Source organism: Lonchura striata, chromosome 15, assembly GCF_050655825.1.
Source record: "Lonchura striata isolate lonStrDom1 chromosome 15, ASM5065582v1, whole genome shotgun sequence".
Taxonomy (NCBI): Eukaryota; Metazoa; Chordata; class Aves; order Passeriformes; family Estrildidae; genus Lonchura; species Lonchura striata.
In genome coordinates this window covers 12,686,873-12,962,973 of record NC_140717.1, presented here as the reverse complement: position 1 = coordinate 12,962,973, position 276,101 = coordinate 12,686,873, and the positions used below count along the sequence as shown (strand labels likewise).

At 51.5% G+C, this 276,101-nt stretch overlaps 16 protein-coding genes across 46 annotated transcripts; 7 read left to right on the top strand and 9 right to left on the bottom strand.

Annotated features, from left to right (window-relative positions):
* The first annotated feature begins 1,423 nt into the window (after positions 1–1,423).
* Positions 1,424–23,503, top strand: WSCD2 (WSC domain sialate O sulfotransferase 2). 2 transcript variants are annotated; one of them, XM_077787223.2, is made up of 10 exons: positions 1,424–1,813; positions 2,295–2,631; positions 10,289–11,215; positions 13,910–14,024; positions 14,717–14,901; positions 15,673–15,794; positions 17,050–17,224; positions 17,990–18,154; positions 19,815–20,015; positions 21,991–23,503. In XM_077787223.2, exons 3-10 carry the CDS (start codon positions 10,840–10,842, stop codon positions 22,341–22,343), a joined length of 1,692 nt encoding a protein of 563 aa, XP_077643349.1. In that variant the 5' UTR covers positions 1,424–1,813; positions 2,295–2,631; positions 10,289–10,839; the 3' UTR covers positions 22,344–23,503. The 2 variants fall into 2 exon arrangements, with proteins under 2 accessions (XP_077643349.1, XP_021400344.1); XM_021544669.3 differs by lacking the exon at positions 2,295–2,631.
* A 3,759-nt stretch (positions 23,504–27,262) lies between these two features.
* Positions 27,263–38,070, bottom strand: CMKLR1 (chemerin chemokine-like receptor 1). 21 transcript variants are annotated; one of them, XM_085593232.1, is made up of 6 exons: positions 35,038–37,803; positions 33,312–33,511; positions 33,088–33,140; positions 31,453–31,564; positions 31,219–31,309; positions 27,263–30,774 (listed from the first exon to the last, which is right to left on the bottom strand). In XM_085593232.1, exon 6 carries the CDS (start codon positions 30,696–30,698, stop codon positions 29,610–29,612), a length of 1,089 nt encoding a protein of 362 aa, XP_085449358.1. In that variant the 5' UTR covers positions 30,699–30,774; positions 31,219–31,309; positions 31,453–31,564; positions 33,088–33,140; positions 33,312–33,511; positions 35,038–37,803; the 3' UTR covers positions 27,263–29,609. The 21 variants fall into 21 exon arrangements, with proteins under 21 accessions (XP_085449358.1, XP_085449361.1, XP_085449352.1 ...); XM_085593235.1 differs by lacking the exon at positions 31,453–31,564 and having other exon boundaries at positions 33,285–33,511; XM_085593226.1 differs by having other exon boundaries at positions 27,263–30,777; positions 31,453–33,140.
* A 12,620-nt stretch (positions 38,071–50,690) lies between these two features.
* FICD (FIC domain protein adenylyltransferase) lies at positions 50,691–56,861 on the top strand. Its single transcript, XM_077787219.2, has 3 exons — positions 50,691–50,764; positions 52,822–53,157; positions 54,372–56,861. Exons 2-3 carry the CDS (start codon positions 52,872–52,874, stop codon positions 55,442–55,444), a joined length of 1,359 nt encoding a protein of 452 aa, XP_077643345.1. The 5' UTR covers positions 50,691–50,764; positions 52,822–52,871; the 3' UTR covers positions 55,445–56,861.
* Positions 56,862–57,010: 149 nt separating this feature from the next.
* Positions 57,011–73,144, bottom strand: SART3 (spliceosome associated factor 3, U4/U6 recycling protein). The gene is made up of 19 exons (XM_021544671.4): positions 72,713–73,144; positions 71,492–71,618; positions 70,747–70,851; positions 69,588–69,772; positions 68,010–68,115; positions 67,179–67,303; positions 66,599–66,754; positions 65,682–65,820; positions 65,217–65,324; positions 64,774–64,851; positions 64,520–64,578; positions 63,954–64,063; positions 63,629–63,741; positions 63,061–63,137; positions 62,519–62,684; positions 61,349–61,791; positions 60,519–60,671; positions 59,257–59,444; positions 57,011–58,406 (listed from the first exon to the last, which is right to left on the bottom strand). The coding sequence occupies exons 1-19, from the start codon at positions 73,127–73,129 to the stop codon at positions 58,226–58,228; spliced, it is 3,036 nt and encodes a 1,011-aa protein (XP_021400346.4). The 5' UTR covers positions 73,130–73,144; the 3' UTR covers positions 57,011–58,225.
* A 305-nt stretch (positions 73,145–73,449) lies between these two features.
* Positions 73,450–75,477, top strand: ISCU (iron-sulfur cluster assembly enzyme). Its single transcript, XM_021544673.3, has 5 exons — positions 73,450–73,540; positions 73,615–73,728; positions 73,932–74,042; positions 74,635–74,713; positions 75,080–75,477. Exons 1-5 carry the CDS (start codon positions 73,457–73,459, stop codon positions 75,172–75,174), a joined length of 483 nt encoding a protein of 160 aa, XP_021400348.1. The 5' UTR covers positions 73,450–73,456; the 3' UTR covers positions 75,175–75,477.
* Positions 75,478–76,699: 1,222 nt separating this feature from the next.
* On the bottom strand, positions 76,700–79,737 carry TMEM119 (transmembrane protein 119). Its single transcript, XM_085593223.1, has 2 exons — positions 79,668–79,737; positions 76,700–78,054 (listed from the first exon to the last, which is right to left on the bottom strand). Exon 2 carries the CDS (start codon positions 78,030–78,032, stop codon positions 77,277–77,279), a length of 756 nt encoding a protein of 251 aa, XP_085449349.1. The 5' UTR covers positions 78,033–78,054; positions 79,668–79,737; the 3' UTR covers positions 76,700–77,276.
* A 3,531-nt stretch (positions 79,738–83,268) lies between these two features.
* On the bottom strand, positions 83,269–85,511 carry SELPLG (selectin P ligand). The gene is made up of 2 exons (XM_021544585.4): positions 85,372–85,511; positions 83,269–84,652 (listed from the first exon to the last, which is right to left on the bottom strand). The coding sequence occupies exon 2, from the start codon at positions 84,645–84,647 to the stop codon at positions 83,442–83,444; it is 1,206 nt and encodes a 401-aa protein (XP_021400260.3). The 5' UTR covers positions 84,648–84,652; positions 85,372–85,511; the 3' UTR covers positions 83,269–83,441.
* A 1,280-nt stretch (positions 85,512–86,791) lies between these two features.
* Positions 86,792–134,580, bottom strand: CORO1C (coronin 1C). 3 transcript variants are annotated; one of them, XM_021544674.4, is made up of 11 exons: positions 133,188–134,580; positions 109,419–109,618; positions 99,861–99,983; positions 94,595–94,724; positions 93,686–93,867; positions 93,038–93,157; positions 92,068–92,172; positions 91,060–91,205; positions 90,507–90,564; positions 90,113–90,358; positions 86,792–89,333 (listed from the first exon to the last, which is right to left on the bottom strand). In XM_021544674.4, the coding sequence occupies exons 1-11, from the start codon at positions 134,563–134,565 to the stop codon at positions 89,214–89,216; spliced, it is 2,808 nt and encodes a 935-aa protein (XP_021400349.2). In that variant the 5' UTR covers positions 134,566–134,580; the 3' UTR covers positions 86,792–89,213. The 3 variants fall into 3 exon arrangements, with proteins under 3 accessions (XP_021400349.2, XP_021400351.1, XP_021400350.1); XM_021544676.4 differs by lacking the exon at positions 133,188–134,580 and adding an exon at positions 126,075–126,203; XM_021544675.4 differs by lacking the exon at positions 133,188–134,580 and adding an exon at positions 126,091–126,203.
* A 6,647-nt stretch (positions 134,581–141,227) lies between these two features.
* SSH1 (slingshot protein phosphatase 1) lies at positions 141,228–172,247 on the bottom strand. Of its 3 annotated transcripts, XM_021544677.4 has the most exons (15): positions 172,099–172,247; positions 167,810–167,850; positions 154,982–155,085; positions 153,209–153,273; positions 152,356–152,477; positions 150,976–151,044; positions 150,521–150,586; positions 149,127–149,321; positions 148,714–148,807; positions 147,531–147,659; positions 146,858–146,904; positions 145,439–145,585; positions 144,637–144,837; positions 143,329–143,932; positions 141,228–142,897 (listed from the first exon to the last, which is right to left on the bottom strand). In XM_021544677.4, exons 1-15 carry the CDS (start codon positions 172,162–172,164, stop codon positions 141,626–141,628), a joined length of 3,222 nt encoding a protein of 1,073 aa, XP_021400352.2. In that variant the 5' UTR covers positions 172,165–172,247; the 3' UTR covers positions 141,228–141,625. The 3 variants fall into 3 exon arrangements, with proteins under 3 accessions (XP_021400352.2, XP_085449348.1, XP_077643344.2); XM_085593222.1 differs by lacking the exons at positions 167,810–167,850; positions 172,099–172,247 and adding an exon at positions 157,670–158,009; XM_077787218.2 differs by lacking the exons at positions 167,810–167,850; positions 172,099–172,247 and adding an exon at positions 157,565–157,793.
* A 250-nt stretch (positions 172,248–172,497) lies between these two features.
* On the top strand, positions 172,498–199,606 carry DAO (D-amino acid oxidase). Of its 2 annotated transcripts, none has more exons than XM_021544682.4 (11): positions 172,498–173,377; positions 174,947–175,199; positions 175,323–175,437; positions 175,782–175,858; positions 176,248–176,313; positions 176,657–176,711; positions 177,145–177,249; positions 177,719–177,801; positions 179,268–179,385; positions 179,923–180,021; positions 180,353–182,072. In XM_021544682.4, exons 1-11 carry the CDS (start codon positions 173,140–173,142, stop codon positions 180,485–180,487), a joined length of 1,344 nt encoding a protein of 447 aa, XP_021400357.4. In that variant the 5' UTR covers positions 172,498–173,139; the 3' UTR covers positions 180,488–182,072. The 2 variants fall into 2 exon arrangements, with proteins under 2 accessions (XP_021400357.4, XP_021400356.4); XM_021544681.4 differs by lacking the exon at positions 180,353–182,072 and adding an exon at positions 194,403–199,606 and having other exon boundaries at positions 172,508–173,377.
* Positions 183,735–203,229, bottom strand: SVOP (SV2 related protein). 2 transcript variants are annotated; one of them, XM_021544679.4, is made up of 16 exons: positions 202,107–203,229; positions 199,822–199,982; positions 198,546–198,631; positions 197,495–197,593; positions 196,134–196,205; positions 195,658–195,782; positions 193,837–193,900; positions 193,171–193,296; positions 192,082–192,210; positions 191,674–191,747; positions 191,324–191,400; positions 190,053–190,160; positions 188,657–188,768; positions 188,330–188,411; positions 188,013–188,102; positions 183,735–187,575 (listed from the first exon to the last, which is right to left on the bottom strand). In XM_021544679.4, the coding sequence occupies exons 1-16, from the start codon at positions 202,139–202,141 to the stop codon at positions 187,387–187,389; spliced, it is 1,629 nt and encodes a 542-aa protein (XP_021400354.2). In that variant the 5' UTR covers positions 202,142–203,229; the 3' UTR covers positions 183,735–187,386. The 2 variants fall into 2 exon arrangements, with proteins under 2 accessions (XP_021400354.2, XP_021400353.3); XM_021544678.4 differs by lacking the exon at positions 202,107–203,229 and having other exon boundaries at positions 199,822–201,882.
* Positions 203,230–203,243: 14 nt separating this feature from the next.
* On the top strand, positions 203,244–217,494 carry USP30 (ubiquitin specific peptidase 30). The gene is made up of 13 exons (XM_021544683.3): positions 203,244–203,389; positions 203,652–203,761; positions 204,774–204,956; positions 206,038–206,141; positions 207,080–207,178; positions 207,877–207,919; positions 208,173–208,267; positions 209,353–209,412; positions 210,405–210,491; positions 210,969–211,049; positions 211,798–212,017; positions 212,613–212,736; positions 214,038–217,494. Exons 1-13 carry the CDS (start codon positions 203,337–203,339, stop codon positions 214,273–214,275), a joined length of 1,497 nt encoding a protein of 498 aa, XP_021400358.2. The 5' UTR covers positions 203,244–203,336; the 3' UTR covers positions 214,276–217,494.
* Positions 217,495–217,572: 78 nt separating this feature from the next.
* Positions 217,573–221,112, bottom strand: ALKBH2 (alkB homolog 2, alpha-ketoglutarate dependent dioxygenase). Its single transcript, XM_021544684.3, has 3 exons — positions 220,783–221,112; positions 219,552–219,750; positions 217,573–219,057 (listed from the first exon to the last, which is right to left on the bottom strand). The coding sequence occupies exons 1-3, from the start codon at positions 220,997–220,999 to the stop codon at positions 218,694–218,696; spliced, it is 780 nt and encodes a 259-aa protein (XP_021400359.3). The 5' UTR covers positions 221,000–221,112; the 3' UTR covers positions 217,573–218,693.
* Positions 221,113–221,131: 19 nt separating this feature from the next.
* On the top strand, positions 221,132–225,862 carry UNG (uracil DNA glycosylase). 2 transcript variants are annotated; one of them, XM_085593221.1, is made up of 7 exons: positions 221,132–221,335; positions 221,950–222,147; positions 222,222–222,317; positions 223,066–223,163; positions 223,515–223,603; positions 223,919–224,097; positions 224,589–225,862. In XM_085593221.1, exons 1-7 carry the CDS (start codon positions 221,246–221,248, stop codon positions 224,727–224,729), a joined length of 891 nt encoding a protein of 296 aa, XP_085449347.1. In that variant the 5' UTR covers positions 221,132–221,245; the 3' UTR covers positions 224,730–225,862. The 2 variants fall into 2 exon arrangements, with proteins under 2 accessions (XP_085449347.1, XP_021400229.3); XM_021544554.3 differs by lacking the exon at positions 221,132–221,335 and having other exon boundaries at positions 221,774–222,147.
* Positions 225,863–226,052: 190 nt separating this feature from the next.
* ACACB (acetyl-CoA carboxylase beta) lies at positions 226,053–248,427 on the top strand. Of its 3 annotated transcripts, XR_014958676.1 has the most exons (54): positions 226,053–226,286; positions 227,196–227,608; positions 228,284–228,410; positions 228,808–228,946; positions 229,183–229,292; positions 229,455–229,536; positions 229,995–230,093; positions 230,367–230,476; positions 230,720–230,830; positions 230,982–231,191; positions 231,503–231,673; positions 231,907–232,068; positions 232,247–232,410; positions 232,894–233,044; positions 233,121–233,224; positions 233,786–233,867; positions 234,396–234,541; positions 234,619–234,769; positions 234,901–235,035; positions 235,450–235,596; positions 235,673–235,861; positions 236,181–236,281; positions 236,361–236,449; positions 236,528–236,652; positions 236,933–237,046; positions 237,129–237,242; positions 237,602–237,691; positions 237,785–237,903; positions 238,128–238,265; positions 238,680–238,779; positions 238,871–238,978; positions 239,158–239,214; positions 239,777–239,818; positions 239,887–240,102; positions 240,185–240,340; positions 240,643–240,846; positions 241,307–241,462; positions 241,725–241,847; positions 242,143–242,412; positions 242,731–242,828; positions 242,958–243,078; positions 243,259–243,369; positions 243,588–243,731; positions 243,812–243,932; positions 244,078–244,174; positions 244,341–244,437; positions 244,646–244,781; positions 245,066–245,243; positions 245,346–245,458; positions 245,946–246,100; positions 246,254–246,424; positions 246,919–247,055; positions 247,178–248,100; positions 248,181–248,427. XR_014958676.1 is itself a non-coding variant. In XM_077787217.2 (53 exons), the coding sequence occupies exons 2-53, from the start codon at positions 227,205–227,207 to the stop codon at positions 247,302–247,304; spliced, it is 7,119 nt and encodes a 2,372-aa protein (XP_077643343.2). In that variant the 5' UTR covers positions 226,053–226,286; positions 227,196–227,204; the 3' UTR covers positions 247,305–248,427. The 3 variants fall into 3 exon arrangements, 2 of the variants coding, with proteins under 2 accessions (XP_077643343.2, XP_077643342.2); XM_077787217.2 differs by having other exon boundaries at positions 238,874–238,978; positions 247,178–248,427; XM_077787216.2 differs by having other exon boundaries at positions 247,178–248,427.
* A 129-nt stretch (positions 248,428–248,556) lies between these two features.
* Positions 248,557–265,676, bottom strand: FOXN4 (forkhead box N4). Its single transcript, XM_021544587.3, has 10 exons — positions 265,600–265,676; positions 264,708–264,793; positions 255,184–255,347; positions 254,325–254,434; positions 254,096–254,236; positions 253,821–253,948; positions 253,007–253,103; positions 252,699–252,906; positions 251,144–251,503; positions 248,557–250,557 (listed from the first exon to the last, which is right to left on the bottom strand). Exons 2-10 carry the CDS (start codon positions 264,788–264,790, stop codon positions 250,307–250,309), a joined length of 1,542 nt encoding a protein of 513 aa, XP_021400262.3. The 5' UTR covers positions 264,791–264,793; positions 265,600–265,676; the 3' UTR covers positions 248,557–250,306.
* Positions 265,677–276,101: the final 10,425 nt, after the last annotated feature.

Here is a 276,101-nt window from a genome sequence, read left to right as displayed (position 1 = left end):
CCAGGCATCCCATTTCAATTGGAGACTCTGACCTTTCTGCTGGGGATCTTTCCAGCCACCCTGATTCCAACTTTTTATTTGTGTGGGTGTGCTGGCGCTTCCTAATCCTCCAAATGAGATTGGATGCAGCTTTTTCAATATTATGATGCACTGCATCCTCTTTTTCCCGGTAATTAGAAGGTTTTTCAGCGCCCATAACGAGGGCTGCAGTGCTGGGGAGGAGGGGACTGTCCCTCCAGTGTCCCCACCAAGGTGGGCACCCAATATTTGCCTTTTTCCAGTCAAAGCCACCCCGGTGCTGGGCACTGGGAGCCACTGGCTCCATTTCCCTGGATAAGGCTGATGCCAGGAACCTCCACAATCACTTTTGGCTCAAAATCCAGCGTCCCTGACGTAGGGATTTATCTGGGGACACTTCAGGCCAATGTCAAAAGTCGCTCGGTAATAACCTCGGTGTTTTTGGGATATAAACAACCCTCAAAACCCTGCGGAATTGGGTCCTTCTGGTGCAGCATGGCCTTCCCAGCAGGGCCTCCAGCAGGAACGGGGATCCCCAGCAAGATGAAGGAACCCCCGGGGATGTGTTGGACACCCCCGTTCTCCTGGCGCCCGGGAAATTCCGCGCTCCCCGCTCGCGTCCCTGGATGTGGCTTTGGGAGCCGAGCTTCCCAAAGATTTGGGGGAAGGCGATTCCTCTGGAGCTGTTTGGAATTCTCTTCTCACCTGGAGGGACTCGTTGTGCGCCACAGCCGGGGATGCTGAAGGATTGGGATCGTAACCGGGAATGCTGCGGGATTGGGATCACACCAGAGCCGGCACCGGGAAGGGGATGCGGGTCCCAGCTGCCACCAGAACCCCCAAAAATCCTCCCCCCCAGCGCTTGAAGTTGGCAATAAACAGGGTGGGGGAAAAAAAATTCCCGCTCAAGTTAATCCCTTTTGAGTTGCGATTTTTTCTTCTTCCCAGGTTCGGGAAGTTTTGCAATTAATTTTTAACGGATCTGACAGCACCAAAAAAAAAAAAAAAAAAAATCCACATATGCAAACAAATATACCCACAGATATATCCCATGATATATTTATGCATCTATTTATTTTGATATATTTAGCTATGATATATTCATTTAGAATGCTTATTTAGATCATGTATATGCATTTACATTTATACATGTAGCTATGTATACATGTATGCATGTATACATATGTAGCATATGTTGTATGCATGTATACATATGTATATATGCGTTTATATATTTGAATTTATTTATTTATCTTTTAAATGTAGGTTTAATCCTTGCTGCCTCCATTCAATAATCCGAGTGCCGGGAGGGTGGAACGGGATTCCCGGGGGGATCCAGATCCTCAGCATCCCTCCTCCCCTTGGGCGCAGCAGCGGGGCCGGGACCACCCGAGAGCTGCTTCCCGGCACTGAAAAACAGGGAAAACAAGAACTAAAAATTTAAAATAAGACCCGATGGGGGCTGCGGGGCGGCGGGAGGGAAGGAGTTAAGGCGGCAGCCGGCGGAGGGAGCGGAGCCGCTGGATGGAGACGCTCGGGAGCGGCGCCGGCAGCGGCTGCGGGCAGCGCCGAGCGGCGGAGCCGGGCCGGGCTCTCCTCCGCCGGCACCGGCATCACCGGAACGCCCTCCCCGAGCGGTACCGGCACCCTCGAGCCCACCCCGGCAGCGGGGCCGGGCCGCGGGCAGCGCCCGGCGCCCCCCCGGCCCCGCCGCTCCCGGGGGCGGCCGCGGATGGAGGCAGCGGGGGATGGATGGAGCGAGGGATGGAGCGGCCGGGAGCAGGGCCCGGGGACGGTGAGCGGGAGGCAGCGAGGGAGGAAAAAGAGGAAAAAGAGGGAAAAGAGGAAAAAGGGCTCGGGGGAGGGGGCTGAGGAGCTGCCGGCGGGGGGAGAGCATTGAAACCGGGGCTAAAGGGGGAAAAAAAACCAATCCCAAATGAACAACCGAAAAAATAAGAGTAGAAAACAACACCACCCCTCAGCCCCCAGGCGGAAAATCAAATTTAAAGAAATAGGAGGAAAAAGGACCAGGGAGCTCGGCGAGCGGGGGTCGGCAGGAGCCCGGCCCGCCGGGAATTGTGGAATTGTGCCTGGGGAAGCTGCGGGGGCACCGCGTCCCCCGCGGCTGGGCGGGAGTTGGTGATTCCTCCCTCATCCCGGCAGGGATTTTTCATTTTTCGCTGGTTTCTGCTGGTTTAGGAAGGGTTTTGCTTGGCTGAGAGAGGCAGGCAGGAGAGAGCTCTCCTCATCCTCATCCTCATCATCCTCCTTCCCAGACTTTGTGCGGGAACATCTCCGCCGGGGAAATAAGGAGCATAAGGGAATGTAATCCTGCCAGAAGCCTCTCCCCTGTTTATTTTCCTCTTCCCACATCCATGCTGGCAACTTCGGGGAATAATTTAACATAAAGATGAGCAGGGAGAGCAGAGGCAGTTGCAGCACGGCGTGAAGGTAACCTTGAGCTGAGCCCTATAAACCCCGGCCTCCGTCAAGGCAGGATTAAAGAAACTTTCCTGGCAATGCAGAGCTGGGAATCCCAGCCTGGCACTGGGAATTGCAGCCTCGGGGTGCCCGCACCCAGCCTGGCCCTGGCCCACTGCACCTTCTCATCTGGTGAGTGCTGAATCCTTCCTTCCTCTGGGAATTTACCCGGGAGTTATCCTCCATAAGGGGCTGTCCCTTCCCTGGCCTTGGGAAAGAGCTTTCCCTTGGAATATCCGAAGCTGTTGAGCTCCAGAGAATCCTCCAAGACAGGATTTGTTAGATTTTTTAAATATATGTTATTATATTATAGCTATTCTTAGCAATTATTGTGGTTTTATATAGATTGTATTACATCTATTTTATATATTATTAGCAGATGTTACGGTTTTATATTTATTATTTTCTTATCTATATTATTAGCCACTACCGTGGTTTTTATGTACATTACATTAAAATATTCCACATATTGTTCGCAGTTATTAGGCCCAGAGAGAATTCCCCAGGGGGTTTTGCTCTGTTTTTTGGGATGCCTTTCCCAAATCCTGGTGCTCAAGGACCCGAGTCCAGCTGCAGCATCAGGGCTGCAGGTGCCTGGCTCCAGTGGGGCTCATCCCTGTGTTTTAGGGTCCTTGATGTTTGGGGTCCTGGCAGATGGGAACCCCACACCCACCTCTGGTTCCTCTTAGGGACTTGGGGATGGATTTTCTCTCCCAGGGAAAAACTCCATTCTTCTGGGGGATTTTTCCCCATGGAAAGCTGGGACGAGCCTCAGCAGCTCCAGAGTCACAATTCCCATGGCTGAGGCAGGGTCCAGGAGTGCTCAGCCCCAGTCCTGGGAAAATCTCTGCTTCTCCCGACCCCCTTGGACCAGCAGGGACTCCCTGAGCAGAGCAGGCAGCTCTGGGGTGGGAATTTGTCCTTCCAAAGTGTTGGCTCTCTCCGGAGCCAGGAGCTCCTCCTGGGACTGGGGAAGGAGCGTGGGACAGGAGGATCTGCTCCTGCTGAGGGATAAGCCATGGGAATGGCAGATCCTTCCCAAAGCCGGCCTCCCTCTCCCTCGTGCTGCAGGATGAGGGGAAAGAAAGGAACCAGCTCTCCTGGGAAAGGAGGTTTTGAAGGAAGTGTTGCACGAAATCCTCCTTTTCACTCCATTAATGTCCGTGTGGGCTGCGCGAGGCATTGTCTGCTGCTGGAAAAGCTCGTTAGTTAATTGCCCCAGTGCTGCTGTAATCCCAGATTAACGAGGGCTGAGGCAAATCTCCGTGGAGCAGACCTGAGTGTGGGATTTATGGGGAGATTGGATTCTGCTCTTCCCTACCTGGGGAGTCCATGGGGGCTTCATCCTGGCCTGGACGTGCCGGGTGCTCCCATGGGGGGTCACCCTTCCCAAATCCCCCCTGGATCCCATCGGGATGGGATTTAGGCAGGTCCTGCTGGGTGCACTTGGGACAATCTCCTGTTGGTGTTTCTCATCAGCTCCCATCGATCCCAGAGCCAGGACTGGGCTCTGATGCTCACAACCTCGGGATCAAACCCTTTGGCTGCTGCGGGGTTTGTTCCTCCTCGTTGAGCACATGGAGGAAAACAGCAGCATCCTGGTTTTCTCTGGAATAAGGAGCTGCCAGCACGGGATGTGCCGGCAGCTGCGGCTCAGGAATGCTTTTCCACAGTGACAGGGACGTGCAGGTGGCCATGGATGGAGTGGCCAGAGGATTTGGGGAGGATGAGCAGCGCAGGGAGGGCCGGGCATCCCCCAGGGGTGGCTGCCAGCCCCGGCACTGCCTCTGGAAAAGTCCATCCCGTGTATCCTAAACCCTCTTCTCCGGGATTCAGGCAGCTCCGGCTGGGGGGAGCTTTGCTGAGCCAGCAGCTGGCTGGGATCCAGCTGTGCTTCCCTGGGGAACAGCCCCGGCCTTCCTCCTGCCCTCCTCCTCCTCCTCCTCCTCCTCCTCCCGGCTCCCTGGGATGCACATCCCGGCTGCCCAAGCCTGGTTGAAAACCGTAACTGGATTTTGCAGGCTGGGCATGAAACCCCCGGAACGTGAGACATTTAAACTCCTTCGGTTAAACCCTGTCACAGACACTCGGCGTCCTCTGAAGGAATTACATCACCTTTCCAAGGGCTGGAGCGCCGGGAGGGTGGGAAGAAACGGGAGAGGGAGTCTGGGAGCATCCCTCGGTGTCACCGAGACCCCGCCATCCGGAGTGGCCTCTCCCAAATACCGCCGTGTGTCACCCAAAAATAGGGAATTATCGGGGAAATGGAGATTTCTCAGCCCTGGGCGCAGGGATGGGGGTGATGCCCGCAGCAGGAATGCTCAGGGAGGGATGCTGGAAGCCGGCAGGGATGTGGTGGGAGAAGGTTGGGATCCTGCTCCCCAGCACCCAAATTCAATCACCCTGATCCTACAGGAGGGAGCTTCCCGCTCCTTTCACAGCCCCACCCAAAATCCCCCGGGCAGATGGGATAATGCTGCTGCAGAGAACTGGATCGCCCGGACCCCTGGGGTGGCTGCAGATTAATTAATTAATGAAAATGCTAACGATGCTGGGAGGGCAACACCGAGTCCCACAGCTGGATCCCCGCTGTGCCACCTCATTTCCATCATTCCACAATTCCCTGGACCCTCTCCCTGGAATCTCAGCAATCCAGGGCTATTTCCTCCCCTATTTCCTTCCCTGCCTTCGGCAGTGCCGGGTGCTTTTTAAATGATTCATGACTTAAACCATTTTTCTTTATGAGCTGCTTTTCACACTTGTGAGGGGAATTCAGCCTCCAAGAACCTGGAACGAGCTTTGATGGAATTGTGGGTGGAGGAGCAGAACGTGAAGTAAAAACTCCCGCATTTTCAGCTCCACTTGGGCCATTGTGGAGGAGAATATCCAAGCAAAGGAGCAGAGCCATGGAGATGGGATTACCTGGGAATTAGTGGCCTGGAGGCAACAACTTTTCTTTGCTTCTCGGGGCTGGAGCAGCCTGATCACCCCAGCTGGGATTGGTTTTGGGATTCTCTGTACCACAGCAAAATCCCACCACCACCATGGTGATCCCACCCCGTGCCAGCCCGTGGCTGTGGGGTTTGGGTGGGGATGAGCATCCTTAGGGCAGGAATCAGCATCCCTTGGGCAGGAATCAGCATCCCTTAGATCGAGATCTGGGACCTCCATGGGAATTTGCAATGCCAGGCAGCTCAATGTCATAATTAAAAATGGGGTTAAGCTTCCTTAAATAACTTGATTAAACAAAATTGCCTTTCTTGGCCAGGCTGCAGGCCCTGGGCTGGTGTAGCTCTGTCCAGTTATTGGAATAAGCCAGGGCAGGATCCATCCTGATGTTCCTGGCTTTATTTATAGCTCAGCCCTGGCAGAAACGGGGCTGCTGCCCTGTGGGCTCTGTCCTCTGGAGAGCACAGGGAGCACTGAGAAGAGGTTGTGCAATTAGCACGACCTCATTTCAGAGGAGCCTTTTAGGGACCTTAATCAATTAGTCTGGGGCAGCCCTGAATGAATCCTGGATCCATCTGGATCCCTCTGGATCTCGGTGCCTCATGCCCTGGGAAAGTGCTGAGGACATCAATAAACCCCCAGAATATTTCAAAATCAGTTTTTACCCATAAGCAAAATCAGCTCCCTACTTGCAGTCCAAACTCCTCCATGGACTCCCAGCAAGGAGGAGGAGGAGGATTTGCAAACCTTAGAAATCCCCCACAAAAATCCACCAGCAGATGGGCAAATCCTGCCCTGGATCTTCCAATTGAGCCAATAAATCCCTAATGAGAGGTTTTTCCTTTGCATCCCTTGCTGCTTTGGCCTGTGGAAGGGATTTAGTGGAAGCCCAGGCCTGGGAATTGTCTCACCCTTGAGGATGAGGAGCTGATCCTGGTGCAGCTTCCTGGAATGAGTCTGGAAGCTGCTGAGTCAGCTGCTTTTGAGGCTTCCCCAGAGGAGAGGAGGCACAAATCCATTTCTCAGCAAAATGAAGGCAGAGAGAAGCTGAATAAACAAACCTGGCTTTGATTTGTGGGCGACTGACGGCTCCCCGTGCTCAGCTGGCCCCTGGGAGAGGCACTGGAAGGTTCTGGATGCTCCAAGGTGTTATTCCATCCTGCTGGGATGGAATAATCCTGGTTTATCTCAGCTTCATCCCCACCCATAACGGGGTTTAAATTCAGCCCCGTGCATCTCATTTGCTGCTTCTTTAAAGAGTGGAAAAGGGTGAAAATCCATTTCCACGGGGCTGGAAAAGAGGATGGGCAAATCCACCCGGGATCTTGGGGCACCCAACCTCTGCCAGGGCAGCAATTCCAGGCTTGCACTGCAGGACAGGGCTTGAGGGATGGCAGTGCCCAGGGTGCCCAGTGTCCCTGGGGGTTGCACTGGTGTCCCTGGTTGGTGCTGGGGAGGATGTGGAGCTGCAGGAACCGCTCTGGGATGGAGGGACATGAGGCTTTCTGCTGTTCCCTGCACCCAGGTGGGTGGCTTTTGGTGACAGCAGGTCCAGGGAACCTCCATGCCCTCGGTCCTGTGTGCCATAAATCCTGCACCTCATGGATTGGGATTTTTACCCCATCCCCCGGGTCTTTCACTGCATTTCCAGGCTCAGAAGAACATTCCAGCATTCCCAAGGGTGCCCAGAGGGGTGCAGAACCTGCTGTCCCCACGTCCCGTGGCGTGGGACCGAGGTCAGTCCCTGCGTCATGGGGTCACCCCACTGATGTCACCGCCCCTCTGTTTTCAAGCCCTATTCTTTCCCGGTCCCTGTGATAATGTTAATGAGGGGATGAAATTGGATATTCCCCGTCGCCTTCTCCTCCTAATGGAATTCTGGTGGTGGTTAATTTGCTGGTTTTAATGGGCCCATTGTTCTCCCGGGCTGGGGGAGCCTCGTGAGGGTGTTTGGCCCTGCTCGGATGGGAGGTGGTGCCTGAGGACAAGTGGACCTCGGGGCACAATAATTGCAGAGCAATTTGAAGACAAGCCCCAAATCCATAATTGATGGGCCCTTCATTCATGCTGCTCCCGGACCTGTTCCCACCTCTCCACGCGCAGAGGGATGGATAAACCTGGATAAAGCAGGGAAATTATGGAGGATTTCACTGCTCAGGGAGGTGGGTTGGGTGTGGGGCGATGCTCAGCCGGGTCTCTCGGGGCTGGGATGAGGATTTTGGCTCCCGGTGGGGTTATACTGATGCAGAGCCGGGTTTTCCATTGGTGGGATGAGGATTTCGGCTCCTGGCGGGGACGGTGGTGATGGATGCAGGCAGGGAAGCATTCCCCAATCCCGGCTGGACCCGCATCCTGGGAAACGCCCCCAGCTGTGCTTCGGCTCTGGGGGGGACAGGGAGGGGCTCCCCAACCCTGGCACTGCCAGCCAGGGGGAATTTCCCAACACTGCAGCTCCCAGGGCTGGATCCCTCCCCTGGGCTGCGGGCAGGGGGATGGATCACAGCGGGTCGTAGCCCAGCGAGGCTGGCGGATCATTCCCGGCGGATCATTCCCGGCGGATCGTTCCCTGGCGGATCATTCCTGGCGGATCATTCCCTCCGTTCCCTGCTGCCCCAGCACTTTCCCGAGCAGCCGCCGGAAGGCCAGGCTGGGGACTGTCCCCGTTTGCTTCATTAGTTTGGGTGACAAAAGTGTGTCACCACTGTCCCCCAGCCACGCCGCGGGCTGGGCTGGCAGCGGGGTTCGGGCAGTGGGGCTGGGGGCAGGGTGGGACTCCTGGGGACACCGTGGTGGGTGACGGTGGCAGTGGGGACAGGGGGTGGCCACTCCTTCGCCCCAGCGCTGATGCACGGGGTTGGATCCGGGGGATGCAGGGAATGGCGTTCTCGGATGGTTCCTGCATCCATCAGCTCCCGATCCCCCAGCCCCTGCTGGAACTGGGAGCACTGGTGTCCGCACTGGGAGCACTGGTGTCCGTACTGGAAGCACCGGTGTCCGTACTGGGAGAACTGGTGTCCGCACTGGGAGCACCAGTGTCCATACTGGGAGCACCTGTGTCCGCACTGGGAGCACCGGTGTCCGTACTGGGAGCACCAGTGTCCTCACTGGGACCACCGGTGTCCGCACTGGGAGCACTGGTGTCCATACTGGGACCACCGGTGTCTGCACTGGGAGCACTGGTGGCTGTACTGGGAGCACCAGTGTCCACACTGGGAGCAGTGGTGTCCACACTGGGAGCAGTGGTGTCCATACTGGGAGCACTGGTGTCCGCCCTCCCCGCCGCCCTGAGCCCCCAGCAGCCGGGAGCCCCAGCCGAGCCCATTATGTGCTCCAGACAATTAGCAGAAGCATTAATGGAATATATGCAAATGAGCAGTAATTGACCTGTGACTCCGCAGTTCATGATGGAGAAGGATGAGCTCCAGATGGCTTAATGAGAGTAATTTAAGCCCCTTCTTTATATGCTGTGCCAGAGCCTGGCAGCGCCCAGCCGGGGAGGGGAGGAGGGGGGTGGCACTGGGGACACTGGGGAGCAGGGACAGCCCTGGGGATGCTCCCTTTGCTCCCCAAACCACCCCGCATCCAGCTCCCACCCCAACCCCGGCAAGGTGGATTTCTCCTGGCTAAGGGAAAGGCAGAAAATCCTGGCCAGGGAGTGCAGGAGAGCAGCCAAAACCCCCCGGGACCACCGGGCTGGGGGCTGCTCTCCCAGCACAGCCCCCCCTCCCTGGCCATGCCACATCCTGCACATGAGAAACCCAAACCGCTGCTACTCCGAGGTTACTCAGCCTTTACTCCAGCTGTGTTGGCTCCAAGCGGGGCTGGGGAGGGCTGGTTTGGGGTTGTGCCTTTCCCCTGCTCTGCCCCAACCTGTCCAGCCCTGACCTCCACAAAATTCCCGCGGCAGAGCCGGAGGTATCTGAATAACCACTCTGGGAAACCAAATTAAAATATTGATGTATAATTCATGCCATATGTTCCACCAATATTTTTTATTTAATCAACTGAAGACAGATGGCAGGAACATAGAGGCCATTAAACTAATGGCACTTTGTCTTTCCATTTATTTCCGTCTCCTTTCTGAAAATAAGATGAGACCGTGACAGGCAGCACAGCCCGGGCACTGGGATGTGTCAGCAGGGGCATTTCCCACGTGGAATTTTCCCAGGAAGGGCTGGAGCAAATCTTCCATAGCTGGGAGGTTGGAAAGAGAGAAATCCAGCTGGAATTGGAGAGAAATCCAGCTTAGTGGGGCTGGAGGGGACTTCCCATCTCTGCCCTTCCCGTGCCAAGAGCCACCAGGGATGGTCCTGGTGTTCCTGGGACAGCACCCTCCTGGTGACAGGGTGGGAATGGGAATGCTCTTGGCTGAAGGTGGAGGATTTCATGGCAATCTCCTGTCCCTGGGGACTGGAGGGACACCCAGGGATGCTCCTGACCCCATGGGATGCTGGAATGGTCACTGGCAGCACCCCACTGTTCATTTGGGATCTGCTGCTGCAGAGATGTTTGGATCTAGGGGTGCAAGACTGTGTGTGTGCACAGCTCAACCTCCTGGGGGTGAAACTGGGGTGAAACTGGGAATTTTCCACATCCCAGAGCCATCCTGGAGCACCTCTCCTGCACAGCGAGGCAGAGGCTCTGGGATTTGGGCTCACCCCACCAGCATCGCTGCCGCTGCACTCAGTTACCCACCTGGGAGAGGTGGAGCAGCCCCTCTCCAGGGCTGGAAGGTGATGGAGAGCGCGGGTGGCCTTCCTCACCCCCTGGAGGGACAGGGCCACCACCCTCCCGTGTGCTGGGACGCTTTCCTGAGTGTGCCTCTCTCTTTGACTTGCAGGTGGAGATTTCCTGCCCTGGGAGTGAGCTGAAAGGGGTTTCCTTACACAAAAAGGTGCCAGGCAGCATTCCAGGCTCCAGGCGATTCCAGGCACTTTCCATTCTTTGTCTGAAAGGGCAGCGGGGCCGTTCCCATCCCAGCGATGCCTGACCGAGCCGGTGCCGCCGGGAGCGAGGAGCTGCGGCAGCTGCTCGGCTTTCAAATCACCTTCAAGCCCCGATTTCCTTAACATGATCCCTCCATCAGCGCAGTCCCCGGGGCACAGCCGGGGGACTTTGCCGGCAGGAGAATAAACCGGGGCTGGAGGTGGCAGCCAGCGCTGGAGCACCCCGGCCACCGCGCGGGGACTCAAAATCCACCTTCCCCAGCACTCCAAGACTTTTTAGGGTCGGGCAAACAGCTTTGCACGACCTCGCCCTGTAGCCCTCACCCCTTTTTCTCGCCGGGATTCACCTCCAACCCGGGCGGGATAATCCCCTCCTCGGAGCATCCCTGGAGCCGCAGAGCAGCTTCCCCGCGGCGCCGGCTGCCGGGGAAGGGATGAAGACGCTATGGCCAAGCTTTTGCTAAAACTCCAGCGGTATTTTCGGCGCAAACCCGTGCGTTTCTTCACTCTGCTGGCTCTGTACCTGGCGGCCGGCAGCTTGGTTTTCCTGCATTCCGGCTTTTCCGGGGAGCCCACGGTGCCGGGGAGCCCGCGCAGCCCCGCGGCCGCCGAGGGGCCGGGGCTGCCCTACCTGGGGGTGATGCAGCTCAGCCGCGGCTTCAAGGCGGCAGCCACGATGCCGGCAGGAGGCCGAAGACACGGTCCCTGGTTCAAAAGCACCTCCAAGGAGCCGGCGGACAGGGGAAAATCCCGGGATAACGGCGGCGCTCGGAGCCGGGCGCTCAGGGCCAGGAGCGGCCGCGAGAAGGAGGAGGACAGAGGTGAGTGCTGTCCCAAGGAGGAAGATTTCTCCTTTTGCCTCTCCCAGAGGGACATCGTGAGTTGGGGCAGTGGTGTCCGAGGTATTTGGGGTTGTGCATCCCTGCCACATCCCCCAGGGAAATGTGTATTTGATTATTTATTTATAAATCACGTGCACACGCCGCTGGTGCAGCGAGATTTTCTTCCCATATCCCACGGGAATGCTCTGGGGAGCAGCACCCTACTGTGGGGAACATCAGCCCAGAGAGTATTTCCAGAAGGATCTTCTCCCTCCTTCTTCCCTTTTTCAACTCCTCCCTCCCCAAGTGCCAACAATGTGCTTTTATTTTTCCATCTTCACTCTTTTCCCTCCGAGCTCCGAGTCCCCCCTTGCTGTTACAGGTGATTTTGGGGGTGGCAGCTGGGGGGATGCTGTGCCCCATCTTCCTCCCACCCTTTGGCTCTGCCAGGGGCCAAATTCAGTTTTCATTCTGTTGGCTTGAATCAACACAAGGTCCAGGTTTGTGTGGGTGTTGTGTTGAGGCAGGGCCTGGCTGTGATTGCCATGGAAGTGCAGACAGGGCTGGGCTGTGGCCTCTGGAGCCAGGAGATCCCTGCCTGGCTGGGGGCTTGTCAAGTGGCTCCATTATTAATGATCAAGGATAAGGAAATAGAATCATTCCTATTGATTTTTTAAATGGCATTTATTTATCCTGGAGGCAGCCAGAGCTGTGCATTCTGTGGGATTCGGGTGGCTGGACTCCAGCAGGAACCCCCAAAACCCACAGCACACTGGGGCTTTCCCAGGGGTCCAGGCTTGAGCCCCCCAACCTGGGCTGCTCCCAGGGCATGGAGGGCTCCTCCTCCTCCAGCAGGATGTGGTTGTGTTCATTCCAGGAATGATGCAGGGTCCAGGCATGGAAGCCAAAGGAAAAGTGGTGCTTACGGGATTTTGTCCTGCTTAGAAGGAGCTAAAGGGGTTCCTCCATTGTGACCCCACTCCGAGGGGTCTCTGAGGTGTTTTGGTGGCCACGTGTCTCCAACAATGCAAACTGACTTCAGAGCAGCCTCAGCAGATGGTCCCTGAGCCTGGGCTGTCTGTCCCTATAAAGACCCCAAGCAGTGCCCGTGTCCCGGGCCATATGTCCCGTGTGCTCCAAGATTAACCTCACCCACACTGCCAGCAGGGATGGGATGCTGGGCTTGGCCTTCGTGGCTTTATCTGCTCCCAGCTGCTCTGGGAATATCATTTTCCCCTTGGAGCATCTTGGCAGCTCCGGAGTGGGATGGTGTGGAGAAATTCAGCAGCCTGAGAAATCCCACGTGCCCGGTGTTCCTGGTGTGGCTGTGGAGCTCCCCCTCACTTCCCTGCTCCTCTGGAGCACTGGGGTATCTGGCAGGAACAGGTGGATTTTATGGTGTTGGTAATTAAGTGGGGACAGCTTTAACGAGGTGGCTGCGGAGGCTCTGCCACGTGAAACCATTCCAGAGGGAATACTGCTCCAAAAATCAGCTCTGCTTTAGAGCGTGATGTGCAGCTCCCTCTTCCTCCTCCTCCTCCTCCTCCTCCTCCTCCCCCCTCTCCCGGCAGTGTCAGGTGAAGGTGTGGGTGGAGAACAGCCCTGTCTGCCAGGGAGAGGCCTCATCCCCATGGGAATGCAAATCCTGGTGGGAAGGGGCATCTCTGCCTCCTGCCAAGGAGGGATTTTAGGCAGGGAAGCCAAGGGAAGCAGGAACAGACCCCAGCCCTCAGCCATGTCCATCTCTGGTGCCTTCCTGGACAAGTCCAGCCATTCCCACCACGCAGTTCCATGAGGATGGAGGGACCAGCCACCCCAGGCAGACAGCTGGAGCCATCCCTATATCCCCAGCTCTGGAAAAAATGGGATGCTTGGGGAATTTAATGACAATCACTGGGTGCATGTGTGTGTCTGCTCACAGCTGTGTTTGCAGCAGGCTCCAAAATTCCTCCTGGAGAGGTCCACCTCTCCCTGCAAACTGCCAGTCCCACCCTCCCCCTTCTCTTGTGTCCTCGTCTGTCCCTAATTATTCCGGCTTACTTCCCAAAAAGTGGCAGCACGCGTGTGTCAGGAGCATTGGATTGAAGGTAATGCACATCAGCCACCAGCTCCGTGCAAGTGGCTGGAGCCATCCCACACCCACTGGAATCCTCTGAGCTGCCAGGACCTGCTCATCCCTGTGGGAATGCCGTGTGGAGTCACTGGGAGTTATGGCTCTGGTGGTTGGAGTGATCTGGCACATTTCTCTCCATCCTCCTCCTCTTCAGCCCCCAGGCTGGCTTGGGAAGGTGGCCCCAGCGCTGGTGGGTCTGTGCTGTGCTGGGATAACTGGGAATGAGGGGGTCGGTGCTTGGGGCACACCATGGATGGGCTGAGCTGGGTCAGGGAGCCCAAGGAGGTGTGAAAAGCAGGGAGGAGGTGAGAAATGTTATCCCAGAGTGTGGCTTGGAATTGGAATGGCACCCTGAAAGAAATTCCTTCCTGTGAGGGTGGGGAAACCCCAGCTGGAAGTGTCCCAGGCCAGCTTGGACAGGGCTTGGAGCAACCTGGGATAGTGGAAGGTGTCCCTGCCTGCCTTGGACTCAGAGTTTGCAAAGCAAACAAACAGGAAATGCTGCTGCACATCCCCCTTTAGGGAAAAATCAAGAGGGGTGGGATCAGTGGGTTGTGACCCTGTCCCCTCTCTGTCCCCAGCCCGGTACATCGGCTGCTACGAGGACAACACCCGGCAGAGGACCCTGCGCGGGATGTCCTTCTTCGACTACAAGAAGATGACGGTGTTCCGCTGCCAGGACAACTGCGCCGAGCGGTAGGGATGGTGCCGGGGGCTCCATGGATCCCGGCACGCTCCATCAATCCCTGCACACGGGCTCCAGCAGTCCTTCCCCACCATCTCCAGGAGTCCCTGTCCATCTCCATGAACCCCTGTGCTCCATCAATCCTTCCCCACCATCTCCAGGAGTCCCTGTCCATCTCCATGAACCCCTGTGCTCCATCAATCCTTCCCCACCATCTCCAGGAGTCCCTGTCCATCTCCATGAACCCCTGTGCTCCATCAATCCTTCCCCACCATCTCCAGGAGTCCCTGTCCATCTCCATGAACCCCTGTGCTCCATCAATCCTTCCCCACCATCTCCAGGAGTCCCTGTGCTCCATCAATCCTTTCCCACACGATAGGATAGGATGAACTGGGATTAAATTAAATGATTTTATATGATAGATTAGGATATGATAGGAAAATAGGGTAGGATAGGAGATAGGATGGAATGGAGAAATATGATAGAACAGACTAGAAAAGAGTAAGGATAGGAAAGAATTGCAGAATGGGAAAGGAAAGGATGGGAAAGAAAGGAAAAAGGGAAGGGAAGGGAAGGGAAGGGAAGGGAAGGGAAGGGAAGGGAAGGGAAGGGAAGGGAAGGGAAGGGAAGGGAAGGGAAGGGAAGGGAAAATGGAAAGGAAAAGGGAAGGATGGGTGCTGAGATCCCACCTCCCTCTCGGCAGGGGGTACCTGTACGCGGGGCTGGAATTTGGGGCCGAGTGCTACTGCGGGCACAAGATCCAAGCGTCCAACGCCAGCGAATCCGAGTGCAACATGGAATGCAAGGGCGAGCGGAGCAACACCTGCGGCGGGATCAACCGGCTCTCCATCTACCGCCTGGAGCTGGCCCAGGAATCCGCCCGCAGGTGTAAGCTGGAGGCTGCTCCCAGCTCAGCCCTGGAACGGGGCACTTCCCTTGGTGATGGAATTCCCGAGCCGGGTCGTGGCTCCATGGAGGTTCTCGGAGAGCGGTTCTTGAGTCTGGGGTAGTTTTGCTCCTGCAAACATGAGGAATCCCCTTGGGAGTGCTGCTGGCTGGGGTTGGGTGGAATGAGGAGCCCCAAGGATTGTTGCTGGAATTCAGGGAATTTTGGGAGACTTTGTGTGGGGATATCTCTCCCCGCGGCCAAACAGGACCCTCAGTGTCTCCTGTGTGTGTTGCAGGATGAAGGATGTGTGGGAATTCCAGACAGAGCTGAGGCTGCTCCCTCATTTGGCCCCCAATTAAGCAGCTCTATAATTACCCACATTCCCTGCTCACCTTTCCTCATATCCAAGGAATGGGAAAGGGGATGGCAACAACCAGGAAGGCACAGGGGCTGAGGGCACCAAGGACCAGGGATGAGATTCCAGACCTGACCAAACCTGGCCCTGCTCTCCTCCCTGGCTCTGCCCCTGCTCCATCCCTGGGATCATGGAGCTGATAAAAACAGCCAAGAAAAAAAAAAATATCCCTGACTTTGCTGCTGGCGTTTTGCTCCGATTTTGCTCCGTCAGCAGCCAGACGAGCGTTATCCAATGTGGCTGCACCGCCGGAGGGGCCAGGAGCCACTGGAGAAGTTGGGAATGCCACACGGAGTGGCAGCAGGGTCATTTCTGGAGTGTCACTGGGGACCCTCTCTCTCTCTCTCCCCCCCAGATGGAAGCGCGATTTTCCGGGGGTGCTTCCGCCGGCCGGAGAACGTCTCCATCGCCCTGCCCGCCAGCCAGCTCATGCTCAACATGTCCGTGGATAAATGTGTGGATTTCTGCACGGAGAAGGTACTGGGATAAACTCTTCTTCATCTTTGTTTCCATCATCATCGTCAGACTCACGCCGGGAGATCTGAACCCAGTTGAGGGATATCATTTTGTGTATCCAAAAAAAGGGATAAATGGATTTGTGTCCCTGCCACGGGAGGGAGTAGAGCCAGCAGCAGCTCTGAGAAAATTTGGGAAGGAACATCCCAGAATTAGAGTTTAGGTTGGAAGGGACATTTAAAGGAGCCCCATGGGGTCCTGCTCTGGTCCAGGGGTCTCATCCGGGGGCGTGGTGCCTCTGAGCAGGGGAGGGAAAAGTTGGCAGTGGGAAGTGATGGAGGGAGGATGCTGGAAATGGTCTGGAATGATGCTTGAAATAGGTTGGAAGGAGGCTGGAAAGGGCTGGAAGGATGCTGGAAATAAGGTGTAAAGATGCTGGAGTTGGAATGATGCTGGGATTGGAAGGATGCTGGAAATGGTCTGGAATGGTGCTGGAATGTTCTGGAATGATGCTGGGATTGGAAGGATGCTGGGAATGGTCTGGAATGGTGCTGGGATGTTCTGGAATGATGCTGGAATGTTCAGGAATGATGCTGGAATTGGAAGGATGCTGGAAATGGTCTGGAAGGATGCTGGAATTGGAAGGATGCTGGGAATGGTCTGGAATGGTGCTGGAATGTTCTGGAATGATGCTGGGATTAGAAGGATGCTGGAAATGGTCTGGAATGGTGCTGGAATTGGAAGGATGATGGAATGTTATAGAATGATGCTGGGATTGGAAGGATGCTGGAAATGGTCTGGAACAGAGTTGGAATGTTCAGGAATCATTCTGGAATGATCTGGAAGGATGCTGGGACTTGAATGATGTTGGAATGTTTTGGAAGGATGCTGGAATTGGAATGATGCTGGAATTGGAATGATGCTGATGCTGGAATTGGAAGGATGCTGGAATGGGAAGGATGCTGGAATTGGAAGGATGCTGGAATTGGAATGATGCTGGAATGGGAATGATGCTGGAATTGGAAGGATCCTGATGCTGGAATTGGAATGATGCTGATGCTGGAATGGGAATGATGCTGATGCTGGAATGGGAATGATGCTGGAATTGGAATGATGCTGATGCTGGAATGGGAATGATGCTGGAATTGGAAGGATTCTGGAATTGGAAGGATGTTACAAACCACCCCGCGCTGTCATCAGGGCGGGTACGGGGGGCGAAGGCTCTGCCCCGGTGGGGGGTGGGTGCCAGCGCCATTCCCTGTGGCCATCCCTGCAGGAATTCCCGCTGGCAGCACTGGCGGGCACCACGTGCCGCTGCGGCTTTCCCAGCACGCTGTTCCCGCTGCACGAGCGCGAGGACGAGCAGCTCTGCGCCCACAAATGCGCCGCCGAGGAGTTCGAGAGCTGCGGCTCCGCCGACTTCCTGCTGGTCTACCAGACACAAGTGCAGGGTGAGCTTTTCCTCCACCTCTCCCCCCAAAAAAATGCCGGCAGGGAGCGTGAGCATCCCGCTAAAAACCAGCGGGTTTGAATTCCCTGGGAAATCGGCGCTCCCCGGGTGAGCTGTGGCTGCTGCCTGACTCGGCAGTGGGGCACGGTAGATTCCATCTGGTCGGGCAGGATTCCTCCTTTCCAGAGCTTCTCCTGTGATCCCATGGGAGTCTGCTATCCAGAGGGGACAAGCTCCAGGGAAAACTGTGCCCTGGAAAAGGCTGTGATCAGGCAGAACATTCCCGAGAGAGCAGCGGGAGCAGGGAGCCAGGGAAGCACTGGGAGAAAGGAAAACTGTTCCTGGGAGAGGAAAGGGCTGAAGGGTGCAAGGGAGGACCTAAATTTGGGTGGTTTGGGGTCAGTCTTGTCACGACGCTTTGGCGTTTGGGGCTGTGCTGGAAATGCTGTTCATGGATTCATCAAAAAAGCAGGAGCGTTGCTTGGCACAGGAATCCCTGTTAGTCACTCTTCCCTAAGCACACAGATGGGAATGACACAGAACTCTTTGGAAAAATCCTCTTAGGGCTTTTCGGGTGTTTAGGCCCCTTTTGAAGTGTCCAGAACCCTTTGGGATGTCCCTCTAAGCTTTAGGCAGGGCACCTTTCCCTGCCCAGCCACCTCCTCACCCCTTCCCCAGCGTTTTCCCGGCAGAGGCGGCATTCCCCCAGACATGCCAGTGGGAAAAGCAGATTTCCATGCCACGTTCCTGATGTGCCTCCCTGCAGACAACCGCTGCATGGACAGGAGGTTCCTGCCCAGCCGTGCCAAGCAGTTGGTGGCCCTGGCCAGTTTTCCTGGAGCTGGGAACACCTGGGCCCGGCACCTGATCGAGTTGGCCACCGGCTTCTACACCGGCAGCTACTACTTCGATGGCTCCCTCTACAACAAAGGTGAGGTGGCACGTCCTGGGGTGCCACCCCAGCTGGGGACAGCCCTGGTGACATCCCAGGGGCTTGCAGGAAGGGTGGAGCAGGGCTGGGTGTGACCACTGCTGCTCCATGGGGTGGTTTGGGCTGGAGTGTCCTGGAATTCCTCCCTGGGAGGGTGGGGAGGTTCTGGAAAGGGTTGCCCAGAGAAGCTGTGGCTGCTCCATCCCTGGCAGTGCCCAAGGACAGGGCTTGGAGCAGCCTGGGAGAGTGGAAGGTGGCCCTTTCCAGGAGGGTTGGAGTGAGATGAGCTGTAAGATCCCCTCCAACCCAAAGCATTTTGGGATTCTGGTTCTAATAACCCACCCCATTGCCAGCTCCCCCAGTTTGGAATCACTCACAGCAGTTTTATCTGGAGACCTTGAAGGTTTCTCCGGTTATTCCTGCACTTTTTTTTGGCCTTGAGAGGAATTTCTCTGTTCCTCCTCAGCTGTGGTGGAGTTGGGATCTGTATCTGTGGTTGCTGGGGTCTGTAGCCAGGCTATTCCCTAAATCCTGATTTTCCCAACACCCCAGGCAGCACATTCCTTCCCAATTCCTGCCAAATCCAGCCCTGCAGAGAGGGAGATGCTCAGTGAGGGAGCACTGCCCCAGCCCCCAGGGTGCAGCAGCATCCCAGGGAAGGGAGCAGCAGTGGGAAAAGCCTTGGCTGGGTTCTGCTGAGCCACGCGAGCGTGGGATCCGTGTTCATTCCCTGTCGGAGGGGCCAGGAGGTATCCAGGCAACCGGCAGATTTATCCACAGCTGAGAGCCAATTACACCTCTCTAATTGATGGAATACAGCTCCTCACAGCTCATCCCCCACTCCAGGTGCATGCCAGGGGCTGGGATTGATGCTGGCTCAGCCCTGTGCTCAGTGCAGGGTCTCCTCTCTGGACCCCCGTGGCATCACCCCCACCTTGGGCTGATCCACTGCCCCACAGGCACAAGGATTTCCCATTTCTTTATTACTGGGAGAGTTTCAGCTGTGCTCAGGGAGGTTACAGCCATAAAATCTGCCCTTGACCCCTCAAAACAGGCACAAGAGCTGAGTGTGGCCAGGGAGGTGTCACCCTGAGGGGCCCCTGTGCCTGTGAGCCACCCACTCATCAATTTTATGAGACTCATAACATGGGAAAATAAATTATTTCCATCTGGGAGAGAGATGCAAGTCCTCCTTCACGCCCCAGCTGCTTTCATCATGCAACTGGATTTTGCAACCTGATATCCCTGTGACGCTCCCTTTCATGGAACTGTGGGATCCTTTGGGTTGGAAAAGTCCTCTGAGAATCCAACTGCTCCCCCAGCACTGCCAAGGCCACCACATCCCCAGGTGCCACATCCACACGGCTTTTAAATCCCTTCAGGGGTGGGAGCTCTACCACTGCCCTGGGCAGCTGTGCCAGGGATTGATCACTTTTTGGGGGAGATATTTTCCCTTTTATCCCAGCTAAAGCTCCCTGGCACAGCTTGAGGCCACATCCTTTAATCCTATCTGGGAGCAGAGCCCGACACCCCCCGGCTGTCCCCTCCTGTCAGGGATTTGTGCAGAGCCACAAGGTGCCACCTGAGCCTCCTTTCCCCCAGGCTCAGCCCCATTCCCAGCTCCCTGTTGGTCCCATTAATCCCAGCTCTTTCCGGGCAGGATTCAAGGGCGAGCGGGACCACTGGAGGAGTGGGAGGACCATTTGCATCAAGACCCACGAGAGTGGGCAGAAGGAGATCGAGTCCTTCGACTCGGCCATCCTGCTCATCCGCAACCCCTACAAGGCCCTGATGGCCGAGTTCAACCGCAAGTACGGCGGGCACATCGGCTTCGCCGCCCACGCCCACTGGAAGGGCAAAGGTAGGGAGGGAATCCCCTGGGACAGCTCCAGCCCTGCTTGCTGGAGCTGGAAATTGGTTGGGAAAGCCCAGCAGAGCCGGAGTTGGGTGTCCATGGGGGGATCTTGGGCTGTGCCACCACTTTGGGGCCATCCCTTGGTGTGACCGCGGATGGTCGTGGCTTCCCGTGTTGGGTGGGACAAGATGGAGCAGGACAGCAGGACCCGGCTGGGCCAGGCAAGGATGGGCATCTCCTGTGCCCAGGGAGTGGTGGCAGTGCCCAGCCCACCCCTGTGGGATCCAGGTGTTATTTCCGTGTGTCCAGCTGCTCCCCAACCCACCACCTTTCCCACGCACAGGCGCGTGCCAGAGGCTGCTTAATTACAGCAATTTCCAAATTGCTGTTGTGGGATTGACTTCATTGGAAAGAGTTAAAATGTTTTGCTTGATTGAACATCTGCTACCCTTAATTCCGAGTTTATTTAAGGGGAGCTTTGCCTGCTGTGGCTGGGATGTGCCTGGATTTCGTTATCTCCATGTGCTCACGGTGCTGGGCACAGCCCAGCCCTGCTCTCCCCATCCCAAAAAAACAGCGGGGTGTGGTGTCCCCCACTTCCTCAGCTTTGTGTCCCTGGGCTGGCACTGTCCCCACTGTGGTGGCACAGGAGCCTTTTGGTTGACTTTTTTCCCCATCCATTTGTGGATAGAGCCAGGATTGGAATCCCAGCACCACAGGGAGCCTCCCGAGCCTTCCCAATCCCTGTCCAGGGACCCCCTGAGCCTTCCCAATCCCTGTCCAGGGACCCCCTGAGCCTTCCCAATCCCTGTCCAGAGACCCCCTGAGCCTTCCCAATCCCTGTCCAGAGACCCCCTGAGCCTTCCCAATCCCTGTCCAGAGACCCCCTGAGCCTTCCCAACCCCAGCCCCCTCCCCAGCTTGTCCCAGGCCTCGTCTCTCCGAGGGGAGGGAGATCCAGAGGGGACCACGCCAGCACAGTCTTGTTTGGATGCACTTCAGATACATCACCAAATTCTTTCCAGAGGATGTGTGGAGTAATTAGCCGATGGGTTAATTGTCAGGTTAAAATGGAGATTTTCCATTGCATGGTTGGTGACTCCATTCCCAGCTGGAAAAGCTGCTGAACATGGAGCATGAGGGTCCCATTCCTGGCCCTCCCTGCAGCCCTACTCTCCAAATTATTTTCTTCTCCCAAGAACTAATTTTGGGGCAAATTTGGGGAAAAAATCCCAACCTCACCCCCAGTGCTGAGGGGATGTTTTCCCATTTCCCCCAGCCCATTCCCAGCCCTGCAGAGGCCAAACCCTTGTTTGGTTCCATGGCATTGATTTTTACGACGTCCCTGGAGCGGCTCCAAAGCAAAGTTTTATGTGCTGTGATTACACAAGGTGAATTGTCCTGGATCTGTTTAATGGAACACATCCTGTGGTTAACGATTCCCAGGGGAGCCAAACCCAATCCAGCTGTTAATCAGGCCTTGGTTTTGTGGGGAGGACACGAAGAAGAGGGAGATGCCTGGAGCTTTAATGCGGCTGAGTATCGGTGTTTCATCATCCCTCTCACCACCTGATTTGAATAGTAGGATCAATTAGCCGGAAGGTTAATTGAGATGTTCCAGCAGGGATGGGAGAGGACACAGGGAACATCCACCCACATCTGTTGGAGCCCTGGATGCTGAGAATTTTAAATTCTCTGTGCTGAAAGGCACAGACCCTCAAGAGAACACTGAGGCTGTGGAGAGAGCTTCCAAAATTGATCATTAACACTGGGATTACAGGTGTGGAGTTGGTTAGAAGCGTGTGGTGAAAAAACTTAAATTTGGGCTTTTAGTGTATGGCGATATATGGGAGCCAAGATAGAGAAAACCACCCAGACTCGCGAGGAAGGAGGTGCAAAAAAACCCATCTAACCCACACCCAAAATTCTCCAATCGGGTGAAACTCCAGCACACATCTTCTCCTGCCTTTTTTCCCCTTCAGAGTGGCCGGAGTTTGTGGCCAACTACGCCCCGTGGTGGGCGACGCACACGCTGGACTGGCTGCGCTACGGGAAGAAGGTGCTGGTGGTGCACTTCGAGGACCTCAAGCGGGACCTGTTCGCGCAGCTGCAGAGGATGGTGGCCCTGCTGGGCGTCACGGCCTGCGAGGACAGGCTGCTGTGCGTGGAGGGACAGAAGGATGGCAACTTCAAGCGCTCGGGCCTGAGGAAACTGGAGTACGACCCCTACACGCCCGAGATGAGGAAGGCGATCAGCGGCTACATCCGAACCGTGGACGCGGCGCTGAAGCTCCGCAACCTCTCGGGGGTCCCCGAGGATTATTTCCCCAGATGATGGTGACCACGGAGGGGGCACCGTGGTCAGGAGTGGCTCGGTCCTCCCAGATTCTGCCTAATTCCACCCAGTGGGTGGCTCCTCTTTTAACCCTCCGTGCGCCGCTGTAGCTGTTGGTCACTCCCCGCATGAGCCGCCACAGGTCCTCGGCCGCCGCTGAGCTTTTTTTGTTTGGCCAGCCTGGGGACACGGGTGCCTTCCCTGCCCCGGGGATCCCTGCTCCTGTTCTGGCTGCCCCAGCCCTCCTGGGAAGTGCAATGGGATCTCTGTGTCCCCTCAGGCTCTCCTGGGGACGTCGAGCTGCTCAGGCCGGGTGGGTGTCCCCAAAATCCCAGCCCTGGAAGGATTCCACTTGTCCTTGGATGGAATCTTCAGCCTTCCCAAGGGAGGATGGACCAAGGGATCCTGCCTGAGGTTGTGGGATTGCAAGGCCGTGCTGTGCAATGTCCCCGCACGTGGCTGTGGCTCCCTGAGAACTCCCTGCAATTCCCCAGCCACAGCACCAGGCCAAGCTGCTGCTCCAGCCCATGGTGGGGGCCCATGTCCCCCGGCAGTGTGGCTACAGGTGGAAGTTCTCCTTCCCTGTGGAAGCAGCTCCAGAGGGGGACGTTTTCCCTGCACGGAGGAGCTGCTGGGACCCACGAGCTCACCCAGGCCTCGTCTCAGAGCCCACGAGCCAGCACAGCCCCTCAGGAGCATTTTTGAGGAGCCAGGAGCAGTTTGGGAGAGCAGGAGCAGGCTCCACACCGCTCCTGTGGGGAGCAAACCCCGGGGCTGAGCTTTGGGGCGTCCCAAAGCCGAACCAAAGGATCCCACAGAGCGGGAACGTGCTGATTTCCAGGCTGGCTTTGTGCACAGCTGCATGTGGTCCCTGGCTGTCCCCTCATCCCACGCCACCCTCCCCATCCTGCCTTTGTCCCAAACGAGCTCCCCAAAGCTCCCAACCCGCAAGACCCCGTTGGATGTAGGTGCAAAAGCCATATATTGTACGCAGCCTTTTCTAGAGTTAGAGATCCACCAGTTGGCTTTTAACTCTCGATCCTGACAGAAATGCAGGCACAGGTCGAATCCAGAGACGCTGCTTGGTCTCTATTCCAAGAGAGAAGAAAACTCCCTGGAGCGAAAAGGAGAATTTCAATAAAAAAATTCTATTTTTCTAATGTGTGTGTGGAGCAGAGCTGGGCTGGGGGGCTCCTGCTCCTTGTTTTTTGGAAGGAGGTGAGGGGTTGCATTCAGAGGGAGCAGCTGCCCCGTTTTTAACTCTTCCCTTGACAAACAGCTGGAGGTTTTTTTGGGATTCATGGCAGTTGGATAGGAGCTGAGCCCTCACTCCTTTGCCCATGGCAGCCCTGGGGTTGTCTGTCAGCCAGAACAAACCCTCAGGGTAACCCAGCAATTCAAGGAGAGGTTTTGCTGTTTGTGGGACCACCTGAGCACCCCCCACCCATCCCAGACCAGGGCTGTGGGACCAAAGGGAGAACAGCTCCTGTCCCCTTCAATCCCATTAATCCATTTCTGTATTTAAACCCATTAACAGGTGTTGAAATCCCATTAATGTCATTTCTGTGTTGACAATGCAACCAAAGCAGCTCTTTTTTGGGAGCTTTGCTACCTGGAGAGTGTCCTTAGAGACAGGTTTAATGGGATGTGTGGTAGGAAGGGGGAGATTCACTGCAGGATTTATTCCTGACCTTCCTCGGCACCAGAGCAAGAGCTGGGTGCAATTTATCCCTTTTTTCTAATCTGGAGTTGGTGACATTCCATTTTATTTATTTAATTTTTTTTTAAAGCAGGGATGAAGCCTCACCTCGGCCTTGATTTGTTCTGACAGGCCCCGGAGGGGCAGCGCTCCCTCCCGCCCCTTGGAAGTAATTAACCCCTCAAAGCCAATTAATCGCCGAGATAAAACAATTAAGGGATGATGACATCGCGTGCGGCGCTCGGAGCCTGGGCTGCAGCTTGGGAGGAGGGAGGGGAGGGTGGGGAGGGGACCCCACATCTGCATCTCTGCCTCCACCAACCCCTTCCCACAAAAAAGAAAAGCCTGGGAATCTCCCCAGCCTCCAGCAGTATCCATTCACATCTTCTCTTTTCTTTTATTGCACCACAATTGCCTTTTCTTTTTTTTTTAGTTTTTTTAACATATTTAAATTGCACCGAAACGGAGCAGTTGGAAGATATTATGACCATGCCAGGGCGTGCTGCACATCTGGCTGCACCTCTGGATTCTGGGATCCTCCTTCCCCTCATCCCACTGACACAGGAGCAGCTTCCCCTTCCTGGAGCTTCATGCTCGGATTTTTTATTTATTTATTAATCACTGGGCTATATTTTAGCCACGTAAGGATAAAATTCCCTTCATACTCAGATTTTTTATTTACTTATTAATCACTGGGCTATATTTTAGCCACGTAAGGATAAAATTCCTATTCCCTCTGGAAAAAGGAGCCAGCCATCCTTCCCACATCATTTTCCTGGGGAATGCTCTTGACATTTACTCACCCGCCCGGCTGCCTGGGGGAGGCAGCACTCAGCATTTCCATGAGGATTGGAAAAAATGGGAATATTTCCGCTTGACTCAGCCTGAGCATCCCTGGGTGGGCACAGCCTCACCTCCTCCCTGGATTCCTGCTGGAAAAAAAATGATGGAATTTTGGAGTTTTCCTGGTCCTGCTGCAGCGTTCCTCCCTCCAGGGCTGCATGGGTTGCTCAGATGTTGCCGTGGCAACGGCGTCTGCACCAAAAATTCCCGCATTTCCCCCAATTCCTGCCGGGTTTCGTGCTCCCTGGATGCTGTGATGCTGGAGGGGATTCCAAGTGTGGCTCGGGTCTGGGATCCCTTCCTGGCAAAGGAATTAATGCTCTTTTGGGGTGAATTCAGGGGATTCTGGGCAATGCCCCCAGCGATGGAAACGATGCTTGGGGGCTCAGAGAGAAGGAGTTCCCCTTCCTCCCAAATTAAATCCTGTGAAGCTCCAGCTGGGTTTAAAAAAAAAGGGAAATTCCCCCCCACCTCAGCAACACAAAAACCCCAGAATGGGGAGATGGGCCATAAATCTGAGAGCAGCCATCTCCATCCCTGACAAAACCAACAGGTTTATGTCTCAGCTTGGCTATTTCCCCTAAAATTTACAGCTGAAAACATGCCAGAAACAGCAGGGATAATTTAAATCAAAGGGAGAGGGGAACACGTTTAGTCCTTTTTTTTTTTTTTTCCCTTAATTTTAAATTTCATTCCAATTGGGAATAAAGGCAGTGATTTATGGGAGAGGGAAAACACGGCTTTATTTTAGGGCCGTGACAGCCAAGTGAAAAAGAGCTGTCATTAAGGATGCTAACACATTCCACAGGAACGGGGTTTGTTTTGTTCCAGAGTAACCTCGCCCAGGAAATGAGACCCGGCTTTGGGTTTGGGTTTGGGGTAAATCCAGGGAAGCAGCAGCGGGAATAGGGCAGGTTTGGGATGTGCTGGGTGAGGACCAGCCCTGCCACAGCTCCCAGTGGGCTGTGACATCATCTCTGGGCTCTGGGGGTGCAGAACCCCACAGCACAACGGGGACCTGGGGCAGGGAGCGGGGGAACGGTTGGGAACAGGATTTGGGAGGTGTGGACTGGGGATCCCGAGGTTGTGGGTGGGGGATGCTGGGCTGAGGGTGAGAATCACAGGGATGTGGATGGGGTTGGGCTCCCAGGGTTTGGGATAAAGGTCCTGGACAAGGGTTGGTGCTCCAAGGCTGGGGAGGGGAGTTCTGGAATGGAGGGTTTGTGCTCCACCTCCAAACCCTGCTCTTCTTCCTTACCACAAGCCTTGACTGACCCTAAAATCCTCACAACTGCCCTAATTCCAGATTTCATGGGGATGGTGGTGGCTCTGCATCCTACTGATCCCTTGACTCGGAGGCGTTAAATCCAGCTGCATCCCAATTTCACCGATTCCTGCCCCAAAAGGGCTGGCAGATCCCGGCACCACCAGCCCTGAGCTGCAGCTCCCACCCAGCCCTTTCCCTGGATGCTAATTCCAGTTAGTGCACGTTCCCCTGGAGCTGCCCGTGGTCATTAACCTCCTGCTGCCGTTAATCAAGAGGACTTTGTTAATTAACAGCTAAGGATGTCTCCAGCTGAGCAGCACAGGGGCGGGTCGGGGTCACCAGGATGCATCCAGGGATCTTTGATTTAATACATTGGAGCTTCCCAACACTCTGGGGGAGTGCAGCCCCCTCCCCTCCAAGAACAAAATATCCAGCACTGCAAAAAAGCCCAAGGAATGCTGACAGGATCCCTCCTCAGCACCCTTGGAGATTCCAGAGCTGCAGCTCCTGCAGTATTTTGGGAATATCCGAGGAACTGGGGCAACACTGAGCCGCATTTCTTTGCCACTCTGCCAAAAAGGGAAGAAAAACCTGGCTGAGGAGGCTGAAGTTTTCTGAGGAATGTTTTTTTTTTTTTCCTGTTTCTATTTTATAGACTTGTAAAAATGTGCTTTTTTAACTCAGCCTGGGTGAGCTGTTCGCTGCCTGTCTCAGAGGGTGACACGGGAACAGAAATCCCTGATATTCCTCGGGGATGTTAATTCAAAGCTAACAGGGTCCAGCAGGAAAAACCCAGTGGATTTTCCCCTTCTCTTCCCCATCCTCATCCCAAACCCTGGCTGGATGAGGACAATCAGAACAGGAGGGGACAGAACACCAGCACTGGTGTCTGGATGGATGTTGGGGTGCAGCACTTGGATCATCCATGGGGGATCTCCCAAAGCCCATCCAAGAGGCTCAGATCCCACCCCAGTCACTCCAGCCCCATCTCCCTGCTCCCGAGCTCTTTGCACAATTCCAAATTGGGACACCAGGGATCAGGAATACGCACAGGGAAGGGACTGCTCAGTGAAGAACCCTGGGATCCTTCCCACGGCACGCATCGAGGTGTTTGTCTGGAAAACAGAGGTTTTATTAAATAAGCAAACGGCTACAAAGATGCACCCAAATATTTGGGCAACTTGGGATTGCCAAGCTGCCATTGCAGGGATGATTTAACCCCAGGGTAAGTACCAAGGCACTGCTTTTTTTTTTTTTTCTTTTTCTTTTTTTTTTTTGGAAAGCTGTTTGGAGTAATAACAGATGGGTTTGGGAAAAAAAAAAAAAAAAACAGACACCAGAATTAGCGAGGAGCATCCTGAATCCATTATGAACATCCCAGCACCAACCTTGAGGGGCCGTGGGATGATATCCAGTCCTTGAGCCTTCATCCCACTGTTCCCACATCCAGGCCTTCTCCAAGCCTTGAGCCCAAAAAGCCCCAGAGGCTGCTGGCTCTGGGTCCATCCCATTCCCACTGCTCCCTAAACAGATCCTCTGCAAGGTCTGTGTGTCCCTGTGTGTCCATCTGTCCCGTCCATCCCATCTGTCCCATCCCAGCCCTGACAGGATCCTGGCAACACACCAGCAATATTCATTCAATACTGGGGGGATGAGCAAGAGGAGCCTCCTCCCACCACCAGAAAGGCCCTGCAGCCTCTTAAGGCACTACATCTTCCACGGGTATGGATCCAGCATGGATTTTGGGGGGAATAATAATCTTTGGGGATCAGGGCTGGGAGTAGCCATGGGCTTGGCCATGGGACGTGGTGTGGAGCAGGGATGTGTGGCAGTGCTCCCTAGGGAAGTGGGCAAATCTCAACCCCAGAAGATATGGAGACAATCCAGGTGCTGAGTGTCCCAAAAATCCAAGTGCTGAGTGTCCCAAAAATCCAAGTGCTGAGTGTCCCAATAATCCAGGTGCTGGGTGTCCCAACAATCCGGGTGCTGGGTGTCCCAACAATCCAGGTGTTGGGTGTCCCAACAATCCAGGTGCTGGGTGTCCCAACAATCCGGGTGCTGGGTGTCCCAACAATCCAGGTGCTGGGTGTCCCAACAATCCAGGTGCTGGGTGCTCCATCACACGAAGGAGGTGATGCAGACTGAGCTGGAGCAGTGAGGCAGCGTTAGGGCGGAGAGGATGCCGGATAATCCGTCTGAAATCCCAAAATCCCGCTCCTGCCGCTGCATCCGCTCTGATCCACGATGTTCCCACAGCTCAGTTTTTGGGGCTTTACTTGTACCTGCAGCTGGCACAATCTGCTGCCTGGAAATAGTTCCCTGGGGAGCTGCCTCCCTATTTTGTTTTTCCATTTTGTGATTTCCAAGGAAAGTTATAAATAAATATTTTGGCTTCTGTGGGCACCTGGGAGCAGATTCTTCACTGCCAAAACCTGCGCAAAACTCCATGAGGGGTTCCCTGAAATGTCCCCAGAGCCACTGGAGCTGTCCAAAGCCAGCTCCACAGAAATGAGGGTGACACTGGGGCCGTGGTGAAGGAGCCCTAATGGAGAAGGAGCTCCCAAATTAACCGGGCGTGAAACTGGACTGAGGTGGCGGCTTGGCCCATCCTTCGCAGCAGAGTCTCCCACAAGATTCCCAGAGTGTCCCAAGATGGGATGAGACAAAATCATCCCACAGAATCAACTGGTCTCCCCAGGGAGAAACTGGCAACAGAGCCAATCTCCCCTGGATGCAGGAGGAGACAGCAGCTCCTTCCCAGGAGCTCATTCCCAGCTCATGGGCCTGTTCCTGGTCCCAAACATCCACCTTTGCTGCAGGATGTACCGTGTGGAATGTGCCCATCAAAAGGAGGTCTAAAAAGTCATTTCAAATGGACCTTTCCCTCTTTCTTCTCCCAGTTTTCCATGCTGGTGACCCTGTGTGTGAGCTGGAAGGTGGCCCTGGCTCACTTAGAAGACATTTGAGACTTCCCAGTGCTTTGAGGTGAGATATTCCAGCCCCTCCTAAGGACACTTCCCAAAAAAGTCACGAACACCTTGTTCTGGTACCAAAATACCTCAGGGATTTACCATGAGGAGCCACACACAGACATGGGACAAAGGAGTGTCACCAATGTGGCCATGGCACAGGAGATGCCCTCCTGATACCTGCACCCACCACGGTGCCTCTGGAAACACCAGGAAAGCCCTTCCCGGGTCAGGCGATGCAGTTTGGATGGGGATGCCCAAAAATGTTTTCTTACATCGGCACAAGGATTTTTGCAATCCCACACGGGACCAAGGCTGGTTGTGTCTTCTCCATACCTTGGGGGTCTCCTTTCTCTGACAGCCCCCAGGCAGCAACACCAGTCAAAAATGGGCTGTAGGACAGTGCTGGACAATGCTGGACCCACACCAGGCCTGGTCACCGTCACTGTGCCAACACCACGGGATCCTGTCCCTCCTGCAGGCTGCGTTTAGACAACCGTTGTCTCTTTCTCAGTCATGGAGGAGACCTTGGAGAAGCTCCTGTGCACGATGCTGGAGTGTCCCGTCTCCTCGCTGAGGGCGTTCACCAGCCTGGAAAGGAGGGTCACCTTGAACTTCTTGAAGTCCTGGCCCATGAAGACGTAGAGGACGGGGTTCATGCAGCTGTTGGAGGCTGCCAGAGCCGTGGTGAGCGGGATGAAGATCTCAAACACGGAGCGGGGCACCGTGTCGGGCACCGTCTCCAGCAGGTTCAGCAGGTGGTAGGGACTCCAGCAGAGGAAGAAGGTGACAATGATGGTGACAATGATCTTGAAGGGCTTCTTGGACTTCGCCAGGCGGTTCCGGCGCAGGTTGAAGACGATGGCGACATAGCAGAAGGTGATGATGGTGATGGGGATGATGTACCCGGCCAGGAACCTGGTGATGTTCACGGTGCGGTGCCTCATCAGAGACATCCCTTTGTAGGATTTATTCCAGGAGAGGGAGAAGTTGCTGAAACAAATCACGGAGTTGCGGATCTGCATCGTGTCCCGGAAGACGAGCGAGGGGCAGCTCATGACGATGCCCACGGTCCAGATGATGACACAAACCCCGTAGGCCAGGTTGGTGGAGCGGTGGTTCTGCGACCACACCGGGAACACCACGGACACGTAGCGGTCGAAACTGATGGTGGTGAGCAGCAGGACGCTCGTGTACATGTTGAGGATGAGGAGGAAGGAGTTCAGCTTGCACATGGCCGTGCCGAAGATCCAGTGGTAGCTCATGGCCGTGTAGGCGATGTTGATGGGCAGGAAGATGTTGAAGAGGAAGTCGGCCACGGCCAGGTTGAGAAACCAGACGGCGTTGACGGACTTCTTCATCTTCAGGGTGATGATGGCGATAACGAGGCCGTTGCCCAGGATGCCCAGCACGCAGGACACGCTGTAGATGATGACGGACAGGATCCTGGTGATGTCCTTGGGGTCGTGGGCCGGGTCCGCCCGCGCGCTGCCGGGGTCCTCGTAGGAGTAGTCCGAGTAGTCGCTGTAGTTATTACTGAGGCCATCCAAGTAATCGGAGTGGTTGGGAAACGCCATGGTCCGCGGGAACGGCAGCCGATCCGTGGGATCCCGTGGATCTGGGACGCTGGGATCTGCGGCCGGGGATGTTCCCCTGCTGAGCAAACGCTTGGTGTCAATCGCAGAAGGGACAAGGGCCCCCAGCATGTGTGGGAAGTGGGGACAGGGAGACAAGGGCCAAACATGCAGGAATGGGGGATCCCGTGAGAAGCCCACTGGTGCCGAGGAGCTGCTCCTCCCTCATCTCCACCCCCATCCATGAGACATCAGGACGTGATTCAGTCCCTCAGCTCCACCAGGATGTGGCTGCAGCCTCATCCTGCAGAAAACGTGGATTACCCGCCTACTTCCAGGGGGAAAACCGGGATAATGCTCATTAACAGCTCATCAGCAGCTCTGACTTTCCAATCTGCAACATATTATGGCTCCTATCTTTTTTTTCTTTTTTCTTTTTTTTTTTTTTTTTTTGTACTGAATTGGACTGAAATCCCAAAGGGAAGCTCCCCGCACACCCCACTGACACCGGGCACCCTCTCACCTTTCTCCTCTCTGCCGGGATGGGGGACAGGTGACACTTCAGCGTCCCAGGGCACAGGGGCAGCTCCCTCCACACCGGCCTAAGGCAGGAGCTGCAACATTAAAGCCAGGATCAAAGAAAGGCCACTCACCCCCGGATGTGGGCTCAAGGGAGGAAACCCAATCAGGGTGTGGCAGTAATTAACCCAGAGCAGCCTCCCTCGGGGGACAGTGCTGGCCTGGGGACCCTCCTCACCTCCAGCCTGGGGAAGGTGGGATCCTGCCATCATCCCAGCAGCTTTTGGGATAAGCCAGGACAGAAATCCCATCCTGTACTCTCTGTGCAAGCACCCAACACGAGCAGCATCCTCAGGTGCACACGAAGAAGCAACCAATCAACCACGGGTTAATGATAATAAATAAATAAATTATTATGTTAAATAAATAATTCAAGATATAAACGAAGTGCACATTATTTGCGCTATCTGTTTGATAGCCTGCATTCTCACAGGGTTGTTTTCCTGATTTAACTGACGCCCTTTATGTTTATATATGTTAATTTTGGTAAATGAATAGCATCACCTGCCATTGTCAGACTCCGGGCTCCAGAGCCTGGACTGAGGGGGGTTTAACCTCTCCCCTGTAAGAATCCAGGATATAAAATCCCCTACCTGGCTCAGGAGGGTTAAAACCAAAACTGAAAGGCTGATGAGAAGCACAGAGCATCCCACACTCACAGGAGGGATGTGGGGACGCCCAAGGACCCTCCCTGTTCCCGAGGCGTTTCACCCCAAAGGTCCCGCAGCCCTGCTTTGAAATTCCCAGGGTGTTTGTGTGGGAAGCTATTGTTTCTCGCTGGGCTTTTCCTGCTGTTCCTTCCTGCCATTGCTGCTGCAGAGTCCCCGGCCAGGGGTGAAATCCCACCCTGTCCCCTCCCCCTGGCCCAGCTCCGGGGGACGATAAGCAGCCAGAACAAATGAGGTTTGAGTGCAAAGTTTGGGAATGAGCTGGAGCTGGGGAGAGACCTTGTCCCAGCAAAACCTTCACGGGCAAAGAGATGAAGTCGATGATCCGGTGGAAGGAACAGAATCAGCAGAACTGACTCTCCCAGTGACGTTAATGGTGATTAACGAGGCTTGCTCTATGGGACAGGGATTTCAGGTCATCCCCTTGCCAAAGGCAGAGCCCCAGGAAGGTGGGGGAGCCCAGAACCCCATGTCCATCCCACCCCACCCCATTGCCTCATATCCCATCCCGCTTCCATGCCTCCCATCCCACCACACCCCATTGCATCATATCCCACCCCACCCCACCTCACCTCCCACCATCCAGAGAACCCCAAAACTCCCTGGACTTGCTCCACAACCCCCTTTGCCCCTGTGGTGTCATCCATGGGGCAAGTGAGACACTCCCACCCCTCAGCCTGACCCCACGTTCAGCCCCTGCTCCAGAGGGACAGGAGAAATTCCCACTCCTCTTCCCAGTGCGTCCACTTCCATGTTTTTAACGTAAAATCTGCCCTTTATTATTATTTTTAATTGCTGTGCCTGATGACTTTCAGCTCATTACAAAGCTAATTTTATTGGATTATTTATCTGAATTCTCTGTTAATTTTGCTCTGCCAGGTTGGGCAGGGATTGGTCTCTGTTCCCAGTTGGAGTGAGGATAGCAGAGAGCAATGGGAACAGCAGGATTCTGCTTCCCTGTGGGATTTGGCAGAGGATGGGTTTGTTTCCAGCAATCCCAAACAACACAGGAGCAGCAGACCAATCCCACCATGAATATTCCAGATGAGCAGGATGGGCACCAGGAGCCCAGACCTGCTGGAAAATCATCCAGCAAACAAACTCCCACCTGCCTCTCCGAAATTCTCACAAAAATGGAGACTCACAGGGCTGGCTGCATGAAACCTCCTCATTTCTCACAGCAAAAAAACTCCAAAGTCTGGGAGGGAAAAAAAAAAAAAAAAAAAAAAAAAAGCCACATAATACTAAGAGTGTTTCCATCGCTCCTCTCCGGGTTGAAAATTCCCTGCTCAAGCCAAAAACCACTGTTCTCCCTTCAATCTATTCATCTTTGTCCTCCTACCTCAACAAAAATGAGCAGAGGATTTACCCAAAATAGCCTTTTCTCCGTCATTCCCGCAGCTGTGTTTGTCTTGGTACCCAGGGAAGGCCGGGTGGGATCCCCGACGGGCGGCTGGAGCCCCGGCAGCATCCCGGCACATACCGGGGGAGGATGAGGTCAGGGATGTTGTTCTTGGGAAGCCAACAGGAAATCGAGAGAACAGCAGAAAATGTTCAAATCCAGCTTTTCTGGGCGAAAAAAAAAAAATAACCCCTCTGTCTTGGCCAAGGCAGACGGGCGGGGGACGGATGTGAGCGGGGAAAGGCGGCGGGGCCGGGACGCGGGCAGGGCAGGGGATGCTCGGTGCCAGCGGGCAGGGCGGTGCCAGAGCCCTGCTCCAGGAGTTTATAGGGATGGGCAGGCTGCCCAGCACCCCCCGGGCAGGCTTTTTACTGGAGGCACTGGGACAGGTTGAGGAGAACTGATAGAACCTAATCAAATCAAATCAAATCAAATCAAATCAAACCAGCAGAGCAGCTTTTGAGCACATCAGATCCTGCCTTGAGCTGTCAAAGTGCATCACGCTTTGATGTAAAACATGACATAAATCCGTCTGGGACCTGCCAGGGCTGGCTCTGCGGCACTGGGGAAAGTGGGGGACCCCTTGGGTCGGTGCTTGTCCCCCCCTAAAATATCCTTGTCCCCGGACAGAACAGCCAAAGCCCCGGGAACAGCCGGGTCCGTGCCCGCCCTGCTGCCGCCTCTTCCCCGGCAGCTGCTCAGCCTTTCCTTCCTTGGAGCACTTCCCTGTCCTCTTCCCACCGGCGGTTTCCGAGCTCCCAGCGCACCCCAAAGCCCAGCCCCGCTTCCTCCGGGCGTGGGAGGCGCGGGCAGCTCCGGCACAGCTTCCCGGGAGAGGGGCAGCTGCCGGCAGATGTTTGGGAAGGGCTCGGGGTAAAACAGGACCTCCACGTCCCTCTGGAGCTGCTGGCACCAGACCCCACCCTGCCTCAATCCCCGGTGTCCCTGGGGATGTCCCTGGGGGCAGGTGGCAGGCGCTGGTCCCTGTTCCGTGGGGGTTCACAGCTCCGGATGAGCTCGAGCCCCACCCTGCGATCCCGAGCATCCCTAAAAATCCATGGCATCTCATGCCCCAGGGAAGGAGGATGCAAACCCCATCCCAAGCTGGCACACCCGAGGCCACCCCATGGATCCCTCTGCCACCCACGTGTTTCTGGCACACAGCAGGGACATCCCTGCAGGGATCCAGCTCCCAGGAATCTCAGGGAGCGAGGCAAAGCAGCTCTGGGTACCCAGCTCCAATCCCCCTTTGTTTTGGCAGGTGATTGCCATGGCGACAGATGCCACAGGGATGAGGCTGCTCAGCATCCCACTCCCACCCGGGACAGCCGGGATGGAGCCCCATTCCTCGCTGTAAATCCACCACCAGCCCATCGAGGGGGAGTTCAGATCTCCAACCCCCAAACTCCAACCGTGCCCAAAAGCTGCTCCTGGCTGATTCCAGCCCTGCCACCACCCCTGACCCCTGTGCCCCGCTGCAGCAGGCTGGGAAGGGCACAGGGATGTGGGATGCCACGGGAGCAGCAGCGGCAGGCTGAGAATGAGCTCCTGCCAGCGAGGATCCCGGGCTGGAAATTCTCCCAAACCTCCCCCAGCACCTGGAGACCCCCAGGGCAAAAAGATGAGGCACAGTCACGGGGGAAACTGAGGCACAGAGCTCTGCTCCAAGGGCAGTGGGAAGCTTAATCCCTACCTGCATCCACTCAGGCACATCCCAGTTCTGCATCACGGATCCGGGACCCCCACACCCGGCAGCCTCCGGCATCCCCAGCCTCTCCCTGCACCCCGCCCGTGTGAACGGCGCAGGAAAAAGGGAATAGCTGGAAAAGGCAGCCTTAAAAAAGCTGCTGTGCCCAGGGTGGGACAGAAAAACATGAGTCAGTGTTTATCTGGGCAGAGCCGGCCGGGCTGAGCGGGTCAGGTCGGGATAGGATGGGATGGATCCCACGGATCCTCCCGGCCACAGTGTGGGGTCACCCCCATGGGGGAAAGCGCCCCAATCCTGCCAGGAAAAGGGGTTTAATCTCAAAATTTGGGTTAGGAACGACCCCTCCCAGGGTGAAACTCCAGCAGAGGAACCCGGCCTTCCCTAGCACCAAGTGTTGAAAGAGCCACGCTGTTCGTAAAATCCTGGCCTTTTGCTCCATCCATTCTGCTCTTGGAAAGGTTCGAGGATTAAAGGGGGAAAATTCGGGCGTTTTCACCTACACAGGCAAAGATTTCCTTGAAAAAGGGCAGTCTGTACTTCTGAGCTTCTTAAAATGACTCAACTTCCAAGATAATAAAAGTTCTTTCATCTCCTCTGCTCTCTTCTAATAATCCAAGGTTTTCTCCTGGCACTTCTCAGGCAATAAAAAGACAAAAAAAACCTCCCTTTTCCAGAGCATCCTCCCTGCTACACCCCAGCAGTGCAGTGATGCTGTCCCTCACCACGGCTTGGGCTTTGTCAGGGGACAAAACCTTGGGGACGTCACTCTGCATTTGGGGTGCACAAAGGGACAGAAACCCAAGCAAACGGAAATAGGGCTGCGGGAGGGACGTGACCCCGCAGGGGATGTGGCACGGCAGGGGACAGCAGGCTCAGTCACCCCGGATCCGTGGGAGCATCCTCCCAGCTGTGCTCCGTGTCCCCAGCTGAATGCTGATCAGCACGGCAAAGAAAAGCCACCCTGTTCTCCCTGGCCCCAGCGAGGGGACACTGCCACACTGTCAGGACATCAACCCCCCCAAATTCTCTGCCAGCTCCTCTCCCTTCCGTGCTGTTTTGCCACCCCCCAGGCTGCAAAGCCCAGCTCCAAAAGAGGCTGGGGTTGTAGGGAAAATTAGGGGCTTTGGGGTGAAGGACAGTGGGGATCCCAGAGATCCCAAACCCACTGTAGAACAACAGGGGAGCAAAAAAAAACTCAAGTGGTTGCAAATCTCCAGCAAACCCTTCCTCCCAAATCCCTACCAAAAATATAAATTAAGGAATATATGTAAATCCAGGGGTGTTTACCTGAGCTGGATAAATCCCCAAGGAATTTTCAGCATTCAGAAGATGGATTAGACATCTCTGCTTCTCCTCCAGCCCCGTTAGGGCTGGCATGGGAATGACCCCGGGCTTGTGGCTTTGGCATCCAGCTGGAGCTGACACGGATATTGCCGAGCTGTCTCATCCCGAGGAGAAGCACATGGGATGGGAGGATGAGGAAAATAAAGGCAGCCCGTGGAACAAACCAGCTGCTGGCCTCAGCAGAGCTGGAAGGGGAAGGGGGAAGCTCTGGGGGAGGATGTTGAATCTGCGGAGTTTAGCCGGACACAGAAGGGGATGTGGCAGCGGTGACATGTCCCGTCCACCACGGCTCCTGTGCTGCCCACAGTGGCTTGGGAATCTCCTGGGAGCCTTTGGGAAAGGTTTGGGTATCCCTCATTGTGAGCACAGCCAAAGGGTCCCCTCGGCTGCCCTTCATCCCTGCTCCCCAGGCACCCCAAATCCATGCTGGGATGCTCCTGGCTCACACCCGCAGGAGACGGGGAACCCAAAGCCATTCCTGGGGTGCAGGGAAGAAGAGAAGCTGCTCACGAGTCCTGTCCACTCCCAGCTGTTCATCCCATGTGAGGACATCAGCCTGGCCTGGTTTGTACACCCAAAAGAGAGCGTCCCCAGCCAAGGGCTGTCCCTCACCACCCTGACCTCAACCCTGTGCCAGCCAGGAGCTGCAAATCACCAGTGGCATCCACGGTGCAGGACCAAATCCCTGCCCTGAGCCAGGACATCTGAGCCAGAGGGAGATGCAAAACAGCTGGAGCAAAAGCTGCACCGTGCTGTGAAAGAGCATCACCTTCCACCAGAGCTCCCACCTGCTCTCCCTCACCGAGATCCATGAGTTATCCAGCTCTTGGCTTCTGCCACGCACAGGGAATAAATCCCAGTTCCCTCAGAGCTGGAAAAGCCCCACCCAGGTGTGACCAGGGGACAGGGGGTGATGCCAGCAGGGAGTGGTGGCAGGTGGGAGGGAGCTAAAGGCCACCACGTCCCGTGACGTGGGGACATTGACCCCGTCCTACGTGGAGGAGCTCCCGTGAGAGCCGAAAAAGAGGAATCGGAGGCGCTGCCGCCTTTGCACAACTCTGTGTCGCAACTCTGTGTCCCTGAGCTGAATCAGGGCTAGAAAAATGCTGATGTGCCGGTTCCTGGGGCTGCTGCGGGGAAAGGAGAAGCCCCAGAAAGCCGTGGAGAAGTGGGCAGGGATGTGCCAATCCCCTGTGGAGCCAGGCTGGGGACTCGTGACCGGCTCCCCGGTGTCCCTGTGTGCCAGGAGCCCCGCGATATTCCACACTGGTGGCACATCCCCAGCGGGGTGCAGAGGAGCGGTGTCCCAGGAGAGTGGGAAACGCCGCCCGAAATGATAAAACCCATGAGAAGCACGGATGGGGAGTGGCACGGCCTGGATCTGCCCCATCGCTCTGCCACCTCGTCCTGTCCCATCTGCTCCCGCAGTGTCCCCCCGCGAGTGACCTGTCCGTACCTCGCACGGTGCCAACGCTGTCCCGCTGCTCCGTGCCGGGCGGGACGGGCTCGGGGTGCCCGGGGTGCCGGCAGGATCCCATTCCCAGGCGGATCCCGGCGTGCCGGGACACACACAGGCACGGTGCCGCTCCCCGCCGCTTTTAAGGCAGCGGGGAGGGAGTTGCGTCCATCACCAAGGTTTTCTTGGCAGCGCGATGCTCGGCGAGCAACAGCTGGGAGAGGGTGTGACGCCGGGAGCTGGGAACGCTGGCCTGGATCACAAGCCAGCGTGAGGAAGCAACAAACGCTTCCCGAGGGGCCTCCTTTCCTGTGCCGCCCCCCGGGCCGGAGCGCACCGTCCCACGGAGGGATAACGGAGCCCGGAGCGCTCCGCGGGGATGCTGCTCCAGCCCGGAGCCCAAGGGGAGGCAGGTGGCTGCCAGCCCCCGCCGCGGTGCTGTCCCCAGCCTGGGGCAGCCGCTGTCCTCTGCTCCCCACACCGCCCCCAAATCCTTCCAAGACGTTGAGTCACTTCCCTTCAGGCAAATCTGGCTCCCAAACGCCGTTCCTGCTGCTCAGGGGCTGCTTTTCCCGATGGATTTCATTACCACCAGGATGCTGCAGATGCTTCCAGGCAGCCCCCCCAGCCCGCAGAGGCTCAGTGGTGGCAGCTCTGTCACCCTTTAACACCTGCAAGAAAAGTTCTTTGGGGGCCACGGAGGGGCTGGGAGAAGCTCCAGAGTCCCCTGGGGAGGAGGGATGGGAAAGGCTGGATGCAGGGATGGGATTCAGGGGGACAAACAAGAGGATTTTGGGGCAGCCCCCCAGACTGGGAGCACTGAGCAGCGCAGCCTCCACCCACACAGAGCAGGAGGTTTGGATAACCCCAGGCTTGATGTGGCACCGGGAAAATTCCTTCCCTCCCCACGCAGCTCCCGCGCTCCCAAGCCTCAACCACACTAGTCCCAGCACCCATGCCAGTCCCAGCATCCATCCCAGTCCCAGAATCCATCCCAATCCCGGCACCCATCCCAGTCCCAGCACCCATCCCAATCCCTGCACCCATCCCAGTCCCAGCACCCATCCCAGTCCCAGCACCCATCCCAATCCCATCACCCATCCCAGTCCCTGCACCCATCCCAGTCCCATCACCCATCCCAATCCCAGCATCCATCCCAGTCCCAGCACCCATCCCAGCGGGATAAGAGCCAGTGCAGGGCTTGGGAGCAAAGGCAGCACAAGGAAACACAAGAACTTTTGGCACTGGTGCCCCCTCACCCTCCTCCAGCCTGGAAAAGGAGCAGGATTTTCCCCCACTGGGACACCCCAAAATCACCGCCCTGAGTTTGCCACCAGACATTCCAACCCTCTGCCCAGCAGAAAGGAAGTTCATCTACCACAGGATACTAATTAAGGCTAATTAATTATCCTCAGCTGTAAAGACAGGGGCAAAAAACATCCTGAATTCAGCCAGCAAGGGAGAAAATCCATTGCGAACTGATGGGATTTCCTTTTGTGTGTCTGGAGTTAAACGGTGCCACCAAGAGATGCTCAGCCCAGGCAGCTCTGGGTGGCACCAGCCGGGACCTGGTGGGAGTTTTTGGACTTCCCAAAACCACCCCAGGGCCTGCTGGGGCTGGGAATGCTCAGCTATGGATGCTCCTGCACGTGGCCTTGCCAAGGCCTGACCCCGGGACATCGAGCAATGACCGAAATCCCGGCAGCTCCGGGGGATGACCTGGCTCAATCCCGGTGATCCCAGCAAGGCCGAGCTCTGCAGCCCCCCAAAACCAACCCCCCAGGCACCCAGGACTGCCCAGGCCCGGCAGGATGCAGGATGCTGCTCTCACCCTGACCCCTGCGTTTAGCAGGGTGAAAGGCGCTGACTCGGGATAGGATTTCCCATCCTGAGCGTTTGCGGGTTGGGGTTTTTTCCCCTCCGGGGCGCTCAGCAAAGCCCTGCGGGGAAGGAGAAATCCCCGCTCCCGCTCCCGGGGCTGCCGCTGGGGCAGGATCCGCGCGGGAGCAGCGCCGGGAGCGGCAATTCCAGGCGCCGCGGCCGCGCAGCCTTTGGCAGCTGTCATGTCCTTCCTTGGCAAGCGCCGAGTGCCACCCACACCGAGCAAAGCAATTAAAGCTCTACATTGATTTGGGCTAATTAAACGCCCTGGAGCAGCTCCCTGCCGAGCCGGGATGCGCGGGTGGGGTCGGGATGTGTGGATGGGGTCGGGATGTGTGGATGGGGTCGGGATGTGTGGATGGGGTCGGGATGTGCGGATGGGGTCGGGATGTGCGGATGGGGTCGGGATGTGTGGATGGGGTCGGGATGTGTGGATAGGGTCGGGATGTGTGGATGGGGTCGGGATGTGTGGATGGGGCCGGGATGCGCGGATGGGGCCGGGATGCGCGGGTGGAGCTGGATTGTGCGGATGGAATGCGATGCGCGGGTGGAGCCGGGATATGCGGATAGGGTCGGGATGCGCGGATGGGGCCGGGATGCGCGGATGGGGCCGGGATGTGCAGGTGGGACCGGGATGTGCAGGTGGGACCGGGATGTGCAGGTGGGACCGGGATGTGCAGGTGGGACCGGGATGTGCAGGTGGGACCGGGATGCGCGGGTGGAGCCGGGATGTGCGGATGGGACCGGGATGCGCGGCCGGAGCCCGGCAGGTCCGACCCCTCCGGCTCTCGCCCTTCTTCCCTCCCACACAGGCGCTGGGAACCCGCCTGATTCATCCCGAAACAGATGTCGCAGTCAGTGGGGAAGAAGCTGGAGGAAGTTTTCCCTCTCCAGGGGAGCTTTCTCCGGCACCCAGCAGCACTTTCCCTCGCCCCGGGCAGAGCCGTGGGGATAAATGGCTGGGAAAGGAGCTGGGCTCAGCTACGAGGACAAGACGGGAGGATCCCGCTGCGTATCCCAGCTCCCAGTGCCGGGCTTTAGAGCTGGGTTTATGCCCAGGGACAAGCCTGCCCTGCCTTTCCCGCAGGGAGCTCATCTCATCCCTGGCTCCACACCCGCCGCGCTCCGACCTCCGCATCCCGTCACTGCCTCCCGATCCAAGCGCGAACTCCCTGCCCAAAGAAAGAAGCCACAGACAGGATGTCCAAGAGACGGCTCCCGTTCCCTTTTTTCGCTGATTTGATACAACCGCGGCAAAAAAAAAAAAAACAACACCAAAAACCCCAGTCCCAACCTTGTGCAACTCGAGCTTATAAATAGCCCCAGAAACACGGCGGGGCTGGGACCAAACCCCGCTGTGCTCCCGGGGCTGGCACCATATCCCTGATCCCACCCCTGGGATGGGCAGCTCAGGGATCTCCACACCCCCAGATACCCTCGCAGAGCCTCTTTTTGCCTCCAGTCTCGGATCATTCCCCCCAATTTTCCACGTGCTTCCCTCAGAGCTGTGCCAGGGGACAATTCCGAGGTCTCGGCTCCCAAAGCCCACCCTTGGCAGAGGAGGATTGATGGGAACATTCCCGGGACACGGCTGGGCCCTGTTCCATGGATTCCTCATCTGTGGCATCAGCCACCCCCTCCCATCCCCATCCTGCTCCCCAGGAGTGATGGAAGTGCCACTTCAGGAGATTTCTCCATGATTTCCAATTCCTGCTGGAGCAGGGATGAGGAATTGCCAGGCATGGACACTCTGTTGTTGCCTTGGAGCCCCTGAGCAGGTGACAGACAGGATGTCACCTGCCCAGGGATTTACGAGCAGAGGTGGCATCGAATCCTGGAGTGGCTGGGTTTGGAAAAACCTTAAACTCATCCCACTCCATTACCTGCCACGGACAGGGACATCTTCCACAGACCAGGCTGCTCCAAGCCCCATCCAACCTGGCCTTGGAATAAGAAATTCCACTTAAAAAATAAGAGATTCCATTAAAATGCCTAAAGGGCTCCAGGTCTGGATGCTGCACATCCCACTGGAAAATGGGAGATGCTGACAGGATTCAATTCCTTGTGCTGGGAACTGCTGGAGCCGAATTCAGGCTCATCTTTCACCCTGAACTCCTTCAGCATCATCCTAAAGTCCTCTGGATGTGCTTTTCCTGCTGCTGGTGTGCCGAGTGAAGACACCAAACGTGGATAGAGGGGAGCATTCCTGAAATCTCCCAGCAATAAAATCAGTGGGATCTGCCTGATAAAACCCCTCAGGAAACTCCCAATCCTTTAAGGCACCAGCTGGATTTGTCTTAATAACAATAGATTCCTTCAAATTCCCAAACATCCATAAGGAAACCTGCCTCATTTATGGTTTTTTTAATTAATAAACCCAGTTTTCCTTGCAATCAACATCTGGGAACTCAGCATTCCATGGAGCAGAGCCTTGCTGGGACACGTATTTTTGAAGCTGACTTTTCCAATGGCCCCATCCTGCTTCCCATCACTGGGATGGGCCCAGGAACTGCCCAGCTCTGGGTGGGAAGGTTCAAATTCCTGCCAGCTCTGAGCAATCCATGCCTTTTTTGGGGTTTTCTTGGCTGGGGGGGGGTGGCCTTGGTGCAGGTTCCCTAGGCTCCAATTGCCCTGGAATTTGTAAAAATAACAGCAAAATACGTTTTATTCCTGAGCCTTTGCCAGGCTGGGATTGTTTCTGAAATGAGGGAGTTGCTTGGTGGTGCCAGGGAGATGTGGGGGTACCTGGACCCTCACTGGGGTTGCCCACAGCATCTTCCCTGAATGGATCTGGATCCCTGATCCCAATAATCCAGAGCTCAGCCCCGTGCTGGATACAAGCCTTTCCCACACAGGAGCCCAGTCCCAAAATCCAGCTGTTGTCTCAGAATTAGTTAAACAGATCCAGAAATGTAGGGATCCATCCAGAGGGGGCTGTTGATGGAAGCCAGATTCACTAACACGAATGAATTCCTGATTTTTATTCCATAAAAAGTGCAGAGGGAATCTCTGATATCCATGGCCTGGAGTGGACGCAGAAAATCCCCAGAACTGCTCCCAGCTGATGGAGAATGGAGCTCCCAGAAGTATTCAGACATTGGGAATACCTTAGAAATCAATAGGGATAAATTGAAAATTCAGGCAGGACTTCACATAATTCACCCACTCTCCCTTAAAACTTACTGGGGGAAAAACAGGTTGGGAAAAAGGAATTTGGGATACTCTGGATGTGGCTTCCCTGGCACATCTGTCTGGGGAGAGGATGTCCAAGGAATTAATTCTGTGTGGAAATGACTGGAATGTCAGGAGAGCTCCGATTGATCCTTGGCATTCCAGTGCAGGAATTAATTCTGGCCATGGAATTCCAGCTGCTTCCAACGCCAGCAGAAGCTGCCTTCAAGGAGCCATAATCCCCAAGGGAATTAAAACTAAAAACTGATTAAAATGAAAGCATTTCCCTGGATATCCCACCTGGAATTTGGATGCCCTGGGGGTATCCCTCACCCTCACCCTGGCACATCCCAACCCAGCAAATCCCTGGCACAGCTGCAAAAAATTCCCCTGTGGAAAACAGGGAGCTAATGGGATTTAGGGGAGGAGGAATGAGAGGCTGGATGTAAACAGACCCAATTAGTGGAGGGGTCAATTAAGAGAGAGGTGATTGGGATATTTGAGATCCCAAATCCCTCCTTGCTCCGAGGACCCCACGTGCTCGTCTCCTGGAAAATTCCACCACGAAGGATTTAAACGAGTCATTTATCAATTAAATGTGAGCTCTGGCAAATTAAAACCTGTCCTCTTGTTTAATTAATAGGGCAGCTTTATATTCGACAAATTAGGGAGCCTCTTGATGAGCTAATTTGTTAATTAATGGAAGCCTGGAGGCTCTTCCTTCATTAGATGTTGGCACATCCGAAGTGCAGCTCCTGTGCAGGAGCCCTGGGCTCAGGCTGGGAACAGCCCTGGCAGTGGATTTGCCACGGGAGAGCTCTTGGCATGGCTCCTGGCATTCCTGGGATTTATGGCAGCAGTGCATTCCCCTTTCCCTTCCCTTTTCTTTGGGAAAATTCACATCCCTTGCCAAGGAAAAGCGCGGGATCCTGCAGCCAAACGGAGCTCAGAGCCGATCCGGGATGGAAAGAGGGAAAGAAATTGATAAATAATGGGAAGAAAACCTCTGGCCCTGTCCAGGGATGTGTGTTAGGTGGGAATCAGCCCTGTGGGTGGAGCATCCAGAGCTCATCCCAGCAGATCCAAGGATTCCTGAGTGTCTCCAACACCCAGATCACTCCCACAGGAAAAATGAATCCCCCAGGTATATCCAGGTTCATGGATCAGCCCTTTCCCCCATCCACAGCCACCCCCTCCCAGTGCTTCCAGTACAAACCAGTGCCAGGCTGCTGCTGAGGCTGGGTGGGCTCCTGAGCTGCTCCAAAGGATGCCACGGAAAGAGGGATGGCAGCAATCCCAGCACAGGGATCCCAAAAGGAGTGCTGGACCAGTAACACCAGTAAGAGCAGGGTGCTGGGGCGCACCCACACCGAGCTGGGATCAAATCCTGCTGCAAAATCCAGGATTTGAAAAGCAGGAATGTGGATTCCTGAGCTTGCACCATTCCCCTCCACCCCCGACTGTCCCAGCTCCCTTGTTTATTTTTACCCACCAGTGCCTGCTGCACTCACCAGTAATCAAATAAATATGGGAAACCAGGAGAGGCACCCAGAGACTCCCTTATCTCAGTTTTCCATGGACTGGCAGTTCCTGGGATGTTTACTCAGAGCCTTTAAAAAGCAACACCAGGTTCACTTTCTGCCACTGGAGTTTGCCAAGTTTCCCTGGATCTCATCCCACCCAGGCAGGTCCTGGAGAGAGGGCACAGCTTGCTCAGATCCCAGAGGTGCAATAAAAAAAATCACAGTGAAAGGCAAATTCCTGATGGATTTTCCACAAACAGTTGGCAAAAAAAAAAAAAAAAAAAAAAATGTTGCTGTCAAAGCTGCCCTTATTTGGGTGCTTTTTCCAGAAATTGTGCTCTGGCTCTGGCTCTTGATCCATTCTCCAGGAATGCCAGGCACAGGGAACTCAGCTGATGCTGGGACACCTCCCTAATTCCTGCTGGAATGTGACCCTCAAACACTTTTCCCAAGGCTGATGCATCTCCCATTCCTGCCCTGTGCACCCACAGCCTCCCTGCTGCCACAAGGGACCCATTCCCACCCTCTGCCTCCCATTCCCAAGGAACCTGGGGCTCCAATCCTGCAGAGAAATCTCAATCTCAACACCCCCCAAAGTCTCTCTCCCCTCCCCAGGCAATTCCAGAGCTGTGTCTTTATCCGTTGCAGCAGCAGGTTGTGCTGGAAGTGGAAGAGAGAGAAGCAGATGCTTTTCCCCATGCATTTCTCCTTCCACAGCCTAACACACATAAAAAGAGAGAGAAAAAAAATAAACAAAAAAACCCCAAAAAAACCAAACCTTGGAATCGAATTTACAAGCTAATTAGGCAGAGAATCGATTTGAACATCACTGGGATACCAGAAAAATGCCAGCTGAGCTGGGAAGGCTTGGGCTGGTTTTCCATGGAAATTAAAATTGCCACAGGCTGCTGGAGGCAGGAGCTGGAGCCATTCCCTGGGAGGTCTGAGCCCTTTCCCACCCCCAGCAGCCTCTTGGTTTATCTCCAATTTGTAAAACGACTGTGAGAGGTGAAGAAAAGGGAATTTTCCTTCCCAACAGGAGAACGTGTGAATTCCTGTGCCATGGGATTAGGGAGAAATCCAAAAGATGCTGGAAAGAAACACCAGCTCCTTTTGATTCCTCTTCAGCAGCACTGCCTTGCCCAAATCCCAGCCAAAAATCCAGTTCCTGTACTCCAACAGATTTCACACCAAGGGAGCACAACATGGAATTGCTTCTTTTTTAGAGGGATGGAGGCACCTCTAAACCCCTGCAGGTCTCTCCTGATTGATCTGTGCCATTATCCCAGTTATCCACCAGCCAGCAGCTCCCTGTCTCTCAGGAATTATGGATCTACCCAGTGACACACGGATGGAAAATTAAAACTCTATAATTCTAATTAAATTTTATTCTATTTCACCAGCAAAGGCACAGGGAAATCATTGTTTCTTTGCTGCTCAGACCCCCAAAATTCCAGGAGAAAATGAGATTTCTCTTGCTCGCATTAGATCCTGAGTTTTTCCCCATCTCTGCTGGGTTTCTTTGCAAATTCCCACTGCTCCTGTTCAGCTGCCAAGCAGGAGCAGGGAGCTGCCATGGCATTCCTTTTGGGAAGGGGCAGGGAGCCTGGCACTGCCCCTCCCAGTGCCCAGGGAGGTTCACACCCAGCTCCTGCTCAGCCTCTTCCTGTCGAAAGCAAAGCCATGAATCCAAATTAATGTTGAATTTAACATCCCAGCTCCAAGGGAATTAAACACAGCCTCAGAAAGGGGAATATTTCCCAGCTCTGAGTTTTTGCAGAGTGCTGGACAGTCTTGATGGCCACGGAGTTCCACAAATGGGGGCTGCTCCCTGCTGGTGGGGCAGAGGGAAGGTTTGCATTTAGAGGAATTCCAGAGGATCCCTTTTTACCCAGGAGCATGCAGGAAAATGAGCAGAGCACCCTGAAAAGCTGGGAATGACACAGGCTCTGTCTCTGAGCTCTGCTGAACAATATAGGTTTGCAAACCCATTTTTTTTCCATTTGCCAATCCATTTTTCTTCCATGTGCAAATCCATTTTTTTTCCATTTTCAAATCCATTTTTTCCCAACTCCTGCCCTGTTCCCGAGTGAACGTGCTGAGGAAAGAGTGGTGCAGAATTCCAAGGCCAGATCTCCTCAATGGCACCAACCACAGAGGGGATTTGTGATTCCTAAAGGACCATCCACCTGCTTGATTTCCCATTTATCACAATCAGCACAAATTAAAAGTCATTTGCATATCCCAGGCTCCGGGAGCCTTGGGAAACTTGGATCCATGGAGAAGCAAAATGTGAGTGGCAGGTGGCTCCTGTGGCCTCTGCTCCAGAGCTCCTGTTTCTCTCCCTGGGATTTAGAAGCTTAAATAACTCCTGAATTTCAGGAATATTCCTGTTTTCAAATCCTGCTCGGGGTATTCAGGTAGAGCAGAGCCCTCCCAGGTTGGCCACAGTGCCTGAAATGATGGAATTCAGCCCGGGATCAGGAGAGGAGACCTGCAGCAGCTCCCCAGCACCTCTGCCAGGACACAGCTCTGTCCCCAGCATCCCTGCACTGCCCTTGCCATGGTGACTGAGCCCTGGCCCCTTTTCCTGCCACTTTGAAGGAAAAATGTCCCTCCAGAGCACTCCCAGCTAGCCTCAGCCTCATCCTGCACCCAGCACATCCCACAGGACACCCTGGTCCCAAAGGACAGGGATTGCTGCCTGGAGCTGACCATCACCAAGGGAACAAAAAAAATCCAGGAGGATCCAGTCATTCCCACACTTAAACAGGGGGGGTTTGAAGGGAAATCCAAGCAGGGAAGAGCTTGAAGCCATCCAAGGCCAGCAGAGCATAGAAAACTTGGGGACAGCACTGTCCCCATGGCTGGTGGCACGTGGGAATCCAGGGCTTCCCTCTGGCTGCCCTGGGACCCTGGCAGGGGTCAGGAACCCCCCTGGACAGAGCCCCCAGAGACACTGGCTGTGATCTCTGTCCATGGAAAAGAGTTTTCAATCTTACAGGATCAATTACCAGCTCTGAGTGTTTGATATCAGTAATAATTAAGTGTGGCATGGGTGCAAAAGTAAAATTTTAGGATTCTAGATTAGGGGTTCAAAGGGGACAAGATGGAGGAAATTGGGTGTGCCTTGTCCTTTTTCTCCTTCTTCATGCCCTCCATGTCTCACTGTGGTGTTGGCATTTTTCTGTTGGTTCAGGCTGGGGACACACTGTCCAACGTAGGTGACAGATATTGGCACGTTATTGTAAATGCAGCCCAGGGAGTTTCTGGTATTTAATGTTTGTAACATCCCACTGAGGGCAGAGCCCCACACGCTGCCCTGCAGGACAGAGCTGGGCAGGGCAGCAGAACATGTGAGAGATAAACAGAATAAACAACCTGGAAACCAGCACAGACCAATTATGGCTTCTGCTTTGGCAGAGACTTTCTACAATCTGGGATCATCAATAGATCAGATTCTGACAGTGGCACTGGCAGAACCCACAAGCAGTGCCACCCCCGAGGGTGCCAGGCTGCTTCTGTGCCCTCCCAAATCCCCCCTGGCACCTGCTGAGCTCTGGCAGCTCTCAGGACCCAAGCAGGGGTGAGCTGAGCAGCTTAAAGGCAAATCAGCTCCTTTTGTGATCTGCTCCCACTCTCTTGCCCCGTTTTTGTCCTCGTCGTCCCACCCTGGGCATGGGGCTTGGGTGGAGCTGGGGCTGCTCAGGGATGCAGCACACGGGGTGTGATGTCCCCTCTGTGGCAGGAGAGGTGGCCACCCCCATCCCACTGCTCCTCTGGCAGCTGGGGAACATCATGGAACGGTTTGGGTGGGAAGGAACCTTCCAGATCATCTCAGGGCACCTTCCCCAGCCCAGGTCGCTCCAGCCCAACCTGAAAGAAGCAGCACTGATGCATCTGCCTGACCACATCCTGATCACATCCTCCAAAGGGGTGCCAGGGAAGATTATCCCAAGGATCAGCCTTGGGAAGCACAAGCTCCGAGCTGCTGGTGCACCCAGGAGCCCAGCAATGTTGGGAAGGATGGATAAATATCATTATTCATAATAATACAGCCAGGATGAAAACAATCCTCCGTACTGGCTGGACAACACCCTTACCTACAGATAAGTCCAAAAGCCAAGTGGAGTGTTCCATCTCACCCCCAAAATGTATGGTTCACCCCACACCTGTATCCCTCCCCTAAAACATCAAGTGCCTGTAACCCCATTGGCCCAAGTCTTGTTCCAGCCCACCTTGAAGCCCCCTGATAAGGGGTCCCCGAGGGGCCAAACACTCTCTTGGATCTTCCCCCCTCTCAGAACCTCCACCCTTTCCTAGAGCATCCTCCTGTCTCTCATCCCCTATCCCCTCAAGCCTCTCCACGTGCTGCGTCTGGCAGCTCCAAGCAGGACCTTTCTCCATCCCTAATAAACCTGATACCCCAAGAGCAGCCTGCAGAGATCTCTCATCTCCATCCACCCAAACCATCCTGGAGCCCCACGCTCCCTACACAGGAACATCTGAGTGCACGTCCAAGGGAATTTTATCCCAGCACAAACAGTTCCAGAACGAAGCCAGGGCCTTACTCAACCCCCAAATATGTTTTGCAGGATCGGTGCCTCCAAAGGCAGAAGCTGGGGGCTGCAGCAGGCTGGGATGTTCCCATGGAGCAGCCAGAGGAGTCAGTGCCATCTGCCGGCTGCAGCGACCTCGCCGCTCCCAAATCCATGGGATGGAGAGGAACCAAGCCCAGCCTCACGCTAAAACCTCCAGGATCCCTCTGGAACGCTGCTCCCAAGCAAATTCCCCTAAGGGTCCAGATGGGATCTGTCTGATCCGTGTCCAAGCACACTGAGAATTCCCAGGATGAGCAAGCAGGAGTGGGAGCTCTGATGTGCCCAGGCTGCAGCTCCAGTGTTCCACAGCTCTCTTCCCACCTTTGGGATCTCCCCTTGCTGCTCCTGACAGAGTCACACATGGAAATCCTTGGATCCACACTGGGGAAGAGCTGTGGGCGTGCCAAGGATCCACAGTGTCCCCAGGGATGAGGTGGCATCATCGGCTTCTCCCTCAGCTTGGACCTTCCACAGGCACCAAGAGGCATCAGAGCTGGGATGAGCCACCAGGCACAGCTGCCTGTCCTGCTCTGCTGGAGTCCATTTAACTAGGGAATAGCTGCTAAGTGTCTTTATCACCATTTTAAAAAGGAAAACTCATCCCTGCTCCACAGTTATCCCAGAATTAGCTTTAGGTGCCTGATCCCTGAGGAAAACACAGGTTTGTGTCGAAGCTGCCTCAGGGAGAGAGGAAGGATTTGCTCCTCCAAAGGTCTCTGCAGGCATTTCCAGGCTCCTGCTGCCTGGGGGACACTTTGGGGCTGCGGGGGTGGCCTGGGGGCTCCGTGTGCTGCAGGGATCCCAGGGCTGATCCCACAGCCTGGGTTAGGGGTGGCTCATCCATCACCACAGCTCGCCCAGCTGCTCTCACCCAACAGCAAAAACAACGATCCTGCTTTTCCTGCTGAAAACAAGCCCCAAAAAGGGGGATTGTCTCTGGGAACTCTATTTGCAGAGGAAGGAGGATGGAGTGGGGGCAGCACGAAGCTAACGTGGATTGGGATGCTGGGCATGGGCACAGCTTCTTCTGAAATGCAGTTTAAATACCCCTGAAGCCATTTCTGACAAACCAGGTTATTTTTTTCCCTCCTGGTGATGATCTGCATCTGGTACAAAACCACCTTATCACCTTGCTAGATACTGATTCCGAGGGAGTTCCCTGCAATTATTTAAAATATTAGCTTTTCCCTCAACTTTTTTTCCCAATCTCTCCCTGTTCCTGGCCTGCAGCAGAAGGAGAGGCGCAGGCGTGGAACACCTGCAGCTTCAGGCCAAAAATAAAGAGGGCAATATCCAGAAGGGCCGCGGGTGGGCGACGGGAGTTCTGTATCAACAGGCAGAGGTGATTTTCCATGGAAATGGCCACAAATGGAACGCCATGGGATTTAACCCTTTGTGAGCCCCGCCGCGCTCCCGTCGCCTAGCAACAGCGCGCCATGCCCTAATATGGCAATGCGCCCGCCCACTCTCTACTCGCTCTTCTCATTGGCTGCGTGCGCATGATTGACGTGTATTCTCGCCAATGGCCAGCCTCCACGAGCCTCTCCCGCGCCCGGCCCACGGCGCTACGCGGAAGTCGCTGCAGGAAGTGGAGGGGAGGAGCGCGAGGGACGCGTCCGCTGCGGCAGCCAATGGGAGAGGAGCTGGGGAGCGGATCAGCCAATGGCAGCGCGCGGGGGCGGGGCCGGGGAGGGGCTGCGGGAGCCGGCAGCGGGCGGCACCGGGAGGCGGCAAAGGTGAGGAGAGACCGGGACCGGGAACGGGAATGGGAACCGAGAAAGGGAACGGGAACGGGGAACGGGAACGGGAACGGGAACCGGGAACGGGAACGGGAACCGGGAACGGGAACCTGGAACGGGAACGGGGAACGGGAACGGGAACTGGGAACGGGAACGGGAACGGGAACCGGGAACGGGACTGGGAACGGGAACGGGAATGAGAACAGGAACCGGGAACGGGAACAGGGAATGGGAACGGGAACCGGGAACGGGAACCGGGAACGGGAACGGGAACCGGGAACCGGGAAAGGGAACCGGGAATGGGAACTGGGAACGGGAACCGGGAACGGGAACCGGGAACGGGAACGGGAACCGGGAATGGGAACGGGAACCGGGAAAGGGAACAGGGAACGGGAACGGGAACCGGGAATGGGAACCGGGAACGGGAACCAGGAATGGGAACGGGAACAGGGAACGGGAACCGGGAACGGGAACCAGGAACGGAACGGGAATGGGAGTCTGGAACCGGGAACGGGAACAGGGAACCGGGAACAGGACTGAGAACAAGAACGTGAACAGGACTGGGAATGGGAACTGGGAACGGGAATGGGAATCTGGAACCGGGAACAGGAACCAGGAATGGGAACCGGGAACTGGGAATGGGGACAGGGACAGCACCAGAGCACCTGGGCTGAGCGGAGCGGGGGGTACCGGGCAGAGGGGGCCGGGGGGATTCCCCGGGGCTCGGCTCCCGGGCAGGCACCGGGGAAGGAGAAGCGAGCGTGGGAGGGAGCCCGGAGCCGTGCACGGAGCTCCGGCCTGGGGATGGCTCACCAGCCCGGAGGAGGGCGCGTGCTCCGTGATCCTCGCGGAACCGGACACTAAAAGGGTTTTTAAGAAGTCATGGGGATTTCGGGTTGGAAGGAAAAAGAAGCTGAGGAAATACCCTGGGAACGTGTAGGCCTTGCATCTTGCTAGAACTGCACCTGTGGAGCCAGTACATGATAAGTGATAGAATTGTTAGATGTGATGGTTGTTTAGTAATTAAACATAATTACTGTTCAATCGTAAGAATAATCATGAGAAACTGTGATCAGAAGCTTGAGAAAGATCACGAGAAACTCATGCTTGAATAAAGTCAATGTATACAATAGAACAATATAAGTTTAATCCAATAGAATATAAAGTACGTTCAGCTCAAAAGCCGTGTCGGAGTCAGATTTGGGTCTGGACCCCTGATTCCCAGAGCTCTCAATAAAAGCACCTGCAGATAATCACATCCTGTGATTCTGTGTGTGCCTGAATGCCAACCAACCGGCTGGCAGAGCCACGCTGCTGCTGGGCACCCATGGCTTGTCACAGGAATGCTCAGCAGCTCAGGGTGCACAGGGAAGGGGGTGGCAGGGACAGTCCCCAGTTGTTGGAATCTGAAGTATTGATGATCCCGAGATTGTAGAAAGTCTCTTTCTGCCCCTCTGCCAAAGCAGAAGCCATAATTGGTCTGTGCTGGTTTCCAGGTTGTTTATTCTGTTTATCTCTCACATGTTCTGCTGCCCTGCCCAGCTCTGTCCTGCAGGGCAGCGTGTGGGGCTCTGCCCTCAGTGGGATGTGACAAACATTAAATACCAGAAACTCCCTGGGCTGCATTTACAATAACGTGCCAATATCTGTCACCTACGTTGGACAGTGTGTCCCCAGCCTGAACCAACAGAAAAATGCCAACACCACAGTGAGACATGGAGGGCATGAAGGAGGAGAAAAAGGACAAGGCACACCCAATTTCCTCCATCTTGTCCCCTTTGGACCCCTCATCTAGAATCCTAAAATTTTACTTTTGCACCCGTGCCACACTTAATTATTACTGATATCAAACACTCAGAGCTGGTAATTCATCCTGTAAGATTGAAAACTTTTCCATGGACAGAGATCACAGCCAGTGTCTCTGGGGGCTCTGTCCAGGGGGGTTCCTGACCCCTGCCAGGGTCCCAGGGCAGCCAGAGGGAAGCCCTGGATTCCCACACCCATTGCTGTGACAAACTCAGAGCACATCACTCAGAGCCCCTGTGTGTCCCCAGGTGGGAGCAGCGGCGAGGGAGATGCTCCAGGTGGCCGTGCTGGAAGCAGGATGAACCTCGTGGCGATGGCGACCGAGCCCGAGCTCCAGTGGGTGTCCCTGTGGCTCCGTGTCCGCTGGGCGGCCGTGCTGGTGCTGCTGCTGAGCTCCCTGGTGATGCTGCTGCTGCCGCTGGCTGCCGTGGACAACCAGTGCCAGGCCGTGCTGAAGGGACTGTCCCTGCTGAGGAGCAGGCTGGGCTCCTCGGGAATCAGCAGGCTCACGGGACAGAGCACGGAGCTGAGCGTCACCTCCAAGGGGCTGGAGCTGCTGGTGCTGAAGGGAAAAGCATCCCCAGGTGAGAGGGGCATCCTCAGGTCAAGGAGCTGCTGGAGAGGGTCCAGCAGAGGCCACGGAGGTGATTTGAGGTCTGGAGCATCTTTGTGAGGAGAGACTGTGGGAGCTGGGCCTGGTCAGTCTGGAGGGAATCTCAGCAATCCATACAGACATCTCCAGGGGAGATGGTGCAGAGGATGGTGCCAGGTTCTGCTCAGTGGTGACAAGGAGTAAACTAAAACATAAGTTCCACCTCAATATGAGGAGTAGCCTCTTTCCATGAAGGACAGCTGCCCATGGAGTTGTGCAATCTCCCTCCATTGGGATGTTCCAAACCCACCTGGTCACCTTCCTGCTCCATGTATCCCTGCCTTGGCAAGGGTTTGGAGTGGGTGATTTCCAGAGGTCCTTGCAACCCCCCAGCACCAACCCAGAGATCTTCACCTCCTTCCTGGCCAGGTCCTGTACCCCTGATGGGAGTGACACTGTACCCTGATGGTAACAAACTGCAATTAAGTGCAATTAACACTGGCTGTAAATGACCTCGAGGTCAGGCAGGCCATCACCAGCTCCTTGACTGCATTCCAGGGCTCTGTGCTGGCATTGCTCCATCCCTCCAGAGTTTCTCCTCATGTTTTCAGTACTAGTAACTTCTGTGGAGGCAACTGGAACACAGAGAGGTGGTTTAATGCACAGAAATCCTGGCACAGAACAGCCTTTCAGGCAATGTCAGGCTGTGGCTGTGGCCAGCATCAGCCAGGACATTAATTTGGAAAACACTTAAAGGAATTATTGTGATACCAGCACTGTATCTTTGTTTGCATTAAATCTCTTACTGCTGGGAAAATGTTGGATAGTTCAGTGGAAAACCAGAAGTGCTGTTGGCAGCCAACATAAAAATGCTAACATTATAATTTCACCAAAAGAGTGTTAAAACTCTGTTAAAATACTGTTTCCTCCCACATGAAGCAGTTTGGTGGCCACCTGTGGCCATCTTGAGCCTGCTGCCCACAGGCCCTGCCTCCCTACACCTGCTGCCTCATACTCAGCCTGGAAAAGTGGCATAAATCTCTGGGATGAAAAGCTGGAACACAAATTCTGTTCCAGTTCTTCGAGACTGGTTTTGTTCAATTTTTATATCATAGGATATCCTGAGTTGGAAGGATCATGGAATCCAGATTTCCAGAAGTTTCCAGGAAAACTCACTACCCTTTATCTGTTACCATTTCATTCCAGAGGTGAAGCTGGAAGCCAGAGCAGCTCTGAATCAAGCCCTGGAGATGAAGCGCCAAGGGAAGCGGGAGAAGGCCCACAAACTCTTCCTGTACGCCCTCAAAATGGACCCGGATTACGTGGACGCCCTGAACGAGTTTGGGATCTTTTCTGAGGAGGAGAAGGACATCCTGCAGGCCGACTATCTGTACTCCAAAGCTCTGACCATCTCCCCCCACAACGAGAAGGCTCTGAGCAACCGGGGCCGGACGCTGCCCTTGGTGGAGGAGATCGACCAGAGGTACTTCAGCATCATCGACAGCAAGGTCAAGAAGGTGATGGCCATTCCCAAAGGGAATTCCGCCCTGCGACGGGTGATGGAGGAGTCCTACTACCACCACATCTACCACACGGTGGCCATCGAGGGGAACACGCTGACGCTGTCCGAGATCCGGCACATCATCGAGACCAGGTACGCCGTTCCCGGGAAGAGCCTGGCGGAGCAGAACGAGGTGATCGGCATGCACGCGGCCCTCAAGTTCGTCAACACCACGCTGGTGTCGCGCATCGGCTCTGTCACCAGCAGGGACATCCTGGACATCCACCGGCGCGTGCTGGGCTACGCCGACCCCGTGGAGGCCGGGCGGTTCCGCGCCACGCAGGTTTTCGTGGGCCACCACATCCCGCCCCACCCGCAGGACGTGGAGAAGCAGATGGAGGAGTTTGTGCAGTGGATGAACTCGGAGGACGCCATGAGCCTGCACCCCGTGGAGTTCGCGGCGCTGGCGCACTACAAGCTGGTTTACATCCACCCCTTCGTGGACGGCAACGGCCGCACCTCGCGGCTGCTGATGAACCTGATCCTGATGCAGGCGGGGTATCCGCCCATCACCATCCGCAAGGAGCAGCGGGCGGAGTATTACCACGTGCTGGAGGTGGCCAACGAGGGCGACGTGCGGCCCTTCATCCGCTTCATCGCCAAGTGCACCGAGACCACGCTGGACATGCTGCTCATCGCCACCACCGAGTACTCCGTGGGCCTGCCCGAGGCGGGCGGCGCCGCCCGCTGCAAACAAACCATCCCCGTCAAGACTTGAAGGGTTTTGGGCAAACTCAGGAGCTGGTGGAGCTGAGGGAGAGCAGAACTGCAAGGCACTCGGTGTTCCCGCTGGGAAATGACTGGACAGGAGGTGTCACTTGAGTGTTTTGTTTATTTAAAGTGTCTTATATTTGATTAAATTAATATAATTTATTTATATACATGATGCCAAACGGAACTGGGGATGGTGGCTGTGAACTGGAAGGAGAGGGGGGAGAGATGTCAGAGGGCTCAAAAAGATGAACTAAAATTGAATTTCTCCTTAAAACTAAGCTTCGAGGAGCTGCTTCAATCACAACCCTTCACCCAGGCAGTCAACTCTACTGTCTGAGCTCAACAAAGTCTAAACTGAGTTGGTTTTGTGTGGCTTCTTCCCTGTAGGTTCAAAACACATCCCTGAAGGAACAGCACTCTCCCAGCTGTGTCCACCAGGCCCTTTGGTGTCAGTCACACAGGTACTGAGCGGGAAGGAGGCTGAACTCCAGCCCAAAGGCATCTCTCCCCTCCCATTTCTGTTTCTGTGGCGCTTTGCATGTTTACTTTCAGCTGCCTTTCCTGGGCGGAGTTCTTACTAGTGGGAAGTGTTTGGTTTGGGATTACAGGTGATAGGAGTGGAACAAAAGGAGAAAGGCTCTGACTTACTTGAGGGAGAAGGACTCAGAAAACCTCAGCCAAGAGGAGCCCTGGGAAAGCACAACTGTCCTTAGACATTTCAGTGGAGGGGCTGGAAGGAGCTTGTCTGCAGAACTGTGGGCAGAAAAGGTCATCAGGCAGAGCCAGGAGACACCAGTTGTACCAATTTAGGAAGAATGTGTACAGGAAGTTTGCCAAAAACCTTCAGTTTCTTTAGTCCAGGCAAGGGAGCTTTCACAATTAATCACTGGTCATGTCATTACTCTGGTAAATGTGTCAAGAATCACTCGAGGCCTCTGTGTGCTGCAGGGGCTGTGCAGTGCCTGGAGCTGCTGAGCAGTTCAAAGCACTTTTTCCTTGGTTTTTAAGGTAAAAGTACCCACAAATCTCCCTACCCCAAACCTGCCGGGTGTGTAACGGCATCATTGACCCCACCACCTCCAAGCTCACAAAACTTCTATGTAAAATCCCAGTCTACAGTATTTAACCCCTTGACAAAAGCTGCCGGGCTGTCCTAGGCTTAGCTTTCTTCCCTTTTAACTCTCTCTTACCTGACAGGGAGTTTAGGTCATATTTTTGGGAAGCAGAAACCAGGAGGAGACTAGGAGTTCTCTGAGCACTGCTGCCAGGGAAAGCAGACAATACAGGAGGAAAGGTGTCCTGTCCTTACAAAGCATGTTATTTTTATAGTGCAACCCGAATATAAATAATGCACTTTAGAGCTCTGTCGGGGGGAAAAATGTTATTTTAGTAACAGATTAATAAACTATTTTAATATGAAAGTCTTGGTTTGGAAGAGGCTGTTTTCAGAGCACACTTGGCTGCAGTGAACTAAATGGTTGTGAAGGAGGAGAAGCCATGGGAGAGAGATCCTGGTTCCCTCAGCCACGTAACAACATGAGCAGAGTCATCACTTCAAAGCAAAGCCAAGTGAAATCAGCACAGAAAATAGTGTTTATTTGCAGCAGTGTTCGTGTGGTCCAAGTGAACTCAGCACTGGGGTCCCCCCTCACATCCACCCCTCTGGGTGGTGACTTCCAGGGTAGTCAAGCAGGGACGTTTCTATCCAAGATCACATGTTGGAAAGTCTGAGGTAATGACTGAAGGGATTTCAGGATATTCAGAGCAGATGGAATGAGCTGCTTCAAGGCCTGGGGCACACTGAGCACACCTGAGAGGTGAGGTACATCACTATCACCCAGCTGCCAGAGGAGAAGTGCAGTTCCAACACCCACATTTAAACAAAAGCAACAGTATTTATAGAAAACCTTTGAGAACTTGAGTTTAATAAACCGAGAAACGTCAGCTTGCACTTCACAGTTGTACAAAACCATACAGAAACCACCTGCAAAAAGACATGAGCTAGCTAGGAAAAAACAACCAAAAAACAACTAAAAAACCTGGTCCTCAGCAATAGCACGTCCAGCTTTGTGGGAAACAAAAATTACCACCTAAGGATCAGCTCCTGACACTTGAAAAGAATCAGCTCAATGTCCTTTACAAATACACCATATAAAAACAGGTCAACTGGAACAGAACAGGAACTGGATACATATATATGTATATCTGTGTATCTACATATACACACATATGTATAGAAACTCTCCCAATACTAAAAGAGGCCATTGTGGTGAAGTTGGAGCATCTGCTGTTGGATTCTGCATGGAAGGAGATGACAGTCCCTGCGTGCATGGGTTTGGGTGAAGAATGGGGCTGTTGGCAGAGAGAATGTCTGCAATCCCAGTCTGAGCTGACCAGTGGAGCTTGCTGAAGTCCTCCCATGGCATCTCATTTGTCAATGAAAGAGAAAATTGGTGGAAAGTACTCCAAAAACTCCATGTGGCATCCGAGCTGTGCAGGAAATATTTCCCCTGTCATTACCCTCAATATGAGGGATCTCATTAGTGCCATTTCACCAGAACAAAAGTGTAACTCTTTGCTCTTAGAGGAAAAAAAAAACAAAAAACCAAAAAAAAACCCCACCACCTGGAATTGTGCCATCCTCCACTGATCCCGAGGAATGCAGCAGTCCAGTATGTACACGGGATTGGGACAGGCGTTCTCTCCTTGCAAAGCTTAAGGACACAACATGGCTTCCAAAAGGCATTTCACATTGGACCAGACCCGCTGAGTGCACACTCCTCGCTCACTTTTTCAGGAGCATCTTGGCAAAATCAGCATTGGACATCTTTTTAGGCTCGGCAGGGGGGTCAGAGGATGCTGCTGGTGAGTTCTGGACCATCCCGTTCTCAGCCTTGGCCACGGGGTTGCTCTGACGCTGCAGCGCCCGGGGCATCATGGAGAGCTGTGTCCTTCCCTTCCCTCGCCTGGAAGGGAAAAGAAATCCCATTAAAACACACTCTTTTAGCTTGGGGGAACAACAAGGACTTGTCTGCTATGAGGAATGCACATTTCAATGGAATTCCTGTCATTTGTTTCAGGGATAAAGCTTTCCATGGGTGTCTGAAGCACCCCTGAGTTCTGGTAGACAACAACCACCCTACAGTCCCCAGGCTGAAGTTCTGTTTTTCCACAGGGGCTCATCCCACACAGGAACACTAAAAGATGATGGAGCAGCTTTAATGTTCACTAGGAACAATGGCTGCTTCTCCAGAGGGAGAGGATGCAGAGGTTATTAAGGATCAGTGCTGACATCAGATCCAAGGGGACGGCCAGTGCCTGATCCTCGTTGCTACAGAACTGTTTCTGTTGATAAAGAGGAAAAATTTGCTTTTCCTCATCAATCTGAAACCCCATTTTTTTATGGTGCAGTACCGTTTAAATGTTCTTTCAAATCCACAGGATCCTACAGTGATTTGGGTTGGAAGAAGCCTTGAAGATCACCCAGTTACACCCCCTGCCATGGGCATGGACACCTTCCACCACCCCAGGTTTCTCTAAGCTCCATCCAGCCCAGCCTTGGCCACTTCCAGGGATCCAGGAGCAGCCACAGCTTCTCTGGGCAACCTGTGCCAGTGCCTCCCCACCCTCACAGGGATGGATTCCTTCCCAAAATCCCATCTGCAGTGGGAAACCCTTCCCCCTTGCCCATATAAAAAAATCCCTCTCCCTCCTTTCTCTAAGCCCACATATTCCAGCTAGGATTCCCAAACTTTAGCACTAAAGGAGCACAGTATTTCCCTTCCAGGCAGTGCCAGGCACCCCTCCCTCACTCACGCTCCGTAGATCTGCCGTGGTGCCATGGGCAGGGAGGCCCTGCCAGGCTCGGGCCGGTCCGGAAGCTTCCGGAGCGGGGGGTTGCTGATCATCACCTTGATGACGTGGTCCTTCATTGTCAGCCCATCCATCTTCAGCACAGCCTGTGAGGCCTGGGCTTCACTCTCATATTCCACATAAGCCAGGCCCTAAATTAAGAAAAGAAAGAAGCTACATTAGGTTTTAGTGCTGCTGTAACAGCTGATGAGGAATTTGTAAATGAGGGAAACTCGTCGTAGCTCAGTCCCAGTGTTTGTCACTCCCAATCCGTTCTCCTTACAAACCTGTATTTCTTGTCTCTCACTCCTGATGCACTCATGTGTGGGAAAAGTATTAAAAAAGGAAAGACCACTCCAAAAATGCTGTTAAAGTAAATATAATGAAGTACCATGGCAGGCTGACACAGGGGAGGGCATCCCCTCTCCCTGCTGCTACTCTTTCAAATGACATTCAAAGCCTTAAGCTGCATTTTTTGGATTATCCAGTTTCCAGGTTTTACATAACTTTCCCAAAATACATTAATTTGTGGTTTACGCACAATCCCAGCTCAAACTAAGCTCAGAACAAGAGCTGGGGTTCCCAAGAGCACTCGTTACAAGGTGTGCACACAACAGGAACTTCACCTGAGGTGATGCAAAGGGCAAGAAAATTCAATTTAAATCCATGAACACCACTCCCAAGATGTCCCTGTGGACAGGACCCACCACACAGACAGGTGACAGAGTTTTGGCAGAGCAGCAACTGGTTCAGAATCCCTTATTTAAACAAGGAATCATTTATTCAGGGATGGAAATAACGAGCCCTATCAGAGAGGGGGCTCATTTCTCACTGGCAAATCCCTTCCTGCAGCAGATGTTAGGAACAAAAGCCTCAGAAAATTGAGGAAAGGAGGATAGGAATTAGTTGCACCAGGTAAACTCCATTTAGTCAGTTGTTTACAAAACAAACCTTTACAGAGTCACCTGATTTTACCATACTGAAAATGCTGTAAACATTTTCTCCTCCATCCCATTTTTCTTATGCAATTTAGGAAGTATTTTGGAAAAATTCATTTGGTTTTCTGCACAAAGGCACACTGGGCTGTATAAATCCAAGCTCTTCCACAAGTATTAATACAATACCACACTGGCAAATTAATCAACCCATCTTTTTGTCTCCAGACTCCATGACAAGCTTCTTTTTGAAGGATTCCTTAAAACTAGGAGTGTGTTAAGGATGCCTACCTTGGGTTTTCCAGCTCTGTTAGTGACCAGTCGAATGTCCTTCACATTCCCATGGGCTTTACACACCTCCTCCAGCTCCTCCTTAGTGCAGGAAAATGGCAAACCAGATATAAAGAGTTTATGTTTCTCCAGGGTAGTGCTGTACCTGAACACCTGGAGGAACAAAAAATATGTTGGTTCACAAACCAGCCAGAAATTCCAAGGATTTCAATTCCACACCCCAAAAGTAATTCCTGTTTGTGGGATCCAAAACTGCCTCAAAGCCATGAGCAGTGTTTTGGAAGATATTTGCATATAAACACCAAGGACTTGCAACTAAATGCTACTAAACCCCTTCCCAGTGAGGGCAGACACTGACAATCACACAATATCCTGAGCTGGAAAGGATCCAGAAGGATTAGAGCCTAATTCTTATAATAATATATTTAAAATATTGCCTGCTTGCTCAGCTGCCACTATGGAACACTGATTTTTTTCTGTGCAGGAGCTTCAGAATGCAGAAATCCCCTGATTACACAACTGAGCTCTGGTACAGAACATCCCCAGCCCAGGAACTGGGTAACAAATGCTGACCAAGAAAGCTCTTCAGAAGTTGAACCTGGGTAGGTCCCACCACTAAACTGCTCAGGTCAGCCGATTTCTGCAAATCTTGAGTAAATTATGTCAATCCTGGCAAAGTAACAGAAGATGCAAAAAATCCCCCCCCCCCAAAAAAAAAAAAAAAAAAAAAAAAAAAGAGTTAAAAGAAGCATAACATGAATTGGACACAACAGATTCCACCAACTCCCTTCCCCACATCCACTGTCCAACAGGAACCAGCAAAACCTTACCTTAAAGTCAGGATTCTTGTTCTTGTCAACACAAGGAGACACAAACATGGGCCTGCCCTCCACGGCCGTGCGATCCAAGGCCAGGGCCTGCCGAGCAGCCGCCTCCTCCCTGAACTGCACGTAGCAGTAGCCACGGAAGGTGCCCTTGTTGTTGAACACTGCTCGGATCTCCACGACCTCCCCACAGCTCCCAAAGAGCTCCCTCAGCTTGGCTTCGGGCTCTGCCATGGTGTAGGAGAGGTTGCTGACAAACACAGTGACTTTGTCCTTGCTGCTGTCGTGGAGAACTTTGGGGATGTCCTTGCGGCTGGTGGATGCCTTTTCCTTGGGGCCTGCTGGGCCATCTGGCTTCTCACCTCTCCCAAAAAGCCCAGACTCCACCTCCATGTCCTCTTCAGGGAGCACCCCATCACCCTCTCCCCTGTGCCTCTTGCTGGGCAGCTCTGATGGATGGAATTGAAAAATGTTACAAAAAATTACCCCATTCCTTCCCCACTGAAACTCCTCTGCCCTCCATTCCCACTGTGTTGCTTGGAAATGGCAGATGGAAGCACAAATACAATGAAAGGTATTAAAGACACCGCACAAAAAACCTCCCTCAGCTTCTAAAGAACAAATAACAACAGATTATTCCAACAAGACAGCTTTAGATGAAAGCAACTGGAATATTTGTTCCTTTTTTCAGCCAGTCATAACTGACAGTTGCTGATTCATGTTCTTTTCTTTGTCTAATGGTTCTTTATTTAAAAAAAAAAAAAAAGAACTCTAAAAGCTCAGAAAAATCCCAGGGGCAACAACCTATTAAAATCTTCTGTTCCCACCTCCAAGAAGCTGCTACAATTCTGAATAACCCAATTTAGACACACGGCTCAGCATCATAGGATGAGTCAGAAAAACTACTTTAAAGGAAAATTAGGGAAGAAAAAACCAAAATTACAATATTCAAAATAAGAAACCCCAAGAAAACTCTGGAAGATCACATAAACCTATTTTTCTCTTGGTATAAAATCATTTAGCCTTGTTTGCATTTCACTCCCACACTGAACACTTCCCAGGAGAAAGCAGCCCTGGATAAAGACACCAGTGCTGGCAATTCCTCATCTCCCTCTACCACAAGACAACCAATAACCTGGTTGCCAGAGCTCTGAAGTTTCAATTTAATTTTTTTACCTTCTTCATGTCCCCATTCACCCTCGTCATCCTCGTCTGCTTTGCGCTTGTCCCCAATCTTGGTTTTTTTGGCCTTTTTAGAAGCTTTCTTCTCTGCCCTTGCCTGCTTTCTCTGCTCAGCTCTCTCCTCCTCCTGCTTTGCCAGAGCAGCTTCTTTCTCAGCAGCCTAAAACACAGATTTATTTATTTTTTTTCACACTGGCTGCAGATTGCAGAGCATTTTGCTGAGCACTGAGCCCAGAGGGTTTTCTCCTAACCCCAGCACTAACAGGGACATCATTTAAAGCTCATCCCAATTCTTTGCTCTCACAGCTTTCTTGAAGGCACATCACTCTTGTGGCCATCCAAGAGGCAAAAGGAGAAAGATAAAAAGCAGCAAGAGGTTGTTAATCATAGCTTTAAAGTAAAAATCAATAGTTCTAGGGCTTGAAGGCATTTCAGGCTTATCTGGGGGGAAGCCCCATTAAAAATCTGACATTCAGAGTAGCATGGACTTAATTTAGGTGTATAAAATGCTCTGGTAGCTCACAGAAGGTTCTGACCTTTGCTCTTTGTTCATTCACTCGAGCCAATCTGTTCTCAGTTTTCTGAACAGCTGCATCCCAGTCTTCTAGTGTTCCTAAAGGATAAAATTAAAATAAATTTTAAAGCCTTTTATTTAGCTTTCTCGTAATTCAAATACACAATTCTAGAAAAAATAAGAGTCACTGAGTTCATGGCACTTGCTGTTCATATTTAACATTACACATGAAGATTCTATTTATAACAACTAGCCTGCAAGGTAAAAGAAACCCCAAGAGCCAAGCAGAGCACAAACCTCTCATTAATAATGCAAGACTCCAAAAAGACATGGAAAAATCCAGTGATTTCAGAAAAGCAAGGAAGAAAAGAGCTGTCTGTGGACTTAACAGCAGTGAAAAGTGAGACTTCAGTGGAGCACAAAACACAGGATCAAAAGCCTGTGTGCCACCTCTGCCTAACCAGGCTAAGAGATGCAGTAATTAATCACCTTCTGCCAGTCATTTAGTTACCTTCTGTTAATTAATCACCTCCTGCCTGTCACTCGGTGACCTTTTATCACTTAGCCACCCCCTGGCAGTGCCCAGGTACCTTCGATCCTCTCGAGGGTGAGCAGCACCTCGCAGACGTGCTCGGGGTAGTCGCTGGTGCACTGCACTGCTCGGTGCAGGGCCTTCCTGCAGTGCTGCGTGTCCCCGTGGGCCCTGCAGGAGGGGACAGGACACTGAGGGGACAAAGCACACACAATTCCAGCCATGCAAACATTCCCTCTCCTTCCCCAGCTGCTGCGGCACTCCTGGAAGCCACAGCAAAGCCGCCCCAAGAAGCTCAAAGGTGTTTTGTAAACCCAAACAAAACACATTTGTTCTAAACTGTCTTCTCCCAAGGATGAGGAAAGTAAAAAATGAATTACTACCTTTCCAGGTTGTAATATTCCAGCCACATGTTGGCATATTTGGCATTTCCTTTAGTCATGATGTTGTCCCAGAGCTCCCTGGCTTTCTGCATGTTGTTACACAAGCGGGCCTGCAAAGGAGCATCCAAAATATCCTTCAGGATTATTTGTTCATGATTAATCCCAAAACAAAAAAAAAAACCCATAGATGCTGCAGACAGACCCAGCAAGATACATCTGAGCTTTACAGGGGTCAAAATAAACACCTGACACAATCCTTCTACTGAATAGTCCTTCCCTGCCCACCTCTCCCATTAGTCTTGGTTCTGGCTCCCACATTCATTTGGCTTTGGTCATTACAAAAGGAATTACAGAGCTGTTTCTGAATTTTTTTCCTTTTCTTGTTGATGAATGTATCTAATAACTTATAAGACTCAGAAACTGGTTTGTGTTTAGGAAGAGGAGCAAGGGGAGAGGGAAAATGGATTGGGAAAGGACTGCATTCCATGGTTGGAATGTTAAAACACTTTATTTTAAATCCATTTTATCAGGTTCAGCAATTTAAATACAGCAGAGAGAAACATCACCTCAACTCTTGCCCAGTTCTGCATGATGGTGCAGGATGGATCTCCACTTTCACTGAACCCTAGGAAGAAAAACAGGGGCTGTTTGTTGCACTTGGCTCTCAGAATTGTGTTTATTAAACAGGTCCCACATGGAGATGAAATCTTTATCTGCAGCTTCCTGAAATGTTCAATATTCTCAAAGACAAATATTGTGTGGAGAACTGATTTTACAAAAATGAAGAGAAGAAAACAAAACTTGGGATTATTTCACTTACTTTCTTCTACTTCTTGTTTCAAGTACTCCACAGCTCGTGCAAATGCAGAACGCAGCTCCTCCAGCTCCTTACTGGAGTCTGCAGGAAAAACAAGAAAGAACAGCCTTAAAATAATAATTTAGTTTTCATTTCCCACCCAATAAAACCATCTCCTTAACATCCACAATGAATTTATTGGGCGAGCAGGGGGAGATTAAATTTATAATTTTATTATGAGTAAAACTCACTACATGAAAATTTTTAAAAATCAGGTATCAAAAATATAAGACAGGGCATTTTTGCAATAGAAAACCAACCAAATTCCTATTTTTTATAGGCATTAACTGGCCAGGGAATATTTCTTGTAAAAGATTAAAATGCTGTTAATTTTCTTAGAAAAAAGTAATATCCAAGAAATACAAAGAAAATACTACAGATATTTATTCTGTATTCATCATACAGACCTTGTGTAAAATCCACCCTTCTCCTCAGGTAATCCAGGTAAGCCTGCCAGATCTCTACATAGTCTGTTGCTTGAATAAAACCTGCATTCAGAGCTTTTTCAAACATTTCTGAAAGAAAAATGGGGAAAAACCAGTTACTTCCCATATACTGTTAACATTAGCAAGTTGCAGTGAGAGCACAAAGAAATATCTACACAAACACCACCACTTTCTAGGAAGACAGGAAAAGAAATCCTACACAATTGGTTTAGGAAGTGAATTTAAAGCTAAACTCAGAAATGTTCATCCCAAGCTGTTCACTGCTTGCTCAGGGTGAAGCTGCTCAACCAAAGCAGCTTTGCCCTTGCAGGACCTGCTGCCCGTGGCAGCGGCAGGACGAGAACAGATCCTGCAAGTCCCATCTGTCCCAGGCTGTCTGGAGTGCAGAGAGCAGCTCTGAACTGCAATTGCTGATTCTTTCCTCACCAGAGATGATGCTGTGCTCAACCCTGTGCCTCTCCATGGCCAGCAGGTACCTAATCCACAGCCCAACAGTCCAGGGGCAGTTCCTGACAGCACGGTCGTGAGCGGATAAAACCAATTCCTTCACCTTCAGCTGCCTGTCCTGAAAGAATCACACAAGGAAAGTGAAGTTCCTGTCAGCCAGAGAGACCACCCGAGACAAACTCAGCTTATAAAGAGCCAAAACCTAAACCCCAGCATTTTCATTTAATATTTAAAAAGCTCAGATGGGTATTTTAAATTCTGTATTTCTAAAAACTCAGTGAATACCTTCCAGCGAGGCAGAATATGCTCAGGAAAGAACTACCAGGCTAGTGAGGTGTTTTCTGCCCAATAAATATAGGCACTGAGTGAATTCCCAATTGTTCCTAGAATGTTAAGCATACAAAGAAGGAGCACACCCAGCCTATTTATGAGGTGCTGTTCCACCTGCAACCTCCTGTGTCCAGCTGGGAAGAGAAAGAGATGATGGAAAAACTGAGCCTGGATAAGCTCCTGCAGGGAGTCACCCTGATCCCTTAATCCAGCCAGCTTCTGTTCTGCCTCTGGAGCTCAGCATCAGCTTCAAGCTGCACTAACAAACCCCCCTGGAAACAGAGGCTGAACATCTGGGTTTGCTTCAGTGCCCACACCCTGTAATTCTGCAGAGAAAACACAGCTAGAGCAGAGAAAAGTGAGAAATGCTCACAAGAGGAATAAACACATCCCTGAAAACAGGGGGAAACCAAAGGTGAGGTGAAAATCAGTTTCTGGAAGATTTACAGATTAAAGGACAGGACTGAGGTAGAACTTAATGTCTGTTTATCAGCAACTGAGATTAAAAAGAAACAAACAAAGGCAGGAAAATAAATCTGCAAACATTCCTGGGTTTGCTTCCTTACCAAATACTGGTTGTAGCGTGCCCATAGGTCTGGGACAAGGCAGTTCTCAGCCAAAGCTCTCTCATAGATCAACTGAATCCGAGCTGGGTCACCTGCTTTCATTTCAAAATCAATGTAAGCTTGGTATTCTGCCAGCTTTGGGGTTTCAGCACCCAGCTGGAAAACAACCAGGGAGACACAACATCAAGCTCTTCAACAAAGCAAGACTCCAACAGTTCAGCTGTTCCTCAGAGCAGCTCTTGTGCAATATTTCACACAAGAAATTTGTCTCTCTACCAGCAGCTGTTGATTTTCATACACCTCTGAATGAGCCTGAAATCAGTCAGATCCTGGGTTTATTCCCCTTAACCCAATCCTGGAAAACACACCCAGAGTCCTCATGTGCACCCAAGGGTGGTCTGGCACACTCATTGCACCCCCATAATATCCAGCACTCCCAGTATATAATTGTCAGTATTCCCACTGCTGACAAAATCCCCCAGAGCTAGGGACTAGAAAAATAATAAATGTGGGAAAAAAATAAATCACCCCAAAGCAATTCCCTCTTAGTTTTGAAGGAAGGTGTAAGTGCCAGCATTACCAGTGCCTCCTCGTAGGGTTTACACTTCTCCAGCTGCTGTAGAGCTTTTTTGTAGTTCTTTATTGTTGTTTCTGGAATGGGCTCTTCTGACCACTCCTCATATTCAGCATACGAAGCCTCCATGTCTATTAAAACATGAAATCCCATCAATAATGCACTTATGAAACTAAAAATTCAGATTTCAACCCATGTTCAGTTCTAAGACAAATTCCTATTTTTACTTACATAGTATTTATAATTTATTTAGAGTAAATATTTAAATTTTTATCCTCTTTTGGTTCTTACTGTCACACTGCTGTGTTCTTAAAGGATTCAGATATTTAATCTCACACAGTGTCCTATAACAAATTCAGGGCAAGTTGTATTAAAGCTGCTCAACTGGAATTAGAAAATGAAAGTGGCAAAATTTTCCCCAAGGCTTTAGAGAAAAGACATCCCAAATTCTTTCCAGATGGAAATGAAGTCAAAAAAACTGTGCATAATATTCTCCCACGAGCAAGAAAAGGGACTCAAGGAGCTTAAAGCAGGAATTCCAACAATCCAGCTGCCAGATATTCCCTAGCAAAGGTTTTATGCAGCAATCACAGCTGAACTCCTCATTTTTACATCACATTTTGTGCTCCTCACTTGCACTTTGAACATCTTCAAATCCCAACCAGGTGAACCAAATTCCACCAACTCAGAACATTCCTGATCCGGAGGGATCCGTGCCTCATCCAAGACAGCACAAGACCTCCAGCTGCACTTGGAGTGGCTGTGCCAGGAGATTCCTGATGTCTGGAGCATCACCCAGCTGCTCCAGGCCCTCTGTCCCAGCATTCCAGCACTCACCCAGCAGTGGGATCCCCAGCTGGCGCCGGAAGAGCGTGTGGATCTTCTCAAGCTGGCTGCACAGCACCTGCTGCTGCTCCGGGGATGGAATGCTGCCAGGAGCGGGCTGCAAGCAAAAAAAAAACCAGGGAAATTCAATCCATTCCCTCCAGCCCCAGCTGATGGACATGAGAGAGAATTGTTTATGAGCTGAGGGAACCGAGATCCAAGTGAATACATGATCCTTGAAGGGCACACAGGGCCAACCTGCATCTCAAGTCGCTGCTGGGAAAGCTAAAACTTGGGAATTGCTCCCCTTGGAAGGGAAATGAATGGGAAAAGCATTCCTGACTGAAAGCTGAAACAAGCACAGGGAAACGATCACCTGAGAACAAGGAAGCAGCAGGTGACTGAGCCATTTCACAACCCCACCGTGCTGCCAAAGAACGTTTCAGTAAATCCCTGGGGTGTGGGGAGAGGATCTAAAACTTCCAGCCTTAATTGTGTTTGGGAATGAAAGAACATCCTCCTGTTACTCCTTTGTTAGGGGTTGAAAAGGGTTTTTTAAGACCAAATAGTCCCCACTGCCACCATGAGCAGTCTTTAAACTTCCATCTCTTATGTAGCAAATTATCAAAAATAAGGAAACATTCCCATTCTGGCCATCTTGGAAAGGTGACTTTTGCAGATTTCAAACTGTACTTTCCAGAGATAAAATACCCTCATCCAAAAGTCTGTGGATAAAATACTCTCCTCCACAAATTGTGGAATAATAAATGAGTAAAAAGCTGAACAGTCTAGGAATTTAAACTTGGTTGACTTGCAGAAACAGCCACAGAACATTGTTTAATAATGGAACATTTCCATTTAAAGCTGTTCTTGGCACCTCAGTCAGCAGCAGAGCCAAACTTTGCTCCTGGATTTGAGATGATTTTAGGATTTTACTGCAACACCAATCCATTACTTTATCAGCCAAATCCACAGAATGGTTTTCCTGGAGCACAGGGTTGGTTTCTACACCTGAGTAGAAACAACTGAGACACAACAGGAAGGAGACAGCTCCAGGTGACTCCAGGAGCTGCCCCACAGCTTTTTTGGGATGGGAGTGAAAGAGAGTAAAATTTAACAGAGTAGAAAATTTATCTATATTTAGGTGAAGTGTATTGCATAGTAGCTTGCTAATATGAGTATGTTTAGTTTGTTAACTCTGCTGTGCTTATAAAACTGTCATAGCCAAGAAGAAAAAAATGTAATTTCTAAGGTAAAGAAATAAGAAGGGCCCTTTGAACTTTGAAACTAAGAGAAGTCTTCTTCTCTTAGTTTCTTCTCTGCAAAAAGGGACAAAAGGATTAGAGAGTTCTTTGTACAAAAGGCTAACTATAAATTGTAACTTGAAATTAACATAATAAATATGCATGAACTTATTATAAGATTCTATGTATATATAAATTAGTGCGAGATAATAAAAAAGATCGGGAATCCCTAAGGGGCGCAAGCTCTTTGAAGGGGCATTTCTGTAGCAAGAGAAATCCCAGTGATAATAAAATTATCATTTCCCTACAAATCTTTATTAGAATTGCAGAGTTTTGATAGGCTCACCTGTGCTGTTTCCAGGATGGCATTCTCAAATTCCCTGTAGGCTTCCCACAGGGCCGTGCCCTTGGTCACGTGCAGCCCCACGGCTGTCAGAGCCCGCTCGAAGATGGACCGAACCTTCTCGATGCCCCCTTCCTGCCCAATGCCTCCAATGGAATACTGGGCATATTCCAGCCAAATTTCAGGACCTAAACAAGGTTAGGAGAAGCAGGTGATTTGATCTTTTCAAAAATAATAACGAAGAAACGCAGCTCTGCTTCCCACAAATACCTCGTGATGCATATAAATAGAAAAACACGTGGCAATGTTGTTTTTTATCCAAAAAAGTTAAAATATTTGGGGATTGTATTTATGCTGCTGGTTCAGCAGCAGCAGCCCCAGTTTCCTTCTGAATGGTGTCACTCCTGTGGTTTTGCTGACAGGGACTGGCCCTGCCTGTCACCTCTGCCACACAAACCACAGTAGGGATGCACCAAGATGCCTGAACAGCAAATTCCTGTTTCCTGAGCTGGGACCACAGAGCTGTCACACTCTGGAATAATTCAGATTAAAACAGCTCCTCCTACTCCTCTTTCCAAACTCCTGAACTTCCCTGATCAGCAACTCCTGAAGCAGCTGAGTCCTGCAGGTGAAGGAGAGGTGGGAGAACAGCACTGAGTGCCTGGCACCATTCCCACCAACTCCAAATTCCATTTTGGGACCCCCAGGTTGGGAGTGCCCTGGGTTCCAGAAGTGCCTCCAAACCCCAGATGAAGTCCAGCAGATCCAGAGGATAATTCCTCACTTCTTCACCTCCATTCCTTCCTCCTGAGGGATCACCAATACCAGGTAATGTCACTGATGTGACATTCCGTACGCAACTTTTGGGGGGGATTTACCTCCGTATTCCCTCCACTTCTTCAGGCTTCATTTTTCCAGCTCTTTACCCCAATTCCCAAAGAACTCAGCGATTTATCCCCAAAATTTTAAGCTACAGCATCTCCTGAGAAATAGAGAGACCAGACACACATCCTTCCTTCGCATCACTCCACATTCAGATTTTAGATATTAATTTGAAGTTTTGACCCAATTTCTTCATTATAACAGAAGCAACAGACTTCCCTGCAAAACCAAATCTGGATGCAACAAAACCCATTTTAAAACATTTTTTTTGATGACTTACAGATGTAATCTTTGACAGCTCTTTCAAACAGCTCATAAACCTTCTCTCTCTCAGAGATCTCTGAAGCCATTTTTATCTCATCCTTCAGCCAGTCCAGCCAAATTTCTGGAAGGAAAAAAAAATTAAAGAAGATCATTAATATTCAGAAATAACACGTTATACCCACTTGATGAGTTTTTAGCAAAACAATTAAAACAAAGGAGGGGAAGTAAGGCAAAGAGAGGAATTTTAGCCTCCACAATTCCAAATTAATTTCAGATAAAAGGCAGAAAGCTTTTAAATTGGTGCTGAACAAGCACATTTTTACTAAAGGGAAAAGCTGGAATTTCTCAGGACTTAGAAAATCATCCCATTCCATCCCCTGCCATGGGCAGTGACAACTTCCACTATCCCAGGGTTGATCCAAGCCCTGTCCAGCCTGGCCTGGGACATTTCCAGAGATCCAAGAACAGCCACAACTTCTCCAAGCAACTTCTGCCAGGGCCTCCCCATCCCTTTCCAAGAATAAAACCCCACAGCCCCTGCAATAAAACAAAAATCCCCACTTCAAGCACCCGCAATTTCCACCAGCAGGGAATTTTCTTTGCTGCCTGCCTATGAAATTTTGACCAGGAGTTTGCTGAGCTCTGGATCACATCCCCCTGGAGCGAGGGTGCTGAAAATTTGGCTTGAATATTTTATTTCACTGCTGAAGCATCTTGCACGGGTGATGCTTCACCTGCAGGGAGCAGAGGATGCTCTGTACCTTCAGTGAGGGGGAAGAGCTCGCTCATCTTCTGCCGAGCTCTGCGCAGCTTCACCAGCTCTCCCTCCTGCCGGAGCAGCTTGATCAGATCCAAGTGACAGTTGTAGTCAAAAGCATTGATGGAAAGCTTTAACAAACAACAACAGCAAAAAATTTAAAAGCCCTGTTGAGTGATGGACGTGAAAAAGTCAGAAAATAAATCACACAATTCTCATGGTGTGATCACAGAGCCAGGCAAGGCAGAGTTCCTCATGTGAAAAATGCACATTTTATGATTGGCTTTTCGCAAATGCTACAATGAATATTATACGTGTAACGTCAGAAAGTTATGCTGTATTAATTCTATTAATTCTCTTAAGTAGTGTGTTAAATGTAGCTTTAAGTTACAACATAAATTCTGCGATGTAGGACTTGTTACAAGCTCAAGCAGGAAGATGAGATAATCAAGAAATTCTTCACGGAGATGTCAGTGAAGAGGGCCCATAAAAAGATACAGCTTCCTTAACAGAAAAACAAACATTCTTCCACCTTCTCTCCATCTTTGTGGAACCAACAGGATTAAGGAGAAGTTGACAAAAACCAAAAAAGTTCGTAATTTGCAAGGAATTTATGCATCATGTATGAGAAATATGAATACACAACAGGCTGTTGCTTTTAAGGTTATTCCTTTGTTCACAAGGGATGCTTTTCGTGACTTAGTGACCGAGAGCATCTGGATGTCCGTAATTCTTTGCTTTTTATTGTCTTGCAATTGTCCTAACTCTAAACTTTATTACTCTAATTGTATTACTATTTTCATAAACATTTTATTATTATTAAACTTTCAAAACTTTAAAATTGGCGTTTTTCACACTCAGATTTAACCTAACCCCAGACATAGCCCCGGCCGCTCCCTCGGCCACTGCTCAGAGAGAGAATTGCGCTTTCATTTCTTTAAAGGCAATAAAAAAACGCGGGCAGCCGGCTCACATTTCTGAATGAACACGAACTGCCTACTCCACTTCCCTCTTATTTCCCTTCCAAAAAAAAAAAAAAAAAGAAGAATCTCAAGCTGCTCAACTCCCATCTAGGACTCCAGACATTCACGGCGTTAAATCACCGGATATCCCGACCTGGAAGAAACCCACAAGGAGCAGAAAAATTCACACCCTGACACCAAACCGCCCGGGCGGACACGGATTATCCCCGTTCCCGCCACACCCGCTGCCCCGCCGGGCCCACCTGCTCCTCCAGCCGCTGGATCTCGGCCTCGTTCTCCTTCTCCTCATCCTCGCCGTCCCCAGACGAGTCCGAGTCGCCCTCATCATCCGAGTCCCCGCCCGACTCGGGGTCTCCCTCCGGCAGCCGCTTCTCCTCCTCGGCCGCCGCCTCAGCTCCCGCCGCCGCCATCTTATGCAGCTCCGCTCGCCGCCCGCCGCGCTCCGCCGCCCGCCGCGGCTGCCCCCGCGCCGCCCGTCCCGCAGTTCCGCCCCACCGCCGGCCGAACCGGGCGGGAAGAACCGGGATCCTCAGCCCGACACCAGCCCCGCACTGGCCCGCGCACCGGGGCAGCGCTGCGCCGAGTGCGGCCACGGCTCGACCCTTTGTCTTCTGCTCCGCGGCGCAGGCAGCACCGCGGGCACCCCGCTGTGTGGCCATCAGGGGGCCTCCGGGAGGGTCCGTGGCGTGCGCGGCGCGGCCGGCCCGCCATGTTGAGTGTGGCGCCGCGTGCGCACAGCCGCCGCCGTCTGTCGCGATGGGAACCCTGGCGCGACTGCAACGCCGTTTCTGTCGTTTATTTATTGACTGATCGCCTTAGCCACAGCGCGGCCGCCAGCGCTCCCGCCGCCTGCGTGGCCAACGCATGACCGGGGGGAGACGCGAGCTCCGGAGGCGAGGGGGCGTGGCCTGGGCGAGACCTGAGGGCGTGGCCAGCCCGCCCGAGGTTATAAAAGGGCGGCGCCACCGCCCCGCCCCTCAGTGAAGATGGCGGCGCTGAGGGCGGCGGGAGCGGCGCTGCTGCGGCCCCGGCCCGGGCCGGCCCCGGCCGCGCTGGGCTACCACAAGAAGGTGAGGGGCGAGCGTGACACGGGGAGGGATGGGGGAAGCGCGGGGCGAGCCTGGCTGACGCTGTGTCTTTGCAGGTGGTGGATCACTACGAGAACCCGCGCAACGTCGGCTCCCTCGACAGCAATGCCAAGAACGTGGGCACCGGCCTGGTGGGCGCCCCGGCCTGCGGCGACGTCATGAAGCTACAGGTGACCTTGGGGACCCGGTGGCACCTGGGTGGGGTCACATGGGGCTGTTTCGAGGGTCAGAGCTCCCCTCAGGGGACAGCACGGGCTTCCCTCATGCCCACCCTGTGCCCGGGGCAGGGCCAGCCCCGCTCCCCGCGGGCCCGGCTGGGAACACCTGGCTGAGCTGAACCGGGCACTGACTTGTCCCCAAAACGCTCCCGCAGGTGGAAGTGGACGAGAACGGCAAGATCGTGGATGCCCGCTTCAAAACCTTCGGCTGCGGCTCAGCCATCGCCTCCAGCTCGCTGGCCACGGAGTGGGTCAAAGGGAAAACGGTGAGGGAGCTCCGGGAAGGCTGCAGAGCTTCCCATGTGCCTGTGTTCTCTTTTGGGATCATGTAGGAAGTGCTCTCCAGGGAATCCCTGCATTACTCTGTGCTGTAGAAGTGACTGCCAGCACTGTCAGGGCTTCACTTGTAGGGCAATAATTGTCTTTCTCAACAACCATCAGAGAACCATTAAGGTTGGAAAAGCCCTCTATAGCAACATCAAGTCCAACCTTTCCCCAGCAGCTCCACTCCTGAGCACGTGCCCAAGTAAACAATTCCACCAGGAAATTACCTTCTGTCTTATGCAATGAGCAAAACCAGGCTGATGGCAGAAATTTTAGTTACAGAGAACCTTTAGATCATTTCTGCCAGCAGTAAATGCACCTCAGTGTTTTGGTAGAGGATGAACAGACTTGAAACAGGCCAAGTGGGGACAGTGTGTGACACTGATATGTCAGTCAGACATTCCTTAATTCCCACATCCCTCACTGCCCTGGGCAGCTGAGCTGATGTCCCCTGTGGATTCTGCTGGCTCTGGAGCATTAAACCTTCTTAGCAAACACAAACAAGGCCCATGACCACCTCTGCCTGTGTTTCAGGTTGATGAAGCGCTGAAAATCAAGAACACAGATATTGCCAAGGAACTCTGCCTTCCGCCTGTCAAACTGCACTGCTCCAGTAAGTAAAAACCCTGGATCTCAGATACTCTGGAAATAGCACAGATGCTTCTGGATGCTGTTTTCCAAACAGTTTCTGCACAACGTTGTCCTTAAGAGCAAACATGTTCAGATTTCAGCGTTAATTCAAGAATTTTCAGATCACTTCGATATATTGGAGTCTGTGGTTCAGAAGACTGATAATAAACAATCAGATTCTGAATTACACTATTGAAATTGGAGAAATTCAGTATTTTAGGAATTCCATTCAGATTCTACTCCTCAAATCAGCCTGTGCTGCTGGTCTTGCCTGCTTTTGTTTTTATTTCATCTTTTGTTTTAAAAGCTTTTGAGTTCTCCTTAAAATCCTTTTTTTTTTGCTTTGCAGTGCTGGCTGAAGATGCCATCAAGGCTGCCTTGGCCGATTACAAACTGAAGCAGGATCCAAACAGAGAATCCGACAAAAAAGCCGACAATGCCTGAACCGCCTGCGCAGCTTCCCCTCCTCCCTCCTCACTCTGCAGTGCAATTCCCGAGCTGTTGTAGGACCCTGTGCACTACTCAAGCTGTAAGATACGCACAAGTTACGCACAACGTGTCCCTGTGGTGTCCAGCCACCCCGTAGTGCTCACATGGATGGGGGCTCCCATCCCGTTGGGAATGCCGCGGGAAGACTCCGCTCCGGAGACAAAACCCCGCTGTCCGGTACTGGAAGGGCTGCACTTTCAATTTTTGTTTTGGGAAGATGTTTAGTTTTGCCTAATATTTGATGGAATTTAGTGGGAAGCGTTGCCCTGGTCTGGATGTGTGTGTGAGAGCTGTGGGGCCGCCCCTGGCTCCGGCTGTGTCAGGGTTGGTTTCGCAATCCGGGGGCAAATTCCTGCTCTTGGAATTCTGGGAACCTTTGCAGGTGCCAAAGGGAAAAGTGACCAGGAGACACTGGTGGTCTCTGCTCCCATCCTGTTGCCACTTAATTTTTGAAGCTCTTGTTTGAGGAACTGAGCCTGAATTTTGGGGTGTTTTCTCTTAAGAATTTCACTTCTTCACTCACTCTTACAGCTGTAAACCCTTGGCTAGAGGAAGGTGTCCCTGCCCAAGGAAGGGGTTTGCAACTGGATGACCTTTAAGATCCCTTCTTACCCAAACCACTCCAAGATTCTCTAAGGAGACTGGAAGCTCGGTGGGGAATAGCAGAGCTGGAATGCAGAGCCGATGGGGAGCTCCCAGAGTTCCTCTTTTCTGGAGGAGTATTTCCAAACCAAGCAGACAACACATTGGCAGACTTCACTTTTTAACCTTCTAACCCACAACAAGACACCTCACTTCCCATTTTTCATGCCGAGGGTGTTGTTAAACATTTAAAACCACACTTAAAAAAAAAAAAAAGTCTCATTCTGCTCTGTCTGGGCACAATATTTGTAATTTTTAACACAGAGGTCACACATTGCTGTATGTCATTCACAAGGTCCCTCTTGTGATTCCTCAGCTGGCACCCTCCAGCAGTGAGGAATGTGCCTCTCCCTCATGGAACAATCCTGCTATTGCCCAGTTAAAAACAAAATCAGGGAAACTTCACACATTCACGTCTGCTTTGGGGCAAAACCCGCTCTTTGTGCTGGCACTCTCTTCCCAAGGGAAGGTTGTCCTGAGGCAAGGACATAATGGGATAAAACCCAGGGATACAGGAGGTTCAGGGATACAGGGACGTGCTGCTTTTGAGGCAGCACAGCTTCACTCACCTTGCAGGTCTCCCTGCTGTTCCCACTGCAGCAGCTGCACCCCAGGGCCACGGCTGAGTCCCCACAGCCCCTCCTCAGCCCACAGCTGTGGGTGTGAGATAAAGGTTTCCTGGAAGGGCATGTGATGAGCTGATGTGGGGACTGATAACACCCTGCCCAGGGCTCCAGTGCCCCTGGAGTACAATCCAGCTGTGCCCCTGGAGGAGCACAAGGACACAGGGATGGTCCCCTGGCCACCCCACAGCTGCAGAGACACACAGGAGAGGAGCTGTGCGGAGGAAATGTTTATTTCTAGCTGAAAGGTTCAGGAAGTGAGGCAAAAATCCAGCTGGGCTCTGGGGTGGAAGAAGGAAAGAAGGGTCCTTGTCCCTAAATCCTCATCCCTCTTTCCCTTGGGTGGCCATGGGCAAAGCTGACCCATGTCCTACAGACCTCCAGCCCTGGTCCCATCCCTTCTCCCAGAGGGACTCGGCTCCCAGCCAGGAGCCTGGCATGGACCAGGCTGTTGCTGCTGATTGAAATAACATTTGGGAGGAAGCTGGTGGCACAGTGGGGGCAGAGCTGCAGCTGGGGGGATGCACACACCCCCAGTGCCTGGGGTGGGAGAAGCCCCTTGGGCAGCAGGAGCTGGGGCTGATGGCGTTCCAGTGCTGGGGAAAACCACCAGCTGGCAAATCCCCCCCCACGAGCATCCCATCAGCACCAGGGTCGGGGGAGCTGGGAGGGAATGGGATCTTCATCGGGGCTTCCTTGAGCCACCACGTACGTACGGAGCCTGACCCACCGTGTCCATCATGAGTCCCAAGCCAGCAGCTCCTCAGGCTTGCCCGGGACTGTGTCCCTGCCTCAGATTCCAGAGGGAGCCTGGCAGCCATCCTGGGATGCATCAGGCATCTCCTTGTTTCCTGCGCTCACCGCTTCCTCCACGCCTGGACTTTGAGCAGGGGGCTTGGCTTGCTCATCCCCCAACTTCTTCCCTTCCTCCTCTTCCTTCTTTTCCTCCTTCTCCTCCTCCTGAGAGGAATTCTGTTCGGCCTGGGCCCCGTTGGCCAGCGGTGCCTTGTGGGGGGATTTGAGGTTCTGGGCAGCAGCCAGGATGTCCGCCTGGAGCTGCCGGCCGCCGTCCAGCGGCTCCTCCGCGCCAGCCTCGGGGCCTTTCTCGGGCACCTCGCTGAACGCCCGCGCTCCCCCCGACTTGTCCCGCTCATCCACGTATTTCTTCTTGGGAAAGGAGGAGGGATAGTAGGCGGAGGCCTTGTGCTTCTGCCGGACGATGACGGCAGCGCAGATGATGAAGAGGAGGACGAAGGACAGCGAGCCCACCACCACCACCAGCAGCAGGTACTCCTTGAAGAAGTCCGCCAGCCCTTCCAGCACGCCCGGCGCCGAGCTGTTGGTCACCGTGGTCCCCGGCGCGTCCCCCACCGTGGGGCTGATGCGGGGGGTCACGGGCTGGGCGGGCAGCGTGGCCGACGCCTCGTCCCCGTCCCCGCTGCCCGCCGTGTCCGGCAGCACCGGGCGGTGCCGGGGCGCTGCCGCCTGTGCCGGGGCCGCCGCCAGCAGCACCAAGAGCAGCAACCACGTGCCCATGGCTGAGCCCATTCCCAGGATCCGTGCAGGAGATCTGCGGGATGCAGAGAGGTGGGGGACACGTTAATACCCCGACAGCAAGCTGCCCAAACCAGCCTTCACCCGCCTGAATTTCCTGATGGAAGTAGAAAGGCAGCTCCGGTTTTCTCGCCCTGACAGAGCAGGGGGCTCCGTTTGTTTTCCGAGGGTGCAGCTGGAAGCCAGCTGGGTGGGATTGCTCAAGGCTGGGGGACTGCTGCCAGCGCCCGGCTCCAGACAACGATCATTTGGCTGATTAGAGAATTCCTGAAAAATGGAGGTTTGCAGTGGAAACTTTGACACAGGCGACGCTACAAAGAGGCTGGGCCCGGCGCAAGAGGCATTTCCCAACCGCCGTCCCAGACCGTTAATTCCCAGCTGGAACACAGCTAAAAATAGTTTGGGGCAGGATTTCGTTCTGGTGCCACCATGTGTTGAGTGGAGCCAGGATGGGTGTGGGACAAAGGGGCAGCCCCAGAGCTGGGGTGCAGGGAATGGGGTCCCGGCTGCCTGAGTGTCCCTGTGAAGGGGGGAAGGCTGGCTCTGTCCCTGTGCCGTGCTCCTCACCCGGATGGGGCTGGATCTGCCCCATTCCACAGCGAGCTGTAGGGCACGGGACACGCGCTCCCCACCCCGGAGCGATGATCAGGGTGAGCCCCTGGCCGGGCTCTGCACCCCACGGGATTTGGGAGAGGGACGTGACTCTCTCCACCACATCACCAGACATTCCCAAGGGACATCAACGCCACGTAACGCCATCGAGCCGTTCCCAGGGCTCTTCCCCTCCACACGGCTCCGTGGGAAGGACTCAGAAAACAGCAACCCAGGTACATCAGCAGGGACACCTCCCAAGACAATTCCCCAACCTCAGGCTCCCCAAATCCCAACCCACTTCCCTTTTTCTCCCCCAAACAAACCCAAGCCAGCAGCTTTACAGAACGAGAGGGATTCCAGCAGCAGGATTTGGCTTCCAGGCTCTCTCCTGGCTGCACAATCTGGTTTCCATTAATCCAGTGCAAAAAAACAGCAGCGGAGGTGGGAGGTGCCCCTGACCCCCAGCTCTCCTGGCTCCCCACGGGCACAGCTGCAGCTGTGGGGTCACAGCACTGACCAGCACAGGGAGAATGAAAGGTTTGAGGGGCTGAGATGAGCCCCTTCATCCTCCTCTTCACCCCAGACAGGGGCCCCTCGGCGGGAAGGGGGTCCCGGGATGGGGATGGCATCAATTCCCCCGCAGCCATCAGAGCTGAGGAGCAGCCGCGGCCATGGAGGGGCTGAGCGAAGCCCAAAGCAGTGCCAAGAGCAGGGCCTGGCACCGTGGGCATTGCCAGCCCTCCACCCCACCCCAGTCCCATTCCAGCCCCTTCCTTGCCCACCCCCAGACCCGCAGCTCATTCCCAGCTCCGCTTCCCAGCTGCTCCAGCAATTCAGGATTTTGGTGTTGTCCGGAGGCAGCACGCTCCGATTCCCACCTGGGAGTGCAGGCATGTGGCCGACTCCGTCCCGTGTCCCGCCATGGGGACCGTGCCCAGCCCTCACTGCAGCACCCCCGGCTGTGGGACAGCCTGTGCCCTGCTCCAGAGCCGCCCGAAAAGTGGGGAGCAGCTCCACATCCCGTGGGATCCTCACCTTGCCCGCAGGCGGCGGGAGGCAGCCGGGAAATCGGGATCTGTCCCACACACCTCGAGCCCCTTTCTGCAGCCTGCTGGGATGGAGCCTCCTCCTTCTCCCTCCTCTCCTCTCCTCCTCCTTCTCCTCCTCCTCCTGCGTCGCAGCCCGGGACCAGCTTGTTCTCATTACGGCCGGGATGGGGAGGGGGTGTGGGAGGCCAGGGAAAGGCAAGCAGCCCCCAGCCCCCTCCCAGATGAAATCCAGCTGGGGCTGGGGGTGTTTCCTGGCTTATCCCATAAGCAAAGGAGCCACGGTGTCCCCCATCATCAACCCCGGAAGGGGCCACGTTTTGGGGTGCAAGTGGGGATGGGGGTCACACAGGGGGTTGTTTTTAATGTTTTTATCCACGAAGGTGGGGGTAAAGCCCACCCGAGGGTCCAAGGGGGACTGTGAGGGATGTGGGCTCAGTGCCCCGGCACTATTGAGCCAGCGGGGCAAACACGGCTTAGGACCATCCCTGTAATTTCAGAAGAACATTTCCTAAAAATCCCAGCCTGGAAATGCTCTGGCCTGGGCACCTCTGCCTTGGGGTACAGGCAGGGACACAGGCAGGGGTCCCCCTGGTTCCCCAGACAAGCACAGCAGCTGTTCAGCTCCCCGGGTCCTGGTCTCCAGTCCTGGGGTCTGGGGGCATCTCTTGAGCCCCCCAAGCTCTCTCTCCCCCTGCCCCGGTCCCCTCGGCCTGGCCTGAGGTTGCTCAAGAGGCTGCAGCCGCTAGGTGACCTCATCCTGTTGCTATTTTCCTCTGCTCCTCTCTGGGGACTTGCCAGACCCCCCAAAAAGCCATGGCCAGCGCCTGGGGACCGTGTCCCCCGCGGGTGGGGGGCAGCGATGCTGTGCTGTCCCCTCGGCCGGAGCGGGGCTGGCGCCGCTGGGGTTTCTCCGGCGTCGCCGCCGGCGTCGCGGCTCCCCGAAATAAAGGCTCCGTCCGTCTGGCTGCCCCGGCGGCTCCCTGCAGCTGCTGGGGCGGCTTTTCCCGGCCTTAAGTGCTCAGTGATGAAATCTTAGAGGGGAAGGGGGAAAGGCGAGGAGAGGCCGGGGCTGAGGAGTCCCAGCAGCATCCGGCCCTGCTCCTGCAAGCCAGGTGGGGATGGGGCTGTGTTCCCCCCACACAGCCAGTAATGCCGGTGTTGGGCTCAATTTCCTTGTCCAGGGTCTCCATCCCACCCTGCCGAGGGTCTGCATCCCACATCATCCGAGAACCACCCTACCCGGGATCCCCATCTTGCTTTGCCCAGAGTTTCCATCCCTCCTTGTCCAGGGGGATGAAGACTGAAGATCCGCATCCCACCCTGCCCACACAGAGTCCTCATCCCTCCCTGCCCAGCGTCCCCACCCTCGCAGCCGGCATCCCCGTCCCAGTTCCCGGTGCCAGCTCCCACCGGCCATTACGATGCCGTTTTTGCCTGCGTTGGGCACGGGCCCGGCCCCTCGGGCTGGGCAGGGCCGGGACCGCCCGGCCCCGCTGTGTAATTTGGGGCAGCAGGAACGCGCGGCCGCGCAGGGCTGGGCTGGGCGGCACAGCCCGCCCGGGGAACCGGCAATTTGAGGCGTTTCAGCCTTGCCCTGCTTCTAATTTGCTTCCCCTGGGCTGCGATTTGCTGTGCCAGCAAAATACCCGGAGGGCACCCGTGCTGCAGAGCTGCACGAGGCGTGTGGAGCTCCACGGGCAGCGTCGTGCGTGGGGTTGTGCCACCCCCGGCCCCGTGTCACCCATCAAAGCCCGGTGACACCCCTGGCCTCGTGTCACCCACCACAGCCCGGTGTCACCCACCACAGCCTGGAGACAACCCTGGCCTCGTGTCACCCACCACAGCCCGATGCCACCCTGTCCCTGTGTCACCCACCACAGCCCGGTGTCACCCTGACCCTGTGTCACCCACCACAGCCCGGTGCCACCCTGTCCCTGTGTCACCCACGACAGCCCGGTGTCACCCTCAGCCCCGTGTCACCCACCACAGCCTGGAGACAACCCTGGCCTCGTGTCACCCACCACAGCCCGATGCCACTCTGTCCCTGTGTCACCCACCACAGCCTGGTGTCACCCTCAGCCCCGTGTCACCCACCACAGCCTGGTGACACCCCTGGCCTCATGTCACCCATCAGCCTCATGTCACCCATCACAGCCTGGTGCCACCTCCAGGCCCCTGTCACCCACCACAGCCCGGTGCCACCCTGTCCCTGTGTCACCTACCACAGCCCGGTGCCACCCCACTGCCCGCTGCCCTCCCGCTGTCCGGCAGGATCCCTGAGGGAGGATCCTGCTGTGACACCGCGCAGCTTCCCGTGAATTCCTGCGCCCTGAGGTGGGCCGTGGCAGCCCCACAGGACCCGCTGACTGTGCCAAATAGGGCGATTCCCGGCTCCCCTGGTGGAGGAAAGTTTCTCCTCGCTGGGCTCCTGCTGGAAAGCAGCCGGCACAGGGCTGGGAGGGCAGGAGCAATCCCTGGGATCTGCACCCGTCCTGTTCCTCAGGACACACCGGCATCACCCTCACCGGGGGCAGAGGCTGGATGAGCTGCTGGGGGGTGAAGCCAGAGGATGGGAGCATCCCTCTTTCCCCGTGGTTTCTTTGGTTAGCACGGTGCTGGCGTGGGGACACAGTGGGACAGAGCAGGGTGGCATCAGCAAGGAGCTCACAGCCAGGGTGTCCTGCGTGGGGACCAGCCACGGCCACCGGCTGCAGGTCCCCTGGCCCGGCTGACTCACCCATAAACATTTACATTCACAGCCAGAGCGGGGCCCTGCAGCTGCCAGGATCCAGATGGAAAATATCCCAAGCTCAGGGTGAATGTAAACAGGCAGCAGGGCCGGGACGCAGGTGAATGACCGTGCTGGCAATTCTCCCTGGACAGCCAGCCCAGAGCAGCCTTTGAGGAGGCTGCAAGCTTGGGGATGTGTGGAAAGGGATATGGGGATGTGGGAATGGGAATGGTGATCCTGGTCACAGCAGGGATGGGGATGTGGGGATGGGGAGCCTGGGTGGAGCAAAATGGAAAAATGGGGACATTGAGCCTGGCAGGACAGGGCCAGTGCTGGGTTATTTCCACTCCCCCAAGGAAGGGATCAGTTGGTGGCCCTGAGGGGTGACTGACACCTTCCTGAGTGGGTGAAACGGTGGGACCTTCGCTGGTCTCTCATGGATTTGCTCTCCCCATCCCAGACCCTGCGGCCGCCGTTCGCCCTCGGGGCCGAGCGCCTGACAGGCAGCGGCGGCTCCGGAGGCGTCCCCGCCTCGCTGCAGCGACCGCAGGCAGGAACACGTTGTGCCACGGGCGCACCCGTCCTGTCCCCGTCCCCCGGCGTTTCCGCCGCGTCCCCCCCGCCCTTCCAGCTCCCACCAGCCCCGGGCAGGAGCTCCCGGGGCTGCGGTCCCTGCCCCGAGCTCCCGGGGCTGCGGTCCCGTCCCCGCAAGGAGTGGCCGCGGGTTTCGTTTCTACTCCCCCAGGGGCTTGAGGGGGAGGATGGAGAAGCGAAATTTTGGCAGCAGGATGTGGGCAGGCGGCGGGGTCGGGAGGGGGATGGCGGGTGCCGTCCCTGGCAGGAAGAGACCACCATGTCCATGTAACTCTTTAATGGGATGGGGCTCCAGGGCTGAGCTGGCCGCGGGGGAGCAGCTCCGTCACACCGGTCCGAGCTCAAACACCGGGGGGACAGGGGCACCCTGCCCGCGGCTGCAGCGGGGACCGGGACCGCGGCCGCGCTGCGGGATGCAGGAACCATCCCCGGGGCTCAGGAGTGCTCCGGCAGGAAGCTGCTGAGAGTCAGGTTGTCTCCATCGGGCTCGGAGCCGCCGTCGGGCAGCAGCAGCTTGTGCCTCCGGGCCGGCACAGGCCGGGGGCCGGCGGCAGCCTCGGCGTCGGGCAGCAGCGAGGAGATGCAAACCATCTCGGTGCGGCTGAACCGGCGCTGCCCCGTCCGCGCCCGCCGCCACAGCAGCGTCCCCAGCACCCCCGTGCACACCAGGAAGGTGGCGGCCACCAGCCCCAGCAGCAGGATGGCCAGAAGGCACTTGCTCATCACCCCGCTGGGCTCCCAGGGCACCGCGGTGGCCGCCGGTGTCGTGTCCAAAGCGGCCGGGAGGGTCGGTGCAAGCGGAGCTCCGGATTTTTTGGGTTTCTTGTAGCCCGTGCTGCTGAGCACAAGGGCTGGGGCGGCTGTGGAGCGTGGCCCCGTGGAGGAGCTGCCGTCCAGGTCATCAGTCACTGTGTCCTCCTCGATGGGTGTTGTGAGCCAGCTGGGGGTGGTGGTGGTGATGCTCTTTTGGGCTGCTGATGGCGTGCCAGGCTCTGAGCCTGGCAGCAGATCGGGAGCAGGGGAATCAGTCTCATCCATGGGATCAGCTGTGGTTGGCACCACAAGTGCCCAGCTGGCCTTGGTGCTGGGTGCTGGTGGTGGGGCAGAGCTCGGGAGCAGGTCGGGATCAGGGGGATCTGTCTCATCCATGGGATCAGCTGTGGTGGGCACTACAGACACCCGGAGCAGGCTGGTGCTGGCACTGGGCACTGCTGGTGCTGCAGAGTCCTCCAGTAAGTCGGGTTTAGGGGAATCTGTTTCAACCATAGACTCGGCTGTGGTGGACGCTGCAAGCACCTGGAGCAGGCTGGCGTTGGTGCTGGGTGCTGGTGCTGCAGAGCTCGGGAGCAGCTCAGGCTCGGGGGAATCATCCATGGGATCGGCTGTGGCTGGCACCCGGAGCAGGCTGGCGTTGGTGCCGGGTGCTGGTGGTGGCACATCGCTCTTGTCACTGCTGATCATTGTGGTGGCACTGGGCTCCTGCCCACTGTCATCCCTCTTCCCACGGGAGACGGGCAGGGGCTCGGCCTCCCCCCAGACCCACTGCCCGCCCCGGGGCACCCTCGGCTCCAGCAGCTCAGCCCCACACACCCACAGGGGGCTCAGCACCAGCAGCACCAGCACGGCCCGGCCCGGCGCCATGGGACCTGCAGGGGACAGAAAGGGCAGGTGACATCGGGGTCCCCTCGGGAGAATGCTGAGTATGGAACTGCCCCAGTGTGGGATCACACTCCAGCCAAGGATACTCCTTCCACTCTGGACAGGGGCCCTCGGGTTTGGGGGATGGAAAAGGCACCCGCTATCATCTTCCTGCCACAGCCCCCACCTGCGGGAGCTCAGCGCCGGTGGCTCTGCTCCAGGAGCAAGTTTTGATAAGGAAGTTGAGCGTCTGGAAATGGGAAATCAGCCGCGGGATGAGGCAGTTGAGGGATGAGTGTCCGTGTGGAAATGAAACCACGGGGATGTCACCTGCGTTCTGACAGACACCCCTTGCCAGGGTGCCCGTCCCCCCTCTGCCCGCCGGGCTGGCACAGGGCTCCAGGGCTGAGGCCACCATGAGCCTGTGTCTCAGTGCTGGAGCGGGAGAGACAAATCCACCCCAAACTCATCCCAAATCCCCCTGTTCCATCACCAATGCTCCCTCCGCTCCCTCGGCAGCCCCGGTGGGCGGAAGCCACCGAGGTCCCCGAGGATCCGCACCCAACAGCATCCAGCCACGGCTCAGTGCTCCGAGCATCCCCAGGAGACTCCCGCACCCCAAAGCACCCACCCGCCTCCCCAGACCCCCAGCTCTGAGCACCCCCTTTGCACCCAGAGCATCCCCGGGGCCGAGCCCCGATCCAGCACCTTCCCACCGGGGGCTCACCTGTGCCGAGGAGCGCGGTGGGGTCTCAAGTGCAGGACTCGCGGGCGAGGGCTGGCACGGGGGGCGAGGGCAGCCAGCCCAGCACCGGCACCCGCGGGGCGTCGTGGGCCACCCTCCTCCGGCACCTCCGGCCGGGCGGGGAAGGGAGGCAGCGCGGAAAAGCGGCTGCGGTTTCCAGAGCCCGCGGGGGAGGAAGGGCGTCACGCCGAGAGCGGGGCCACGGCGGGCTGGGGGCTGCGGGCAGCCCCGGGGAGGGTGGCAGGACGTGGGCTGCACCCCAAAAAAGAGGGGCTGCCTCGCAGGGCTCGGCCCCACCGGCGGCCCCGCGGAGCAGCTGCGCGCCGGGGCTCGCGTCGCTCCGAAAGGAGAAGTGACGGCGAACCTGGTGCCAGGGCTGCCACCCCCGCGGGCACGGTGTGGGCATGGCCAGGGAGGGGGCCAGGGTGCCCCGAGATGCTTCAGCACCGGGAGGAAACGCTTTAGCACACGAGGTGCAGGAGGGTGAGGATGTGACCTGATGTTTTGCACAGCCCTCGCGTGTGGCTGCTTCTCTCTGCATCACCCCAGGATGCTCGGAGGGGCTCTGCTGGGGCTGCGGGGACTGTTGGGTGTTGTCCTGGGTGTTGTCCCGGGTGTTGTCCCGGCCTCGTGGCACTGGCACGACAGGAAACCCCCCGCCCCAACCGCAGCTCCCGGGAGGGAGGCGCAGCCGCAGGAAGGTGCTGCAAGAGGCACATCCGCAGGAACGGGCTCGGGGTGTCAACAACCTCCCCCTCCTCGGAAACCCCGGCCCATCCCTGCTCCGAAACACCTCGCCAGGAGGCTGGGAGAGGGAAGAAAAGGGGCTCAGGCCTGTGGGATGAGCATCCCTGGGATGGATCCATGTGCCCAGGGAGCATTGACTCTCTGGGAGCATCCCTGCCCGGCTTTGGGGTGGTGCCGCGGTCAGGGTGTTCTGGAGGTGGTTGTGCAACATCCCCTGAAACGCCTCAGCCCTGAGAAAGCTCAAACCTGGGAGGAGTAAATGATGCTGTTTCCAGCCCAGGCTTTGTGTCATTGCCGACATCCTGCAGCCTGGAAACAAATTTCACCCGGGGAAGAGCAGAATGAGCCTCCCCAAATCCAGGATAGTTCCCAAGCAGGGCTGTTCCTCTCTGGATCACCTCCATCCACCCCGAGATCCCCCAGCCCATCTGTGCCATCTCATCCCACATCCAGCCAAGCTCCAGGAGCTCCTGGCTTCATCACTGGGAATCACCTGGGAGAATTCCATGCGTGGCCCTGGCTCTGCTGGGACAAAAGCAGAAGGTCCCCAAGGACCCCCTCAGCCACAGCCCCGCACTGAAGCGTCCTTCATTCCATATCCTGGTTATCAATCAGACCTGGAACGCCGAGAGCCAAAGGAAAAGCCAAGCAGAGGCAGTTTATAATCAATGACTTTTATCTTTTGAAAATGGAAGCAAGTATTTGGACAGATACTCTGGCCGCTCTATAAGAGCGCGTCTTTCCGGACTGGGCTGGTTCTCTCCCGGGATATCACGGCTACAAAAAGCTTCAGGCACTGACTCCGGTTGAGCCTGGCGAGGCATCAGTTCATTTAAATAAAATACAGGCTAGGAACTAAAATCTCCCACACCCCCACCCCCGGGCACCTCAATCCAGCGGCTCCCAAAACTGATTTCCCTCCAATGTTAGGAACAAACCCGAGGTCCCCGAGCACACAACCCTGAAGTCACACGTACAAATCAACACAGAAATCACCACTGTGGGGAGAACAACCTTCGGGTTTGGGATCCAAAAGGAAAAAAAAAAAATTCCATAAAAATACACATCTCAGGCATTTACTGCAATACAGAAACGTCACCAAACAGCCAAAGAACCTGGAGCAGCCGGATTGTGGATCCACGGGCACAGGGCAGGGGATGCCACTTGTCCCTAAAACACAGAAATCCCACTTTTCTGAAGCTTTCCTGCTCTGCAATCCCACCACATCCTCTGCCTCCTCCATCCCGTCCTCGTGCCTCTCCAGCTACGTCCCCCGGCCGATTCCGCCTCCACACACACATCCCTCCACAACAGGGAATCCTTAACCTGGAAGTTCTGAACATGCAAACACTGGTTAAAATGGAAAATCGGAGAATTCCTAGCTAAACTAATGGCAAATAAAAAAAATCAATCACTTCAGCCTGGACAAAGAGACTCGTGTCCACTGGGATGCTCCAAGTGGGAGCACACGGAGCTGCCACAGGGACAGAGTCCAGCTGGGATAAGGATCCAGAGCTCTCAGACACCTGATGGCCTCTGCCCACCTTTGGATTCAGGATGGGTTATCAGCACTCCCTGGCACTGCAGGGATGAGCTGGGCCAGGAATGGCAGCACCAATCCAGCCTGGCACAGCTTTCTGGGGTGTCCTGGATCCCATTCCCAGCACAAGGACACAGCCTGGGAGCAGGGAGCCAGCCTGCCCCATCCCTGACAGCTCCTGCACAGGGGAGACCCCGCCTGAGCAGAGCTTTGCTGAGCTGAGCTTCCACTGAATTCCAGGAGGAGCTCAGCAGCCTAGAGCACTCAAAGGGCCTCTCCCTGCAGGATCCCAAAGGAGCAGTGTGAGAAACCAGTTCTCCAAACTGGGATCAAATCCATCCTCCCAGTCCCTTCAGCTCTGAAGGGCTGGGAGTGCAGGGGGGGGTTTGGGGTTGGAGGGATCTGATCCGGGAACAAATCCTTTCCTGCATGGGAGGGTGGGAGGCAGGAATGGGAATGATGGACAGGAGAAAACAAGTTATAAAATAGTAACAAGAGAGGCATATTGATTGTGGACAATTATCATGGAAAAATCACCTTTCTGCTGTTAATGCTGCCTTGGAAGCACAGGAAATTCCTATTATCAGCACTGGTGTGAAGGGCTGATGGATTCCAAAAGCTCCTTAAAATCCATGAGCTCAGGAGTGCTGTGGGGCAGGAACAAGGATTTACAGCAACAACTGCTGGCATCCCACAGCTCCCCTGGAACTCCATGCTCCATGGATAAAAACATTCCTGCATGGAAGTCACTTCTGCCTTGACATGGAAATAGAAATGAGCAAGTAAAACCAGTGAGTTTAGTCATGGAAACAAACCTTGGGATTGCAGGAAAATGGGAACATGGTGCTGGCTTAAAATTTCAGTAGGAAATAAATCCCCTCAGTCAGAATGATATATTTGTATTTTTCTGTCAGCCAACAGGGCTGGGGACAAGTTGTGGAGCAGGAAAGGCAGCTGATCCCATCTCCAAGGGGATTCCACAGGGAAGAGAAAGGAAGGGAACCCACCTGATTGTTCCAAATGGAGGATTTATACAAAATAGCTTCAGCTTTGTTCTCTGCACAGTGTAAACAACCCCCACACCCCCGTCCCTTGGAATGGAAACACAAATACTGCAAAAGTGGCAAATAAGAAAAATAAAAGCGATTTTTTTTCTATTTGTTGGCAACTCTAAAAAAAAAAAAAGTTAAGAACAATGTGGCATTGGTCCCTAAATCTAGAAAAAGATATTTGGGCATGACATTGAAAGTCAAGAATGGATTTGTTTTTCAAGAATTCGTAATAACATCTGGAAAAAAAAAAAAAAAAAAACAACAACAAAAAAAAAAAAAACCTGTAAAAGTAGCACTTCTCGTTTTTGACACAGTCACAGAAATTCATCGGAACATCGGGCAACGAAAAAGATCTTTCACTAAAAAGCTTGGCTTGAAATCATCGGCTCTCGTGGATTTAGGAGAACAGGAAAGCTCGTACTGGAATGCTGCAGGCTGCTGCTGGCTGAACTGGGAGCTGGGATGTGCCTGGGCTGGCGGCCCCGTCAGTCCGCGATCTTGGCCATCTGCTGCTCCAGCTTGGAGATGCGCTCGTCCTGGCTGGAGATCGTGTCCTTGATGGATTTCAGCTCCTTCAAAATCTCGTCCAATTTGGCGTCGTTTTGCTGGGAGATGAGAAAGGATGAGTGAGGAGAGCTCTGGGGTTTTCCAAGGAAAGGGCTCCTCCCAGTGGGATTGTTGGAGGGATGAGGGTGTGACAGACTCTGGAGCAGTTGGGTGCTCAGGGCATGGAGAAGCATCTCCAGCAGCACCAGTGCACCCATCCAGGACCAGCACCTGCTCTTTAAGCTATGCTTTCCTCTGTGTCCCAAAGGATAGGGATTAGTGGTGAACAAGGTGCTGGGTGTGGGAACCCAGGGCAAGGGGAATATCCCCCTGTCTGCCCTGGGGTGCTCTGACTCCCAGGAAAACACTGACTTTGACTCTCCTTCATGGACAAGACTTCCAGTTAGGGCTGGACTTGGGGATCTTGAAAGTCTTTTCCAACCTTAATGGTTCTGTGATTTAGAAAAAACAATTCCAAGTAATCTTCCGTATCTACAGAAGCATTAGGATCACAGAATCATGGAATACCCCAAGTTGGAAGGGACCTACAGGGATCATCGAGTCCAACTCTTGGCCCTGACCAGGACACCCCAACAATCCCACCCTGTCCCTGAGAGTTGTCCAAATGCTCCTGGGGCTCTGACAGCCTTGGGGCTGGGACATCCCCTGGGGAGCCTGGGCAGTGCCCCAGCACCCTCTGGGGGAAGAACCTTTCCTTGATATCCAACCTAACCTTCCCCTGACAGAACTCCAGCCATTCCCTCGGGTCCTGTCACTGGTCCCACCCTGGCATTCCCACCTGAGGCCATCACCCCCAAAATTCCTGGAGTTTACTCACGGGGTTTGAGGCATCCGCTGCTTTCTTTGGAGCGTTTATGAGATCACTCTTCTTGTTCCCGGCGGGTTTGTTGTCCAGTATGTTCTTCTTGACCACCTTGAGATCCCTGTTTTTGCCTGGAATGTACCCATGCTTCAAGGAGATGAGGAGAGGATCAGCATTCTTCCCCTCAAACCACTCCTCTGCTTCCAGAGCTGCCTCTGGGCCGGCTGTGTCCGGGTACAGGTCATCCTGGAAGAGGTCAGACTGCAAGGCAGGAGACATGGATCAGTCAGGAGCTTTGGGACAGGAGACATGGATCAGTCAGGAGCTTTGGGACAGGAGACATGGATCAGTCAGGAGCTTTGGGAGGCAGGAGCTGGCTCCCAAAGCCTGGCCCCAGCGCAGTGCTCACCTTGCGGGGAACCGTCATGATGATGGGCTCACACTTCCTCTCGTGGAGCTTGAAGAACCTGCCATGGAAAAGGGAAGGTGGGACAGGGAGTGAGGAGATGGGAAAGGAGCAACCCCAAGGAACCACAGAAATCCATCAAGCCCAACCATTCCCCCAGCACTGCCAAGGCCACCATAACCCACGTCCCCAAGTGCCACATCCACACAGCTGTTGTTAAATCCCTCCTGGATGGGGACTCCACCCCTGCCCTGGGCAGCCCCTTCTAATGCCTGACCCCCCTTTCCATGAAGAAATTTCTATTTTCCTAATATTTAAGGACATTTCCCCTCGTCCTATCACTTGTTTCCAGGGAGAAGATATGGCTCATGTTCCCAGCCAGCAGTGATGTTCCCTTCTGGAGCCACTGCAGCGACATCCCGAGATATTTCCTGCCCTTCCCAAGTTTTCTGAACCACGGCTGCCCTGTGCTCACTGCTCAGCTGCTTTAACCACTCCTGAAACTCCCAGCCCCAGCTCCCAGCCTGCTCCCAGCCCTGGGATGAGCTCTCCTCACCTGGCAATCTCACACTTGTTGACGTCGAGGCCCCTCTTTGGCATGAACCCCATGCCCCTCTGCGGCTCTTTGCTGCTGAAGGTGTTGAGGTAGTGAACGTACGGGGACTCATCCGTGATCTCGAAGTAGCGGATGCTGCTGTCACCCTGCAAGGAACCCCAGGAGAAGCTGCAGGACCTCCGTTCCCCTGTGCCCACACTGCTGCTTCCATTTCCTTCCAGGAATGCTGCCATGGACAGCTCACAGCTCTATCTGAAGCAAGGTTGATCCTCTCCACAATTTGAGTCCATCTACTGAACAATTCCTCCACGTCCTGCTCCAAACACTGTGGGACAGGGACTGAGCTCGTGCTTCCAGGCTGGGAGTGGCCCCTTCCTCACCTCTTGTGGAAAAACCTCCTGCCACAATCAGGCAGAAAGGCTATAAACCAGTTTATCCTTAATTCCAAGCAATTCCACCACTCTGCTGCCTCTGAAACTGCAGGAGGGGTGGTGGATAGAAACCAAATGCTCCTCATCAGCTGCTACAAAGATGGGATTTCTGAACATACTCGTATGGATCCTCCTTTGTAATTGCTCATCTTGGTTTTGGCTCCGATTTGTAGGAATCTATCACATGTTGGCACCAAATTCCTACAAGTTGCTTTTAGAAAGGAGCACCTAATTCCAGTTTTCTATTCTTTAACCCCATAAAATTACAGAATTACCAAATGCTCCAGCAACTCCGAGCACAAGGAGGACAACACCCAAAATGTATCTTCCTCCCACACCAGTGTAAAATCATCCAGGTCCACACCAGCAAGAAATGTTTTGGCAATGGTGTGGGACTTACTGCATTAGGAGCAGCTTTACCTAATCCATCTCAAAGAAACATCCAGGTCCTTCCCAGGTTCTGCAGAGTGAGGATCAAACCCATTTCAGAGCAGCCCCACATTTGCTGCAGCACTGATTTCTGGGGAACATTTCACAGGCACCACTCCCTCCAGGTGCCTCCAAAGCCTCTCCTTACCTTCCCACACAGGTAAATGATGTTGGTGTCTGGGTCGTAGAAGGGCAGCAGGACCCCGTTGCTGGTGTCCATCTCGTGAAGGGCTATTGGCTCCTCCATGTTTTTCTGGAAATAAAAATGCCAGGGATGTTAATAAAGACTGGAAAAACTTCTGTTCATAGAGTGAGGATCTAAATTATTAACACTCTGTAGGCAGTGAGCTCCCAGTGGTATCTGCACCACCCAGGAGGATCCATGTGTTACAACAAATGCTGGGAATGTTCATGAACTGATTCATTCCCCAAGGGCATTTTAATAACAAAATTAAATAAAAACAGGAGCCAGGAAAATTCACCAAGTCAAGGGAAATACGTGACACAGTGAGTTAGTGTCAGTAGGATGGGATGTGTGATGGATGATGGGACAGAGCCTCCTTCCCTGGAGACACTCAAAAGCCACCTGGACACAATCCAGGTGGTCCTTTCCACCCTGAACCCTCTGGGATTGCTGCTGGCCTGCTCTCCACAGTGCACAGACAGAAGTGACCTTCCCACAGCCCCTCTGCTCCCTGTGCATCTTCCCAGGCACTTCCAACCTGCAGCTCCCAGCTGATCGCTGCTCCTGCTCAGCTCCTTCACTGAGTGACCACACAGCCAAAATCATGGAAGCAGGAGCAGGCAGCAGATGGAGTGGGAATAACCTCAAGTATATAAATGATGAATTTAGGAAGGAATTCTTCCCTGTGAGGGTGGTGAAGCCCTAAAGAAGAAGGCCCCAGAGAAGCTGTGGCTGCTCCCTCCCTTGAAATGTCCATGGCCAGTTTGGACAGGGCTTGGAGCAACCTGGGATAGTGGTAGGTGTCCCTGCCCACGGATTGGAATGGGATTGGCTTTAACATCCCATCTAAGCCAAGCCATTCCACGATTCCATGGCTGCAGGGCTGGGTTGGTAGCTCCATGGCTGTGAGGAGCACACGGATTGGGGATCGTACCGGGTTCCACAGGGCCAGCTGCCGCTCGCTCATGCGGCTGAAGCCAGTGGTGAAGATGTTCCCGTCTGCCAGGAAAATGGCTCGCATGGGCCGGGCTCCCTCGTGGGTTTTCTCCTTCTCCTGGAACAGAGGAGCAGGTCAGGATTAGCAGTGAACAGAAAAACCCTTGGAGTGGTGGCTCCTCTCTGGACATGCCACTCCTCCATGCAGGAAGAGATCCAAGGAGCAACATCCAACTCTCCCCCCTGCTGCCTGAGGGAAGAACCCAACACTGAAGCACGGGAGAAGGGGACGTTCCTGGCTCATTCCAGCTTTGTCAATCAGCCTCTTGCAAGGCTGAAGGAAAACCTCTTTGTAAGCTACAACTAAAGCTTGGCTTTGCATGCACAACTCTGGAACTGTAATTATACAGAAGGATTAGATGTGGAATTACGTTCCTGCAGGTTTAAAACTGAGCCTTAAAATCCCAGTTCAAACACTAATCCCAATAAACCCAGACAAATCCTCCAACCCCTACTATTCCTCCTGTAATTTCTGAAGAAAGTGACTGAACAGAGTGTGTAAAATCCACATATTTCTTCCATATTTTCTTGCTCATTCCCTGCTGGAGTGAATCCAGTTGTTTCTTAAATGATTAAGCAAACTCACAGCAACAATTTCTTGTTTCCTGGGGTCGATAACTCGGACTTTTTTGTCTTTGGAAGCTGTGCAGATGAGGCTGCCGTTGCGATTCCAGCTCACGTTGTAGATCATGTCCACATGCATGTCATCCAGGTTGATGAGAGCTTCTCCTGTTCCCACATTCCAGATGATGATGGCATTATCACAGCCTGAAATGGAAAATGACAGCTCCAGTCACAGCACTGGGGTACACAGGGACAAAGCCAGAGGTGGGGGACAAGGGATAAACCCCCTGCAGCTCCAAAGGTTTTTTGGGGAAACCAAAACCGAGATTGGGAGCTCAGGGGTGATTTTTATCAATGGAAAACACCCAGCTCATCCAAGGACTCACTTCTTTCCTTGGGAACAACCCATGGAAGTCTCAGATCATACCAAGGGATAATGAATTATCCAACTTATGTCCATAATGATGTGACTGATTTTCAGTGGTCAAAAGAATCTCATTCCATAGACTGTACCAGCCAAGGAGACAATTTGGAAAATGCTGACCATGAGAGTTTGTGGGAGGAACAGCTGGACTTTGGAATACTTTGCAGGGATCAAGGGAAAGCAGAAACACTTGGGCCTGTTCTAAAAGTATATGAGAGCTGGGATGTGGGGAATGCAGATGTAAATTGTTCTTGCAGATCAAATAAAGTCTGGAACAACTTTCATACTCCAATTCCAGACAATTCCTTGGTGCTTATCCCTGTAAGCTGAAGATAAAAAAGGCTGAAATAGAGAGGAGGCTGTGAGCCACGTGTCCCAGCGTTCCCAGCTACTGCCACGGGTCTTGTGATTCACAGGGATGTGAGCAGCTGGGAGAGGGAAGAAGGAAAAGCTGGAGAGGAAGGCAGGCAGGGAGAGGTGGCTCTTGCCCATCCCTGTGCTCCGTACCTGCGCTGAGCAGCACGTTCCGCGCCGTCGGATGCCAGGCCACGATGCCAACTCTCTTGGAATGGCCTTCTAGCACTACCACGGGCTCTGTCAGGGACAGGGTGAGCCCGTTCTCAGGAATCTGCCACACCTGGGAGGGAAAGGAAAGGTAAGGAAAGCTCCTCAGCCAAGGGCAGCCCCTCCAGAGAGCGCGTGGCCCGGCTGCTTCCCGTGTCCCGCAGCCGCCGGAGCTGGCACTTCTCCGTGTAAACGGGAAGGGAATCAGAGAGGGAATCACTCACAGCTCTCAATAAAGCCTTGGCTGATCCATGAGGAACAGCCTTCCTCACTCATGTGCCAGCACACAGCCACAGCTCCTCATGGTGCAAACCATTTACTTCCATGTCCACAGATCCACTCTGCTCCTGCTCCCCAAGGAGTCTGGAAAATCTCTCCTGCAGTTCCAATTCCACAGGAACAAGCTGCTGTCTTTCCAAACTATGCCTGTCCCTCAGAGGGATGACGCTGCAGTTCTACCTGCCTACTTTTCATCACTTTAGGAACACCAGCAATTTGTTTTCCTGTTAAGATTCAGGATCCTTTCAGATCCCATTTAATCAGGGAAGAGCGGTCTGGTCCTGGAAGAAGCCAGAGCAGCCCCAATGAGCACTGCCTGTTCACTCCTTGCCTGGTTACACAACCCTTCTGTTCAAACTTCCTCAGGGAAAGGCCACCAGGAGCAGGAACAGCCCCCCAAAGATGCCACAGCACTGGAATTCCAGCAGGAGGGAGGTGGTGGCTTTTGCAGCTGGCAGCAACACGGGATGGGACAGACAAACCCATCACCCCAAAGCCCCGGGGCAGGACCAGCCCCACCAAAACTATTCCTGCAATTCAGCACTGGACAATCATCTTGGAATTGAATTTGACCTACATAGAGTGTATTAAAAAATGACATGGAATTCCAGGGAGAGCTCCTCGAGAAGCAGTTGGAGTTGCTGTAGGTAGGTGGCAGCATTAGAGCACGTTTGCTTTGCTTCCCATTGTTTGCTTTTCCTGGAGTTGGGAGAACGGGGCTTGCCAGCCTCTGCCCACGATGCCCAACAAGCTGTGGGATGCGAGGGAGTGGATTTAGGAAGCGAGGCAGACTGAGATGGACACGTGGATGTCTGTGCTAATCCCAGTTTTTCCCTTCTCAAAGGAATGACTGGCACTGGAAAAAGCCCAGCAGAGATTCTCAGTGGGTACCAGCTCACCTCTAAATAACCCAAAACCGATTTAGTTTTTTTTCATGGACACAGCTCCCAGTGCCATCCTTCCCAGTACCCTCAGCATCCCAGGAGGAATGACCACAACGGGAACACTTCCCCAGGAGAGGATTCCTCTGCAAGGGTGAAAATGGTCACAGCCCCAAGGCTGCCAGAGCTCCAGGAGTCTTTGGACAAGGCTCTCAGGCACAGGGTGGGATTGTTGGGGTGTCTGTGCAGGGCCAGGAGCAAACCAGGTTCACAGGGAAATTACAGAACTTTGGATGCAGAACTTACCCTGCCAAGGGGGAGGGCTCAGTTCTGTTCTGCACCATCTCAGCCAGGAAGGATCCTGAGATCCCCCTGAGCAAGTGCAAAGGAGCCAGAAAACTCCAGAACCAAATTTAAACATTAGACAGCACATGCAGAGGGTGGGAAAGGGAAGGGAGGCAAAATCCCAGTGAAAAAGGGTTTTTTTTAAAAAGCCTCTGGAGGACAGATGGAATTTTCTGCAGGTAAAGCCCTGGTAGCTGGGAACAGCTGCAGAGCAGTGCAGCCCTGGGCAGATTTCAACTGACCCAGTAATCCTGCCTGCTATTCCCCAAAATAATAAAGAATAAGTGTGAAAAGTCAGGGCATGGTCCCAACCGGCCCAGCCCCTCGTTCCTGCTCAGGGTGGGGGTCTGGCCTCAGCCTGGGATCAAATCAGGGAAATTACAGAATTTTGGATGCAGGACTTACCCTGCTGAGGGGGAGGACTCGGGATGACTCCAAGGAAACCTTAAAATGCTGCAGGATTGCCTGGGCTTTAGGAAGTGTTTGTCAGCTCTCCCTCCCGTGGGTGTCTGGGTGTTTTTTAGGGGGATTGATGTTATCAAGGCTGTTTGTTTGTGCAGGAGGAAGTGGAACCGTGGCACAGCTGAGGGAGAGGTTTGGGGCTGCAGGAAGGGCAGGAGGAGAAGGTTTTGCACAACAGCATGTGAAAAAGAAACAAAGCAAACTCTTCTTTCATCCCCTTTAAATAGAAGCAAAACCAGCCTCCTCTGCCTCTGCACAAGTTGAAAATAAGATTAAATCCATGTCTATAAAAAACATTACTTCCTACATCACATATATCAATTTTTATCACTCTAAGTAAGGAAGTACCTGAATTTGAGGCCTGGATTTATCCATGGCCCTGCTCCCATATCCCTGCAGGAAGAGGTTCACGGCACATCATTTTTGCAGGGTCAGACCTTCTCCTCATTCTCCCTGTCCTGGCTGGTGGCTCAGGTCACTGCAAGGGTTCTCTTTGATTTTTAAAGGAATTTGCTCCATCACATGAGTTCTGCTCTGACCTTTCCACAAAATTCCTTAAAATCCACCTTGTGATGAAGAAAATTTTCCATATCTGAGGAAGGGCCTTGATACCATCTACAAATCTTTATCCACTAAAACATCTTCCAGCTGAAACAAAAGCCTGCAGTACATCAGAGCCATTCAGCACAACATCAAGCAGGAATATTTAAGTAATTCCTCATTTGCTGGCACAAGGAAACAATTCCTCCAAGGGAAGAGGCCACAGAAGGCATTTGCAAGGGCACTAAAGGAAGCCTTTGGAGAAGGATGTCAGGTCCTCTCCTCTTTCCCAGTCTCCTCTCTAATGCTGTGTCTGGTATTCCCAACACCAAACCTATTTGAGGTTTATGGGCAGGTGTTGTAAAAATCTGGAATTTCTTTAGAGGAAAAGGATTCTGGCTTTGGATAGGGCCAAGTGAAGTTTTCTTGTGCCACAGGGGGGCTGCAGAGTGATAGCTGCAGGAAATCAGCCCTCTGCACCTGGTGACAGTGGTTTGTACCTCAAATTCTCTCCCTCAATAACATCCCAAATCCATTTTCTATCCCTCAATACCATCCCAAATTCACATTCTCTCCCTCACATCATCCCAAATCCACATCCTCTTCTTCAATACCATCCCAAATTCACATTCTCTCCCTCACATCATCCCAAATCCACATCCTCTCCCTCAATACCATCCCAAATCCACACTCTCTCCCTCAATACATGGTCTAGCTGACTTAGCTGAGATTTCTTATGGCAGAGGGTGAGATCCTAAATCCCTGAGTGCCAGGGCACAGATGGTGCCCTTCTTTAAGAACCAGGTCTTTTCTCCAGCAGCTGGAATTGCCACAGAATCCCCCACGTCACTTTTCCGTGTCTCCCCCCAGCAGAGCTCGGAGCCCATGAACAGCCACGTGTCCTGTAAAGCTCCCTGGGTTTATTCTGCTCAGGCTGCTCAGGAAGCAGGACCCAAACCCTTTGTCCAGGAAAACGGGACACTGAACTATCCATGCCAGGCCAGAAAAGCAATTAAAACTGGGAAAGCTCATTAGCTCATGCCCAAAAGTCCAAGGCAGGGGTGTTCTTCGCACAGCAGTGCAGTTCCCAACTGTCCCAAATGACTTGGGATCCATCATCTCCCATTCCAAACCTCCAGCTAACACACCCCCAGCATCTTCCAAACCCTGCACATCCCTGATCCTGGAAATACAGCAAGGACTCACCTATTTCCCCTTCCACTCCAGACAGGTCATACCAAACAACTATGAGGGGGCAAAACCCCCAGAGAGCTCCACCCTGCTCCACCCCTGCAGGTCCCCCCTCCTTCCCACATGGGTGCTGCCTCCAGGGATGGATGGAAAGCTCATCCCCACCTTGGGATGGGTGGAGAACCCCCAGAGTCCAGTGGGAGGTGCAGATTCCTGCAGTTTGTGTCCACATAAAGATGGTGTGAGGGAGAGAGTGGATTTGGGCTGGTGTGAGAGAGACCTTGTCCACTTGGACAACTTGTAACTGAACTCTGTCAGGTTTTCTCCACAATTCAGTCCCTTTGGAGCCTTCCAACATATTTCTCATTGCACTTGGATTACAGACTTATTTTGCCTCCAAGGAGGCAGCTCTGGGCCTTCACTGACGCTCACATTTCAGAAACATTCCCAATGTGCAGCCCTTCTACATTCTGGTTGGAGAAACATTCCCGCATCCTTCCAAAGCTCAGTTCCAGCCCAGTAGTGAGAGTTGCTAGTTGTTTTGTTTAATATTAAATATAGCCCATTTTGTTAACATGTTTCAGCTTCCAAGACTGAAAGATCACAGGCTAGAGCTGTCCCAGGAAAAGCCTCTTGGGATGAATCCCCTCCCAAACATTTTAACGATGAACAGAAGCAAAGGAATTTATCTGACATGATCTATAATAAGATTTCAATATAACATTCAGCCTACAGCATTTCTAAATATGGCCAAAGATCCCTGGAGTTATTTGGCATTATTTCATCTTCCAAGGATTTTCTTTCACTTATTCTGCTGTGTTTGCATACACAGGATTCCACATCCGTCACGGAGCGAGCCCGGCTGGGCTATCACTGAGTTAAAACAGGTCTCAATCCAAGGCTAGCAGGTGCAGAATCTGGGAGATTATTTTTATTTATTTATTTAAAAAAAAAAAGACCTTTTTGACACCTGCTCAAAACTTAGGAGATACAGGGAAAATTTCAAGTGATTTCCTTAAATCAAGGGTTGAAAGAATCTTGGAGCCTGCTGGGCTCATTCCCTTCCAATCCCAACACACACTTCTACATCCACTGGGATATTTGAGGCAAGGAACCACCTGTCTTCTCAAAGCTCAACAAACCAGAACACCTCACCATAAACTGGCACTCATTCCTCTTCCAAAACATCAAACAAATGCCATGGGGAAGGAAAAATTGAAAAAAAAAATCTTCCCTGTGAGAGTGGTGAGGCCCTGGCACAGGTTGTCCATCCGTGGCAGTGTCCAAGGCCAGGCTGGACAGGGCTTGGACCAGCCTGGTCTATGGAAGGTGTCCCTACCCATGGCAGGGGTTGAAATGGGATGAGCTTTAAGTCCCTTCCAACTCAAACCCTTCCACAACGACTCTGCCCTCACCTCACCCTGGAACAGAAGGTTCCTGGAGACACCTCCGGTGTCCTTTGGAGCAGAGTTCCAGCAGGGAGCAAAGCCCACCCCTCAAGGAACACTCACCATGACAGTGCAGTCCTCGGAGCCGCTGGCGATGACCTGGTCATTGTGGGGACACCAGTCGATGTCCAGCACCGGCCCCGTGTGGCCACACACTGTGGGGTAGGACTTGTCAATCCTGCCTGTCTGGAGGGAAGAAGGAGAAAGAGAGCTGTGATATCCTGAAGGAAAGGTGCTTCCCAACCCTCCGTTTGCTTTTTCATACCCACAATTCCATGAGATTTGAACTCATGGATCAGCAGAGGAACAGACCAGCAGCTCTTCTCCCCAGCATCAACGAGCTGGAAACTCCCCATGGAGCAAAGGAAAGGGATCAGAGATCCAGCACAGCAGGGTTGTGATCCCACATCTCAGCATCTTCTGCCACATCATCCCTTTTTCCACCCTGACTTTTGGGCATAGCAAAGCCTTGGTTTCATCTGTGCTCCCAACAGAGGTAGCTGAAGACAATCAAGCTAAAAATGCCATTGGAGGATGTTGCTGGTCACTGAATTTACCAGGTCTCCCTGGTTTCCTAAAACAGAAGGATTTTGCTTGGATGGGAAGATTTTAGGATGCAGTTGTGCAGAGGAAAATTGTTTGGAGGAATAAATGTTTCCAACATGGACTGTGACAGCCACACCTGCCCCACACCTGCCTCTCCATGGCCAGAGGACCGGGGCCACCAATGCCAAGCTCCCTACAGGGATAACACTTCCAAAAAAATGAGCCACTTAAACCTGAACTGGCACAAATCCAGTGATGCCAACCCAGCTGAAGCTGAGACACCAATTCTGCCCCTGCATCTACATTTTGCTGAGGAGCAGCAAATATTCTGAATACCCTGAAGTACCTGATCCACTCCAACAGCTGATTCCACAAAGAAGGAAAGGGAAAATCACTTTCATCATCCTTCTCTCTCTTGGCCAAGCCTTGCACACAAGGGAAGCAATATTTACAATAGTGAAGATGCACAGCAGTAGCAGCAGGGTGAGGAGGAGACTCCTCCACTTCCACAGCCACACCCTTGGTGCTGCTCCATGGGGTTTTGTTTGGGGGATGACCTTTTCAAGATGAGTGATGGGAGAAGAGACACAGCAGGGAGAGGTCTGGGATGGGGTCGTCTTCTTTTGTGTTTAAACATGCAGAAGAAATGGTTGGAATATCACTTGTGCCATTGGATGGGAACATTCCCCAACCTTGGAGGTGACATTCCTTAATTTATGCCTCCCACCCCGCTTCATGTGGGAGGCTGCTCCTATTCAAGGCTGATAACCAGAATAATGCTGGACATTGTCTCTTGAGGACAACTGACCTGGAGCCTTCCACAAACAGCAAAACAAGATATTGATCCCAAAAGATCCCACTAGCTCCTAAAAGGCCAAATTTAGGCTTCAAAAGAAAAAAAACAAAAAAAAAACCACAAAACTCAGTGATTCAGCTGCTTTTGGAATTATTAAAGGGAGAAGAGTTGTAGATGAAAAGCCATAAACCTGCCATTCAAAAATTAAAGCCTGTGTAATCCCTCTTGGATGCCATAATGTGAAATAGGATTTAAAAAAATTAATACACCCAACTGCCATGTAGAATTCATCCATTTTAATTTACCCAATTAAAAGGAGAACCATGCAGAGCACACGAACTGCAGAAGGCACATGACAGGCCACAGACAAATACAGGCCTGAACCAAAAAGGAAAAATAGCAATAATAATGCAAAATGTCATGGACTGCCTGTTCTGGCTCCCTGGCAGGAATCAGTGGGATCCTCCAGGAGGAGCCCCTGGTAACTATTTCCAGGCTGCACAAACACTTGTCAGTTCAGTTTTGGGCCTTCACAGTCATTTATTACTGTGGGGAGGCCAAACCCAAATTTAATTTGAGCAAATTAAACCCCAAACTTCACCTTTCAGTTTTGATCACAATGAACCTGCACAGCCGAGCCTGTGACAGCAGTGACACTCAGTGACACTGCTTCCCACCTCCTGTGTCCTTAAACCAGGATCCTGCCCTTCCATAAGGAGCAGAGCTGCCAGAATCATGGAACGGGTTGGGTTGGAAAGACCTTAAAGATCATCCAGTTCCACTCTTTGCCACGGGCAGGGACACCTTCCACCATCCCAGGTTGCTCCAAACCCCATCCAACCTGGCCTTGGACACTTCCAGGGATCCAGGAGCAGCCACAGATTCTCTGGACAACCTGAGCCAGGGCCTCCCCACCTTCATAGACAGGAATTTCTTCCCAGTATCCCACCTAAATCTACCCTCTTTTATTTTAAAGCCATTCCCCGTGTCCTGTCCCTCCATCCCTTGTCCAAAGTCCCTCTCCAGCTCTCCTGGAGCCCCTTTAGGCACTTGGAGGGGCTCTGAGGTCTCCCTGGAGCCTACTCCTCTCCTGGTGAACACTCCCAGTTCTCCCAGCCTGGCTCCTCAGAGCATCTCCATGGCCTCCTCTGGACTCTCTCCAACAGTTCTACGTCCTTCCTGGGCTGGGATTCCAGAGCTGCTGCAGGTGGGGTCTCACCTGAACAGGAGAGAGGGGCAGAATTCCCTGTGCATCACCTACAGACATCCCCCTGTCCCTGCCTGCATCTGGAGAGTGACACCAAACCCCATTTCCAATGGGGAACAGCCAGGCAGGACAGGGAAAGGAGATGTTATTTAGCAGCAGTGTGGGAGAGGCAACAACCTCAAGCTCGTTTATCCACAAAGAATTACAAACCAAGGAAGAGAGGACGAAGCAGAGCAGATGTCCCACACAGCAGCTCCCTGGGATCTGGCAGAGGAAGACAATCCCAGGGAGATGAAGAGCTCAGGAGCATCAACACCTTCACTTGGACATGAGAGGAGAGACTCTAGTGCTCACCAGACTCCAGGAACAATCCCAGAATCATTCAGGTTGGGAAGACCCCCAAGATCATCCAACCTGTGACCAACCCCCATCTCACCACCCGGCCCCGAGCGCCACGTCCGGTCCTTCCTCGGCCGCCTCTGGGGACGTACAAAAACGAGCAGCAGCCACCAAAACGAGACTAAATAAGGACATAAAGGTGCTGCTGGAGCCCCAACCCTTCGAGAGAAGCTCCTGCCTTGTGGTCAGAGGCACCAAACTGTCTCTGCAGAGCAGAGGAAACCGCGGTGTTTTCCTGAGCGCGTTCCGAGAGCTCGGCGCCGCATCCGCCCCGCGTCACCAACGCCTCCGGCAGAGACCCTGCCTTGGGGTCCCTGCCTTGTTGTCCCCCTCTGTGGGGACAGCACAGGACAGCCACCCACAGCACCACCCCAGGGCTGAGCCCTCACAGCAGCAGCGATGGGCAGCTTTCAGCTCAGGGATGTATTTTACCACCTCTCAGCGCTGCTTTGGCAAATTCCACCCATCAGATTCCCCCTCCCGGCAGCACTCGGCCCCCTGGAGCAGGGAACCCCAATTCCCAGCATTGGAAAAATCAGTATTTTAGGGGATTTGCCAAAAGGGAAAGCTGCAGTAGGGTTACAAGAACCACCAAATCCCATGGTTTTCAATACAATCCCTTTGCAACACCAGCAGAACACCACGAGGTTTGGCAGCGTTGTTGGCAGCTGGGTGTGTTTCCATGATACTCTAATGCTCCCAGGTTTGGGGATTTATTTATTTATTTGGAAAATGTAATCTTATAATTAGGAGAGGATTTAAAATAAATCTCAAGTGCTGATACGCAGCTTAAAATTAACTTTAAGAAATTCAATCCTTCTCGTAATCCACTAGGGCTGTGGTTTGACACATCCCTGATAACTTTCGAAATCTGGAGTTGTGTTTTATAAAATGTTGGTCAAAAAGGTGAATTTGAGAATTTTTAATAAAGTTGGTGTTGACTGAACACACACTCAATATTCAGGTGCTTCAGCAAGGGGCAAATTTGCCTTATTAAATTAATTTTAATTATGAAAATTAAATTTTAATGTATCCAATGTATTCCAGATCAGGAAAAAAAAAAGTTAAATCATCAGAAATATTAAACCCAGACCAGAAAGCAAGTGACAGATGAGAAGAAAAAATATGATTAAATCCAAAAGGGATGGATAAGCAACACAAGAAAACTGTTCCTAAAAGTGGGAGTTTTAGGAATTAATTTGAGTGTCTTGTGATCAGTTCTCTGCCAGAAAAGGGCATTTGGTGGCAGGAAACAGCTCATGGATTATGGTAAAAATATCAGGGAGAACAGCTGCTTCCCCAGCCCATGGTTGTGCTCCTTGAAATCTCCATGTAAATTAGGGAAGTGGCATCGAGTTGCACAAGCCAAAGCAGCTCCCCCCTCACACTGCACAAGTTTGAGGAAGGAAATCAGGTCACAACTGCAAAGTTTGAAGCCCCAACCGACTGCACCTTTTTTTCTGCTAGAGAAAATATTCCTCTTTTCTTTAAATTGTGGACTTTAAAAAACTCCTAAGTTTCATCTAGGGAATTTCTGAGCGCTGAGCCTCCATCTCTGGCTGCAGCAGCTGGGCCTGGAGGAGGCACCTGGGGGAAATCTGGGCTGAAATGGAAGCTCCTGCCCATGCCCAGCAGCCACCAGTCACCCCACAGCCCAGTCCAGGCATCCAGAACTAATCAGGAAGATTAGGAAGTGTTATTCCCAAAAGATCCACTGGAAAGTCAGGCAGTAAGAGGCCACTGTGCTCTCCAAGAATCTCCCAGCAGTGCTCCTGTTCTCGTTGTCACCTTGGCAGCTGCAGGGCTGTGACATTGGATATTGGGGAACATTTCTTCACTGGAAGGGTGGTGAAGCATGGAAGAGACTCCCCAGGGAAGTGGGGGAGTCACTATCCCTGGAAGTGTTAAAATACAAGCAGTTGGGGCATTTTGTGATGTGGTTCACTTGGTCAAAGGTTGGACTTGATGAGCTTGGAGGTCTTTTCCAACCTCAAGGATTCCCATGATTTTGTGATCCCATCCCAGGTTGCCACAGAATGGACACACATGCTGGCTTTAAAAAGGAAAAAACAAAACAAAACAACACAAACAGTCCTCACAGCCAACCCTACCTGCAATTCCCATCACTAGGAGCTGGGAGTGCAGCACAGCTCCAGCATTTCCATGGATATCCATCCCAGAAATGACATTACAATTAAAAAGCACAGAGGCAGTGCTTTTTGCCCTCTCCAAAATATGATTTCCAAAGCAATTCATCCCTCTGTTCCTTCCCAACTGCAGTAAAGCCAATGGGTGTCCCAGAACTGAGGGCTCTGGATAAAGTGGAAAAACTCTGCTGCTGTTCAGAGGATGAGCATCCACCCAGAGAGAGCAGAGCTGCTGGCCAAGGAGACAGGGATCCATGGGGATCATCCCCACGAGCTGGGAACAGATGACCCAGGGCTCCACCAAGTACAACTTTCATTTTCATTGTTGGACAAAACCTTAAAATTGCAGAGATACTTGTACAAACCTCTGACTGTAAGACAGGGGATGGAATTTGCTGCTTTTTTCCCCTGGAGGAATGAGATCCATTAGCCAATCTGCTGCCCTCTCTTCCCTGCTGCATTAGAACCTGATGATCCATTGGAATCAAACTGACAATGATAAATATAAACTTCTTTTTAGAGATAAAAACCTAAGGTGAAATAAAAGGACAAAATCCATCACACTCCCCTTAAAATGGTAGGAAAGGCTTAATAAACCCATCACAGCAAAAACCTCCTGATTTTATTCTACACACAGTTCAGAAAAAGATTATTTTCTTTCCCTTAAATCCTTCCTGGTGGAATAAGAATTGGGAAGAGCTGCTTAACAACTCTCATATGCCATGGATGAACACCAAGGCCTGTCACTTGCAGAACAACATATTCCTTGGAGAAGATCATTCCCGAGGTGTGCACGCCCCCACCCACATGCTAATTTGCCTCTCAGGGCACCATCTGATCCCAGATCCTGCAGGAATGCTGCTGGTGTGAAGGGGGTGCAGGAAGGGATCAGGAAAATGGAAAATCTAATAAAAGCTATATCCAAAAGGGACTGAATAAACCTCTGGTAAATGCCTTATGTAACACAACTCGTGGCTGAATGAATCTTTCTGCATGAAGTCAAACAAAAAGGAACATTTGCAGCAGGCTTTTCTGCGCAGATAAAAACTGCAAAGAGTTTTTGAGGACACGAAAAAAGACATTTTTCTCCAGTTCTGATGGAGCACAGATCCAGCACCAGAACCACCCCCTGAATCCAGGTGTTTCCAAGTCATCCTTCCCAACATATCAGGAAACTCAGAGAATTTTTATCTGGTACCTCCCCTGTGTACCCAGAGCTTTCCCTGGGACAAGCCTCAGAGAAAACCAACTCTACAACCACAACCCAAAACAAGCAGGGAAGTTTCCAGCTCTTTCCCTGGTGAGCAGAGTTAATGCTGATTACCCTGGCTCTTATCACCTCCACAACCCCGACCGAGAGGAATTACAGCTTTTCCAAACTATGTGCCTCATTCCAACACAGGCCAACCCCCCAGACCACGCAACCTGTGGGAATTAAGATTGTCTGATGCTCAGCAGCTCCTGCCGGAGCATGGGAATGGCGAGTCCCTGGCAGAGCCCCTGCACATGTGCGTGCAGGAAAACAGGAAGTTCGGACAAAGCATTTCCACAGCCAGCAAAGCCGGCTCGGCTGCGCTGGCTGCGGCTACTCCGGGAGCTGCGGGGATGGAAAAGAGGATGTAGCCCCTGCGTGTCCCACTTGGAGTTAATTCATTCCCGCGCACACGGGTTAATGAAATCCCGCACACACGGGTTAATTCCCACGCAAATGGGTTAATTAATGAAATCCCGCGCACACGGGTTAATGAATTCATTCCTGCGCACACGGGTTAATTCCCATGCACACGGGTTAATGAAATCCCGCGCACAAGGGTTAGTTAATTCATTCCCGCGCACACGGGTTAAATCCCGCACACACGGGTTAATTAATGAAATCCTGCGCACACGGGTTAATTAATGAATTTCCGCGCACACGGGCTAGTTAATTCATTCTCACGCACACGGGTTAATTCCCGCGCACACGGGTTAATAAATGAATTCCCGCGCTCACGGGTTAATTCCCGCGCACACGGGTTAATAAATGAATTCCCGCGCTCACGGGTTAATTCCCGCGCACTTGCCGCGCCGCGCCCCCGCCCCCGCCAATCAGCGCGGCGGCCGCGAGCGCTGCCATGACCATATAAGGTAAAAAGCCGCGGCCGCCGCAGTGCCGCTGCGGCGGGCGCGGGCGCGCGCGCGCGGAGGGGCGGGGCTTGCGCGGAGGGGCGGGGCTTGTCCGTCCCTCCCGCGTCCGTCCGTCCGTCCGTCCATCCCCTCCCGACACGCGGGGAGCGGGGTCTCGGGGGGCTCGTCCCGCCCCAAAAACACCCCCCAGACCTCCCGCCCAGCGCCGGGAGCCACCAGCCCCGGCAGTGACAAACCCCAGGCACAACAAAACGCTGTGATACCACTGAAAATTGGCAAGAAAAGCACATTAAAACGAGTGAAATCTCCCCTTTTCTGTGCTCGCCCCGCAGCAAGGGTCAGACACATCCCAGGTAATTCCCGGCGAGCAGCATACCGCTGGGTTTGAGCAGCCACGATGTCGTTATGGGACATTTCCCCTGCAAAAATGCAGCAAGTGTATTTTTATGGCTCAATTTTAAAATCAGCCCAAACCCATGGTTGAAAATGGATTTTTTTTCCTTGACTATAACAACAAAGATTTTGCTGCGGGGAGCTTAACAAGTATCTGTACTAAACAGGCTCAAAAAGAAATCCAAATGTTATTTAGGGTGTTGAAGGAACTAAAGGAACAATTTCATCAGCCCAGGCTATAAAAATAATGCGGAACACAGGAACTGGTTAAAGCAGAGCCAGCAAAGCACTGCATTGCAAAAGAACGTGTCAGGCTGGGGGTGAGGGCCACAGCTCCTCCAGCTTCCCATGGAACCTCTTCAGATGTGAATATTAAATGCCTGTGGAAGGCAGGAATGGAGCTGAGGGCACCAAGGCAGTGATAAATACGAGAGTGGGAGGAAGAACAGAATGGATGTGAACATAATGCCAAAGATGGCACTTCAAAATGCAAAAGGGCACTCAGAATTGGCAGGAATTTCTGCCAGGGACTGAGAAAACACAGAATCATAGAATCATTAACGTTGGAAAAGCCCTCTGAGACCACTGAGTCCAACTGTTCCCCCAGCACTGCCAAGGCCATCATGTCCCCAAGTGCCACATCCACAAGGCTTTTAAATCTCTCCAGGGATGGCGACTCCATCACTGCTCAGGGCAGCCTCTTCCAATGCCTGACAACCCTTTCCATGAAGAAATTTTCCACAATATCCATTCTAAACCTCCCTTTGCACAACTTGAGGCCGTTCCATCTGTGTCTGTCCCTCGTTCCCTGGAGCAAAGCCTGACCCCCCCAGCTGCCCCCTCCTGTCAGGGAGTTGTGGAGAACCAGAGGGTCCCGCTGAGCCTCCTTCTCCTCAGGCTGAGCCCCCAATCTCCCTCATCTGATCTGTGCTCCAAACATTGGGATTTAAGCGAGGAAAAGAGGGATGCACATCCCCAGCTGTCGGCATCTGCGCCGTGATGAAGCTGAACGAGGAATTCCTAATCCAGGGCCGTGCCACCACGCGTGGCCCAGACAGGAGGAGGACACGTGGCCTGAGGATGAGCCCTAAGCAGGGAAGGGCTGCTCATCAGAGCAGCAAACTGAGCTATTTTGGGAGGTTGGGGTTTGGCTTTGCTTAACACGATGGAGATGTCGCTGCCTCCGCTCTGCCCTGGCCGGGTGGGAAGTTGTGCTGAATCCTGGGCACTAATTCTGTATTCCACAGGGCAGATCTGGAAGTGGAGCTGGGAAAGCAGCTCAGGGCTGATGACAGACTGAGGACAACTTAACCACAGGCTTAAGAGAGGAGTTTGAGGGTCACGGAGAAAAGAATGTTGCAAAAAAGTCTTTTGATCACAGGAATTTGCTGGTTAAGCATTACCGAAAGAGATGAGAAGAATCTCCTCCAGAAGATGGATGTGACTTTTCCACGCAGGACCAGAGGGCAACAAGAATGCCCTTCTTGGAACCAGCTCATTCCTTTGCACCCCTCCAATGTGGGGCTGCAAGGAGCAGTTGGGCTCAGGTGCGTTCCTGGGTTGAATCTGCAAGGAGCAGTTGGGCTCAGATGCATTCCTGAATGAATTCTGCATGGACCAACTGGATTCAGATAGCTCCTGGTTTAACTCTCAAGGAGCACTTGGGCTTAGGTGGTTCCTGGTTTAACTCTGCAAGGAGCAGTTTGATTCAGGTGGTTCAAAAATAAAAAGCTGAATCCCTGACAGTAGAAAAACCAGACTTGATCATAGACAGGCTTCCAAAATACGATTCTACGTGAAAAATTCTGCCAGAATCAGCTCAGATGAGTCAAGCAAACAGCTTGTTTGTTGTGTTTAATGTACAGAAAGCATCAGACTGATTACAGACATTAAACACATTCATCCACGGCACCACTGAGCAGCCGTTGTCACCACAGCCCTTCATTATTCCCAAAGAAACGCCGGGATGACAGCACAGGTAACTCCAGAAACATCCCAGCAGCACTTACCTTGTGCAGAGGCAGCACCAGGAAGGCTCCCCCACCGCTGGCATCCACGATGATGGCCACGAAGCGGGGGTTGACGGCGCAGAAGGAGCTGTCCCAGGTGACGCGGGACACGCGGATGTCGTCGTAGCACTGGTCGTTCTTCACCGCCTGGCCGAAGACGTGCCGGAATTTGCTCTGTCGTACCACCCGCCTCATGGTGTCTGCACAGGGATGCAAAAGGAGAGGGTCAGTTCCAGGGAAAGGATGTCCTGATTGTCCAGGAGATTCCTGGAGATCAACACTGGATGTTCTCATTGGCTTCAGGGCCGCGCTTTCAGCAATGCGGGAACGCAACCTCGCTCGCTCTTTGTAGAGTCGTGGAATGGTTTGGGTTGGAAGAATCCCAAATTGGGTTGGGTGGGAAGGGATCTCTGGAGATCACCCAGTCCAGCCCCCTTCCACAACAGGGTCACCCAGAGCAGGTGACACAGGAATGCATCCAGGTGGGTTTGGGATTTCTCCAGACAGAGAGACTCCACCCCCCTCCCTGGGCAGTTCCAGTGCTTGGCCACCCTCCATGAGAAGTTCCTCCTCATGTGAAATTCCACATGGTTTAGTTTATGGCCATTGCTCCTCAACCTGTTGTTGGGCACTGCTGGAAATAGTCTGGCACCATCCTCTTGGCACCAAAGACCTTCAAATTTATCCCATTCCACTCCCTGCTGTGGGCAGGAACACCCTCCACTATCCCAGGTTGTTCCGAGCCCCATCCAACCTGGCCTTGGACACTTCCACATCCACCTTAAGACCTGCCAAATTCTCAACCAGCTTTGCCTTTTCCTTCTTATATTAACTAAAATTCCAGGTTGTTTTGCACCCAGCCCAACCCAACTGCATTTCCAGGGGGTTTTTACAGAATTTGCCAGTAAAGCATTAATTTCCCCGCTGTAAATGTGTTCCCTGACTGCAGTAAAGGAAGTTCCTAATCCCAAAAGTAGTTTTTAGACAAGTCTCCACATATTTTCAGGGATAAATCTAGTCTTGAATTGAACTTGTTTACTTTCAAGTCAGACAGGGTCCAGAAGATGTAAATAAAAATGCAAGCTCTCAAAATCCTGTGTTCCTGTGAAGTGGTTCCACATGTTCCCTAGCTTCCAGTTCTTTCTTCTAACTCCAAAATCACCCTAAAAAAATGAGTTTCCTAGGCAGAAAGGAGTAATGGAAACAAGTTAATGACTCCAATTAACTTGGTGCATCTGTAGCATTTCTTGAGAAAAATTATTTTTAAGAACGCTGGAGTTAGAATAGAGGGAAAAGGAACTGGTGTGGAAAATTCCAGCACCTGACACAACACCAATCCTGGATGAGGGATACAACCTATGGAGGCCTCTCATCTGGGAAGGGCTTCTCTCATCATCCCAGACTTTGTCCCTCAGAGAAGAGGCAGCAGAAGAGGAGCCTCCATACAGCATCTTGCTTTTACGTATGGGAAAAATATTTCTGTGCCAGTCTCTAGGGATAGCAAAAAAAAAAAAAAGGGAAAAAATAAAAATAAAAATAAGCAGAGTCCACCTCCTATCTCTCCTCCCAGAGGGTCCCCAAGCACATGGAGAGGCTGGGAAAAACCGCTCAGTCCCCGGAGCTCCTCACGCCAGCAGGATGCTCCGGAGTGAGAGACTGGGAATGTGGCTCTATCCCGAATTCCTGCTCCCAGGCTGGCTGCTGCAAACGTGATGAAAGCTCAGAGAGCTGTCTGCGACTGCAAAGGCTTCGCAGGGAAGTTGAACGGCTGTTTTGTAGTCTGGGAGGTGAAATAAAAAATTAACCACGACAAAAAGCGGGATTAACTGCAGGGAAGCGCTCATCAGAGCCGGGAAATGCCACGGAACGTGTTTGAAGAGGAGGAAAATGTTCCAATTAACGAAACAGCTCTGCAGTGAAACTCTCCAGTTCTGCAGAGATAAGGGAGAAGGAGCAGAGGGTTTGTTTTCCAGCAGAGCCCATTTGGGAGCTGGCTCTCTGGTCACTTCCACAGCTGCTGGGACAGGGATGTACCAGTGCCACTGGAGCCACCAGTGTGCCCAGTAAAGGCAGATTTGGGGTCAGTTTTGTGATGGGGACACCTGTCCCAAGTGTGGGGTGGAGGCCATCAAACACCTTCATGCTCCATGGTCATTCCCAGCCACAGACAGCAGGTAGGGGTTCCCCACAGTACCTTTTTCATACTGATATTTTAAAGAGAATTAAGAATGTTTAAGAAAAAAATAGGTTTTAAGTGCAAAATTTTGGGAAGAACTGAGATGTTTTAAAATGTCCACAGAATGGAAATTGTTAATGATTTCTGTCCTATTGAAGCTGAACTTAGGCTCCCTCCCTACTTCATCAGTTACTGGAATTGTGTAATGAACTTTCTGCCAACTCTTTCCCTCAGAGCACAAATCAGAGGCCTGTTCCATGCTGGACACGCCCCGGAACACCGGAGTGTGATGGGAAGTCATAAACCAGGAACTGCTCTCCAGCTCCAGCCAGCAGGTGAGAGCACTAAATAAAATCATGGAATGGTTTGGGTTGGAAGGGACCTTAAAACTCATCCAGTTCCACCCCCTGCCATGGGCAGGGACACCTTGCACAACTCCTATCCAGCCTGGCCTTGGACACTTCCAGCACGATCCCAGCCTCACCAAATCATGCACAAAGAAAAGGGGAATTTCAACTCCAAGATGCCCAAATGACAAGAAACGCTGAAGTCTCAAGGTTCATAAAAAATGCATTTTGACGCCCAGTTACTGATTTGTGTCGACTCATTCCGAGCCCTGTCACACAATTCCATCCCCAGGGCTCCTCCCAGAGCTGGGAAGGCTCAGCTGAACCTGAGTCCATGGCCAGGTCTGGCAGTGAGCACCATGCAAGAGCAGCATCACCCCCATCTTCCCACCATTCCAGGTGACCCCAGGCCACCCCCAGGATATTGGGAATGTTCTCCCAAGCCCAGTGTGACACCACTGGAGCTCGTGCCCAGCTCAGCCCTTTCCCACCCCCTGCAGCAAACTCTTTTCATCATCTGCCTGCACAACTCATCCAGGAGCAGGGAAAAGGCTCCTGCTTTGTGCACGGTGGATTTCCAGGAGTGTTCACCCCCTGGCAACATTCCCACCCTGCTGTGAATCCAGATTAAAATCAGATTGTTGGGAAGAAGGTAAAGCAAAGGTTTGAACTTGTCGTGCTGAGCCAGCACAGCAAATTGCCTGGAATCATATCCCACAGAGCCAGGGGGCTGGGAATGTGGCTGCTCCACTGCTGGCAATTCAGGTGTGATGGTTACAAAGGATTATTTGTATCACATGGATAATTGTATTGCTTCTTCACTTAATCAATACCAGAACAGCAGGAAAAAATGTTCATTTCTAATATCAGGTATATGCTGGAGATCTGTCAGCCCTTCCACTTTCACAGAAGAGAAACTCCCTTTACCCCATGGTGAAATCCAACTACTTTATTCCACTCATTTTCACCCTTTGATACAAAGGGTAATCATTCCATTTTCTATAAATGACTTTTTAAAAATGCAGAGAGTTCAGATGCCTCCAAAAATATCCTTATTTGTTCCAAAGGGATCTGTTGGAACACACCTTCCCTGCCCTCTTCCCCACCTACAGCTCATCATCCTTAGCAGGAACTCTCTGATCAACACATGGTGAGCAGCCTCCAAGTGCTCATTTCCATAGCAAAGGGAGTGAATCTTGGCGTTGGATCAGAGCCATTTTGATCGGGCAGCTCTCCAAGGAGAAGGAGGGGGGAATGTGCTGGTGGTGGTTGGAAGGAGCAGCGACTGCGGCTCTTTCAGCTCACCAGGGAGAGCAGGTGAAAAACCCAACGGGGTGAGGGGGAGCCTGAGCACCCCAAAAAGAGTCCTAAGCCCTGCCATAGACTGTCCTTAAATGGGAGGAGTGTTTAGTCTCCTCTTTGCTTCTCAGTCCTGCCGTGCAAAGGATGCACTCCCTCCTCCTCTTCCTCCTCATCCATCTCCAAGAAAATCCACAGCTCAGTTTGGTTGCTGCAGGTTCTCTCAACAGAGTCACGGGCAGGAGCTCCAGGCTTGGCAAATTCATGGAATGGTTTGGAAGGAACCCAAAAGGTCATCCAGTTCCACCCCCTGCCATGGGCAGGGACACCTCCCAGCCTGGCCTTGGACACTCCAGGGATCCAGGGGCAGGCACAGCTTCTCTGGGAAAACTGTGTAAGGGCCTCCCTACCCTCACAGACAGGAATTTCTGCCCAGTATCCCATCTAAATCTACCCTCTTTTGTCTTAAAGCTATTTTCCCATGTCCTGTCATTCCATCCTTTACCCAAAGTCCCTCTCCAACTCTCCTGGAGCCCCTTTAGGCACTGGAAGGGCTCTGAGCTGTCCCTGGAGCCTTCTCTTCTCCAGGTGAGCACCCCAGCTCCCCCAGCCTGGCTCCAGAGCAGAGGGGCTCCAGCCCTCAGAGCAACTCCACGGCCTCCTCTGGACCTGCTCTAACAGGTCCATGTCTTTTTTGTGCCACTTTCAGGATTATCAGGTGAGACACCAACACCTGAGGTGATTCACCCTAAGGAGAGGCTGATTCAGCCTCTATCACACTTGCAAAAGGATGACCTGAGCAGTTCAGGGAACCTTGGAAAGTGACTTTGGAAATACCCAAGTGGCTAAGGAAGTGTATCCATGGCTAACGGGGCTGTGCTGGGGATTTTCTCTAAGGAAGTGGACTTGGAACATGAGTATTAAAAAAAAAGTTCATTAGATCATTATCTATGCTGTTAAACCTTGGCTAAGGAACCATCTCCCTATCCATTTGCTAGACAGAATATATTTTTGGGGGGTAAAGTGCAAAATTAGAGGATTTAAAACCTCCTGACTGGGAGCTGAAAGGCCTTTAAATTTTGCCAGAGTTACAACCCTCAGCAAAATTAAACCAGAAGCATTGGACACCCTGCAAAGGCCTCCACAATAGAAGTGCTGACAGATCTATGGCCGCTGAGCTCCTGGATCCCGCTCGGCCACACACGGCATCTTGGTGGGGACAGAGGAACGAGCCTTCAAACTTCTTATTTATTCCCTCCCTGAGTGACTGCCAGCTGAATTTTACCAAAACTTTGGGTTCATCTGCCAGTCAGTGCCCTGTGAACAGCCCAGCCCTTGTGGCAGCTTTTAAAGGACCCTGGGAAGGCTGGATGCCGCCGGCCGCGCTCGCACAGGGATACTTTTCATTCCACTCCTCTCTGATCTCCCATCACGATGTGTCACAAGAGTTACCATGAGTTTGCCCATTTTCCTGTTTATAAAGGATTTATCTGTCTCAAGAATCCAACAGATGGATTTCTGTGGCTTCGGAGGGTTTGCAGCCTGCTTATGCAAGAGGAAATGCATCCTGCTAGGGAACACTTACAGGAAAACCCCCCACTAATGGCAAAATCCTGCTCAGCCCATGTGATTGTGAGCCCTTCTGGAAAGGGAGGCATTGGAATAAAAGGCCAGTTGAAGTCAGACAGCCAGAGGCTACTGTTAAGGGGGGTGAGGAGATACAAATCCAGTGGATATGGAGAACGGTGTTTATAAAAGGTTGGTACTTGGGACTGGAAAGGCTCTTCCTCAAGTGGAAAAAGTCAAGTTGCAGCTGTTGATGGTGAATCCCCAAACTCCCAGTATGAACCTTGCTGAGGAGCTTTGGGAAAAAGATCCAGTCTTAATTGTTAAAAAATGAGAAGCAAATTAAGAAAAATAAAAATTAAAAGGTCAGTAGTTGGACTTGATGATCTTAAAGGTCTTTTCCAACCTCAGTAATTCTGTGGTTCTATAGGCAGAGCACCAGCAGCAATTATGAATGGTTTTATGGGATGGCTGGGGTGCTGGGGTCAGCAGGGACAGGGGATGGTCCCACTGGTGAAACTGCAACATGGGAAAGCCCAGAGGATTCCCAAGTACCAACTGTGAGGCCTCAGTGGCCTCAGCTGGGCTGAGCCACTTGAGCCTCATCAGCAAAACCTCACCAGCAAATCATGTCTGTGCTCAGAGCTGGTTTTACCAAAAAAAAAAAAAAAAAAAAAAGTAGGAAGTGTGATATACTCTTAAACCCAAACCAGGCCATGGATGTTCCAACCTGCCCCTGGTATGGAGAGAACAGCCCCTGGGAGCAGGGCTGAGCTGCATCTGCAGAGCAGTTGGCCATCATGGAGATAAGCACCAGAGAAAAGCCACAAGGAATCTGCCAATTCCCTCCCTGAAGCACTTTGAACATGTATGGAAGATAAGGTACAGAGCCACACTGGAAGGGAGGACAGAGGCATTCAGAGGGTCTGAGGCCATTAAAACACCTCCATCCCCTCATTCTCCTCATGGCAAGGACAGTTCTGTCCCACTGCTGTGGGCCCAAGGGGGCAGGGACTGAGCCAAGAGCTGCACGCACCGAGAAAAGGCACAGAGACCTCCAGGATATTTCCTAATCACTCCCTTCTGGCAGTTTTTCACTCCAGAGCCTTGGCTGTGCAAGCTCTGGGGTTCTCAGTGACCCAGGGCCATGCCCAGCCACAAGGACAGGGACACACACTGTCCTGGGCTCGGTCCAGCTGCACACCTATTCCAGGGAAATCTTGTCACCAGTATGTCACCAGCAAGGCTGGAGGAGGAATCAGTATAATAAAATCCCAGAAAGGTTTGGCTTGGCTTGGAAGGGGCATTAAAGCTCACCCAGTTTCACCCCTTGCCATGGGCAGGGACACCTTCCACCAGCCCAGGTTGCTCCAAGCCCCATCAGATCTGGCCTTGGACATTTCCAGGGATGGGGCAGCCACAGCTTCTCTCAGCACTGTGGGCCTTACCATCCTCACAGGGAACAATTTCTCCTAATATCTCCTCTAAACCTACCCTTGTTCAGTTTGAACCCATTCCCTGTTGTCCTGTCACTCCGTGCTCTTGGAGAACTTCATCTCCTTCTCCAAGTATCCACAGAACAAAAGAACTCAGTCTCATGGTAGAAAGTCTTGCAAGACTTGGGCAAAGAAGGAGGTGGGGGGAAAGAAATGTCAAGTGGCCACAAAAAGTTCAGCTCACCCCACAACTTCACATGAAAGCTCAGCAGAAAAAGAGAACAGCCACGGATGCCTTGATGCAGTTTCTGTGCTTCTAAAAACAATTCTATTCTCTCTGTGTATCCCTTTTCCAATCAATCCACATCCAGTCCATTGCTGACAGAACTGTTGTTTTCAGCTGTTCAGAGTTATTTAAAACAAAGGTGAACACTACTACAGATGGTCACAATTCCAAAACACATCATATTTGTGTGCAGATTATTTTCAGTCTTTGGTTACTTGAGCCTAGGTTGAGCAAGACCCTGCCATCTGATTTCACTTCATTTTAAAGACAAAAAGCTGGAATATGAACTTAATACTGAAATTTCCAGCTGTTCTACCACTGGCAAGATTCTATTTTGGGATGGGAACCTAAACCACAAACTACCAGGGAATTTGATTATATCTCAACTGGGGAGCCCAGCACATTCAAAAACGTAACACAACCCAAACTTTGAATAAGCTGAAATTTCTCTTTTGGACGAAGAGCAAGGTGTTGGCTGCAACCTGTGAAACACTTGATACAACTCTGGATTTCAGAGCTGTAACCTGAAATGATCGTATGAAAACCTTCAGAACATGAAGAACTCTTGAGTCACAAGTGCCTGTAGAGCTCAAGTCTCCCAGCATCACCAAGAAGGACTCTATTTCCTGAGGGTTTACCTGTGTGTGCTCATCTCACATCTCCCCTCTGGGGCTATTTTCACTTCAAGATATAATTCATCTCCTTGGGGAATCACCTGGTTGTGGAAGGTGTCCCTGCGTGCGGCAGAGAGGTGGAATGAGATGAGCTTCAAGCTTCCAATCCAAACCCTTCTGGGATGATCTTACCACTCCCACACGTTGTCACTGTATCTCCACATCCAGCATTACATCATTGACCATAATTTGCAGTGACAAAAGGACGCCGCAGTTAAAGTCATTACCCCGAACTGAGAGCGTTGTCTGGCTTCGTTTAATCTGTGTCATCCACCAGAAAGGCAGAGCAATGAATGCACACAAAAATCATTACATGAAATAATTCAGCAGGAGTGATGGGGAACCAGCAAAGGGAGACACCAGCAGGAATGGGAGTTCTGCTGCACTCTGTTTGGAGCAGCAGCCTCCAAACAATCTCTTTTTTTGGGTTTATATCTTTGGTTTAGAGCATCCTCTGTCAGCTGGCACTGAAGCTACCTGCCCACATAGGTGGCGGGGGATGTCTTAGGGGATGTTACCACAGGCTGGACAAAAGAGGGTATTAAAATTATATGAAAAGAGCAAACTGGAGATAAAAATAAAGGATAAAAACTCAGGACAAAATCTCATAAAGGCAAGTAGCATACAAAATACAGGGCTAAGAGAGCAGGGATTGAATATTCCAGGTGCCTCAGTGCATTCAAATCCAGGCTGGAGCATGGAAGGTGACCCTGCCCATGGCAGAGGGGTGGGAAGGAGATGAGCTTTAAAGTCCCTTCCAACCCAAACCATTCTGGCATTCTGTGATCCCCGCATTTCAGCTTCTGCTTTTGCTGCCAGCAGAGACAGTTGCACAGTGTCTGGACACCACAGAAGCTTTTTACTGGACAAGGAAAAGGAAACCTCCCACACACTCCCACCTCCGACACTGCTGTTCTAGCAGCCAACCACAGAAGGCCGTGGCCTTTCACATCATCCCCTCCAAAAATCCTTCCTTTTCTTTTCCACTGGAATAAACACCAGAGAAGCTTCTTTGCACACTGTGTCCCATCCACTGCCAAGAGACAGAGCAATATCCTCAATAACAGCTCTGGGAGCTGCAGCCAGAGACATCTCAGCAGCCTCAGGGATGCTCCTGACACCCATGGGGAGGAGGGAAGAACAGGGCTCCAGACCACACCATGATCCTAAGGGAAACACAGTCAGGAGCACATGGCTCTCCCAGGATTCCAGCAAAGGGAATCCAGTGATAAAATGCTTCTCCCCAGCACTGACCCAGTTCTCTTATCAGAGCTAACAGAGAAGTAGCAATCTGGTCGGAGCTGCTGCCCCAACCCGCTGGATTCCTCTCTCACTCAAAGGTTACATGCCAGTGTTTTCCAGACCATATTCCTGAGATGCACTGGAGGCTTTTTTTTGGGGGGCGGGGGGAAAGGTTGGTGGTTATGAACAGAAAAAGAGCTGTTCCCCAGCACAGCTTCATGAAATTCTCACCAAATCACCACCAGATCCCAGCACTCCCAACCAAGCAAGCAAGCACCCTTTTCTAACAGAAAAGGTGCTGTCCCTTGTCCAAAGTCCCTCTCCAGCTCTCCTGGAGCCCCTTCAGGCAAGTCCCTAAGTCCCTTGAAGGGGCTTTAAGGTCTCCCTGGAGCCTTCTCTTCTCCAGGTGAACACTCCCAGCTCTCCCAGCCAGGCTCCATGGCAGAAGGGCTCCAGCCCAATCCCCAAAGGAATAGACAAGCTGGTTTTTATTCCTCAATTGCAACATCCCTTGGCATCCATAGGAAAAAAATCTAAACATTAAAGGTGTTTTAAGAGATAAACACAGACAAAAGGTTGCAGGTCGCAGTTCTCCTATAGCACTGCACCATCAGGGAACCAAGGACCTGCCAGAACCCTCTGCTCCAAACACCAAATTAACTGGGATAGAAATTCCTCCCAACTCTGGAATAAGGCAGAAACAACAGATCAGCACAACCAAGGCTCCCAAAGAGCCTGGCCAAGAGTGAGTCAGACTGACCAAGCCAGGAGCAGCGTTCTCCACATGACCCAGCCTGACCACAGCAGCTCTGAGCTCTGCTGGACCGAGCACAGCTCCCAGACCTGCCTGGAGCCTGCAGAGAAGCAGGAGCTGCCTGGGGGAATGTGGCCTGGGAGCAACAGGATGACCAAGTGCAATGGTAGCACCTCATGGATAGCACCACATCTTCTGCTGTAACAGCTAACAGGATGGGCTGGAGTCCTGGAGAACATCTCAGGGAGACTGGAGGGACAGCACAGAGCAGCATGGTCCATCACACTGGAGTTTTGAGTGGACACACTCAACTCCAAAAAGTCACAATGAGCTTGGCTGACACATCCTGAGTAACACCTTCTTCCACTTCTCAACAACACCCACCCAACAGGTGAGGCCCCCACCTTTAATGTTCTCAAAATAACCCCAACAATGGTGAATTGTCAAAGACAAGACAACATCTTCACCCCAGGACGTGGGAGGTTCGGGCCAGACAAGGCCAACATCTCGGATTTTAATGCAGTACAAACAAGCTGCAAAATGAATCTCAGTGCTCCCAGTTGGAACTGGCCTGTGTTTCTCCACATTTCCATTGCTGTCCTGCCAGCTCTTCTGGCCAAGCAGCCTATAATTCCAAGAGCACCATTGTCATTCCGTCCTGTTTCTGTAACGTGCAATTTGAAATCAGGGCTGGGGGAGGGAGGACGGGGCTGGAGGAGGCTGAAACTTAAATCCAGATAGTTCAATCTGCTAACTTGATTTTAAATCCCTGTCTCATAATGCCAATGACAGCCCCTCAAACATCTGTTTTAGCAGAGGCTTCCAAGTTTAAACACACTTCCTCTGTCCTACAGATTTGTCACTGACCTGTCGTGGGATGACAATGAGGGAGCACTATCTGGTGTCAAACCACAAGGGTGACACAAAGCACCTTTCTCACTTCTCCGGGCAGGTAAGAAACCAAAAATTAACTTAGTCTATTAAGGAGCTTTAATAAACATTCTAGGCTGTGAAGACAGATTTCAGATTCCTACCTGTGTCCTTGCCACCTCCATGGCCCCACATCCACCTCTGAGATTCCCTGACAGAATCACACCCACCCCAGCACTGGGCAAAAGCTGATTGCTTGGGGAATTCTTGGACCTTCAGCTGGCTGAAGAACTGGTTTCCAGTGAAGAATTACAGCCTGTGCTGCCTTGATGACCTTTAAGCTTTACTTACCTGTTGGCCTGACAGTCACACTGCTGCACGTGCAGCCCACGCTTCCAGTCCTTTGGGAATCCCTGTGGCATTTCCAGCAGCTCCAGAGGAGCCCAGCCAAAACAACAGAATTACACCCAGATAAGCCCAGCTGGTTTTTATGGGAGCTTGCAGAGCACTTAAGAATACTCTGAGTAGAGCAGAAGATGGATGTGGCAAAGCAGGGATACAAAGAACAAAAAGATAACCTTTACCCCCAAAGAAACATCAGGGAGCCAAGGGAAGAACAGAGAGATAACCCCAGGGTAGCCTGACCCTAACCAGGGGCACCCACCTTAAACAGCAGCACCTTAAAATACCACACAGAACAAATTGTCCCAGAAAGGAGCAATTTTCATGGCAGTGGCCAAGAAAAAGATGCTGGAAGCACAGCAACACTGAGCTAGAAGAGTTTTGTGCCCACCCTTCAGGCTGTGCTAAAGCAGAATATATTGCAGAGGAATGTCTGGCAACTTGTGTTTGTCTAAGTTGGCTCAGGATTTTCTCCTGCCTTGCAAATTGATCTCAGCAGATCCAAAAATTCAAATAAACTTTAAAAAGTATCACTGAAAATTAAAAAAAAAAAAAAAATGCAATACACCTCCTGTTCTGAATGAGATAGCTTTGGGCCTCCAAGATATGGTGTCATTATATAAGTGCTGCAGAAGGGAATTAACTAAGAAATTAAAAGTGTAACAATGGTCATTTATCCACATGTACACATCCCACCATGTGTGCTGGGGCAAATACCTGAAGCATGTGTAAAACAACAACTCCATTTAGTAGTACATGCTACAAGTAGTATGTGCTAGAAGCATTCCCAGCCTGGGACCTGCCAGACCCTGAGTAAAATGTGTCACCTCACATTCCCAGCTTGGAAGGAAGGATACCAATCTGTTTCACACAGGTATGATGAAAAATGCCAAGGAAATGCCAAGCAGACACCCTGAGTCAGCTGGGGAATCCAGATTCCAGCAGGAAGCAACAAACCACGACAGGTTTTTAAGTATTTAAAGTGAAAATGGAAGGGAAAAAAAATTACAGGAGGTAATTCCAGCCCTGAGCAGGTGCCTGAACATTGAGGCTTTGCTGATGACAATCTTCCCTATCAAGCCATCATCTGCCCAGCATGGCCAGTTTGCCCAGTTCCCAAGGGACACGCTGCTTCCTACGGATTGAATTTGTTCCTGCTTGCTAATCCCTGGAGCTGCTAATTACACCCATTATCAGTTTGTCCAGCATCCAGATCTGGCACACTGTAAAATGTCAAGCCATCAGGTTTACAGACTGGTTTGGATTAGCAGGGATCTTAAAGCCCATCCCATAGCACCTCCTGCCATGGGCAGGGACACCTTCCACCATCCCAGGCTGCTCCAAGCCCCATCCAACCTGACCTTGGACACTCCCAGGGATCCAGGGGCAGCCACAGCTTCTCTGGACACTCTGTGCCAGGGCCTTGCCACCCTCACAGGGAAGGATTTCTTCCTTAAATCTAAGTCAAATTTCCTGTCTTTCAGTTTGAATCCATTGCTCCTTGTCCTGTCACAACAGTTCCTGACGAAGGAATGCTTAGGAATGGGATGATGCAAAATGTGCTGCTTTAATACTGCAGATTTTTATGTTTATTTGGGAGAAACAATGGATTTTCAAGGACTCCGAAACATGGTCTCTATGGCAACTATATGCAGAACCAGGGGGAGGGAGGGGAAGTTCCCATATTTCCAAATACTGAGAACTGAGTGATTTGAACTCCATTTTCCAGAGATTACTTAAACCAGAAACTGCAGGTGCAATGTACTGCCCAGGTTCATACAGGGATGCAAACAAGGAGTAGTCTCAGACACATCATTCCCATGGAGTTTTAGGAAATCCTACTCAGACACATCTGCTAAAAATGCAGAAATGTGCCTTAATATTCAACTCGGAAGAATTATTACCTATTACATACATGGCAGCCAAAATCTGGAAAGCCACAGGGAAACCCTGGTCCTTCCTAAGGGGAACATTTGGCCTCAAGCAGAGCTCAGCAACACTCCAAGGAGAGCTCTGAGCTCATCTCAGCATCAGGCTGAGCCTTAATCACTTTAAGTCAGATCCCACCACTGGTTTATTTCCATTGCTCTTTCAAATTCAATTATTAAAAAAGGAAAACAAGACAAACCTAATTATGCTGGGCTGAGAGGCCCAGCTCAATGTCAGAGTCACTGCAACTTCTCCCACCAAGAGCCAGACCTCAAACGTCACCGCAGGCTCAGCAAAAAGCAGATTAGAGATCACTTATTGTTATCACCAACAAAACATGGACTGAGACAAAGCCAGTGGTGTGGAAGAAGGAAAGTGGTCATGCTGAAGAAATTGTCCATTTGAGGAGTATTTTGTGACTCCTTAGGAAGGTGTCTGCTCCAAGGGATCCCTTCTGTCTTATTACTGGCATCAGGAATTTCATGGGAGGGGAATAAAGTAAAATTATCCACTTACCCAACAGCCACCTTCTACTTCCCAGCTATATCATTATCTCCAGCCATTAATTCTGATTGGATTTATATTCCCTACACAACCCCACGAACACAACTAATGGCTGGTGATACAACTAATGGCTGGTATATTCCATTAGGATCCTCTCCAGACAATTTGTTCCTCCAAGGACAAGCCCTGCAAAGCTGCCAGTGGAACCTGGGAGCAGCTGAGCAGTTCTGTGTCATGCTGGTATTTCACATGCCTATGTGTGGTTTGAGATGAGAAAAGCCACAAAAAGTCATGCACCGAACAATTATAACCTCAAAAAGAAACAAATAATCCATTTTTTTTGCACAGTTACTCACAGGAGGAAAAGCAGAACAAAGCAATCCTATTAAGAGATAAAAAGAAAGGGCCCAGTAAACAATTCCCAACCATACTGGCAGAGCCAACACATCCAGAAAAATGAACTTTCACTGCTGCTTTCCTGAGTCACTCGGCTAAGCCCAAAACCTTTTCGTGCTTTATTTTAATTTGGTGTTCACCACCACCTGCAACTGTGCAGAATGTGACAAAAACTCAGCAGCTCCCATCTTGTCAGCCCCAAGCCACCAGCAGCCTGACTCTTCACACATGGCTTCAGGAGCTGCCTAAACTGAAGCTCTAAGCAGCTTCTAATCATACTAATTTCAGAGTTACCCACCAGCCCAAAAATATTAAGTGGGGGAGACTACAGGGAGCAAGCTAGAGAACACACAGACATTTAATTCTTGTTCCTATGCCCTGCAAAGGCTTAAACTGGGGCACTTCAAATCCTCAGTGAGTTTCTGTTCCAACACATCCTCAGCGAAGGGCTGAGATTATCACAAAAACCTCAGTAAAACAAAATCAAAACAAACAAACTCAAGACTTTAAAAGTCAAGTGAAAATGTGCCTGTGAGCTTGCCCAAGAGGACATTCCTGGCCCTGGGAGTGGTGCACTGATGACCTCACCAAGCTGCAAACTCAGGCCAGGAAGTGTTTTGCTCATGTCTTCAGAATAGGAAGCTGGCATCCCAGGCATATTCCTCGGAATCGATCACCAAATGAAACCCAGGAGCATAAATTCCCTCCCTGTCACAACACAACATTTTGGTTTAATGAGGCATTTTATGAAGCTGTCGTTAAAAGTCGGATTTGGACGTGGCCACCACGATGTCACCGAGGGCAGAGCTCGGCACCCTGTGCTGCATCACCCAGGGAAAAGCTGATATTTCTCCCTTCTGCACATTCCTCCTCACTGCCATTAAACTGAATCCCTGCCTTTCACTTGGAGTGAATCCCAGAAGTGACAGATGCAATAAGCATGAAGATTTCACTTGAAAAAGTCCAATGATGTTTGAAAAGACAGCTCAGGAGAAGACAGAGCAATGCCAACAGAGGACACAAATGCTGATTAAAGCAATCTGGATAAAAGGCTACAAGTGACCATCGAAAAATTACTATTATGAAGTGCTGTACTGAAACAAATACCAAGCAAATGCTCCCTGGCGTGTCCCTGAGTGTGTCAGGTCTTACTGGGGCTACCAAAAAAACAGAAAAACACATATACCCAAAATAAACAGGCATTGCCACAAAAATATTTGATCTTCTACCTTTGTGTACACAGTCCTTAGCAAACACCACTATTAGCTGCAATAAAACCTTCCTGCAAGCACACAGCCATCTGGATTTTTCCCCCCCTTGAGCAGAAAAGATGATTCAACGCTCGTTATTCAAATGAAAATGGAATAAACCCTCTCCTGCCTCCCGCACACGACACCCGCTGCTTTCCCCACATCCAAACACGCTTCCCCCAGGACATGCTGTGCCTGTTCACACCATTTTCCCACACTCCAGAGCTTCCCTCACGCGTGCCATGGAGGCACACAGAGGGACAGGATGGCACTAGGTTATTTGGGAACAGCCTGGCCTAAAATTAAAACAAAATCGGGAAATTCAGCAGCGAACTGAAAAATCAACCGCAGCCTGGTGTGTTCAGAACATCCCTCTCTGATTTTTGCCACCGTCCTTGGTCTTGCTCCAGTAATCCCCACGCACATCTGCACGAACAGACGTGCTCAGACTAACTCCAGCTGCTAAAAAAACCCCAACCCTAATGCATCTCACTTATCTTCAACAATAAAACTGCTTCCATCGGATTCAATTTTGTTTCCTGGCACCTTTCACTGCCTTTTTTTTTTTTTTTCTGCTTTTTTCAGACCTGTCTCCTGTGCAATCAGTCAGTTAAGGCATCACAATATCCTACAGCTGAACCTCTGTGTGGTGGTGTTGGACACCTGCCCATGTGTCCAAGATCTTCCCTCGTGCTGTTAAAGGAACCAGTGGGAATTTCATAATGCACAGCCTTTCAATGTCAGCCTTTGGCATATCACTCTTAAACAACGTGGCTTCCTGCATAGGAAAACAAAGCCCAGGGACATCAGCCCACGGCAAAGGGATAGAATGAGATGGTCCTTAAGGTCCTTTCCAACCCAAACCATTCTGGGATCCCCTGGTGATTCAATGACATGTCACACAGCCCAGGAGTCTACACATCTGCACAGCCTCGAAAGAGCCCCTGATAACGGCGTGACAAGGACCTGTTCTAGAGGAGCCTGCGGAAAATAAACCCAAACTAAACCCCCATCTGGGCGCTCATCTTTTGTCCTCTGCCATGGTGCACGGCGGGGACGGGCGCTCCGGGGGCGGCACACGCCGGTGGCACCGAGCGGCTGCTGCATCGCCGGGCAGAAAAGAAAAATGGGGGAAAAAAAAAAAAAAAAAAAAAAAAGGAAAACGTGCCGAACAAAAGCCCCCCAGCGCTGTCCCCTCCGCGGCATCAGGTGCGCGGCGGGAGCGCCCGGCGCCGCCGCCCCGCCCCGGGCTTGCCCTGCCCGGCGGCCCCGGCCGGATGCGGATGCGGCGGCGACCCCGCGCCGCTGCCTAATAAGGAGGGAGCGGGGAGCGGCCGGGGCCAGGGCGCTGCCGCCGCGGGCCCCGCGCTGACAGCGGCCGCCGCCTCACGGAGAGCTCGGCGGCCCCGCGCGGGAAGGGCCCGCCCGGCCGGACCCCCCGCCCTGCCCGCGGGCACCGCGCCGCCCGCCCGGCCGCAGCCTCGCTCGCCGGTGCTGCTACCCAGTTCCCCGCGGTCGCCCTCACCGCCCCCGAGCCGCACCGCGATCCCGAGCCGCCTCCCGCGTCCGCTCCTCAGCCCGGCGGAGCCGCCGCCTCCGCCTCCTCCTCCGCCCGCCGCCGCCGCCCGACTGAGCGCCGCGGGGCGGGGCGGGGCAGAGCGGCCGCGGGCCCGCCCGGCGCTGGACACGCCCACAGAGGTTCACGCCCCCTCCGCCTGGCCCCGCCCGCTCCAGCTCGCTCGGTGGGGCGGGTGGGAGCGCTGAGTGACGGCTGCGACAGCCAATGGCCGCGCCGTTCTCCCGCCACGAGCGGTCGCGCGCTCTCGGGCCCCGCCCCGCCGCCCCTCAGCGGCGAGTGGGGGCGGGAGGTGGTGAGGGAGCTGAGGGGTCCATCGTGACCGCCCTGGGCACCGGTCATGTCCTCCCTGAGGGGCCGATTGTGTTCTCCCTGAGGGACCAGTCATGTCCTCCCTGAGGGATCGGCCGTGTCTGCCCTGAGGGATCGATCATATTATCCCTGAGGCACGGATCGTCCCATCCCTGAGGGACCGATCCCTGAGGGACCAGTCATGTCCTCCCTGAGAGGCCGATGGTGTTCTCCCTGAGGGACCACTCATGTCCTCGCTGAGGGACTGATCCTGTCCTCCCTGAGGGCTCAGTCGTGTCTGCCCTGAGGCATGGATCGTCTCATCCCTGAGAGACCGATCCCTGAGGGAACGGTCATGTCCTCCCTGAGGGGCCAATTGTGTTCTCCGAGGGAACAGTCATGTCCTCCCTGAGGCACTGATAGTGTCCTCCCTGAGGGACCGGTCATGACATCCCTGCAGGATTGGTCATGTCCTCCCTGAGGGACTGATTGTGTCCTCTCTGAGGGATCGGCCATGTCTGCCCTGAGGCATGGATCATCTCATCCCTGAGAGACTGATCCCTGAGGGAACGGTCATGTCCTCCCTGAGGGACCGGTCATGACATCCCTGCAGGATTGGTCATGTCCTCCCTGAGGCACCGATAGTGTCCTCCCTGAGGGACCAGTCATGACATCCCTGCGGGATTGGTCATGTCCTCCCTGAGGGAACAGTCATGTCCTCACTGAGGGACTGATCCTGTCCTCCCTGAGGGATCGGTCGTGTCTGCCCTGAGGCACGGATCGTCTCATCCCTGAGAGACCGATCCCTGAGGGAACGGTCATGACATCCCTGCAGGATTGGTCATGTCCTCCCTGAGGGACTGATCGTGTCCTCCCTGAGGGATCGGCCGTGTCTGTCCTGAGGGTGAGATGAGCCTGCCGTCCTCAGAGGCAACGCTGAGGAGAACCCTTAGCTCCACAAGAAAACAACCACATCACCTCACACTGTCACACCAAATCACAGTGGCTGTGACTTTCCACAGTGGTGGAAAAAGGATGGTGACCAAAGCCCCTGCTAAAGACTGCAGAGCTCAATTCCTGCTAAGAGCCACGCTTCAACGGGACACGCAGGGCAGAGGTTTGAAACCAGAGGTTCTCCCCATCGCACTGCGGTAATGCAAGCTGGAGATGCTGCGCTTTGAGGGGTAAGGTTTGTAGCTGTGTGTAGCTGTTGTGACGGGTCAGGCGAGCACTTTGCACACACACACCTGGCTGCACACAGGTGACACCGCCACGCTCGGGGCCACTGTGGCCCCAGGGAGCCCGAGGGGCGGGGGAACAACACCCGAGCAGAGCCCACAGCCCTCAGTGTTACCATACATGGCCAAAACCAAAACTCCTCGAGCTTCCTCATCCGTTCGGGCCGACCTTTGCACGTTCATTTGCATGTGTGGTTTGGTGCTTAAAGGGGGGTGATGTTTCAGGGGAGCATCACCCTGATTTCTCTTCTCTTCTAATCCTTCAGAATTTGGAGGAATGTGTGTCATGATGCGCTGAGCTGGGAGCCCTCCTCTTCCCCCACAGAGCTGTGACAGGACCATGAATTGAGTGATAGCTGGTGTTAAAACCCAAGGAAAACCTCTGGGAGATACATTTGTCCTGGTCTGACTGTCACAGCTGATGGAAACATCAGTAGCTACAGATTAAACAAATGTTATCCTGCATTTATTAACCTTTGACACTAGATGTAACTGCTGATCCAACAAGCAGGAAAGCCTCTCTCACCTACTGAGCAACACCTTGATAAAAAAATTATACACACAGAGATTGCAGTGGCAAGGCTTCACCCTTGCCCATGACAACAATTACCCTGAAATTAATCAATAGCTTCTTTCTGAAAGCCAGCCCAACACAATTACACCACCCTGCTCCCTCAAACAATCCCTTTAAAGCTAAAAGAGAAGAAAAGGAAAGAAGCCTTGGAGCAGAGCTGCAGGTAATACTGAGTTTAGGAAATTTAGGTTGTGATTCACATTTTCCATGTACGTACATGATGTGCTGGAGGTCACAGAATGAGTCAGTGATAGAGCTGAAAGTCCTGTTTGCCCATCCTTAATTTCTTAGAAGTCACAAAACTCTGTGTGTGTGTGGGATTAAATTTTCTAAAACTGATATTTTATTCATGTACCAAGCAATGCTTTAGCCTGGACTGGAAAACAAGAACAAAGGCAGCAGCACCCAGCACTGCCCACCAGCTCAGAAGGGGAACCAAAGAAGATTTTTGGCCTCCAACTGAAAAGAAAGTGACACACAGAGGACACAAAAGTGAAATTCGTCCTGAGAAATCTGATTTAAGCCTAATCCTCTCAAGACCTGCCTTGGGAAGGGTGGATCCTGCAGAGATGGAAATTCCTTGCTTGACACAGTGCTGGAAGAGTAGCTAAAGATGGACTCAGGTGGAAATAATACCTGTGGAAGTTTTACCAGAGCTTCCTAGAACAGCTGGACGGAAACACTCCAAAGAACATCCAGATCCTGTCTGGGATTAATGAGCTGTTTAGATCACCAAGTGATGAAGAAATTACAGGAATTTTAGGCTGAATTCTCCAACAAACAGAAGAAACAGCTCAAGTTTTACATGTGCTCTTTGGTTCTGCTGTAACCACTAATTTTCATCACTTCAGATGAGTTAAACCACCTTAACAAACAATTTAAATGTTATCCACAGTGCTGCAAGTGAAACAACTTGTCAAAATATGCCACAAATCCTAATTTTTCTATAGATAAAACACCAAACCCTTACAGCTACAAGGAAAAACACCAAAATTTGCCCCATTTTACCAGCACCTGTTTAGCACATATTGCAGAAATTCAGGATTTATTTAAAAAAATCCACTTTTAGCCATCCCACACATTTTTCCCCTCAGCTACATCACTGCAGGATTGCTGCAAACTATCTCACATCCTTTATACGGAAACAGCACCGTGGCTACAGACTCCACCTCTGAAACTTATGTCAGCTGCTAAATTTAGCCTCCTGCAAATATGCATCAATTCCATCCCTGCAAGAAATCCCTCTGCTTTGCTCCTGGGATGAGCCTGATTTGATTCACAAGAACCACATCAGGTGTGCCCCACAGCCTTCACCACCAAGGCCATGTTTGTAGTTGGAGGAGGCAAAGAAACACCTGAGGCACCTTTTTTAAGGGAGAAATTTTTATTAATTTATTCAGTTTGGTGTCTCTAAGCCATCCCAAAGGGGTGACAAACCCCATTTTTCGGAATCAGTAAGGTCACTGGAGGGATGGATTTTGTTTCAAACATTTCGTTTTGCTGAAATCCTCATTGCTAAATATATTCTGAATGGAGAGAAATGGCTTAGGGAGGTTTTAGAGAGATCAGCAATTTAAAGTCCTGTTATTTTGCAGCTTAACTTCTAAATCAAGCAAAATATGCCAGACAGGACAGTCTTGAATCCTGGGTTTGCACATATCCAAGTTACACAGCTTTTCAAGGACTTTTATGTCCCTAGTTATCCATTTATTTCCTGACGCCTTTTGATTTATTATTATTACTACTTTATAATAATATTTATTTACCAGGAGGTACTAGGTTCTCCCACATGAAATGTGAATCTTTTAATATTTCTTCTTCTATGCCTTCCATAATTTATGGATCCCATCAAGGCCAGGCCCAGCAGCACTGGAAAGAGCTGCTCCTGCTGAAATCAGGAACGTGATCTTACCTTTCACTGAACATTATTTGATTTAGTGATTTTTAGTGCAGGGAAACGTTCCCTGCCCATAGCAGGGGGTTGGAATAAGATGGTCCTTAAAGTCTCTTCCAACCCAAACCATTCTGGGTTTCTCTGAAGTCTGAATTTCAGAGAATTTGTAGTGACAAACCTTCCCCACTCCACTTTCCCTGTGTGGAATTAGATTTACTCTCAGCATTAATTTACTTTCTCTGCCTTCATTCCTCCACGTCTGTGGGCAGGGACAGCTTTGTGAAACTATTCCAAATCCTGGTTTTTAAGAGACATTTCCATGCCCATCAACTGTTGAGCAGCTGCCAAGATGAGATTGTTCTCAGCACCACCACGAAAGGGCTCTGGATAATGGAAAATCGATTCTGTGTCTGGCTGGGAGGATGTGCTGTGCCCAGGGAAGTGTTCCCCAGCCCCTGCAAAGGGTTTGTCTTGGAGAGACAGGGAGAGCAAAATCCCTTTGGGCTGGCCTTATTCAATCCTTGGCCAGAAAGGGGAGCTGTAGAATTAGGGAATGGAGATAAGGAGAGCAAAATGTTCCATCAGATGCTTTGAAACAACAGCCAGGAGGGGAGAAGTGCCTCGGTGTCGCAGCAAGGAAAGAGGAAAACATGGATTAAAGGACAGCGTTGGGAGCCAGCGTCCCTGAGCTTTATTCCCAGCTCTGTGTGACATGGAACCATCTCTGTGCTACTTCCAGACCCCAGAATTGGGGTCATTCACAACTCCCCTCCCCAAAGGGCAATAAAATCCACTGTGGTGAGTGAGGGCCCGTGCTGACATCGCTCCTGTGCCACTTGGAAAGGCTGGAGGATGCTGGAGATGGGTAAGGAATGGGTGAACATTAGGCCAGGATGTGCATTAATAATTGATGCTATTGTTATTAATGATTTACAATAGATTTCATTGAGCACATCTATTACTGCATCTCCCCACTCTCACACCTTTTATGCAGCAATATTGGTGTCACACACATCCCTCCCAGCTCAGCTGGAAAAAAGGCATCAAAAAATGAGCTTTTACAGCAAAAAGAAACCTCTAATTTCAAGCTAATCTATTTCCTCATGTATTTTTCTCCATCGTTAAACAGGATTGTGAAATATATTTTAATTTCTTTTCTATTTCTGCAGTGAAGGGGAGGTAGGTCCCAATACCTAATTAAAATGTTGGGCCTCCAAATAAACCCAAAGCAATTGCTTGCAACAGATGGGATTTCCTTTGTTGCTGTCTCTGAATGATTAACAAGGAGGAGAGAGACAAGAAAGCAGAACTGAAAAAAAAAAAAAAAAAAAAAAGGAAAAAAAAAAAAAGCAAAACTAAAAAGCAAGCAAGCTGTATTTTATTTACAACATGAATATTCTGACAATTCCTATCATCCTGAGCAGCAGGAAAAAATCAGGCAGGCAGGGAAGAAGCCGGGGCTCTGGGCAATGATCCCAGAGCCTCACTATTCAACCAGTTTGGAATTCTTTTGCCATCTCCTTCTGTTTCTCTCCCTGCTGTCTAGGATCAGGTTGGACCAAAGGTGCTGGAAAAATCAGAGATATAAAAAAGGAAACACATAAGGGTAAATCCAGGTGAGGTGTTGTCCGTGTTTGAGATTTGAGAAGATCGGTGTTTGACCCAGCTTTTAAAACCCCAACAGACTGCCATGGATAGAGCAAAATGAGAAGCTGCTCTTGCTCTTCTTCCTGCTCTAGTGGAAGATGTCCCTGCCCATGCAGGGGTTGGACAAGATGGGCTTTGAGGTCCCTCCCAGCCTGAACAATTCCGTGAGTCTGTGATTTTTTTTATTGCAACATTTCCACCCTTCAGCACTGAAATATTGTCTCAACACTCCCTCCCTGTTAAAAATGTGTCAGGGGGGATTGGGCTGCAGCTGGTATTGCCTTGGGGAGGGAGCTGATTCCTTGTATCCCTTCTCACCCCCTTCTTGTGCTAGACCTGTTCCCCCCACCTGCTCCTTCCATCCCGGGAAGGATGAGCTGATCAAACATCCCAGTGCCGGGTGTGGCTGTGGGGAACGCTCCAGCTCAGCTGTACGGCGACACCAGCCAGCCTCCCTCTCGAGAGCTGTGGAGATCCACACTCAGACCACCACAGAGCCTGGCAGTGCTTGCAGCGACAAATACCTCCCACCACTATTTCTTTACATCGTGCAATGTGTCCTCAGCTGCTTCCTGAGAGCACAGGAGCCGTTTGTCATCCCTGCAGGGGTTTTGTCATCCCTGACAGGCACAAACTGTGCCACGTTCACGCCCCGACTCTGTCGCGACAGTAACAGATCACACCTATTTTTTAAGCAAACTCAGTTCAAAGCCACCACAGATTTCCTGTGCCTTAAAACACTTATTTTTCCTTATAAGGAAATGCACAATTGCAGATTGTCACTGAACAGAAGATGGGAGTTAAGCAGCGTGGGTCGGGTGGCTCCTTGCGGCATCCGAACTCTCACACAAACACTCATTTCTATCCCTCCTATTTTTGCAGAACTGCTGTTTTACCAGGAAAATTTCAACAGAGTTCACTTCTCCACATTTTTTTCGGTGAAAGGGTTTCCAAGTTGATGTCATTCTCCTGAATGGCTTTTTCAGTGAAGTCACAGTGCAGGAGAAAAACTTAGAGAAAATAATGCTGCTTTTTTTTAATAGCTAAAATAAAATTGGCTCACCCAGTGCCTGGAGAGATAGAGGCAAATAATCCCACATGGCAGTGGGAGGATGCATCCTATGGACACTGCTTCACATTAGCTGCTGTGAGAAGCAGCAAATTGTACTTATTCCTACACAGGGGTCTGACAAAACAAATCTTTCCCCAAAACAGTTTCACTGCACGAAGGGCTTTGAACCAACACCTGATTCCCATCCTGCCTCCTCAGAGTCCGTGTGCCCTGAGCACATCCCATCTGTCACCCGGCTATTCCCGGCAGCTATTTCCCACCCACGGCAGAGTTCCCACCTGCCCTGGAACTGCGACCTCCAGGACCCCTCAGCCCCACGGCAGAGCCGGGACCCCTCACTGCTCACCTTTTTTGGGCGCTGGTGCTGCTGCCGTCCCCTCCGACGCCTTGGGCTTTTCGAAGGTTTTCTTGGCATCGGCAACTTTAAGCACATTCTCATCCTCCTGACTCTGCCTCCCCTTCCGCTCCGGCTCCTCCGAGCCCCCTCCTCCCGCAGTCCGGCCTCCAGGGAGCAGCTCGGTGCCCGCCGCTGCCCACTGCTCCCTGCCAGCCTTGGCCTCATCGCCGAGGGGCTCCAGCAGCGCCTCCGTCAGCGCCACAGCCTTGCTCATACTCAGAGCCAGGCTCTCCTTGCTGTGCGTCCTGACAGGGGGTGCCGGGGGGGTTCTTTTCGGGATGTAGGAATCCAGTTCATCAGCTTCACCTCCGAGCTGCTCCCGGCTGTCTGGGAGCTGGCTGCTGCTCTGTCTTGAAAGCTTCCCGGTGTCTCTGGCCACCGAGGGATAATTTGTGACCGCAGGGACCATTCTCTCGAGGCTTTTCACTACCGGCTGGTCTGGCTCGGGCTTCCTGGCCGGATCCTCCTCACCGGCCTGGCCGTTCTGGCACAGGTCAAGTGTTCCATCGGGCTGGGGGGTAAAGCTCCGTGCCTGCCTCAGGCTGTCCCTGCTGCTGTCCCTGGGGATGTAGGAGACAGGTGTGCCTGCCTCCTGCTTGCTTTGCAGGATGTAATCCATGAGGATGGCGTTGCGCTCGAAGCTGTCAGACCTGACGGGCACGGTTGGTTTGTTCCCCTCGGAGGGGCCCTTGGGGCTCAGTTTGGTCACTTGCCTGCCCTCCACGCTGCTTTCTGAGTCCGAGCGGCTCATCTGCCTCCTCAGGACTCTTTCCAAGGAGTTGAGCCTGCTAAGGCTTGGGCTTGCCACCTTCCCATCCCCTGCATAGCCCTCCTGAATCAAAGGTAGGGTGTCCTCTGCCTCTTCCCATTCCTCCTCAGGTTCCGTTTCTGCCTCCTGGATGAGGCGCCGGTACTCGCTCTCCTCCAGCCTGTAGACCACCGGCCTCACCGTCCTGCCCGTGCCCACCCGCCTGGGCACCACCTCCAGCTCGTACACCTTTGGAGGGGCTTCTCCCTCCCGCCCTCTCCTGCACCCTTTGGACACGGGATGCTCTTCCTGGCACAGCTCCCCTGCCGGCCCCCACTGCCCTCTCTGCCCGCTGCTGCTCATCTCTGACCTCTTGGCAGGGCCTGCAGCGTCGCTCCGGAGGTCGGGGCGTTCCCCCCGCTCCCGGCTGTGTCCCAGGCCCTCCTGGCTGAGCTGCAGCAGTGGATAATCCTCACAGGTGCCTGCAGAGTCTCCCGGGGAAGCTGGGCAGTCTCTGCCCCTCGCCTTACTTGTGTCATCCCGTAAATATCCACGGTACTGCCAGGTGGAGGCTTCCATGGCCGGGAGCTCTGTCACTATAATTCTTGGTTCCAAATGCTTTGGGACTGGCCAGCCAAGATTTTTCCCACCTTGGGTCTCGGCGGGCTTTCAGCACCGCCTCCTCCTCGCTCTGCTCTGGGAGATGGCGGCACTTGGAAGCGTCGGAGCCTGGGTCATGTGAACCGGCGTTCCTTGGCCTCATGGCCAGCAGAGAGGAACATCCCATTGGCACGACGGAGCCGTGCTCTGCCACTCCTGACACCACACCCAGCACAGCTGATGCCACGCTGGTCCCTACCCAAACACATCCCACCTGGATAACTGCAAAAACGCCCTCCAGCTGCTAATTTGCTGGTCCATGGCACTTCACAGTCAGGACTTGCTTCCCATCGACATCCTTCTCTAGGGATTCTCCTTTCCCCAACCTGCTCCAGCAACAGCTCCCCGCAGTCCTGTGCAGCAATCCCGGCTTGCCTCCAACTTCGCTGCTTCCAGAGGGATTTACTGCCAGGCTGTCTGGGCAGAATCACCTCTGCCAGCTCCTCGTGGGTTCCAGGAAGAGATGGAAACCCGCATTTGTGCCCGTGGCACTGTTCCCTCCTCCCTGCCCCGCGCCTGTCGGATGCAGAGCGGCTCCCCCGGTGCTCCTTCCTTGGAAGCAGCACTCAGCCTTGGGCTGCGTCCCAGAGTTTGAGGGAGAGATGCTGCCTGCACAGAGCACGCGGGGCAGAGCTGGAGCAGCTGGAATGATCTGTGGGAATACGTTATGGAAAAGGGAATTGCTGTGACAGAGACCGGCTGCCCGAGATAAACACGGGAGCCCGACAGCAGCCTCAGACACAACTTTCCCTGTGGAAACTCCAAAACACAACTTATCAAAAATCCCTATTAGCGCACTGGGCACTTCCCTAAATAACCCTCCGAGCAGAACGTTGCTCCCTTTGGATAACGCTCCGGATGGCGGTGGAGCCAGAGAGCTGCAGGGCTCTAATCCCTTTGTACACAGCTGGGATGCCTGGCATTGCAGTGAGCCGCAGCTCCCAGCTCAGCTCCCAGCCCAGCCGCTGCCCCTGTGCTTTGCCTTTTATGGTTCCCCGAGCCGGGAAGCATCCCGAGGCAGGATGCAGGAAAACACCTAGATCATCCCAAAAGGTGCCTGCACAGGCACCTCTGTGGCGTTGGGGCTGAGTTACCCCAGTGTCATCTAAAAAATTGGCAAACACAGCCTGGCTCCAGCCCAAAGGCATCTCCTGATATTCCATGAGGCTGGAAAATCCAGCAGGGCCTCATCCAGAGACCTCAAGGACCCAGAGAACCTCTGAGCACCATAGGCACACAGCAGCTGCGTGGGTGACACCTGGACCATGGTCATGATGCCACCACCTCATGCTGTGTCCCATGGCAGGAGTGGATCCTGGTCACTGCTGAGGGGAAGGAGTGAGGGATGAGGGTTATCCCAGCCCATATCAGCCTGGAGCCAGCCAGGCCCTCGCTGGGACTGTTCTTTATCAGTGCAGCTCTGCGCAGACAAAACCCCGTTTGTTTCCACTGGAAGTCTTAAACCCCTGCTGAGGCTGCCCAGAGCAAACACAACCAATTCCCAGCAGGATCAATGCTGGTGGCTGGGCTCCTGCTGCTCCTGCCAACAGCAGCAGCAGGAGAACCTGGCAGCAGCAGTCCTGACAGGTAGAGAAATGCTGAGCAAGGTGTGCTGGCAGGTGCAGGAGTGAGGAATTTCACAGCCAAGTCACCTCTCCCTTGGGATGAGCTCACTTAAAATTTGCACTGTGACCCGATCAATAATTCCAGGTGTTCCCCTCAAGCCCTCATGACAAAACCAGATTCCTCTGGGCTTCTCACAAACCCTCATCATTTGGGGATATATATACATCCTGGGACCTGCCCTGGGCATTGTATCCCATGTTCCAGGGAGCTGCTCGGAGCTCTGACATGGCACCAATGGTTCTGCTCCTGAACCCTCTGCATAAAAGGAAATGGCAGCTGCTGCAGCATTGCTGCTGCCCCATCCTTCAAACAGAGGAAGAGACTTTTAGGGAATAGGCACCGAGGCGGGAGCAAACCTGAGCGGCAGCACAGCTCGGCCTGTGCCCGCTGCAGGAACCAGCTCCTCTGGCCTTGGCAGCACCGACTCACAGCTTCTGCTTAGAAAAATATTTACATTTCCACCTTTCCAGAGGCCAGGCGGCTGTTCAGCCATGGCCCAGCAGGAATGGACACAGAGGCATCACCCTGGGGCTGCAGGCAGCTGGAGAACCCTGCCAGACAGCAGCTTCTCCTCTGCCAGCATGGAAATGCAGCCACAGCCCCTGGAGTCCTTCCTGCAGCTTCTCTGTGTGCTAAATCAGCCTCACCCTCCTGCTAAACCTCGTCTTTTCACCCAAAACCTCCATTAGAGTACCTGCTCACCACCCCAACTCCACATGGAACTGGGAAATGCTGCCAGGGAACCATCCTCACATCAGAGGGTCCCTGAGCAGATCAGCTTTGGAGCACCTGCAGCTCCTCCGTGGGAGACCGACAAGGGGCACAGCCGGACCCTGCACCTTCCCACCACCCCAGTTCCCAGCCAGGAGGGCACCCAGTGCCCACGGCAGCTCCAGGCTCAGGCATCTCCTCTGGTCAGCGAGGCTATAAATAAACCCTCCCTGGTCGCTGGAGAGAATTTGTGTTGCTCCAGATGTTGCCTGGTTTTGCCATGGCAACATCACAACAGGATGTAACACTGGGCTGTGAGGAACCGCTCCGAAAAGGACCAATTTCCAATCCTAACAAGAACAAAAACAACCAGCCAGGGACTCATGGGCAGCCTGGGCATGCTCCAGCCATTCCATAGTCCTGTCTTGTAGTTCCCCATATCCAAATCACACCCAGGAATGGCTCCGTGGGGAGGCTCCATCTTTGGGAACCTGAGCCGAGCAGGGAGCGATGTCTCTGTCGGCTCAGCCAAGGGATGTGTGGGTTAAATGAGCAAACAGCAAACACTGACCCCAAAACGGTGTTGGCTGAGGGTCAGGCTGTGCTCCAGGGTCTCAAACAACAGCGGGAAGCTGCTCTTCCCATCCAGAGCTCTGGGGCTCCCAGCTCAGTGTGAGCTTCCACCTTTGAAGAGAGTTCACTCCAGGCTTTATAAGCCCCATACAGCCCCTGCTCCCTCTGTTTTGTCCAAGGCCTTGTCCCTTTGCCAAGGAATCAGGGCAGGGACACATCTGCTTCCAGCTCCCAGTGCCTCAGCTCCTGTGGAAGCACCTGGCTGTGCCAGAGCTGCTCCCACTCCTGGAGATCCATCCCTCCCCTGGGGATATCCTCAGCTGAAGGAGACCCAAATGCTCCAAACCTACCCCGGCAGCCCAGGGCAGTGCCCTCGCTTGTTTGCAGATGATTTCCCCAGCCAGGGAGCCGCTGTCCATGCGAGTCCCTGTGGGAGCTGCTGGGCTTCCACACCTGCCACGTGGTTCAGCACAGGCCTGTGGAATTCCACAGCCCACGTTGCTGTGGCAGCATCAAGGCTCTCTCCCAGGTGGGATTTTCCAGGCTCGGCAAGGTGCAGGTGTCACCTTTCCATGTGCCACTGCTCCACTGCTGCCATCCTTTCTGGAAGGTGAGTGCCTTCTCCTGAACCCAGCCTGTGGTCTCTGAAGGAACCAGATGGAGAACGACTGATTTCCATTCTGTTCCTCTGGATCCAGCCTTCAGGAGCATCAGAAAGCAGCCAGGACCCAAAAATGAGGGAAGCAGAGCCAGGATAGATGGCGAATGATGACACAGGGCAGGCAGTGGCTCCTGGGATATATCCCATTCCCTCCTTTTCTTTCCACCCCTTCAGCGTCTGTTCCTTCTCCACCTCCAAACAAAGCTACAAAACTCATTTGTAAAAGGAAAAAAAAAAAGTTTATTTGTTTTTCCTCACAAGAAGAACATAAAATATCCAGGACATTTTTACAAACAAAAGTAAAAAAAAAAAAAAGTGCATGATGTATCCCTCCCGCGGGCATACAGTACAAAAATCCTGCAGATTTCCATATAAAATTGGGATAAGAAATACCATGGAATAAAGGAACGTTGTTATGGAGTACAGCAATGCACAGAAGTTACACGTCACTCGCCCCTCTCCTCAGGGACTGACCAGGACTGTCCCCACCTCTCCGGTGACACGGCCGGGACAAACCCCAGCGGCACGGGAAGGGCGCCCGGGAGGTCGGGCACTGCTGCCACACGGAGCGACACCCCCTGGACCGGGAATGAGGCGCCGGTTTGTGCATTCCAGGATTTCTGGCAGGACGGGACGGGGGTTTTGGGTCTGCCGAGCAAAGCGTGTCGGCGATGGGATGTGTCCCTGCACACCCCGCCCGCGTTCCGGCAGCGATGCATAGATAAATGGGATAAATGGGATAAATAACTGGGGACACCGGGCAGCCACAGGCACCGCGGCTGGCACGGGGCCCTTTGGTTCTGCCATGCCCAGAGCAGAGGGAAGCGGTAGCAGGTGAGCAGCGCCGAGCTCGGCGGGGACACGAGGGCAGGACAGGAGGAGGGACGGCCTCACTGCCACCGGGAACACCAAAAGCACCAAAAACTCCCTAAAGAACAGCAAACAGCAGAGTCCAACAGCTCAGCAGATACACAGTGTTTGTAAACTATGAGTAAGGCACTCCATCGTAAGGACACGTACGACACGTGGGGAGGACAAGCACATCAACCTTGTCATGCAACAAACCCGACGGGACGGGGGAGTTTGGCTACAACCCCCCGGGAATGGCACAGCGGAGCTCCCGGAGCTCCCTCCAGGCCGCGTCTGCATCCCGGCCACGCGCGGAGGGAGCCCCGAGCCCGGAGCGGGGCCTGGGGCCGATCCAGGCTGAGCCGGGCGGGGAAGGCGCCGAGCTGAGCCCGGAGCGCGCGGGTTGCACGCGGCAGAACTCGGCAGGCACTCGAGGGACGGGAAGGAAATCGGATGTTCGCTTGTATCAGTTCACAGAATTCTCTAAATTCATTCAAAACCGTTCCCAGCACCTCTTCCCTCAGCCAGGCAGTGATGGGAAGGGTCGGCAGCACACGGAGAACAACAACCTGTGGCAGCCCTGGCGAGCCGAGGGTGATGGTGGAATTGTCCCGGGCAGGGGACACGGAGGTTTCCCAGGCGCTGCTCCGACCCTGCGGCACCCAACAGCCCCAGGGGCCTCCGTTTACACCTTCCAAATCTGAATCTGGGTGCAGGAGGAGGATAAAGATGATCCAAACACAGGGAATGGATCCAGCCCTGGCTTGTGGGGTTTCATCCTGCCTCGAGCATGATCCAGCACTGCCTCAGCCCAAACAAGCAGAGACTCCTGCAAAACTTCCCTCCTGGAGCAGCTTTTGCTCCACATCAGCTCTCCCGGGTGGAACAAGTGCAAATCAAATTCAGATTCTTTCAGGAGGGACAATTATTCACCGATTGCCTGTCCCTAGAATTCCTCACACATGCAGGATCTTATGCTAAACGGGAAAAAGGGAACTCCAGGCATTTAGGGCAGGAAAATGCACAGCCCCCTTCCTTGAGACACTGGATTTTCAATCAATACAGTTCAGAGCAGCTGCTGCAGCCTGGCTCTGCCCCACCTCAGAGGGGAGTTGCAAAAAAGCCTTTCCATGGAGATTACAAAATGTGGGAATACTCCCACTCAGAGCCAGAGTGAGCAAATCCACCTGACCCTCACCAAATTTACTTCAAAACATCACCCAAAGGCACAAGGCCTCAGATGGGATCAGGGGGCACCAAGGTTTGGAGCACATCCCCTGCTCACTTCCCAAGCTCTTCCCTCTGCACTCAGCGAGGGTTCACATGGAGCAGCTCTTGACCAGGCTGGTTGCCAAAAACATTCACAGAAAATGTGCATTCCCTATGGAATCCAAGCAGGAGGGGGCAACACTGGACTGAGAGCACAGACAGTGCCTGGCTGCCCACCCTTCCTCCAGCACCCCTCTCCTCGGAGCGTGTCCGTGGTTCTGTCCGACTGCTCCCCCCAGCAGGGCTCACGTGGCTCTCACAGCCCTGCGAGCTGTGGGACAGGCCCAGCCTGGCTGCGGCTCTGGGGCCCCCCAGACTCCTGCTGCCCACCATAAACAACACCCAGGACTCCTCCAGCGGCGCCCCGGGCACAAGGACCGTCCTACAAAACCGACAGCACAACCACAAACGACACCCTGTCACCTACCGGGGCTCCAGGAGAGCCGCTCCTCCTCGGCCACCTCACGTCACCCACAGCCCAGCAACAGAGGGTCCCCACAACACTGACACAGCTTCACGTCACGATGCTCCACAGGCAACACTGGCCAGGCTCTGTCACCACTGCGACAACACCAACCACAACGACAGCAAAACACCCCAAGAACACAACACCTGGGACAGCAACAGCCAGGGTGACATCAGGTCACAGCATCCCCACGGACACAGCTCAGCACTCTGTCACCTCCCAGCCACAACCTCTGTGTCCACACTCCTCCAGGCCTTTACAGCTAAGGGAATTCCTTCAAACAACAGCAAGAATTCTGGGAAAAGCCTTTTGGATGAAAGCCTCAAACAACAAACCAGGACAAAAAGCCAGCAAGGACAGAGGTAGTGTGCGTGTCACCATTTTAAGGATTTTCCACAAGAGCCCTGTTATAAGTAGAGACTTGTGTTTGTTCTGTAAAAAAAAGTCATGAATAATTATTTTGAGTCTTTGAAACAGAATATTTCAGCATTTTAGATATAGATAGAGATACAAATATCTATCCATAACCACACACAAATCCACATTATTACACTTGGCAAACAGTACTAGGAAGAGTATCCTGCAGGACAACAGGCAAGTCACAAACCAAGTCCTCCTCTAAGCCATGCAACACATTTTATTTCCCTTGTGCCCTTCACTGTGACCCATCGTGGTTCTTTCCTCCTCTCTCGGAGCACAAAGAGGGGACGAGGAGGTGGCACCAGATGAGCTGCTGCAAGTCAGATGATAAAACAGCACTGGTGCAATGAATAAATGCTGCAAACCCCCAGAATGCTCCAGCCCTCTCCTCCCCCTGCAAGGCATCAACTTTTGCCCATCCAAAGTGTGTTCTTCAAGTTCCCAGGCAGAGGTTTCACCCCTGGTTTGGAGGTGCTGTCCACACTCCTCAGCGGGGGCTCACAGAGCACAGAGCACTCGCTGGACACGGCCTCCTTGGAGTCCGTGATGGTGGCCACGTCCACGTCACTCGACAAGTCCTCGGAGGACAGGTTAAGACATCCCAGCTTGGCGAGGGAATTGGACCTTTTCAGGGGTGAGGACACGGTGAGGCCGGCCAGGCGCAGCCTGGTCTCGATCTCCTGCGTGCGCTGCTTCACCAGCCCGGGCTTGCCCCGCACGCTGTGGATGCTGTCGCTGCTGGAGCTCCGTGTCAGGTTGGAGCTGCGGGAGGAGGAGGGGGTGTAGCAGATGGTCTTCAGGAAGTCCTTGGTGAAGCTGCTCGTGTGCTCCAGGCGGCACCCGGCCGGCGTGGAGGTTTTCTGGGAGATCCCCTCCAGCACACGCTTCACCCCCAGCTTCTCCACCTCGTTCTCAGCGTCTCCGTGCACCAGTGGGGCCGGTGCCAGGAGAGGCACAAGGCTGGGATGGGACATCAAGTCCTCGCTTTCCTCCACGATGCTGGAGTCGACCCTGCCCAGGGGGCTGTCCCGGAGCAGCGCCGAGGCGTCCGAGGGCAGGCCCTTGAGGCGCTCCAGCTCTTTGGTGTGCTTCCTGACCAACCCTGCTTTCTGCAGCTGGAGCAGCGACTCCTGGTGCTGCATCAAGTAACTGTTGGCGCTCGGCTTTTCCAAGTCTTTGCTGAACAACAGGTACTTCAGGTCCTTGGTAGGTCTGGGGTCCTTTCTGGCCAGAGACTCTTCCCTCACCACCTCTGTGTGAAGGAGGCTCCTGTCACAGTGGGAGTTCCTCCTGGGCAGCAGAGTCTTTTCGGGGGTTTTTGGCGCATCTTTCCCCCTCTCCAAAAGGCCGCAGTGCTGATCCGGTGACCTGCACGTGCCAACCTCCACAGCCCCGGCTCCTGGCGCCAGAGGGAGCGGAGCCTCGTTATGTTTAGTTCTGCCTGGCTCCTCGGGGGGTGCCCTGCTGGGCAGGTGCTCCATCAGGTGGGAGTGCAGGTGGGACAGGAGCGGGGGCTGGGTGCAGATGGTGCTGCTGCGCCGTGCGGCGCCGGCGCCGAGCCTCTCGCACTGCTCCCCGAAGGAGTCGGGGGCCAGTCCCGCTGAGGAATACATGCAGTCAGTGCAGGACTGGTAGGAAGGCTTCACCTTGCTGAGGATCCCAAACACGGCATCGTGCTGCAGGAGAGAAAACAGGGACAGATCAACGAGCACGGAACAGACACCGGCACAGCCCACAAGGTGCGGGACAGCCAAAGAGATCTGGAACAAAGCCCATTTCCACCTCAGGCCCTACAGCAGGATCTAAAGCCACGTGCTTTCACAGCAGACAGTGTCTCCAAGGAATACCTACCGTGCCAAGCGAGGGTCATGCAAGCGAGCTGCCCACAGCACTTTACAGGGCACTCACTGGGCACTCTCTGGCATCTACATCCACAGCTCGGGCAAGCAAAGCCCTGGTGAGAAGCGCCTCGAAAGGGGAGAAGCTCATCATGGAATGAAAGGCTTTATCCAAGTCAAATGAAACTGGGCTATGAGGATGAGAAGAGCAGTTTCACTTGCAGCAGAGTCAGCCATGCCAATCACCTCCATCTCACCTCCATACGCACCTCAAAATCCTCTGGGCAACTCCTTTTGCTGTTGTTGTTATTCAAGTTCTCCCTATTGAGCCTGCTCTCCTCCTTGTGCATGGACAAACGCCGCTTCCACTTTTCCATGGGATTTTCCTCCCTGACACCATCCTCCCCTGGCTCCCCAAGGACCATCCTTCCCTTCCTGGGGCTGAAGTCCAGTTTCTTCTTCGCCTCTTTCTCACAGAAGCTGCCCAGCTCTGCCAGTGGCTCCGCTCTCTCTGGGGCCTTTTCCATCTCCAGCAGCCTCCCCTGGGATGGTGCAGATGGAGGCTGTCCCACCAGGGCATCCCGCTCCAGCTGCTCCATGTGGAAGAAGCCCTCCCTGTCCCCAGGACTCTTGTTCTCCAGCAGCGTGTCCGAGAGGCGTTGGAAGCAGTACCCGAAGCCCACGGACCCATCGGAGCCGGCACGGTTGTCCAGGTAGGCAGACTGGGAAGGCATGTCCAGGTCAGCCAGGCGGTTTTCCAGGTCGATGTCCAAGCTCTCCAGTAAGAAGTCTCCCGACCCCGTGGTGCCATCGGTGTTCTGGGGCAGGTTGCTCTCTGCCTGCTGCTTCCACAGTTTATTGTGGCGCTGCTTGCTGGGGAGAGGACAAGGACACGAGTGACTGCCCTGCAGGACGCCCAGTGCCAGGAGCTTCCTTCCATCTCCACAGCCCAGAACCCAGGGGCTGGGCCCAGACCTGAGATCCCACTTGGATGAACAACCTTCAGCATTGGGATTTTTTCTCCCAGAGTAGTGCCCTGAGTACAGCTGTGGTGGGATCAGAGCTTGGGAGACCCCTCAGGGCACAGAAGCCCCCTCAGAGCACAACACCCCGAACTGACCCCTCTGCACGTCCCGTGGCACAGTTCCTGCTGAACCAGAGGACAGAATTCTCTCCTCTGTCCTCAGAAGACAAATACTACAGCCCTCGCAGTGACAGAGCCCTGGAGCTGGCACAGAACCACGAACGTTTTGCCTCCAGAATGGCCCAAACTCAGTTCTGCCTCATAAAACAAGAACAATGCTGTGCTGAGCAGCACTGGCTGCTGAGAAATCCAAACGTGCTTCCCAAGCACGGAGAAACCCTCACTGAGTTACACCACAGCAGCTCTCCCAGCTAATTTCCATGCAGGAAGCCTGGCACAGGGAAGGTTTAGGAAAAGCACGACTGACCCAGGATTCTGCCTGTGCTCTTCAGGCTACACCCCTCACCCCAACAGAGCCCCACAGAGATCCAGTAATCCTTTGTGACATTATCCACAACCAGCTCCTTTCCCTCCCACTCATCCCGAGCCACACCTGGCATCCAAAATGCCCTCGTACTCCAGCAGCTGCCGCATGAAGCCGGCGTTGGGCCGCGTGATGCTGCGCTTCTGCTTCACGTAATTGTAGGCCTTTTCCAGGGACCAGCCGAACTCCTTCATGGCATAGGCGATGACGGTGGACGCGGAGCGGCTCACGCCCATCTTGCAGTGCACCAGGCACTTGGAGTGGTTCTTCCTGCAGGAGGACAAACAGGAGAATAAATCCCGTGTCACCGGTTATGGATCTGTCAGGGCTTCACCAGAAGAGGGACAGAGCTCCCCGCTCTGCCCACCCTGCATCACAGCTCCGGAGGGGAGAACACGTGGGATGATGAGGGTCAGAAGAAGAATCCCTCTCCAGAAAAGCTGGGAGTTAGAGATGGGCAGCCTCATTCACTTCAGAGACCACCATGAAGCTTCCTGCCTCCATCCAAGTCTTGGGAATACTGGGATCACTGGGAAAAGGCTGAGTGTAGAGGCCTGGCAGGGTTTGATGGGCTCTGTCTGCAGAGACAGCTGGGGCAGGTCCAACACAGACACGGCTGGAGCAGCTCCAGAATGTCTCCAGAAGAGGAAACATCCTCATTTCCTTTTGGAAGCGAAACAAAGTATAACAAAAATGCTGGGTTAGGAACAGGTTAATGCCAGTCTGGGAAGGGACAGGGAACGAGGGAGCTCTGGGAACACGGAATGATGATGCCAAGGCCCTGCAGTCTGTGTGGCTTTGTGAGGGCTCAGGATGTGACACAGAGAGCTGGGATGTGCCCTCCCCCAGGGCCAGGTGTCCCAGCACTCACTTGGCCTTGTTGATGAAGTGATAAGCCTCGTTCCAGTGTGCCAGCAGGTCCGTGGTCTCCTCGTCGTACACCCGGATGTTGTGGTAGGCGAACAGGCCTGGGAAGAAGTTGTCGATTTCCCGGGTGACGTTCAGGATGTAGTCAATGCTGCGTGACAGGAGAGACACCCTGAGCTGCCATGGTCACCAAACAGGCACTGAGGGACACTGTGAATCCATGCAATCCAACCCAACACGAGCTGTAAGGTTTTACCTACAGCCCTAATCCTAAACTCCTGGAACAGCTGGTGACACAGGGCACACAGGAGGCCACGCTGCCACCTCTCACTGCCAGCACATCCCAAGTGTCAAAACTGGGCACAGGAGGGAGAAGTTTATTTTTATTCCATTTATTGTCTCTGAGTCTGTGTAGCCCAAACAGGAACTCCTCGCTGTGCCACATAGCTCTGGGGATGCAGAAAGAAGTGAATCATCTGGGAACATAACCCAGGGATCGCCATCTCCAGCTGCAGGTTTTAGCTGCAAGCCCATCCCTTCTCCTTCTTCTGACCAAAACCATGAGAGTCACATGCTATCTCTTGATTCCTGCCAAATATCACAGCAGGGATAACAATGTACCTAAGAATGAACGTCCAGATTGATTTATCACCTCCTATCAGTGAGAAAAATCAAGGACATAGGATATTTGTCTCAGAATTTGTCCAGCTTTGCCTCTGGGCACTGCATATCCCAGTGCAAGACATAATCATTAACACTCTGCTTGATTTCCTTGTCCCATGATGTGCAGACATCTGCTCCCAAGGACTCCAAATGAAACATTTTCAGCTGTGCTGAAATTGTAAAGAATTTCAGTTCCTTACAGCAAGGTTGGTGCAGGCCTTGAGTGAGCAGCAAATATTTATAGGCAGAATTCTCCTTGATCTAAAAAGTGTGCAGGGAATGGAGCCAAGCAGGACCATGGGCATGGGAGAGAAACCTGGAGCTGCCTGTCCAGGCAGGTGAGGAGGAGTTTGCTCATCCACAGGCAGCTCTGCTCCATCTGAATGGAGACTTTTCCTTAGTGCTGCAACCTTTGCTCCTCTGCAGCCTGCAGGAATTCACACCTGGCACAGCACTGGGAAGACTGGGGGATGGAGATTCTGATGGACCTCATGAATGACAAGTTTTGTTATTTTTGCTCTGTGCTGGTGATAAAAGTGAGGTTGGAGAGATTTCTCCAGAGTTGCTGGTGGGAAGTTACCCCACGGCTGAGAATGGGCTCCAAATCATCCCTAGAGCCTGTAAATGTCCTTTCTAGAGTCCTGGGGGAATTGCAGGCACACAGTGGAGGGTTTGGAGCCTGCAAATGTCCTCTCCAGAGTCCTGGGGGAATTGCAGGCACACAGTGGAGGGTTTGGAGCTTGGGAGGAGCAGTACTCACCCCGAGCCCTGCAGCTCCTCCAGGTTGGAAGCGTTCCACTCGGAGCCCTGCAACAGCCACAAGCACACGTTTCCAAGGGGCCCCAAACCAGCCCTTCTCCCTCAGGTTCTGCAATCCCCCAGCCCCAGCCATCCTCCTGAGCTGACTGCAATGTTGGGAACAGCCTCTGAGACAGGAATAGGGCACTGATGTCCTGTCCTGAGCAGGCAGGGACCAGCTGAAGGAGGGAGCAGGGTACAACTCACCCACAGAGTTAGTTCTAGGCCAGGGTGTGACTGAGCTCATCCCAAATCACTGCCCCTGGCCACTCTGGAGTTTTAAACACAGGGAAAAACAGTTCAGGGAAACAAACTGAATGCACCTGTGATCCCAGACATGCCACACATGAGAAGTGAGGTAAATCCGGAAACTCTGGGGGTGGTTACACCTTGGATTCCCCCCAAACCTTCACAAGAGAAAGCTCTGAACTGCTAAGAAGCAGATTTTGCCCTGAAACACGAGCAATTCCTCTGACTCTACCCAGAACAACAACAAAAAGACCCAATAGCACGAAGTGTTCATCTCTGGGAAGTCTTTGTTCCAGAGGCAGAGCCTGGTTTTGCCTGGAGTACCATCTAGTGGCAAAGGATTGGACACAGCACAGCAAAGCCCTCCTGGAGCTCCTGACACTCACCAGGTACAAATGATCAAAAATCAGGGATGGTTTGTCCATCTGACCCAGGATCAGCAGCATTTCATTGTCTATAAATTCCTTGAATTCCTTCAAGTTGCAGTTCATGTGTTTCTCCAGCTCGTTTCGGATCTGCAGAGCAAACACAAAGGATGGCACTGGAATCTTGGTGTCCAACAGAAACATTTGTGGGCACTTCCCTGCAGAACACTTTTCACTTCTTCATTAAAAACAGCAACAGGGACTCAGCCTTCTGGAGACCAGGAATTTCAGTATGTGGCATCTGTCCAAATATGCAGAACAGGTTGTGTGGGGAGGGAGCTTAAAGCTCATCTTGTTCCACACCTTCCACTATCCCAGGCTGCTCCAAGCCCCACCCAGCTCAACCTTAGACACTTCCAGGGATTCCAGCTTCTCTGGGAATTCCATCCCAGCCCCTCAAACAGTTTGTTCGTTTGTTTTTTTTTTTCCTTCCCAACATCCCATCTATCCTGCCCTCTAGCAGTTTAAAACCACTGTCCCCTGCCATGGCATCCTGGTATCCTAAATTCCCAAACTAAGAATCTGAAAATATAGCTTCACATATCATCTGAAGGAAAAAAAGTATTTTGGGGTACCTGCTCCTTAAAATTAGTAATTTGAGAGAGAAAAAACAAGAGCTTGTCTGCAGGAGGAGTGAGGAACACATCCACAGGCAGACGTTCTCAGCTTCCTCCTACCACTTGCATGTTAATAACCTCCCTTAAAAACCAAAAACCCACCCCAAAAAGAACCATTCCCACTCTGATCACGTCTGCACTGTGGGTGGATGGATTACACCAGCCTGGGGGATGGATCCAAAAGAGCTCTAGCCTTGATTTGTGATTTTCCATCCATAAACTCACCAGCAAAATGCTGCAAGGTCCTCTGACATTTGTCCAGAAAAAAAAAAAAAAAGGAAATAAAACCTTAAAATCTAATTTGAAAGTCACACAGCTGTTACTGAGGTCCTGAAAGACAGTTGTGATGCTGGGATTATCCTGATCTCTCAGGAGGGAGATGCAGCAAAGCCAGAGCAGAGCCTTTACAGAACGGTTGAAATGCATATTCCAAAGCCAGGGACACCCAGGAATTTGGTGCCTGCTCACCACTCTCTAGAAAGGGAGTCTGTCAGGAAGAATAAGAGTGAAATTTTTTTTATATTTACCTCCTTGGAAGTCACATTTTCCAGGTCTTTGCTGGTCATGATGCTCCGGAGCTTGGCTTTAATGAGTCGCTCCGTTCGTTCCCTTTCTGTCGGCCTGGGAAGGAACAGGAAGAGGAGAGGATGATTCCAGGCTGGCAGCATGAGCACAGCACTGAGGAGTGAGGGCAAAGGCTTGTGTTAAAGGGAGTTTTTATGGAAATAATAATAATAATAAAAAAAACCCAACAAAAAAGCAGCTTGTTGGTGCTCATACACTATATCACAAGCTAAAGTTTCAGGTCTGACTATTTCGCACAAATTCTCTTTTGTTGCTTTTGCAACCCCAGAAAATAATAGGGCCAGGAAGAATAGGGAGAAGAGGAAATTTCCTTCATGAGCCAAGCAAACTTTTCCAAATAAAATGCTGCACTGACTTGTCAACGAAGAGGGCTGGGGAGTCGGGGCGGGTGGACTCCAGGTCCTGCATGGCGTTCCACTCATTGATGCAGCTCTGGTCCGAGCTGATGCAGCTCTCGTAGTAGGTGGCCCACACCAAGGCCACCCCCCCTGGGAAGTAGTTGTACCTCCTGGCAACTTCACAGGCTTTGTGGAGGATCTGTAAAGCAGACCTGCAGGGTGGGAGGAGAGATACGGGCAGCTGTGAGCAGACAAAGCAGAAGCTGAGAGAGTTTCACAGAGGAAAAACGATTTTCAGTATTAGTTGTTGCAGTTTGCGCTTTGAAAGCAGGAAATTTATGGTGTCAGAGCTCAAAGAGGCACAAACTGCACCTTGGGGGCTTCTCACAGCAGGGCTGAGGCAGGGGTTGAAATCTTCTCCTAATTAACAGGGAAGAAGTAGGCACAAGTTGCTCTGGGATCTAATCATTAACCAACTTGTACAGCCAAAGGAAGATAAAGAACAGGGACAATTTTCCAACCACCTCCAGCAAAGAGCCTGATGAATACTTACCAGCATTCCTGGCCCCTGACAGGCTCCAGAGACAGAGCCCAGATTGGGTCATGTGTTTTTGCAAATCCTAACATTACTTTTTCCTTCCTTCTCTCCTCAATTTTTCTTTTCTTTAAGGCTCTACTCCAAAGTTGTTGCACTGAACACATCAACCGCATCCAAGGCCGGCAACAGGAGGGACCAAATTCAAAACTGACAGGAACAGGAGTTTTATTTGTTTCTGTACCAAACCATCCCTAGCACAACATCCTTCCCCACAGCTGTATCTCTTCCCTAGGAGATGCTGCAGGGACTGGGATCTCTCCAGGCTCCAAGGGGAAACAGCACTGCCCAGGCAGAGGGAGATGCAGTTCCATGTGGAGCAGCCTCTTCAGGGAGGAATTTGCTGCCTCAGCCACCTCAGGGGTTTGGAATCCCGGCACAGGGGAGGGGTGGCAGGAGCTGGAAGGTGAATGGGCACCTGGGGCTGCAGGAACCCCAGGAATGGGGCAGGACACAGGGAATGCCACAGGCTGGCAATGGGCCCTGAACCTCCTCTGTCAGCCACTGAAGGAAACATGCAGAGAGAGGAAATTCTTGGTTTGCAGCTCCAGGAATTTGAGCTCATCTTTCATATTTATTCATCTCCCTGGTGCCATTTCCCCCATGCTGGAGGACAGAGAGCTGCTCTGAACTGAAGCAGCAGATCCTTCTTTGGGATCAGGAGTCTCACAGCCCCTCTGCTGACACAGGGAAGCAGATCTCTGCTGCAGTTCACTAAATGCCCATTGTGGAGAAGCCTAAAATGCAGCTGATTTTTTTTTCTTTAATTTTCTGACAGAAAGAAGAGTGTCTCCCTGAGCCCAGCCCCTCACATACCACATGGCTTGCACCGACACAGGTTTGAAGATGTGCATCCTCCCTGCAGTGCTCACGCTGAAGCCACTGATGGAGAGAGGGAAAATTGAGTCAAAACTTGCTTTTTTCTGCACCCCAACCTGCCCTCTACAAACAGCCACTGCACTGGGGCACCCACAGGCCAAAAGAATCAGGAAGAGAATTTCTATCACTGATTTTCTAACCTCCCAAGTAAGACAGGCAAGAGACTGCCAGGAATGGGAGCTCCAGTCCTCAGTGGAGCTTCAGAGCATTCCCTGGAACCACAGGAGCAGTGTGAGGGCAGCAAGACAAGAATTCACTGTCTGAATAAAAGGACTCTGCAGCCATGAATCCAAAATGGGCATTTCATTTGCAAGGTTATGGAGAATCTCTCCTAGAGCAGCCCCCAGGTAGGGAAGGACATTCACATTTATCCTTTCAATGTGGTTTCTTACCCATCCCCATCCAGATGGATTTTAGTATCACTCCACAGGCGAAGAACCATTCCTATAGTGCAGCTTTTACTGGAAGAGAGATGGTGAGACAGGAAGTTAAATATAGGCCACGATGTGGTCACGCCAATAGCCTAAATTATTAATACTCTTTAATTTTTAAAATCCTCAAGCCTTGCTCTAGTAATCTCTCATAATATTTTAGGCCATCAAATAAACCTGGAAGCTGGAGTCTGGTCTGACAAGGTGATAACTCATGGTGATTGCTCCATGGGATCACTCTAACAGGTGGAACAAATGAAAATGGATTTTAGTGGTTATCTAACCCAAAAGAACACTTTCATTTCAGACAATCTGGCAAGAAAACCCTGCTATAATAAAGGCCAGGAACTTCCAGCTGTAAATAATTAAGCTACTGAGATATTCAGGTTTTAAAGGAAATTGTGATGCAGACAGCAACAGAAATCCATCCTTCCTCTTGCCTCACATCAATAATCACCAGGAGCAAATTAATACAAGGTTGTTTCAGGGTGGAGGTGACATGGCAAACTTCCCCTGGTGTGGCACACCAAGGGAATGCCACATGGGCAACTCAGAGCAGAACAGAGGCAGCATCAAAGCCAGTGACAATAATCTGACAAGGAAGGCACAAGGCACAGCTGGGAGCTTCCCTACAGATCCCTCTGCTGTGCAAAGCTTCCCCTTCCCACCTTCCAGGGGAAACCACCACTAAGGTTTTCCAGAATTAAACAAAACTCAAAGAGGCTGCACCACAAGGACAGGGCGGCTTGTTAAATCCTGGGAGAACACACACAACAGCCTGGCAGCTCCAGCCTTTGACTCCAGCTCTGCCAAACCAGCCCCTTTTCCTTCAGCCAAGAGCGTTTCTGCCTTGGCTAACTCACCAGAACTGGAATAATCTGAGAGGGGCTGCAATAACAAAATATTTCACTTGCTTTTCCAAATACTGTGTGCTCTTATCAGTCAGACAAAAGGAACAGCTCGTTGCTGACACAGTTGTTTGTTGGTTTTGGAGCCACTTCTGCAGTATTGTTTTTTGACGTTATTTGGCAACAAAGGTACTACAAAAGCAGCTCCATTGCATCATTCCATCAACACACCGGAGTCTGGGGGAGAGAACGAGTTCCAGTTTTGCAAATGTGTCTGCAAGAGCATTTTGCAGGGTGCAGACTCCCACTGGTGAGGTGGATGCCATGGCCTTTGATTCCACAGACTGAAAACTTTCTTGAACAAAAAGGTCAGAAAACTCAACCCTGTGTCCTTTCTCTTGCTGGAATCTGCAGATGCAGGTGACCCAACTGCTTGGGGACAGCTTGGTCCTGCCAAAGAGCCCATCCTGCCTGGCTGCCAGCTCAGACCTACCTCTCCTTGCTGGAGAAGTCCACTCCCAGCAGGATGTTCTCCTCGGTGTCCTGCCGCCCGCTGCTGTACACCACCACCATGTAGCGCACGCGGTCGGTCCACACGCTCTCCAAACGCACGGCCTGCAAACCACCTCTGCCTCATTAGTGCTGCCACTGCTGCACAAGGCTTTGGAGGCTCTGATTACCCCCAAAAGCTTCATTTAGTATGGGAGATACAGCAAGGCTTGTTGCTGTTTTGGTGAGGGGAAGATGAGCTGGGATTATCTGCTCGAGGTTGGGTTTTTACGTTACAAAATGTAGCCCTAAGGTTTGTTCTGAAGTTTCAAACAGGAAGTGTGAAAACATTGGGCATGCACTGAGCTGAAAACAGGCAGGCTCAGAGGATTCTCCCACTCCCAAACCTTCACTGAAATAACTCAGTCCTGCAGGAGGCAGAACTGGCATCAGCTTCTCTGCAAAGAAGTGACTTTTACAGCAGATTTTTATCTGCAGATTTCTTCAAAAGAAAGCCCAGCCCAGCTGATGCAATTTCAAGGCTGACTTAAAAGTGTCCAAGAGAACCAGCAAGGTCCTGTCTCTCCTCCTGTATTACTGTTTGTCAGCTGGATGGAAAACTAAATCTAACAAAAGAATCCATTTCAGGCAGAGCATTTCCCTGACCCAACTCACACCTGGACACACAAGGACCAGGGCAAAAGGAGTGGTCAGGAAAATGGGGTAGGGCTGGAAACCAGCACAGAGTTAAGGCAGCTCTGAAATCTAGGATTTGCCTATGCTTTTCCTGCTCCTCTACAGGTCTGTTGCAAACACTTCCAACAGAAATGAGAGCAGGAAAATACACCTGTCCTTACCAGTTTGATCCTGTCCTCACAGCGCAGGAGGTTGATCATCACCTGGAGGTGCTGGGGCAAGTCACCTGCACAGAAAGCAGAGCAGTCATCACAAAGGGGCTCGTGCTGCACTAGGAATCAGCAGTCTCAACCTTTGAAGAAACTGGATGTTTCTAAGTAAAAAAAATATTAATTAAGGGAGGTAAATTAACTTTGCTGTCCCAGAGAGCACGAAGAGCAATGAGATTCTTGCATGGGCATTCCCTGGATGGGTGAGAACCCAACCTGACAGTATTTGGAAGCCATCAAATCAATTTGATTGTGCCTGGCACAAGTGAGGATTCTCCTCCTGTCACAGCACCCTAGAGAGGACAAAAGTCTGGCCATAAGAACCAGGGAGGAAAAAGAGGAGGAAAAACTCTGATTAAAAAACCAGGAACAAAGGAGAAAAGAACAACTTTGAGCTGTGAATCAGCCCCAGCGTGGTGGGATCAGCCCCACCAGCCCTACAGAGGGTGTGACTGAGCATGAGTGAGCTCCAGAGGGACGGGCTGCAGCAATGGCCTGGTTTGGGTGATGGAGCCCTTCTGTCTCTAAGTTCTGCTCATGCACTAAGTCCCTTCAGCTCTAGGCCTGTGGGTACATTTCTATTTGGGGAGGGCAGATGAAAGGAACAAGGAATCTACAGGAAAACAAACCAAGTTCCCATCTAATAACTCAGTAATGCACTCATAACTTTCCATGTGAGATAAAATTCCTTCCGTAGGCTGTTTGCTGGGTACATGGAATTGCTGACAGTTCAAGAAACCCAAAGCCAAGCTTGGCATTCAAACACCCCCTTTGTGCTGGAGTGTTTGCTAAGCAGCAACACACAGTGCCTTTCCCACAGGCTCCTGCTCTCAAAATGCCCCAAAATCCCAGTTCTCCTTGCCCAGTACCCACCTATTTCCAAACTGCCAAAGGCAGAGGGTATAAATACTGGAGAAGCAGAATCAACTTCCCTGGATGCCCTTATCTGCATCCAAATCTGTATGTGCACTCACCACACCACTCCCTGCCATTTCTTCCCACCAGCTGGCAACTGGAAGGGACTGGGGGAAGCAGGACAGTCTGTTCTTAAGCCATGATAAACTCCCAACAGGCTGTGGTGAGCTGACAGGAAAGGGGGTTTTCCTGAAACCAGGATATGAGGAGCTAACAAATGTACATCTGTCCAGACACCCAAATCCTGATCTAACATCCCTTACTCTGACCAGCAACATCCAAACAAAACCAGCAACAGGAAGTTTCAAAGCAAAAGGTCCCAAGCTTCAGATTACTGGAGACTGGGAGAGCCCCTGGAGAAATGTCCAGGACATCCACAAGTGCCCAAGGGGTGCTGAGCTCTGTGACTCAGCCCTGCCACAAGCCAAAGGGGAGGCAAAGATTAACTCACTGAAGCACAAGTGACATTTCCTCCTCTGTGGCTGGAGAAAACAGGGAGAAAGATTCCACACAGCCCTTCTGGCTGCTCAGGCTTCCCTGCCTAAAGAAAGCCATGCAAAATGCCATGATTTTCACAGAGAGTAAGTTTCTATTCCAGTCATGGTTCCAAGAGAATGATAAAAGTTTAAACCAAAACTCAATGACACCAATAAAAAACTCAGTAATTTGAATTTGGGGTGAAAACCTGGGTTTGTTCAGCAGGTTGTACAAGGCTCACCAGGACAACCTGGGGTGTCACCCACTGTGCCATCAGCCTGTCCCTTCGGGTGGGAGGGAAAAAGGATCTCCAGAGGGGATTGAATCCATTACCTGCATGTTTGTGGGGATGCTGGAGGCTTCGCTGGCCCTGGGAGCTGTTTCCTTGCTGTAAGAAAAGGGCTGCACCTTTCACCATGAAAAAGCTCTCGCTGAGGCTGGGAAAAAAAAAAACAAACAACAAACACACAGAAGTCAGCAGAAAGGAAAGAGCAGCAAAATGTGCACATCTGGGAAAGGAAGTGCTTTCCTCAGTAAAATAGTAGGATTTTGCCACAGCCACTTGCACAGCATGACTCTGGGATTATTCATGGATTATTCATCTGTCATTTTCCACCATTGTTTTATTACTTGGCCCCTGCAGGAGATACTTGCCTGAGCTGTCATGGGCTGGAAATGACTTTATCACTTGATTGTGGAATCCTGCAACTTAAAAGAAGCAAAGGGTTGGACTTTTTACAGGCTGAGACCTGCAATGGACTGGAGAGCAGGTTCTGAGCCCATCACTTCCTGCTGATTGCAGTTCTTGACATTTCTTTGGAATGCAAAAACAAGAACCTGCAACTGTGCAGATTTAAAGAGGAAGGGAGATGGAACCTGCACATCCCAAGGGAAAGGACACAATTCTGGATCCTCAGGAAAAAACAATCAGCGCAAGGCTTGGCTCTGCTGTGGCTGGATCAGCATCCTGGGATAAGAGTCTGAGCAAACACAGTGACATTTCCAGAGGGAAATGACACCCAGGGCTGGAGCATAAGGGAGAAGCAGAACAGCACCGGCACAGCCGGATCTCACCACTCCGGACACACACGAGAATCTCGGAAATCCTTCAGAAGCAGCTCAGCTTTGGCCAGAAGCAGTGAAGTTGCATTTCCCACATGGCTGGAAATCCCTGTCTCCTGAGGCACCTTTCAGCTGCACAGGAATTGCTTGGGATGTGTTTGCTCTGCTCCCCAAACAGCACAAGAGCCATTTGTTGCTCCAAAGCCCAATTTTCCACCACCCCACGCTTGCAGCCATAGATCACCATTAATTAATGTCTGCACCTACTAAACAGAAATGCTCCATTATGAGACTGTGCTACACAGGAGCTCCTTATGCTCCAGCAAATGATCCCACTGGAGTTTCTACTCCCAGCACTCATCTATTCCATATTTTATCCATGGTCTTTGCCTTGGGGCAGGAGTGAGTGGTAATGCTCCCAATGCTCTGTTCTACCTCAGCGTTTTTGTGAGGAGACATGAAATTCATGTCATTTCAGATTTTCTAATCTCTTAAGAGCATAGCCCAAGTTCCCAGGCAAAGATTCCTCCTGATTCAACTGAATTTCAAGAATTCCCCAGAAAAATCTGGATCAGGTTTAAATTTGAGATTTCAGTTGCTTTTAAAAAGTGAACTAAGATTTTTGTCTGAATTTCAGGCTCCACAAGATCAATAAAACACAGCAGGAGAAGCGCACCCTAATTCCAACAACTCTCCACTTCCATTCCCACAGGATTCCAACACTCCCCTCTCACCTCACTGGCTGGGTCTGAGCAGGATCCAAGCTCAGCCTGGCTCAGGACACAGCACCCAGGGCTGCAAATGGCAACGTGGCTCCCTCCAGGAGGCAGCCAGGAAGTTTCCTTCTCACCCCAGACCTCACAGGAAAGCGTTAAAAAAAGGCCAGAAGTGACACAAAGGCAGCGACCCCCACACAAGTATGGGATATTCAGCACTCACCAGAGGCAGGGAATGCTTAGATCATGCACCAGGAGATAATTCACAGCATTCCCACCCTGAGAATCTGGGGAAAGATTTCTTTGGGAAAGCAAAAAAAAATATCCTGAAATAGGGTATTTTACTCCAGTGTTTTACCCCAAAGGATCTTTGATCTCAAAGTACTGACTAGGATTTCTACTGCAGGAAAAACCTTGGAAAAAACAGAGCTCCTTCCCAAATATATCAGCCTCTCCTGCTCTGGTGATACACCTTGGCAGATGTTCTCCTTTCCTGCAGTCAGGAAATCTGTGACAATAAAGCAGAATATTCCCAATTGCAGGCAAAAGGGAAAGCTGTGCTGCTAGAGCAGCGAGTGATCCAGGAAAAGGACAACTCACAGAGCAAAATTTTTGTTCCCGTGTATCCATGTGCGTGGAAATGAACTGGAAAGCAAAGCCAGGAGCCTGCTGAGAGCAAGGTTTCCATTTCCACTGAAATCCCAGTTCCTACCCTGCACAAACCCTCCGTACCCCCAGCATTCCCCATCAACACACCAGCTCCCGTTTCCATGTGCCCAGCACGGTGCAGGACACAGGGAACACACCCAAACGCCTCTCTGCTCATAGTTTACACAGTAGTGTAACAACAACGTTACCCGAGCCCAGCCCTTATCTCCGCTCTGGGAACTGTCTGTGCTCTGCCACTCCACACAACTGCTCTGGACACAGCTCAGTGCGACTCCCTTTTAAATCCTGCAATCCCAGTAAACAACTAAAACTCTTTTTTTTTTTTTTTTTTTTTTTTTTTTTTTTTTTTTTTAATTAAAAACCCCTCCTAAAGAACACCCAAATCCTGGCATTAGAGAACATCCCCAACCTCTGCCCCTCGGCAGGGGTGACAGATGCCCCGAAGCACAACCCCGTGGCTCATACATACTAATTCGGGCTGGTTTTCTTTGCACAGCGGCAGCATGGTGGTGGCCCCAGCGTCAGACAGAAGTCAGGCAAATTGAAAAGATTCATAACCAGCTGGAAAACTCACATCCTTTTGCTTCTCAACCCATAAAAAACACCAGAAGGCAAAGAAAAGGTCAAGCGTATTTTCTGTGCGGAGCAGAGGAATCGCGGCTGCTGATGCTCCCCGGGAACTGGATGGCTTTTAGGGAACACTGTGTCTTCCACTGATATCCTGGCTTGAAAAAGCACTTGTCCCAACACATCCTGATGAAAGAGAGCCATTCAAGAAGGGAAACAACCAGCTGAGGCTCGGCTAATCGTTTCCCTCCTCCAGACTTGTTTGTTTGTTTGCTTCCCCCCTCCTGCTCCAGAGGCTCCTATCAGCACCCACACAGCCCCTGGCTGCGGGAAGTCCACATTCCCTTCGAGGGACAGGACTAGAGGAAAAGCATCCTATGGACCGATGCCTGTTCATTCCTTTACAGTTAAAGCAATGCTTTAATACAGATACAGGAAATTCAAATGGTCCTTCCCTCAGTGTACAGTTCCCTCGTTGGATTTTCAGAGCCATTCCCGAGTTCCTGAGCTCCCACTGGACAAGGAATCTCTCAGGTGCTCCGTGTTTGTGTGTTAGGGGCTGGCTGGCACTGAATTCCCTGAAGATTTGTTCCTTACAAACCCCAGTTCTTTCTGCAGGCACACACCATAAGGCCACTCTGGTCCCACCAGCCTGACCAGGGGAATGAGGAGCTCTCTGTGCACTCTCAGCCAGTTTTCACCCAGTTTGACTGGCACACACCACAGAAACCACCCAATCCCTGGATGCCCTTCCAGGAATCCTGACCAGCACAACTTCTCTACAAGGAGTCATTTCAGGCTCTCGAATAAACACAGAGCCCACTCACAGCCCCAGGACCCTGATGCTCCAATACAGCTGCAGACCAGCTCTCCTCCCACTCCCTGACCTCAGCTTACCAAACACAGGAAATAATCACCCTAAGAGAGGGAAAAACCAACACTTCCAACACCTCCAACAGGAGTGTACAGACAGTGACAGTCCCTCCTGCCCCCAGAGGCTGGCAAGGACAGGGTGCTCATGGCCACAGCCCTGCTGAGAGCCGGCTCCAGAGGCTGTTGCTCCATCCCTTGGCTCCGTGCTGCTCAACTTGAAAAGGAAATATTTCTTTCCCTTTGGGAAAGCTCCAGAGGAGCGTGGCTACAACACACATCAAGCCCATTTCGAGTCGCTGAAGAACACAATAGGCAGCGCCTTCTCGGCGGTACAAACTGCCACCCCCCGGGGCAGGGAATGCCACTAAGTAATCCTTTAAAAACACTGGACTTTGGGAAAAGAGACAGAACTGCTCATGCTCCTGGGCAGCCAGATGCCAGTCCCACAACAGTTTTCCCCAGGCAGTTTGCTTTGCCATTGTGGCTCCAGCTGTGAGGTGTCCCAGGAGGAATCCTCGCAAGCCTCATGTGCTCGAGTTCCATGTTTTAGTGGGGAATCTCACATAAGCCATAATCATCTTGCAGGACACACAAGAAAAGAGTCTATTAACACATCTTATAGTTACAGAACTAATCTCAAAATAAAGATCCACAGAGTCTGGAGAAAGAAAACCATTTTTCTTGGGAAGTGCAAGCCTGAGGTAAGTGAGCAGCCTCCTGCAACCAGGTCTGTGTTTAAGGAAGAAAAAAAAAAAACCAAATCCCCACAAGAAAAGGAGTATTTGCTTCTCTCAAAATTGGTAATGATTTTACAAAGGCAAACATGGTAATGCCTCCCAGTTCCTTGGGTCTCATGGCATCTTCTACTCAAAACATTTCCAAACTGATAAGGTGAGGGAAAACCAAGCCTCTCCAGCACCACAGAATGGAACACACTTCCCTCTTCTATAGCCCTGTTGATAAGGAGGAAGAAAACAGGGTTTTTTTTCCCCTTTTTAGTCCCCTCTTTGCTGCTTGGTCTGGAACAAGCTTGGCCACCTCAAGGCAACCGAGAAAGAAGACAAAACAGCCCTGGAGAGGGACCAAGTCAGCCCTGCTGGATGCTCCCATAGCCCAGCCAGACCACCCCCTATTCCAGAGGGTGGATTTTAGGCAGGACACTGCAGCGAGCAGAGGGGACCGGCATTGTCCCACAGCCACACCACAACAGCAACACAACCCAAGCTGGGAAGGAGCACATCAAACAGAAAGGAGAGAAACAGGAAGAGCTGAGAGCAGCTGTGTGGCTCCTGCTCCCCAAAAAAGCCGACGGTTAAGGCGGAGGCACTGCTTGCTCTGGCCTGATAGAGGCACATCTGATAACACTTCCTGAGCACGAGAGGGGCCTTTGGAAGGGGCCTGGGCAACACGAAACAGCAGAGGGGAAGAAGGGACCTCAAAGCTGCTCCTTCCCATGGCACAGCCCCAGGAACAGCCCAGGGACCCCAGCAGCAGCAGCAGCAAGCCCCTTCTCCTGCTCTTAATGGAGTGTGTCCAAGTGGCCTTTGCTCCGTGTCACACAAAGATTAAAGGGAATCACCCGGACAAACACAGGTGGGAATATCAGCACAGCCATCCCAGCTCAGCCCCACATGGAGCAGGGCTGCCACAGGAGCAGTGTGCTCCCCGCAGAGCAGCACCTGGAAAAGCCCAGTTCCAGCACGTGTGAAGATGATTTAGAACAGAGAGAATAAAGTGCTGTTGCACATGTGTAGGATTTGGGATATGCTGACAAACTGACCCGTGGTCAGGAGGGCAGGAGCCCAAAACACCTGGCGAGGTCAAAGAGATCTCCTCAGGACCACTTGGAGGTGTTTCTACCACCAGAAATGCAAGGCAGGAAAGCTCTTTCCATACCCATGACTTCCACACCCAAAGTCACTATTCCCAAACCTCCTAAGCTAAAGACAAGTCACCCTAAGAAAAGCAAAATGTGGGCAGGTTCACAGGGAGAACATCTCCCCTTCCTCAGACACAGCCAGGGCATCTTTGTGCCAGGAAGGAGCCAGGCAGCAGCTCCAGCTGGGGGGTATTAGTGTTGGTTGTAGAAGGAAACATCTCTCCCATCTTTTTTGAAAGAAGTGAGATGTTGGAGAGACCAACAAACTCAACAGGCTTTGCTGTTCTCAGCAGAGCAGGGACCAAGGGGAGTGTGAGTGTGCATTGCTGAGCTCAGAGGCGTGGGGATCGTGGGCCACATCCCAGCAGGAATGCTGACAGGGCTGCAGACACTGCAGGCCATTCACACACAAACACTCCTCTGGCACAAAGGGCAAAAAAAAAGAAAAATGAAATCAATCATGAAGCCCACAAAAGCCGATTTCCCAACAGAAACAGACTGCTGATGGTGTCCCTCCAGCCACTCCTGGGATACATCAGGCTGGAGAAGCAATCAGCATAAATCCTGCACTGAGTGGAACCAGCTCAGCTCTGAGTATCCCACCCTGGGGGCAACCCCAGGATCCAGGCTGTGCCTGTAGACAACCCAGGAGCAGCTGAGATAAACCCTCCAAAAGAAAGGGCAGGAAGAGGGAAACAAACAAATGAGCAGGATCATTCCCCATTCCAGCAGACTTGCGCAAAATAAATTGACAGAACTGCTCCCAAACAGCCAGGAATGAGAAAATTCTAGGAATCCCTAGTACTTGGATGGTGAAAAGCCAAATAAAATAAGAGATTGTTTCACAAGGAAAAAGAAATCCTTTCTGCTCATCCCATTAATCGCCGAGTTCAAAAAGGCACGAGGCTGATCCCGGCATCACCCAGCTACGCCATGGCCTTGGAACTCGGTCTGAACCCCAAGGAGCATTCCTGAGATTCCCACTGAAACACGATGTCACTTTGGTGACAGTCGCTGTCTCAGGAGGCCTGGCCAGATCTTCTCCAAACCTCAGCCTGCACGAGCTGCTAGGAAAAGGAGTATTAACCCTACAGAGCCCCAGCACTGGTGACCCCAGTGCATGCCCTGGACTGTCCCCAGCCCGCTGTGCCAACCCCAGGGCCACCCACCCTGCTGTGGGGCCTGGGCAGAGCTGCTCTGCACAGCAGCTCACGCTCATGGACTTGGAGGACAAGGCTTGGGAAAGCAGCAGCTGGCACAGGGGAACACACAGAGATCCCAGCATCAGCAAAACATGGATTTCCCTGGTGGTCTGAGGGAAGCTGGCTATTCCCAAAACACTGGCTCCCTGTGTTTTCCTACAAGCCACTGTTCTGGGTGTTGCCATGTTCCTGCCATTGCTGCTCCACGGCCACAGGTAAGGGGAGAGCCAGGTGACAAACCCTGGAGTTGTGCCAGAGCACTGTCCAAGCTGAAGGAGAGGTGGGATGATGCCCACCATGGACGGCATGGCAGAGGCTCGCATGCCCGCGCTCCTGGCAGGAGCTGATCCTGCTCCTGTCCTCCTCCCCGGCCGAGCTGTCAGCACATAGGCCCATCCTGCATTCCTCCTGTCAGCCCATTGTTTTTATCCTTGGAACTGTTTTATTAAGTCACCCCACTTCACCCACTCAGCAGTGTCTCCCAGAGAAACAAGTGGAAACACTCCAATGGCGCCACTGGAAAAGAAAAGGAAGGTGAATAACAGCTCGAAGGATCAAGGGAGCAGCTTCCAAGTGGAGTGAGCGAAGGTCAGCCAGGACACAGACAATGGCATCGGAAGCACGGCTGGGAATCTTGGTGGCACAGCAACCCAAAAACCAGCTCAGCTGCCAGGTTTCAGAACGGCTCCAAAAAAGGCAGCAGAGACCAGGGAGTACTTGACACACTGGTAATGTGGAAAAACAAAATGAAACAAATCCAGGCGGATCACATGCGCTAAGAGCAGAGTGAGAAAAGTTCTGGCTCAGCCCTGACACCTCGAGTGTTTGACTAGACTGCAGCCTCCCTTCCCAGCTTCTGAGGGTACACAGCCAGAATTCCCAAAATCAGGAGAGAGCCAGGCAGGGGCAAAGCTCACTTGCAATGGAAAAGTGGTGGTAAAAAGCCCAGGATGATCCTTCTTTTCCCCCCTCCACTCCAAAGCCATGTTTTCCAAGGAGGATGAGTTGCAGAGGGAAACAATCAGCTGGAGTTCAGGATGTTTTGCAGGGCAGGGAGGGAGATGCCAAGCCATGGGCAGCAGTCTCCACTGGGATGCAAATGTTGGACACGGTTGGATGTGACCATTTGGATGGCAGACAGAACAAACAAGGAACCTGGCAGCTTATTGGGAAGTCTGAAAGGGACATTTTGTCCCATTCCCCACATTTCTGGCTGACTTGGTCCCTGATATGAAGGTTTCCTTCACCAGCAGTTCTTGCAGCAAGGATTTCTTCAAGGAACTAAAGTTTTCAGAGAGGGAAGACAAGCCTTGCAGAGGAGAGTCCTGATCCCAGATAAGCCTAAACAACTGATGGATGTGGAGTGCACCCTAATCTGTTTGAATCTGGACTTATTTTCGGCTTGTTTTTGTGCAGTGGTAAAGTGATTCTGCATCAGGGATTTAAATGCTGCAAAGGGATCTGTAAATGTTTGGGAAAAAATCAGTGTTCTCAGGAAATAATCTCAACACTCTTCATTAGAACTAAAATCAGGCCTAGGAAGGTGTTCTGTCCATTCCCCATTCCAAAAACATCTTAGGAGCACTTGCCAGGCAGAACAGAGCTCTGATTTGTATGAGAAATGCCTGACTCACAGATCTTGGCAGACAATTATCAAAGATTAAGATATTTAAAATCTAGAGGCATTTGAAACCAAAATATTGTTCTGACCCAGCTCTAACACCTAAATAAACAGTGACCACGCTGGCCTTTTACAGGAACAAGTGTTCAGTGCACAGCCAGCACCTCTGATAATAGGGCCTCATGGTTTAGGTTCTGCCAAACTGCTGAGGTTTCACAGAAGAAAAAAAAAAAATCCAGAAAGATTTAGATACAATTCCAAAAGAGTCTAATCATCACATCTTTAAATTGGCAGCTCTCCTACTGTTGCTCTACCTACATCCAAGTAAACTCCTCGTATTGCTCAACTTCAAATCAGCAATGGTTTCCTGGAAAGGCCAGATCTTAATTGTGTCAAATAAGTGAACATTTCCCTAGCTCTGCGGCCTTTGAACATCCACACACAGCCCACCACAAAACGTAAAGGTCTAATTACACCTTCCTGAGCTTCCAGGGCCACGCCTCCGGACTGAGAGCTCCCGAGGGCCGGGGGCCGGGCCGGTGCCTCCCCATTGTACGGAGCACGCTAAGGCAGGATGCTGCCGCCGGCCAGGATGTGATTCAGCGTCCTGTTTTGAACGCTTCGTGAAGTCAGCAACTCCTGCCCCGAGATCTCCCACCAGCTCCCCGGGACACAATCAATCTGCAGCCAGCAGGGCTTGTCAAGGCTGTAATGAGCTGCTGTCCCCACAAATAAATCCTCAAGGCAGCTGCCCCCGTGTTCTCCCTGCCCTAAGTCTGGCACCATGGACACGGCTGTGGGTACAAGGTGTTCACTCAGTGATGATCCAGCAAAACGTGCTCCTAAATCCCTAAAGAAATCAAGGATCAAGGTGTCAAAAGATCATTTTGGTGCACTAAAATATAGTATTAATTGTAAATCAAGTGTATAAAAAATATACATATGTGATATGTGATACAATGGTGACTATGTGATACAATGGGAACTATTTAGGTTGGAAAAGACTTCCAAGATCAAGTCCTGCTGTTCCTTCAGCTCTGCCAAGGCCACCACTAAACCTTGTCCCCAAGTGCCACATCCACGCAGCTTTTCAATTCCTCCAGGGATAAGGGGTACATCACTGCCCTGGGAGCCCTGTTCCAACACTTGACAATTCTTTCCATGAAGGAATTTTCCCTGATATCCAAAATAAACCTGCTGTTGCTCTGTTAAGAGTTTGTCTGCACCAATAACTCCTCCTGTTGATCACTGACCTCCAAATGTACATTGAGCCCAGCCCTGAAAACCTCTACTTCCCACAGCTGCTCTCACCAGCTCTTAAAATTTGGTTTAGAGGAGCCAAACAAGAACAATTATTTCCATAACCATCTTCAGGCTTGATCAGAACCTGGAGATAACTAACTTCCAGGCCCTTCCACAGTGGTTCAACCTCTATCTCTCTGCAGAAGGTGTCTGAAAACATTCACCCGGCCCTGCAGTCAGGCTGTGATTGGAAAGCCAATAATGGCAAAGATTACAGAATGACTGGCTAAACAAACCTATTTATATTTGGAATTAAAACCAGTGATTATCTTGCTGTGTTTGCCAACCACATCTGAGAATCAGCCAACACTCACAGAGCGATTTGGGTTGTACAACATCTCCTCTGCCTCAGTGTGACAGACCCAGCACACAGCTAAGGGTGAGAATCAACTGGGTCACACCAAAAAGGAAAAACTGCACATCCAGCCCAGCTGAGAAAGAGCTGGGCCCTGCTCTGCCTCCTCCTTGATAGCATCTCCTCAGAGTTTGCTCGGAGCTGGAGCAGCAGGATCTGGGGCTGAGATAAGGCCACAGGCACTGCATGCATGAGGCTTGCACGGAACTCGATCTCAGAGAACTTAAGACTCTGCTTAAGTCTAGGCTAAGACATCCTCCCATGGGCTTGGCCTAGCCCTGACAGCAGTTTTACAAAGATTTGGGTAAGCTGTGGGTGCATTACATCAGTAGGGGGAAAAAGGGATCAAGCCACAGCATTTCCCTGATTATCCATGAGGGAAGGTTTGAGCAGACACTGGTAACACAGCTCAGACCTGCAGCTTCTGGCTCCACTGAGCCCAACAGGGCTCTCATTTCTCTTGTTTTTCCTTCTGCTCTGAGTCTTTACCCTCAGGGACCAATACAAACTCCTGGCTGCCTGCTGGAAGTTACATTGTCAAAGCTTCCACAAAATTTTTGGTAACAGAGAACAAGATGACTTAAAGCAGATTAATGTCTAAGAAAAAGGAGATAGCAGCAATATCTTTGAACCTAGAGCATGTCCCCTTGGTCTGTTCTGGGGCAGAAGCTGTTCCAGGGAGAAAGAAAAGCATTTTGGAATGACAGAAACCATAAGGAAGGATGACCAGGGAGCAGCAAGACATGGCTGGGTGCAAAACCATGATACAGCCCTGTTCTTCCAAGAAAACAATCAGATGGCTCATGGAACCAGATCCAACTATGCAACCTCAAATGAAAATCCCAGAATGTTTTGGAATGAACAAAAATAATTGTTTACCAGGCAGATTAATACATTATGTCATAAATGTGTACTAGCACAGCCATCCTGTATTGATGAAACACAGCTTGAGCTGGCAGCACGCTGGGGACATGTTTCCAACAATCCTTCCTTTTCTCTCACCCTTAGATCTCCAAAGCCTGCAGAGCCAAGGGCTGGACTGCTGATTCCTGTGCTCAGGGCATGTGTGACAAAGCCCAGCTGTCACCAAGGCTAGACCAGGACTGAACGAGGCACAAACACCAGCTCGGGCCATCCTGCAGGGATTTTTCAGAGGAGAAGCAGCACAATGAAGTTGAACAATTCTGCCACCCCCTGGGCACCGGGCAGAGTCTCAGCGGATTGAACCAGAGCAGGGAAGGGGACAGCAGCCGGTGGGAAGGGGACAGGATCCACCCACCAGACCAACAGCAGCTCCATTTATCATCTGTGTTATGGCTGCATATTTCCTGCAGCTCTTGGCAGTGTTTCCCCCTGAGGAGAGCAGAGGCTGTGCGTGAGAGCCATCTGATTCTCGAGGTCTGTCTGGCTATTTAATTACCAGATTCTTATCCTGACAATTGTATACGGAAGAGCAGCCCCAGGAGACTGAAGGACAGAGGAAGCTCATGGGATCTCAGTGTCCAGCGTCAGTGCTGCAGCATTTTTCAACAGCCAGGGGAAAGGCATCAGCCTCTAAGCCTGGTCTAAGTGCATCTACACTCCTGGTGGCTCTGGTCAGTGGTGGATGCACATGCCTGGCTTGCAAAGAGGCCAGACAGACCAAAGGTGGCCACAAATCCAAGGATCTCACCAGGATTTACTTGTACAGTGAGAACTTTTGCAGTGAAGAGGATAAAGCTGTATTTTCTCTTTCAACACAGAACTGTATATCCAAAAGAGGAGGCTGCCATCCTGCTTGTTACGTGTTGCTGTTTAATACCCCATGGGGAAAAGAACAAGAATTAAACTTATGTGGCTGTTCATGGCTTCAGCAGGTTCCTGCTGGGGCCTTGCATTGTACAAGGAGCAGAACAAGGAACCCTGAATTTTGATTTTATCAATACAAAATCCATTCCCCACAGAGTCAGCTCTCAAATGGCATTACAGACAGCCATGAAATGCCCATACACACAGGAGAGCACACAGAGCAGACACACAGCACTTCTGTCTGCAACCCATGTGTGTGCAGACAGGACAGCCATGGAATTCCAGGCCTCCTAGGCAGGCTGTACCCAGGAGACACCATACCAGAACTCAGAAAAGTCCAACAATTTCCTTCTCTGTCCACGAGCAGCCCTGCTTTCTGGTTTCTGACTTCACTTGCAGGGCAAACACTGTACGAGCAGCAGCACAAGGAGCTTTGCTTTTCCTGAAGCCAGGATAAGGAAAGCAGGAAGTAGGGAAAAGGAGAAGAGTCTGAGTGCTGAACCACTGCTGTACCTTTACACTGCTCCCCTGGGCTGTGGTTTACAGGTTAGAGGGTAAGAACTGCCTGCAAGTGCCAGGCTTAGAGTGAGCCATCCACAGCATTACTCAGAGCCCATTACCCAGCACACGAGCTTGTGTCACCACTTTGGATCTGCACAGTGTCAGCAAGAGGAGCCTCTCTCTTCTCTGGCAGGACAGCTCAGCTCTTTCTTACCCTCACATGAAAACAGTGGCCCTGCACGACCCCAAGGAGGCAAACTCCTGGTGGATAATACCTAGGAATGAGCAGAGCTCTCCCCTCCCCACCCTGGGAGGGAGCAGAGCACCCTTCCCCAGTGGAGCCCCAGCCTCAGGGAGCAGCAGCAGAGCCAGAGATGCCGTGATAACACTAAAATGCTGTGGCCAAAGCTGACCAGTAATTTTCCAGTGTCTTCCCACGAGGGGAAAAAGGATCACAAACTCTTTTCTTCTTTCATCTTGTCAAATGCTCATCTTAAAACTGATGAAGGAGTGAGCATCCCCAGGTTCAGCTCTGCAGACAACACCATCCCCTCCAGGCAAGGGGATCTGTGGGATCAGGACAATTAACAACAGTGAGAACTTAAGAGCCCAAAAGTTCAGCTTACCTCACATTTAGTCTACGCTCTTCATCACTGCCGACCTCTGCCTGAGGGGAGAAAAGGATACGACAGAGTTACATGTTGGTTGTTTGCACATTACACCTTTAAATAAAATCCCTGCACCAAGGAGGGGCTGCTTTCTGCGGGGTTTTTCTTCCTGGGGCCAGGGATAAATGAGACTCCCTAGTCCTGTATGCCACCAGCGCCCGGCGCCGGGTGACAAAGGGGCTCACGGGGATTTTAAAGCTATTAGGTCCTAATCCTGCAAGCTGGTCCTGGAGTGCAGAGCGCTTTGAAGAGCGCCAACCCCGACGTCACCGGGGCGCACACCTCGCTCCCACTGCGCACACACGTGAGGGCAGCAGCTGGCAGCCACGGCTGGGCACAAATATCTGGCATTTGGGGTGTCCCAAGCACAAGGACACAGCCAAAAGTGCTCCCTGGGACTGTCCCAGCTCCAGCAGCTGATGTGCAGCTCCAGGGCTCACACCGGCAGGACAAGGAGGCCACCTCCACCTGGATGCTGGCACACGTGTCCCCAGGCTGGGACAATGCACGTCCTCTGCCTGCTGCCTTCCTAGGAACACGCTGTTTTGGGGGCAGGTGTGGATTAAAAGAGGCACTTTTGCACCAGGCACTTGTAGGAAGTCCCCCCAGAATGCTCAGGTGACACTACACTTTACTGAGTCTCCTCAAAAGAGAACTGTGACATCAGCTTCCAAAACCAAGCATTTTCACAGAGTCATTCCCTTCAACTTCCCTAGTAGCTTCTAGGCAAAATTCCTTATTAAAGAAAAGCAGAGTTGGGGCTAATTGCATCCAGAGATGACAAAAAAAAAAAAAAAAAAAAAAAGAAACCAAAACACAGGCTCTGAGATAATTCTGCTTTGGTCCTTTTTTCTCTGTATTCACCTGGTCCTGGTGAATACACAGAAGAAAGGGTGGGGAGCATCCCTTTGGAGAGCAGGGCTGTGCTGGGGAGAAGATTTGGGCCTAAAAATCAAAGCAGGGACCTTAGAGGAAATCCTTCACACTCACAACACACCCGATCCTGACAAAGCTGGAGGGACAGAAGCCTTGCAGGAATCAGGCTCCATCAGTGCTGACACTCAGGGAACATTCTGGTATTTCCTACAGCACTGCTCAGAACCCACATCAAATAAGGGTCCCTGTAAGAGTTACCTGTTTCCAGGTGGTTTTGTACAAATTAAAAATAAGAAAATTGTATCATTTCAAATGTTCAAGACCAGAGCTTTGAAGGAGATCTGGATTGCTCCTCACCCTCTCAAGTTAGGATCTGGGAGGCTGGAGGGCACAGGAGCTACTCTGCTGACAATCTGTGAGAACCAATTAAAGCCAGAGGAAAAAAATCCTGCAAATGCAACAGCAGACTGCTGGAACTGTGGCCATTTGGAGGAAGGGAGATGCACAAGGCTTCCCAACTGACCCAGCAGAGGGTGAGGAGCATACCATGGCTATTTTTAGTCTGTTTACAGTGCAGAGCTGGGCTGCAGGCAGGGCCCCAGAGCACCCCGAGTTCCAGTGGCCCCACTGGCAGATCCCCCAGCCCTGGGAAGGTCTGGCAGGTTTGGGACCCTTGCAGGGTCACCCTCCTGTTTGTTTGGGGCCGTCGCGTAGCAACAAAAGGAAGAAAAACTTTTTTCCTTTTTAAACAAATGTGACTGTGAGGATGATGACTCTTCCATGTCGTCAGCTGAGGCACAGCAGCAGGGCTGGGCCTGGAGCTGCTGTGGGCTCCTCTCCTGCAGGAGCTGAGCTGTTCCCAAAGCTGACTTTCTCTGGATTTTCTACTAAAAACTGCAGGAAAAACAAAGCAAGGCAACATCATGGTTGCCCTCCTGCCCTGTCCTGCTCAGAGCACCCCTGGGAGCTGGCAGGGTTTGGAGTGGTGATGCTGTGGACTGCTCATCCCACCACGGCCAGGTCCCACCACCCAGGGGACTGTGCTGAGTGTGGCCACTCTGCAGGACCACAGTGGTGGGAGATGTGAGGAAGGGAGATGTGCAAGCAGTGCAAGCTTGCAGGTGGGTGTGAACCACGCTCACCTAAGAATTTATGGCCCACTGTGTCAAGGCAGCAGCATCCATTTTATAAATTCCTTTGGGCTCCTGAGTTAGGAGAGGCCACAGTAGCACAATCACAATTAGTAAGGATGTGTGGTCACCATTTCCCATTAAAATAACTTCTAGTAATTATTCAGCTAAAAGCCCAAATGAGCCCTGGTTTTCCTTGCAAGAAAGATCCTAAAAGAACAGGAGCAGGCTGGCACTTTTTGGTGGGATTTTTCTTTAAATTAACTTAGCAAAAAACAACACACTGAATCTGGAAATCATATTTTTATGGTAATTCATGCCAGAAAAGACCATTCTAACAGGACTCAGTGTCTTCCTCTGGGAGCCACCACAGCATAGCTGAGCTGTAGGTGCGGGTGGCAGAAGTGACTTACCCTGGTGGCAAATTTGGGGAAGCATTTTTGGGAGGAACAAGGAGAAATGTATGGCCACTCTACAGAAAATACAATCACTTGCAGCAGCTCTGACACAAAGCAATGCCTAAGACAGATGTACATAGCAAGGCCTGCTTGGACTCTTCTCCTACCTGCACCAGTTAAATCCAGTGTAACTCCACTGCCTGTTCTGGGGTTACAGCACATTTTCATCTCTCTAGATTGGGTGGCCACTAGGTCTTCTTTAGGACTCTGTCTAAACCAGATCCCACAAAATTCCTCCTGAAAAACTCCTTCAAAAAGCGCAACTCACATCTCCAAGTTCCTCTATTGGCACAGCGTGGCCCAAACTGGGTCCCTGCAGCCAGGGACCCCCTGAAGCCCCCAGGCCAGGGAGAACCTGGGAGCTTTGTGGCCCCCCCTCCTGCTCCCCCCTCAGAGCAGCTAATCGGGGGAGTCACAGGGACCTGACAGGTGACAAATAGGATTGTTTACCTGGCAGGAGTGGGGACAGAGCGAAGCCAAGGGCAGTGAACAACAAAGGAAAGAAGCGTGGGGGGAGAGGGATGCACGGGGAGGATGTGCAGAGAAACACCAGGCCTGTCTTTGAGGGTCACAAAGGAGATTGGTTAGGAGGGGAAAAGGTGAGAAGAGAAACTGGAGGTGCAGCTGTGTTTAGATGGCACATGGGAGCTGTGGAGGGGGGAAGCAGAAGGCCAAGGCTGGGCAGAGGCAGGAGAGGGCATTTCTGGGGCACAGGAGTGGAGGGGGTGTGCAGCAGAGCCGGGACACGCAGAGTGCCAGGCCAGCAGGACACGGGTGGCATCATGGGGCAGGTGAAGTGGCAGGCACAAGTCCTGGAGCAGCAGAGCTGGGGGAAGGAGAGGGCAGCAGCACGGTGGAGGTGTGAGGAGTGGCACAGGTATGGGGTGGAGCAAGATGGGAGCTGCTCCTGGAGAATTGATAATGGACACTTTGAGGAAGGGCTGGTGTGAGCTCCCTGAGGGGCAGGAGCTGCAGCAGACGTGGAGAAAGGTGGTGCCATGGCATGGGACAAAGCAGAGCATCCCTGCAGCAGGAGGTGATGGCAGCGCTGAGATGCCGCACAGAGACAAGGTCCAGGTGCAGCACTCTGCCCAGAGAGAGGTCAAGCAGGCTGCCCCATGTTTTAGGGAGCTCAGGCTCCCTGCCAGCTGAAGGTTGGAATGGGGGACGGCCACAGGGGAACGGGGCTGTGTGTGAGAGGGATGACAGGCCAGACCCAGGCCTGGCAGCATCAGAAGGCTGGGGCTGGGCAGCACTGGGGGCTACGAGAAGGGACTGGGATGGCTGCGGGGGCTGTGAGGGGCTGGGCCGGGCAGTGCTGGGGGCTGTGGGGCTCGGGGCCGTGGGGGCTGTCATGGGAGGAGGGCTGGGGGGGACCAGGGGGCTGCAGGTGTGGGAGCCGTGAGGGACCAGCGAAGGGCACGAAACCAGGGGCTAGGGACACCGAGAGGGGCTGAGCTGGTGCCAGGGGCTGTCGGAAGTCAGGCCATGGGGACTGCGAGGGGATGAAGGCAGGGAACAAGCGGCTGTGGAGGGCCGAGGAGCCGCGAGGGGGTGGAACCAGGGGAAAGCTGTGAAGGGCCAGAGCCGTGAGGCCGGGACCATGAGGAACCTCGGTCTGTGAGGGTGGTGGAGCCAGAAGCTCTGCCTTACGGGATGCTGAGGGGGCTGCAGGGGCCTGTCCCCGAGCGGGGCCTCACCCCGCCCCTCCCCGCTCGCCATCCGCCGCCGGGGCTCGCTCTGCCCTTCCCTCCCCGACCCTGCCCGTGCCGTCACCGCTCACCTCGCTGGTGCTGGCGGAGGAGGCGGCGCTGGGGGTCGGCGAGCGCTGCAGGGTGACCAGCGCCATGGCTGCAGCGGCGGGGCTGCGGCCGCCTCCCCCTCACGCCGGGAAGGGGCGGGGCCAGCGAGGGAAGGGCGGGGCCTGAATGGGCGTGGCTTAAAAGTGGGCGTGGCTTTGAGTTGGTGGGCGGGCTTGAGGTGGGCGGGGCTTTACCGCGGTGGGCGTGGCCATCCCGAATCCCGCCCGTCCCGAATCCCGCCCGTCCCGTCCCAAATCCCGCCCGTCCCAAATCCCGCCCGTCCCGAATCCCGCCCGTCCCGTCCCAAATCCCGCCCGTCCCGAATCCCGCCCGTCCCACCCTGAATCCCTCCCGTCCCGAATCCCGCCCGTCCCGAATCCCGCCCGTCCCGAATCCCGCCCGTCCCACCCCGAACCCCGCCCGTCCCACCCCGCGTCCCGTTCCATGGCAGGGACACCCTCCGCTTGCTCCAAACCCCCTCCGACCTGGCCTGCGACGCTTCCAGGGATGGGGCGGCCACAGCTTCTCTAGGCAACCTGTGCCAGGGCCTCCCCAGCCTCACAGGAAGGAATTTCTTCCCAATAGTCCATCTAACCCTGCCCTCTGGCAGTGGGAAGCTGTTTCCCCTTGTCCTGTCACTCCAGGTGCTTGAAAATAGTCACTCTCTATTTTTCCATCAGGTACTGGAAGGCCACAATTAGGTCCCTTTGAAGTCTCCTCTTTTCCAGGCTGAGCAATCCCGATGCCCTCAGCCTCTCTTCCTACTCAAAAACTGAGCCAGAAGCACTCCATTTTTCCAGATTCCACAGGAATCTTGTGTTCAAGAAACAACTGGATGTGACGTTAGTGCTGTGTCTAGTTGACAAGATGCTGATCAGTCAAAGGCTGACCTCAGTCATCTTTCCCAATCTGATTCTGCAAATCCAGACCCTGGGAAATCACAGAATCGTTGCTGTTGGAAAAGACCTCCAGGACCATGCCCACTAAACACATCGCCGTGTCCTGGTCTGCCGGTGCTCACCATGGAGACAAGAGGCAGGGGTGGCATTTTGCCACCAATGGTGGTGACCCCGTTTTCCATGACTTCGGGGCCTCCTGCCAGTGGCATCACATGGGAACTCCACCTCCCCAGAGCGAGAGCAGACTTTGGCCCTGCTGCTCTGGACACTCAGACCTTGCACCGCCGGGCTGTAACAACAACTCTGACTCTGAAGCCTCTGGACACAGCAGTGACTTCTCCGGGGACCCCACACTCCGCAGGTAAATTGGTGGAAAATGTGTATTCCCATTATTTTTTAGCAGATCCTCGTCAGCTGATGCTGCACGGGCAGCTGGGACGAGTCCCTGTCCCTGGTGGGGGAGGTGACCCAGGTTCCTGAGGGTTATAAAACCACGGCAGATGGGAAGCAGCTCCCACTGTGCCATTCCAATGACTCATCCCTCCATCCTGGCAAATGTCAGTCCCCCTGTTGTCAGAGCAGAGATGCTGGACTTCACCTTGTCCAAAAAATAAACCTGTAGGCTGGAATTTATTCCTGCTCCCAGAACCAGCCACGGATCTGCACCCCCAGCCCTTCCCCAAACTGTTTTTTTTTCCACTCCCTGCACAGGCAGTGAGCACAGGGCTTTTCCAAGGCAGGAAAGCACTGTCAGCAGGGAACCAGAGGATGGGGAAGGGCTGCAGCTGTGTCCAGTTCTGACCCCTCAGTTTGGGAAGGACGTTGAGACACTCGAGTGTGTCCAGAGGAGGCAATGGGGCTGGTGAGGAGCTTGGAACACAAACCCTGTGAGGAACAACTGAGGGAGCTGGGGGTGCTCAGCCTGGAGAAAAGGAGGCTCAGAGGTGACCTTGTCACTCTGTAAAGCTCCCTGAAAGGTGGCTGTGGCCAGGTGGGGTTGGGCTCTATCTCCAGGAACTGACAGAAGCAGAGGACACAGTCTCAAGCTGTATCAAAGGAAATATAGGTTGGATATTAGGAAGAAGTTTTTTACAGAGAGATATAAAGTTCTGGAATGGCTGCCCATTGAGGTGGTGGAGTCCCCATCCCTGGGTGTGTTTAACAAAGCCTGGATGTGGCACTGGGTGCCAGGGTTGAGTTGAGGTGTTGGGGCTGGGTTGGACTCAATGATCTTTAAGGTCTCTTCCAACCTGGGGATTCTGTGATTCTGTGATTTGCAGCCAGAATTTCCCCACAGCCATCCTCCCAGCTGTGCCTGGAAGGGTTTGGGCTGGTGGCACAGCCACCCTCATGTGCAGCCCTGAGGGTGGCAATGGTGTGAGGATCCAGCCTGGCACTCATCACACCTGGCACTGCCCCCTGGAAAACGCCTGCTGCTTCCTACCCCTTTTTATCCGTGCCCACCTCTTGCCTCCAGCCCATGCCAGGGGCTGGGAAGGATTGTGAACTGCTCAGAGCAGGGTTGGGTCACTGGGAGTGGAGGGTTCACAGTGTCCCTCTGTGGTGGCTGCTCCAGCATCTCCCTGGCTGCTCAGCCTGTGGCTGGTGGGACGCAGAGGAAGATCCCGAGGCTGTGCCACCCTGTCCTGGGGCAGGACTCACCTGCAGCTCCTTGCAGCCATGCCAGCCAAGCTGCAGCTTTTCTGCTGGCACAGCCAGGGGTGGAGACACTGTGAGGACCCACAAACCCCCATCCGTAATTCCCGGATCAGAGCTCGAGGAGGGCTGGGAAGCTTTACAAGAAAAGCCTCGTGCACCACGAGGATGCACCAGATGCAGATGCATCATGAGGACCTCAGCCCTTCCCTGCTGCTCTGGCAGTGGAGCTGAAGCTCCTGCAGGAGCTGATGTTCCCCCGTGGTGTCCCCAGCTTGTCCAGCAGCCCCAGCTCTGCCCTTGGAGCCCTCATCCCTCGCAGGAGCCGGAGCCATGCGTGTCGCCGTCATCGGGGCCGGGGTGATCGGCCTCTCCAGCGCCCTGTGCATCCATGAGCAGTTCCACAGCCTGGAGCCTTCCCTGGAGCTGGAGGTCTACGCTGACCACTTCACCCCCCACACCACCAGCGACGGGGCGGCCGGGCTGTGGCAGCCCTACCTGAGTGACCACGGCAACCTGCAGGAGACGTAAGGAGGGAGGAGGAGGAGGAGGAGGAGGATGGTGCCTGTCCCTCTCCCTGTGTGCCATGAGCTGCCCTGGCACAGCTCCATGGGGTTGGCAGAGCCACCACTGTCCCATTCTCATCACAGGCTTTGGAATAAAGAGACCTTCGATTACCTCCTCGGGCACCTGCACTCCCCAGCGGCCAAGGAAATGGGACTTTTCCTCATTTCTGGCTACAACCTGTTCACGGAGCCGGTGCCGGTAAGGAGCAGGTCACAGCCAGGGCTGGGAAAGGCTCCTGCTCAGCAGGTGCCTGCAGAGGGTGGGGCTGTGCTTCTTCCAGCCACTGCTTCCCAAAATTTCCAAGTTTGCCTTGTGACAGTGCCTGGGACATGTTGTTTTCTGTGCTCCCGAGGCAATATTGGTGTGAAGAAGGGCTGAGCCCTAGAAGAGTGGGAGGGACACAGTGCTGGCAGCTGCACATCCACCTGTGTCCCTCTGGGATGGGCTGTCCCCCATGGGATGTGCCCCACAATCCCCCCATGGCTTCTGTCCCACGGTGAACCCAGTTCATGAGTGATCTCAGAGCTCTTTCTCTGCTGTAGGACCCATCCTGGAAGAACATTGTCCTGGGATTCAGGAACTTGACACCAAAAGAACTTGAACTCTTCCCTGGTTACAGGTATTTTTCACTCAGGTTTTTGGAGACTCAGGTAGGACAGTCCTGGATACCTCCTGAATACAGCCCTGGCATGAGGCAGTGGGACAAGGAACTGCAGGCACAGAAATGTCCTCACTTCTTTAAAATTGCTTCCCTCCAAATAAATATGAAACAGCTTAAATAGCCAAAAAAGCAGCAACCCAGCACAGAAACCATTTCAGCTCCTCTCTCACCTCACCTTTCCTAAGTGTCAAAATAGGGGAGGAAAACCAGAAGGTGTTTTATGCTGTAAAAAGGGAGGAAAGATCATACACTCACATGAGGAGGGTCCCAGATCCACAGTGGCTGTCAGGAATGTTGGGGCAGGAGGCTCCTGTAGGTCCTCACAGCCTCCTCTCCTCCCGTTTCAGCTATGGCTGGTTCAACACGGCGCTGATGCTGGAGGGCAGGAGGTACCTGCCCTGGCTCACCAACAGGTGAGTGCAGCTGCTCCTGTTTCCTCTGCTGCAGGTGTGGATTTTCATCCTGCACATCAGGATAGGATAGGCAGAGATGCATCCCCAGGAAACAGGGAAGAGGCTCTGGAATTCCTATTCGTTGCCCCAGTGGGGTAACACATTAACAGTGAGCCCAGGAGTGTATTTATTGCATGACAAAAATGAAAGTATTGGGATACTTGGAGCTGCATCCAAGTGCTTTTTGGCTTTGGAAGAATTTGGGGCTTGGTTTTATTCCTATAATTTCTAATGCTGAGGAGGTGTCCTGGTATTGAACATTTGCTTTTAATTTGCCAGTAACAGATGAATTTGTGCTTCCCAGGCTGACGCAGAGGGGAGTCAAGTTTTTCCATAAGAAGGTTGAATCTTTCCAGGAGGTGAGTGGGGATGTGGAGCCAGGGCAGAGGGCACAGCCCCATCCCAGAGTGGAGCAACAGCATCCAGCAGGCAGGTGCTGCTCCAGGATATTCCTTGGCATGAGTGATGGGCCAGGGAACAGCAGCAAGACTATGGCAAGATCCAGGAAATAAATCCTACCAGGAAAGATAAAGGGTCTTGGGTATTGAGGGATGGTTGACAGAGGACAGGGTAGAGCATTCATCCAGCATGGATTGGCAGCTTTCCCTGGAATGGCTTGGTGGCACACATGGGATGTCAGCAGGAGCTGGCTGGGGAAAAAGCTGTGCCCTGGATCTGGCTCTTATGGTTTATCCATTTCCTGGCTGTTGGAAAGAGCACTTGGCTCGTTTGGAAGCAGGAATGTTGTGCCTCTGTGGCAACATCCCTGTGTGCTGCTCCCTCTCTCCTCAGCTGTTTTCCCAGGGTGTGGATGTGGTCCTAAACTGCAGTGGGATTCGCTCAGGGGACCTGCAGCCCGACCCAGAGCTGCAGCCTGGTCGGGGCCAGATCATCAAGGTGAGCTGGGGCAGCCCTGGGGGCTTCCCAAAACCCCATCTGTTACCACGAGGAGTGTCTGTGGCCTCTGGGGAAAACCATGGGCTTGTGGCTGGATCCACACTGGGATCAGGTCCTGACTCCCAGCAAACACTGCTCATGTGAAGCCAACCAGGATCCCATTCCTGGTTCAGCTGTGGGAATGCCCTCAGCCTCCAGCCTGTTTCTCCATAGGGAGAGGGCTGGGGGAGGTCAGAGGCACAATGCTGATAATAAAAAGACAGCAAATCTTTGGGAGAAGATGGTGATTATTTGGAGAAACACAGCTCCTCCCTACTTGCACTCCTGTTTTCCCATCTTCCCAGGGAAGCCAGCACAGGGAACACCGAGCTAAGGGAGGGTCCCATATCTGGATCCTCATGTCCCTCCTGCTGCCCCCTGAGCCTGGCACCCACTCTCCAACTCTGACTTCCTCCTCTTCATCTCCCAGGTCCTGGCCCCGTGGGTGAAGCATTTCATCATCACTCACAACTTGAAATCCGGGATCTACAACTCGCCCTACGTCATCCCGGGGTAGGTGACGATGGCCGAGGCAGGGCTGGTTGACACCAGTGACATTCCTCTGTCAGTGTCCCCAAAGCCTGGTCTGGGACATGGCTCTTGCTGTGTTTGCCAGGTTTGGCTTCGTCCCTGGTGCTTTTCTTGCTGTGAGGGAGGAGAGCAGAAGGATGCGGGCAGCAAAGCGAGGGAGCTCCCAGTCGGCACAGAGAGCACCCTGCACCACGGTGCTTCCATGTCCTGTCCTTTCTCAAGGACCAAATCCCACCAAAGCAAACTCCATCCTGGCCAAGTCCCCAGAACAGCCAAACACCGACAGGGGAGTGGATATTTTGGGGGAGATCTTTTGTTTTCTCATTTGTAGCCAGTTTTATTATCAATGCTGTAGGCCAAACTGTGGCGCAGCAGCTCAGGGTGGGGAAAGGCACTGCTGATCCCATAAAAACAGGGCAGGAATTCTTTTACTTCAACAAAACCCCCCTGGAAAATCTCAGCCTTCCCCTCACTGTCCCCTGAGCTGCTGGTGAGCTGAGGGGGCATCTCACTATGTTTATCATGGAATATCCTGAGCTGGAAGGTACCACAAGAATCGAATCCAACTCCTGGCTCTGCCCAGGGAGCTACACCATGGGATAAATAAATCCATCTGCTGTTCATCCCATCTCTGCTTCCTCCCAAGGGGCTGCAGCGACCCTGCTCTGGCAGTGGAGAGGGGTCTTTAAGCTGGAATTTGAATGCTGCATCTCTGGCACTTCCTAGTGTCCTAATATTTCAGGTTTAGGCAGTAAGCCAGGATGTAAACAGGAGCTTTGCAGGCTCACAGTGCAGCATATTCTGAGTGATTCCTGATCACAGTCCCAGGCACTGATGAATTCCTCTGCCTGTGCTTGTTTTAGCTGGAGCTGTCAGAGCTGGGCACTGGGCTGATCCCAAAGGAAGAGCTGGATCCAGTTCTCATGTGGAGGGCACCCCTTCCCTGCTGGACAGCTCAGCCCTGGAGGGTCCCTCCTTTTCCTTTTGTGCTTCCCAATGATCAAGGAAGGTTTTGGAAGGGTCCAGCCATACAGACCCCTCCAGGCCCCCCTCAGCCTTAACCTGCCTCTTGTCCTCTGTTAATCCACAGAGTTTGGAGCAACAGCACCACCAATGTCTGTGTTCCCCTCCAGAGCCATCCCGTTCCTTCCAGCTCTTCCTGAGCCAGGCAGGAGCAGACCTGTTTGATAAGGATGGAATTATCTGTCTGCTTTGCCCAGACAGGGAAGGGCTGACAGCATTTAATGAGTGACTTGCTCACGAGCAGACGTGCAGGCACTGCTCTCTGCCTGCTCCACGTGGAAGTTTCTCCCAAAGGAATATTTTGCAGGCTCAGGGTGCAGCAGGATCCAACATCACACTCACACAGTGTCCCTCCATGTGGTGGCCCCACAGGGGACAGTTGGGGACAAGCCACCACTGTGTGTCTCCTTTGGTTCCTGGTGCAGGAGTGAATTCACAGTCCTGGGAGGGATTTACCAGCACGGAAACTGGAGTGAGGAGAACAGTGCCAAGGATCACAAATCCATCTGGGATGGCTGCTGCCAGCTGCTCCCGGCTCTTCAGGTGGGTGACCCAAGTGCCAGCATGGGGCATGGGGAGCTGGGGGGCTCAGGATGCAGGAATGGGTGCTGGGACAAACCACAGGACCTCGGTGTTTCTGTGAGTCAGGGTTTCTGTGTATCCATCATGGATACCTGGGGCTCTTCCACCTGGCTGGGGGACAGGAAGGGCTGGGGCTTCCACTGAGACAAGGTTTATAGAGATAATAATTACTCATGTAGTTGGAAAAAAATAGAACCAGAGCTTTGGGAGGTTCCAGCCCTTTAGAGAAGGGTTGTGTGGGGTGAGGCTGGATTATGCCCACTCCCAGTGCTGCTGTTATTGCCTGGATTAGCAGGAAAGGTGGTGTGGGGCTTTGGCACAAGGATTTGCCTCAGCTCCAGGCTGGCACTGCCATCCCAAATCATTCTGCCTGGAGCTGCTGCTCCAGGATGGGCAGCCCCCTGTTCCTGCTCATCTCAGGGCTCACCTGGTGCTGTGAGGTTTGGCTGGTGGGATTCCAAGGAATGCTGTGCAGGGCTGTTGTGCTTTTGCTTCCAGAAGGCAAAGATCGTCGGGGAGTGGAGCGGCCTGAGACCAGCACGGCCCTCGGTCCGCCTGGAGCGGGAGAGCATCCGCCTCGGCAATCTCCAGGCAGAGGTACCCGCACAGCCCCGGGGCTGAGTGTAATTAATGACCGTGTTAATTGCGCCCCGGGCAGTGATAAAGAAGCCCTGTTCCTGTGATCATCCCTCTCTCCATCTCTTCACCAATAGCGAGGGAATCTTTGAGCCCAGGGATAAATGTCAGAGATACTGAAACAAATTATTGGTGTGGCTGCCCCATTCCTGGAAGTACTCAGGGATCGGTTGGACAGGGCTTGGAGCAACATGGGCTGGCTGGAGATGTCCCTGCCCACAGCAGGGGATGGGACAAGAAGGGCTTTGAGATTCCCCCTAATCCCTGCTGGGATTCTGTGGTTCTCCCCCAGGTGATTCACAACTACGGCCACGGTGGCTTTGGCATCACCATCCACTGGGGCTGTGCCATGGCAGCAGCTCGGCTCCTTGGGAGCATCCTGCAGGAGAAGAGGCAGCTGGCCACTCCCCCAGGGTCCCGCTTGTGAGCACCTGCTCCCCTGGAAAAGGTGACAACAGTGGCTTAGGAATCACAGCAGAAGGATGGGAACAGCACAGGGATACACACACGGGCTGCTCAACCCAGCTCTGGCTCTCAGAGTCTCATTTCCAGGTCGCTGCCATTTTCCAGATGGCTCCACTCCCTCCACAACCTGCCTGGAGGAAGGGCTTTCAGATATGGCCTAATCATCCGTGGCAAAGTGCACCAAGTGCTGTCTGGGATCAGGCTGCAAAGGGCAGGCTGGGTTCAGCTGAACCCTGGACCATCCTGCAGTTCATCTGCACGGGGGGCCAGGATCTGAAACGGAGCTGGGAACACCTGAGGTCTCTGCTGGCTGCTCCAACACCCAGTGTGTAATTAGATTTACAGGCTTCTCCCCAGGAGGCAAAAGCTCCTTAGTAGGAAGAAGCTCTGAGGCTCCCAGGGAAGTAACAGCAGCTCTGGGAGCACGTGCCTGGGTTACACCAGTTTTCCTCACATTCCTGCCAGGACAAATCTCAGGCCACAGCACCTGCTTAGTGTAGCTGGCACCAGACAGCAGCACTTGCCTAAAATGGCCTTTCCAAATGAAGTTTTAGCAACAAAAGCAACTTGTTCCAGCCCTGTGGGCTTGCCAGACTCTATATATAGCAGAGAGCATAAGAAAATAGCTCTTCTTGTCCCTAAAACTCCCATGGCCCTCAGCTTCCCATTTCTCCCAGCCATGGGACACAGCTCAGGAGAGAAGGACTGGCTTGGGAAAGGTTGTGCTTCTCAGAGGAGGAGCAGGACTTTTTGGGGTGTTCAGGGATGCTGTTGAGGACCCAACACACTGTTCTGAAGATGCAACCTGGCTGATCTTCCCATGCTACATGTCTCTCCTGCTTTACAAACCAGACAGGGCACTGGATGGTCAGGAACCCTCAAATCCAAAGGCTGTGGTGAGCCCAGCACAGTGCCTGGCTCACTCTCCTGTGTGGATAAGCCAAGTGTTCCTTACTCATCTGTGGTGCAGCTCCTCTCTCCTGATGACTCCGTGTGCCAGGAATAGCTCAGCAGCGTGGGCATCTCCCTGCTGGGCTTAGCAAACACAGCTGGGCAGGGCAAATTGGGAGCCACTGCCATGCCCAGGCTGTCCAAAGAATTTCCAGCTTCCCTGGAAATGTTGCAGTCACTAGGTAAAGTCAGGAAAAGGAAAATCAAGGCTGGAGAAAATTTCCTGCTGATTAATGGTGAACTCAATGGTCTGTGATCCCACCTCAGGAAAAGCCACTCAGGGGAACTGGATCCCCTTGGTTTCACTTATTCCAAATAGGAGACATTCAGCAGCACATTCTCTGCTGTAAATCCAGCCCCACTTTGGTGATTTTGGGAAAATTCCACTGTATAAACAGGGGTGTAGGAAATAATTGTACACCTGACAATGAGCAGCTGATTCTTGTGATCTCAGAGCCTGCAGGAGCCACTGCCCTGTGACCTCACACGGCCTCCTGGCAAACAGGAATGAGCTGATCTGTGATTTTACTTGCAGGATAATTCTGTTTGTTTTCTAAAGGCCTCAATCTGTGTGACCAATAAAGGGAATGTTCAAATCTCTTGTGCATGATGGTTCTTTCTCTTAGTGATGGCACGGGAAGGGCCTCAAGTGCTGGTTCCACAGAAATGTCCCAGGAGATCACCATTCCATGTCTCCACACACATTTTTCCTAAACATTTCATCCTGGAGGAGTAGGAGTCATCACTCCAGATTCCAAGCAGACCAGGGAACCTGGAATATAAATGTGTGAAGATCTGTGGTTGCTGACAGTCCCCAGGGCATTAAGAACTCACAGAAATCACAGAATTGTGAATTTGGATGGGAAGGGACTTGGAAGATCATCCAGTCCCACCACCCTGTCAGAGCAGGGACATCTTCCACTATCCCAGGTTTCTCCAAGCCCCCTCCAACCTGGCCTTGGACACTTCCAGGGATGGGGCAGCCACAGCTTCCCTGGGCAAATCCCCACTGAGGGATTGAAGTTAATTTTGAGGCCAGGGAGAAGTCAGGGAGTCATGGAATGAGGTCTGGACAATTCCTGCGTGTCCTCTGACACACAAGACACACATCCCATGTCCAGTGTCAGCACATTTTAGGAACTCCCAGTTCTCCACAAGGATCTCCTGTGACACAGAACAAAGCTGGAAGCACATCACGTATCAAGGAAGTCAACAAACAGCAGCTCTGGAATTTGGGAAACTCCAGGAGGGTTTGGACACCAGTCCCAGGGATGCACAGGGTGGGATTGTTGGGGTGTCTGGGCAGGGCCAGGAGCTGGACTGGATGATCCCTGTGGTCCTTTCCAGCTCAGGAGATTCCATGATCCTGAGAATGAGCTTTAGAAATGCCTGAGGATGCCAAAAAGTAACCACAGATGAAAGATTATTGCCCCCAGCATTGCTTCAGCCACACAAACCCTTCTAATTCTCAAATATTCCCACTCCCAGGAAGGAGGCTCTGCATCCCAGGCTGGGAGAAGGGAGATGGAAGCACTCTGGGATGAGAACACCCTGCATTAGCATGAGAAGGATTTACAGCTCAGTTAGTCATTTTGACTCATCCTTCAACCACCTCCTGCCTGTAAATTATTGGGCATCAAAATAAGAATATCAGTGACAGGGAGGAGGAAAATAGGGTTGGGCACTTAATTATGGTTTAGAAAAATGATAGGGAAATTAAGGGTTTATATTGAAATGGAAATTAGCAGGAACCCTCCCCCTGACCCAAAGTCCAGACACATGTGGAGCCACCTGATGCCAGCACACCCAGGGAAGAGGCCAAACTGGCTGGGGTTTAGTGTCCAAACTGAATTAAATATGAAAATCAATTAAAGATTTAAGAGAATTTTAAAAAATGTGGAATCCCAGAATGGTTTGGGTGGGAAGGGATCTTGAGGCCCATCCAGTCCCACCCCTGCCATGGGCAGGGACAACTTCCACTACCCCACATTGCTCCAAGGCTTGTCCAACCTTTCCTGGAACACTTCCAGGGATGCAGCAGCCACAATATTTTGCTGTAATGAGGTTACTTACAATGGGAACAGGGATCCTGTGACTTTTCTTTACATCTAAATACACAAAACAGACAGAAAATGTGTCAGACCTGCAGAGTGCTGAGCCCTGTAGCTCAAACCTCTGAACACCAAGACAAAAAAAAAAAAAAAAAAAAAAAGCAAAGTTATGACCCCTCCTAAACAGCCCCCAGAAGAGCCAAAAACTTATTTCCTGAAAAAACTATTTATTTGTTTAACATAAAATATCTAATGTGGACTTCAACTCTCCAATGCCACATTGGGAACAGGAACCAGAGGAGTATTTTACAACAAGCTTGAGATACACCAAGTTTTTCAACATTAAAATGTAAATCCAGCTTAGAAACTGTACATTCAGACATGGAAACATTCGCTGCTCTTTCAGCAAGTATTTGGGAATGACAAATCATCCCATCCAAGCACACTTGGGGAATTACATTCCCACACCAGCTTGGCTATCTTGGACACTTGGCAAAACCAAATCCCACAATTCTGTTTGAATTCCAAAGGATCTCATTTTCCTGTTTGAAACAAAGCAGTTGCAGTAATTCCTTTACCAGTGAAAAATACCCAGTGTGGAAAAGGACTCTTTGGAAGTTTATTTTGTACCTAAATGGTGCTGCCCTACTGATAAAATCTAGTGGTGATTTAGAACTGGTGTGTGTCAACCCCAGTGTTCTCAGTGAGCAAGCTAAAATGGCCTTCTCTTATTAATTATATGCAAATTCCTGCAAATTCTCAATTCCAGATCTGTTTCTCCAGTGCCCAATGGGCTCCTGCTGAATTCAGCCAGGTGGGATCAGCTGTGGTGGGCTCCTACCTCTCCCTTTCATTCAGCTGATCCAAAGCCCATGGATATCCACAGATTTTCCCAGATTTCAGTGAGCTTTGGATCAAGCTTTAACAAAATCAAAGACCCAGCAACACCAATCTTGGTATTTCTATCATTAAATAGTTTTTTTTTTTTAGTGCAGAATTCATAAAAAGTGAAAAGCAAAAATGCCTTCCATTTTTTGGTTAACACTGTAAATGTCACAGGTTAAAACTGATCTATTCAACAGCATGGAAAATGTTGCATTCCCTATAAAATCTTTACCTGGGAAGTAGCTTATCTGTAGGATCCAGGTGGGCATGAACATATAAACTTCACCTAAAACTCTCTAAAGGCCGTTGAATGCAATTCTTTAAAAATGCTGAATAATTCACCTAAAAAAAATGAAGTGAGATGTGAACATTACCCCTGGGAAAGCAGAATTTTAACTCAAGGCATTGAGTAACAAACTGGCCCATGGTGGGGGGAATTCCTTCGGGCCAGGCCTGTCCTGCACTTTGGATTCTCTGTCACCTCTGCCCAGGCTCAGTTCCAGAATTTTGGGATGCAAACCCAGCTCATGGCAAGCCCAAGGAAGGAAGCATGGAAACACCTGGGGGACTGGAATGGCCTCAAGGGCCTCCACCAGCAGCAGGATGAGGATGGAATGTCAGAGCTGTCATTGGGGGGTGAACAGCCTGACTGTGCACAGGCAAACTCAGCTCCAGGAGATCCCAGCCCAGCAGCTTTTCCAGCCCACTGGCCACACATGTGGGGTGATATCTGGTTAAACCCATCCAGGATCTGCTTCCTCACTGCTATGTTCCATATCCAGCACATCAGAAGCCAGCCCAAGTGAAAGCAGGGGTTCCCCATCCCTGGAAGTGTTCAAGGTCAGGTGTAGATGAGGCTTGGAGCATCCTGATCTAGTGGAAAGTGTCCCTGCCTGGATGAGCTTTAAGGTGCCTCCAACCCAAATCGCTTTGGAATTCTGGCATTCCATGGAACAAGTCCCTCTGGCTTTGCTTCAGGCTGCCCTAGGCACACAGAGGGAAGGACCCAACCCCAGCCTGGCAGAAGGAGGTGAACAAATGAGCTGTGGTTGGTGTCAGTGCCATGAGAGCCCTGTCTGTTTACTGGGATCAGCTGGAGCTTGATTTTGGTGGAGTGTGAAGACACAGGGACAGGGGACACAAAGGGAACCAACCCAGCTGGAACGGACAGAGGGTTCTGTGCCATCACCCACAGCTGAGCCCAGGGATCCTAAGGATCTCTTGGGAGCTGAATTCATTTTCATCTTGCTTGGAAAAGCCAAGTTTGCCTGCTTCCACCAACTTTTCCTGGAATTCTTCACTCACCGTCCTCCAGTGGGACTGGATGGACACTCGGTGCCTTGGCAAACTCAGTTCTCAGCAGAACATCTCCCCTCTCACAATTTCAACCTCTTTGGCCTTTTCCATCAGCCTGAGTCTCCTGGCTGTCTTTAAGGAATTTTCCACTCCCCTCAGTCTCCAAATGAGCAGCCTGGCACTCATGGTGGAGCATTGCAGTGACCTCAAAGCTGTGTCCCTCAGTGACAGCTGTGCCCCACAGTGCTCACTTGTACTGCACCAAACACGGACTTGGAGATCTATTCCTGACCCCAGGAATGGGACCTGCTTCCCAGGATACTTAAAATGTTCAACTGTAAAAATGTGTTGCACATTTACTTGTGTTCAGGTGAGTCACTTGCTCAGACAGATCACAAATCCCCATTGCTCCCACAGCCTCACCAAGTCCATCTCACCCAGATTTGGTTGTGTGTCCCAAGGTCTGGAATCCTGAACATCCACTGAGACCCTGATGAGGCACATCTCAGACCTCTACACATTCCCACAGACTCTGCCACCTGACTTGTGCCCAGGGACAGGTTTGTGACAAACCAGACGAGCTTGTCCTCACCTGAGCTCTGTTACATTCCCTGACAAGAGTGGGATCATCCCTTGAGGAGCCACACCTGAAGGAGGGATGTTCCTCATCCAAGAGCACTACAGATGGGCTCTTCCCATGGTTTTGTGCATTTATTCCAGCTACATTCCTTTGTCAGTCAATGTACAATCAGCAGGAAAGGTCCTGCCCAGCTGCCAGGGAGTGGCTCCATCCCAACAGCAGCTCCCAGCTCTGGCTGCCTCACCATGAGGATGTGCCCAGGTAATGGAGCAGGCCCACACCTGGATCCACACAGAGAACCCCAGGAGTGAGAACCTCCTCACTCCAAGCACCAGACAGAGAGCTAAAGGCCCCTGGCAATGCCAGAGAAGTCCATTCTGCTCCAAGACATGAGGATTTACACATTGGACTCGATGAGCTTGGAGGTCTTTTCCAACCTTAATGACTCTGTGATTTACATTTCTGCTACAAGCTCGCAGCTCTGCAGCAAACACCACCCTCCCTGCTCCAACTACCCACCTGGGATGGGAGAAACAGTACGCAATCAGTTTCCAAGCAATCCACTCTCCAGGAACAAAACCCAACTGGAAAGCCTAGGTTGGTTTGATGGAACCACATTTTGGTGATGGTTTTGATGGCTAAAAGTGCAAGGCAGGCATTTCATCCACAGTGGTAGGGATGGAATCCACCCTGTGCCAGGCCAGGGAACACCCTAAAGATGAACCTCTTGGTTTTAGGCATCAAGAGCTCAGTGTTTTAATGACAGCTTATGCTGGGCTGCAGTCACTTGGCATTTGCTTGGCACAGGACATTTTAAGCTGAAGAGCTGACCATGCAAGCACGACAGACTGAAGAGAAACCCCTCCTGCTAAACTTCCAAGGGTATCTGCATCAAAGGCTTCTCCATCCAAAAAATTTTTTATGAGTGTGAGCAAAGAGCAGCAGAAACACAATTTGCTGAGGTTCAACCCCAAACTCCTGCAGTTTGACACGTGAGGATGGCAGTGATGGTGGTCAGCTTTCCATGCTTCAGGCTCGGAGGTTTTGTGAGACATCTCGCTCCTATCCTTCACTCTTCCAGCAGGTTTCCGTGTCCCATCATTCCTGTGATTCCCCTGGGGAATGAGATCCTCTGCCCACCATCTCCTGGCCCCATTCCTTGTGGCTGGACTCCTGCAGGCCACGGCCCTTGGTCTCGATGGGCAGGAAGCAGGAGGCCAGGGCAGCCAGCAGGCAGCAGCCACTGTAAACCAGCAGAGTCAGATAGACTGAAGATTCCAACATCACCTGCAGGGAAAAGGCAGGGAATGCAAAACAACACCTCAGCATGGAAATACAGACACTAGTGGAGCAACAGAAATTTTAATTTTAGTATTGGGAATAAAGTTTAACTTGAAGATTCCGGAAAGGAGGGAGATTATAGATTGTGCTAGGACAATGGACAGTGGTTTTAAACTGTCAGAGAGGAGGATTAGACTGGATTTTAGGAAGGAATTCTTCCCTGTGAGGGTGGGAGCTCCTGGCACAGGCTGCCCAGAGGAGCTGTGGCTGGCCCATCCCTGGAAATATCCAAGGACAGAGCTTGGAGCAACATGGGATAGTGGAAGAAAAGCAGGTTCTATATCCCCTTCATAGAATCATGGAATTGCTAAAGCTTGAAAAGACCTCCAAGATCATCAATCCAAGCTTCCTGTGCCTCCAGTTTCAGAGGAGAAGGGATTTACCTGTGCAATGAATGGGGTTATGAGGGCTCCCACTCTGGCCATTCCACTGCATGTTCCCAGGCCCAAAGCACGTGTGGCTGTGGGATAAACCTGTGGAAAAAACATCATCCCATCAATCCCAGTGGGAAATTTTCCTCCTTCCACTCCTAAATCAATGAGAATTAGTAAGTGGTGCCACAGCACATTGTCAGACAATGACAATGGGATTTACAGCTCCAGCCTGGGGTGAGGTACATTGGGAACAGGTCATCAGTATTACTTTCCCACCCTGTTCTCATTCCCCTTGAATATTCCCATCACTGTAACAACCCCCTTACCTCAGGAGTGTAAACATAGGCAGCCTGAAATCCTCCTGAAATAAAAGCTCTTGCAATGAAGAGCAGCACAGTAAGAACATTTCTGTGAGGAGAAAGAGGAGAGCAGAGTTTGGGAATGTTAAGTACAATCTGCTGGGTTCACTTGGAATTCACTTTCACTTCCCTCCCAAATTCTGGCAAGAAAACCCAACCCCAGCCTTAAATCCTTCTCCAGCTGAGCACGACCATCGCACAGTTTTTCAAACCACCACTCCCAGTTCTCCCACCAAAACCAAGAGAGGACATGGAGAAATCCTTTACTCCAGCTGTTCCCTGTGCTGGACTCACCTTCCAACACAGAGAAAGAGCAGGAGGCTGCAAAAGGAGAAGACAAGGAAGGACAGGGCCATGGTTTTCTTGCGGCCAATGCGGTCGATGATCCACAGGGTCACCAACACCCCTGTGGGAAGAGACCAGGAGACCCTTGGGAATCTGGCAAAGAGGGGCTGCAGCAGATTTCACACAGTTTAGATTGGAAATTTTGGCCTCTCTTTCCAATCCTTTGCTGGCCCCAGGCAAGGCTGTGGGATAGATTGCTGCTGGTGTCATGTGAAAACAGGAATTCTGTGTCCCAGCTGCTGAGCCCTGCTACATGCTCCACAAATCCACACTCCCATCCAGGGATTACTGATGTGAATGCCTAAAACACCTGCTCATGGCTCACTGGAAGAACTTCTGTTCAACTTCTGGCCATTGTTCCCTGCTGGATTTAAGAATGTGGTATTTTCTTTCTGTTCTGTTATTTAGATGTTTCACCAAATTATTTATTCTTTGCTTTTTGATCGGAAATAGATCAAGCTCAGGAAATCTCACTATTAAGTCTTCCCTCCAATGCAATTTTTCCAAATCCTTTTAAAAGCTAATGCACAGTAGGAGTGGGGATTATTCCAGCATCAGTGTCACATCCAGAGATATCCTGTCAGTATTTCTCACTCCCACCTCAGTGTGTGTGAGGATCAAACCAGACCTTGCAGCCACAGCACCACTCCAGGCACCCACTCTTTTTTCCTGGGTATCCTTTCCAAAATGCCTGTTTGGCAGCACACTCCTCTTAGGAATGACTGTGCATATTTCTCAGTCATACTTGCAAATTATCATTCATTAAATGGCTTTTCCTTGAGCTTTTAGCCCTGAAATTATGATCCAGGAGAGTGAAAACATCCTGATCCCTGTCTCTGGTGTTGTTTCAATCACATTAACATTGGGAGATCCCCTCCATCTGAAGGATCAATGGCTGTTTCACATATTTTGCTTGTCCTGTGCCAGATTGTCCATTGAATTTTGCTGGAATTGCCTGAAAAATCACAGGATCAGGACTGAGGATGGACACAGGGTTTGAGGGAGCAAGGTCTCCCTCAATTTACTGTACCCATCATTCTTTGAAAATACTTCTGGAAAGTCACCTATGGATAGAAATTCCAGTGTTTCTGCCCCTTTGATTGAGTTGGTTTTGCTCCTCCTGAAGTGTTGCTGGGTTGGAACAGAGAGGAACCATTCCAGAGCAATGATTGATTTTTTTCTGGAGTGATCCCAAGGCAGGGAGAATCCACAGCTACAGCAAGGAGCTCTGAGTGCTGTGGGAAGCATCAAGCCAGACATCCCAGTCCCTCTGCTGCTGCCAGAGCCCATTCCCACACCCTGAGCCATTCCAAGGAAAAAAATGGAGCTTCCCATTGCTCCTTACCAGGGAATTCTGACAGGGTTGTCCAGAGCAGGTCAGTGTAATCTTCCTCTGTCAGGTACTCACAGGTCAGGCTGCACTTGGCTTTTACTTCTTGCCTTCTGCTGGATACTGCAGGGGAAAAAAAAAGCACAAATATTCAATATATTTTAAGCAAACTCTTCCCTATTTACCCTTCCTGCTGGGTCTCTCATTTTTACTGCTGAAATTTAGGAAGGGATGAGCTGGAAGAACTGGTATGGATTCACACCCACCATCCCTTAAAATACTTCTGGGAAGTTGTTTGGGGATAGAAATTCAAGTGATTCTGCCCCTTTGATTTAATTGTTATTCCTCTTCTGAATGCCTGCAGTGCTGCTGGGATAGAATTCAGAGTCAGAGGGGCAATGAAGAGCAATGCTTGCTGATTTTGCCTGAAAACACTGAACATTTATAATATTTTCTGTGACAGGATGTCTCAGCTCAGTGAAAATTTCATCTCCTTATCAGCTGTACAGCCTGAATTATTTTCCAGTACAGGGCTCAGGACAGAACTAACTCCAATAATTCAGTTTCTCCCAACACAAATTTGGATCCCAATGCTTCCTACACTCTGAGAATACTCAACAATCCCATGTCCTCATAAAAACAAGGGGTTTTAGGGGCTACATCCTCCTCTGAGGAGGCAAACCTGAGTCAGAGCTCTCAGAGCTCATCACTGCTGTTCAACCCTGGAATTTCCCCATCCACCTTTTATAATTTCCCAACTTCCAGGCAGTTTTCCCTAATTACAAATGTTCTGAATGCAATCATTCCTCCCCTGGGGAGTCAAACTCTTCAAGCTTCTTCTTAACTCAGTCAAAGCACCTTTTTTTCCCCAAAAAAAAAAAAAAAATTCTGTAACACAGAAGATGTTGATTTCCCAACATTATCTTTTTTCTCAGCAGGTTTTCCCATCTTGAGAACCCAGGAGCTCCACAGCAGCAGTTTCTCTCTCTCAGAACTAATTAGACCTGTGAAATCTGCAAACTTGTATTTATTCAATCACCTTTTTTTCTTTATCAAGAGGAACAGATAGCAGGTCTGCCCTGAAGGTTGTCTTCCTGTTTGACATTTTGGGCTCAAAACCACTGCAGGACCTCTCTGCACTGGGCAGAGATGAGGAAAAATTTAAAATAAACTTAAAACTCAGCCACATTCCTTTTCCAAACCACCAGCAGAAGGTGATCTAATAAAAAATACTCTAGCAGTTTTAACAGGACATATTTAAAAAGAAAAGATGGAGAAATACTCACTGCTGCAAACATCTCCTGCTTGGAAGAACTCTGTAGTTAATAAAACTAACCCATAATATGAAAAAGCATTGGAAAACCTGCAAGGAAGCAAATGAGAAAGGAAGTTTCAGCTGGTCCAACTTATAAGAAACAAAAATCCTACCTCAAAACTATTTCAGCATTTAGAAAATTAAAGGGCAATTTGATTTAGAATGCTTGCATGGTTGAATAAATTACAAATCAATACAGGCTGGGGTTTTTTTTGGTTGGTTGTTTTTTTCTGAGGAGGAAGTTGCTGCATTTGAGTAAAATCCCTTCAGTAAAACCCATTTAGAGCTGTGCTGGCACTGAACCTTTAGGTTTTCTCTTACCAAATAAACCAGAGCAACAAGGTGGTCCAGCGGAAATGGGGGGTGAAAAGATCCCTCATTTTGCCTCGGTCCTCCTGTTGGGAACAAGCAGAATTTGGGTGATGATGGGCACCTAAAGTGTTAAATTTCATCCTGTCTCATGCATTCAGATCCAGGAATTCTGACCTGAGCTTTTCAACAACCTCAAAGATTGGTCTTCTTTAATAATAGTGAAGTTAAATAACATTAAAGCCCACTTTAAAACTGTTTTTCACTTCCAAATGAGAAATTAACTCTTCCTCAGTGGGAAAGAGATCTAAATGATCAAACCTCATTTCTTCTGCCTAGCTGAGACATTAAAATTGAACAGCACGTTGATGATTTGCTTACAAACCCCCTCAGTTTCACTGTTCTGTGACCTGTACGTACCTGCCTGGAAACCACCAGTTTTCCCAAGGGCATTGGAGCTCCATTTTCTGTGGCAATCCTCTTCAAAGTGGCCAGAGCTTTCTCCTGGTTCCCAGACAACACATCATACCTGGCACTTTCTGGCAGCCACTAAGGGAGCAGAGCAGGTCACACATACAACCAATAAAAATCCCAATAAATTTCAATAAACTCCGGCATTTTCCTTGGGGGAATCTCAGTGACTTCAGCAGATTCTCACATGACAGAGGATTAGAGAGCTAAGCTTGAAGAATTCCAAGGAAGAATTCCAAGGATCATCTCATCAGGCTTTAAAAACTGCAAGCCCCCACTTTCCCCACCAACTCAGAACCCTTTCCCTTCCACTCCTTTGGGTTTATCCCTGAAAGCTGCTGGGAATTTTTGCAGTTTTTTTACATTATCCCTTCTGTGTAGGAATGGCAAAGCATCCAGGGCAGGTAACAAGATGCTCCTGGCATTCCAGAATTTATGGGTTTAAGCTCCTTTTAATTTAGAACAAGCTTGTGATCATCTGGATAACTGCAGATATTTCTGAAAAACTAAGGAATAAAAAAGGCTGCCAAACCACCTGACAAGGACATTTATCTATGAGATTGAGTGATTGGCAAAGATATCACCTAATAAATAATAAAATAGATCACTGAAGCTCAGGTTTAACTTATTTTGGGATCTGGCCTGCACTCTGAAGTTTCTATCCCTGATTTTAAGGAAATTGATTCTAGAATTGACAAAATCTAAAGAGAATTTAGGGAAATAGCAACAGCTTTTGATAAAATGTTGATTCAACTGAGATTAGTTGAAACAAAATTATTAAATTGGAGAGGGTCCCAGGCCTGATTTCACCAAATTCCAGCTCTCCATTGTCCTCCAGCCATTACAGTCACATCAATGCAACTCTCCCTGGAATGTTTTTCCCAGCACCCTGTTGAAGCTGCATTTTTTGGTCATTATTTCAGTTATTTCATAGAAGACATCACCAGAGAGCTCAAAACTGTCCTGATTTCCTTCAGCTGGGGCACAGAATGGGGTAGAGGAATGGGAATTGCCGGAATCCACATGGGGAATACCTACAAAACACAGGCCAGCAAAGAGCAGGAGTGGGAGGGCAGAGAGGATGAGGAGCCAGCGCCAGCCGAGCGTGGGCATCACCACCACTGCCAGGAGCACTTCAAACACAGTCCCAAGGGCCCAGAACACCTGCAAGAGGGAAAACCAACAGAAAAAAAATGAGGAATGGAGTGCTCCCAAGGCCTCTTCTTTGGAACATTCCAGGCTGTGCTCACCAGGGATGGCTGGAGAGAGAAATTCCAGGGGTGTGAATTCTGCCTTAAAATACTCCAAGGCCAAAATTCTGCCCTGAGTGACTTTGACAGGTTTGGATGAAGATGTGGAGCTGAATTTAGCACTGGATTTTTGGAGCTGTCAGCTCTCCAAATCCTTCACTGAGATGCTTTTCACCACAAAATCATGGACACTAAAATGGCCCCCTTGTTCTCACTTTGAAGCCCTGGGTGCAAAATAATTTGGAAAAAGGCAAATTGAACACCAAGAGTGGAGTGTGACTGGAAAACTTTCTGCTGCTTTTGGAGCTGGGCTGGTACCAGAGCTCAGCAGTGACTCAGCTCCACACCAAGGCCAGGTCTGGTTGCAGCTCTGAGAGGATTTCCAGGCAGGAGGATGGAAGGGATGTGACCACCAGAGGATTTGTCCCTTGAGAATCAGAATGCACCCACTCACCTCTATTAATAAAATGCACTTTGCTCTGGCTTTCATTGGAAGGAACTCAGCATATAAAGTTACCCTAAAAGAAGACACAGAGAGGAAAATGTCAGCATAGAGAGGGAAATGCCACAGGTTCAAACATCCCTTTTGCCTTTTAATAAAACTGCCAAAATCAGAGCAGCAACTCAAAGCTCTCCCTATCCTCAGAGCCAGCCAGGCTGTGACACTGGCTCACATCCTTTCACCCAGAACAAACCCTTTAACACTGCAGGAGAGGACACAGTTTGCTCTTTTTCTGTGGTTTCCTGGCCCCACAGTCATCACTTAAATGCAGATCTTGATGCTCATGTTTTCATAGCCCTGCTCTGAGCCAGAGCACCATTGGAAATACCATTTTATCTGGTATTTTCAGTGTGGTCCATCAGAATTCAACACAAACTCTTGCTGGATGAAGAATTTCTTCAGGGCTTTACAACTGGCTCAGAGAATTCCCATCCATCTCCTGTGCCAGGGTTCAATTCTCCAAGAAGGGAATACTTTCATGTCACTGATATAAAATAATTTGCATTCTTTTATTGTAGGATTCAAAGAGACTTTGTTTCATGCCTGTGCCAAGGAGTGATGGCAAAGCTTCTCCAGGAGGAATTTCTGAGGAGGAATTCAGGCAGCAGCCAGTCCAGGCTCTGTCATCTCTTTCAAACTGGAAAGGTTTGGCTTTTCACTGTTTGCATTCCATTGACTCAGTCTGTTCCTGCTTCCTTTGAGGTTTGGGAAAAAATTCCTACTAACTTAAAGAGTGGATTGATCTCTGAGGAGCTGCCCAGTTTGTGGAAAGCAGGAAGTTTCACACAGCATTTCATTCAAGTAGAGATCCAGAGAACTCAATCACATCTTAAAGTGTAGCTCAGGTCCCTCTGCAGTGCAGAGAAAACAGGAGCTGGTGAATGACCCCAGCAAAAGAAGGACATGGAATTGTTGGAGCCAATCCAGAGGAGGAAATGACACTCATTCCGTGGAAATCCAGGCACTCACCTCCAAAATCACACAGCTTATAGAAAGGAACTACTTTTCCTGCTTCATCCATGTTTACCCCTCTGTCAAATAAATCCCTGTTATAGTCAGAACAGGAAACAGACTCAGGGAGGATGGGATCCACTTGGAGATCTGTAACTGGCTCTGTTTTTTCTCTCATGAAGCCACAGAACCTCAGTGAGCCAAGTCCAGTGGCCCTGGCTGGCTCTGGGACCTGCAGCTCTGGGTTTTTATCTGGGAGTGGCCATGGAAAAGCCACTAGGAAGGAATCTGTGATCCATCAATCCAAGCCAGGCTCTGCCTGCTCCAAAATAGCACCTCCAGAAGGCAAAAAAAAAAAAAAATTATTGGTAAGGATAAAAGACTACAGAGAGAGAGAATGGCTGTACCCTTCCCCTTAACATTTATAATTAAAAGCCTAGAGCAAGGTTATTTATTGCAGGTGGAAAATTTATGGATCCCTCTCTTCAGTGAAAGGAAGCACACAATGATAGAGAAATATCCTGACACTTCCTTTTCCTTCTGAGCCATCCCAGTGCTACAGGTCTGGGCTGTGTGGGTTTGAAATTCCAGCTCAGGGTGAGAAGGAGAAGTTCAGGCTCTGACTGAACAATAATCTGGGGTTTTACAATCAGACTCAGGGCTCAGCTCTGCTTCTAAAACCTGCTGTTTAAGGCATGACCTGCCTTGCAACAAGACCAAGGTTTGGGGTGGCTGAAGAGAAACAAGAGTTCAGTTCTACAGAAGAATTTTATAAGAAAGAAAGAGAAATGAGGAAATTTGGACTGGTGAATATTTACTTACGACTGAGGCACTCCTCCAATCCCAAAGCCCACCAGGCCCCTCAACACCAGGATCCAACTGTAAATGGGAGCAAATCCACTGAGGATCCCGTAGTAGAGAGTCCACAATACACTGATCTTCAGGCCCTGTGTTCAGCAAGAGATAAAAATCACTGTAACACAAATCAAAGTGTAAAACAGAGCTTCAAGTGCCTTCTATTTCATAGGAGCTCAGTTCTGGATGTCTTAGTGCTGCTTTGTACACGTGGACATTTGGGAATTTGGAATCCTGGAATGGTTTGGGTTGGAAGGGACCTTAAAGCTCATTCCATTCCAGGTGCAGGGACAGTTTCCACTATCCCAGGTGCTCCAACCTGGCCTCAAACACTTCCAGGGATGAGGCAGCCACAGTTTCTCTGGGCACCTCATGCCAGTTGCACTGAAATGTCCATGCTGCAAAAATATTGGGATATATCCCAGCAGGCGCTGCAGACTTACTGTTTTTCTCCCATATTGGTCTGAAATGTTTCCCCAGAGCGTGGAGCTGGACATCATTCCCACAAACACCACCTGTGGAACAATAGGGAAAAAAAATCTTTCCCTGAACAAGTGAAAATTCCAATGTGACAGACATAGAACACAAACTTCCAGTGAAATCAGAACATTTCAGCCCAAAATAGAGTGAGATGTGCGGGAGGTCAGAGAATGGTTTGGGTTGGAAAGAGCCTTAAAGATCATCCAGTTCTCTCTGGGTTGGAGCAGGGATCAACAAGGTACCTCCTCAAGTCAGCTTTGCAATAAAAGATCCATCAGTGACAGCCCAGAGAATCCCAGTCTGGCCTGGTCTGGGAGCACTGGTATTGTCCCACTGTGAGTCCAGCCTAGAAGACAAAGAGCTCTCCAGCTCCATGGAAAATATTCCTGAATAAAAGCTGAGGAGCTGTTGGTGGAGATCTGCAGGACAGAGCTCTCCTCCAGCCTCCTACCACCATCCTCAGCAGCTCCCAGATTTGAATGGAGATAAAATTACACCTTAAAAGTTTAGGAAAGTTTGAAGTGTGAAAGAAAATGTCCCTGAAGATTTTTTCAGAGGGGACACTCCTGCGCTGAGCTGCACTCAGGGATGGGCGATTCATGGGATTCAAGGACACCATTTCATTCTGCTGAGCATTTTAGCCATTTTACACAATCAAACAAAGGGCATTAAAAACTCAAGGACAGAGAAATTCAGGGAATAAAGTCCCTGCATTCATCAGCAGCCTATGCTGAGAGAAGGGTTCCCAAATTTATTTTCTTATCCCTAAAGGCATTGCAGGATTCCAACATCACAGCACCATCCTTGGAGTTGGTGTTATAAGATCTCTGCTTCCAAAGATCAATGGATAATCCCACAATTATTTAGGCTGGAAAAGACTTCTGATATCATTGTGTCCAACCTCAAAAATCAACTGTTTGTTCTCTGTCAGGGCTCTCAGCATGTCAGAGAGCTTAGATATGGGGAGAGAGAAAGATTTGCAAGCAAGATAATAAAAATTTACCCATTTCTTTTTATTATTATTAATCCAAAGGGTTGAATTTTAGGATGAATCTGAGTGAATTCATATGTTTGCCTGGAAATTAGATGAAACTTCAAGCCTGAAAGCTGCAAAATGCCCTCAGTTCTCACTGAGTTTCATTACTTCAATCTTTAAAAAAACTCCTACAAATCTTTTTTTAAAACCTCCTATAAACTTCCAAGCTGAAGGCAATCTGCACAGGCCACGAGGAGATTTTAATTTTGGGGATACAAAGCAAAATGTCTGGATAACAATGATGGCAAAACCTCAGGGAAGACAGGAGCTGTCAGGTATTTTTCCTACCGAGGTGAGCAATGCAACCTGCCAGCTGGGTAAGCGCCACTCACAGTGCAGCTGAGGAGCAAGGATACTTAAAATCATCATTTCCATGGCATCTGCCATCTGCAGGGGGAAGAGAAAGCAAAAATCAACAACTGCCTGCATATCAGGTGGATTTAGGAGTCAATAAGAGGCTTTGGTGACATTTCTGTGACATTCCCGCCTTGTGGTTGAACAAAATGTTTAATATTTAACATTGAAACTAATTTCTGATTGTCAGCACTTTTAGTAACTCTGGCAGAGAGGATTCAAAGAGCTGAACCCAAAGATTTTGAGGAGGTTTGGTTGGTCAGTGACACAGGTTCAGTCACTTCCACAGTGCAAATTCCAGCTTTCAGCTCCTTCACACATGGATTCAGTCAGGACTGTTTAATACCTTGTAACTTATTCCCTTAAACACTCCTGGATTTGCACAGATCACCTGGAAACCAAATTCCACAGCTGATTTAGGATCTACACCATGGCAGATTCCAGCTTTTTACGTGGATAAAAGCCAGGAAATACAGCTCCAGGTAGCAGGATCCTAAAATACACCACAGGAGGTGGAACACAGAGCTTCAGAAAGAGCAGAAAAATGGAAACAAAAACTTTTTTGTTGTTGATATCAAAATTAAAAGTGGAAGTTCTGGGTTGCTGTTCCTCTGACACTGAGATTACAGCAATCCTGAATGATACAGACAACTGAGGTGGCAGCTGATGGGAGGAATCTGGCAAAATCACTGCAGGAAACCTCAGGTTCTGCAAGAGCAGCCTGGAATCTCTTTTATTTGAAGCCAAACTGAAGTGGAAAATTGAAATTGTGTTCCAAACCCTGACCTCTAAGAACTTCAGAGACAAAGAAATCTATCATTACCCCTCACAACAAGGCTGAGTGCTGCTGTTAGTTTAGAATTTCCAGTGAAATTCCTGCTTTATTGTACATTTATCTGCTTGGAGACTCTCTGCCCTCATTATCTGAAATTCCCGAGATTCTCTAAGTGATGATCATGTATTGATCCTGATCCCAATTACTTGCCCATGCCAATCCAGTAATGACAGAGAGCTTCCACTGGAACTTCCCAAATCCAATGGCTTCCACTGCATCCTCCACCATGAAAGTATCTGGAAAGAAAACAATTCCAGTTAATTCCTGAGAAAAGCCAGCCCTTGAGAGAGATTGTTCTGGTTTAATTACTAATTAATTGGCTAATCTGCTGAGATCTCAAATATATAACAGATCTGCTTAGTTGTTATTATACAATTCCTACTCAGGAAAATCTCTGTGTTCTTCCAAAGCCAAAATAATTCAAATTTTTCCTAGAATATTTTAATAATGTGGAGGTAAATCAGTATGGCACCCACAAATCCAGCCCATGTTCAGCCTCTTCCTCCTGGGAGTGACTCTTCCAGCCACTGAAATGCAGCTTTCTGTGGGGAGAAACAGTTCTGCCCCAGCCTACAGCAGTGCTGGGAGCTGCAGGGAATATTTCAGTGCAACCTTTCATTGTTTAAATGTAGGTAGAATTTCTCCAAAACACACAAATCTTAAACCCTGCTTCTGTTAAAAATGCTGCTGGTTGTTTCCCACCCACTGAAGGTGCTGAGATGTCTCAAATTTCTTTGCTCAAATGCAAAATGAAACTACAAGAAAGAAAAGCACATTTTGATATTTGAGTTGTTTAAATCAACTGAAGTCTCACAGTCCTAACACTTGCAGCAGTTTGAAAAGGACATTCCACAGGAAAGCTTTGGCTGAGAGCTGTGAGATCCCCACAACACAAACCAGGAGGAAATCAAACAAAATCCAAGGGATAAAGCACAGCAGAGAAATTCACAAACAAGATTAACACTAAATTTTCATGCTGTGCTAAGACAAACCCAAAATTTCTCCTTCCTCCTGAAGCAGGGATGCCTCCAGGCAGGAAACAGAGGCTGAGATGGACATTCCTGTTGTCCTCTAGGAAAAGAGGAGCCAAGAACTCTGCAGATTCATCTCAGCCTTGAAGGAGAGCCAGGTGTAGCTGCTCCAGGAGCTGTGAGCAGCTCCAGAGGGAATTCAGGCAAATTCCAGTGTGGCAGCTGGATACACAACTCCCTCCCAGGAGTATCCAGCACTAGGGACACAAAAAGGAGCAGAGAGAGCATCCCAAAGAGAATGGGCTGATCAAACCACCATCTTCAGGTCTAACACGATTTCCCTGAGTTATTCTTTTTATCTGGACATCCTGAACTTCTCCAAACCTCCTGTACCCGGCTTGCCTGAGATGAAGAGATCCCACAAGCCTCTCCCTGCAGGAAAACAAGAACCTCACCATCCGTGGGGTTGGCGAATTCCTTGGGCACTGCAGCTCCATCCTCCAGCTCCACCGGCTCCAGCTCCGTCCTCACCCCCTCGATCTGCACCTCGTGCTCTCCCGAAATTCCATCCTCCTCCGACCTCGAGCTCTCCCCCGTGCGGCGGAACTTCACCACCCTGAAAGCACAAAAAACTGGGATGGATCCTTCCAGGAGGATTTGCCAGCCGGGGAGGCTTAAAACCCTTTTCCCACCAAGGTTTCTCCTCATTCCCTGCCTCCCTTCTCCACTGGGAACGCTGGGATTTGTGTTTGGATCTGGTTTCCTACGTTGGGATGGGATCTAATCCTTGGGTTCGGACACAGAGGTTGTTACTGTGCTACCCACAAAGTTATAAAACCACAGAGGTCATAAAAATATGATGGAATGGTGCATATTTAATGAGATCCATGTTTGGTGTGCCTGGATTTAATTGGAATTAGGCATTGCTGTGTCACTGAACTGGATTTAATTGGAATTAGGCATTGCTGTGTCATTGAATTTTGGGGGTTTGTCCAGGCAGGAAGAGCCCAAATTCCATTTCCTGAGTTGTTTTTGTGATTAGAAAACCCTGAAATGCACCAGAATTTGAAATACTATTTAGTGAAATGCAATTACTGAGCTCATTCAGGGAATGGATGGATTTTTTATTTTTTTTTCCAGCAGGATGCTGATTCTGTCACTCTGCTTTCATCTTAAACAGAATTATTTAATATCATGCCATTAATGAAATATCTGCATTCTGAGACCAGAATTTGCTATACTGACACAGCTTTGATGTTTTGCTCCCTTCCCACAGAGAAGGTTCTTTTCCCATTTATGAAGTTTCCTGTGGCCAAAGATTTGGGAACAGATCCCTCAAACTTCCTTCACTTTATCTGCAACACAGCAGAACTTTCCCCCTTTGGAAAGTGAAAATCCAAGGGATTTAAGTGAAATTGTTTTGGAAATAAATTATATTATCCCAGAATCGCAGGGAGGGACCTTAAAGATCATTCCAGCTTTGGAGGTGATAGATCCTACAAAATCTGAGAATCACAAATCTAGACTGCCACATTCCTCAGCACAGAAAATAAAAATATAGGTGTAGAATTTAGGGATATAGGACACAAACTGATACAAACACAGGAAAAAACTCCACAGGGATAATTTCTGTTCTATGCTTGCTAAATTTTTCACATCTGGGATATTTCAGGGAGCTGCAACATTTATTTGCAAAATCTCACAGCACCAAAACACCTGCACTAGAAGGTACTGTGGAATGTATTCCCAGGTTTTGGCCTTAAAAATGGGGGGGAAAAGCTTGATAAAATAACCTGTGATAAAATAACCTCTGATTCTTGTCCCTGACAAGCTCAATCCTAACAAAGGACTGGAAAAGAGCTGGAGTTCTCGTCCAACTTAGCAGGAACGTTATGGGACAGGGTGCTCTGTCATTGACAGGAGCTCATGAATATTTAACACCAACTTGAAACATTCCTTCCCTGCCTTGCAGAGCCCCATGATTTATAAATAGGAAATATGTTGCAAAACACCTGAGAATGGAGCATTAGGATAAAAACCAGGTTGGTTTTAAAGGAAGCATTTGGGATTGAGGGGAAAGGAAGGAATTCCCGGGGTTAAAGGCACCAAAGATTTTGTCAGGTTTTGGGGCTGGGTTTTCGCTTTTTTTTAATTTTTTTTTTTTAATTTTATTTTCTTTGCACAGATGCAGCAACCACATCCCCAAAATCAGCATTTTCCTTGTGCAGCAGCAGCGTTTGGTTTTTCAGAAACGCTGGCGATGCCGATGGGGATTTTGGGGTCCCCCGAACCCCCCTTTGGCAGGGCAGGTTCTTGCTCTGCCATTCCTCCCTGGCGAGGAGGAGGAGGAGGAGGATGGCGAGGAAGCACAACGTTATTTACAGCCAAACCCCCCCTGCAGAGGCGATCCCAACGTCTCCTCTCCCCAGATCCCCACGGTTTTATCCCAACCCCTGCTGATTTTTTTACCGCCATCAAATCCACACCGACAACAACAAAAAAAAAAAGAAAAAAAAAACCCACCAAAACAAACAAACGCCAAAAAACCAAGCGAGACGAGTGAATTTATGTAACAAACGGTTCCTGCATCCCTCGGGATGCTCCACCCGGGCACCTCCAGCGGGAAAACGACCTTGCCCGCCGGGGTGCGAGCGGCTTCCCGGCAGAATTCCCTGAATTCCCTGCTCCCCGGCGGGATTGCCGCGGCCGGAGGGGCAGGAGCCCCCCCGGAGCTACTCACGGCAGCTGCTTCAGCTGGAACAAATCCTCCTCCATGGCCGGGCGGCGGCTGCGCTCATCGCTCCCGCATGGCGGGCTCGGGCTGCGGGATGGAGCGGCTGGAGAGAAGGGATGGAGAGAAGGGATGGAGAGAAGGGATGGGGAGAAGGGATGGAGCGGCTAGAGAGGAAGGGATGGAGAGAAGGGATGGAGAGAAGGGATGGAGAGAAGGGATGGAGTGGCTAGAGAGGCTGGAGAGAAGGGATGGAAAGAAGGGCTTGAGGGGATGGAGAGGCTGGAGAGAAGGGATGGAGAGGCTGGAAGGAAGGGATGGAGAGGCTGGAAGGAAGGGATGGAGAGAAGGGATGGAAAGAAGGGCTTGAGGGGATGGAGAGAAGGGATGGAGAGAAGGGATGGAGAGAAGGGATGGAGCTGCTGGAGGAGCTGGACAGCTCCGCAGGACCCGCCGGCCAGCGCGCACCCGCTCCGCTAGGCTCGGCTTAGCTGGGCTCAGCCTGGCACGGCACGGCTCGGCACGGCCGGGCTGCTTTGGCGCGGCTCAGCTCAGCTCGGCATGGTTTGGCTCAGCCTGGCTCAGCTCGGCATGGCTCGGCTGGGTTTAACTCGGCTGGGTTTAGCTCGGCTCGGTTTAGCTCGGCACGGCTCGCATCAGTCCACCCATGGCCGGGCCTGGCTTGGTTCAGCTCAGTGTGGTTTGGCACGGCTGCCGGGCTCAGCTCAGCACGGCTCGGCTCAGCAGGGCCCGGCTCAGCCGCGGCTCCCCCATGGGATCGGCAGCGCCGGGCGAACGCCCCGAGCCCGGGCGCTGCCGCGGCCACGGCGGGCCGTGTCCCCGAGGGTCACATCCAGCGGCACCGGGAACCCCCGGGCAGCGCTGCCAGGGCTGGACACCCTTCCCAGGAGGCTTCTCCCTCAATATCCCAACCGGAGCGCCGGGGGAGCGGCCACGGGGCTCTGCGCCACACGGCTCCGCGCCGCCTCCCTCACGGCGGGGCCGTGAGGGCGGGCAGCGCGGGGGGCTCGGGGCGTCACACCGGGACCGGCCCGTGAGGCGCGGGGCGGCCCGCCGCGCCGGGGCCACGCCGGGAACGGGGCGGTTATCCCGCGAACGGGCCCGCTGTCACACCGGGCACGGCCCCGTTACCCCGCCCCGGTGCCGCCCCCGGTGCCGCCCGCTCTCCGCCATAACCGCCGCGCCACTTCCGGGCCCCGCCGCCGCCGTGCCCCGGCCATGCTGGCGGCCGGGCCGGTGCGGCGGCTGCTGCGGGCCGGGGAGGGCGCCAGGTCCGAGGGGAGGTGCCGGGGAGGGGGCGGCGGTGACCGGAGAGCGGCCGGGGTGGAGCGGGAGCGGGCGGGCTCTGAGGGGAGGGCTGGGCTCCGGTTGGTCAGGGCGAGCCTTGGGCTCCCTTTCTTCCCTCACCTTCTTCCCCCCTTCCTCCCTTTCCCCGTTTGCTTGGCCGCTTCTGCGGCTTCCCGCAGCCCCTGCTCCCGGCTGGTTTTTTTTCCCCCGCAGCTCCTGACGCGCTTCCCGCTTTTCCCGTGGCAGGCACCGAGCCATGCGGAGCTGGGGGGTGCTGGGGGGCGCGGCGGCGGCGCTGGCGGCCGGCATTTACGTCCTGTGGGGCCCCATCGGCGGCAGGAAGCGGCGGCGGAGAGGTACCGGAGGGGCCGGGGCTGCCAGCGCCGGGAACGGCCCCGGCACGGCTGTTTTATCCCGCTCTGACAGCTGCCAGCGGCACGGCTGGGAGGAATTTCTCCCTAGCACAATTCTCCAGGGTTGTCTCTGCATCCCTGGGAGGCTGGGTTGGACAGGGCTTGGAACCTTGTGGAAGGTTCAAAATTCATATTTTAATGCTCTTCGCAAATATTAAATTCAATACTATACGTGTTATTGAAGGTTATTTTGTAATACAGTATTAATCCTTTATAAGTAGCGTGTTAAATATCGCTGTAGGTTACAACGTAATGTTAAAATAGAAACTCGGCGATGTAAGATATTTTTTTACTAGCTCAGGAAAAGGGATAAGATAATTAAGAAACTTTTCACACAGAGATAACAGGAAATCTAAAGAGTTACAACTTCCTCATCAGAAAAGACAAACATTCTTCCACCTTCTCTCCGCCTTTATGGAACCACCAGGATTAGGGGGAAGAAGTTGACAAAAACAAAATTATTAATTTGCAAGGAATTTATGCATCACGTATGAGATACATGGATATGCAACAGGCTGTTGCTTTTAAGGGTTATTCCTTTGTTCCCAAAGCATGTTTTTTGGCAGCTCAGTGCCCAAAAACATCCAGATGTCCAAAATTCTTTGCTTTTTATTGCCTTGTAGTGTCCTAATCCTCATTGTCCACATTTTTATTACTCTAATTTTATTACCATTTTTAATAACTGTTTTGTTACTAATAAACTTTTAAGACTTTAAAAACCAAGTAATTGGTGTTTTTCACACCTGCCCACAGCGGGTGGGGTTGGATGGATCACCAAGATCCCTCCCAAGCCATTCTGGGGGTTCTGCGAACGCCCAAAAATCAACTGAAACAGCATAAACTGAACGCAGAACCCCACTTAAATCCGTTTTTCTCTCACGACGCAGCACTCCTATTGAAAACCAGGGATGTTTGCCCTGGGTTTTGTGGTGGAAACTTGCAATTCTCTTTGCAGGGCTGGTGCCAGGCCTCCTGAACCTGGGCAACACGTGTTTCATGAACTCCCTGCTGCAGGGCTTGTCCTCCTGCCCCTCGTTCATCAGGTGGCTGGAGGAGTTCACAGCCCAGTACAGGACAGAGCAGAAGGCCCAGGAGCACCAGCAGCTCCTCTCCGTGACGCTGCTGCAGCTCCTCAGAGGTACCCAGGCCTTTTCCTCTTGCAAGGAGAAAATGTTTAAAGAGAATTGTTATTTTCAGGCTCTTTTCCCAAACACAGAAGCTCGTGGTGGGGGGGTTTGTATTTCCTATTTTATTTCTCTGATTTTCAGGTTAATTGAAATGACTTGGCCAAAGCTCAACCACCTTTCACTTCTTTCCATAGAACTCAAGAAATCTAGATTTCTATTTAAAAATTATTAGCAAATAACTTAAGCTTTTGTTTTTTTCCCCAAGCTTACTATTTTCCCAAAAACCCGTGCCTATTCAACCTCGCTTTGCAAAGTTTCAGATCTTAAAAATTAAATCTGAAAAAATAAAAAATATATATTTGAAAAGAAAATATTATTAAAAAAGATAAAATATAAAAATGTTATACAAATACATTATAAAGCGAACAATATTATTTTATATCATAAATTTATATAATAAATTATTTCACTACATTTACTTATTTCATATATCAAATTTATCATTATAAGTAAATATATTTTCTGTATTTAATATATTAATATATTATATTTATTATGAAGAATAAACTATAAATTTATATAATATATTATATAAAATACAAAATATTATAAGATAAATATATAAATAGTAAATATTATAAAATTAATATTATAGCTTTATATAATAAATTCATAGAACAAATAAATTAATAATGAATGAATTTATACAATGATGTTATATAAAATATAAAAAATATATATTAGAAAAATATATATTATATAAAATATATATATTATGTATAATATTATATACAATATTATAATATACCATAGTATATAATATATATAATTATATATATAAAAATATATATTAAATATTATAAAATATTAAAGATTTTAAGCTCAAGGTGATGAATTTTTGGGCTAAATCCATCTCTGACACCCTGAAATGACCCCTGGCTTCCCTCACAGGGTTATTTTTAAAGGAAAGTTCTGCTTGGGACGTTCCTGTGGAAGTGGTGTGAGGCTGCTGGTGCTGTAACCCCATAAAACACTGATTTTTTTTTTACCCAATTTTGCCTCCTCCTGACACTCCTGCATTCCCTTCTGCAGCTTTGTCCTGCCAGGAGGTGACAGAGGACGATGTCCTGGATGCCAGCTGCCTGCTGGAGGTGCTGAGGATGAACAGGTGGCAGATCTCCTCCTTTGAGGAGCAGGTGAGTGCAGGAATTTGGGAAAATCCCCCAGAGCTGGGGCTGCCAGGCCTCAATCCTGCTCCCAAAAAGTGATGGGAAACACCCACAGCTTGGGAATGGGGCTTGCAGTGGGCTGGATCTTCCTCAGGGAATTCCAGACCTTCTCACTGCCAGCAGGGCCAGGAATGTTAAAGCAGAACAGATCTCTGATTTCCCTATGGATAATGGATCTGTTCCCATCTTTTCAGAATTCCTAACTATTTGCAATTCTTGTCAGCATTTCCAGTGCACTCCATCAGTTATCCCACTCCTAAAATATATTCCTGCTTTCCAAGGCTAGATTTCAATTATGCTTCCCTCAAAATCTAGGAAAACAGGGATTTGGGGATTCATCTGGGGGTATTTTTTCCTCCCAAGTGCTTTAGGTTTTTTTGTGAGTTTATGTGGTCCAGAATGGCTTGAGTACCTTGTGCTTCTAGGAAGCTTTTGGGGATGACAAAATAGATGCAATATAAACAAAAAAAAAATAATAATAACAATATTATTTTAATAGTTTTTGTTACTATTATTCTAATAATTATATAGATGATTACATATAATGATTATATATAATTATATCTAATAATATACAATTAATATAAAATATAGTATGTATTATATATAAATTCATAAATATATATAATATATATAAATACATATATAAATATATATTTAATATAGTTATTTAGATACTTAATTTTCATTATAATTTATATTTAGTATGTACTTCCATGTGATATATTTATATGTAATATTATGTATTATATTATCTATATTATATCTTTTATATGTGCTGAAATATAAATATAACTATAAATATAAATCCAGGCTGTGAGCTGTAATTTTCCCTTCATTTCCTGTGGAATTCCAGCCCTCCTGGGGTGGTTTTTGTATCTCTTTGTTTCTGACTGCATTTCCAGGATGCCCATGAGCTGTTCCATGTCCTGACCTCTTCCCTGGAGGACGAACGGGATCGGCAGCCCCGTGTGACCCATTTGTTTGATGTGCAATCCCTGGAGGTGATCCCACTTACTTCCTTATCAGAAATTCCTACAATCTGCCCAGATCTCCGAGTAGAAAGTGTACATTTAGGATATTTTGATTCTCTTCCCAAAGGTGTTCTTCAATCCTTTGATAGGGACTCATCAATAAGTCAAATTTAAAGAATTCTCAGGTTTTCGGAAGCCAATGTCTTGGAATATCCAGTGTTCTTGCTTTCCTGAAGGTTTTTGCATCCCTAAATCCATGGGATGCGGGGATTTAAGTTAGTCCCTCCAAGATTTTACTCTGATCTGTAGTTCCCACCTATAAAAAGGGATGAAAACTGCAAAAAGGGCATTTCTGGAAGAGTTTTATGGAGGTAAAATTGATCTTATCCTCCAGCTTACTGATAAACTTGATGCAGATGAAAAATACCTGGTTTTGCCTAAAATATAGAACAAAAAAAAAAAATACAAAATCTCCTCTTTTAATGTTCTGAGGCAGAGAGTCCTGCAGATTAAGGATTCCTTTTACAAGCAATTGTCAATTATAAATTTGTTTTGTATCAGGTTTTTTTTGTTCTTACAAATATAAAGAGCCATAATTTTTCTAATTAGCAAGAAAAGCCAACTAGGGATGAAATAGGAGCACATTTAATACTTTACATATTAAAATTCTAAAGCTTTTCTATGTTGCTGAGGTGGGGTTAATGAAATGTTTTTATCTCCCTCTGTAGCAACCAGAAATAATCCAAAAGCAAATAAGCTGCAGGACAAGAGGTAGGATTTTATCCCTTCTGGATATCCTGAATATTCATAGGGTAGTTTTGTTTATTAAAGGGATAATATTAATTAATGTTTGTACTGAACTGCAATAGAAATCAAAATTACAAATAAATCTCCATTGATTATTAATCACTGAGACAAAAATGTACTTTGGAGGCATTAATTTTGGAACTGCAGGGCAAAATGTGGGATTGGAGTGATAGAAGTGGATGAATAGAAAAATCCAAGGACAATTTTTGTGTTGCAGGATCTCTTCCCCCTATGTCCAACCACTGGAAAACTCAGCACCCTTTCCATGGAAGGCTGACCAGCAACATGGTCTGCAAACACTGTGAGCACCAGGTATGGAAATAGATAATATTTTATATTGTTATTAATGTCTGTGTCATGTGAAAAAGGATTTCCAGCACTCAGAGTGCTTCCTGGAACCATCATCCCTTGGGCATGAACAAGGATTTATCCCAAAATAGACTAAAAAAAAAATCCACGTGATGCACTTTGTGGGGGTAACAGCTGCCTCATCAGCCAGAATAATGGATGTTTTATTCTATTATTGAATTTAACAATTAATTAATTAATTAATAATATTACCTGAAAATCCACTCACCTGGGTGAGTTTAGGACTCGCTGCTCATTCAGCACATTTTGCAAAGCCACTTAAAGTCCAGTTATCCCAAGTAAGGAGATGAAGATAACCTGGATAATGGAAAAAAATACAGAAAATAAACCTCATTTATAGCCCAAACCAAGAGAACATTTGCATTTTATTTCCCAAAACCTTGCAAACAAATTGGAGTGAGCAGGGAGAGGCCAAACAGAATATTCCTGATGCTCTCTGGCACAACTGGGAAACTGAGGGGTTTGGATCCTGTTCCACCAGGGAATTATGGACAGCACAGGGCACAGGCTCAACTTAGGAACGTTGGGTTGGAATTTTTGGGGACTGATGGTGCCTTTAAGGCTGCTCAGAGCAGAGGCTACACAGGGTTTTGAAGAATAAAGTAGATATTTATTAAAAATGCCTTCACAAGCCTTGAAAAGCCTGGCCGTGGCTCCACTCAAGATGGTCACGAGCTTTCACACTTTTATAAATTTTGGTCCATTTCCATATTGGGGTTAATTATCCAATTACAGCTTCAGGTTATGAAGTCACATCCTCCCAGTTTGCTCTCCTCAATTTACACTTTTTGGGCCTTTTAGGCCTTTTTGTTGTTTACACTTTTTGGGCCTGAAGCTGCAACGGTGTCCTTGGTTCTTGGGCTGGAAAAGGATTGTTTTGGCTGACTTAACATGAGGAGAGCTTGCTGCTAACACTTTATATGAAGTTCAGAGTTACATACTAATGCAGTACAGAATGTGGAAAGTATAAAAGCTCAAACTGAAGGCATCACTGAAATAAATGCTGGCTCTGGAATGTTCTCTTGCAGAGCCCTGTGAGGTTCGACACCTTCGACAGCCTCTCCCTGAGCATTCCAGCAGCTGTGTGGGTATGTATCCCACTGCTCCTGATCCATCCTGCCCTTCCCAGGCCTTCCTCAGGGGCACAGGACATTCAGAGCTACTTCAGGACTTGATCTTCCTGCTCTTTTTAAATCCTGTGCTGCTGCAGTACCTTCTCCCTAATGGGTGGTGCCAGGTTCTGATGAGCCCAACAAGCAGAACTTGGTGATGCCACCAGAACTTTGTTTCTCCTGGTGGAAGATTTGGTCTTTTCTGTGGAATTTGAAGAGCCCAGATCATATCCCCAAGGGCTGCTTCCCATCCTGTGAGCTGGCAGCTCACACCTTACCCCATCCAGGCTTTTCCAGGGGGGTGATTTCAGCTGGGAATTGTTTCCATTTCCTTCTGGCTCTGAACAACTTCAAATGACAAAACACTGTGGATTTTTAGGGCAACATCTGCAGGATATTTTTTGCATTGTAAGAATTTGTTACTTCATGTCTGGTATTGATTTATTTCCACAACTTATGGAAATTGTGATTCCTGATTTGCAGAGTGCCCTCCTGGACAGCCAGGATTGGGATTTGGACACATCTTCTGCTCTTTGTGTTTTGTTTTATCCAATCCTTGGCAGGGTAGGATATGAAGAAGGGCAGCAAGGAGGCCTGCATTCCATTAAAAGCTGTATTTCTCCTATGGAGAGGGCCAGAGAGTATAAAGTGACCTCTGAAGTGCTGGAATGAGAGATAAATTGGAACAGGACAGGAGTCTGTGGTTTAAAACCCCACTGAAGGACTCACACAGGGAATCACTGCTGCTGTTATCAAAAGGCTGCAAAGTTTTCCATGCTTAATCCAGGCTAAAGGAGAATCCCCACAGTTCCATGATCACCCAGAACCATTTAGTCAGTTCTTTCATTAAATAAATCAGCAGTTCTGTAGTTTTCCTATGGAAGGAATCATTAAAAATCCTTCCCCAAAATCCAGCGGAATGCACCCTAAAATTCCTGTGAATAAATCTGGCTTTTCTTGGCACTCAGGGTCGTCCCATGACACTGGACCATTGCCTCCATCACTTCATCTCCTCAGAGTCTGTGAAGGATGTTGTGTGTGACAACTGCACCAAAGTAGGTCCCTTTGATTCTTGTCACTTCAGTTCCTGTCACCTCCCTGCTCAGTTTTGAGCCTGCTGACACAATCCTGGCTTCATTTTCCGTCTCTTTTTTTTCTTCAGGACTTGGGGAAAGCCTCTGGGATTTCAGATATTTAACAAGCAGTTCTTACCTCACAGAATATTTGAGGCTTTACTTACTACTGCTGTTACAAAAATCTACAAATATTTTATTTTGTAGTTGCCAGGCATCATCAGGGGTAATTTTTTTGCTTTGGTATTGTTTAAAAATCAGCAGAAGAGGCAAATGAGTGTAGTTCTGAGTGAATGGAGTTCTCTAAATGCTCATTTCATCTTGATTTTGGTTTAGAATTTTGACCCTTTAGGAATTCTGAAGAGCATTCCTAGGTATGATTAATGCACTGAGCATAAACCAGACAATGAATTGCTCCTGTCTGCAGGTGCCTTCATTTTTTTTCCCTTTTCATTCCAGATCCAGGCAGAAGGAATTCTGAATGGACAGAGCATAGAAAACCAGAGAACAACGTTTGTTAAGCAATTAAAGTTAGGAAAGGTGAGGCAAAAAAAAACCCCTCCAAATCTCCTAAATCCTGTCACAGTAACTTCTCTCTTGGAGCTGGTTGTGTCCATTTTCTGCTATTAGACCACAAATGTTTTACTTTTCAAAGTAAACTCCCCTGGCAAATATTTGTGGGCATTGAGGCTTCAACTGAGCAAAAAGTCAAACACTAAACACTTACAGGATATGAATATTCTGTTATTTAGAACACTTAAATGTGAGTTTAGCTCAGTATAATTTCTTAAGATTTTACATGAATTCGTCAATGAGCAAATTGATTTATATTCACAGGGTTTGTAGCATCTTTAGCAATTCCTCATTTCAGAGAAATTAAAATATCCTGACTATAGCTGGTGAGTAAACATCAGGTGTGATTTCTATGAGAAAACTATTTTTTTTTTGCTCTGTAATCGTGTCATGCAGAGGCCAGCAGGGCACTGGAGTGTAACTAGGAGCCTCAGGTGCTAATAATAATAATAATAGTAATAATGTACTTCTTGCTACAGCAATGATTTTGAATTTCTGCTCTTTATAACACTTAATGTTTTTTGTTTTCCCCTGTGCAAAGCCATTAATTTTTGGGGATTAGGAGATAACAGGAATCTCACAAGAATTACTGTCGCATTTTAAGGACACTGTTGCCACTGAGTTTATACAGAGATAAGGAAAATACATTTCCTTATTCCCTGGATTTACCACCTGTTTATTTCCATGAAAAATGTGGATTTTTCCTTTGCTGAAGCTGCCCCAGTGTTTATGCATCCACCTGCAAAGGCTGAGCTGGTCCAGCCAAGGCACTCCCCTGAAGAGACACGAGCACGTCCAGTTCAACGAGTTCCTGGTCATGGACATCTACAAATATCGGGTTCCTGGTCCCAAATCCTGCCAGGAGCAGCTCAGCCAGAAAAACTCTGAGGAGACAACCCCTGGAATGAAGGATGGGAGAGCAGGGAAACCTTCAGGTAACTCCTTTGCCAATAAAATGGTTCAGCTCTTTCTGCAGGGGATCAAAAGCTTTCTGCAGGATCAAGCCACGAGCAGCATCTTGATGTGGGGCTTTGCAAACAGGACAGAAATCCCTTTGCCATTCCCAAATTTGAATCCAAGTTCAAATTTGAAAAAATGAAAAAAAACCATTCCCAAAACTGAACCCAAGTTCAGTTTGGAAAATTAATTGTGATCCTTCTAAATATATATATTAAAAAAAAAAATATGTCCAAAGGAGTGTTGAATTTTGGATATCCCAGGGTTTTTATTGTTGGATGTCTTCCAAGGCTTCAGGACAAGCAGAGAGGGAATGATGGATTCTTCAAAAACAGTTGGAAAATCCAGCTGTAGGAGGTCTGTCCTTAGGCAGCTCAATGTTCCTTTAGTTGAGATTTTGAACATATGGCAATTTCCATATTTGTCATGTAGAATGAATTTGAATAAATAATCAATTGCCTTTGGATATGAAAATCAATAAAATACCTTCATATTCCATAATGAGGAGCAGGGATTCTGTTCTTAGGCAACAGCATTCAAGTTAAATTCCTGAATTTTTCCTTCCTCTGGCAGATGCAGAGCAACCAGCTGGTACCAAACCTCTCTTCATGAATGGTGCCTCCTCTTCCTCCTCCTCCTCTCCCTCATTTTTGATGTCCCCAGGAACTTTCCCACTTACTTCATTCCCTGAGTGTAGGTAAGTTAGAAATTTGTACCCTCTCTTAATTTCCGTACTTCACATTGTCTCCCTTTCTTCTGCCCTTGTCCTGAGGCTGCCCAGTCACAAAGATCACAATGTGATCTTTGTTCCAGCTCCTATGCTTCTCTCTTGGGTGACTTTTAGTCCTGGGAAAGGGAGTAGGGCAAGTTGCAAGCAAAACTCAAAATCTCCTTCCTCTGGTTCATGAACAGCCATCATCTCACTGCTGTTTGTTTCCTCTAGCCCTTCTTTTCCTTAATTTTCAAATGGTTGTAAGAAATCCATAGATTTATTTTTTTTTTCTCAGACATTTTTGATTTCAGTTGCACCTGCCATGATTCCACTTGATAAATCACCCTTGGGGGCTTCTGCTGGTAATCCTTTGCCCATAGAATTCCAGAATAATTTGGTTGGTAGGGAACTTAGGGACCATCCAGTGCAGTCCCCTTCCCATGGGCAGGGACACCTTCCACTATCCCAGGTTGTTCCAAACCCCATCCAGCCTGTCCTTGAGTACTTCCAGGGATGGAGCAGGAGGTTTGAATCTCATAATCCCAGAATGGTTTGGGTTGAAAGGAGACTTGGAGATGCCATGGGCAGGGACACCTTCCACTGTCCCATGTTGCTCCAAACCCATCCAACCTGGCCTTGAGTAGTTCCAGAGATGGAGCAGGAGGTTTGAATCCCATAATCCCAGAATGGTTTGGGTTGAATCCCAGAATGGTTTGGGTTGAAAGGAGACTTGGAGATGCCATGGGCAGGGACATGTTCCACTATCCCAGGTCGCTCCAAACCCCATCCAGCCTGTCCTTGAGTACTTCCAGGGATGGAGCGGGTTTGAATCCCATAATCCCAGAGTGGTTTGGGTTGAAAGGAGACTTGGAGATGCCATGGGCAGGGACACCTTCCACTGTCCCATGTTGCTCCAAACCCATCCAACCTGGCCTTGAGTAGTTCCAGAGATGGAGCAGGAGGTTTGAATCCCATAATCCCAGAATGGTTTGGGTTGAAAGGAGACTTGGAGATGCCATGGGCAGGGACATGTTCCACTATCCCAGGTCGCTCCAAACCCCATGCAACCTGGCCTTGGACACCTCTGGGGATGGAGCAGCAGGAAAAAGCAGTTTGGGTTGGAAGGGGACTTGGAGATCATCCCATCCCATGGGCAGGGACACCTTCCACTAGCGCAGGGAGGGAGCAGCTGCTCAAGGAGCCAGGCCCTTGCTCCAGCAGGAGCTGTGGCTGCAGTGGGGTGTGTGTGTGTGTGTGTGTGGCCAGGCTGACCCGTGTCCCCACAGGGCCCCGCTGTACCTGTACCGCCTGATGGCCGTGGTGGTGCACCACGGGGACATGCACTCGGGACACTTCGTCACCTTCCGGCGCGCGCCGGGCGCCCGCGGCAGCCAGTGGCTCTGGATCTCGGACGAGTCGGTGCGCAGGGCCAGCCTGCACGAGGTGCTGGCTGCCAGCGCCTACCTGCTGTTCTACGAGCGCGTGCATGGCCGGGCCCAGCCCCAGAGCCCGGCCCAGAGCTGAGCCAGCAGTGCTGGGATGGCCCCAGCCCTCGGGACCGTCCCAGCCCTCGGGACCGTCCCAGCCCTCGGGGCCGTCCCAGCCTCGGGACCGTCCCAGCCTCGGGGTCATCCCAGCCCTCGGGGTCGTCCCAGCCCTCGGGACCGTCCCAGCCCTCGGGACCGTCCCAGCCCTTGGGACCGTCCCAGCCCTCGGGACCGTCCCAGCCCTCGGGGCCGTCCCAGCCTCGGGACCGTCCCAGCCTCGGGGTCATCCCAGCCCTCGGGGTCGTCCCAGCCCTTGGGACCGTCCCAGCCCTCGGGACCGTCCCAGCCCTTGGGACCGTCCCAGCCCTCGGGGTCGTCCCAGCCCTCGGGGTCGTCCCAGCCCTCGGGGTCGTCCCAGCTCTGGGGTCGTCCCAGCCCTCGGGGTCGTCCCAGCCCTCGGGACCGTCCCAGCCCTCGGGGTCATCCCAGCCCTTGGGGTCATCCCAGCCCTCGGGACCGTCCCAGCCCTCAGGGTCATCCCAGCCCTTGGGATCGTCCCAGCCTCGGGGTAATCCCAGCCCTGGGACCATCCCAGCCCTCGGGATCATCCCAGCCCTCAGATGGAGCCTCCGTTATGCAAAGCTCCCCCTCTCCAGGCTCCCTTCCCTGTGGTGGGAGCAGCTGGGAGTTGTGGTTTGTACCCAAATCCTGCTGTTCCAGTGCTGTGCAGCCCCGGGTGTGTGTTGAGAAGTGTTTCTCTGCCTTGTCCCAAGGCTCTGTTCCGTGTCCTGCCACCGCACTTTTCCCAGGGAGATGCTTTATCCCACATGTTTCACTTCCCAAGGGAGAGCCCTGGAAAGGGTTGAGGTCAAGCTGCTGTTGAAGAGCCCCTCCCTGTCCGAGTCCCTCCCTTGGCACCTCTCCCTTATGCACCAGCCCCTCCAGATTCCCTTCCCTGTGGCAATGGCTGGGAATTGTGTTTTGTACCAAAATTCCCAGAGCTGTTCCCAAGTCCAGCCCCACGCGTGTGTTGAGCAGCCTTTGTCAGGCAGGGATTTGATCCCAAGGCTCTGTTGCCAGCATTTCCCAGCGGGGAGCCCTGGGAGGGGGCGATGGGAAGCTGCTGTTGGCAATGATTTAAGACACAAAGTGCCTTGAGCTTCCCTCAACAGCTGCATTGCCACTGGCCCAGCCCTCTGCATGCCCACTGCGTCCTGGGAATGCCTCACACCCACGGATGAACTCCTGCCATCCCATTCCTCCTGACCCATCAAGGCATCTCCACTAACTGCCCCCATCCAAAAAATTTCCCTGCTCACACGATTTTCCTCCTACTTCACTTCTTTATAATATATAAAGTCCTGCTCCTGATTTAAATTGCTTTATCCAGGAGATAATTTTGTATCTATTAAGAGCTGAAACCTTAATTTATTGCTCCATACCTTTGGAATCTAGCTGGAATCAGCACATGGGAGTGTTTGTTAGTGCTCAGTGTTGTCATTTCCTTCAGCACTGTTGAATCCAGTTGTTTTGTAGCATCAACTACAACTTTTAATGCTGTGATTTCCAAGCTGCTGTAACTGTTCTAGACTTGTCCTTCCCATTTTATTGCTGGAATCTGCTATTCCCAGCATTGGGATCCACGCTCCTGGCTTGCAGCTCAGCTGTAGAGCAGCCCCTGGCCTTGTTAAACGGAATATAAACAACAGGGCCAGGACTGGTGGGCACTTTCTGGTCTCATGAAGAAATCTGGGAATCCTGCATTAGCCCCAGGCTGTCCTGTAAATAGAAATAAGGGGAATTGTGCTGCTTTGGATTGTTTAATGTGCAAAAAAAAAAAAAAAAAAAAAAAAAAACCCAAAGCACAGAGGGAGAAGCAGAAAAAAATCCTCCTTTAAAAACCTGCTTTTAAATGACCAGGAATAAAATATGTAGGTTGTTTTTAGCTCTTTTCTGTCCTTGTAAGCTTGGAGGAGAAAAATCCCTCATCAGACAAGCTTTTTTTCAGTGTGAAGTTTTCAAATAACAACGTCTTAAATAGTTTTTTTAGGGCAACTTTGTACCTCATGAATTCATAGTGCTGCCCAAAGCTTGGGGGTGTTCACACTTCCTCAGGAGAGGCTCCAAACCAGCCAAAGCAGGAGTGGTAAAATGGGTGGATATGCAAAATTATTTACATAACTCATCATTCCAGAGTCTGGAGCACAATTCCTGGCCCAGGTAATGCTCATAGTACATAAATATTGATAAATCTACTGCTGGACTGGGACCTGGTTCCTGGCTGTGCTGCATGAGCAGTAGCTTGGTTTTAACTTGTTTTAATTTACAAAAAAAACCAAGAATCTAAACAAAAAAGCCTTGAAGGATGCTAAATGCCAAAAATTTGCTCTGGCCACTGAAGGGAGAAGGATTCAGCCCTCCCTACTGGGAGCCATCTAAAACCATCACCCCAACATCTCCCTCCAGCAGATCTGCCCCTGCACCTCAGAACTGAAACCATTTCCAGTGCCAGCAGTGGCTGTCCTGCATTCTCCAGGCTCAATGCTCTGCTTGGGGGTTTTTCCTGGATTTGGGGGTTCAGCTGAGCAGCCCCTTGGCTTAGTGGTGCTGGAGGGAGGGGCAGAGGACACGCAGATGGACTGAAATCTGAAGTCAGGCAGCTGGGACCAGCAGGTTTCCTCTTGCCAAGAGCTGTTTCCCTGGGCTGTGGATTGACTCTGGATCTCCCTCAAGGGCTATCAAGGTGGGGGTTGAGCTTTTTTCTGGCTTTGCTGGGTGGGGAGGAGTAAATGGGCTTGGCTTAACCCTCAGGTGAGGAAGGGAGCAAAGCCCAGCACCTCAGTCCTGGCCCTGAGCTCTGCCAGATCCTGCCACCCCCTGTGAGCTGGGGATCTGTGCAGGGCTTTGGGAGCTCATCCTCTCCTCTGGAGGTCACTGGGATCTGTTTTCCAGCCTCTGGAATTTGTTCAGGTGTTTGGGAACCAACCCTCCTCCCCTCTGCAGGTCCCAGGGCTCTGGTGTTTGCCAGCCAAGCCTCCCTTTGGAGGTCGCTGGGATCTGCCTTTCCAGAAGTCACAGAACTCTGTTTTTTCCAGCCAAACCTCCCCTCTGGAGGTGCCTGGGATCTGTTTTCCAGCCAAACCTCCCTTCTGGGAGGGCTCTATGCAGCCACAAGGCTCAAATGCTGGTAGTCGTCCCTCCCAAGCTGCCGTGGTGGAGAAGATATTAATAAATTGTAAAGAATTAAGAGCTCCAAGATGACATTTCTGTGTTTGGATTATTCTTGTCTTATTTTGTGTGTTAATTTAAAAATGCCCAAGTCCAAGCACTGCACTGCTGTTTGAAGTTGCTTTATTTTCCACTTCAGGGTATTTTTGTAACTGTACAGTAGCAATAAAAGAACAAACTTGGTAGAAAAATCAGTGTGGGAATGTCTTAAACACCAAGCTGGGAGCCAAAGGGGTTAAAACAACAGTTCACAAGGATAAGAAGGATTTTCTGCAGGAGCTCTTCAGGCTCCACAGAGCGTGGCAGAGAATGGGAAGTACCAATTCCCAACTCTCTTCACAGGCTTTAATTCCACAGGAATAATGACCCACCACTGAAGGCCAGAGCCCAGCACTAATTCCAATGCCTGGAGCCAGGTTAGACAGGATGTGCTGGTTCCCATTCTCACCCTGAACTTGCCATTCCTTGATGGTTCAAGATCTCTTGGAGACTGGACAGAATTCCCTCATTTTCAGCAGGATTCCCTGTGGGTGTGGGAGGTGGTGGCTTTCAGGCAGTCAGGATAGGATCCCTAGGGACAATTATTTAGGAAAATACACTCTCAGAGTGAGAGCCTTCCAATGGAAATGGGACAACCCAGTTCTTCCCCATAAGGGCATTTTTTGCTGCTTGGTTTTTGTACAAAGGACCTGAGAGAGGAAAAATCTTGTGCTGCCTCCTTCAGGAGCAAAGGAATTCAAGACTCAGGAGTGAAACACTCATCCAGCCCCACCCTGTCCTCACACCTCAGCACTCCCCTTCTCCATGTCAGGTTCACTTTGCTTTATTTTAATTAAAAAACCCCCAAGCAAACCAGAGTTTATTGACAGAAAGAGCCACCTGTAGAATATCAGCTTTACACCATCACAGCCTGTGGCTCACAGTGTTTATTTATAATAAACTGCTGCCTCCAGGCCATGGAGCATTTTCATCTTCTTGGAACACTGCTTAGATAAAGATCAGCTGAGAACATTCTTCCCGAGCAAAACAAGGGGAGCAATCAGCAAAAACAGGGATCAGCAGCACCACAGCAACATTTCCCAGAGGAAAAAACCTTTGAGATCTGCACTCACAGGCTTCAGCAGCAAAATTACCCAATTCTGTCCATGAGATCCTCCAGCGGGGAGGTAAATCCAGAATTCACCTGCTGGAAGAGGTGAATCCACGCTTCCAGCATGAACTAAAACTTCACTTTTCAGAGCCCAAAGACCCCTGTGGCTGAACATTTCCCTGCTTAGCCGTGGGCAGGACGTTCCTGAAGGTGAGGTTGACCCTGGGGGCCAGCACCCTCCTGCGCGGGGGCAGGCTGTGGTACCAGTGCACGTTGGTGGGATGCTTCATGAGCAGCAGGCTGCCGTGGGCCAGCGGCAGGGAGATCCTCCCGGGGCCGCCCGGCCCGGCCCGGCCCGGCACGGCCCCGCCCCGCCGCTCCCGCCGCCGGAACACGAAATCCCGGCAGGCTCCGAACGACACCGAGGCGATGGGGCTGAAGGGAGCCAGCTCCTTCTCGTCGTCCCGGTGCTCCCCGATGTGGTCCAGGCCATCTTTGTACCTGTTAATTGATTAACTCTGTTCATTACCTCTGTTAATCCCTGCCTGTGGGATTAAGCCTTTTTCTGACTTTAAATATTTTGTCTTATAGACTTATGTTACAGTAAGCTTTTTTAGCTAATTATAGTAAAAAACCTTGAAGTACTGTATTCTAAACTTCTTGTTTGCCTTTGTAACTTTTTTTTGTATATTTTAAACTCTGAAATTCTAAACTTTCTTTTACTTAGTTTAAACCGTAAATCCACATTCTTCCTTCTAGCACTTAAATTTGGAAGCCTTTTCTAAGGTCTTAAATCAAACCCTGTGTTTAATGCTAAGCTTTAGCTTACAGGCCTGAAGTCTTGAGGGTTCCCTGCATTTCAGATTCCAACACACACGTTTGGGTTTGGTTTTTTTTGTTTCATTTAAAAGAAAAGCTGCTTGGTGCAGCTGGGAAGGTTTGTTTTTTGGGTTTTTTTTTTTGTTTCATTTGAAAAGAAAAGGTGCTTGGTGTACCTGTTGATGAGGACGAAGTTGAAGGCGTGTCCCGTTTCTGAGGTGACGCGCTCCCGGATCCGGGTCAGCACCGGGATCCACGGCTTGGGGTGGAACGTGACCCCAGAGTAAGTGTAGGACAAGCCAGGGTCTCCATAGGTGACCTTCTTCCTGGGAATCTTGTGCCACGTGCCAAACACCTGCAGTTTTGTCATTTCATCTGTGGGAAGGACCAAACTGGGTTTGTATTGGCTCTGCACAGTCCAATAATCTCCTGGATTTGCAGCTTCTGGGAATCTCCAAGCAGGAATGAGGGTGCTCATGTCAACCCAAAAGCTGTCATCCCTGTTGCCAGGGTTTGTGTCCCAGCAAAGCTGGACTCTGTCTTGTCCTCCCCTATTGTAAATGCAGGTGAACCCAGTGGGGAGAAATGATGATGTCTGACTCTAGTTCAGAAGGCTGGATGATTTCTTTATTATAATTGTACTATAATACATTAATAGACTATTTAAATGAGATACTAAAACTACAAACCTACCTTTTCCAACTACTGTATCTACCTCACAACTCATGACCCTCTCTCCAGCCCCAGGTGGGTTGGATTGACCACCAGGCTCAAACAATCCTCACCAGAATCCAACCAAGCAATCACCCCAGGTAAACAATTCTCCAAACACATTCCACATGGGAAAAACAAGGAGCAGAAATAGAAATTGTTTTCTCTTTCTTTCTTCTGTGTTCCTCTATGAAAAAATCCTGAGAGGGAGAAGAATGTGCCTGGCACATTCCCCCTGCAAAGGGATGAACAGGACCAGCACCCCCATCACATTCCTCACACACTGCACCTACAAAAAATTCCAGTCACCACTCCACGATTATCCTTGACAAACACTTCCAGCTCAGCAAAACCAACCCTGCGGGGTCAGATCTGTGTTCTTGGCTTCTCAGGGCCGCGCTGTGGCTGCAGGAATCTCCCAGTAGCCGCCAGCTGTGCCCGGGCCCTGGGAACTGCTCTGGGCCCCACCTGGGTGGGCTGGGCAGGGAAATGCTTCACTGGGAAGGGTAAGGGGGATACGGAGGGGAATACAGCTGGATACAGAAAGGCTGAGGTCGGAAGGGACCAGTGGGGGTCATCCAGGCCATCCTCCGGCCCAAGCAGGGTCTCCCAAAGCACTGTCCGGGCCTTTTGGGAGGCCGCCGGAGCCTCCCAGGACAGCCCGTGCTCCGGCACGCTCCCAGGGCAGGAATATACCTTCGAAATACTCCACCTCCTTCTCCAGCTCCTGGAAGATCTCGTCCGCCTCGGCCTTGCCGAAGAGGATGCGGTAATCACAGCAGAGCCCCTCGGCGCGGATCTCCCGCGGCGGCGGCCGCTCCGGGCCGGGCTTCTCCAGCCGCGGCCTCTTCGCGCCGCTGCCGCCGCCATCCCCCGGCTGCCCGCGGGGCAGCCTCACCACGAACCCGTCCATGGCCGGACCCGGGACGGACACCCGGGATGGAAGCAGCGGGAGCCGCGATCCCGCGGGAAACGGGAGCGCGCGCGATGGCGGCGCGCGAAGCCCCGCCCCTTCTCCTGCTGGCCACACCCCCCAGCGCACGCGCGCGGTTTTGGCGCCAAATCCGAGTCCCGCCCCCCCCCGCCGTTCCGCGCCGCTGCCGCCCCTCACTCACCGCCCGCCGCCCTCCCGCGCTGCCTGCCCCGCTCCGCCATAGCCATGATCGGGCAGAGGACGCTGCACTCCTTCTTCAGCCCCGCGCCGGCCAAGAAGCGCGGCCGCTCCCCGGAGCCGGGCGGCGAATCTGAGGTAGCGAGCGGGGGGCTGAGGGAGCCCGCGGCTCCGGAGGAGGGGAGAGGGGAGGGAGGAGAGGGGTCTGGCGGCGGCCCGGGCGCGCCTGGCTCTGTGTGTGAGGGAAGGGGCCTGGGGGCGCTGGCGGCTTTTTCTGAGGGGAGTTTGGATGGGGGGGGGCACAATTTCCAAATTCCCGCGCGGCTCCACGCGTGGCTGCGCTGTCAATCAAGCGGCCACGCTCCGCTGCCGCCCAATGGGCACTGAGACCCTCCGTGACGTCACTGTTGCTAGGTGAAAACCTCCCCTCCGGCCGCGGCGAGCCAATGGGGAAAAGCGAACGATTTTCCCGCTGGCCAATAGCGAGGGGGCGTTTAAGCTCGCTGCTTCGGGCGGCCAATGGGGGCGAGTTTTGTGTTTTGCCGCGAAACCGCCGCGTGCGGCGGGGCCGCCCCTGGGGCGGGACCTGTCCCGCCATGGCCGGACCTTGTTCAGCCATGGCTGGTCCCGCCGCGACCGCGCTGCTCCTCCGCTCCGGGCCGCTCCTCCGCTCCGAGCCGGGCCCCCGCGCCGCGCTGCTCCCGCTGCCCTCCCGCATCCTCCGCAGCCACCCACCTGCCCGCCGCTTCCAGGTGAGCGCCGCCAAGAAGGCGAAGGAAGCCGGCGACCAAGCGAGCCAAGGTGCGCTGAGCGCGGAGCAGCAGGAGCGCATCCGCAGGAACAAGGAGGCGGCGCGGCAGCTGCTGGCGGAGCGCAACGTGCCCCCGGGCTTCGGCGACAGCTGGCGGCGGCAGCTGGCCGGGGAGTTCTCCAAGCCCTACTTCATGGAGGTGAGCAGCATTCCCCGATGCCCCCAGCCCCGAACGGCGGCTGAGCCCCCGCTGAGCCCCCGCTGCCCCCGCAGCTGATGGCGTTCGTGGCCGAGGAGAGGAAGCGCTACACGGTGTATCCGCCCCCCGAGCAGGTCTTCACCTGGACGCAGATGTGCGACATCTGGGATGTGAGTAGAGCCGCGGTGTGGGGGTCTCTGAGCTGCCCCGGGAGTTTAAAACGCTGAAGGTGCGGGGTGTGGGTGCACAGACACGTTCCTTTAGTGTTTGGTCCCTTAAACTTGGATCCCGTGGGATGTGGATGCTGTTGTTTGGCTCACTGAACTCATAAATCCAGCCTTCCCTTTCGTGTCTGATACCAAACCGTGATTTTATTGTTTTATTACCCTCACAAGCCGCAGAACTTCCTCTGATCCTTTTGATCTTTTTTTTCTGGTGTTGCCAGCTTAACCTAGTTCATAGTTTTTCGATCTTGTACATCTCTTGTTCTTTTAATTGATCAGTAAAGGACTATTATTAAAAGAAAATAAGGCAGCACAAGGTAATGTAGTTTTCAATAAAACCTGTCAAAAATATCACAGCACGTGTGGCATTGAGCTGAAATGGGGTGAAACCTACTTGGAAAATAACAAGGTGATTTTTTGTGACTGTGAAAATGTTGGTCTTCTGCTCTCAAATTATATTAGTTATATTCATTATTTTGGCAGCAAAGCCATAGGGATGTTAATCCTTAGTGTTAGGTGGGCTCTGTGCTTTTAGCAATGAGATATCTGGGATTTAACTTCAGTTTATTTGAGGGTTTGGTTTGTGGCAATTTTTGTCTCTATTTTAGGATAAAACTCATTTATAAGCCTTTTTTCCTCACTCTCTGGGGAAAATACAGACTACAAGTCAGTGCTAACCAAGGTCTGCTTTCAGGTAAAGGTTGTTATTTTGGGACAAGATCCATACCATGGACCTAAACAAGCTCACGGACTCTGTTTCAGTGTCCAGAAACCTGTTCCACCTCCCCCCAGGTATGAAAATTTACAAAATCCCTTCTGTTCTTTAATTATTTGCAGATCTGTGGTGCTCAGAGCTGGGAAAATTGATGTGAAGTGGTTAGCAACTGCTTAAATTTGAGTTGTGCATCACCTGGAAGGATAATTCTGTGTAGTTTTGATGATAATCTGGATGTAAATTTTCATTTCCAGTCTCATTAAAGCTTCCAGGCAGACACACAGAGTCCCTGCTGCCCTGTCTCTGCGAGTAGCTTTGTTATCTTAAATAATAAGATTAAAATCAATGCTCTTCTTGCCTGCTTAGAGCAATAAGTGGTGCTGCTTGCTCTTGTCCTATTAAAAGTCTTCTGCTGGTTTGGTTTACAGCTTGGAGAATATTTACAAGGAGCTCTCTGAGGACATTGAGGGCTTCACCCACCCTGGCCATGGGGACCTGACGGGCTGGGCCAAGCAAGGTGAGCTCAGAGGCACTCAGTGATGTGCCCCCTTTGGAGCAGGAAATAATCTTTATCCAAAAACCAGCCCAGTGGTTGGAAACAATCCACCTGTAGGAGAGAAAATCACTTCTGAGCGCCTTCAAATGAAAATTTGTTTCAACATTAAAAGAAGTTTGGATCCCAGAATGGTTTGGGTTGGGAAGGAGCTCAAGGCTTATCCAAGGGACACCTTCCACTATCCCAGGTTGCTCAGGGCTTCATCCAGCCCATCCTGGGGCAGCCCAGGGATGGATTAACCCTTGTTTCACCCTCTGGGTGTGCTCTGTTTGCCAGGAGTGCTCCTGCTCAACGCTGTGCTCACCGTTCGGGCTCACCAGGCCACGTCCCACAAGGAGAGGGGCTGGGAGCAGTTCACGGATGTCGTGGTGTCCTGGCTCAACAAGAACCTGCACGGGCTTGTCTTCATGCTCTGGGGAGCCTATGCCCAGAGGAAAGGCAGCTCCATCGACAGGGTACACCTCCTTCTCCTCAGCCCTTCCCTCTGCCTGGGTTTTCCCTCGGTTTGGTGGACACTAGAGGGCACTTCCCTTCCAGAATTGGGAATTTTCCCTGCCTGAACTCTGTCAGATTGAGTTCTGCTTCTGCTCCAGCTTAGCCTTTGCCAGAATTAAGCAAGAAAAGTGGAGCAAGTGTAAGCTCCTGTTGTCAGCAGTGTCTCTCAAGGACAGAGCTGTGTTTCTTAGTTAAGGGCTCATGAATCAATATGAAATCTGCTGGTGGCATGACAGCAGTTGGGAAATGCCAGGGAATTTATGTCCTTGCTTAGTGGGACAGAAGTCTTGGTCCTTGTGACTGGATCTTTGGGTCTCAGGCTGGTGCAGGAGGGGGTGTAAGGGGAGATCACACCTGCCCAGGAGCAGGAGGAATGGGGGTAAATGACCTGGGAGCCAGGAGCAGCCCAAACCCTGCAAATCTAACGAGTGGTTTCCTCTGCCGTTCCCAGAAGCGTCACCACGTCCTGCAGACGGTTCATCCCTCGCCCCTCTCTGTCAACAGAGGGTTTTTTGGCTGCCGGCACTTCTCCAAGACTAATGAATTCCTCAAGAAATCTGGGAAGAAGCCCATCGACTGGAAAGCACTCTGAGCTGGGGCTGAGGCTTGGGAGCAGCCCCTGGGCCAGGGCTTGGGGCATTTCTGAGAAACTCCTGCAGACCTGAGAATTGCTCTTCAGCTGTTGATCGATGACCACACTTTCAGAGATGGTTATATTTTGTTTTAAATGTTTATTTTTCAAGAGCATGTTGGAATGTTTGATGGACAGCTCTGCTGCTGGAACAGATCTTAGCCTGGTTTGAAGCCAAAAAAAAGACCCCAAACACCAGAGTTCTCTGTTAGTTTGTGCTCGTTGTGGCAATGGGAATTTATTTTCAGACTCGGGTGAAGGGATGTCAGTTCTTACTAAGCTGCTCGCCTTTTGTACATGTTCTGCTGCCTCCTTCCCACACAAATCCAGTTTGCCTATTTAGGAGGAATGGAGCAGTCTCCATGGGAGGAAAAGGCTTTTGGTTTTAGCTTTTTGCTACAGATTTATTACAAAAATGGCTTCTCAAGGCTGTAAAGAAAATTCAGGGTCAGGAGTGTTGCTTGGTGTATCCATGATCTCAAGATTTTGGGATAAATCCTCCCTTCAGCCACAGGGAGGCAGTGACCAAGATCCTTGGTAATGCTTTTGAATTTTTTGTCGGTATTTAGGAAAATCAAAAGTTTTTAGGTTCTTCCTGGGTGTGGAATCACCTGGATGACAGGTGAGCTGTGCTGACCAAGGACGTGGGGGTTCTTGCTGATGGCAGCAGCGAAGGTTTGTTCATTGACATCTCCCAGTTCATGGACTGATAGTTGCAAATTACTTCTGATCTTTTTAAGATCTTAAAAGAGGGAACTTTGTGCTTTGCCACCTTGGGAGCAAATTAAAGTTTCCACCTACTGTTGGCAATAACTGTTAGGACTTCCATAAGGAAGAGGTGTTGACTTCATACTCTTGGGTTTCCAGCCCATCTTTGACATTGTAATTCCTTTAATGGAAGTGAAGAGCCCTTTTTTTTTTTTTGAAATTATGCCAGTTTTTATAGAATATCCTTGTAACCCTTCCTCTGGTGTTCTCTCTGAGCTAACACTATCACCAGTGAGTTTACACTGTCTGTGGCCTTGTTGTAGATGGTGTTTGCTTGTTTTTTTCCCCCAGTGTGGATTTTTTTTTAATAAAAATTACTTTGTTTACATGCTCTTGCATTGGTATTTGAACGCAGGGAGGGAGGGGGGTGGAATGGGGAGTCCCTTTTCCCTCCAGGGAGCCAAACCCAGGAGCATGTCCTTGTCCTCGTCCCCGTGACCAGGCACAGGGCCAGGGCACCTTTGTCCCCCAAGGATCGGGTGTCCCCCTCCCTCCTTCCACCCTCATCTCCAGCAGAAGTTTTCCAGACACGTTAGCAGGGAAATATTTGTGCTTGACGTGGCCGTCACGTGCGAGACCCAACTGGGACAGCTGGGGCATGGGTGCCCGTGCTTCCCTTGGTGGCCCTGGCACTGCGTGGGCTCCGGAGCAGGGAGGGACAGATGGACACACGGAGTGACCGGTGACACCGGAGTGACCTGGGAGCCTGGCCGGGGCTGACGCAGAGGGGGCATGGGGCTGGTAGCCATGGTGAGGGGCTGAGGGGAGGGTGAGGGCTGAGGGGAGGGTGAGGGGAAGGTGAGGGCTGAGGGAGGGAAAGGTGAGGGGCTGAGAGGAAGGTGAAGGGCGGAGGGGAAGGTGAAGGGCTGAGGGGAAGGCAGGGGGTGAGGGAAGGTGAGGGGCTGAGGGGAGGGTGAGGGCTGAGGGAAGGTGAAGGGCGGAGGGGAAGGTGAGGGCTGAGGGGAAGGTGAGGGGCTGAGGGAAGATGAAGGGCTGAGGGAAGGTGAGAGCTGAAGGAAGGTGGAGGGCTGAGGGGAGGATGAGGGGCTGAGGGAAGATGAAGGGCTGAAGGGAAGGTGAGGGCTGAGGGAAGGTGAAGGGCGGAGGGGAAGGTGAGGGCTGAGGGGAAGGTGAGGACTGAAGGAAGGTGAGGGGCTGAGGGAAGGTGAAGGGCTGGGGGAAGGTGAGGGGCTGAGGGAAGGTGAAGGGCTGGGGGAAGGTGAGGGGCTGAGGGAAGGTGAAGGGTGGAGGGGAAGGTGAGGGGCTGAGGGAAGGTGAGGGGCTGAGGGAAGGTGAAGGGTGGAGGGGAAGGTGAGGGGCTGAGGGAAGGTGAAGGGCTGAGGGGAAGGTGAGGGGCTGAAGTGGCCATGGCGCTTTTCCCTCACCCCCATGCCCTCCTCCGACGGGGATAATCGACCGCCCTTGCCGTGGCTCGGGGGTGCCGTTCAACGCCTCCCGGTGTGAGGGGCCGCCATCCCACGGCTGCTGTGAGCCCACGGGCAGGCGAGGCCGTGTCCCCCCCCGGCTCCTCACGGAGCTCCGCTCCGGGCAGGGAAAGCAGCTCCGGCTGAGGGCGGCTGGCAGCGGGCGCTGCGGCGCCGGAGCTCTGGGGACGGGGCCGTGCTTCCAGCCGTGACCGGGGCGCTGCGTCTCCCCCAGGGCCCGTGAATGCTGCCGGCTGCGCTGCTCCTGCTCGCTGTGCTGCTGCTCGTTTTGGCCAAAATGTCCAACGCTCGGTGCGAGCGGGAGAAGGAGCCGGAGGAGAGCCCCGCGGGGCCGCCCCCAGCAGCCAGCCCCCCGGGCCGGCAGAGCCCCCCGGGCCGGCCGCCGCCGCGGGCCGGGCGGGCGGGCGCGGAGCAGGAGCAGCTCGCCGTGTACAACCCCGCGGCGCTGCGCCGCCCGGCCCTCGCCAAGTTCGTGCTGGGCTCCTTCGACGACAACTCCTCCGACGATGAGCTGATGGCCACGGCATTCAGGGTGGGCCGGCGGCGCAGCAGCCTGGCCGGGGTGGGGGGTACCGTCCCCGAGCCCCTCACCGTCAGCGCCCTTCTGGAGCCCAGCGCCGGCATCAGGTAGGGATGGATCCCCGATGGCCGGAGCGCGGCCGGGCAGGGATGTCCCGGTTAGGGAGGGTGAGTGCTTGTGGTGGGTGCATGGCTGTTGGTAGAATTGGGGTGCACACCTAATGGTGCTCCTCGGGGCCACAAGGTGATGCCCCCAATCCTGCTGCCGTGTGAGAGCCAGTGTCCTTGGCCGTGTGACAGCAGTGCCACCTGCATGAGTGTGGCAAGAACCCGGGCAGGGGGTGCCCCCCAGATTCTCTAGTGTGTGGGGCAGCTCACTCCGTGCTGGCTGCACCAAGCAGCTCCCATGGGAGCACAGCAGATATTCAGAAGAAACAACTTGGAAGCCAAATGCTGCTGCCTGCCTCCTCCAGCTGCTCTGCTCTGGCTAAAAATAACAAACCTTTGGCTGCAGGGACATGTTGTGACACTCGACAGCCCGACAGTGGTTCTTGCCATGCTGGGTTTGAGGTGGTGCTGCCAGCAGTATCCCTGCTGCTCTTCCATTCTTCCACAAATAAGGAATTTCTTTATGTCCTGCCTGAGTGACATTGTAGATACGGTTGGTGACCTTTGCAGGACAGGCTTTGCAGGGGGTTTGGGGCTGGGGGAAGGCTCACTGGAGTGGTCTGGGCTCTCTGGGGAGGCCTTGGGCTCACTGACAGCCACCACATCCTGCCACAGGCCCAGCATGTCAGGGCTGGACCTGGCGAAGAGGAGCCACAGGAAGATGGACTTGCAGCGTGATTTTTCTGTTGCCTCCCCAGCCGAGTTTGTCACCCGCTTTGGGGGCAACCGTGTCATCGAGAAGGTCTGTCCCCACCCGCCTCTGCTTGTGCCTGGCTAGGGGATCACTGCTTTTAGCAGGACATTTTTGAGCACTGCCCAAATGTCCTGTGTCCTCCAGGCTTGGAGCAATGGCAGCCCAGAGCTGTTCATTCCATGGCTTCACTCACTCTTATGGGTTGGGAGAGGGAACCCCAGGCAGAAGCTTTGCACAAACGATGGCCAAAATCCCAGTGCCGGACATCAGCAATGTTGTTGAGGAGTCTTGTGCTCTGCTGGGATGAACAACCAGCTGTTGGAAAGCTCCTGATTAACACATCCCCCCTGCTTTGCTCCACACCCACCCCTTGCCCCTGCACTGCTGTCCCTTGGGGTAGCAAGGACAGGGTTCACCATGCCACCCCCTGTCCCTGTCCCCCCAGGTCCTCATCGCCAACAATGGCATCGCTGCTGTGAAGTGCATGCGCTCCATCCGCCGCTGGGCCTACGAGATGTTCCGCAACGAGCGCGCCATTCGCTTCGTGGTCATGGTCACCCCCGAGGACCTCAAGGCTAACGCAGGTAATTCCTGGAAATATCCCAAAAAGGAAGTTCCCTACCTGGGGCTGAGCTGGGGCAGCCCTTTCCTGCCTGGCACATGAGGGCTGTGCACAGCCTGGAGTCACACAGTTTACTTCCACACAGCCAAATCTAGGACAAAATAATTTTTCCCTGCTCCAGCCTCCCTGAGATGGAGGATTTGGGAAGGGGTGCCACTCAGGGATCTGGCTCCCACCACTGCCCGTGCTCTCTTGCAGAGTACATTAAGATGGCAGATCACTACGTGCCAGTCCCTGGAGGAACGAATAACAACAACTACGCCAATGTGGAGCTGATTGTAGACATTTCCAAACGTATCCCAGTCCAGGTAGTGGCCATTTGTGTGTCTCCCACCTCCTTACCAAGGGCAGCTCCTGGGCAGAGGGTACACCCCAAAAGGGAGTGATGTCCCTGTGTGCTGAAGAGCTGGGCACGGTGGAAGATGCCAGCACAGGGGTAGCATTCCCACTGCTGCATTTCCTTGTGCCAGGCGGTGTGGGCTGGCTGGGGACACGCCTCGGAGAACCACAAGCTGCCAGAGCTGCTGCAGAAAAATGGGATAGCTTTCCTAGGTAAAATCTCACTGCTTCTCCGTGCTGGCTGTTGGGCTGGTGTGTGCACTCACAATCACTGCCAGGGACACTGCACTGGGAAAGCCCCTTTGGTGCCTCTGGCATGCCCAACCCATGGAGTGGCAGTCCTCAGGCTGGTTTCCTGGGGCAGGATTTCCCAGGATTGCCAGGAATCCTGCTGTTTTTTGGGCTTTCCCTGTAATGTTCAGGCTGATTGGATGAGGAACATCCAATGTTCCTCAGTTCACAGAAGAACACTGGGTGGGACCAGACCTTGTGGGATTCCCAGCCTGAGTTCCCCTTGGAGAAGGGTTGAGCTTTGTCCTGAGCTGAGCAGTGGATTTGGGGGGGGTTCCTGCATCCCCAGTCCTCGCAGAAGGCTGGTGGGGCCGACTCAGTGATGTGGGGATGGGCTGGTGGGTTGGGCACCCCCTCAGCCCTTCTCTCCCTCTGTGAAGGTCCCCCCAGTGATGCCATGTGGGCGCTGGGGGACAAAGTCGCCTCCACCATCGTGGCTCAGACCCTGGAGATCCCCACACTGCCGTGGAGTGGGAGTGGTGAGTGCCTCCTCACACCCGCCCTGCTCCCCCCTTCCCTCCTCCTTGCCTCTCCTTCCCCCCAAAACAAGCACCAGGATTGGGGGTCCTTGATCCATCTGGCCACACATATTGGGGACCTCATTGCAGCAGCTGATTCGGGCAGGGGGATTTTGGAGATGGAGTGCATGGAAACAAGGGAAATGATGGAATCCTCAGCTCCCTGGGCACACCCAGCATGCCACCCCAGCTGTGCCACCCTGGTGGTGACCATTGCCCTGGCCATATCTGCAGGTCTGGTGGCTCAGTGGTCTGAGGAGGACCAGGATCATCAGCAGGCCATCAGCATTCCCCTGGAGACGTACGCACAGGGCTGCGTGAAGGACGTGGAGGAAGGCCTGGAGGTAAATCTGAGCCTGTAGGCAGCTGCTTATCTCTTGCCCACCATGATTCCTCCCCAGAGCCTGCCTGCCCTGGCCCTTTTGGCCTCCCAGCACACACCACAGTGACACAAGGCTGGGCCAGCAGCAGTTTGTCCCACTGAATGAATGTCACTTGGGATAATCTTGCTGGAGTTGTGTGGGCTGTCAGGGTGGTGTGCTGGGACACTGAGTCACGACAGTCACCCCAGCCCTTGACCCTCTCAGGTGGCCATGAAGATCGGCTACCCCTTGATGATCAAGGCAGCAGAAGGTGGCGGGGGCAAAGGCATCCGAAAAGTGGAGGGAGCAGAGGAATTTAGTGCCTGTTTCCGGCAGGTGAGAGGTGCCTGGAACCCCCATCCCTGCTCCCATCCTATCCCGGCAGGGTCCTGCTCCCACCCGGAGCACCTCCCACTTCCTGCCTCAACTCTGCCTGGGATGAATTTCGGGGGGTGATGCCGGATCACGACCCTCTCCCCCGCCGCAGGTGCAGGCGGAGGCGCCGGGATCCCCCATTTTCCTGATGCAGCTGGCGCAGCACGCGCGGCACCTGGAGGTGCAGGTCCTGGCAGATGAGTACGGCAACGCCATCTCCCTCTTCAGCCGGGACTGCTCCATCCAGCGCCGCCACCAGAAGATCATTGAGGAGGCACCCGCCACCATCGCTGCCCCCGCTGTCACCGAGATGATGGAGAAGGTGGGTGGCCTGAATCTAAGGGCAGCCTGAGGTTTTAGTGGGAAACTGGGCTGGGTTTATTGGGGTTTCAAGGAAAGGTGGACCCCTGAGCTGAGCAGGACTCCCTGTCCAGAGTGGTCGGGCATAGAAACAGCCTCCCCAGGGAAGGGCAATCACAGCCCTAAGCCTGCCAGAATCCAGGGAGCGTTTGGGCTTCCAGGCACATAGTGGGGTTTTGGGAGTGTCCTCTGCAGGAGCAGAGGATCCCGCGGGTCCCTTCCAAGCCAGGATACCCCATGATTCCATGATCCAGGGGTTTCCCTCTCCCGCAGTGCGCTGTCCGCCTGGCCCAGATGGTTGGGTACGTCAGTGCAGGCACCGTGGAGTATCTGTATGGGGAGGACGGGAGCTTCCACTTCCTGGAGCTGAACCCCCGGCTGCAGGTGGAGCACCCGTGCACGGAGATGGTGGCGGACGTGAACCTCCCGGCTGCCCAGCTGCAGGTACTGGCACGCACGGCTCGCTCCAGGGCAGTTCGAGGAGGCTGTTTGGGCACTGAGGGAGGAGCACTGGGCTGGAGCCTGGCAGAGGGAAGCTGCCCCATATCCCAGCATGGGGAGTGCAGGTGAAAGTGGTGTGGCAGCTTTCCTTCTACTCTGGCTTCCCACTGGGAGATCTCCATTCAGACTCTCTGTCGGTGTCTCCCTGGCAGCTCAGGCCTTTGTCTCTCCTGCAGATTGCAATGGGCATCCCCTTGCACAGGATAAAAGACATCCGGGTGCTGTATGGGGAGAGCCCCTGGGGGGACACCCCCATCTGCTTCCACAGCCCCTCCAACCCCCCCGTGCCCAGGGGCCATGTCATTGCTGCCCGGATCACCAGCGAGAACCCTGAGGAGGTGAGCTGGAGTCGGGGTGGGGACAAGGGGACTCTGCCACCTGTGGGTTTGAACTGGGCATGGTCCTCCCCAGCCAGCCAGTGTTTATGGGATCGGTGCAGTCCATAGGGATTCTTCTTCCCTGTATTGCTGCACGAGTCTCAATTGTGATTCCTCCATCTTTGCTGTTTTGGCTCAGGGTTTCAAGCCCAGCTCGGGGACGGTGCAGGAGCTGAACTTCCGCAGCAGCAAGAACGTCTGGGGATACTTCAGCGTAGCAGCAGCTGGGGGGCTGCATGAATTTGCTGATTCCCAGTTTGGACACTGCTTCTCATGGGGAGAGAACCGGGAGGAAGCCACCTCGTGAGTGTGGCAAGATGAAGTTGGAGGGCATGTGTCCTTGGGAGGAGTCACAACTGGTGTGTGAGCAGAGAAAAGTGATTTTTAACTGACAGGACCAGAATGGTGCTGCTGTGCTAAGCACCTGGGTGTCTGGCCAAAGGCAGAATTTTTTGGACTGTGGTGGTGCTACAGTCCCAGTTCATCCACCTGATCCTCAAGGGCATGTTAAAGTCATCTCCTGAGCATTGCTTAGTGCCCATGAGGAGCGGAGTCCATTCAGGAACTGAGCAGCAGTTTCATTCAGGGCTGTTTCATGGACAGGTTGGATGGGGCTTGGAACAAGAGAATTTTTAAGGTCCCTTCCAACCCAAACCATGCAGTGATTAAAAAGGTGCTGGGGGCTCAGGGGTTCATTACCCTAGGTCCTGAAGCTCCCCACTTCCCTCTGCTGAGAGACAAGTGCCACCTTATTGGTCATTAATGAAGGACTTTTCTCTCTAAAAGGAACATGGTGGTGGCCCTGAAGGAGCTGTCTATCCGTGGGGATTTCCGGACCACGGTGGAGTACCTGATCAAGCTGCTGGAGACAGAGAGCTTCCAGAACAACGAGATACACACAGGCTGGCTGGACCACCTGATTGCCGAGAAAGTGCAGGTGGGGGTGATGCCCTGGGGTCACCACTCCCCTTCCCTGGGGTAAGACCCAAACCCTGTTGTTTTTGCCCCCACAGGCAGAGAAGCCAGACACGATGCTGGGGGTTGTCTGTGGTGCCCTGAACGTGGCAGATGCTGCTTTCAGAACGTCCATGACCGACTTCCTGCACACGCTGGAAAGGTGTGGAGTGGGGGCTGCCCAAGGGGTGCTCACTCATGTGGGAGGCACCTTCCACCAGATCAGGTTGCTCCAAGCCCCATCCAACCTGGCCTTGAGCAAGTCCAGGATTGGGGCAGCCAGAATGGAGACCCGAGTGTTGTTCTTCTGGGGCATCTTCCTTCCATTTTTGCTTTGCAAATTCAGTGACAGTAGAGCTGTGACAGGCAGAGACAGCTATCCTCAGCTATCACTTTGTCTGGACAGTAGGAAAGGCTTCCCATGGTTGGGAAAACAGCTTTCAAGGGGAAGTGGCTTGTCTGTGCAGCATGCTTTTGTTGTTAAATATCAAGGTTATTCCTCCAGCCTTGGAGGACTCCCAGGGCTCTCCCATGCACCTTATCTGAGTGTTTTCCCAGTGCCTGGCCTCCCTCCAGATCTGGCTGTGCATGGTGCTCATGTGGGTCACTTAAGGCTGACACTTGTTCCCATGCCCTCCCACCAGTACTGGGAGCACTGCTGACATCCCACATGCTTGGAGAGGCTGGGAATGCCATGAGGCCTGATCCTTCCACTGTGTTTCAGGGGACAGGTGCTGCCAGCAGCCTCTCTGCTGAACATTGTCGATGTGGAGCTCCTCTATGAGGGTGTGAAGTACATTCTGCAGGTGAGGGCAGGGCTGTGCTACCCACAAACCAGCCACAATGCTTCTCAAGGGGTCAGGGACATCCTCCCATCCCAAGGGAGAAAAGTGAAATAAATACAAAGTTGTCCTTGAAAATGGGCAACATAAAGATGAGGTTAATAACCTGATAACCTTAATAACCTCGTTTTAACCTGTCAGTTTTAACCCTGTTGCCCTGAGTTTATTAAGGGACTTCATTTTCTTGCTTTTAAACCAAATTAGTTGGACTTCATGCAAAACTCCTTACTCACTATGAAAGTGGCAGGTGAGCCACGTGTTGCACCAACTCTGGGCTGTGAGTTGAGTTAAACCAGCTCTGAGCTGTGAGTGAAACCAGCTCTGGGCAGAGTTAAACAGCTCCTGGGTGCAGCCTGAGGTTGTGCCTGCTGCCTTCCCAGCACAGCCCCATCCCGTGGCAGCAGCTGTTGGACTGAGCGTGGGTGGGTGCCCCACCAAGGCTCGCTGTTCAGTGTGTTCTGGGGCTGCACTGAGGGCGTCCCCTGCCCGCAGGTGGCCCGCCAGTCGCTGACCACCTACGTGGTCATCATGAACCGCACGCACATCGAGATCGACGTGCACCGGCTCAACGACGGCGGGCTGCTGCTCTCCTACGACGGCTGCAGCTACACCACCTACATGAAAGAGGAGATCGACAGGTACCCCCTACCAGGGCCCCCATGCCCCCTCCGCGATGGCCACCAGCCAGCTGGTGACACCTTTCCCTCTCCCGTAGGTACCGGATCACCATCGGCAACAAAACGTGCACCTTCGAGAAGGAGAAGGACCCGACGGTGCTGCGCTCGCCCTGCGCGGGGAAGCTGCTGCAGTACACCGTGGAGGACGGCGGCCACGTGGACGAGGGGAAGGTTTATGCGGAGATCGAGGTGAGCTTTGCAGAAGAGCTGGAGGAGCAACATTCGGCAAAAGACGGGACCCCGCAGCACTGCTGTGATGCTCGTGGGATGTGCGGCCCGGGGGTGCTGCTGGCTCGGTGACGGTGTCCCCTCCTTCCCAGGTGATGAAGATCATCATGACGCTGGCGGTGGAGGAGGCGGGGCAGCTGCACTATGTCAAGCGGCCGGGAGCGCTGCTGGAGGCCGGCTGTGTCATCGCCCGGCTCCAGCTCGATGATCCCTCCAAAGTGAAGCCTGTGAGTCTCCTAGGGGCTGCTATCCCCTCCTGCCAGCTCCCAGTTGGCATCCTGGGAATGCTCCCTAGGGGACAAAATGGAGGAGCTGCCCTGATGTGGCATCACAGTGAAGGACATGCCATGTCCTTGGGCTGTCTTTGGGTTCAAATGCTGCTCCACATGGATTGCTCTGCTTCCTCGATGTGCAGGAGCTCACATGCACTAAAAAAGTGCATTTATAGCACTAAAATCTCCAGTTTTCCCATATTATTTTCATCATGAGACACTGGCAGATCCACTAGGCTCAATGTCAGGTGCTTTCTCTGTATCTGACCCAAAGCAGGGGTTGTGCTGGTTCCTCTTGGGCAGATGCAGCTCTTGGGAGCTCTGTTTCTTCCAACAACAGTTCAGCCCACCTCCCTCTGCCCTCTCCAGGCACAGCCATTCACAGGGGGGCTCCCAGTCCAGCAGACCCTCCCCATCACTGGTGAGAAGCAGCACCAGGTTCTCCGCAATGTGCTGGACAACCTGACCAACATCATGAACGGCTACTGCCTGCCCGAGCCCTACTTCAAGACCAAGGTGGGTGTCAGGCACCAGGTGGTTCACCCAGTTGCAATGAGGGCAAGCGCAACAGCACCAGCTTCTGCTCCCACAGGTGAAGGAATGGGTGGCACAGCTGATGAAGACCCTGCGGGATCCTGCCCTGCCCCTGCTGGAGCTGCAGGAGATCATGACGAGCATTTCGGGACGAATCCCGCTGGCTGTGGAGAAGTCCATCCGGAAGGTGATGGCGCAGTACGCCAGCAACATCACCTCCGTGCTCTGCCGCTTCCCCAGCCAGCAGGTGAGTGGCAAAAGGGGCCCACATCCTCTTCACTGGAGCCACTTGGGAGCTCCTGCCTCAATTTGTGCTGCCAAGATTTTATAACAAATGAAATAAGTGAGAGAAATATGTGGAGGTTTATATTTTCTATGTGTTTTTATGTATATTTGCTTCTAATGTGTGCCTGTCTTTTTTATATTCATTTGTCACTTTGCATTTTTCACTTTGGGAAAAAAAAAAAAACAAACAACAAGGGAGAGGCTGTGGGTGGAGTAAGAAAGGGGGAGATGGCAGCCTCATGCCCCTGAGCCACCCTGGACCATGTCCCCTCTCCCCACAGATTGCCAACGTGCTGGACACCCACGCAGCCACGCTGCAGAGGAAAGCTGAGCGGGAAGTCTTCTTCATGAACACTCAGAGCCTGGTGCAGCTGGTGCAGAGGTGAGCCCCGTGCTGTCTGTGACTCCCCTGTCCCCACACAGGCGCCTCCTCACAGCATGAGGGGCTCTTTGCTCCCCAGGTACCGCAGCGGCATCCGGGGCTACATGAAGGCAGTGGTGCTGGACCTGCTCAGGCGCTATCTGCAAGTGGAAACACAGTTCCAGCATGGTGAGGGCTAGGGGCTCTCTGGGGGAGCTGCAGGGCTCTCTGGAGGAGCTGCAGGGCTCACCAGACCCTTCTTCACAGCTCACTATGACAAGTGTGTCATCAGCCTGCGGGAGCAATGCAAACCCAACATGACCCCCGTGCTGGAGAGCATCTTCTCCCATGCCCAGGTGGCCAAGAAGAACCAGCTGGTGATCATGTTAATTGTGAGTATAACTCATGCCTAAGACTCCAGGAGCAAAGGCTGGTGGCAGGGAAGAGTCAAGGCAGCTCTGCATTGCTTGAAGTGTCCATTCCTGCCTTGTTATTGCTTTATTTTAATTATCTCCTCTCCGTGGTGTTGTGTGACTATGCTTGGGTCAAAAAGAGCCCATTTTAGTGCCTTGGGTCTTGTCCCCTTTGGCTACATGGGGCTGGGGGTGCAGGATGAAGCCATCCCACACAGTGAGGAGCCTGAGCTGAGCTGTGGTGGTTGTGACATTGCAGGACCAGCTGTGTGGCCGTGACCCCACGCTAACAGATGAGCTGACTACCATCCTCCATGAGCTGACACAGCTCAGCAAGACCGAGCACTCCAAAGTGGCGCTGAGAGCCCGGCAGGTCAGCCAGCACCATGCAGTGCCATCCCATTCCTGTCCCCATCCCTGTCCCCCACGCTCCCAGCTCCTCTCTCCCCTGGCAGGTGCTCATTGCCTCTCACATGCCCTCCTACGAGCTGCGGCACAACCAGGTTGAGTCCATCTTCATCTCTGCTATCGACATGTATGGACATGAGTACTGCCCTGAGAACCTGAAGGTTGGGAATGATGCGTTTTTCCAGAGGGAATTCAGGTGGCTTCAGGGAGGGGGTCTGGCTGAAAGTGGTTTAGTCTTAAAAACAGCTAAAAATCATTCAAAGCCTTGCTGTAGTGCTGTGTGGAGCAGAGGAGAGGGTGCACCCCAGTGCTGCCAGTCCCTATCCATTGCTCCATGCTCCATGTAGCAGAGAACAGATGTGTGGATCCATGTCTGACTCTTGTGGTTTCCCCATTATGGGCTTAGTGTTCCATGGCACCCTAGTGACCAGTCCTGCATAGCTCCACATTGGGGGACTCTCTAAATAGAGCACAGAGGTCTCACTTCACTCTTGCCCTAAATTTTGCTCTCTTCCTGCAGAAACTGATCCTGTCAGAAACCTCCATCTTTGATGTGCTTCCCGTGTTCTTCTACCACACCAACAAGGTGGTGCGCATGGCAGCGCTGGAGGTGAGGCCTAGGGGGCACAGAGGAGGCCTGAGGGTGGCATGAGGGGCCCAGGGGTGGCAGAGGCAAGGTGGTTCCTCCTGTGTCGCCTCACAGGTGTACGTGCGGCGGGGGTACATCGCCTATGAGCTGCACAGTCTGCAGCACCAGCAGCTCTCTGATGGCACCTCCCTGGTGGAGTTCAAGTTCATGCTGCCCTCTTCCCACCCTAACAGGTACAGGGATCCTTCCCACACAGCTGTCCTGCTCCTCTGGACATGGTTCTTTTCACAAAGCTGTGGGGTTTGTATCATGCCCTCTGTGCAAAGCGGGAGCTGTCACTGTGCTGTCCTGTTGCCAGTGGAGCAGGATGAGCCCTCTCCAGGTCAAGGTTCCCTGTGGGAGCTGTGTGGTCCCACATGGTGCCTCCCTCAGAGCTGACACTTGCTCCCCATGGCAGGATATCCGCTCCTATCAGCATCTCCAACCCTGACCTGGCCCGGCACAGCACTGAGCTCTTCATGGACAGTGGCTTTTCCCCCGCAAGCCAGAGGATGGGAGTCATGGTGGCCTTCTGCAGATTTGAGGACTTCACAAGGTGGGGGTACAGGGACATGCCTGGCCAGTGTTTGTGCATTTTGGGTGCCACTGCAGTCACTGGAAAGCAAAATGGGGTGGAAGAGCCACAGCTGTGGGCAGCTGGGCAGTGCTAGAGGCAGCTCCAGTTCCCACCATAGCTGCAGACTGGGTATTCTCATACAACACTTACCTTGTGGGGACATGAGGAACGTGGGGAAAGCTTACATGGCACAGGTTAAACCCCTTTGAACATTAACGCAGCAGAGCTCAGAGCTGCATTTCATAAGCTGTGGGTTTGCTGAGGGATGGTGGGGCCATTGTGCTGGTACCTGTGTGCCTGTCACACTGCCACAGTGGGTCCTGGTGCTGTCCCTTCATGCAGGGGGTGGGCACAATGTGCTGGCTTGTGACCCCATCCCTGCTGTTTGGGCAGGAGCTTCGATGAAGTAATCTCGTGCTTTGCCAACTCCCCATCGGACAGTGGGCTCCTCAGTGATGCACAGGCCACCACCTACGATGAGGAGGACACCAAGGTGGGCATGAAGCTGCTGCTGATACCCCCAGGTGGTGCTGGGACGGCACTGACACTGCTGGCCAGGGTTGACTGTGGGGTTTTGTTGCCAGAAGATCCGTGAGGAGCCAATCCACATCCTCAACATCGCACTCTGCTCTGCTGACCACATGGAAGACGAGAAGCTGGTGCCCGTCTTCAGAGCCTTTGCCCAGTCCAAGGTCTGTTGCTGGGGCTGGATCCTCTTTTTGCAAACCCTGCAAGCCAGAACACGGTACCCTAAGGCACTGCCTCCTCTCTATGCAGTGCACCCCAAAATGGTTCAGTTTAGGTTTCGTTTGCTCCCTCAGTGGGGATGTTTAAGCTCTCTTAACTGGTGGCATCTTCTGTTTCTGTGTAGAAAAATATCCTCGTTGATCGGGGTCTCCGGAGAATCACGTTCCTCATTGCCCAGCAGGTGAGTACAACTGAGCCTCTGACATCTATAAATACCTTACAGACACAGCACTGACCCACTGTGCTTCAGGAGCTGGGAATTAATTAATGAGCAATTCAATGAGTGATTCATCTCCCGTATCATCCTTTATCCTGCTCATGTTTCCAGTAATGTGGTTCCTGCAGAACCATTCCGTAGCCTTAAGCTGCCTTAGAAGACATCACAGAGTAGAAACCCAGAGTAGTTTGGGTAGGAAGGGACCTTAAAGTTCATCCTGTTCCACTTCCTGCCATGGGGTGGAACTCTCCACTCTCCCAGGTTTCTCCAAGCCCTTTCCAGCATGGCCTGGGACACTTCCAGGGATGGAGCAGCCACAGCTTCTCTGGGCAACCTGTGCCAAGGGCTCACCTCCCTCACAGGAAACAATTTCTTCCTAAAATCCAATCTAATCAATCCCTCCCAGCCCTTTTCCCTTTGGGGGAGAACAAAGCCTGCAAGGTTTTTTTCTTTTTAATGGAGAATCAGAACAATCCTCTGCAGGCCAGGCCTATTCACGTTGACTTCTCTCTCCCTTTTGCTGCAGAGAGAATTCCCAAAGTTTTTCACGTTCAGGGCCCGAGACGAGGTAAGATCCTGTGGCAGCGGTGCCGGCGTGGCGCTGGCGCGGCCCTGGCTCACGGCTGTGCCTGGCAGTTCGCAGAGGATCGGATCTACCGGCACCTGGAGCCGGCGCTCGCCTTCCAGCTGGAGCTGAGCCGCATGCGCAACTTCGACCTGACGGCCATCCCCTGTGCCAACCACAAGATGCACCTGTACCTGGGGGCTGCCAGGGTGCAGGCGGGCACCGAGGCCACCGACTACCGCTTCTTCATCCGTGCCATCGTGCGCCACTCCGACCTCATCACCAAGGCAGGGTGGCACCGGGGCGCCTCGGGGCACATGAGGGTGCAGGGGTGGCCTGGCCCCTGCTGAGCCACCTGTTCCATCACAGGAGGCTTCCTTCGAGTACCTGCAGAACGAGGGCGAGAGGCTGCTCCTGGAGGCCATGGATGAGCTGGAGGTGGCCTTCAACAACACCATAGTGCGCACTGACTGCAACCACATCTTCCTCAACTTTGTGCCCACTGTCATCATGGACCCATCCAAGGTGTGTTTCTTGGGGTCCTGCTTCCTCTGTCCTCGAAAAGTTCCTCTGTCATCTCCTATGCTCAGGACCACTGCACAGATGGGCAGCCACTCCCCACCATCTCTCCCTGTCCCCAGTGGAGAGGGTGGATATCAGCACCAGGTCCAGCCAGGAGGCATGGAGAGGCAGAAGGGGCTCGCCCAAAGCAAATCCAAAATGGCTGTTTGGGGTAGATATGCAAGAGGGCTGCTCCAGCCATGGCATCATGTGCTCAATGTTTTCCCTGCGGTCACCAACCCCCCCGTGTGCCATCCTCTGTGCAGATCGAGGAGTCGGTGCGCTCCATGGTGATGCGCTATGGCAGCCGCCTCTGGAAGCTGCGGGTGTTGCAGGCTGAGGTGAAGATCAATATCCGCCTGACACCCACTGCCACCGCCATCCCCATCCGCCTCTTCCTCACCAATGAGTCTGGGTATTACCTGGACATCAGCCTCTACAAGGAAGTGAGGGACCCCAGCACTGGCAGCGTGAGTAACCCCAGTGGTGACTGTGGGAACCCAACCATGGCTGCACAAGTGCTGTTGGCTCCAGCAGAGCTTTGGGGGGGCTCCTGCAAAACTCCTTGTGCACCCACAGTGCAGGTCTGCCCAGAGCCCCCAGACTTCCAACAGCATTCCCACAGCTGGATTGGTTTAATCTGCATCCAGTTGGGTTCCTTGGGGTGGTGCTTTATTCAAAACGTACTGAGCTTCATCCAGTTGGGTTCCTTGGGTTGATGCTGGTGTGGAGCTGGGCAGTTTTGAGCGCTGAAAGTGATGATCACTGTTAGGGTGTCACTAGTACTGGCAGAACATCAGTGTGACAGTCCCCTCAATAGTCAAAAATGGGTAGAAAATCACCTTGACCAAGCAGGGCTCAGCAGTGCTCCAGGAGAAGAGTCACCGTGACATCCAGGGAAGGTAACCAATGCTCTTCTCTCCTTTCCAGATCATGTTCCAGTCATATGGGGACAAGCAGGGGCCGCAGCATGGGATGCTCATCAACACTCCCTATGTCACCAAGGACCTGCTTCAGGCCAAGCGGTTCCAGGCACAGTCCTTGGGCACCACCTATGTGTACGACTTTCCAGAGATGATCAGGCAGGTGAGTCTGGCTGAGCAGAAAGAGGCTCCAAATTACTGTGTTTGCTCTTCATCCCCACCCTCCCCAAATATTCCCACCTGAGGAAAAGGTCCCTTTCCTCAGGCTGTTGAATGAGAATACAAAAAGAGCCCAAGCCCCAACATTTTTGGTTATATGAAACATTTCTAAGCCAATTCCTAGCTCTTGGAATTCTTGAAACTAGATGATCTTTGAGGCCTTTTCCAAACCAAACCATTCCAAGCAACGTGCTGTGTCTCCACAGGCTCTCTTCAAGCTGTGGGGCTCCTCGGACCTGTATCCCAAGGACATCTTGACCTACACTGAGCTGGTCCTGGACTCTCAGGGGCACCTCGTGCAGATGAACAGGGTCCCTGGAGGGAACGAGGTAGCAGGGAATCATTTGGAATTGAGCAGAGGAAGCAGATGGGAATGTCTGGTGGCTCAGTCTGTCTGTGTTTAAAGCTTGGGAGATGCTCCTCAACCATTTGTCTCGGCCCCTATGTGTCTTGGATGTGGCACGTAGTACTCTAGTTGACAAGATCGTGAGCAGTCAAGCATTGGCCTCAATGATCTCAGAGACCTCTTCCAACCTAGTTAATTCTGTGATTCTGTAAATTATTCTGTGACTCTGTGATTCTCTGGAGGATTCTTCCCTGTAACCTTGTGCTGTTTCGAGGCAGGTAGGGATGGTTGCTTTCAAAATGAAGCTGAAGACCCCTGAGTACCCCAAAGGCCGGGACATTGTGCTCATCTGCAATGACATCACACACAAGATTGGCTCCTTTGGGCCTGAGGAGGACCTGGTGTTCCTGAGGGCCTCGGAGCTGGCACGAGCCGAGGGCATCCCCCGCATCTACATCGCCGCCAACAGCGGTGCCCGCATCGGCTTTGCTGACGAGATCAAGCACATGTTCCAAGTGGCCTGGGTGGACCCAGCTGAGCCCTACAAGGTGTGTGGGCATTTCCCCTCCTGCAGCACAGGAGAAAACAGAAGGTTCAGCTGGGGAAAAGGATGACCAGAGCTAAACTGGGATGTCAAATTGTGGGATTAGAGCAGGGGTGAGGTCACACCTGCACCCAGCAGTGTGGGGATGGTTCCTTTGGCTTCTCCCGGGTGGTGGAGGTGAAGGTGCCAGTGCTGGCATGGCTGCTCTGTCCAGCTCTGGTCCCTGAGCTACTGCACAGCATGGTTTGGGATAGGTTTGGGAATGTCCCACATGAGCATGTGTGTGGAGGGCTTCACAAGTCATCCTTCTCTTTATTTGCAGGGGTTCAGGTACCTGTACCTCACTCCCCAGGACTACACGAGGATCAGCAGCATGAACTCGGTGCGCTGTGAGCACGTGGAGGAAGGTGGTGAGTCCAGGTGAGTCCCATGAGACACATGGAGCCACCCCAAGCTCTGTCCTACACCCCACCAGGATGCAGCTCCCACCTCAGCATCCTGCCAGGCACATCATGCAGGTGAGTGGTTCCAGCTCCACTTTCCTTGCAGATATGTCCTGCTGGACATCATTGGGAAGGACAATGGCTTTGGGGTAGAAAACCTGCGAGCTGCTGGTACCATCGCTGGGGAGTCCTCCCGTGCCTATGATGAAATAGTGACCATCAGCATGGTACAGTGGGGCCCTTCCCCTCTCTGCTCCTCCCCACTCTCCTGCTGGCCCTTAAAGTCACCATGGGAGGCGTAACAGGATGCAACGAGGAGGCTGAGCCCTTCACAGCATCCTTCTCCAGGTGCTCATTGTTTGTGCTGCAGCCCCAGTGACCCCACGTGTCCCTCTGTGTGTGCCCAGGTGACCTGTCGTGCTATTGGGATTGGTGCCTACCTGGTGAGGCTGGGCCAGCGAGTCATCCAGGTGGAGAACTCCCACATCATCCTCACAGGTGTCACGGCTCTCAACAAGGTACCAAGCTCTGGCTGCATGTCCTCCATGGCACTGTCCTTCTCACCACTACCTGTGTGGGCTCCTTCCCTGTTCCATGGAACATCAGCCTGGACAGAGGTGGAAATTCAGCCTCAGCCCAGAGGAAATTTGTCTGTGCAGAGATTTGTCAAACAGAGCAAGGGAGCAGCTCCTGTGTCAGCAGAGCCCCATGTGTTTCCCTTGGGAACTCTGTCTAGGTGCTGGGACGGGAGGTTTACACATCCAACAACCAGCTGGGAGGAGTGCAGATCATGCACAACAATGGCGTTTCCCATGTCACTGTCCCAGATGACTTTGAAGGGGTCTACACCATCCTGCAATGGCTCTCATACATACCCAAGGTAGGAGGGTGCTGCAGCGTGGAGGTGGGGGATGTCACCCACACCTGGCTGGTGACCTGCCCTTGGGGTCTCCCTTACAGGATAACCAGAGCCCAGTGCCTGTCACTGCCATAAGTGACCCTGTTGAAAGAGAAATTGATTTTGTGCCTTCCAAAGTCCCCTATGACCCCAGGTGGATGCTGGCAGGGAGACCCCATCCAAGTAAGTGAGAACAACCCAAGGCCAGTGCAACACTGCTCCCAGATGCATCCTGTAGGTGCAGAAGATGCTCTTGGCTGTGGGTTGGTGCTCAGGAACCCTTCAGTTCTTGCCCTTGCACCACTCTGTTTTTCCCTGTGCTCTGCAGCTCTCAAAGGGACCTGGCAGAGCGGCTTCTTTGACCAGGGCAGCTTCATGGAGATCATGAAGCCATGGGCTCAGACCGTTGTGGTTGGCAGAGCAAGGTACTGCTGGGAGCAGGGCATGGAGCTGGGATCCTGCATGTGTGGCCCCTCACCTTCAAGCCCTGGCTGTGGCACTGCTTTTGGGATGGTGGAGAGGGAGCAGCTCTCTGGTGGGGCTGGGGTGGAGGAGAACTGGCCTTGCTGAGCCCAGCCTGCCCTGCCATAGGCTAGGAGGTCTCCCCGTGGGTGTCATCGCTGTTGAGACCCGCACCGTGGAGGTGACAATACCCGCTGACCCTGCCAACCTGGACTCAGAGGCAAAGGTGAGTGGGTACAGCTGGGGCCAGGTGGCATCTGAGAGGAGGATGGAGAGAAGGGAGGAGGAATAGCTCAGCATGATCCTTGGGCATGTCTTGACTTTCTTTAATTCAGGTGAAATCAAGGGCTGGGGCAGTTTGTTTTCTTCCTGCTGTTTCATGTGGCATGCCAGGAAGAATTGGCACAGTCTCAGCTGCTCACTGTCTTTTCCAGATAATCCAGCAGGCTGGACAGGTGTGGTTCCCAGACTCTGCTTTTAAAACAGCCCAGGCCATTCGGGACTTCAACCGGGAACACCTCCCGCTGATGATCTTTGCCAACTGGAGAGGCTTCTCCAGCGGCATGAAAGGTACCTGTGCTTGGGATGCCCACATTCCCATGGGGTGACAAACCTCTGTCACCCCTGCCACCCCACAGGGTTCTGGGATGGCCCAGCCTACCAGGGTATGCACCGCTCTGGGATGTGGGGTTGGGCTAGGGGGGTGATGGGGTCCCAGGGGTTGGTGGCTTCGTGCTGGCTGGTTTTGCAGGGTGCTTTGTCTCTCCAATAGAGAAGGTGGCTTTGAGCAGCTGGGAGGAGGCTGGGGCAATGGCAACTGGGACACCCAGCCCCTGAGTCCCTTTGGCTTTCAGACATGTACGACCAGATGCTGAAGTTCGGCGCCTTCATCGTGGACAGCCTGCGGGACTTCAAGCAGCCTGTCCTGGTGTACATCCCCCCTCACGCGGAGCTGCGCGGCGGCTCCTGGGTGGTCATCGACTCCACCATCAACCCCCTGCACGTGGAGCTCTACGCCGACAAGGAGAGCAGGTCAGCATCCTGAACACATCCAAAATACCTGTGTGTGTCAGCTGCCTAGGATTTATTCTCCCATGCACACCAGTCCTTGCTTTACCAAACCTTCCCTTCCAGGGGAGGCATTTTGGAGCCTGGAGGAACAGTGGAGATCAAGTTCAGAAAGAAGGATTTGGTGAAGACCATGAGAAGGATCGATACAGTTTATGCCAAGCTTGTTGAGCAACTGGGTAAGGAAAGGAAGTTTTGGGTTGTGGACATCAGTAATGTTAAGTTCAACATAAAGCTCAAGCACTTTGGTGGCAACCACCAGGAGTCCTTTAGTGTCCTTCTGGGAAAACTTTTTATGTGTTTACTTTAGAACACCTCTATCTCCTGGGGGCTCTGTGGATGGGTTAAATGGGGCTGGGGTCTTCTCCCATGCTTTGAGATGAAGGATGGCCATGGCCACGTCGTATTGGTTCCTGATGCATTGGGAGCTCCTTGCCCCTGTGTCCCTCCAGCCTGCTACAACACGGTCCTACAAAGTCCTTGCAAATGCCATCTCGTGTGGTGGGCACTGAGTGTGGTGTGACCTTTTTGTGGCCATGTGTGCCTCTGGTGTCAGTGTTCCAGGGAGAGGGCCATGTCACTGGGCGTGGTGGCTGATGTGGGAGCACAGAGGGGACGCCCTGGTGGCATCACCGGTGGGGCTGCTCAGCCCGCTGCGTCCCACAGGGACCCCCGAGCTGTCGGAGGCGCAGCGCAAGCAGCTGGAGAAGCAGCTGAAGGCGCGGGAGGAGCTGCTGCTGCCCGTGTACCACCAGGTGGCCGTGCGCTTCGCAGACCTGCACGACACCCCGGGCCGCATGCAGGAGAAAGGAGTCATCACGGTGAGCCGGGCACGGGGAGAGGGCTCTGAGGTGACAGGCAAAGGTGGGAGAGAAGTCCCTCCCCTGTGACATCCCTGCCCTCCGCCCTCCATCCCGCCGGAGCTGGGAGCCCGCAGCCGCCGGCAAACCCGGGCTGTGCTGCGGTTTCCGCAGGACATCCTGGAGTGGAAGAGCGCCCGCTCCTTCCTCTACTGGCGGCTGCGGCGGCTGCTGCTGGAGGAGATGGTGAAGGGGGAGGTGCTGAAGGCCAACAGCGAGCTCAGCCACATCCACATCCAGTCCATGCTGCGGCGCTGGTTCATGGAGACGGAGGGAGCTGAGAAGGTACCCCCAGCCCCGGCTTCCTGAGGCACCTCCACAGCCAGGGCATCCCGAGGGATCTCACCTCGCTCTCCCACCATTCAGAGGTTTCTGTGGTGTTTCAGTGTGTGATGGGACTGTGTGAGGATGGGCAGTGAAACAGCCCTGGGCTGGGGCTGGCTCTTCAAATGAGGTGACTCCAGTTGGGTGCTGGTGCTCAGTGATGGCAAAGTGGTTCCCAAATAAACATTTTCTATCATGACAGGACTTCCTAGGGCAAAAGTGAGGTTTTTAGCATTTGAGCTGCTCTCAAATAGCACACACATTGCTGTGCTTGCCTCAGGAAGCAGGACATACAAAGGAACCATGTTTTACCTTTTTGCCTTTTAAATGGCTTGCAAATAGATGCAGGACAGGGAAGAAAAATCTCATGGCCTAGATTTGAGGCTCCAGGAGGAAGGAGGGGCTTGGGCTCTGCAGACAGCAGGACCTCTTGCCCACAGTGCTTCTTTCTCCAGGGCTACCTCTGGGACAACAACCAGGTGGTGGTGGAGTGGCTGGAGAAGCACATGCAGGAGGAGGACAGCACCCAGTCAGCCATCAGGGAGAACATCAAGTACCTGAAACGAGACTACATCCTCAAGCACATCCGGAGGTGAGTGCCTGTGCGAGCTGGGATGACAAGGGGGTCCCCAGCATGGGAACAGCTGGTGGTGGAGACCAGGCAGTTCTCACTTTAGCCTCTCAGTAAACCTCTCTCTGCCCTGTGCCTTGCAGCTTGCTCCAGGCCAACCCCGAGCTGACCATGGACTGCATTGTGCAGATGGCTCAGCACATCACCGGGCCACAGAAGGCCCAGGTCGCCCATCTCCTGTCCAGGGTGGACACTGATGATCCCTCCTGAGCTGGGCAGTCATCACAGGGTAGGAGAAACACCAGGACACAACCAGACCTCACCTGGTTCCTCAGCTCTTGAACTGAAGCCTTGGACTCTTGCTCATGTGCCTAAATAAAGGACACCAGTGCTTTTAAGTATTTTAAGCCATGGAGATGGTCTTGCCATCCATGCAGAGTCCCCTCTGGCACTGAGGGTGCTGCCAGAGGGGCAGCTTGGCAGAAGATGATCTTGTCCCGAACCAAGCCTGGAATCTGGACTTGGGGCAGAACTTGGTTTTAAAAAGAATCCAAAATATTTTCTTGTTTTAGTTGCCAGCCCTGGCCTTGGTCTTTTGAACAAGCACCAGGTCAGATACGTCTCATGAGACTGGACAGAGCTGGAGGCACAAACCCCCTGGCCAGGGCCAGTGTCCAGCTGGCTGGGTTCAAGTTGACCAGGCACCAAGACCAGGAAATGAGAAGCAACCTCCAAGTGATGCTTTATAAACTGTGAGGAGCAATTTCTGTCATCCTTCCCCTTGCTGGGGGGCAAAGAGTAGATGTGGCCGTGGGTAGCTGATGGCCCAGGAAAGACCTCAGTGAGCTAATCTGGGAGCTGCTCCCATGGGAATGTCCAAGGACCCACCAGGCTTTGGCTGAACTGGCTGTGCCTCTCGCCCATCTTGTGTCTTTTCTGGCTCCTGCAGAGCATGGAGAGGAGGGAGGATGGCTCCAGGTGCTCCTGCCCCAGTGACTTGTTCCTCCTTGGAAGCAGCAGAGCCAGGGGGAGCTGTCACCTGCTGGACCTGTACCCTGCTGCTCAGGTAGCCTTTGATCATCTTGGTCATGGAGGGGAAATTTGAAGTTTTCCAGTGCCTCTGGCTGTGTCATTTCCCCAGCACAGATTCACCTTGGGCTCAAAAGGAGGAGGTGGGGTGGCACTGGAAGGTGGGACACCTGCCTCAAGTGCAGTGCTGGTATTGCCCTGGGGTGAAGGTGTTGGACACCTCCTGGGGCTGGGCTGGAGGATCCCACAGTCTGTGGGAAATCTCCCTGTCCTGGGGTGGGGATGGGAAAGGTCTTGTGAGTCACTTCCTGGCTGGAAGGTGTCACTGCTGACAGGTAATAAAGTGAGCTCAGCTCCCAGGGAACTCCCTGACCTCTGTGTCTTCTGTCCTTGTCCTGAGCAGGGCCTGGAGTCTCTGGCACTGGGCAGCCCCTTTTGTGTGGCCCAGGACCTGTTTGGGGTGGGGCAGCTCGGAGCATCCCTCCTGCCAGCCCCTGTCCCCATTCCAGACCCTTTCCGGGCATTTCAGAGGTTCTTCATTTCAGAAGAACTCTTAGAGTAAATACCTGTAAACTCTTCCAGTAAATACCTGTAAACTCTTTCAGTAAATACCAGTAAACTCTTACTCTCTTGGAGAATTTGAGCCAAGGATCCACCTTCATCTTGGCCATAGGGTCTGTAAAGGGAATGAAACTTGGGGAAGCCCAGCATGACACCAGAGCAGGCAGCACACAGCACATCCAGAATGCCCCAGGCGTAGTGCTAAGAAATATTTATTTAAAAAAGCAAAGACATCGTAGGTGACACCAGTCACAGCAAAGGATCATTCATCACATTTGTCCTTGGACAATAAATTATGACATGTGGAGCATCATGGTGCCTTTTGGAAGAGGTTGCCATGGAGGGATGAACAGATCATTCCAAGCCCCTGATCTTCATATTTTCAAGCAAGAAAGTGCCCTGTGGGCCCACTCCAGCATCCTGCACCCTCCAGCTTTAATCCATGGATGGGTGTGGGAGAGAAAAGCCTGGGAGCACCTGGATATGGCACTGGGAAATTCTCTGAATGCACAGGAACAGACAAAACCCAAGATATAAATAACACTTTTTGCTCACAGAGGTAAGTAGACTAAATGCTAAATTCCAATATATTTCAGATGTTTCATCACATTATTTGTAATGTATGTTAACAAGTACAAAGCAGGGTTTGAATTTTTTTTAAAAAAGCTACATTACAATCAGGTTTTTTAGTTAATAAGCAAATACTATTATGAAAGGTACAGTGACAATATTTGGTCTCTGAATTTTTAAAAAAGCTTAAGTTTCACAGTATCAAAAGTGCTTATTAAAGAAATGTAGTGTAAAAACTGTGATAAGATGGTTGTGGTTCTGATGATGAATAATTTAGTGGCTGAAAACCAGGTTACTGCAGCATTATACAAATTGAACAGTGCTCAGTTCACATAATTTCTTTTCATAACAATAAATATAAATAAATTTACAAGTAGTAATACTGCCTAGCACAAGAATAGACAGAAGCACAATACACAAGACTATAAACAAATCTATTTTTAAAAAAAATCCTAAAAATTGCCATAATTCCTAAAATCCTCTAGCCAGTGATCAGTTTAATAGTTCAGTAGTACCACTTCCTTCAGGGATGAGGACTTTTACAAATCTAGATATAACAGTGGCCTGCTAGGGAGGTGAGTTTTCCTTTTTTAGTGGTTTGGCTCCTTTTTTCCTACCTCCTAACAATAAATTAACAACAGTTATGTCAGAAAAGTGTTAGTGGTGCAAACGTCTCCAGGAACTGGGGGAAGTCTTTGTCCAATGTGGCAAATTAAGAAAAAATTACACACCAGGGGCACAATCAACCAACTTGGGCTGGCCAGCCCCTTGGCTTGTGGTGGCTTCTGTGACAGTGGTGACACAGCAGCTCCACCATGGTGTGGAATAAATTTAATTCCCTTAACTGAGTGTTTTTTAGCTCAGTTACATTCCAGTGAAAGTTCCTGCTGCCTTCCAGGTCCTTCTGAAGAGCTCCCCAGTCCCACAACACAAATGTCCATGCCCTTGCCATGGGAGAAAGTGGTTTTACAAGTCCCAGCTTGCTTTATTTTGGCCTCACACGCTGGAAGCAGCCAACACATCCCAAAGCAGGACGAGCCCTTGGAGCTTCCCGGTTGGATTTTAACCACGGGGAAGAACCGTCCCTCGGGATCCGTGGAACGGTGCCAAGCTCAGAGCAGAGGGATGGCTTTGTTGCCTTGGGGGTTCATGTACTGAGCAGCTGCCACATTGTCCAGGGTGGTGTAGGTGGTGTAAAGGCCAGTGACCTGCAGGTCGGAGAAGGAGCGGTCGCTGCCGCTGGACATGGGCGTGAGGCCGGGCGTGCCCAGCTCGCAGTCGGAGAGATGCAGGGGCGAGTTGCTGAAGGCACCCAGGGTGTCCAGGCTGAAGCTGTCGTCTTTCATCTCCTCCCAGATGTTCCCTGGAAAAGATGGAATCCTGCTCACAGCAGCACATCCCCAGGTCCCCAGGGCCGGGACTAAAGGGCTTCATTTGCTGCTTAAGGGTGGGACCACAGTGGTGCAAGGAGCAGCAAGTCTCATCCCCCAAATCCTGTGATTCAAGACCTTTCTCCAGCAAGTGTGTCTATCTCCCAAGTCATCTGCTTCCAGACCTTTCCAGACAGCATCTCTCTACCTGTGCTCTATCCAGGATCATGTTAGGCATTGCCACAAACCAGACAAGTTCTTCTTGCACAGAGAGAGAACCCCAAAGCATGAGCAGAGCTCTGTTTTCCCAAGGGCAGAGAGATGTGGTGTCCCACATCCAGCTGGTTTGACACCCCTGCTTCCACCCCGTGCAGTGCCTGCACTGGAGCCAGGAATGTGCTTTGCTGTGCCACCTGGCACAGGGACAAAATCCACTGAGGGTGACCGGGGAAGTCACCCTGCAGATGCCAACACCCAGCCTCATCCCAGAACATCCCACTGAGGATCCTAGTTGGATATTCAGTGACAAACACATCCACAGACCCCAGCTCTGCCCTCCCCCAGTGCCTCACCCCGTACCTTGCAGTGCGAAATCCATGATGCTTGGATCCAGAGCATCCACCTCGGTGCTCATGTCCACCGCCACGTTCGGGAAGTCCGGGGCGCGGCCCATGGGGTGGTGGGGCAGGGGGCTGTGGCTGATGTCAGGCAGGGTGTGCAGAGGAGGCGTTTGTGCAGGTGCTGGTGAGTTGGGGGCGAGGCGAGCCTGGGTCTGGAGCTGGTGGTGCAGCGGGAGGGACTGCAGGGACAGCGTCATGATGGGCTGGGGCTGGAGCTGGGACACGGAGATCCGGCCCAGCGGGGGCCCCTCGGGCTCTGCCTGCTTGTGGGGCCGCCTGCAGCTCTCGGGTCTGTCGGTGATCAGCTTGTCCAGCTCCTCTGCCCATTCCAGGGAGGGAAAGAGATGCTTTAACCCCTTTGTTCAAGCAGGGACTGCCCAAAGCACAACTGCATTTATGGCATGAACTGATTGTCACCGTGCGGGACCCAGCACAGGCTGTGACCGTGCAGGGAGCAAAGAAATGCCACCTAATTCCTTCCCCAAATCCACTTCCATGGTAATCCCTGAGCTAAAGAATTGATCACAAAACTGCAGAGCAGCCCAACCACCCCTGATGGCAGCTCACCCCCAGCTGCAGAGCTTCTATGCTCAGAGAAAACACTCAGAATTCTACTTATCTATAAGTACAAAAAAATTTCTGCTTATCTCCCAAATAGCTACAAAAAACTCCTGTTTCAGTGGCCCTTTTGCTTTTAAACAAATAGCATGTAATTTATCACTGACTGCATGTTACTGATTTTGTAGTAAAAACCTCCAGTTGATTTTATCAATACCGAGCTCCTGAAAGCTTTGAAAACGTGGTTCTTTATAAATAAGAAATTTTATAAATAAGGGGAGGAATAATAAATAAATAATATATAAATAATAAATATATTAGTAGAAATATATTAATATGTATACTAATTTACTATAATTTAATTTGTAATAATTTATATTAGTATAATAATGTATAGTATATATAGTTTATATATGCACTATATATACTATATATACTTATATATACAGTACACTATAGTGTATATATATACACTATATATACTGTATATAGTAGTATAGTATAAATAATTTATATTATTTAATGTAATTTATACTAATTTGTATTAGTAGAAATATATTAATATATATAATATATTGATATAGCTATAGATATATTGATATAATATATATATGATATTATAGATACATAAAATATATCTATATAGATATATAGATATAATGTTAGATGTGTATCTATATAAATATATAAGATAATATAGATAATAAATAGATATAAATGCATAATAGTTATACTAATAGAGTATTAAATAATATTAAATTCGATGTTATAAATAAGAAAATGTCATAGGAAAGGGAGAGTTTTGCAGAAGAGCAGGCAAGAAACAGCATTAAAATTCTTCTCTATGAAAAGCGCATTAAATGTGCCTTGATATTAAAATATTCCCACAAACAGTAACCCCGGATGCAGGGAGTGCCATGGACGTGCAGGATGGGGATGTGGGGCACCAGCCCTACCTGGGTTAGCCATGCTCCTGTGAATAGCAGCCAAATCCTTCCTCTTCCACTTCTGCATCTCCTCCTCCATCTTGTCGATCTTGGCGGGGTTGAGGGCCCAGAGGCAGCCCTTGCGGGACGTCCCGCTCAGTTTGTTCTCCACCTTCTCAAAGCACTTGTTCAGCGACAGGTTGTGGCGCACGGAATTCTTCCACCCATCAGGGGCAGTCTGCGAAGGGGCAGGAAGGGGTTAATGGGAGCAGCCGTGGTGTTGGGGGGATAAGGGGGCTTGGGATGTGGCGTTTCCAAGGTCGGGAATGCTCAGGCACCTTGAAGTAGGGGAAGTGCTCCTTCATGAAGCTGTAGATCTCGCTCACGGGCAGGCTGCCGGTCTTGCTGTTCTTCAGCGCCATCGCGATCAAACAGCTGCGGGCAGGGAAACCAGCAATGGCTTGGAATCATGGAATCCTTGGCTGGGAAGGGACTTAAAGCTCATCCAGCTCCACCCCCTGCCACCTTCCACTAGCCCAGGTTGCTCCAAGCCATGTCCAACCTGGCCTTGGACACTTCCACAGCTTCTCTGGGCAGCCAGGGCCTCCCGACCCTCACAGGGAGGAATTCCTTCCCAATATCCCATCTAACCCTGCCCTCTGGCAGTGGGAACTCACTCCTCTTGTCCTGCCACTCCATAACTTCTGGTCTAGCAACCCTGGACCCACCTCTTCAGACACAAACAGCTGGGATCCTGGGATTTCTGTTCCCAAGGGCTCAGGATGAGCTGATTTAGAAGGGACCCACAAAGATCATTGAGTGCAGCTCCTGGCCCTGCACAGGCACCATCCTCCAGAGTCACACCACATTCCCAAAAGGATTTTCCAAACCCTTCTTCTTGGGCTCTGCCAGGCCTGGTGCTGTGACCACTTCCCCCTGATCCTCAGGTTTTATTCCTCTGTGCTGTTACTGTGCTGCTCTCTAGGAATTACTTTGCTTGTTCACTCCTGCTACCCCTCAGAGGCAGCTTCCACAGAACTCCTGCATGGATGAGGGGATTTTTGTTCCCTTCCAAAGGACTCAGACACCCCTGCAGTGTCACAGCCATCCCAGGACAGGCTGTAGGCAATGTGCTCCCTGCTCCCCACTCACCTGTAGGAATAGATGGGCTTGGGATAATGCTTTGGGTGCAGTTCCTGGGCAGAGTGGGGAGCCAGGCGTGGCTGGGAATAGTGTGGCTGTGCCCCATAGGATGTGTTGTAGATTGCTGCTGGGTTACACTGTGTGCAGAGAGAAAAGAAGGGAAATGTTGGATGCAAAATGCCCATGGGTATGTGGATTTAGGGATATTTTAGTTTTCTTTTAAAAGACATCTAGATTTGATCTTGGCAGGTTCTTCAAGACAGACAACAAGCACATACCAGTACCTGCTGGGGGTTCTGGGCCAGGGCAAACACCTGGTGGGAGTGAGGAGGAGGAGGAGGATGAGGAGGAGGAGGAGGAGGGAAGAGCTGTTGATGTGTTTGCAAACCAGGGGACAGCTGCCCACCCATGGCATAGGGGCTCATCTGCCGAGAGAAACACAACAGTCAAGGAATTATCACCACCTTGTCCCAGGAGCTGGGGCAATAATGAGCCACCAAGGCCTGCTCTTACATTGGCTCCATGTGCTGAAATGGAATTGAGGCCCAGGATTCCCTGTGGGAGGCTGGCCTGGACGTGGATCATCGCCCCGGGTGTCGAGTGCATCGTGCTCCCCACAGGACCTGGCGTGGAGAGAGGAAGGCAAGGAATGCTCCCATGGAAGCACAGTTCAGGGAAAGGGATTAATAGATGCAGCTGGGCACAGGGAAGTTCTGGAGTGGAGAATCCAACTTCTCTGGCTTTTCACAGCTTGCCCAGGTGACATCAGCTGCTCCCAAAACTTGTTAGGCAGGGAAGGAGAGGGGCAGCTGTTTAACAGCCCCCGGTGGTGACACAGACACTGTGTCTTACAAAAGAGAAACAACACATTCAGCATCAGCTGGATTTGTGCTCTCAGGCAGGCTGAGCTCTGTGATGTGTGTTTACCTAAAGGATGTTCACGAGGGAAAGCAAAGAGTTCAACAACACACGCTGCAAGGCTGCAAGAAGCAAAGAGGTGCGAGGTAAATGAGGTGCCCTTTGTTTTATCAGTGTTGAAACAATGCAGAAAGATTCATCATCTAATTTCAGAGCTGTTGAAAATCTCTGAAAGCCAGGACTTAAAATACCTCAACCCAACAGGTCACCAGCAGCTGCACTGAGCAGAAATTCCCATGGGATGTGAGTGTTGCCAGTGCTAGAGCTCTCTTCCTCTTGGAATGAGGGGAAGGCACCAGCAGAGCCCTCATGAGAAACCAACAGGCTCCAGGTCTTTGGACAGGAAGCAAAACGTAAAAGGCTAGGAAAAGGGAGCCTGAGGGGGAGTGGCAGGGCCAGGCTGTGCTGTTTGAGGAGCAGTTGCTCCCTATTCCCATTTCCCACCCCACAGTACCTGTCTGCTGGAGCATGGCATTCTGGGCGCCCAGGCTGAAATCCATTCTCCCACTGGCCATCTGTTGGAGCCGAGGCACATCCACGGATGTCAGCCAGGACAGGGACTGCAAATCCCCTGGGAGCTCATCCTCGCTCAGCTGGGACGGGTCTGAAGCCAGGAGTCTGCAAAGCAGCAGGGAAGGTTAGCAGGGAGCAGGGATGGGGCTGCATTGTCCCTGGGAAGAGATGGCTGGGGTGCCAAAGCTCCTGCAGGTCAGTGGGAAGAACCACCAGGCTGGAATTCTGTATCCAAATCCAGACGTGCCCTGTGGTTTTACAGCTGGTTACTGACACCCTTTACCTGGCCTTGTGTTCCTTTGTCCAGTCTGAAACACTCTGGTTAAGAAAACCTGTTGTGGAGCATTTTTAGGGGAAGAAGGCCCAGGAACCCAGCAGAGAAACTGCCTGGAAACAAATCCAAACTGATTCCTTATTTTCACACCTGTCAGAAATTTGCACTCTTTTGGCTTTGATGGGGGAGAAACCAGGACTTAGAGCCTGATCATTCTGTATTAACCCTGCAATCCAGAGCCTTGGAAGGAGCTCTGTGCCCAGCTCCTGGGGAATGTGTGTGCTGCTTCTGCTGGAACACCTGGGAAAACTTTTCCCAGCCCCTGGATCCTGTCAGTGGTGACAGATCAGCAGCTGCATAAAAAGAACTTCACAGACTGAACAGCTGATATCTTCCATTCAGATATGTGAAGTTATTGATACTTAAAAAAAACAATTTTTAGGCAGTTTTTGACAGAGTAAAGGACCAGAATGAAAGGTTTGAGACTGGAGGCACCATATCTGCCAGGCACCAGCAACAACAGCAGGCACAGCTGTGACAGGCTGCTTTTGGTTTAAAGCTCTCCTTTTGACACCTTTTACATGTTCCAAATCACCTGTTTTGCTTTGCTTCTGATAGAGCATATGGTACAAAACGGGAATATTGGAATATATTTACAGTACTCAAAAATTCCTGTGTGGTCCGAACTCCCCGTTAAAGTCGATAAAAGAACTCTTGCAAATGAAAGGCTAAATTAATTAATTTATGTGGAACAGTATTACAGCAGTCACTGGTACCTTGTGGAGTAAAGCAGTAATTAGGGCATGTCAGGAAGTTGTCACTCGACACCCGGGGTAAACCTAAAGGGATTCACATCCAGGAAAACATCTTTATCTCTCAGAAAAACATAATTTAGTTGGATGCAGTTGATTTTGCTTTCAAACCCTTTTGCTTTCAAGAGCTCTCAGAGATGTGTTAAAGTTGTGTCTGCTGCTGATGTGTGTTTGCTGCCAAATGATGCTGCAGAAATCTTAAATAAATCCGGTCTCTTGCTGAAGCATCTTTTATGTTTTACACGACTCTAAATCAGCTTAAAAGAACAAGGCAGAACTCCAGTGCCTGCCTGCCCTGGAGCTTTCAGCTCCTCTATTCAGGAATTCCAGAAACACCTATCAAGGCTCGGTGAACCTCTGTCGGGGAGATCTTTAAAGCAAAATGCCACTTGTTTGCAAAAGGATTTTATAAAGGAGAAAAGGGTGGGGGGGGGAAAAATCAACACGGGACCAAGTGCCAAAGGGAAAAAAAAAAAAAAAACCCTCTTCAAATCTCCCTCGCAGCCGTGTTCTCTCTCCTACTGTAGTTATAGGGCAATAATTAGCATCGCCATGGTTACGCCATTAAAAAAATAAAGGGAAAAAAAAAGGAAAAAAAAAAAAAAAAAAAAAGAAGCCCATCAGGTGACGGCTCTCCCGGCGCGGAGATTGGCTGGATTGGAAGAAAACAGGGGCACGGAATGATTTGAAAACCGGGCAGGCTCGGGGTCGTTTGCAACAGTTGGCTCCATTGAGGGGGAGCCGCCGGCCCTTTGTGCGCCCAACGCCCGCGGCACGTGGCCCCCATTGTCTGTGGGCACCCCGCTTCATTGTGCCACCCCCAGCCGCTCCTTCCTCCGCAAACCTCCCATTAATCTGCCCCGAGTGACAGGCGACACACCACACACGTCCCCTCGCCATCTGGCACCCCGCGCCCTGCCGGCGCTACCGGGGTCAGCGCCCCTCCCCAGCCGCATTCCCGGCCCGGAATGCGGGAGAATCCTGCCTCGGCCTCACCCGGGATGCACCCGGCTGCCCGTGGGAAGGTGCGGCTGCGTGTCCCGCTCCAGGGACACGAACAGGGCCGAGGAAAGGGTCGGGTGTCGGCTGGGAAATCGCTGTCACTGTCATCAGGCTCTGCTTTAAACGGTTATGAAGATGCAGTTGTAGTTAATAGCTAGAGAAGAGTGCAAAATGGCTCTTTCTCCAAGTCAATGCCTTTCCTTTCCTTTCCTTTCCTTTCCTTTCCTTTCCTTTCCTTTCCTTTCCTTTCCTTTCCTTTCCTTTCCTTTCCTTTCCTTTCCTTTCCTTTCCTTTCCTTTCCTTTCCTTTCCTTTCCTTTCCTTTCCTTTCCTTTCCTTTCCTTTCCTTTCCTTTCCTTTCCTTTCCTTTCCTTTCCTTTCCTTTCCTTTCCTTTCCTTTCCTTTCCTTTCCTTGCCTTGCCTTGCCTTGCCTTTCCTTCCCTTCCCTTCCCTTCCCTTCCCTTCCCTTCCCTTCCCTTCCCTTCCCTTCCCTTCCCTTCCCTTCCCTTCCCTTCCCTTCCCTTCCCTTCCCTTCCCTTCCCTTCCCTTCCCTTCCCTTCCCTTCCCTTCCCTTCCCTTCCCTTCCCTTCCCTTCCCTTCCCTTCCCTTCCCTTCCCTTCCCTTCCCTTCCCTTCCCTTCCCTTCCCTTCCCTTCCCTTCCCTTCCCTTCCCTTTTAAAACCACCTCAGCCTGTTCACTACACTTTTTAAAAAATGGATTCACTAGTTATCAGATTGACACTCTGTTAAAAATGAGGAAAAAAGCAAATTCAATCAGAATTACATCCCTGCCCATGGCAGAGGGTTGAAACAAGATATTTAAGGTCCCTGGCCAACCCAAACCATTCTGGGATTCTGTGTTTCAATGATTTGATAATTCTATGATTCCATGATTTCAAGTTTAAAGATTATTCTTCAGGCTGCCTTCAAAATCAATGTTGAATCTCTCATATCTTAAAGAAGGTGAAATTTTTAAGGATTCCCATTGCTGCCTGGCTGAGGAGTTTTAAGTCTGGGGATATTCTGTAGCATAAACCCAGCAGAACTCCCAGGCCACAGGCTCAATGTGTGCCCTGCTTCTAGTGAAGAAATTCTAATTTAACTGCAGAAAAAGAGAGAGCCAAGCACAAGAATAACCAACATTGTCATCTCCTGGGGTTTAAATCTTCCTGAGCTGAAAACTGCCTGTGCCAAGACAGCTACAGATCCATAAGTGCATGTTGGAATGCCAGGTGGGATTGGATTCTGTTCCCCACCACTGCCCTGCTCATCACTTTGGAGGGTAAACTCCAGGAGGATAAACTCCAGGAGGATAAACTCCAGGAGGATAAACTCCAGGAGTCAGAGCTCCTGCCTTTGGCTGGGTGTTCACAGCCCCTGGCACAATGGGGCACTGTGGTAAAAGCAGCCTTTCAGTGCATGTAAATGAGATAAATAGTGATAGGCTCTAATTAATGCACTGCTGAGCCTCCCCTGCTCATTCCCAGGGCTCCTGGAACCCCGGCAAGGGGAGGCTGCAGTCCTGCCAGATGTGTTGCAAACGTGGTGTTGTTTTTCAGGGTGTGGTGAAATGATGCAACTCCACTTTTACCCCTCTGCTTTCAACTCTCTGCAGGAAAACATCCCCTGCTTCTGTTTCTCTCCTGGAAAGGCACCTGCAAGGATGAGAATCCAGAGGGTGCTGAGGGTCTAAAGCCCAGTCCTCCTGTGTATCCCGGGATGCTGATCCACAGATCCTCCTCTGAAAAGTGCCTGGAAAACTGGGTGTGATACAGAAATGCTCCATGGCACTGTTAGTCTGTACAATCTGCTCTGGAGTTTTCCGCCCAAAATATTTATCCCATCAGGATAATTGGATCAGGAACACCTTGGAATCAGACTCCTTTCAATATCTGATGCTGGGCTCACCTGGCAAAGTTCACCAGAGCCTGCCAGCAGCACAAAATCCTCACTCACAGCAACCTAAAGGTATCTTCACCTTTTTCTCACCACCATCAAGAGCATCCTGCTGGCACAATGTGGAATTGGAGTCATTCCTGGCCTGACCTCGCAGGAGTTTAACACCAGAGCTGGATCTGAGTCTGTACTACAGTGGGGCTTTGCCAGCTTCCCTCAGGCTGAGCTCAGGGTGGTTCCTCACCTTGGGAACCACTGCCAGGGGAATTATCCATGAATTATCCACCTCCCTATTGCATGGGATGGTGAACTCATGCCTGGAGACTGCAAGGATCCTCTCCTCAACAAGCCATCACCTCCACCTGGAACAGAGCCAGGCCAAAACCCTGCAGCTGCATTTGGGATATTCCATGGTTTTCAGTCTCACTCAATTGACAGTTTTTTCCCATTTTCAACACTGCCACCTGAGTTTTTAGCCCAGGCTTAGGTGACACAACTGCTCAACAGGCAGGAGCAATTGGGTGATGGGTTCTTAATTAGCTGTTTGCAATGGTTTATCCAGTCAGAGACAACTGGACAGAAAGAGTCCAAAGAAAACTCTTCTAGAAATGGTGTTTTCCTTTGTCTGGGATTACACAAAATCCTCAGGGCAAAGCACAGAGAGTTCTTATAGGCAAGACAAGGAAAAGATTTATATTGTGACTCTCCAGCTGTGTCCATGGTGAGAAGGATCCTCTGTTTCACTGAATGATTCAACTTCCCCATCTCCTTCAGCTCCTCATTCCAGCTGCTCTGCTCCTTCCCTTTATGCCCTTCCCCTCCCAGGTGCTTTTCCCCCACTGTTTTCTGGTTTCCACACTCACAATTAGCTGTCCCTTTCAACTTCTTTTTGCCCCAGCTCCTCTCCTGTTTTACTCTGCAGCTCCCAGAGTTTTTGGTCTGTGATTCCTCCCTGAAGGCACAACACACACCCAGTCCCAAACCATTGTCCCACCCCTTCTCTCTGTGTTCAAGATCTCCAAGTTATTTCTGGCCATGATGAAAATCAGAACAAAATTTAAGCAGCTTTCCAGGGATAAACAGAGTCCCTCCTTATCCATAACTCAAAAAACATTGCATTATCAGAACAAAAACTAGGGAGGAAAAAGCAAATTAACATCATTAACCTGGCAGGTGGTGATGGTCTCCTTTCCTTGCACCACGCTGGACTCTCTAAAAATCCTCTGCAAAGGTACTTGAACAGGCTGAAGGTACTAAGAACAGGCTACAACTGCACTCCTGGAGCTTTTTACCATCCCAACTCCCCATTTCACTACCCCCATTACACCAGTTCACTATGGGACCAGTGGAAACTGGATTACAGTCAAATGTGTAATGCTTAAACCCAAGAGGAAACGAGAGGTGATGGCAGCACTGCACCCCCAGCCACTCATTCCCTGCTCTGCTCTAACCATCCCTAGGCTGGGATGTACCAAATACAGCTGGGATCTGACTCAGGAACCTGTTTGGTAAAAAATCCCAAACCAAACAACCCAAAAATCAACTTTTTGACCGATGTGAGAACAAAGCAAAAAGTGTTGAAGCATCAGGCACTACAGGGATGTTTTATATGAAAAACAGGACCATGGTCTGACAGGGAAGCTACTTTTTCCTTGGAAATTGCTGCTCATTAGCACTGGAGCCTCGTGTAGGTGTGAGTGCAGTGTAAAGGGAATATCAGCTCTACAACCTGTCCCTGGGCAGGGCTCTCAGGAGCCCCTCAGTCACTGGGACTGCAGCAGCTCCTCTTCCTGCACTTGTCAGTGGGTGCCAGGAGCCTCTGAGATCCCCCAGGAATGCTGGAGAAGTCCCAGTTCCCTTTGTCTTTTGGCCAAACACCTTTGTGAGGTAAGGGATGAGCCCTTTCTGCTCCCCCGGGACCCCGAGGTGCTGCCCCAATCCAGCCCCTCCAGCTGCGCCGTCACCGCGGGACCTGGGGAGAAGCAAAAGGCCACAAATTTTTATTCCTCCAGATCAGCACATTTCAGGAGTGCCGAGGAAACAGTTGTGCTAATCCACTTAAATCAATCCAGTTTGACTGATTCCTTGGAGGTTTCTCACTTTTTTTTTTTTTTCTTTTTGGAAAGAATGAAGCAACTCCCGCGCTGGAATTCCTGGGACACTCGGAGTCATTATCTCACTGCCTGTCAGACACGAATGTCACAGGAATGGACACTGGCATTTTCTCCAGGAACAATTAGGGTGTTGTTAGTGATGCATTTGTAACCTTTTGTACACTCCCATCCATCCATCCATCCATCCATCCATCCATCCATCCATCCATCCCAGGGCACAGAGGTGTCACTTCCTCTCCAGAAACCCCAGTGTAAAAAAAAAAAAATACCCCAGAGATAAGAGCACAACAAATGTGCTCAAATTACAGATTTGTCATCTTTTTCCTGCCACATCTGGAATTGATGCAGTACAGCAGTCCTGTGCTTCTTAATCTCATTTTACACTGAATTATGACAACATAAAGTAATTAAGGAAAATATTGATCAGACTAATGAGCTAATGAATATAGAAATATTTTTAAGAATCAAAGAGATAATTAAAATGGGGTAAAGGACAATATAATCCACTAATATATTGAATTGTTAATTATTAAACCTTTTGATCAAAAATATGTAATTTAAAGCTTAATTCCTGTTTAACATATAGAAAATGCATTCAAAATTCTCCACAAGGCTTCTGTCAGCTGGAAATACATAATAACACACAAAAAAAAAAAAAATAGAAAAGTGGTCCTTACACCAAGTATTATTGAATCAGATCTTAAAATCAAAATGACAGATTTTATATTTCAATTCAAAATATTGCCTGGATTGCTACAGGGCCCAGGAGCTGAAGAACCTGGATTTCCAGGAATCAGCCCATAAACTCCATGGGAAAAACCTGGAGCTGGCTCCTAAAATTTGCACAGCTCTGTGCTGGAACCACCACTCCATAGAAAACTTGTGGTCTGCTGGTGCTGCTGGCACTAAAACACGTTAAATTATTAATTATGATTGACAAGGATGAAGTGCTAAGGGTTAAAAAAATCTCAGTGTGTTACAATTTTCTACTTTCATTCCCTTAAATGCGATATGGAATCATTAGAAATATTTGTCAGTCCTACGAGGGTGAATATATTGAATATGGTGGTATTTTCTGTAGGAAATGAAGAGAGGCAGCTGCTAAAATGAAGAATTATTTTGCATTGCAGCCAGGCAGTGACAGCACCACAAAAACAGGCAGTGGAGGAGATCTGATGGCCCTTAATCATCCCTGTGCTGTTTTATATCCCCCAGCTCACTGGTGGGAGGGTTATTTGCCTAAAATCATTTTACAGGGCTGCAAAAAGTCCTGGGATTTCACACGGCAGCCAAAAGCAGCCCAAACCTCACCAGCACCCTGAGCCACAGCAAATTTACTGCAGACGCTTCGGAGCTGCACAATTCAAAAACCTGTTCAAATCAGATTTTTTGCCACGTTTATTTTTACAAAAAATACCAAAAAAAATTTAAAAAAATTTTTTTTAAAAATCCCAAGTTTTCCAGCTTTAAGCACAATCTGCCTGCAAGCTGATGGGTGCCTGGGGCTTGGATCCCCTCCCTTCCCAGCCTTTTCCTCCTCGCAGCAAAGCCGGGGCTCCTCCAAGTCCAACTGTCCCATTGAAAGGGTCCAAATGAGACAGAAGAGTATTCTCAGCACAGCCCCAGCCTCGCACTCGTTAATTGGAGGCCATTCCCCATTTTGTGGAGCCTTGATGCTCCCCCATGGAGAACTCGGGACTGTGGGTTCCAGTCTTGGACTGTGGTGACAGCAGGAGAGTAAACAGAGCTGATAGAATTTGACAGGTCTATTCTTTTCTTAAAATCATTCAGTCTAAAAGATTTTCTTTTACATAATCCAAAGTGTTTTCTCATGAAGTAGGACAAATACTGCTCCGCATTTATGGTGCAGTTCAGATTTTATGCATTTTTATCAGAATTTGCCACTATTAAACGAGGTCAAATCATTCGTTTTAAAGCCGCGGTAAAGAAATCACAAGTGGGTGAAAAACTTTAGAGAACTGAGTTCAAAACATTTCACAGAGGACCCAAAGCTGGTTTTTAAAAAGAGGAAAAGAAAGTTATGATTTTTTTTTTTTACTGCAATAAGAGAAATCCTATCTTTCTCCCCAAAAAGCCTTTTTTTGTTTTTTTTCCCTGCAGCTCTGAGTTAAAGAACAATTCTCTCCCTAAAAAAAGGACTTTGTTAAGGTGGTGAATTCTGCAGGGCACTGAAGATCCAACCTTAAATCCACATCCCCAGAAGTCCCTCTCACCCACCCCCTTCCTTAAATCCCAAATAATTTCTTCACCAATATTTACGTAGCCAAGAAAAATGCCCAGAGCAAACAGTGCCTCGGGAAAGAGCAAAACCAGAGGCACAAACCTTTTCCCCAGAGGCTGCAGGGACTAAAACAAATCCCTTGTTGAGCTGCAAGAGGCTGAGCTGCAGCCTTTGCATTTTGAATAGAGAGAGGCCAGGAGAAGAATACCTGCAGCAGCCCCAGGAAAGGTTGCAAACCCCTCAGGCTGGGAGGAATGAATCTCTTGATGCTCATTTTATATAAAAAAATTAATTCATTTTCTTCAGCTTTGCTCTCTGTTTTGTTGTGAGGACTGGGACATGTTGTGTGTGTTCTGTATTTATTGGAGCTTTGCATCATGTGACAAAATGTAACCTAACATAACCCAGGGCTCTGTAATTAATGCAGAACTCTCCTGTAGCCTCTAACAATGCTTTGAAATGATAAATGGAAGCACGGTGGTGCAGGTAAATTAAATTATGAAAGGCTCTTGGCAAAGCCAGGTTTGTTCCCACCCATATTAAAAGCCCTTTGACATGTTGTCAGTGCTTTGGAGGGCTACACAAGTGCTTGTTTTAATTAAAAGCTCCTCCAGTGTCTCTTGTTTAGTCTCTCCATGACTTCTCCACAACAATGCAAAAAGAGATCTGCATGGGAACTTTTAAACTATTATATTTTAACGAGAATATCCTTCTGTGGCAACGCTTGCGCTGGGCAGAGAATTTAGAGAGACGTCAGCCCAAGTTTTGAAGGGATATTTATCAAATATAGGTTAGTATGAAAATCAGAGCATCATAGAATTATGGAATGATTATGGATGTAAAAGACCTCCAAGATTAGCAAGTCCAGCCTTCACCCAAATGCCACCATTGTGAATACTTTAAACAGGAATGTTTCTAAATCAGGAATGCATTGTAACTGGCCATCAGCCTTAGAAATCTTATTTAGAGTGGAGGAATAATTCAGATAGCTTAAAAAAAAAATAAAGAAGGAGAAGAAAAGTGGATTTCTACATGCTAAAAGGATTTTTTAGGAGGCAAGGAGGAAGCAGGAGGAGTTGGCAGCTGTGCCAGTGGGGTGCACGTTTTTGAAACGGATAAAACCTCACCTGTACTCCTGCGAGGGGTGGTGGCTCTGCCCTGAATTCCTAATGATTCCTGACATTATGGACGGGATTTCGCTCTCTATCATCTCCTGGGGAAGCAGCAGAGGCAGCGGTCAGCAGCAGTAGCTATCCAGCACTTCAGCAGCGCCGGGAGCCACCGGCCCCGGCCGAGCCCCGGCACCGGGCACCGGCACCGCCGGCTGCGCTGCCGGCGCTGGGAAAGGCAGGAAAACGCTTCCCGGGGGATGATCCATCCAGAGAGGGACCCCTGAGGGAGGGACAGCTACCGACAGGGCTGAGGGGACCGGGAGCACCGAGCCAGCCGGGAGCGCTCCCGCCTTGGGCTGCTCTTATCCCCTCCCCAAGCAGCATCCGTCGCGTTTTGGGGGAAAAAGCTGCGGGAGCTGCAGCGGTCCGAGCGCGCCCGGGCTGCCCGGGGATGAGGGGAACCGGGAGACCCCAGCCCTGGATGCTCAGAGATGGAAAGGGAGCCCGGGAGAATCCCAGCACCCCACGGGTGGAGGGAGCCTGGTGGTTCCCGCGGATGGAAAGGGAATCCCAAATCCGGGAGAATCCCCAAACCGCTGCCCTAGGGATGGAGGGAGCCGGGGAGAACCCCAGACCCGCTGCCTCGGAGCTTCAGGGGGAGTCCCGCTCCCAAACCCGCTGTCCCGGGATGGAAGAGCCCGGGGGTCCCGGTGCCTCGGGATGGAGCGAGCCCGGGGGTCCCGGTGCCTCGGGATGGAGCGAGCCCCGGGACTCCCAGCCCCGCTGCCGCGGGGATGGATGGATGCAGGGAGCCGGGGGTTCCCCATCCCCGCTACCCCGGGACGAAGGGAGCCCGGGGCTGCCCATCCCCGACCCCCCAAGCCCGCCGGGCGCTCCGTGCACCAACCTGTCGGGCGGGGCCCCGGGGCCGCCCGGAGCTCGGCGGGCGCTCGGTGCGCGGGGCGGGCGGCGGGGCCGCGCTCCGGCCCCGGTTTAAATTTCCCTCTCCGGAGCTGTCCAGCCCCGAGCATGCGCGGCCCGGCCCGGGGTCAGCGCCGGGGCAGGGCCGGGCAGGGCCGCCCCCGCCCCCGGTGCCGCCGGTGCCCCCGCCCCGCGGTACCGGGCAGGGCGGCGCGTCCCAACGGGGAGCGGCGGATGAGCAGCGGGAAAAGCGCTGATTGACCCAACTTTGTGCAACTTTCCGCTGGGAGCAGGGGGAGGGATCCGCCCGTTCAAACGGGCACCGGCGGGAGGAGAGCGGAGCGGGGAGGGGGCGGCTCGGGGGAGCCGCTGCCCAACGCCCGGTGCCCGGTACCGGTGCTCAGTGCCCGGTACCGGTGCTCAGTGCCCGGTACCGGTGCTTAGTGCCCGATGCTCAGCGGTCGGGACCGGGAGCTCCGTCTCCGGTACCCGGTGCCCCGCTCGGCGCTGCGGGAAGCGGAACGGAGGCAGCGGCCGGAGCCGCCGGTCCCCGCCGGTCCCCGCCGCCGGTGCCGGGATGGCCGCGGGAGCGGGAACGGAGCCGGGACAGCCCCGGGCAGGCAGCGCCGGGTCTGAGCCTCAGCGCTGCGGGAGGTGAGGGATGGGGATGGGAGGATGAGGATGGACAGGATGGGGAAGGCAGGGATGAGGATGGCAGGATGAAGATAGGAGGGATGAGGATGGCAGGATGAGGAAGGCAGGATGAAGATGGGAGGGATGAGGATGGGAGGATGAGGATGGACAGGATGAGGATGGGCAGGATGAGGAAGGAAGGATGAGGAAGGCAGGATGAGGAAGGCAGGGATGGGGATGGCAGGATGAGGATGGGAGGATGAGGATGGACAGGATGAGGATGGGCAGGATGAGGAAGGAAGGATGAGGAAGGCAGGGATGGGGATGGCAGGGATGAGGATGGCAGGATGAGGATGGCAGGGATGAGGATGGGAGGATGAGGATGGCAGGATGAGGATGGCAGGGATGGGGATGGCAGGATGAGGATGGCAGGATGAGGATGGCAGGGATGAGGATGGGAGGATGAGGATGGCAGGATGAGGATGGCAGGATGAAGATGGGAGGGATGAGGAAGGCAGGATGAGGATGGCAGGGTGCTGAGGCCCTGGCACAGGGTGCCCAGAGAAGTTGTGGCTGGGGATGTCCAAGGCCAAGCTGGACAGGGTTTGGAGCAATATGGAAAGAGAATCATTCATTCAGAGCACTGTAATTCTCCCTCCTCTTTCACCAGAGCCTTTTGAAGCACGGCTCAGCCATCAGAGAGTGAAGTCTGATGATAATGACACAAATTTAGGACAGTGTTACCTCCAAGTACCAGAAAGACATGGATCAAACATCTGAGCCAAGGTCAAATCCCACATCAGCAGAGATCCATCTCCAGAAAACATTGGCTTAGACTGTCCAGGTCTTTTCTTGAGACCAGATTTTATTTCCTATAAACCCATCATCAAAACAGGGACCAACCTTCCCTGTCAGGAAAGTGGCCTCTAAGCAGAAGCAGTTTGAATTCTGTGATGACACTGGGTGCTTTGGGCTCAGCACAGCAAGGCTGAAATTTGGAAATACTCCCAATATCCTGCACAATGAAAATGCACAAGATCCACGATAAATGTATTTCCTTGTGCTTGCCAGTTTACCACAGAGTAGAGAGGGGATGAAATGTGAAGACAGAACTTTTTTTTCTGCTCTTAATGAGAATCTGTTCACTTTGATGAGCATCAAATCTCTCTCTGTTAATTGCTGTCAATAGAAGTGGAGATTAATCAATACTTCTATGAATCAATGCCTTTATCAGGCACCTCTGGAGAACTGAAATGAGAGGAAAAGTCACAGCACTGGCAGAGCCTCAGGCATGGAGTTTGCACAGTTGCAAGTGTTCCCTTAATTACAGGCTGCATTAATTAATGTTGGGCTGTAACTTATTAAAAGGTCATCTCAGAGTCGTCACAGCCTCCAAAAACACTTTAAAGAATGCGTTCCTGTGGCTGAATATTTGCAGGATTAAACACAACCTTCCTTCCAGATCTCCTTGGAGCCTGTTCAAGACATTGGGCTGAGCTTTCCCCCCGGCTGCTTTCCTTGCAGGAACACTTTCCATGCAGGAGCTGCTTTCCCCTCTCAGGTGATCTGCAAACCTTGGAAGGGCAGGTGAGGAGCCAAGGGTGGCTCCTGCCCTGTTTGCTCACCTGCAACGGGGAGGGATAAAGGGCTTTGCTCTCCAAAACCTGCAGGAGCAAGTTCCAGCAAGGAGAATTCCAGTTAATTGGTGCAAGGAGCTTTTTCACAATGGGGGAAGGCCAACACTGCAATGAGCACTGGGGAGTTTTTGGGTCCCTGCCCTTGGAGGTGCTGGAATTGGACAGGACAGAGTTCTGAGGAGTTTGTGGAGTCACAAAACGGTTTGGGTTGGAAGGGAGCTTAAAGCTCACCTTGGTTCAGTCCCTTCCATAGCCCAGGAGCTCCAGCTGGTCCATGTTCCATCAGGTCAGCTCCAAGCTGGAGCTGCAGAACTGCAGGCTGACGGTTGGACTTAAAAAAAAATGGGTTTTTTGCACTTGGTTTTGGTGTTTTCTCACCAGTTCCTGTCAGGCTGGAGAAATGATGCATGGGAACGGCATGGAAAGGAATATTGGGGTGTATTTTCTCCTGGTATCCATCAGCTCCATTTCTTTCTGTGATTTAAAATACAAGAACACAAGAGATGGACAATTTCTGGTTATATTTGTATTTATCATTATCTCAGTTAAGGAATGGTTCACATTCACCTCTCACAACTAAAGTTGTTTTTACAGTGAATATTAGCAGAGAAATGTGCATTAGGTTTTCCTGTTGATCCAATTTCTGTCTGACTTATTTGGTGGCATGAAAAATCACATGTAACCTTTAAATTAACATTGTTCAGCAATTAGCTTCTTCCTTTCTTTGAACTAACAGCTTTGTAGTAAACAAACAATGCAATAAAACAGCAGAAGTAAAATAGGGATTTGTTTTTCAAAGGCGTTCACTATCCTTTGTATGAATTTCTCCTGAAATATCTTTAATTTCTATAGATTTTATTTTAAACTGTAGGAATTTCTTTTGGATGACAAACTGAATTCATTTTGCTACCAGCTGAGGTCATCATAAAACAAGTTTGGTTTATTTTCCACACTTTCCACTGCTTTAGGAGAAAAGTAGAGGGGAAAAAAGGCAAGAGAGAGCTGAGAAACCTTCAAAAGCAGAGATTGATGAGAACTCTGTGAAGATTTTGGTGACCTCTGCGTCAGATTGGAAAATCAAAATATTTCCCCCACCTCAGGCAGTTGGGACTGGGACCTGTGGTTTTTGTGGTGAACCCAGAATGGCTGAAAAGCAGCTTATTCATTGTTTATTCATTGTCATTTTTTGTGGAAGGACATCGGTGTGTCCTGACCCTGGATCTTCCTACTCCTCACTTGGTTTTTTTTTTTCTGATTGTGGTTTTTATCCCTCTCCTCCCGAGCACCTAAAACATGTGGGGAAAATCCTGATGTGAATTCAGCTCTGAGAGCATTTAGTGCTTCTTAGAGAGGAATAATTTCCTTCCACGCTTCAATCCAGCTTTGTTTTATGGGAAACATTGGATTTTTTTTTTTTGAGCTCCTCCTTTATTTACCAAATTTAATTTATCCTTACAGAAGTGAAATACTCTATTCACATTTTAAACTGCAGCTCCATCACTCGGATTCTCAGTCCCTGATGGAGATGGGAATTTGGGTACACTTCATCCTCTTTCCAATGCCCAGATTTGGGATTGTATCCTCACCCCCAGAGATGAAAAGCAGCTCTTCCCATTGCCCACAGGCTCTTTTCCCAGGATTTCTGCATTCATATGGGAATGAAAAATGTGCAAATGGATTCAGTCCAAGCCACTGGAAACAGGAAACTCTGCAAGCTCCCTCCTTTTATCCCCCTGCAAAAGCAGTGACCGTTTGTTTTATTTCGGGATACTGTATCCTAACAAATTATCCTTAAAAATCATTTGGTGTGAAATTGCAGATTAATCCCACCGGGGTGGGGGTTTAGCCCTCGTCTGGCCACTTGGGAGCACACAGATGGTGGCAGGGAGTGTGACAAAAGGCACAAGCCCTGATGAGATGCATGGATGTAACGGACAGAAAGCTTTTCCTCATGGCCAAGGTGAGGAAAACACCGGAGCTCCTGGAGCCTGCCTCCTGCTGGGAGAGCTCTCCTGGAAAATCTGCTCTGCAAAAGTTTGCACTGGCTCCCAAACAAAGGGAAACCTGCTCTGACTCCCTTTAAAATCCCATTTTTACTTTCCAAACAAAGAGAAACCTGCTCTGACTCTCTTTAAAATCCCATTTTTATTTTCCAAACAACAAGAAACCTGCTCTGACTCCCTTTAAAACCCCATTTTTACTTTCCAAGCAAAGAGAAACCTGCTCTGACTCCCTTTAAAATCCCATTTTTACTTTCCAAGCAAAGAGAAACCTGCTCTGACTCCCTTTAAAATCCCATTTTTACTTTCCAAAGGGAAACCTGCTCTGACTCCCTTTAAAATCCCATTTTTACTTCCTAATGCTGTTGCTACTTTTCTTATTCCTTTTATTTTCCCTCGTTGTTTTTGTTTTATTGCATCTTTAGGTGGCAAACACCAACAAATGGGGATTCCTTTCAGAGTCTGGCAGCTTCTTGTTCCCAAAATTAATCCTGTCTATCCCACGGGGAAAATTATGTCCTGCATGTGAAGTGCTGCAAGTCTGGCCTGGGGGAAATTAATCTTTATCCTTGTGAAATGACGTTGCTGCCCTGCACAGCCCTGAAAATTCCAACTGCCAGCTGAGCTACTCCCTGATTTTAATGTGCAATTGTTCTTACTTAGGAGGAAAATCCACGGTGCTGCCTGTTCCTGGTGGGAATTCAGGTGTGTGAGTGCAATGCCCCATCCCTGGCAGTGCCCACGGCCAGCCTGGCACAGTGCAAGGGGTCCCTGCCCATGGCAGGAGTGGAACAAGAGGAGCTTTAAACCTCTTCCAACCTAAACCTCTCTGAGATTCCATGATTTCCCTGGAAAAACGGGCCTGGGGCTTCTAAATGCCCAAATCCTGCAGAGCCAGGATTGTTTGTGCTTTAAGAGCTGGCAGAACCCCAAACCCAACCCACAAAACCTGACAATATATTTATTATTTACGAAGTTAAACCTAAGCTTAGCACAATTTTCACCTCTGTGAATGCACTGCAAGAATATTTTGCTCAGATTTGTGTCTAGTCTGGGGCAAAATGAGTTTATAGGTGCTATAATTGTGCAGTGGTTATTATATACAATAATACGAAGCAATGAAATTAGAACAAATCTGTGTATTATGTCAGCATAGATTTAATACTTTTATTTTGCATTTAGGGGGGTGAAATAAATACATCTGAAATTCTATTTTTTTCCCAAAAACAGAGGGCTATCAATATGCTGTTGGCTGATGGATGTAATTTCTAACTTATTTTGTCATTGGAAAGGAACTTAAGCCCCAAAGCACACAAAATTGTCACTTCTGATCTCTTTATTGCTCTTTTGTAGCTTTTTGTAGTGGTTTATTTACAGCTGAGGAACCGTGCAGAGAATCCTGTGTAGGTCTCACCTATTCCTTCATTACAGTAATGAGCCTTTCCTTAATTAATATCCCTCATTGTTTCAGCAAATCCCATGGGTTGTGTCATGCAGATAATGGCAATCAGTGCTTTTTCTGTCTCTGTGCTCAAATGAAGTTTTTTGTCTTAGTAGGTGAAAAGGAAAGAAGAAAAAAAAAAGAGATTTTGAAGCTCTTTGCTTCCATCTTTGGGCAAATGCACAACTTTTTGTTGTGGGAGCAATGAATGTTGAGTGACTACAGAAATATTTTGGGAAATTCTGGAGGCACAGCTCATGAAAACCCAACCAGCTGCTGCACCCAGAGCTGGAGCCCAACTTTGAGAGATCCCATTCTGCTTCCCAGCAAGGGAATTCCATTGGCCCAGGGATGGTTTGAGCATCCCAGTCTGGCCATGATTAAATTGATATTTCTTACACAAAACCGCAGAAGATGATGGAGAATGCCAAAGTCTGGTTTGGGACTGGAAATGTTGCAGAGCTTAAAACTCCTGGTGGCATCAAGGGTTTTCAACCATGACTGCAGCTGCTCAAGTAGAACATTCTTCAAGGTTTGTGGAGAAGTGTTAATAACAAACACGCAGTTTTTTTATTGGTTTTTATTTCTGCAACGTTTTCAGTGTATCACAAACACATTTTATCTCAAATAAAAAATGACACCCACAGGATGTCAGAGTAAAATCCAAATATGTACAGCCCAAATTCAGTCTGATCAATCCTTTCAGAAGGGACAGAAGGTTTGGTTTCCATTTCCTTCCTGGTTTCTGTAAATCTTTGGTGAATATTGGTTCCACCCATGCACCACCCCTCAGAAAAGAGGGATATGACCCGACTTTCCTGCCAGGTGTTCCAGAGTTTGGGGTGTTTTCAGGGATCCCTGGTTCTGGAGATTTGTGTAACTATTCCTGGGTGGAAGCATCCATCAGCATCCAGCAGTGACCATTCCTTTGGAGCCAGTGAGCAGAGAGAAGCCCGTGAGTATTTTTAAGAGTGCAAAATTAAGATCTGTTCTCTTAATAAGGCCATCACCAAATGAATATACCCAAGAAATCATCAGCTCCATTATGAGCAGCTTCTCCTGCTCCCTCAGCAGCTCTTCCCTCACCAAGCCCATGGTTTAGTGAATATTGTTTCCTGCTTCCACGACACACAAGTCTAATTAAACCATTTCTGCACCTTCCCTGGCCATAACTCCTCATTCCAGTAATTAGAAGACACCCCAGTACAGAACACGCTGCTTCATCAGCTTTTAGGCTACGGGACTTAAAACTAACATTTTCAAAAGCATTTCATGGTTTGAAAGAATGGTCAATTAACCTTCAGTTTCCTGGGGGGAACCCTGCAAAGAACTGTCAACAGTTCAGTTTAGAGAGATTTGTCCAGTGACCTACAAGGCCACGAAGTTCACGAATGCATGGAACGGTGTCATCATGGATTTGTTCCCTGGGTTACTGTCACAAGAGAATAAACTGATTTTTCTGCTACAGTAACAAGTGACCAAGGGGCGACTGAACGACCTTGGTGCTTCCTTGGGCTCCTGGGCAAAACCAGGGCCACTCAGCAGGAAAAAAACAACCCCTGGTATCTTCAGGATGAATGATGTGCCTCTTTCTCTTCCTCCCGTAAGGTTCTTTTTTAATCAGAGGAGCCCCGGGGGTGGGGATTCCTTGGCTGCCTGCTGGGTTTCTTTGTATTTGGAATTCCCCGCAAACGGCAGCGTGAGATGAACGTCTGATGATTGTGGTGGCGACAGTCTTCAGATTTAAGTGATAGCAACATCTCAGCCTTCTAATTTGTAGTGAATTAAGGGTTTTCTGTGGAGCAGTGGGGTTAATTTGGGGATGCACCTGCTGGAGGAACCCGTTCTGAGCCTTCTGGAGAGGTCTCACCATGAAGTTGGTTTTATTGCAAGATCCCAAAGGAAACAAGGGTCTGCTCCTGGCCATTGAAGGTAAAGCAACCTCCAGCTTCACAAGGGAGGCAGAATTAGCCATAAATAAAATTCTCTTCTGTGTGGAAATTCCTATCTTTGGCTTTGCTTTTACTTCAATAAAAACAATAAAAACACTTCATTTGCTCTGTAAACACAGGGGTTTATTGCCATTTCAGAAGCTGCATGGAAAAAATGCTTTTATTTTCTTCTACTCATCATCAAAACATTTTCCCTGGCCAACCTTACAAATCCTACGTTAAATCTGATTTTCCTGGCTTTTCTCCTTTTGCCACACCCATGACACACAAGGTCAGGGTTGCTGCTCCATGACTGGAACTGTTTCTAGTAGAGTTTAAAACATTTCAGTTGCTTCTATGTAGTGCTCCATATGTAAGATTTTAAGATAACAAGTAATCAGAGGGGTTTTATTAAGGATACGCTTAGAGAAACTTGGAATGGTTTGGGTTGGAAAGGATCTTAAATCTCATCCAGTGCCACCCCCTGCCATGGGCAGGGAAACTTTCAATAACCCAAGTTGCTCCAAGCCTCGTCCAGCCTGGCTTTGGACACCTCCAGGGGTGGGCACTGTACTCACACACCTGAATTCCCACCTGGAGCACTCAGCCCTGAATCCTAGGAGCAGTTTTTGTAGAGAGTTCAAACATCAGAATTCTCCAAACCCCAAGTGCTGCATGACAGGTGCTGGACATCCTTCAGAGGAAATTGAGACATCTCTGTAGGGATTTTTAGAAACTGGATCACGCCAAAGGGTGGTAATTGAAGCTGACTGCCTGTTTTTCTGTGTTTTTGCACAGCTGCAGAGTCGTGGCTCGGGCTCCCAAGCTCTTCCTGCCTGTGGTGATTCCCATCTGAGCCCATCCATTGGGGCAGCTCAGGAAGGTTTTCCCCCAGACCTGGGCTGAGGGTCTTATCAGAGCCTTCAAACCTGATAAAACCCCGCAGGAAGGGAATAGCATTGATCCTGTCTACTGCCAGTGACCCTTTGCTGTATTTTAGCAGCGACACATTTGTCATTCTCTGTCCCCTCCTGAGGCTCTCGGCGAGTGAGAAGGGAAGGACGAGGAGAAACAACAGCTCTAATTAGAAATGTGCCCATTTCTTTCAGAACAGCTGGGGAGAAGCTCGGACCCTGAGCTGTTCTTTCCCTCCTCACAAGCCCCAGAGCAGAGATTTAAATTCAAAGCATGACTTTGCAGGCTGGGCTGCACAGGGGGGAGGGGAGCAGGGATGAGGAGCCGCGGGCACGGTGCACGACACGCAGAGAGATATCATTAGATGAAAAAAGTGTCTTCCCACACAAGCAAAAAGAGAGGCTGGGTGGGAGCATCAGGATGGTCCAACACGAGCTCCAGAGGCACTGCTGGGACAAGGACAAGGACAGGTTGTGTCCCTGCAGTGCCTGGAGCGTGGGCACACGCGGAACGTCCCACACGAGCCCCGGGCTCTGCGGATCCCTCCCCACTCAGGATCAATTACTCACCCAAAATGACAGCCCCTGTCTGGTGACCAGGAGTGCTCACCCACGTGAGCTTCCTCAAGGGTGAATGGTTTTGCTTCTGAGCTGCTCTGACTGCTCTGCTGCGTTTTCGGAAGGAAAAGTTGGGAAATTTTTCCAGTTTTTGTTGCCTGAAGTAATCAATTCATCACGCAGAATGCTGTGGGAAATGGATTTGTAGAGAGTTTTTTATCAAACCCCAAAAACTGTCTACAAATTCATTTCCCACAGAACACCTTGCTTGGTTTCTTATTACATTCTTACTTCAACACCTTGGTCTCTTTCTACATCCAAATCATCATTTCTGATGGTTGTTTTTTGTAGGTAAAAGCTCAGTGGTTTTGCTACAATTTTTTTTTTTTGCTTCAGGAGTGTATTGATCCTACTGAACTCCCTGGGATATGAAGTTGGGCCCTTCTTTTTCGTGTTCCCCTTTAGCCCTGCTAAACAGCTTTAACCTTTATTGGCTCTATTTTTGCTTTCAGAATGGGCAGCTTAATGCTCAGATAAATTTCGATATACGGGCATGCAACAGGAAAAACAACAACAACAACAACAACAAAAAAAAGAATCTCTTGGGGTTATTCATGTGCTTTTGGATTTGATTTACTTCCTACTTCCTTATTTAATAACCATGTTCCTTAAGACTCCTTAAGCTTGACTGACCCGTGTTTTGTTGGCAGGTCTATTCCACTGACCCCTGCCAAGACCCCTGCCCCAGTTCGTCTATCAGACAAAAATGAATCTATTCCAGGAACTATCACTTCCCATTATCTCTAATTGAGCCTGACAGTTGGAGACAGGCCTCATTATTTTTAATTGGGCCCTATATTTCTAGAGTTAAATTAAACACAATTTAATGCAGATAGCTCATCTACATGGCTAGGACAGAGTCAAATTGTATTTTAAGTTTCATGGAGCAACAGGGCTTGTTTGCAGGCTTTGCTTTTTGCAGTGTTGCTGCTTTGAGCTCTGTGTTTGTGAGGACACTCCTGTTAATTAGAACCTGACCTGGCCCTGCACCTGTTGGACCTTTTCTCTACACTTTTATACCAAAAATCCAAACGTGGGCCCAGGGTGGTGATGAAAAACTCTTTAATCAGCCCAGACTGCCTGTGAGAGCTTCATCTGGTTCAGGTAGTTTTAAACAGATTTGCAGGGGGTGTCATGCAAGCAGAGAAACTGCTGAAAGTTTTGCCCAAATTCCTGTGGGAAGTTTTATTCAGAATTTAAAGGGAATATGCCTCTCAATACCTCAACATGGCCATGTTTACTGCTCCATTCAGAGCTTTTTTTCTGCCACAAATGAACATCTTTATCACTATCAGGTGGGGTTTTCTGTAAGAA

Bases quoted from the DNA above. Each gene is read 5' to 3' on its own strand.
- WSCD2 (XM_021544669.3), top strand. From the start codon at position 10,840: ATGGCCAAGCTTTTGCTAAAACTCCAGCGGTATTTTCGGCGCAAACCC. The intron at 11,216-13,909 runs GTGAGTGCTGTC...CTCTGTCCCCAG, and splicing joins CGAGAAGGAGGAGGACAGAG to CCCGGTACATCGGCTGCTAC. The intron at 14,025-14,716 runs GTAGGGATGGTG...CCCTCTCGGCAG, and splicing joins CAGGACAACTGCGCCGAGCG to GGGGTACCTGTACGCGGGGC.
- CMKLR1 (XM_085593227.1), bottom strand. From the start codon at position 30,698: ATGGCGTTTCCCAACCACTCCGATTACTTGGATGGCCTCAGTAATAAC.
- FICD (XM_077787219.2), top strand. From the start codon at position 52,872: ATGAACCTCGTGGCGATGGCGACCGAGCCCGAGCTCCAGTGGGTGTCC. The intron at 53,158-54,371 runs GTGAGAGGGGCA...ATTTCATTCCAG, and splicing joins GAAGGGAAAAGCATCCCCAG to AGGTGAAGCTGGAAGCCAGA.
- SART3 (XM_021544671.4), bottom strand. From the start codon at position 73,129: ATGGCCACACAGCGGGGTGCCCGCGGTGCTGCCTGCGCCGCGGAGCAG. The intron at 65,325-65,681 runs GTGAGGAAAGAA...TTTTTCTTTCAG, and splicing joins TGAGCACAGCATCATCTCTG to AAATGTTTGAAAAAGCTCTG. The intron at 60,672-61,348 runs GTAAGGTTTTGC...TTGTTCCTCCAG, and splicing joins ACAAGAATCCTGACTTTAAG to GTGTTCAGGTACAGCACTAC.
- ISCU (XM_021544673.3), top strand. From the start codon at position 73,457: ATGGCGGCGCTGAGGGCGGCGGGAGCGGCGCTGCTGCGGCCCCGGCCC. The intron at 73,729-73,931 runs GTGACCTTGGGG...ACGCTCCCGCAG, and splicing joins GCGACGTCATGAAGCTACAG to GTGGAAGTGGACGAGAACGG. The intron at 74,043-74,634 runs GTGAGGGAGCTC...CCTGTGTTTCAG, and splicing joins AGTGGGTCAAAGGGAAAACG to GTTGATGAAGCGCTGAAAAT.
- TMEM119 (XM_085593223.1), bottom strand. From the start codon at position 78,032: ATGGGCTCAGCCATGGGCACGTGGTTGCTGCTCTTGGTGCTGCTGGCG.
- SELPLG (XM_021544585.4), bottom strand. From the start codon at position 84,647: ATGGCGCCGGGCCGGGCCGTGCTGGTGCTGCTGGTGCTGAGCCCCCTG.
- CORO1C (XM_021544674.4), bottom strand. From the start codon at position 134,565: ATGGAAGCCTCCACCTGGCAGTACCGTGGATATTTACGGGATGACACA. The intron at 109,619-133,187 runs GTGAGCAGTGAG...ATCCCTGTGCAG, and splicing joins AGCACCAGCGCCCAAAAAAG to ACACCATGAGGCGGGTGGTA. The intron at 89,334-90,112 runs GTGAGTAAACTC...CTCATCTCCCAG, and splicing joins CAGCGGATGCCTCAAACCCC to CAAAACGACGCCAAATTGGA.
- SSH1 (XM_085593222.1), bottom strand. From the start codon at position 157,866: ATGGCTCTCTTTCATCAGGATGTGTTGGGACAAGTGCTTTTTCAAGCC. The intron at 148,808-149,126 runs GTCAGTGCAGCA...GTTCCTTCCCAG, and splicing joins CCAGCCCTCTTCGTTGACAA to GCCGACAGAAAGGGAACGAA. The intron at 147,660-148,713 runs GTAAATATAAAA...TTTGCTCTGCAG, and splicing joins AAAATGTGACTTCCAAGGAG to ATCCGAAACGAGCTGGAGAA.
- DAO (XM_021544681.4), top strand. From the start codon at position 173,140: ATGGAGACAAGAGGCAGGGGTGGCATTTTGCCACCAATGGTGGTGACC. The intron at 175,438-175,781 runs GTAAGGAGCAGG...TCTCTGCTGTAG, and splicing joins TGTTCACGGAGCCGGTGCCG to GACCCATCCTGGAAGAACAT. The intron at 177,802-179,267 runs GTAGGTGACGAT...TTCCTGGTGCAG, and splicing joins TCGCCCTACGTCATCCCGGG to GAGTGAATTCACAGTCCTGG.
- SVOP (XM_021544678.4), bottom strand. From the start codon at position 200,074: ATGAGGAGAAACCTTGGTGGGAAAAGGGTTTTAAGCCTCCCCGGCTGG. The intron at 196,206-197,494 runs GTAGGAAAAATA...ATTGTTCCACAG, and splicing joins AGGTTGCATTGCTCACCTCG to GTGGTGTTTGTGGGAATGAT. The intron at 190,161-191,323 runs GTGAGTATTTCT...TTTCCCCTGCAG, and splicing joins AGCAGGAGATGTTTGCAGCA to TATCCAGCAGAAGGCAAGAA.
- USP30 (XM_021544683.3), top strand. From the start codon at position 203,337: ATGCTGGCGGCCGGGCCGGTGCGGCGGCTGCTGCGGGCCGGGGAGGGC. The intron at 203,762-204,773 runs GTACCGGAGGGG...TTCTCTTTGCAG, and splicing joins CAGGAAGCGGCGGCGGAGAG to GGCTGGTGCCAGGCCTCCTG. The intron at 210,492-210,968 runs GTAGGTCCCTTT...TTTTCATTCCAG, and splicing joins TGTGTGACAACTGCACCAAA to ATCCAGGCAGAAGGAATTCT.
- ALKBH2 (XM_021544684.3), bottom strand. From the start codon at position 220,999: ATGGACGGGTTCGTGGTGAGGCTGCCCCGCGGGCAGCCGGGGGATGGC. The intron at 219,751-220,782 runs GTATATTCCTGC...TCCTTCCCACAG, and splicing joins GGAGGTGGAGTATTTCGAAG to ATGAAATGACAAAACTGCAG. The intron at 219,058-219,551 runs GTACACCAAGCA...ATCAATTAACAG, and splicing joins AACTTCGTCCTCATCAACAG to GTACAAAGATGGCCTGGACC.
- UNG (XM_021544554.3), top strand. From the start codon at position 221,794: ATGGCCGGACCTTGTTCAGCCATGGCTGGTCCCGCCGCGACCGCGCTG. The intron at 223,164-223,514 runs GTATGAAAATTT...TTTGGTTTACAG, and splicing joins CCTGTTCCACCTCCCCCCAG to CTTGGAGAATATTTACAAGG. The intron at 223,604-223,918 runs GTGAGCTCAGAG...TCTGTTTGCCAG, and splicing joins GACGGGCTGGGCCAAGCAAG to GAGTGCTCCTGCTCAACGCT.
- ACACB (XM_077787216.2), top strand. From the start codon at position 227,205: ATGCTGCCGGCTGCGCTGCTCCTGCTCGCTGTGCTGCTGCTCGTTTTG. The intron at 236,653-236,932 runs GTGAGTATAACT...GTGACATTGCAG, and splicing joins AGCTGGTGATCATGTTAATT to GACCAGCTGTGTGGCCGTGA. The intron at 240,341-240,642 runs GTGTGTTTCTTG...TCCTCTGTGCAG, and splicing joins TCATCATGGACCCATCCAAG to ATCGAGGAGTCGGTGCGCTC.
- FOXN4 (XM_021544587.3), bottom strand. From the start codon at position 264,790: ATGATAGAGAGCGAAATCCCGTCCATAATGTCAGGAATCATTAGGAAT. The intron at 255,348-264,707 runs GTGAGGTTTTAT...GCTGCTTTGCAG, and splicing joins CACCCCTCGCAGGAGTACAG to ACTCCTGGCTTCAGACCCGT. The intron at 253,104-253,820 runs GTGAGTGGGGAG...CCCTGCCCGCAG, and splicing joins AAGCCCATCTATTCCTACAG to CTGTTTGATCGCGATGGCGC.